Source organism: Diabrotica undecimpunctata, chromosome 3, assembly GCF_040954645.1.
Source record: "Diabrotica undecimpunctata isolate CICGRU chromosome 3, icDiaUnde3, whole genome shotgun sequence".
In the NCBI taxonomy this organism is placed as follows: domain Eukaryota; kingdom Metazoa; phylum Arthropoda; class Insecta; order Coleoptera; family Chrysomelidae; genus Diabrotica; species Diabrotica undecimpunctata.
In genome coordinates, this window is record NC_092805.1 from 36,826,151 (window position 1) to 37,045,218 (window position 219,068).

The window sequence follows — 219,068 nt, forward strand, 5'->3', positions numbered from 1 at the left end:
TTTCTATCTTCCTAGGAGTCAATAGTGTTTGCTGAATTTCAGGCATATTTGTTTTCTTTAGTTAAGGATATGTGTTCTCCAGGTTAACCCTCTGTCCAGGTGCATCCCCAAGGATTTGGCGCTCCCAACTTAAGGTAGGTTTTGATGATGTAGTGTAATAGGTGGGGCTAACTATTCTTCTATAGCTGGTACAGATAACCTACACCGATTTTATTTGATTGGCTTTAATTCTCCCTTTTTTCGTGTCCGCTCCTGTATTTCCATGAGATGTTGTTGGAATAGTCTTCCTGTTAGTACTACGTCTTTCTGTTTGGCCATAATTGCTTTATTAAACTGTGGTTATTGGGTTGCTAGCTGGAAGGTCGGCTGTGTACCTAAGATAAAGAAGTGAACCAAGGACACTGCCCTGTGTCATTCCTACTTTTATTAATGTTTTTCTTTTGTTTTTTGTTCGTATCTTGATTCACATAGAAAATGTTAATATTAATTTAATTAAATTCTATTTGAATTTTATTTTTTAAAAATTGAAAAAATACAATTTTGAAATTGGTTTGCCAAAGTTTAGATCAGATACAATTATTAGGCGTATTTATTTTCCATTTTATTAAATACTATTTCAAATAATATTCAAATTTATATCCATCTCTCCGTCAATCGAAGAAACTTAGTAGACAAGAACCTGTTCTTGTATGAGCTCCTTGGTACATATCCGATGTTGCCGATGTAACATACATTCTCAATTGTTCACATTTAAAAGTATAACATGCAGCCAATGTTAAATCGTATTTGTGCAGTTCTTCGAATTCTAAAGCGGTATAAGGATCAGAATGGGGTGTGTTATGAAATAGATGATAAAACGACATTTATATTAAACAATATAATTCATTGATTCATTTTACAATATACATCTTTTAAAATAAACTATAGGGATTACAAAGCAATTTATAATATTGTTATTATTAATAAGTCTTTCGTTTATTTAAGATAGATACATAATTTCCAAGATCAACAAGAAGCGAGTAGTTGTTACAGATCGAAAACCTGACCGAAGTTAACTTTTTAATAACATTTTTAACCTTACGTCATTGCACATCTTACCAACTAGCTCTAAAATGATAGAAACACGTATTTCTTTATGTGAAACTTTCAACCACAACTCAGAATAAATTAACTATACTATGATTTCAAATATAAATTAGTAAAACTTAGAGATAGAGGCGTGTATTATTGACTAATCTATTGTAAGAAAAAATGAGACAGAAATGGAGAAAGGAGAGAAATCTAGAAGACAGAGAGTAAGAGTAGTAGATATTAATAAACAATAGGGAGAAAGAGTGGGATACAGAGATAGAAGCGGAGAGAGAAACATATACAGACAGAAAAAGAATCGGATAAAGCACTAAGCATGGAGAAAGCCGAAGATATATACAAAAAAAGTGAAAAATAGGGAGATAGTGGAATGTTGATAGAAAAATTTCGCAAATAAAAAAAGAAAAACCTTCATTGCCTTTATAGATTCAGCAGAAAGGTCCATTTTTAGTCTATTTATTTGTATTGAGGTAAAACATTGCTATTAAAGATGATAAATAATCAATCGGTATGATTAGAACTGTGAACAATGCAGAATAATGTTAGGAAATCAATAACCATTTACAATCACATTTGCAGATTGTAGGAGGTTCAAAATGCTAAAGTATTAACTAAGCGTAAGATAAACGAGATAGATAGTGAGTGGCAAAAATAATGAGAGACGGGGAAAGAGGGAGAGAACTCTAGTACAACTTGATGGGAAAAACTGTCTATAAAACTACGAAATTAAAAATTTCTTTGGTGTCTTTAACTTGTACTAACTTAAGATAAATACTTTGAATTAAATCTCTTTTAGAACTGGTTGGCTTAACTGATCTCATCTCCTGTTTTGTTAAACAATAACAACAATAACCTGCACTCTTTTTTGTTTATTAGAGAGAAAGAGTATTTCAACAAACTTATAACAATAAATAAAATATTTATATAAAAATTTATTGGAATTCCTTACTGGGCGTTGAAATCGCTGTAACTCTTTCGCAATTCCTCCTTTTCTTCTTTTTCCTTGGCTATAAAAGATAAAACATTAATATATTACATAAAATTAAACTTACGAGACAAGTTATATTGTTGTATTTTTTAAAGACAAAAAACATTTAATGGTTAGGTGGGGAATGGAACTCACGACACTCAGGTTGTAAGATTGATGAAATAAGATAACACCATTATGAATACCTTAACTACCGTTATTGGAAATAAATAATAATTATAATTGTGGCGTTTCATTTTCCTAGATTTTGATTGAGTATAATATCTCGTAGTTTTCATTGCCTATGACTTCTGTCTAGACTTGAAAGAAGTTAAGACCCGTTGTATTATAAACACAGGCTCACTTATCTACTAAGAATGTTTTTATTACCTTTCCGTTCTAATTAGTCTGACAATAGGGTATAAAATAACCGAACGCCACCATTTCTCTCAATTCTTAGTTTGTTGTTGCAATGGCAGCTGGCGTCATGCATTTTATTTTAAAAATATAAATAGGTACATAAGATCATTATTCCAATATGAATATATTTAAAGAAGTCTAATGTAAAGGGTTCCTTATGAATTAGTACTCATAATGACTTCCCTTATTTTAAAAATGTACACGCCACCCTTGAACTGCACTCGTCTCTCGTCTCGAGCCCCTCGATAGTTTATAATTTTTAAGCGATACCCTCGACAATCATATTGAATTTAGATTATAGTACATAATACACTCTAAGGTGTTACATATTTTCTATCTTACTATACGGAATGGAAGCTTGGACATTGAAGAAACAACACATAAGGAAAATAGAAACGTTCGAAATGTGGTGTTACAGAAGAATATTAAAAATTCAGTGGGTTCAAAGGATTACCAATGCTGAGGTACTACGACGTCTAAATAAGGAGTTAGAAATTATGAACAGCATAAAAAGAAGAAAACTAGAATATTTGGGTCACATAACCAGAGGAGAAAAATATGAGCTGCTGAGAATTATTATGCAAGGAAGGATCCAAGGAAGAAGAAGCATAGGAAGAAGACGCATCTCCTGGCTGAAGAACCTTAGAGAATGGTTTAACTGTAGTTCACTACAACTTTTCAGAGCAGCAGCCAACAAAGTGACCACAGCCGTTATGATATCCAACCTCCGATAGGAGATGGAACTTTAAGAAGAAGACATAATACACAGTCCTCTATAAAGAGAATGACAGATATTTGTTTCTAGAATATTCTTCTTCTTCTTCCTATAAGGAATTCTGTTTGTTCATTGGCGGATTAATACCTCTATGGAAGTTTGTCACTCCATCTTCATCTTCACTCCATCACTCCTGTAATTCTTCTCAGTACTCTCATCTCTGCAGTTTCCAGTAGAATTTGCGTTGTGGCTGTGTCGGATCTTGTTTCTGAGGCATATGTCATTATTGGTCTTACACTGACTTTATAAATTCATGACTTCATCTCAGTGTTAATGTGTCTGTTTCGCCATATAGTATTATTAAGGCATCCTGCCAGTCTATTTGCTTTTTGTACTTGATCTCTCACTTCTTTGTCCAAGTCTCCATAGCTAGACAGTGTAATTCCCAGGTGTTTGATTTCAATTACTTGTTCAATACTGATGCCATCAATTTCTATTTTACATCTGGTTTATTCTTTGCTGACTACTATTGTTTTAGTTTTCTGAGATGAAATTGCCATATTAAATTCTTTTGCTCTTATGTTAAATCTTTAGACCAGTCTTTGCAGATTATCTTCATCTTGGGCTATCAATATTGTGTCGTTTGCTTAACAGAGTATTTTGATTTCTTTGTTTCGCATTCTGTATCCTCTTCCTTGGTAAACGGTTTTGATGATTCCATGCATGATCAAATTGAAGAGCATGGGGCTCAATGAATCCTCTTGTCTTATTCCGCTGCCTATTTCTATAGGTTTTGTAAGTTGTCCATCTATTCTGACTTCCATTTTGTTGTTTTGGTAGATGTTTTCGATAGTTTTTATAATATTTAGGGGAACTTCTCTATTATACAGAATATGGATTACATCTTTTAGTCTTACTCTGTCAAACGTTTTCTTTAGATCAATCAAACACAGAAATGCTGGTCTATTATACTCTAGTGATTTCTCAGTAATTTGCTTTAAAACGAATATTGCATCTGTACACGATCTTCCACTACGAAAATCCTGTTGTTCATCTGATAAACTTATCCTCTGATTTTTTAGCACTTGTAAAATTTTAGTTGTAAGTTTTAGCGTAGTATTTAAGTTTATACCTCTGTAGTTTTCTGGGTGTTTTTTATCTCCTTTTTTGAATAGTAGAATTAGTTCGCTGGTTCTCCATTCTTCCGGTATTTTATAATTTTATTAATTAATGTTGTTAATTTTTCTGTCATTTCTGCTTCACAATATTTCAGTAACTCGTTTGGTATCCCGTCTTTACCTGCTGCTTTTCTGTACTTCAGGTTTTCCAGTATTTTCCGAACTTCCTGTACATTTATATTAAGTTCTTCATTTGTTGTAATTTCTGGTGTTTCCGGTTCTAGCATCGTTTGTTCTTCCTCTACATATAGCTTTTTTAAGTAGTCAATCCACGTAACCTTTTCTATGTGTTTTGGTTCTATTAGTTTCTTGACCTCTTATGAAGCGCCATATTTTGCAGACCGTAAAAATTCTAGAATATTGACGTAATTAAAATATTTTAATGGTGGGTCCACAACGGTTCCATTTTCTGCCGTCCAGAATAGATGGCGTTTACGAACGGTATCCATCCCACAGGAGGATATTTGGTTTAGATGCCTGCCTTTCTCTCTTCAATCCTAAACTATACGATGAGCGCTAATGTAGGGCAAATCATGTCACAGTTTTGAGGTACATACTTCTATATAGAACGAACAGAATATTCACACTTTATAGTCCATAATATCCTGACTTTACTTTAAGTGTAAAATGTTTACATTCAACATTTCATTCAATATATTAAAAAGACCCAAAAATGGCCTGAAAAGTTTTTGCACGATTTTCTGTGTATATTGATTTATATTATTATCAGTTATTAATGAATCCTCGACCTTTTGATAAACGGGTTGATTTTGAAAGGTCTTTCAATATTTTTTTAACGCTTCTGTGACCCCCAATACTAATATTTTCTTGTTTATAACGATATCACTATCTACTTCATTAGTAAAACTTAAAATTTACAAGTATTGAGGCTAAGGTCAATTAAGATGTAGGTGTTATCTATAATAAACTTGAATTCTGGGTATAAATAGCGAAGGTTTGTTATAGCGTCACAATGTGTGAGAAAAAATACAGGGTTAAAAAATAGTCATAACACCATAGAATAAATTTTTGGAATTAAGACAATTAAAAATTAGCATAGTAAAAATGATTTAACCTTTTATAAAAAAATAAAAGCCGCGTCACTGAGCGCTTATGACATGTGTAAATATGAGAGATCATGATTTAGCGTGAAGTAGTAACTAATATATCAACAGAAAGAAATAAACGTCAATGCATTTAGGCATAGGAGTCCAATGCTTCATATCTGTCAGCCATGGAGGATCTTATAAGCTCTTAAGTGGACTCTAGGTTAGTGTAGGAATACCAAGAACAACTCGATGGACTCACGGAACATAATAATGCCACTAGTATTGTGGAGTATGCACACGCCATTATTGGAAACAAGGAATTTTAAATAATTCACTTGTTAGAAATAATTGTTTGTGTAAATTGTTTATTAACCCACTTACTACACAAACACACATCTAAATAATCAAACCTCAGCAAAACAATACATCCGAGACCCTGATCCAATAATAGATATAAATTGAACATTTGCCTTCGATGAGAAAAAAAGGTACAACAATTTTCATTAGAAGATTTCAAAGGTGCAAGATCAGGAGAGCGAGGTGGCATTTTTATGGTACGTTTTGTACTAATAACTCTATCTGGAAACGTAATGCTTAACAAATCTAACACCTCCCGTGCATTGTGAGCTGGACAGCCATCTTGCTGCAACCAAATTTCATCCATATTAATAGGTAATGCTCGAACTGCTACAATTATGTGATTTCTCAGGAGATCTGGGTATTTACGACGACACACACAAAGTGCCCACAATGAAAAAAGGGGCAATTACGTTCACTTAAAATACCAGCCCAGACGTTGAGTTTTTGACGGTATTGTGTTTTGTAATGTGCCTATTTTCTGTAGAGTACCCTACGGTAACAGATGGATTATGATTGCCAGTTAAAGAAAAAGAAGACACATGTTTAAACAAGATTTTTTCATGAAATATTCGTCACGATTAGTGTGTTTCATCATGTCCTCACAAAACACCATCCGTCGTTTATAATCAACAGAGAAAATTTCCTGAGTTTTTTGCAATTTGTAGCAATGGTACTTGTTTCTTTTTAAAATATTTCGTACAGTACTAGCACTAATACCAGTTTCTCTTGAAATTAAGGTGCTGCTACAAGAAAAATTGATTTCAGTTAGTGTACATACGGCAGTTTCACGTTGTTCCCGTTCTTCATTAATTGCAAGAGCTGGTTGATGTAGTGATCTTCATCACTATCCGTGCATTTTCTACAATTCTTGACACAACCAGTGTTTTCAAATTTAAAAATAATGTGAATTGTAGATTTTGTTGGTACAGGACCTTCGAATAAACCTGCCGATTATATCGTCGGCACTACTTTCAGAATAATGCTATTTAATAATTTGAATTTTATGTTCAGTTGTAAAGGTTACCATTATTCTTAACTTGAAATATCAATTTCTTTATTCTGTTTTTTTTATGAATAAAACCAGAATTATTACTAATGAAAAAATAAACGTATATTTGACGTTTCCGTTATCAAAACTGAATGTCACTTTGACAAAACTAGAATTCAATCTAATGGGTGTTAATAATAAGCTCGTATGTCGGTACTAATTTCATACTATATTCGGTCCCTCTCTGTTAGCAGAACAACCTCATACTGTTCTTTTCGCACTAATTATGCGTGCCATATGCAGTTTTCAGATTACCACAACTGTATATTGTAACTTTTTCTTATCTAAAACCTGAAAATATGTATGCAACATATTTTTCATAACTATAAATTGTTATTTTAATGCTGGAGAGTGGGAAAAACTCACAATATGAAATATTTTTCTAAATCATTCCAAAAAAAGGCACATTTTGATGGTAGTATTTGTACACGCCCCATTATTATGAAAACATTTCTCATGTTTCGTAGTCACATTGTTTGAAACGCGCTGCTTTATAGTGTTTGGGGTGATAAAAGATGTAAAAACCCAGTAAACTCCCCTAAAACACTTGAAAAGCGGATTTTTCGCATGTTTCGAGAAAATGCTGGCTTTTCTGAATGTGAGTAATACATCGTCTTATGTTATTTTAGAAACTTTTTGAAAACATGCTATTTGATTAAGTAGAAAGGTAAAAAAGTTGGGGAAATCCAGTAAAAACCCAGAATGACTCATGAAAAACTGATTTTCACATTAACAATGGTTGTATTTGCTTCTTTGAGGTCTAAAATATTCTTTTTCATATATTTTTGAATATGAATTGGAGACGCATTGATTCAGGTTATCATCATCATCATCATCAGTGGTGCTACAGCTCTAGTTGAGCCTTGACCTTCCCCAGTCTATTTCGCCAGTCGTTTCTGTTAATCGCCAACCGTTGCCAATTTGCCGCGCCGATTTTCCTTGCGTCCTCGTCCACACCGTCCCTCCATCTCAGTCGTGGTCTGCCTCTACTCCTATTTCCCACTGGGACCGATAATAGAGTTCGTCTGGGTGGGTAATTTTCATTTGCTCTTGACACATGTCCAGCCCATCTAAGCCTACCTATTTTTATGAAGGCATTGATTCAGGTTATATCTATCTAAAAAAAATCATTTAACCCCACAAAACATTAAAAAAACATGGTTTTTGAGGTTTTAAAGATTTTCGCCTAATTTTTAAATGTCCTAAAGGACTCAGTTATTTCAAATTATACATAACCTAGAAAAACCTTGATTTGATCTATTTTGAAGTCAATAAAATGATAAAAAAAATCGCCAAGAACTAAAAAAAAAGTTTTTCGGGGTTACCTTACGGAAAAATCTGGAAAAGATAAGGAATATATTTTTTGATAAAATACACAAAATAGAAAAAAATTAATCCTGCAGCCATCTAAAAAAAAAGTTATACTTAAAAAAAAAGGATTTTTAGGTTATGTACACTCAACCTACGGCTCAAAAACGAAAAAATGACGTTTTGAGGCAGAGGAGAGGGTGACGGGAGAAAATTGCGCTGTTTTATTTTTAAATCACATAAAACGTAAAAAATAAAAAAAAATTGAAATCTAGGAGTGAGAGTATTTTGCCTATCTTAACGGCGGGTACCCTTATTGTCACAACCATATAGAGAGTTTTAGCTGTAATTATATAAGGTGAAAAACCATAATAAAGGTAAGAAGGAAATAAAAAACAGGATAAAACAAGATACCATATTTCTTTGTAATTTGTCAACATTTCATTTCTAGTTTTATTAGCAATGTTCTTTAGAATTTAAAACTAAACGTAAAACTATATAAGTAAAGAGAAAAGATGCAATGAAACTACAATATTGGAAAGAAAAGAGGAATAGGGGTAAAAAGCAATGAAATCATCCAACAATAAAGGAAAGGACTAAGAATACAATTTAATAAAACGATTTCTTACCTGTTTCTTTTGGAGTTTTGGACTTCTTTTTCTTCTTCTCCTTTTTAATCTCTTTAACTGCCGTCTCAACTCCTACTGCTTCTACTGCGACGTCGTCTAAACCTAATAAATTCGCTTCTTTAGCTACATGTTCCTTTTTCTCTTTATGCCTACTGTTTTTCTTTTTACTAGATTTTTCCTTAACTACTTTAACACTATTACAATTTTCTTTAGTACGTTTTTCGTTATTGTCTTTACTAGATTTCTCCTTATCCAATTTTTTCTTGGAATGTTTCTTTTCCTTCTTTTCTTTCAATTGTTTTTTATGGTGTTCTGGTTTCGCCGAAGGATCATAAGTTGGCCTAAAATGATTTATGTGTTAGTAAGGGAATAATTTATAATTTTTAAACAACAGATTACAGACGTATAGTTTGCGTAAATTACAAAACTAAATGAAGAATATCAGATTTACGAAATAACGGAAAGAAAAACATACATAAACAATTAAAGTTCATGTAACCTTCTGGCTAAGGTCTGGTGTTAGGGTTTTCAGGTCGCGCGTTTTCAGGTGGCGGCTCAGGTAAATTAGAAATTGAAAAATTACTGGTGTCAGTGCCGAGAATAGAACCCGGGCCCTCCAGCTTGTTAAGCAAGTAACATGGTCACTGAGCTACGGCTGCCACTTCATTCACAAATAGCGATGGAAAGACAAATGCTAAAAATCCATCGAAATAAATCATCATTTGTAGTCAGTTGTAAATGTAATGTTTAGGTTGGTAGTTTCCTAACTTACTTCCAAAAAAAAAATGATATTAACGATTTGTTATTTTCAGTACAAACAATGTTTATATCTTTAAAATGATACGGTAACTTCTTCTTCTTCGTGTGCCTCATCCTTTAAGGACATTGGCGATAATCACGGCCCATTTTACTGTATCTACAGCAGTTCTGAAGAGTTCTATTGTTTTTTTTCCACTCCACTGCTTTAACTGCGTCGTCTCCCCGGTCCTCTTTTTCCTTCCACTTTCCATTGTATAACCAATCGCATAAACTCATATTTTTCATTTCTTGTGTGACCAAAGTAGCTCATTTGTTCTTTCCTTTATAGTGTTCAGTATTTTTATTTCTTTTTTCATCTTTCTTTATATTTCCATTTTTGTTACGTGTTATGTCCATGATATTTTCCACATTCTTCGACAACAGTTCTGAACTTGTGTTCAGAGCCTTTCCATACCTCCCACAGTACTGGGTAGTGCGATCAACCAAAATTTGCAGCCTTTCTCCACTGTCTGCAAGCGTATTGTATCGTCTGCATATCTGAGTTTATTCACTAGTGTTCCATTAATTGATACTCCTTCATTGATGTCTTATTTTGTTGGTCTACTCGTATTATAGCTTTCTAATATTGGTATAAATGTTTAATGCTTCTCACATCCTGATTATCTATTCTATATTTTTGTGTTCTATAATATGTTTGCCAGTCTTCTGTGTTATATTTTGTCGAAGGCATTCTCAAAGTCAACTAGTCTTATGAATACCTACACACCGTTGATATCTCGACACCGTTCTATGAGTTTTTGGATAGTAGATAATGAATCTCAAAGTGCCAAAGACTAAATTCCAGTCGGTTTCCTGTTATTCTATCGTCTGGTATTTTGTAGACACGTTCATGTTTCACTCGTAAAGAAGACTTTTAAAACATTGTTCATCAAGCCAAAAAACTGTTACTACTGTAACAAAAATCTCATATCGAAATTATAATCAACATTTAGAAAAATAGAAAACTTCAGTGTTTCTTCTTGTTATTCAGTCACCAAAGAACCCTCGGGGTTTACAATGTTGTTCTAGTAGCATATCCTGTAGCACCATCTAGTTGTAAACAACTATTTTGCAATTTTAAGAGGATCTCATTGCGATATCATGCTCAATAGTTGGGGATGAACATCAGCAATAGTGTTGTATCAATCGCGATTGATTCGTTCGTTTTGATTCAATCATTTCAAAGTATTGAACGACCAAATTCCGCTAGTTCATAACGATCCGATCGTGCGGTGACAAAAATCGCTTGATCGACCGCCGATGGCGCTGATCGAACCAAAACAAAATCCCACAACCAATACTCTCATGACTTTCGGTCCTCGGTTGTTCCTCACTTGCGACGAAGATCGATACATGTCATGCGGCTGAATATTCCAATCAGATGGTGATAGTGTATTAGGATGGGGCTCGTCAACAGCTAATAAGCCGACAACAGCTAGTTTAACCAATATTATTCTTGAGAAAATATCATACGTAGAGTTCCATCTTGTTTTAATTTTAGTTGAGGCATCCCCATCTACGTTTGCATACCTCTTAGCTTAGCTAAAGAACTGAAACTCTTTTTATAAAATTGCACGATGGCCTTAACCTTATTAACTCGTCCTTGGATTTCCATTAGTTCAGCTTGAAGGACCAAATTGAGGGTATGTGCGAAACATGGAAAAAGTGTCCAAGACGTAGCTTTTATTGCTGTAGTTATATTAGCAGCGTTGTCCGATATGACACACGCTATTTTATTAGAAAGGCCCCATTCATCTGCTTGAATTTTTAGTTGATCTGATAAGTTTTTAGCTGTATATCGTTCATCAAAGGGAATGCAGTCAAAAAGATAGGATTTATATATTTGCTTGCCATTATCATTATCAATAAAGTGTACGGTAATTGCAATAAAACCTTGATTATTGATTGAAACACATCCATCTGTAGTTAGACTTTGTTCGGTCTTCCATCTACCTAGGGTCAAATGGAATGTTCATTTTCCGGAGATCTGCTTAGATGTTATCTCTCCATCGCATTCTGGGACGTCCGAGTGGTCTTTTGCCTGTGGGAATCTCCTCCCATACCAGTTTTACAAGTCTCTCGTTATGCAGTCTGTGCACGTGGCCTGCCCATCTTAGTCGCTGTGATTTAATTTCTTGGACAATAACGGCGTCATTGTAGAGTGCTTTTAATTCGATATTGGTTCTGATCTTATACTGGTTTGTGGTGATGTCATGGTGAGGTCCGAATATTTTTCTAAGTATTTTTCGTTCAAAGCGTCTGAGCTTTTCTTCGTTTGCTTTGGCCACGGTCCACGTTTCGCATCGGTATGTTATTACAGGTCTGACGATGGATTTATAGATTTTATCTTTGAGCTTCTTGTCAGATTTTTTGATTTTATGAGTTTATCCAGTGCGAATAGACAGCGGTTTGCAGATTGGATTCTGTCTTTTATTTCTTCAGTAATATCGTTGTCAGCTGTGATTACGGCCCCCAGATACTTAAAACGTTGTAGTCTTTTGAAATTGAAGGTGTTGACCGTCACATTTTGTCCTATTCTGTCTCTTCGTGTCGTTCTATTTATACACATATATTTCGTCTTTTCTTCATTAATCTTCAGCCCTACTTCACTTGTTGCTTCTTCTACCTTGTTGAAGATGTCTTTCGTGGATAGGATGGAGTCTCCTACGAGATCTATGTCATCTGCATATGCGAGTAATAGCTTGGGACCTTGAACCGATAGCAATTCTGTTTTTATTTCGACCGACCTCATGGCTTTCTCTAATACAAGGTTAAAAAGTAGTGGAGATAACGCATCACCCTGTTTGAGTCCACTGTTGATTTCAAAGCTGCCAGACAGTTTATTATTTACACGTACTTTAGATATTCCACCCTCCATACAGACTTTGGTCATCCGAATGAGTTTCTTTGGTATTGAGAACTCCGCCATGGCATTCCATACTTGGCTTCTTTCTACGCTATCATATGCCTGTCGAAAATCTATGAAAAGATTGTGTATGGGTCTGTTATACTCCCATCCCTTTTCTAGAAGTTGTCTCAGCGTGAATAGTTGATCTATTGTTGATCTGTTTGCCCTAAAACCGGCTCTGACTTTGACAAATAAATAAAACAAGATGTTCATTGATACTACGAAATCGCAAACGTTAGAAAGGAAGTGTGTGAGAAAGAGAAATAATTGTAATGTTATGGAACTTACAAGTTTAAGTCTATATCTAGGGCTCGATGAGGATCGTCTTTATGAGAATGATCACTTTCATTATCGGAAATTGTGGCTCCTTCTGGAAGCTCCATATCTCTCTTTACTTCTATCACAGGACCATGATTAACTTCTTCATCAGAGGAACTAAAATAAAAACAATTTTTATGTGGTACTAATAGAACTAAATTTATTATGAATAAAAACCTTATTTTATAACATTTTAAAACTTTTACAACAACAGTGTTGTTAAAAAAGATCATGAAAACACATCTAATTAATTATAATTTTTCTTTTTTAAAGCAGTTGGCAACACTTTTATGTCAAAGTAGGGACGAGTTCGGACATTCAAAGCAATGAAACATACCAAGCTACAGTGTTTTGTTATTTGCTAAACTAAGGTTTTACTTATTTACTTCATATTTTTGAAAGTGAATATTACTCCCAAAACGTGAACTAAGACTTTTAATTTGAATAAGCATACATTGATAAGTCAAAGCAATATTGCCAATGTGCGCCGAGAAACTATAGATAAAGAAAACTATGAGGAAAAAATAAACGGGACGAAATGAGGTGAACAGGAAACGAAAATGTGAAGAGAAGATAAAGACAAAGCAAGGGATAAAACTTCTTTATAAGGGTAAGTAAGAACACTAGGCAAAAAACCTAAGACCTTCAGTAAAACACATGCTGAAATTATTGTTCATTATTGAACCACTGTACAAAAATTATTTAGCGAAAGTGGAAGAAAAACTAACCATACTGCAAAAAAACGAGAAGAGGAAATGACGAAAGTTATGACGATTGAAGGTAAATCCCAATAAGAACAAAAATGATAATTTACTGGAATAAATGAGTCTTTTAAATCACCTAGGGCGTTAATAGGCTTCTATAAAGTTTTAGAATTATGCAGTAGAGTTAAGTTAATAAGAGTGACAACGCGGGGATGTATCAAGTTTTTGAATAATTATCTCCAATTAGCTTCATCCAATAACTATTGATAGTCCAAACAAATTGTAATACAAGGCCGACTTCTATTATAAGCACAGCTCTATCTTAGCTCCACGTCTATTCAACATAAAAATGAATACTATTCTCATATTTCTGGGGTAGCCACGAGTTCACCAATTTCGGTAACAACTGCAAACTTAGAAATGGAAGTACTGGAAAGATAAGTCATCACTAAATTGAACTACAACTTACCATTTTATAAACGATATGTCGATGACTGCTTACTTTGTATTTCGAATAATAAAGTTAATTATACTTTTCAAATGTCTAATAGCATTCACAACAAAATACAATTTACTCATGAAATAGAAAGCAACGACAGAACTGCGTTTCTTGACTGTTATTTGCAATACAACATCAACGATAGCCGAATAACTATAAACGGATTTACTAAAGGTGTGTGATGTAACAGATATTTAAATTTTAACACCAAGGCACCCATATCACACACAAGAAGTGTTGCATTTAGTCTAACAGGTAGAGCAATTAAATTATCCAGCTCATATTATCATTCCTAACATCTGAGAAAAATCAAAAACATTTTAGAACAAAATAATTACAATCCGGAATTTTACAATCCTCTCATCAGAAAAAGAAGTTTTGTCATTAAGAATTATTCTACCAAAAATCCCAAAATCAATAGAACGTCCCATGAACACAAATAAGAATTTTAAATCATTTCCATACATTAATCGTTTTTCCTTTCCATTTACAAAAAATGTCAAAGCTGCTATCTAAGTATAACATAAATGTTGGACATAAATCACCATAAATATATCATACATATTTTCAAAATTCAAAACTATTATGTGTGTAAATAAATTGTGTAAACATTATCATCATATATTGGACAAACGCATCAATACTTACATGGAAAACCATTCTTTTGATTTTGAAAATATACAGATTATAGAAAGATAATTAAATTATGTATAATGTAACTGGAGATAATATAACTGGAGATAATACATTTTAAAAAGCAATCAACCTGCATCGATAATAAGACAGACATTAAAGACTTCTCTAATTATTATTTAATTAATTAACTACAAAAACATTCACTACGACACTATAGTAGAAGCCACAGTTAGAATGCAGTGTTGGTCTTACGGTGCGAAGCGATGCCGCTCATGTCGGCGCAGTGGTTAGGTGTGTGGTAGTTTGGCGATTGACTGGGAAATCAAGAGCGCTTCGTTTCAAAAATCTTTACCCATTAATTTAACTGAGTTTAATAAGAGAATAAAAAAAGAAATTAGTTCTATAAAAAATGTCTGTATACATAAAATATCCAATACCTCGTAAATACTTATATATACATATATACAATAAAATGCAAGTAGTTTTGGGGAAACGCGACAGTATTATATGAAATTATCTGAAATTATTTATATGAATTAGGACTGATTAGAGCAGTCAGTCTATCTCGTATTATATGTCTCTTAATAAGGTTATGTTATTTTCAACCAATTGTTTATTTCTGTATTTTCGTTTGTTTTCTCAATTTTTTACTGTATTCTTGTTGATATGGCTTCCATAACAAAACAAGACAATTAGAGTTAATATTGGACTCTTTTAAAAACCAATAAAATGGTTCTGACTGGTAAAACAAAACCAACATATAAAACTAACAGATCTACACCACGTGGCAGAACCGTAAATTAGATAGTATGTAATTTTGTGCTGTGGCTCCATGCTAAATGGAATTTCTACGTCATTTTACGCGTAGCAGCACAGAATATGATACCGTTTTTATAGAGTATTTATAAAATTTTACACTTGTATGTAATTATTATATATATATATATATATATATATATATATATATATATATATATATATATATATATATATATATATATATATTAGTATTTAATAGTAATTTAGAGTAATTAGTCGGTATACCCGACTGGGTGAATTTGTAGCAGAAGAAGAGTTTGTGATTACTAACACTTACTTCTTACTACTACCTACTTAAAGCGGTATATACAGAACAATTTAAATACCGTTATTCAATCGGATGTAATGGACCAGGAGCTAGAAAAGTTACATACAGTTTCAAAAGACATACGAGAGAAATTTCTCAAACCACCAAAAATAAAGAAGAAATCGTGGATGACAAATGAGATTCTAGATATGATGGAAGAGAGGCGAAAGTTCAAAGATCAAGACATGTCATTATACAAAAGAATCGATAAAAGGATCAAAAAAGCTATTAGAATAGCTAAGAATACACATCTAAGAAAACAGTGTGCGGAAATACAGCAATTGCATCATAAACACGATTCATTTAATATGCACAAAAAAGTTAAAGAAGCCGCAGGCTTATACAAACCTAGAAGAGTTGGGTGTTTGGCAGATAACTAAGGCAAACCACTGTTAACTGTGGAAGAAAAACTAGACACTTGGAAGAATTATGTGGAAGTAACTTTTGCAGATGAAAGGCAGAATACCATTGAAGACACTGAGTGCCAAATAGGATCCCCGATTACCATTGAAGAAGTCACGTCAGCTATTAAAAGAACTAAAGATGGTAAAGCGGTAGGGCCTGACGAGTTTTGTGCAGAATTCCTAAAACTTATGGATGAACAGGGAATAAAATGGATAACAACTGTATTCAACAACATATACGTAACTGGAAAAATACCCCAAAGCTGGTTAAAGTCGACCTTCGTGACCATAGCAAAAAAAGTAAATGCCAAGACATGCGAAGACTACAGAACAATTAGACTAATGAGCCACTTACTTAAAACGTTTTTGAAAGTGATACACGGCAGAATATATAAAAATGCGAAGAACAAGTATCATGGACGCAGTTTGGATTCCGCGATTCCTTAGGCACCCGAGAGGCTCTATTCGCTGTCCAAGTGCTTATACAAAGATGCAGGGATGTTAACTGTGATGTGTATACTTGTTTTATCGACTACAAAAAGGCATTTGATAGAGTAAAGCATGATAAACTTATAAACATCTTGAAAGAAGTGGGGTTAGATGATAGGGACTTAAGAATCATCTATAATTTATATTACAACCAAACAGCCAATATTAAAGTGGATGACCAATTCACAGAGGCAGTCTCCATAGATAGAAGAGTGAGGCAAGGATGCATTCTGTCCCCGGTGTTATTTAATATATACTCTGAATATATCTTCGAGCAAGCGCTAGGCGAACTACAAGAAGGCGTATTAGTCAACGGAATACGTCTAAACAACATTAGATATGCCGACGACGCAGTAGTTTTTGCAGATAGTCTGGACGGTTTGCAAAGAATAATGTCGCGTATATCAGATATAAGTAAAGAACACGGACTTGATCTTAATACGAAGAAAACAAAGTACATGGTAGTCAGTAAGCGCGAAATACACAGCTTTTGGTTAACCAACATCCAATTGACAGAGTGGACAGCTACACATACCTTGGTACCAACATTAACAGCCAATGGGATCACTGCAGTGAAATAAAACAACGCATAGGAAAAGCGAGATCGGCGTTCATAATGATGAAGTCTCTTTTCAAAAGTCACGATTTACCACTTGCTACCAAAAGCTCTCTCATTAGATGCTATGTATTTTCTACGTTATTATACGGAGTAGAGGCCTGGACACTTTCCGAAGCTTCTTTAAGAAAACTCGAGGCATTCGAGATGTGGTGTTACAGAGGTATTTTAAGAATTTCATGGGTGGATCGTGTGACTAATGTTGAGGTCCTACGTAGAATAGGCAAGGAATGTGAGATTATTAACACCATCAAAGAGCACAAACTATAATATCTTGGCCATGTTATGAGGAATGAACAGAGATACGGCTTGTTGTAACTCATTCTTCAGGGCAAGGTATTTGGAAAGAGAGGACCAGGGAGAAGAAGAATATCTTGGCTTCAAAACCTGAGAAAGTGGTTTAATACATCGACAACCGGACTATTCAGAATAGCAGCAAGCAAAGTTAGGATAGCCATGTTGATCGCCAACATCCGGAACGGATAGGCATCGTAAGAAGAAGAAGATGTAATTATTTATGTAAATGACACATCATAGGGCTCACTGTTGTAGGCTATTCACTCTTCCAGGTTGAGAGACAGGAGAGTAATTTTGTGCGCGTTGGATGTTAAAGTGGCGATAGATTCATTAATAATTGGCATTAAATTTAGGTTTTGCACAAAAAGATTTGGTTTGATTTTATTTTTAAGCATCCTTAAAACATAAAGTTTATATTTTAAAAAGGTAATTTTTTCATCTTACCTTTCAGACTTGTGTTTTTTCTTCCTACTAGTCCTCTTCTTTTTGGACGTTTTGCTAACATTAAGGTACTTATCAGACCGTTTCTGGCCTATCATCTTCAGCGGAACATTGAGATTTAATTCGGCAATGGGTATACTATCGAAATGTTCATTACCATTACTGTTTCCGTTGCGTTCGATGGAATCGTTACTCTTCAAATAATGCGGATTGTTTTGTTGTTCGTACTTTCTAGCTTCCCGACTCTAAAAATAATAAATAATATTTGAATAGGTCAGAAAATTCTGCAGTAGCGAATTATCATGAGAAGTTTGAGAAAAATATTTTAATGTCATATGTTTTGTAAAGTGTTTTAAAACGTACCTTTTTCATTTCCTCTTCCGTAGGCTCCGGTTGGTACGATGACCTAGTTCTTTCTGATTTTACAAATAGATTCTCTACCATTTCAGGTTCACTGTCCGATTCTGATTCGTCTACAGGTTCGTTGATCCAGGCATCTAAATCTAAACTGAAAATGGTGAGTAAAATTATACTAATGAAATTAACCATGAAATCTAAACACAAAAACTCAAAACATCATTTTCGTAAAGTAAAGAAAACAATAAGTGCGAATTTTTTGGTTTCAAGACATTTTAGTTGATAGATGGTGTCTTTGTAAGGTACTACTAAGGTAGAGCAAATCGTAACAAATACTATGCTTGTCTCTGAGCTTTCTAAGAACACATAAATGCTCCCCACCCTCCATTAGAAGTCAACAAAGTGAGAACCTCGCTTGTATTGCTAGATTCATAGCGCTGATAAGTGAAATATGATTTGCAACGACAATTTGAGTTCAGTATAGTTGTTTTTTTACACTTACCCGTCTGGTACAGGCACTTTCCTTTGTGCTTTCGGCGCAACTGGATTCAGTTCACCGCAAAACAAACTTTCCAGTTCGTCCGCTATTAACAAAGTATTTTCGGTTTTACCCTCAACATCTTCATTGTCCATGAGTTTTGAATTACCTGTTGCTTTCCCTAAAACCAGACATGGAAATAAATAACAATTATACATAAAACAATACCACTGATTTTATTTAAAAAATTCATAAAATTCAGTTAATATTTTAACAATTTTTCAATGGCATTTTTAGACATTATTTTTAGAGGTAGCAGATTTTCTAAAGAGCTATGGTACTGTAAATAGTTGTGTAGATCTAACTGGCAACGATGTACTGAACGCAAGAAATGTCTTTCGTCGTCAGCGGTAAATTGCTGAAATTTTCCTTCCCCAATTCCTTGTGAACAATCTTTAAAGGTCTTTCACATATATCTTCTACAGCTTTGCAACTTTGTACAATTACTAAAAATTTGCCGGTCAACGTGTATAGCATGATTATGATCCACCGATGCTTTTTCAAGAATAACGTAATTTTCATCACCTTCCTTTGTGTACACTTTTTGTTGACACCCTTTTTTGATGCATCGTCATCTAACTTTTCCATCTTTGAAGACATGGGCCTTTGAATATTTATATTCATTAATTATTAATAAAAGTTCTCCCCTTTGACTAAACATAGTCGTTGGATTCGCCATTTAAAAGTTAAACACTAACGGACAAAACTATACCGTAATACTTGCAACAGAAGTGAATAACTGAAAATATTTATATTCTTACTTTCAACTATAATCGAATTTAGAATTTCCTGTCATTAAGACTGAATCCCCAACTTTCTCGGCGATGGGGCAGCAGGTACTTGGGATTAATGGACCCAGATAGTTCGTGGAGCAGTTAGATAACGCCGTTAAATAGTTATTTCAGTACCAAGGGCATTAACCCATTAACGCCCACCGTATTTTATGTAATACGTGAGAGACTGCTACATATTTCGACATCTACTAGTCAGAAAAAAAAAAAACATAATTTGTTTTCCCAAAATAGGTTACAGAGTAGATGTTAGAAGGTAACTGTTTATCATAACATTAGAAATTTATAATCGCTTGGCGGTAAAGGGTGATTAGTTTTGTGCTAAGTTTTCTTAGTTTATATTATAGTTCACCGGTTAGATTTTAAGACAGTTTGTAGGACTTTTTCGACTTGTAGTATTCAATTAGTAAGGCTTCTAAATATCAAATAGTGATATAAATAGTATTGAAATTTATACTGGTGAGTATTTTGAAGGTCTTTGATTCTTGCGTATGATATATATTTCGCTGGGTAATCGTGGTCACTAATCAATATTATTCCTTTTTAGAAAAAGTGACGAAAAAATATGATCCTAATAATCCCAAAGATGCAGAGGAATTGTTAAAAATATATAAGAGTTTAAAAGATGACGATAGTATGGCTCAGGAAATTGACCAGTGTAACGAAGTTCAACTCACGTCGCATTATCCAAATGACGGAAATAATTCTGACAGAGAAGATGCCGGAAGTGATGAGGAAGACCAGTTCAATTACACTTTTCAAAGTATTGGCTGAGGTACACTATCTCAAAGCACGGATATTACAGCTGTTTCTCGAAAAAATACAGCAATTGAGAAAACAGTGCTGTCAAATATACCTGTGACTGAAACTCACGAATCAGGTAACAAAAGGAAAAGGGAGATTGCAGAAATTTTACAGGATTCTAAAAACAGAAAAAAATCTATGAAAGGAATCGATCGTAAGTGGAAAGAAAAAAGCTGGAAAAAGGAACCATAAATAATATTTTCAAAAACAATATGAAACCCATATACTAAATGAATGGAAACAACAAAATTTGAAGGTAATCAATGTGTTTAAATTATTTTTTGATGACAAATTCACAAAAAATGCCCTTTCTCTTTGTCCGTTGATGATTTATATAAATACTTTGGCATCATTATTATCTGTGTAGGTACAGGGTTTTTATCACAAGAATCTGTTATCTATATTGATAATTTTTTTACATCTTTAAATTTACTGACAAAGTTGAAAGATCAAAAGATACACTGTAGCGAGACAATTACAAAAGACAAGATTGAAAGAGAACCACTCAAAGAAATAAAAAAACAAATTCGTGGAACTTCCACGCTCTACATAGCGAAGAACATGAGCTCACTCTTGTTCGCTAGTTACCATGGTAACTAATATTTCAACTCCAGAAATATTTACTATAGGAAACTAGCAAATGGTCCAGAAAAGACAGAAAAATTCTAGAGGTTCCTCAACCAAACGTTGTGCAAATGTACAACAAGGAAATGGGTGGTGTACTTATTCGATAAGCTAAGAGGTTTATATAGGATTCGAATTCGATCTGAAAAATGGTATTGGGTGATATTTAGATTTTGTTTGAATGAATAAAATAACTCACTTGATATACATTCCTCCCGAACAATCTTAATGATCATCAGAGACGTACTCGCCCTCTCTTGGACTTCGAGTTCGGCAGATTTGATACTGTCACTTAATTTGTCTATCACTAGATTGCAAACCCTTAGGATTTCGTCGTACTGTTCGTCCGTTTCGTACTTTCTGATAACAAAAGTGAATACCTTGAGAATATTTTGTATAAAAACCGATTCGATATGTTGCGGGAGTATTTTGTATTTGACCATTGCTTTCAGAGTTTGTTCGGGATCCTTTAATTCGCTAAAAAATAAAAAGAAAATAAGTAGCTATATACATATAAAAATACAGCCAATCAATACAATTATTTTATATTAAAAAACGACACATATTAATTAATACAAAACAAAATACTTTTAGTAAAATGAAAATAAATAGGCTGATTACTATTTTATTGGGAATAAGTCACAATTGAAGGTTAGGAATCGCAAGAATCGAAAAACCGAATACAGTATTTCATCGAGAAGGAATAAACTTACTACTGGCATTTGCAGACGATATCGATCTAATAGGAAACACACGATTAAGAATAAAGGTGACTTTCGTGAGATTCGAGAAGGAAGCAGAGAAGATGGGGCTCCAAATCAACTAAAACAAGACGAAATATATGTATATGAGCCGCAATAACCAAAGCAGAGACAGAATCGGTCAGAGCATCACCATCGAAAACTTTAACTTTGAGCGCGTTAGAGAATTCAAGTATCTTGGAACAACAATAATTGAAGACAATAACGAATCACAAGAAATAAACAACAGGATCCAGGCCGGGAACAGATGTCTTTTTGCCCTCCAAAACGGCATAAAAACGAAACAACTAACAAGACGTACGAAGATACAGGTCTATAAAACAATCATACCAGCCGCTGTGATGTATGGAAGCGAAACGTGGACGATAACAAAGGCAAACGAAGAGAGACTATGTGTTTGGGAAAGAAAAATCCTAAGGAAGATCTTTGGCCCTGTGCTGGATGAAGCATCAGGACAATATAGGATAAGAACTAACAAAGAGCTCGAAGAACTTACCCAGGCGCCAACATCATAAAAGAAATAAAGTCCAGAAGATTCCAATGGGCAGGACACCTCAGAATATATTCTGACGAACGAACAGTAAGACTGGTGTGGGAGGAAGTCCCAACTGGAAGGAGACCACGCGGACGCCCTCGTCTCCGGTGGCGAGATAATATAGCAGGAGACCTAAGCACTATGAGCGTGGAGAATTGAATGGAGGTTGCTCAAGACAGAAAACAGTGGAGGCATGTTGTCGAGTCGGCTAAAACCCACGAAGGGTTGTAACGCCACGGAGTAAGTAAGTAACATTTTGGTATTTTTAATTAATAGAACTGACTTTATACGCGCGATTTATGTATTTTTTGAGTGTTACAACTGCCTCCTATTCGTGTTACAACCGCCCCGAAGTTTGGGGTTGGTTTTTACAATCGCGCACACTCATTAAAATGACATTCCTGCCAAATTGTTTTACTTAAGCTATTGGTTTTGAGATTAATTTAAAGACAAATGACTATGCCTTCATCTCAAAGGCTTTGATTGTTGCTTACAGCTGTAATAACTGTGCAGTGAGACAATAAAGGAAAATTGTTACAACCGTACCCAGTCTACCCTACATAATTTAAAACTGCAATGTATGCAGAACTCGTGTAGCTCATGAACTAGTTTAATATACACAGCCAACTTATTTGATTCTATTCATTCACGACGAATTATTGTTATTGTGAGTGTAGGGGACTGCTAATAAACCATTAAATGTAGGGGACTGCTAATAAACCAGGAGTTCCACCGGCTCTCAACATCACAGATCACGTTGACCTTGTATCTTGAAGGTCAAAAAGTTAAACGTATCTTATACGGATCGTAATGATCTTTACTGATCATGCAGTTAAAGATCCAAGGAAAGAGAAGCATAGGGAGGCGTAGAATGTCATGGCTGCGCAACCTGAGAGAGTGGTACGGATGTACATCAAATGAACTTTTCAGAGCAGCCGTCTCAAAAGTTCGAATAGCTATGATGATTGCCGACCTCCGCCGCGGAGATGGCACTTGAAGAAGAAGAATGATCTTTATAGAAACCACTAGCAAATATGCCTACATATATTAAGATATATCAAGAACTAATTAATCTGCTTATTAAACTTTGATTTATAAAACTTTCTTCTCGATAATAATGCCAAAACTAATATATTAAATATATGTTACAAATCATAATCAATTTATATTTAAATGGGAATAAGCCACAATTAAAGGTTAAAATACGTTTATTGACGTTTCAATTTCCACTTCGGAAATCGTTCTCGAAATTTCCACTTTCGGAAATCGAAAAAAAAAAGTGGAAATTGAAACGTCAATAAACGTATTTTAACCTTTAATTGTGGCTTATTCCCATTTAAATATAAATTAATTTAAAATGCCACAAGAAAATAGCTTCAGAACAATATTAAGAAATCATAATTAAGTCATAAATATTTTTTCTTAATTAACTAAAATTTAACTAACCTCATAAATTCTCCACATAACCACGCTGCAGCGTACAGAACTTCTTGCATGATAGTAAACTGTGATGTTGAGGTATAAACGTCTAATATCTGTGCCATTTCTGCAACTGTAAAAGCTCGTATGGCCTGAACTCTGATACATACATCCATAAGTTGGGCTCCAATGACATGACCTAAAAAATTAATAACCGATATGTTTGTTAGAAAATGTTTGTTGCTTAATGGCCCCAATGAATGGGGCGTTAGCAAATGAGATTGGGGTGGTAGCCAAGGTCAATAACTAACGAAATAGCCTTATCACTAAGAATCTTTAAATACCAAAAATATTTTATCCCGTGTAAAATTCTGATAAAGTATAGCTGTCGTGGATCTCGGCAAGTGCTGATTAATGCCGCAACGTCTGTACTTGCATGGTCCGTACTACAATACATAAAACCTAGTGTCCAAAAGAATAACGTGAACAAAACACAGAGGCATAAGTGATATCAACTTGACAACAATACATCCAAGCAATTAAGAGCCAATTTCACCAGAAGCGTGAAAAACATTTAGAAAATCGTTACATTCAACATTTGGTGAAACCGCTGATTGTATGATTGGCTTTAGCGTAAGATTTCACTGCAGGATCACTACGTTCATAACGTAGTTTATCAAACTCACATTTTTACATACATTTAAAATTTGGAGAATTATTGATAATAGGTTGCCAGTGAAGTGGGCGCAAATATTTTTAATTAGTAATAGTAATTAATTTTTGACAAAAATTTTATTTAGTTGTTCTTTTATTTTTTAAATAAAATACGCTGCTCATGACATATATATGCATGTTTTTTATATCAAATTAAAGCTAATGTTTTCCTTAATATGGTGATATAAGTTTGCCTGAGAAAAAATTGTCGCAAATTAGGGTTGCCAGCTGTTAAAAAGGTAAGGTATCAAAGATACAATAAAAGGCAGCTAGCGCGCAAAGCTGCTGGTTTTAAGTGTCAGTTGTGTAAGTTTTTAAAGCATGCGTCGATAGATATATAATAATATACATATTATCACGAGGCAAACCAGTGTCGTTAGGCCCTAACTCTATTTTACTTTTTTTTTCCACCATTTTTTGGTATGTCACAATGTTAAAATTTACATACTTTTTAGATACAATTATCGTCACTATTTCAAAACAAATCTTCAACTTATGATTATGTACGCAAACTGTAAACTTTCTATTTTAATGATATCTAGTTAAAATTTCCAAAGAAAGCAGTAAATTTTTCATAACTGTACTTAAATGGATCCATGCCATAACTTACTTGGTAACCTGCCTAAAATTTGGTATTGTCTAATAATTTTTAAACTTAGGTACAAAATAACTACGTTAAATGATTCTATCCAAAAAGCTTTATTTTAAGCAAACGTTCATTATCCATACTGCCGTAATTTTTAAATTAACTGTACCTAAATATAAAATTACAATTAAAATCTGCAAACTAGGGATTTTGTTGATATTACGGTAACAAGTTGTCATTTTGGTAGTGAGAAATTAGTTCCGGCTGTCACTTATCACACAATAGATGAGAAAATTAGTTCACGTGTCATTTAGTAGGCAACAGTGATGTATTAAATGGCGACAGATGCGCATTTGCCCAATTTAAGAAAAATCTGCAAAATATTGAAAACGAGTTTTGTGATTATGCCAATGTCTATGGGTTATGCCGTAGACAAGGAAAGGGAGTTCTCTTTCCTTGTCCAAGGCTTATGCAGTAACCATGGAAATACGAATCACGTCTTTTTGGTTAGGAAATGCCGTCCCCTCCCAGTAAACATTTTGGCCTCATTTGACTTTTAATCATTATTGTATAACGTCAGTGTCTTAACAATACAATTATACCATTTTTATCCTTGGTACGGTGACGTTATATAATCGTGGTTAAAAGTTTTCAGGCCCAAAATCTCTCGAAATGTTTAGTGGGGGTTTATAATGGTTTTTACATAATACATAAGCTCTAGCATGTCACGTGGGGCTTATCTAAAAACAATTTCAGTCTTATTCACTTTCTGGCAAATTTAATTTTTATAGACAAAACAATATTATGTAATCATCGATTAATTTTTGTCAGTACATTTAAATATTTCCGTAGGTGAAAAAAATTATTGAAATTTACTTGAGTAATAATTAGAAATGAGGTGAAAATGTAAAATTTTCGGAGGAAAAAACCTCCCCTATTGACATTCAATATGAAAAAAAAATTGTTATTGTAGTGACGCTGTTTTTTAACTGTGTTACATATATTAGATTTCTTAGAAATACTGTTTTTTTAAATAAATCGTAACTCAATGTTCATTCACTGGAGAATTAGCATAATCCCTTTTTGATCATTATTTACTTGTATTTCAAACAATTGCAAATTTCTTTATCAGTTTGAAATAAATATTTTTGAGCAGGTAAAGAATTAAGAATTGTCGTCTGAATACTATCTAAATATAATAAGTAATAAAATGTTTCCAAATGAATGAACGTTTTGTATCTATTAGTGAGAATTTACCCTTAGGGTACATTATCAAAAAGCCTGTTTTGTTGAAGTACCATGGTCATCAAATTATTATAAAAAGGTATTTGTTATTAATTAGAGATAAATGAACGAAATCAAAATTAATTACTATTAATTGAATTAAAAATATTTACGGCCACTTTTTTATTGGCAACCTATTATCAATGTATTTTCCTAAATTTAAATGTATGTAAAAATGTGAGTTTGATTAACTACGTTATGAACGTAGTAATCCTGCAGTGGGCCTTGTTCTATTTGGTCAAATGATGATTTTTTAAAAATTAATTACTAATAACAATTGTTTTATTAATAATAAATCAAATTAGGTCTATTTTAATACTAGAAACTTTTAAAAAGATGCAGATATCAAAGAGATTGTAAAAATATTAAAAAATCAAAGCTATAAAATACTATAACTTGCCTTTCACAACAGAAAAAAAATCAATATCATATAAGCCTCTGTTTAAGATAGTGTCTTTTCATGAAAAATAGAATTTTTTTCAGAATTTCAAGAACCTAGAGTGACACGATAAGTGGGAACGTTAAAAATAGTTTTCTATCACTGTCTATAAATACGGAGAAAAACTCACAAAACACTAAAATAAGTATCTAATAGAGGAAAAGATTAAAATTCTTCATCTAATGTAATATTTACCTTGTTTTGATCCGAATTCCATTTGGGCTAATTCCACTAAAACAGTGACGTACCATTCAAAATTAGTAATAAATTGATAATTATTTTGAGAACAAATTAGAATTATTTTACTAAGAAGTTCGTCTCGATAAATGGTTCCTTCAGCTTTGTCCATGTGGACCATTAGTTTTTTAACAATTTCCATTAGATTTTTTTTCGAAACCTTAAATAAGATAACTTAGTTAAAAAAGAAAAATAATTAGATTATGCGATCGTTTTACATAGTTTTAAATGAACAACAACGTTCACTGTTATTCACAAAGGAATCATCAGTGGTATCACAAAAAAAAACATATAACTTAGTTTACAAACAAGTAAAAAACCAAAAGGTACTCGGTACTGGTGATCGTTACAAGTAATCAGCGCCAAGAAGTCAAATGTAGCGGCCATTATGCGCCGGCGCATTCTATATTGCAACCAGCTGTTGGTGCATTGTTTGTGGTTTGTATAACGATACGTTGGTAGGTGGATGGTTATAAACCCATTAGAACGTTTACTAAACTTGGCAAAAGAAAAACGGCGGCAAAACGGTGAGTAATCATTTATTTTAATTCCGAAAGAATGACTAACATCCGAGTTCATCCCAATATCCAAAAAACGCAATGAAATATGAAGAATATAGAACGATCAGCTTGATGAACCCCATTTTAAAAGCCTTCTTGCGAGTAATACAAGAACGTGTCTAGAAAAAACTAAACGATAGAAGAACATGAAACCAACTATGATTTAGAAAAGGCTTTGGCACTAGAGATGCATTATTTACTACACAAACACTCATAGAACGGTGTCGAGATGTCAACTGAGACGTATTTTTATCTCAAGTTGACTTTGAGAAAGCATTCGACAAAATTCAACACAAAAGGCTTGCAAACATATTAACGAACACAGAAATAGATGATCAATATAAGAGAATTATTACATCAGAAAGCCATAATCCGAGTAGACCAACAAAAATCTAAAGAGATACCTATAAGAACTGAGCTAAACAAGGCCTAACAATTGGCTCCCAAAGAAAGCTGTGAGTTTTATTGAAGTTTGTGAAAACCTACATCTTGAAGGTTACACATTGGCTCCCAACTTTCAGAGGTAGTTATATTGCCAATCTTTATGCAAAGCAAGTACTGCTTTCAACAAATACCTCTGAAAAACAAGGATACATGATTGGCAACCGACGAACTGGAAAGAAATGTTTGAAATAGTTCGAATGCTTTCTTTATAAAATTACTGGCGTCGGGAATATTTACTTCGGAATGATATAGCACTTAGTACCATGAGCAGAAATCGATAAGAGCTGATGCTTAGAATGTGGCACAGATAATTCAGATTTTAAAGAACGAGACAGATTACACAAAATAAAGTCATTGGTGGATTTGCTCATGAAAAAATATCAAAATATTTTTACTCCAGGAGAAGTTTTCTGTATCGAAGAGAATGTACTTCCATTTCCAGGAAGACTGGTAATAAAACAATATATTCTCCAGAAAACACAAATATGGTGTGAAGGTGTTAAAGATGTGTTACAATAAAGGTTATACATGAAATTTACAGATAAACGATGGAAGAGAGAGGTATAGGGGAGGCTCAGTTCTCAAATGTTGTGATGAATCTTTGTAAGAACCTTTTGAACGTAGGTCGCAATACTATCACAGATAATTTTTATACCAGCCCTGAGTTGGCTAATCGCCCTGTTAAATAACAAAACGCATTTACTGGTAACTTTAAGAGCAAATCGTAGAGGTAATCCCAAATATCTTCAATCAATTTATCGGACCAGATGCCCAGTTATAATTCTGCTCTGCGACGTTCACTGATGGCAAGGTAACAATGCTGGGCACAACTATTGTAAACGACGTTATTGTTTTCAAAGAACATTACAGTAAGTTTCGTGAAATAATTGTTAGTACCTTATTGAAAGGGGGCTTAGAATCAAACCAACATTATTGTGGGCTACAACAACCAATTGCGAGGAAGAGTGTGAAAAATCATACATTACTAAAGAAAGAAGGGGTAGCTTATACTATAAGGAAATATCGTAAGGGTTGTTATGAGAAGAAAGTCAGAGGGGAAATAACTAAAAACAAAGTAAAAAAAGTTACTATACACGGACTGTGAGGATCGGCTGCATTTTTGCCTTCCCTACTTCAACACAAACCTAGTCGTCTGACGGATTTTTGGTAGTATGATTTTTCTGACGCACAGCAAGCTATAAATCAATTCAATAAACACAAGAAAAAAATCATCAATGCTCCAAAACAAAATTTAAATATTATAAATTAAATTACCATTCCATATAGTAAATCTAGGGCTCGCAGTCGTATCGATTCATCCTTATCTTCGAGACACTGTAGAATTAAATCCTTGTGTGACTGTACACTTTTAGGATGAGTCTTCAATATTTTCGACATGGCAAGTAATCCTAAATATTTCACTAAAATAGAAAAACGTTATATAGTAAAAATAAATAACTCACACCAAATGGATGACTTGTTCATTAAAAAGGAGGAGAGATTTGAAATACTGTCTGTCTATTTATTTGCTATTGATGAAAGCATGTTCATACAATTAAGTCTCAAAGTTACTGCAGCCTATGACACGCGGTCTGACAAAACTGCCATGATTATTGATTCCTTCTCTTTAAATTGTGATTAATCCCACTGAACCTTTAAATTGGTATCCAAATACACGTGATAACTTGAGTTGTTGGCTGCGAATTGATCATTATTATTATAGCGGTGTAGAGTTTTTACTAACATCATAATTTTTTGTTTGTTTGCATTAAAATTGAGGTCGTATTCTTGATTTGTTGAGTCGTTTCTGTTAGCTTAGTAAATCGTGTCTGTAGACCTTGCATACTATCTGTGAAGATTGTTGTGTATTCTGCATATCTGAAATGATTCAGACTGTTTTAAATATCTCTTCTGAGTAGATATTGATCCTGTCTGTCTCTTTATCATAACAAGACAACCAACTCATTGGATATCTGTCCTGATCTTTGATGTTTGGCCATAATACGCGTTGCTGATTATTCTAAGATCTTTGTCATCAATGCCAGTGCTCCTTAATATAAATATTAGTTGTTTTTTGATAGTTGGCAAAACATGTTTCTATGTCACAGTTAATATCTCTGGGGCGATGGAACAGAACTTATGTGGCAAAAAATACTTCCCTTGTACCTACAGCATCCCTAAAATCAAACTGCGTACAGTTGGATTCAAATGCAGTAGTGAGTAGTGCCACGAAATATTTTATGGCGTAGGCAATAGAATTGACTATTCGGTGGCGTTGCAATATAAAACAAGTTGAGAATATTTTATATTTGAAGCTGAACTGATCCACCGGCGTATTCTAATTTATCGTCATCGGCATATTCTAATATTACCGGCATATTCTAATTTAAACCGCAGATCCATTTTGAATTTTAAATTTCTACGTTAAACTTTTTGCATTTACACAAATTACACAAACTTAATGGTGTCAAAATATGGCTATGTTAATTTAACTGAAAAATATTTTGTTCTCGGTAATAAAACCTTTTATACTCACAGTTTTGATCTGAATCTTCTATCAGAATCCTCAATTTTTGGACGCAAAGTTGTATACTGGCCGCGTGGTTCGGCATACCAGATGAAATACTAATCAGGACAGCTATGACGGTGTTAATGCATTCGTAAAGCAAACTCATTGCAGACGTACTAAAATCAACAAGAAATTAGAAAAAGTACACGGTCATTGATGATAATTTTAACAAAAAGGCGTAAATCAAAAAAATAAATACTAACTTTTACAAACAAAAATATTTAGTTAAAATTTGAATAAAGAGAAAAAAATAAAGATAGTAAAAATTTTTAATAAAAACATTTCTTGATTTGTTTTTTTTTTCGTCCAAAAATTAATGAAAAAGAGCTTATCGTTGTCGATAGTTTAGGTGTTTTTAGCTTATCCGTGTCAAAATATTCTTACTTATACGTGAATATTTAAAGATTATAAAGCTTTGTTGTAGAATTCTAATTCATTTAGTAGTTTAAAAAAAAAACTCCAAAAATTACTAATTAAGGCATTTTTTGAACAAAAATTGCAAATAACTCGAAAATGAAGAATTTTTCGGAAAATGAGTAAATTTTACTTCGATGAGATGCGTGTAAAAAAAATTATACTCGAAGCAATTCGGGAAATTGTTTGGAAAAATAAAGTAAATAAAGTAATATGTAAGCGTCTGTTTAAAGGTATACCGCTCGCCTATTGATTTAGAAAATTTGTCAACGGAAAAGTTGATATAAAACCATCACTATATCGCTCTTGAATCTATAAACAAACGAATTATATTGACTTTGGTCAATTCAAAGTTGATGGAGCAGTTTCACACATCACACACTATGACAATATTGACTGTTACCTAATGATGTGCCGTCAAAATGATTTCATGCAATTGTGTTCTATCTTATCAAGCATAGGAGCTTCCCGCTTCCGATGTATTGTAATGGTACATTATATTTAGAGTTTATGAGATGTGGTTTGTAATTGCTCATTCCTGACATTTCTTTTGGCAACCATCATAGCTACTCTGATCTTAGATGCGACTGCCTGAAAAGTTCCAATCTATACCATTTCCGCAAGTTTCGCAGCCATGAAATTCTTATCCTTGCCTGGATTTTTCGTTGCACAACTAATTGAAGTATGTAACATCTTTCGCCAAGCACAACATGTCTCAGGTACTGCAGCTTTTTGATTTTGATGGTTTCTATTATTTCCGCACTCTTCTGGATTTTCTCATCACTTCACTGTTTTTTCCATGATATAATATGATCCATGATATTTTCAGGATTCTCCTATATACATACAATTCAAATACTTACAGATTCTTAATTGGCGCCGCGTTCAGGATCCACGCCTCTATTACATTTTTAGTGTCGTGATATAATACCTTGCCAACCTAACTCTTAAATCCTGCTTCAGATTCTTTGTACAAAGCAGCTTCCTCAGTTTGTTAAAATTTGTATGTGCTTTTTAAATGCGCACTCTAATTTCTTTGGAATTTTTTAATGAAATTTAAACCCATAAGTGAAAGAATATCATACATAAGTAAACAGCAAACCGAACAAGTTGTCCATAATAAATTTCTATGCACCCACAGAAAACAGTGATGACTTGGCAAAACAGCAGTTCTAAGAAACACTAGAAGAACAAGCTGAGAAAGTCCCGGGAGAAGATATATTAATTCTTATACAAGATTTTTTCGCCCAAATAGGCAAAGAAAATTGCTTCAGATTGCTGCAGGTGCAAGCTCAATATATGACACAACAAACAATAGTGGAGACAGACAATGTAATTTACCAGCGGCATTAAACATGGACATAAGTAGCACGAGATATAAACACAAGACATACACTAAATAACATGGATGAAACCAGAAAGTCTGGAGGGAAATCAAATAGACCATGTACTGATTAAAAAGACACACAAACAATCGATAAATGACGTTAGATCTCCAGTGGCGCATCTAGAATTTTCCTGTGGGGGGAGGATGTTTGGGTTGGCCACCGATTTTTTTTATGCTACCTCTATTTTGAGTCCTCAAAATTTGTGAGTAACACTGTCGTAATAGTGCAATGGGGAGGGGTTTAAACCCCCAAAACCACCTCTGGGTGCGCCACTGTAGATCTCACAGAGAGGCCAACATCGATTTGGACCAAATGCTAGTGATTACAAAATGTAAAAGTAGATAAATTGAAAGAGAAAGAAGTAAGAAGATTTGTACAAGAAGTAAATACAGAGATGCAGTTCAAAGAACAACAAATGGAGGAACACTGAAAAAAAAAATGAAACAAGGAATAAGCAATGCAACAGAGAAAGTGCTGTGTAAGTTGACAACATGCAAAATAAAAGAAGAAATAATCAGTTTGATGATGAGTGCAAATTAGCAATGGAAGAAAAGAATAAAACAAGATTGAAATGATTAAATCAAAAAGTAGAAGAAATTATGAACGAAATAGAAACAGTAAATAAAAGACACAACTCAAAACCATTGTACCAATACTTAAAACGAGGTAACCAAAACGGACAGCTAGTATAGCTGCAGAAATGTATAGAAGCAGAAAAATGGCAGAAGTATTTCGAAGAAATATATCAAGAAACGGATAGAGAAGAAGAAAAAGAAACAATAACGAACACAGCACAAGATGATGAAGAAGAAAGAATCGACCTATACAGAAGTAAAAGAGAAAATATGCAAACTTAAAAACGGGAAAACAGCGGGAGAAGACGGAGTATGTGCAGAACTTATAAAATACGGTGTGGAGGCATTATACACAGAGATTTTTGAACTAATACAGAATATATGGAGCACAGAAATAATGCCTGAAGAATGGAAGAAACTTGTTCAAGATTTTCCCGTTAATTATTAACCCTTATCATTATTTTGTGATGATTTTAAAAGCTTAATAAATGTTAATTAAAAATTTCTTCTGTTCTTCTTAAAATTTCTTCAAAGATGCATTAAAGAAAAGTGGCGACAGCACACAGTTCTGTCTCACCCCTCTTTTAATTTCGATTTCTTCTTGTGTTTTCATTAACGCGTACTAATGCTGATTTTTTATGATCTGAAGATAATTGTAGTCTAGCGGTTTTGCTTTCAAGATTTCCATACGTTGTTTTTGACGGACTTTATCTAACGACTTATTATAATCTATGAAACCGACGTACATAATATCTTGGTTAACATCCAAGAATCTCTTGATTAATAAATTACACATTGCGTTTCCTCTAGATCCATGTCGCATTTCTGATATATAAGTTTATGTATGATCTTTAGAAACATTTTTAGTGTATGGGACATCAGACTAATGGTACGGTGATCAACGCATTATCTAGCGTTTGTCTTCTTAGGGAGGCGAATAAAGATCGAGGTTAGCCATTTATTGTGTTTATTTCCTTATTGAAAAACTTTACCAAACCGTTCACTATTGTTGATGGTGTTTCTATTATTTTAAGAAGATCAATAGTTAATTCGTCTGGCCTAGAACTTTTTCCACTTTGAGTGATATTTAACGCATGTAGCTTCTTTCTTGTAACATGTGCACCTTTCTCTCTTTCTTCGAATGAAATGTACTCTATTGTTTCTATTTCGTCTTCGAACAGTTCTTCGATGCATTCTCTACAGCGTTTTAGTTTTCCTGTCTCAATTATGGTGTTCCAATTTTTATAAAAGTGGCAAAATATGATTTCCTTGTTGTAACCCTGCCATTTCTTTAACCTTTTTTATATAGGTTGAACAAGTCATAATTATTCTGAATTTCTTCGACATCTTTACATTTCTCCTCAAAGTATACTTGTTTTGTTTCCGATCTCAATGTTAATTGCTCTGTATTTGAGAGTGCCCTTGTTCTTGGGTTGTCTATGCTGTTCCATAATATTCAATATCTCGTCATTCATCCAGCTTTCATTCTTTTTTACAGGCTCTCTATTTACATGGATCGAGGAGACAGCTCTTTATTGTCTCCCATTGTTGATTAACGTTCTCGATATTAGTGACCGATTGATCAAAGCTCCTATATATTTTATGTTGGAGATTCTCTCTTATACCAGGGTCCTTCAATTGTTTTCTTTTCAATCTAAGGTGTTTCTTGATGCGTTAAGTTTAAGTGTAATATTAACGATTAGTGGGTTGTGATCGTATAAGACATCTGCTCCTGGATATGTTTCTGCTGTAGACATTATCAAAAGCACTACGGGAGTGAACGTAGGTGCAGTCTCTTGTCGCCTTGATCAATAAGTTACAGACAAAACCTCAGGAAGAATCCAATCTAGACCACGGTTTATAAACCCTAAATACAATGTGCCACTGCATCCCATCTCTTCGGGAATATAATTATCAAACAACGCTTTTTTTACGCACTAATTTTTTCATTTAACACGTGCTCAATATCACGATACATCACTACATAACTCCAAGGCCAAGCACTAGTCCAGTCACACATCTAACATGTACAAGAGTTATGGAATTGGAATTGAGAGAAATAAAGGGTGATTCGTTTAGAGGTACTTTTTTTGGTGGGGATTTGATTGGAGATCGTGCATGAATACTATCAAACTGACATTTCGCTTTTGTTCAGTATTGTTTGACATTTCATGATGGAAAGGCTTAGCCCGGCACAGCGTCTAGAAATTAATAAGTTATATTTTGAAAATGGGAGTTCTGTGAGGAATATGTTTTGTGCGCTTATAACAATTTACGATCCACATAATCGGTCTACCGAAGAAAATATAGCAGCGGTAGCGGATAGTGTATTCGAAAATAATGAAGAATCGATTCGTCGCCGTTCTCAACAGCTTGGTTTGTCATATGCAACAACTATGCGTATTTTACGTAAGGATCTTGGTTTAAGAGCATATAAAATTCAATTAGTGCAAGAGCTGAAGCCGACCGACCTTCCGAGTCGTCACCGTTTCAGTCGATGGACTCTTGATAAGCTTTCAGAAGATTCACTGTTTTCGAGAAAAATTTTGTTTTCAGATGAGGCCCATTTTTGTCTTAATGGGTACGTTAATAAACAAAATGCCCGTATTTGAGGTGATGAACAACCCAAAGAGGTTCAGGAGTTGCCAGTACACCCTGAAAAAACAACTGTTTGGTGTGGTTTATGGGCTGGTGAAATCGTTGGTCCATATTTCTTTAAAACAGAGGCCGGCCAGAATGTTACTGTGAATGGAGACCATTATCGAGCCATGATAACGGACTATTTGGTACCTGAAATTGAAGCTTGTGGTCTTGACGACATTTGGTTCCAACAAGATGGCGCCACTTGTCATACAGTCCGTGAAAGCATGGCTTTACTGCGAAAACGATTCGGTGCACAAATTATTTCACGTTTGGATCAGTGAATTGGCCGCCTAGATCCTGTGACATCTCACCTCTAAACTCTTTCTTTTGTGGCTACCTAAAGTCCAAAGTCTACATGAATAAACCAGATACGATTGAGGTATTGGAAGCCAATATTACTCGAGTCATTGGTGAAATATCAATCGAGATGCTGGAACGAGTCATCGAGAATTGGAACTTCAGAATGCATCATCATCATATAATGGGGGTCCTACGGCGATTGCCGCTTCCCGCATTTCAGCCTCCAACTTTTCCTATCTCTCCGATCTCCCTCTTCTAAGCCTCTAGATTGCATTGTTTTTGTAATTTCTCTTCTCCACGAATTTGGTGGTCTTCCCCTTTTCCTTCTTTCTGGCGGAACATACATTAAGGCTTTCTTTGGCCACCGCCTCTCCTCCATTCTCATCACGTGACCATACCATTGTAATTGCCTTCCTTGTATTCTATCTGAAAGAGTATCTCTAATTCCTGTACGGTTTCGTATTTCCTCATTCCTGATTCTTTCCATTCTCGATACTCGACATGACCTTCTAAGATAATCCATTTCCACAACGTCTACTTTATCTCGTTCATTCTTTGTCATCGTCCAACATTCGGCACCATATGTGGTAATTGGTTCTACAATTGCTCTGTATACGCGAAGTTTGGTATGCATCTTTATTTTATTAGACCACAGTAATGAATTCAGTATTCGGATGCATTTTTTCCCTTGGGTTATTCGGTTTTATACATCTATCTTAACTCTGCCATCTGCTGATATGATGCTTCCTAGATATTTATACTGGTTGCAGCCTTTTATGACTGCGTTTTCAAGCCTCAGATCTGTGGTATTTCCTCCAATTTTTCAATATTCTGTTTTGCTTATGTTTACAGTAAGCCCCCATTTGGCATATTCCTCAAATAATTTTCGATTCATATAATTTATATCTTCCTCATCGGTTGCAACCACCACCTAATCATCTGCAAACAACAATGTATACAGAGTTTCTTGTCCCACTTCGATGCCCATAAATCTACATTTATTTCTCCAATTCCTCAATGCTTCTTGGACGTATATTTTAAAGAGTGTCGGTGACAAACAGCATCCTTGCTTTAGGCCTTTAGTGACTTTAAATTCATTTGAGGTTCTGGTTCCAATTTTTACACAACTAACTGCATTTTCGTACAATTTATATATCGCTCGGATATACGTCGAATCCAATCCGGACCTTTTGAGGACCTCAAACATTTTCTTTAACGGGACACTATCATATGCTTTCTCAAGGTCTATAAATACCAAATGGGCCTCTCTACTTCTTTCGACACGCTTTTCAATTATTATTAATTGATAAATATATTATCAAGGCAGGATCTCCCGGTACGAAAGCCGCTTTGTTCTTCAATATCTTGTATCTGTCTTTCAACTCTCTTCTTTAATATTCTGCCGTACAACCGGCCCACAGAGCTCGTCACACTAATACCTCTATAATTGGAACAGTCTCTTTTATTCCCTCTCTTATATATGGAGCTTATATAAGATTTATTCCAATCTTTAGGAATTTCCTGGTCTCCACACATACATTTATTGAAAAGGTCTACTATTAATTCTAAAAGTGCAGTCGGCCCATATTTAACCAGCTCTATGGGAATGTCTCCAGGCCCTGCGGCTTTTCCGTTTTTAACCTCTTTTAAGGTTTCCGTCAATTCAGATAATGTTATTATAGGGATTTTCTGTCTTTCGTCTCTGTTGTCTATTAATTCCCTTATCTTTTCCCATCTGTACTCTACTCTATCCTCTTTCAGCAGTTTCGTATAATATTCTTCCCATTCATTTAACTTTATGAGAGAAATGTTGTCTTCATTTTTCTCATTTTTCCTAAACTGTTTTAATGTTTTCCAAGCTTGCGCCACTTTTGTTCCACCCATAAATCTGTCCAGTTCATCACACTTAGCCTCCCAGTTTATATTTTTCGCCTTATCCACGTCTTTTTTAACTTCTCTATTCCATTTAGCGTATATTTCTCTGTCTTGAGGATCTTTGGATTGAAGCCATATGTGATATGCTTGTTTTTTCTTGAGAACTTTCTCTTCTAGTTCCGTTGACAACCATTCAGGTTTTCCTTTTTTCCGATTTTCAACTTTTCCCAGTGCTTCATTTGCCGCTTCATGAATATATTTTTTAATTACCTCATACAGACTTTCAGGGTCTAAGTCCTTTGTTTCTATATTTTTTATTTTCTGAGCTATTCTAATTTTATATAAGAACTTTGTCGAATCTTGTTTAAAGCTTTCCAGGTTATATTTTATGTTTTCTATGGTTGTTCCTATGTCTGTTACTTCATCATTTTTGTGACTTGATTGTTCTCTCTTAAATGTCACCATTACTTTTGCAATAATCATCACTTCAGAATGAACCAACTTAATCGTAGTCATGCCCAACATTTAAAAGAAATTATCTTTAAGAAGTAATTGTAAAGAATGGTACTTTTGTATGATAATAAATATTTTCAAATACAATTTATTTTTTTGATTGTTTTTTCTTGTTGAAAAAAGTACCTCTAAATGAATCACCCTTTACAATAATAGCAAACTAACTAGAAGTCTTTTGAATTTCTGTCCATTATTGTAAATCCAACTATCACTATCACGCAGATCCTGAATGTAGAGTTGTGGGGGTGTGGCAACCCTGAGTGTTTAAGTGTACCGAGAATACTATGCGAAAAACAAACTTACTGATTCACACAAAAAGGGCACTAAAAACTGATAATTAATTGCTCTCATATCAAGAGCGAGACAAATCGTTGATACATTGGAGAGCACTATATACGTGTATATGGAATTAATCCTTGACGGATTTTTGAAGGCTTAAGCCAACAGAGATGTTGCTTCGTCCCCTTAACTTGTTCTGATTTGTAGGTCAGGTTTCCAGGGAAGGTTTGTTTGAAACTTTGTATTTCTTACGTACATAAAAAACTAAGCACTGTTGTCATTAATATATTTACACTGTTGGCAAAGTATTGTCAAAAGTAGAACTACATTTTTACTGCTAAATTAAAAACATTTTAAATAGTTTTATATGTTCGAATGGATTTATTCGAACAGCGATTTTTGTGAAAGGGATAGTTGTTATGGATACGCCAAAGGAAGGTAACTATTCCATATGGAACAGTTTTTTAAATCATAATTTTTTGTATAATTCTTAATATAAACGAATCATTTTAGCTCCACTCTACTCATCGATATTGCTTAAGTTATTTCATAACAAAGATTAGAGAATCTACTTTAATAAACGGTTTTCAAAGTTTTCACAAAATAAAATAAAAATGAAAATACTGTGAGTAATATAAGGTGATTTATTAATTTGATATTTAATATTAAATTTAAAAAAATGGTTTAACATTGAGTACTTATCAACCTCTGGCATAATTGCCCTTTCACAAAAATTACTTGAAATATAAAAATAAAAAAATCGTAAATCATACAAAAAAGTGTAAATAGTAAAATCTCACAACTAAACGCAGTGTTACGAATTGGGTGCTGCAAAATTTGTTTGGGAAGGATATTCGAGGTGGCGGGTGGTAACACATGACGTCACATAAAGCTACCTAGTTTAGTGGTGGCCAAGCGAGCCTTGGTGGCTTGAACTTATTTTACCAATTTCACTGGTATACCAAATTCACGAATAGTTAAGTATATTTTATCTCTGTTTATATTATCATAGGCTTGTCGAAAATCTATAAAGACACATCACTTTATAAACAACTAACTTCTCTTCATCCGCCTAAACCAAATAATACTGTTATTATACTTGTGTCATCGATGTACAGTGAAACTGACCGGTACATTTTATAATACGACCATAAATGGAGTAGATGCGTAGTATGGATTCTTCTTCTTTCAGTGCCTATTCGTTCCGAATATTGGCAATCATTCTGGCTATAATTATTTTATTAACTGATGCTTTAAATAGATTCGTTGTTGTTGTGGAGAACCATTTCCTCAGGTTCTTCAACCATGATATTCTCCTTCTCCCAATTCCTCGCTTTCCGAATACTTTACCCTGTAGGATTACCTTCAGTAATCTGTATTTAGTGCTGTTTCTCATTATATGTCCGAGATATTCCAACTTTCTCCTTTTAATGGTATACATCACCTCTCTTTCTTTGCCCACTCTTCGTAATACGGTCTCGTTGGTTATCTTGTCTGTCCATGATATCCTTAGAATTCGCCTGTATAGCCACATCTCGAAGGCTTCAAGTTTTTTCTCCATTGCTAGTATGGATAACATGGTAAATATTCCACGAAAAGGAAAGGAAAACCGTGCGGTGACTGCGACTCTCGTCGAAGTCAACCCTTCTAAACACATACAACTATTATACAAAATGTACATACTTTCTTCTACTAACAAAAAACTAAAGTACATACATACCTGTGTATAAGATTTGTAAGAGGTTCGATTAATTTTTTACCTAGCCTAGGTTCTAAGGGAGTAAGGGCACCAAACTAAAAAGATAACGAAAAATAAAAGTTACTAAGCGTTTCTAGCAAAACTGAGCTTTGATACAGCAATGGCATGTGGTCGTTTTTGTTAGAACAAGATTTTTAGCTACTCTGCTTCTTAACTCCAAGATATGCTTTCAGAATTTTTGAGTATGTAGAAATTAAATAACATTAAAGTAGTTTTGTTCCTCTTTTTGCATGTCTATAAAAGTTATTTAAAACTATTTAATAAAGTGGGTATTTAATAGAGTGTAATACAGTGGTTTCTTTAGAAAAGTCAGGAAATTGTACAAATCATTTTAAACTGTGGAGCGACGTTCATGTCACCATCATGCATCACATAGTTTTGTATAGTTCTGGATTTTTACCACAACAAACCTATTCAAGGAACGAAGTACTCTGAAGATAATACCAACAAATAGTATGAGATCTTACTGCAACATCACTACGTTATTTAATCGAACTCACATTTTTACATACATTTAAAATTAGGAGAATACAAAATACAGAATTTATATCAAATTAAACCTAATTTTTTTAATATGATGATATAAGCTTGCCTGAGTAAAAATGTCGCAAATTATGGTCCTTCTTCTTAGGGTGCCTGTCCGTTCCGAACGTTGGCGATCATTCTGGCTATGATGACTTTGTTGGTTGCTATAGAGAATAGCTGTGTTGCTGTCTTTTTATACCACGCTCTCATGTTAGAAAGCCAGGATATTCTTCTACGTCCTGGGGCCCTTTTTCCATCAATTTTACCTTGAAAAATTAAGGTTGCCAACTGTTAAAAACGCGAGTTACCAAAGATGAAGTAAAAAAAAGGGCTAGCGCGCAACGTCACTCGTATGACACGGCCAGTGTCAGTTGTGTGAGTTTTTAAAGCATGCGTCGATAGATAGTGTTAATAATATACATATTATCACTTGTGTCGTTGTGCGCTAACTCTATTTTACTTTATATTTTGATACCTCTCGTTTTTAACAGCTGGCAACCCTAATTTGCGACCATTTTTTCTCAGACAACCTCATTATATTAAAAAAAAAATAGCTTAAATTTGATATAAAAAGATGCACATACGTCATGAACAGCGTTAACTAAATAAAATTTTAGTTCAAAAATTATTTACCATTAATTGAATTAAAACTATTTGCGGTAAGTTTTTGACTGACGACCTGTTATCAATGTATCTTCCTATTCTTAAATGTATGTAAAAATGTGAGTTTCATTAACTACATTATGAATGAAAATTAATAAATATTTTTAAACTGAAACTGAAAATTCGGGACTTAAGACTATCTTTTGACGTATACCAAAGATTACTCGGCAATTGTGTTTTCCAAACATTTATATTAACATGGTTTAACATATCAGGTAACATGAGTTAGCAATCCGCTTCAGTCAGGAGGAACATTTTTATTCGATAGATTTTGATAACGTCTGTAGCTGCTAACGAAATATTAAGAAGAAATAATTCCAGAGCACATTAATTTTTTCGTTATTGATCATTTACGTTTACGGTGTACGTTATATTCATTATATCTGAAAAGATATTCCGGATGGTGTCATATTTTGATTTAGAATTGTTTAGTACTTTTTGTGTTTTCTTTCAACAACTTGTGGTATTCTCAGTATCTGGGATTTTCCAAAGTTTATATACCCTTCTAACACTTTAAAAATGACATTTTTTTTACAATGAGACTCTTAATATTCTTCGCCCAAATTTTTCTTAATCATCACAGGTTAATTATCGTAAATTTTACTGATTTCATAGTTCACTTTGAAAAGCTTATTCCAATATTCTCTTTATACAAAAATATTCGACTGTTTGCCTAAGGGGCAAGTGGACTTACGCAGTAGTGATAAATTTCAAGGAATTCAGTTAATAGATGAGATGTATTTTACACCTGGACGGGTTGATGGTATTATTTGAGCGCAACTTTTTGTGTAAATAATATTCGAAAAAGATAGTAGGTTCTTCAGGTTCTCCAATAGCAACCCAAACGGGTTTAGGTTATAGTGTAATGGGTAAGGTTCCGGTATTAGCTCTTTTCTTTAACAGATGTACCTTTTTTAAAATCATGTAGGATTTTTTAGTAGAGCAGTCAACAAAGAAGTTCTGGGAAATAGAAGAGTTGTCCAAATCAAATGTACAGAAGCCTTGGAATGTCAGAATATATTTCTAGGCAACTGTTTTGTCCACAGTGGCACTCCCCTTTAAAAATTATCTGAATTGCGTCCATTATATTGTACACCACATCATGCGGTTTTTAAGCCAGATAATACTAGTATTCCAGTAAGGGTTGCACTAGATTGGAGTGCAACTTCGGCCTCGGGTATTTCACTAATGAAATTCTTCATCGTGGTCCCAAATTGTAAACACATATCGTTACTTTGTTGATTAATTTTAGGTTATTTGACAAATTCGAATTGAAGATGAACAGTTAATAAAGGATTAAAGATGAACGTCTCCTTTGGCATCAAATATTATTTTACGTGATCTTCATATGAATGATTTGGTTTCTAATTCTGATTCAGAGGAGGACACAGTTCAACTCTAAACATAATCTCAACTCTATTTAAAACAGGAGGGTTTGAGTTGACGAAATGGCCAACTAATTGTTTTAAAGGAAGCAGATACCAGAAGAAAAGCAGTTGTCTCGGACTAGTGAGTTTTAAAGTGACAAGGTTACAGTGGAATTATACAAATGTTAGTTCTAGTTTTAAAATAACTATTCCAGATTTGTCATTTTTTATGTGACTATAGTATTGTCTTTATGTACACGTTTTTCTATTAAATCTTGATTGTTTAAAACTTTTAAAATTAAGCAAGAAAAAAGCAAATTACAGCAGTACCCTTATCTATATCTCCACAAAATGATTCTATTAAAGCATCGAAGCATATGGTAAGAGCCGTCATTCCTACAGAGAGATATCATCTTGTACTAACTTATCGAAATATCAAATGATCTACAGTGCCAACCTCTTACAACGAGCGTTTTCGTTTTACACGAAATCTCAGCTAATCTAAGTTGACATGATATGAGGCAGCTCAACGAAACAAACAAATATTGCCATGCTCAAGTTAGCCAAGATTAACAAAGAAAAGGTGCAAAACGAAAGCAACTATTGTGTGTAAAATATGGATGGAATATACCAGGTGTGGTGTCATTAATATTTTTATATTTTTAGACCTACCTTTTAGATTATAATTAAAAATTACAACTGCACAAAGAGAAAATGTCTTGGTAACATTTGTTAAATAACGATTTTTTATGTAAAAATGCTTATTGTTCGTTACACAGCGAGTAAAAAATTGAATACATGCAATTACAAATAAATGATTGTTGATAACAGTGTTTAGATAACATGAATCATTTTTTCAATGATATGTGTAGATCGAACCTTATTTTTCTAATAACAATATGTTCTTGCAAAGGCATTACTTTGATCACTTTGTAAACCTACATTATACGTCACAAAAAATTAAACAAAAATCATTAAAACATATTCGTTAATAAATTCACTGTATGAATACGATATATTATATTCCTATTTCAATAAAATAAGTCGAAAACTTGTTGAGCACGGCTGATTGACACAGCAGAGCAGTAAAATTTTATATATAAAGATGTTGTAAAAGATATCTTCGCTTACTTGGTCTACTAGCAATAAAGTTATCGTTACATTCTTTAGGTATTTGATAAAATTACTGTCTACATAATTTGGCAATTCAACCAATGGCTATACATATAGAAAACTGTATGTTAGGGTATGTAAATATTACAGTCATCATGTAGAAATCTACAATTAAATTAAAAATTTTACCACAGCAGCACGCCGCGGTAGAGCCATCTCTAGAATCAGAAACAAATTTATATCCTCATATATAAAAAAATCACGGAAATAAAAACTATAGATATATAATGATTAATATGTTTCAGAAACAATAATTTTTTACTGGGAACTACATATTCTATACTAAAAATACAAAAATATAGAACTCAACACCTGGTATGGTCACATCCTAATAGAAAAATACCTTGCTATAATATTTAAGAGAGGTTGACTTAATTTCAAACCCACTGCCGGTTTTACCATAGTAAACGATGAAAACTGGTACAGAAAAAACAAATATTAGTTGTTATAAAATAACAAATTATGGATATATAGGGTGGAAATGACTTATGGAATAAAATTTCTGTTAAAAAATTATAAAAAATTCTGGGACCCGTCCACTTTTATATATAAATGTGAGCTTTTTAATGGAACACCCTGTATATTTTTATATTTTTAAAGATATCAACTAGCTACATCATCAAAATTTCTCCCCGTATTATTCATAATATACCCTACATCACGATAAAATTAGCTGAGATCACGTTGTTAAGCAGCTTTTAAAAGTATAAAAATATAGAGGGTGTTACATTAAAAATAAAGCTTATGGACTAGGCTAGGCTAGCGTGAATCACCTTACATTTAAATTTATGTTTACAAAAAAAAAACACATTTAAATATAAAAGTCGACGGGTCTTAGCGTTTTTTATGATTTTTTTTAAAACAAGGACAGAATAAATTTTATTCCATAACTGGTTTCCACCCTGTATAAGTTGTTTATGGTATTCTGATTTTTGTTGTTCTTTATAAGAGAAAATAATAAATATGAACCAACCTTCCTGGATATATACCACGAAAATAACGCCATAACTTTCTTACAAAACAAAACATTAGTCTTGTTGAAATTTGGATAAGTTTGAATTCAATAGTGTGCAAGATATAAATGACATTTTAGCATAAAAAATTTCGGAGAAAACGAGTTACCGTATAGAGGGAAACTCACTCTCCCACCAGAGTGGTATTTTACGTAAAAAGCTGGCCAAAAATGGAAATTTCAAAATCTAGCAAATTTCGGACCGGTTTTTGTAGTTGTCTTCAGGTAGCTGTATGTGACTAATGTGGCACCACCCCTACCCCAAATAGCCTTACCAAACAAATTTTACAGTAGCCACTTTGTAATACGTTTTGGCTGCGTTTAGTTGTGAGATTTTATAAAACTTTTTTGTACGATTTGCGGTTTTTTATTTTTGTATTTCAAATGATTTTTGCGAAAGGAGCAGTTATGAAAATGCCAGGGGAAGGTAAGTACTCAATATTGAATCCTTTTGTTTATATTGAAATACAAAAAATTAGATTAATTTTCGTTGAAGTTCAAGAAGCGTAATATTTTAAAAAATGGTTCAATATTGAGTACTTACTTTGGGCATATCCATAACTGCTCCTTTCACAAAAATCACTTGAATTATAAAAATAAAAACATCAAATCGTACAAAAAAGTGTAGTAAAATCTCACAACTAAACGCAGCCAAAACTTGTTATGAAGTGAGTGATATAACACGGTAAGGCTATTTGGGGTGAGGATGCTGCCACATACAACTATCTGGTTTAGGTACAAGAATCGGCACGAAATGCTAGTTTTGAAATTTTTAATTTTGTTCAGCTTTTAATGTAAGATACCACTCTGTATATATATATATATATATATATATATATATATATATATATATATATATATATATATATATATATATATATATATATACAAGGATTTCCACAGTTTTCACTGTATTCCTTCACTCAACCGTTTTCTCCAATTTTTCCTGTTTAGCCAGTCCCCTTCCTGTAGGTTTCTTCTACTCATTGCTTCGTCCACCTCATCTCTGAAAGATCTTCGGGGTCTGCCTCTCTTTCTTCTTCCTATCGGGCTCCACTCTGTTATTCTATTTATCCACCGATTTTGGTCTGCTCTTCTGACATGTCCGTACCAGGTTAACCTCTTCTGTTCGATGTAGTCTATTATGTCGGAGTTCATGCCCATTCTCCTCTTAATCTCCATGTTATTTATTCTATCTCTTCTTGTTACTCTGCAGCTTCTCCTTAGGAATTCCATATCTGTTGCTCTTATTTTGTTTTTGGTTTTCTTATTTATTGTCCAATTTTCACACCCATAAGTGAGGATACTTCTTGTCATGGTATTATATATTTTTTTCTTTGTTTTCATGCTGATGTTCTTATCCCATAGTACCGGGTTCAATTTTCGTATGCAGTCTCTTGTTTGTCCTAGTCTATTTTTTATATCTTCCTCCGTTGTTCCTTTGTTTGATATTATGAAACCTAAATACTTATACTTGTCTGTTCCTTTGATTTGTTTACCTTCGTCTATTTCCAGCTGTTTTATTTCTGTATTCTCCGTTGTTAGGTATTCAGTTTTCTTTAGGTTTATTTCCATCCCATTCTTTGTATATTCCTGCTCCAGTTTTCTCATCATAAAACTGAGGTCATCCTCGTCTTGTGCGATCACTATTTGGTCGTCGGCAAAACTTAGCGTATATAGATATTCGTTCCTTACTGGTATACCCATTCCTTCGCACTTTCTTTTCCATGGTTTCAGGGTTTTTTCCAGGAATATTTTGAACAGGGTGGGGGATGTGGAGCAACCCTGTAGTAGTCCCTTTGTCGTCTTAAATGGACTGCATATTCTATTGCTCGTTTTGATAGCTACTTCGTTATTCTTGTAGAGTGCTTTTACCGCGTTTATTAATCTTCGTGGAACTTCGATGTTTTCCATTGCTTCCCATAGCTTGGTTCTAGGTATTGAGTCATATGCCTTCTTAAGATCAACAAAAGCCAGATGGACGGATCTATTTTTGGCCATTCTTTTTTCTATTAGTTGTTCGACCGTGTAAATGTGATCAAAGCATGCTTTCCCCGCTGTGAAACCTGCCTGGTCTTCTCCGGTTTTATCTTGTACATATATTTCTAATTTTTCCTTTATGGTCTTTCCATACAGTCTGCCTATAGACGATATAATGCTGATTCCCCGATAGTTTTCGCAGTTTTTTCTATTTCCTTTCTTGTATATTGATGTCATATATGCTTGGGTCCATTCTGCCGGTAAGTCTTCTCCATTCAGTGCTCTCTCAAACATTTTATGTATCATACGGAATAACTTTTCCGATCCGTTTTTTATCAATTCATTTGGTATTCCGCCGGGACCTTCTGCTTTTTTGTTCTTTAGAGTTTTGATCGTTCTTTTTACCTCAGCTAGGCTTAATTCGATTTCGTCATGTGTGTAGATTTCTATTCCGTCTATTTCTGATTGTTTGAATTCGGGGCGGTCTTCGGTTAGCAATTTTTTATAGTATTCTTGCCATTCGTTTTCTTTGATTTGACCGATCTTGATTTTCTCTGTCTTATTTCTTTGGAGCGACTTTAAGATGCGCCATGACTCTGAATTTCTCGTTCCTCCTATGTGCTGTTCTATCTCTGTGCATGTTTTTTCCCATCTTTCATTTTTTTCATTTGCTACTTTTCTTTTCACTTCTTTATTTTTTTTTCTGTATAGTTCCAAGTCCTCATAGTTTTTTGTGTTCAGGTATTTTATATGAAGTTCTTTTTTCTCTTTTATGCATGTTAGTGTGTCTTCGGTTAATTTCGTAGTTTGGTGGGTGTATTTTTGGTCCGCTTCTCCAAGAGCTTCTAGGGCTGCTGTCTTCATGCAGGTTTTTATGTGTTCGTATGTTTGTTCTAATGATTCATACCGAAACTCTTCTAGCTTTTGGTCCAATCTTCGCTTATATAGGCCTTTTATTGAGTCTTCTTCTAATAAATTGATTTTGAATTTCTTTTCTTGTGTTGTGCCAAGCCAAGACAATACCACTCTGTGCATCGTCTAAAAATCAGTATAATTCAGGAAATATTGATGTCTTTCGTAAGTTTATTGATACAGTTCGTTGACTGAACATAAGAGCAATTCAACAGTCATAATAAGCTATTTTAGTGATCATTACCTCATTAGAAGAAAACTTCACTTTCGAAAACTTTGGGTAGATCAGTTTCAATGTTGTTGAATAAAGATCAATAAACCGTTTGTGTTGAAATTTCTCAAACGTTACACCGACATAGTACCAAGAATAGTTCCAATCCACAGGATTCTGTGGGAAGGATTGTAAGAAATCAGATTAATTACATGCTAGTAAATAAGAGGTGAATTGAAGGCAAGAGAGGAATGGGACGCAAGAAAATGTCCTGGCTCCGAAACATAAGGCAATGGACAGGGATTAACGACATACAATCTCTGATACATATTGCAAGAAATAGAGAATTAATGGAAAATGTGATCGCTAACATCCATTAGTGGATTTGCATCTAAAGAAGAAGAAATAAGAGGTATAGGAACAGCTTTACATCTGTCAAAACATACCCGGAGGCAGACATAAACTCTAATCATGTACCAGTTGTAGGTAATTTCAAAGTCAGGATGAAGAAGGTTACAAGTAAGTCGATGAAGAAGTAAAATGTTAGAAAACTGAAAGATTCCAATGTTCGACTGAAGGTGAGTGAAAACCTCAATACAAAGGTGCTAAAATGCAGAAATGCAGGAACTATAGAGGAAAGTCTGACCATCGTACAAAAAACAGTGAAAGAAATAAAAACAAACAACACCTGAAGAAAGATACAGAAAAACGGAAATCGTGGATGACCGATGAAATACTTGAAATGGATCAGAGAAAAAAAAACAAAGAAAATCTCCAAGAATATAAGAGAATACATACCATCGTCAGAAGAAAGATAAGACAAGTCAAAGAGAAACAAAAAACAGAATAATGTCAAGAAATAGAGGAGTATCAGAGTCGATATGACAACTCAGTGTCCATCGAAAGTGAAGGAAATAGCTGGAAAGTTCCGAAAACGCACAGCGGAAAACTAACAGATGATAAAGGAAAGCTTGCCATAACTAAAGAAGATAAAAAGAAAGTATGGGAAGAATACTTGGAAAAACTTTTCCACGACCTTAGAACAATACAAGAACCCACCATTGAAGAAAATTCAGGTTCCGCAATCCTACCAGAAGAAATAACGGCAGCCGTCAGACAAATGAAGGATGGAAAGGCACCGGGACTTTATGAAATTCCTGCAGAACTGCTGAAGCTATTAGATTCAGAACAAAATAAAAATAATAACTGAAATATTTAATGAAATATACAAGGCAGGAAAAATATCAGTAGAGTGGCTCAAATCGGAGTTCGTACCATTGCCTAAACAACAAGGAACAAAAGTTTGTGAAGACTGTAGGAGCATAAGCCTAATGAGCCATCTGCTGAAGTTGTTTTTAAAAGTCACCTACAAAAGAATTTACCGGCAATGCGAGGAACAAATTGCGCCCAATCAGTTTGGATTTGTGAACGCCGTTGGTACAAGGGAAGCTTTATTTAGCGTGCAGGTATTGTTTCAGAAATGTAGAGATGTCAGCTGTGATGTTTTTGCATGCCTGATTGACTACAAGAAGGCTTTTCGATAGAGTCAGGCATGAACAAATGATGGAAGTGCTGAAGAGGACAGGGATTGATGGAAAAGACCTAAAAATAATAGCTAACCTGTAATGGAATTAATCAGCGGTACTCCGAATAGATGGAGAATATACAGATCAGGTCAAAATCTTAAGGGGAGTGAGACAGGGGTGCATAATTTCACCACTGATATCTGTACTCGGAGCACATTTTTGAAGAGTCTCTAAAAGCCGAAAACCTGCGGTATGCAGATGATACAATAGTGTTTTCCAATACTATAGAAGGGCTGCAAAACTTAATGAACAAAATAACGGAAACAAGTAGAACATATGGACTGGATATAAACACCAGCAAAAGCAAGCTAATAATCATCAGCAAGGAAAACAGAACTGTAGCAAATCTGTATGTGAACCAAATGAGAATTGAACTTGTCTTATAATACAACTACTTGGAAATTATAATCAATGAGTGGTGGCACAATACCCAAGAGATTAAATATCGCATCGGAAAGGTAAAAAGTGCATTCTTGACTATGAGCTCTGTGTTCAAGAGCCGTGACCTGACCCTAGAAACAAAAATAAGGCTCCTTGAATGTTACGTATACTCAGTGCTTCAGAAACTATATCAAAACTTCAGGTTTTTGAGCTATGGTTATACAGAAGGATCCTGAAGATACTATGGACAAAGTCACCAATGAGGAAGTACTACGGAGGATGAACACAACCGCAGATTTGGTCAACATCGTGAAGGGACGTAAGCTGCAGTACTTGGAACATATAATGAGAAATCAAGGCAGATATGAGCTATTCCAATGCATTTTGCAAGGTAAAATTGAAGGAAAAAGGAGTCCAGGACGAAGAAGAATATCCTGGCTTGCTAACCTGACAGTATGGTATAGAAAGACAGTACAGCTATTCCGTATAGCAACCAACAAAGTCATCATAGCCAGAATGATCGCCAACGTTCGGAACGGACAGGCACCCTAAGAAGAAGAAATACCAAGCAAGAGGTGAGGCACTTTGATATCGTATACAGACCTATAATAAAATATACATACAACAGAAACGCCAATGTCCTTGCTTTGGACTTTGGAAGCTTTACAAAGCTTTTTCTTTGGAATCAAATTAAGTACCTATGTGTGCCAGGTAACTTTTTAGCCACACTGTGAATGGATTAAAATTTATAACTTTGAATTAGTTTTTCTAACTTTGGACTATAAAGTTAGAAAAACGAATGGAACAAAGACACCGTTTCTGAACTACAAAAGCCGTCAAGTAGTACTTAGAGGGGTCTAAACTACCAGAGGAATTCGGAAAAGGAGTGTATGCGTCCAGACCTAAAGAGTCAAAAAGCCTCGGCAAAATGCAAAGCATCTTTCAAGCACACACGAATGCTATTAGAAGATGCACCCAGTTAAACTTAGACAAAAAATTCGAAGAGTTTGTCATAATGTCCGTCAGTCATTAAATCACTAAAACCATATGTTATCAGCTTCACAGTGGTATGGGAATACAAAAACAAGCAAATTAGCCAGAAGTGGTCAAAAAATATTTTATGGAAAAACAGCTTAATACTGGAAGAAATTGTAAAATAAGTAGATCGCAAAAGATACAAACATTGGGGAAACTTACAAATTTATTAATTAAAAATACTTCTAGGGAACTATAAACAGACAATTTAAAGCTTGCATTAGTTACTAATCTAAACTAAACAGGAACACTCCTCAGGCTCTTATCGACTGAGAAAGCAACTGAAAACATTGAATGCCACATGAAGTAGCTGAAGGGATTTACTCAACATAAAGCTTCTATATATACCAAACTTCCTGGGAGGAATAGAAAGGACTGTGTAAGCTGATATAATCACTGAGAAACGAACAAAGAAGGCCAGAAAAGAGGAACACTAGTTCTTATAATTCAGCTTTTCATTACAGTCTCTTGGAGCCTGTCTGAGCATCTTATTGACCCAAAAAACGGGAACGTGTTATACTATAAATGTTCCTCCTGTATAACAACGGCCCTAGCATATAGTAGCCCTAACGTAAAATAAGCAAATCAAATTGATTTTTTGTTTCAAAAGGCTCTATAAAATCCAGATTTCTCACTATGTGATTAATACACTGACACTGCAATGGAAAAAGTAAGAAAGTGTTTTGACGATGTGGATCAGCTGGTGTGTAAGTGCTTAAGGGTACCCTCCTGTTTTTGTATAAGAATGGAATATAGGATCTATCTCGGTGTTGGGAAAAATATAGTCACAAGAACAGAATGCATATAAGAAAATTAAGACATTATTCATTTATTGTATTTATAATAAAACGTTATCAATAAAGGTTGGTTTATATTTCATTCGCACGCGTATATTCTAAGTTTTATAGTAAAAATTACATAAATTTATTTTCTGGCGATGGAACACAAATACCTGCTATTTACAAATAATTCTTTTGCTGGGACCTGAGGAATTTAACGAACTGGTATGTCTAAAATTGCTATCTGTCTGGGCTAGTGGTGGGGCTGACTGGGTGGATTGATCAGCTCAAGAGGTTGTGTTGCTTTCACTGCCGGTCACAAGCCCGGACAAAGGAGGAGGGATCACAGATGAGGCTAGTAAACTACCTGTGGTAAAGAAGGACTCTACTCACAGAATTATAGGAGCAGCCTCGGAGAACGGACGGATCACACATGACAAAAAAGCACGAAAACGGAAACGAATATGGAAAAAGGATATACTAAGACTCAGAAGCTGGAACGTCATATCATAGAATACAAATGAGCAAGATTTTATTAAAAAACTCATTATCAGTTGGCGCTACAGCCCTTCGTGAGCCTTAGCCTGCCTCAAAACATTATTCAATCCTTCCCTGTCGTATGTATATCTTCTCCATCCCCTTTCTACAATCTCCCTTAAATCGTCCAGATACCTGAATTTAGGTCGCTCCCTTCTTCTTCTTCTTCTGACCGGCTTATTTAGCATGGTCATTTTAGAAGGATCACTTTTATCCCTCCGCATAACGTGGCCCACCCACCTTAGGCGGTTTATTTTAATGTTTTTCACGATATATGCACCACCAAAAAGTCTCATCATCATCATCAATTGGACTATATTTGTCCACTGCTGAACGTAGGCCTCAGGTAAAATTTTCCACCTATTTCTATCTTGAACTTCTTGCATCCAAAAAGTCTATAGAGTTCGAAATTATTTCGCTTTCTCCACAGACCCTGTTCGTTAACTCCACCATATATGGTCCTCAATACTTTTCTTTCAAAGATTTATTCAAGAACTGGATAGGCAACAAAAGATACCAAAATCATATCCAATTCTACACTGTAGTCAAAGATGCTCGAGCTCAGGAAGGAGTAGCAATAATACCTCGCAAGAAATTTGAAAACAGCATGGAATGAGTTAAATATGTAAACCAGAATATAAAGCCGGTTCAAATAAATGTAAAATTCATTTTGTGTGCACCTGATATGAAAAAAGCAATAGGAAAAAGAAAATGATTCTTTGACGAGCTACAGGACATACTAGACAACATTAATAATCATGATACTGTATTCGTAACGGCCGATTTCAATTCAAGAACTGGGAGTACCACCATACCTGGTATTCTGCAGAGATTCAACGAAGAATGAACAAAGGAAACTGAGAAAAACTGATAATACTCATAAATCTGCTCCAATAATGAATTATATATAAACAATACATATTTATATAAATATACATCTAACACATGCCTGCCAGATCGACTTTGTAATCACTTAACAGAAAACTGCACACTAGCCACATACTGGATGTAAGAACATTTATTTCAGCAACTGCTATCACAAAACATAGTTTGGTCTTATGCAAAGCTCGAATTATCGCATATAAATCCACGAGAAGAAGCGAACCGAACTATATATGTATATATCCTTGGAAATCGAGAGCACTAAAAACCACTACCAAAGACGAATGGAATTAAAGATATCTAGGAACTGCATAACAGAAATAGACAGCGTTATGTAAAAACGAAATCATACAATAAAATACAAGATAATATAAACAAATGAAAGGTTATATCTTCAGATCAAGTTGAGTGCCCATTCAAGGCTTGGAGGTGTAGTTGTGAAGAAGTTTTTTGGGTTCCCTCGGTGTGCCCTCAATTCACAAGTCCCCACTATGTGTTGGATTGTTTAATCTGGAGCACCACAGTAGCAGCTGGAAGCAGACTTATGTATGTTTTCCCCACTTATGTAGGTTGTGTGTGCACACTGCATGTCCCGTTTTAATTCGATTAAGGCTTTTCCATATGTTTCATGGCTGGTTTAAGCCATCATGCTTTTGGACTGGGTCAATAAGGTTGGATAATTCACGTGGAGCTTCTTGAGTCCACAGCGTGCGCTATCTGGAGGTAACATTGAAATAATATGCAGTTAACTTTTGGGCTGTTACTATTGGTGGTTTTCTGGATGCAACTAGGTTTGCTGCTAAACTCGGGATGTCTTCATGAATTGGGAGTTGTAAATTACTATTTATTTTCGAATACTCTTTTATCAAGACTTTTGTCTTCGTAGAACAGGCGAAGATATATGACTGAGGATGGAAAGCCAATATAGTGAAGTAGTCTTGATGCAGCCGCTAAATATTCTCATTGCTATATTAAGTTGCGTATTCACTATCTTAACATGGCGACTATTTAGTCAGACTCGTGCACAGTATTCTACCACACAGTAGATCAAACTTAACACAGATCTTTGCAGTGTGTCCGAAGATGCACCCCAGTTAGTACCACAGAGATTTTGAATAAGGTTATTTCTAGTACTTATTTTTTGTGCAGTTATTTGTAGATATTTTTTAAACAAGTTGACTTCCAGATATTTTGGGTAGGATTGGTAGGGTAGTGGTACGTTCCTCACTTTGATTTCTAATTTTTGGTTTGCCTTTTGATTATTGAGATGAAAACAGCTTACCTTACCTTCGATTAAGTATGAAACCTGCTTGTTCGAGTGGGATATTTTCAAGAATTTGTGGGCCTGTTTAAGATAAGCTGTTCCAAGAGTTTATAGCAGCAGTTGAGAATCGTGGAGTTTATTGGGTTTTAATACAGCAATTATTTTGCTCTATTTAAAAGCATTTGGTATGTTTCCAGTAATTAAGATCTGTGATTAGAACGCAGCCAATGTCCTTTCTTGTCCTTTGGCCATATTGTAGTAGAAACTCAGGATGTATTCCGTCAAAACCAGGCGCCTTGCCAGTTTTCATGTCTCCGAGGGCTGATATTATTTCTTCAGTGGTGAATTCGTGGGAGAGTTTTCAGTAATGTCGGCCTGTTTTGCGTGAATTATTGAGTTCCTTTTTTATATATTTTGTGTGCTATTTATCACGTGGAGCCCTAGATAGGGTCACTATTGTGCATGCCATTTGGTCGAGGTATAACCAGTGGGATTTTTTTTTCTTCATTTAACGTATGTAATAGGTCATTAGCTACGTCTGGGTCACTATATACTCATTGTAAAGTTCTTCACATTCATGATTCCATTCCGGGGTATACTCTTTGTGGTAAACTCTTGGGATACACTTTTTTGCAGTTGATATTATCGCACCTACAAATCTATCGTAGCTTTCAGGTTTAGTTGGGACCCATCCAGTAGAAATGGATCATGACATGTATGGAGGTCAAAAGAAGGTATGGAATATGCTAAGAGGAAGAAAGAAGGAAATAAATGAGAAAATTCAAACAAACATTATAAAACCTAAAACCTAGACAGAACACTTCAATAATCCGTAAAATGGCACCGAAATATACACTGAAGAACAAGTAACACACATAACCATGTAGAAGTAGACTGAATCCAGATCAAAAGCTAAAAGAGGAACAAATATATCCAATGGATATATCCAAACATTGAATATTGTGCACCACATTAATAAATTTTAGTAATCTTTACAACTCTTATTTAAATAACGTGCAAAATGAATATCGTGTTTTGTTTCTCTTAACAGAATTTAAAAAAATATTCATCAAATACCTTGATATAATGAAAAACTGGATAAAATGCAAACACTACTTACTAGTTTAATAATTTTGATTAGCATCCAGTTATTTGTACTTGTCGTCATTAGTTTAAAGAAGACTGGAGCAAGACTCAAATAGTTCTTCGGATTTTTTCTAGCTAGTTCACATACAACATTAACTGCTGCTGATTGAACACCTACAATTTAAAGACAAATTAAATATGTAGCATTTTCGTTTCACCCTGTTATCATAAAACACCGAAAAATATTCTTAATCTTTTTGCGTCTCTGAAATTGAACTTAACTTAACATTTTTGGAGTTTGTTTATAATAAGAAAATTTCTATTTCGAAGGATCTTATTTCCGCCTAGATATTTACGCTGAAAATAAACAACAATCTCTCCGCTGATGTGGGCAAAGAGAATAATGTTTGAGGATGATGCCACTTCTCGATGGACCGACCGCGAGAGCAGTCGTTTTCATTGTGGAAGTCAGAATTTGGTCATAGGGACTTCGATGTTGGACGACGGAGAAGAATGGCAGCGACTGAGCAGTAAAGTTCGTTTTTGTAGAGTTTGAAAACCGGCAAAAGATTCCCTTAATCCATGAGTTTTGATGAGAAGGTGATTTGAGCTCAAAATGCCATGTGGCAATCTTTATAAAGTGAGTTAATCACTGTTTGTTGTAAGCTGTATCAGCGTCTTGAGGGCTAAGTAAGCCGACATGATTTTAAGTGAAGGATCACATATTGTTATCATCCAGAATAACCTGAAGTCCAGTTTTGGTATATGATTTGATTTCTCCCAGGATTTGTCAGCTTCCATTTAGTAATGTTAAATTTTTCTAAATAAACATTTATCGTTAATACAATAAGATTTGCTCTCATATAAATTTAAAAGTTTATAAATAAATATGTAATTTTATGTAATAAATATAAAGTTTTATGTATCAGCTAATTCTGAATAATTGATAAATTAATTAATAATTCAGAACTGTTTGGTAGTTAATTTCGACATATGACAGTTAGTACATCTTTTCTGTCATTTGGTACATAAAGTTTTAAAGTTTGTTTTGTTGGAAGGTTCAATTATTCTTTGTTGATAAATTTAGATAATATTTTTTGTAATAACTGTTTATGTACAATAAAAATAAATATGTAATTTTTCTCTTAAACTACGAGTTTAAAAAATTATTTCTTTTAAAAAGATATTTATCCTTAAAACATTTTTAGGAAAGAAAAACCTAAACCTTTCTTTCTAAGCAGCAGGAGGATTTTTTTAAATGGAGTCCTAATTTTAAATAGTTTCGAAATCTTGTTTAGTGTTGCCCAGGACATCTCTGTAAGTATTTCTTCATTTCTTTTTCGTAGTAAGTTCTCTCAGTCTTCCCCTAAAAAAGGAATCATTATCCACGACCTTGCTCTCCAACCAAAACACAAGTAATCGCTCGCAAATGTTTCAATTTATTTGCTTAGCCTATCTCCAAGCCCAGTGATTGTTCAGTCCCCCTTTTTAACCCCCAATAAACAAATAAAATTGTTACAAATATTATAACTTATATTACATAATTTTTTACTGTTTGCTACATTACAAAGCCAGCACATTGCACATTTATTAATGCTAAATTACACAAATCTTTGTTTTTTATTGGGAGTTGATGCTTCCATTTTTTTAATGTAATTGCTTTTATGATCGTCTTCAAATATTATTTCTAGTATTGGTTTTGGTTTCTTTTAAAAAGTTCCATAAAATATTGGATCAAAGTTATCTTAGTAAGACTTAAAACAAATATTTACCTGGATCTGGGTCTTCTAATTTTTCCTTTAACCTAGGAAAGGCAGGCCTCAAGGCATCTGGATACTTTAAAAATACTTTATACATCATTAATACAGCTTTTTTTCTTATGTAAGGTTTAGTTGAACTGAGCTAAAAGTACAGAAAAATATTTCTATCTTAACTTTTTTTTATTAATTAATAAAATTTACAACCAAGAAAATAATTATTTGAAATATTAGCATATACTTTTTTGTCCCACCGCCACTGTGGCCATTAAATGTGATTGCCTAGTTTAAAAAGAATAATTGAGAGAAGATGCTACTTAGAATTTAGATGTTTGGGGACATTATGGATTTTTCTCTGTTAATTCTGGACCATTTAAATAAATATTTTGCTCTTTGATTGGCAGTCAAAACAAAGTGCTCTAAATACAGACTTATCTCCCTATTTAATACAGCATACAAAACCTTATCGTATCCTATTAAGTAGGCTAACACCTTTTTCAGAAAAAAATAGATCAACCATAGATCAGATTTTTACTCTAAAGCAGCTACTCGAAAAAGTATGGGAATTTATAGATTTCTGACAAGCATATGACAGTATTATTAAAAGGGATCAGATATGGAATGTAATAGCAGAACTTTCAGTTCTAAAAAAACTTATCCAGCTCAATAAAATATGTGTAAATGGCTGTAGATCCAGTGTATGGATACTTAACAAGCTCTCAAATCATTTGAAATAAACATGGACCAAAATTACTACTAGCATATGCGGATGACACTGACATTGTGTGAAACACAGACTCCAATGTAAAGGAAACTTTCAATAAATTAATAGTGAAAAAAAAAACCGGTCAAGGAGTCAATACAGAGAAACTCAGTAACACTTTTGTCACCTAAAAGAATATTTTCCATCATTTCACTGATCTATACACAAGCGACCACCAGCAATCCATTTTTACCATCAGTTTCAACCATTTATACATTATTTTATCCTAAAATTTTAATAATGGAATGAAATGACAAATTGTATTCAATTTCAATCAGCCCCTCAACCCTTGTATATGACAAAGACCAATGTTCAAATGTTGTCTAGCAGGTCAGTGGCCAGCCAACTATTAGCCCGGTCAATTGATGTGTAGTCCAATTTTTCAGTGTGCACCCAATATTCCTTGTGACCTATTCTGTGGCATCAAAAAAACGATGCCACTTAGAATGAAATTTAATAGTAGCTCAAATAGTCAAAACAAAAAATGGGGAACAAATAAAAGACAACCCTATACGACAAAAATCAGTAGCAACATTGACATGAGGTTTTCAATTTGTATTACTTGGTATAACTAGGTTAAACAAAACATGGTACAGGAAATATGAAATGAATGAAAACACTGCCTACATGTTTTCTGTCAATGTGAAATGTTTAGTGACATGAGGTGCTAGAGACAAGAAGTGTCTTGATTGATGTAAGAGGAAAAGATTGATTGACTTGATCTTATGTCCATTTTATACTGAAACATTTGGTAGAAATGTTTAGGGAATACAGAAGTTTGTAAAAGGTAAATGAAAATACATGAATTGGCCACAAAAAAAAACTATCATTACATCTTAGAAATCTAAATCCATATTTTGTGTTTCTCATAAATAATTAAATAGATAATTGACTTACCAATGTTAGGATATCATTTGATAAATCTCTGGCTAAATCAGTACTAATATAACAACTGAGAGATGTCAGTGCAAGACCAGCTTCATACTGATTCTGTGAGTTCAGTTCTTTCCTTATCATATTTGTGGTTAACATTAATAACTAAAAAAAAGAGAAACAATGCCAATATATAAATAGTTTAATTAACAAAGGTTGCTCTGAAAATTTTTAGTAGTAAACAACATGTCCAAAAATTGGAAAATTGTATTTCTTAGTTCTTTGATAAATTGCTAGTTACTCAGATCATTCTACTGTATCACAGACCATCTAAAACACAGCTTACTTAACTTAAACTCTCTACAGCACAGTCCTTTTTTTCCTGGGCCTGTCTGATCTAAAAGATTTCTGAAACTTATTGTGTTTGCTGCCCATTGTGGTTTCCTACACCCAGTCTAGAATTTTTATACCCTGCAGAAGTTTGTACAGGTCTTTTGCTTGGTGTATCCTAAATATGACAGTTGGTTGGCATACAGTTTTTGTCTTTACGGTCCAGCACCTCACAATTGCATAATACATGTTTTACAGTTTCTAGTTCCTTGTCACAGACTCTCCAGTTAAGGTTTCCATTGTAAATGCCTATTTTATTCAGGAATTTTCTTACTGGTGAATGCCTGGTCAACATTCCTATTACTATTCTCAGTTTGTTCTCTGTTTGAAGATTTTTCCATGGGTTTGTTTTGGGATTCTCTCCCAATATCTCTCATGATTCTCTCTGATCCAGTCCTCTACCCCCCTACGAATCCCAGATTTACAGTTAGTTCATTTGACTCATTTGATCCTCTTTTTGCAAGTTGATCTGTTTTTTCATTGCTTTCGATGCCCTGATGTCCTGGTACCTAGACAAGCTCAACCTTGTTCAGGTCTGCCAGCTTATTCAGTTCTTTGAGGTAGTCCCACACCAGCCTAGATGTCACTTCCTGATACACCAGTGCTTTCAATACTGCTTGACTGTCAGACAATATATGGATCTGCTATTTTTCAAGAGATCTCTCATTATTTCATTTTGCACATTGCAGTACCTCATAATCTCGGCTTGAAAAATGGTGCAGTTCCTCCCGAAGGCAAAGCTTTTGCTAATTCTAGGATTATTGGAGTATATTCCTGCCCCTACACCTTCTGTAGCTTGGGATCCATCTGTATACCAGATCTTACCCTGTTGGTTATGGCACTCCTTGTTTCTACATACATTTCTGTCTGGAATAGACACCCTATATAAATTCTTAAGATTGTTTTTGTCATGTAATCTGTTTTCTCATTAAAAATGTCCTTTGTCACAGTCCTTGGGATACTCATATGCCCTGTCCCTCCATTGCAAAGTTTCAGTGATTGTTTTATTTGGTAGGACCCCAATCTTGCTTCTACTTGTATTATCAAATGCAAGGGAGGCATGCCTAGTAGAGCCTCTATAGCTGGTGTTGGAGTAGTATATATGGCACCAGTTATCCCCATACACTTTAGTCTTTTCACCTTGCTGAGTTTGGCTTTTGCAGCTATTTGAAGTATCTTAGTCCACCACATCATCGCTGCATAGGTAATTGGGACTTAATAACCATGGTATACACCCAGTGCACCATGTCCGGTTTGAATCCCCATTCCTTCATCTCAAGCACTAAGTAATTTATTTTTCATCATTTAAGAGTGATTATTTAGTATTAATTTTTGGTATTAAATGTAAGTTATTTTTTTTTAAATCTCATGGATTCCTTTTTACTAAGAATTTACAGAACACTGCTTATATTAAATAACATTTACCTCTGAATCACAATGGAATGACTGGCTGGCAGCAAGGTATCCAATTCGTTTTAAGGTAAATTTACTTGAACTCATCACTTCTATTATGTTAAAGCCAGCCCATGATATATCATAGCCCAACATTTGTAACTAAAAGAAAAAGTAAAATTGTTAAGATAATACTTATGCCATCACTTAACAAGAGTATAATGCTATGAAAAGAAGGAACCAGATTTGATTTGGTTCATAGACATACTTTTTAATGGGCTTATAAATTCCAGAATTCCCCTTATAAATCTGTTTGAAAACACACCATAAAATAGTAGTCAACATGTTGAAACACTTCACTTGGAAGGATTAAAAATAAACAATTTGCAAAGACACTTACAAAATGGTTTAAAAACCTGAAGTTTACAAAGAAAATGTCAATTGAATTTAAAATCAAATGACAGTAAGTAGATCATTATGAATTTTTAACTAAAAGGGAACATACTGAGCACTTATACAAAAATGGCAATCACACCTGTGTCAGTCAAAGTTACTAGCCAACTTGTTCAGTACCTATGTCCCTTTTTAGTTCAAAATCCATAGTTATTAACATTATATCATTTAATTTTAAGTTCCATTAACATTTTATATGTAAATTAAAGGTTTTAAACTGTTTTGTAAGTGGCTTTTTGCAAATGTTCAACTATCACTGATGATGTTCTGATAGGACTAAAAATTTTGTAACTCTTTTGGATATTTTCAGTATTAATTTAATATACCAATTACATACAATAAGTTTTTTAATTCCTTGTAAGTTTTATTTTTTCATATCAATATAGCTACAAAGAAAATATTTTACAATAATGAAAAATGAAATGACATGTCTAGGTTAAGCAAAAAGGCAATTCAAAATATAGGAACATCAGAAAAAATAATAGAAAACTACCATAAGAGATAAATAAATAACAAACTATTGTTGAAGTTGCTGTTGTGCATGGGTGCCAGCAGTGGGGTGCAATTGCACCCACTGTCCAGAAAGAAAGCATACATGTATAGTTCTGTATTATATTGGTTAATAGTATGTGTAGATGCAGATGCACCTCTCTGAAAATAATGCTGGCGGCACCCATGGTGTTGTGGATATGCATAAGATGATTTACAACTAAAAATACAATTATTAATAAAATTAAATTTTGTTTACAAAAATCAAAAATGGTTTAGTAAAAATCTGTAACATCCAATTAAAAGTAATTAACTTGCATTATTCGACTTAACAGCTTTTATTGACAGTACTTATCTGGTAATAGAAAAACATTTATTTTTATTGATGTCCTACATCTGTTTTCAAATGAAATTAAAATCTAGATGGTACATATAAATAGAACAGCTGTACTCACATATGTAAGCTTAGCAATTGCATTACTCTTGACTGACAAATTATCTTGTCTGAGTTCTTGCTTGATATCTTCCATACATTCAGAAATATATTTGGCCTGCAATAAAAATAAAGTGAATGAACTATATTTTGGACATAACCTTATAAGAATGTCTTTACACACCTCATTTTCCTTGTTGTTCCTTATCCCCCTTACCAAGTCGGTTAAGTTTTTATCAAACATTCGCTCTAAATTTCCTTTTACCTTTTTTAAAGCCATTTTTTAGCTGAAAAACATTTAAAAATCAATAAACAATCCTAGCATATTTTTAAGTGGAGGAACCTTTTAATCCCATTATTTTACTTACAGTTTTGGTTGCGACAGGAGTTTGTTGACTTGGAAATAGATACATGTATTTCATATCATATCACAGATTCTCCCTAATTGCACAGATTTGTCATTGATTGCTGATAAATAAAAGTACAGAAATAATATACAGTACAGATTAGCGAATGCCAGCCACGTTCAATCGTCAGATTTGACATTTCTACGTGACATTAGAAAGCTGTTACTGTAACCTGTAACTGCAAAACTGTAGTATATAAGACCAACATAAATTTGTTGAATCAACAGGATATAATGTTGCTAACTTCACAGCGTAGTTGCATAGAAATGAAATGAGCCTCGTGAAATATTGTAGGTTATGTAGTATGTTTTGATTTTTTAGCTAATAAAAGATTTAATTTTTAATATGAACGATTCCTTGGAAGAGTTAATTAAATTTGTTCAACTTGGCAGTAGATTAGATTTAAAAGCTATTGCTGTTGAAACTATTCTGGGTAATTAATTTATATATAATTTATATATTGAATGTACATGAATCACAATTTTAGGTTTAACAGGTTCAGATGAAGGTCTTAAATCCTTAATAGAGAAACCTCAATTACTTGTCTCCCTTATTACACTTCTGGAAGATAAATCAGTGCCTATAGCTAAAGATGCAAGTATGTGTTTAGTGAATATCTCTGCAAATGACAAAGGCGCTACAGCTCTTATTAATTTAGACACAAAGGAATACTGTCCACCCCTGCAGAGGCCCCCTGAGCATATAGTCAAACAAGTTTTAAGTAGTATTTTCAATACTACAAGTAGAATAGCTGATCAATGTTGTATGATTCTTTCAAATTTATCAAGGCCTCCTCACTTACTAGAGAAAATAATTGATAATATAGAAGATAGTGGTCATACATTCGATGATATTATAAATATATTTACAAAAATAGAATATAATAAAAGCGGTGCCAAATTACACTATTTAGGACCAGTTCTATCCAATCTTTCACAAAGTCATAGGGTGCGGTTATTTATTCTGGATAAAGACAAATGTGTTGTTCAGAGGCTTCTACCATTTACTGAATACCAAGCTTCTTTAGTAAGAAGAGGTGGTGTTATAGGTACTTTAAAGAATTGCTGCTTCGAAGAGGATTTTCATGAATGGTTATTAGGTGAAGATGTTGATATTCTGCCAAGACTATTACTGCCATTAGCAGGGAGTGAAGAATTTGATGAAGAGGATAATGATAAATTACCTCTTGAATTGCAGTTTTTGCCTGAGGATAAAACTAGAGAAGATGATCCAGATATAAGGTGAGGTACACAGTCTTTAAAGTAAGTTAACAGTGCATTTACATTTTAAATTTTTACATTAGCATTAAATTTTTTCACCAAAAAATACAGTGCATAAAGAAACTGAAGAAAATTAGAAAATATTCGTTTTACTTAATAATTTGTTACAATGAGATTTTTATTTGTTGTAGATATTAGGTTGGTCTACAATTCATTTTAATAAGGAAAAGAACATTTAATTATACAATTTTAATATTCTGCCGTTTAGAGACATGAATTATTGTGAAATTAAGTGTGAATCATTGATAGCATATGTTAGAGGCTATAAGTTAACAAAATTCATTAAATGGAGGTGAATAATGCTTTTTATGTTTATTTTGCAATGGTTGAAAATTTTTATAAAAAAGTTTTTGACTCAATGTATTCCTAATGTAAATTTATATTTTGCATTACCTCTTAAGACAGTTCTAGGGGATTTTGAAAATGTTTTTAAATTGAGGAAACCATATATATTGAGGACCTTTATAATAATGTTACACTGTACAATTTTAAAAATGTCCTATTTCACACAAAAAAATATTTCATCTTTTTTTTAGGTGCATTTTATTAGAAGCTCTAACCCAATTGGTCACAAAGAAACCAAACAGAGAACTTATTAGGGACAAAAATACATATGTGATATTAAGAGAACTGCACAAGTGGGAAAAAGATAAAAAAGCTTTGATAGCTTGTGAAAACTTGGTAGATATTTTAATAAGGTGAGAATTCATCAATGCCTTCTTTTTAGTTACCATAATTTCAGGTGACTTTGACTCACTTTCAAAGGTTGAAAGTAGATTTCATTATTCTAAATACATAAAAGTATGTTTCTTAATTTATTTGTATTTGAGTCTTTAACTACTTTTTTACAAAAATTACACTAAAACACAACGAAGCGCTTACTTTATTACAAAAAAAAAATAAAAATGAGGTGTGCAAAGTCACCCTCTGGTGTCAGGTGACTTTGTCTCAAGCTACATTTTACATTAATTTTCTGTGATTATTAGTGTTTGGGCTTAAGTCACCCTACAAGATGAATAATAAATAAACATTTTATTAGTTAAAACAATATTTATTTAAATTTCAAACAAAAAAAACTAAAACTAAAATGAAACTCTACATAGGACCCTAGGTTTACAAAGAACATAATTTTTAAACAAAAAATGAACAATAAAACAATTTACAAGCTTGTTTTTAAATCTGAAAAGAAATATCGGTTATGTCCAAGTTCCAATGGCCCTGTGAAATCAATATTACCCAGGTGGTAGGATTTTCTTACAGGGACTTCGGGCCATTGCCACAAACTTCTTTCATCAAGTTTTAAAGTACTTACTGGCACTCCGAATTCAATTACAGCTTTTCTTTGAGATAGGACTCCATTTCTGATAGCTTCTAGAAGCTCTTTCTACTGTGTCTGCCGTGTAATTTCCATAATTTCTACTACCAGCAACACATTTGTAATTTGAGGGCATCTAAAAAAAAGTTGTTAGTTTTATACAGTTAACAAACTCTGCAGTTGTTACAAGGCTAAATTCAAATTAAAAATCAGCATTTACTTACTTTAATTTAAATATAGAGCCAACGAATGACCAAAATCCAACATTCAACAAATTGGGCCAAAGTCACCCGAAAACCGTTAAATTCTGTACCACTTTGCAAATATGTAACAACTGACTTTATTAGCATCTACATTTAGACTGAAATACTGACGACAGGCGGGTAAGAATTCACATACTCTTGAAGTATTATTGGTTGCCAACCAATTTTTACAGTCAAGAAATCTTACGTAAAATGGCTATATTTTAAAAATTCATTTTTTTCTTATTATAACCAGTATTGCCGTGATTTATTAAAATTTTCCTAAAGTTAATATGGTACTGATGGTGCGGTATAATGAAATTTACATGATAATATATTGTACATATGCACTAGTTACTAAAATATATTTTTCCCAAAATGAGCCAAAGTCATCCTGGCGGGCCAAAGTCACCTGAAATTACGGTACTTGATATCAGGTTACATACTTGATGGTTGGCGTTAATGTGCTTATGTGATCCAAAAAATGTTTGTTATTTTATTATCTTATAGACAGACAGATAAATTCAAAACATTATTAGTTAGTTAGTTTTAAGATTTTGTCTAACATTCAATAAATGCACACATCTTTTTATCCATGTTATTATTATAAATTATCTATTATATAAATTATCATCAAGTGGCTGAGGGGTCTATGTTTTGATACAGCTTATTTTTGAAGTGAACACAGTATAGAGTTTGATATATTGCAAACAATTCTGCAGAATACATGGAGCAGTATTGATTTAACTTGAACATTATGGATTTTTGGCGGTCCTCAATATATATACAAAACAAACGACTGCGAAACATTTGTTGATGTAAAATAATTGAGTTATTAGCATGAAAGTTGGAAAGTAAACAATGACTTCGAAATAAGAGATATTAAAATTAGATTGGAAGAATGTATTATGAATGGGCATCATTTAAGAGAATCACAATTATCCCCTTTAAGTAAAATATTTTTATATATTTCGGGCAGATTTATTGGCATGATATAGTTAATGACATCAATACTGGGATATGTATTTCTTGAACTTTTGATAGTGACTTTTAGTTCATCAGGTATAACAGGAGTTAGTAAGAACTGAGCATCAGTAGAGAAACTCGGCATCATTATTGGTAGATGATATTCATGATCAGTAATTGTTAAATATTTTTGTAAACCCAAAAACTTTATTGTAAAAAAGTGTATTCCTAACAAATATTTATTCACATAGTAAGACATATTTATATTTTAATGTTTATTAATCTTTATATTTGAATTCACTTAATCTAAACAATTTTGTATTTTTAGAACGGAAGAAGAAATAGGTCTAGATAATTTGAAAGGAATAGAAGTGCCAGAAGATATTCAAGAAAAGTTTAAACAAATGGATGAAGAACAACTGTTGAATACATAACATTAATTTATAGCGAACATTCCAAATGCTTTTAATAAATAATTTTATGTACAGTTGTTGACTTATAACTTTTCCTATACTTATCAGTATTGAAACTAATAATATTTAGATGTCAATGAAGAAAAATGTCAGCAAACTCATCAGCAGAATGTAGGAGGCTTCGGTTGCCATACTGAAAGAAGAAGTCAACAACCAGAATATACCAACGATAGCGGATTAAGAAACTCCTGAGACACTCATCTTCAATGAACACAATACATATACAACACACATCACAATACATGAACACTATCTTACACACAAAGCATGGGAATATGACATGGACGTTTACAATCTCTTTGTAGATTTTAAACAAGCCTATGATTCAATAGATAGAACAATTCTACCTAATATACTGAAAGAATTTGGCATACCATCAAAATTAATACGACTAGTGCAAATGACAATGACAGAAACAGAAGCACAGGTATGTATTCAGGGACAGATCACTGATGCGTTTACGATAACGCAAGGACTGAAACAAGGCGACGGACTAGCTCCAACGCTCTTTAATCTTGTTCTGGAATATGTAATTAGACGGTTGACGGTGAGCGGAAATAACATACTTACAAACAAGTCTACCCAATTAGCAGCATACGCAGATGACATAAACATAATGAGCAGAACAATGAATGCAGCGGAAGAAACCTACGTTGAGTTGAAACAGAGTGCAGAAGCAGTAGGGCTAGCAATAAATACAAATAAAACAAAACTACTCATACAAACCAGATCAAATAGACCGGTGCAACAACACTTTATTGACGATATAGAACATGTAAATAGATTCACATACCTAGGAATGGATCTGGTCGCAAGCAATGAAGAAGAACCGGAAATAAATAGAAGGCTTGTGCTGGCAAATAAAGCCTATTTCGCGATGGGCCACATATTCAAATCGCGAGACGTACACCGGAAAACAAAACTCCGGGTCTATAAAACAATAATCAGGCCCATAGTAAGTTATGGTTGCGAAACATGGGTGGTGACACAGAAATCTGCCAATGCATTAGATGTGTTTGAAAGAAAAATATTACGTAGGATCCTGGGCCCAATAAGTGAAAACAACAACTGGCGAATTAGGTACAATAGAGAAATATACGAGCAATATAGCGAACCAACTCTAGCACAACATACTAAACTGCAGAGATTACGATGGGCAGGGCACGTGGTCCGCATGCATGAGAATAGAATCCCCAGAAAATTATTAAATGCAAGAATGCAGGGAAAAAGACCTGTTGGAAGACCTAAAAAGAGATGGGAAGATGAAGTCGATGAGGATGCCAGGAACTGCCTGGGAACGCGTTCATGGAAAAGAACAGCGGTAAATAGAGATGGTTGGAGAAGCCTGTTGAAGGAGGCCAAGGCCCGATTTGGGCTGTAGCGCCATTGGATGGATGGATGGATCTTACACACAAACGCTTATACCTCATATTATTAATGCAAAACACTTAAAATAATCAGAATTTGAAGTTCCATATGGCAAAAATCCACCCTCATATCTTTTCTGCCAAAGCATGGCTGTTGCCTATAACACAGCAGCCAAGTGTGTCAGTTTTCCCCCATAAACAACTTTGATGGTTATACATTATTTTCAACAAAATTCTAAATAATCTTTTTTGAGAACGATTTCCGCAGTGGAAGTTGAAACCTTAAATTTTTTGTAATTAAAAATGTAATTATCATTACAATCAATTGTGGCCTAATTTCATAACATAATATTTAACATAGATAAATAGGTTCACATTTTTCGTATTGTAGAAAGTTTAAGATCAGAAACATAGCTAAGTACAATGGCCAGATCAGGATACAGCATTGAGGATTTTGTGAATTTAATATTACCAGAGAATCACAGACAGAATGTGTTGTGTTTTTGCAGAACGGTACCATGACTTGATATGATTTGAAAATCACGAATCAATTGTAAACAACAAGTAACATAGTTATATGGATTTCTCAAAGGCCCTTGTCAGTATTTGACATGATTTGCTACCTGCAAAATTTTAATTTTGCCCATTTAAGCCCTTTTTGCCTTAAATTTGTAAACACAACGATGCAGAGATATGAATGTAGATGAATATGCATGTTTTATAGGTTACCGAAAAGCATTTGACTTTGTTAACCATCAAAAGATGATCAAAATTCTGAGAACAACTGGAATTGACTTGTGACAACAATACTTGCGAATTATCTCAGAACTATGTTGGCACCAAACGGTAAAAATAATAAACAGCAATAATTGAAAAAGAGCACACAAAACATGAAGATATACGAATCCGACGAATAGTGCGAAAGGGTTGGGTTTTCTCATCGCTATTATTTAATCTGTATTCAGAATCTATATTCAGAGAAACATTAGACGAGGTACAAGGTGGAATCAAGACGAACAAACCAGCATAGACAACATCAGGTACGCTGATGATACCGTATTAATAGCAAGGGGAAGATGATAAAAAGACATCTTCTATGAGGCACTGGACCGAGAGTACGATTAGTGCCCAAAATATTAGCAGAAGACTTTAATGCCAAAGTCAGAAGAGCCGAATATCTTTTCTCCCATCATCGGCAAAGAGAGACTACACGCAGACTCAAATGACAACGGACTTAGACGAGTAAACATAGATAGTGATCACTATTTGGTTAAGTCACGGTTTAAACAAGTTTAAAGAAAGACTTTCCAATCAAAAATAAATATTCACAAATTAAAAGATCCGGACACAGTAAATGTATATAGAGAAAAAATCAAAGATAAAATGACATAAACGTAGAAGAAGTAGAAGATATTAACACATTTATTGCCAACTTGGATGGGAGAGTTATACTCGTGAGCTAGTTCAATTTTTTTATTACAGCTGTTAGTTTTTTCATAATAATCTCTCGGAGTAGTATTTTTTCTTAGTTTTTAACACTTTATATTACAGAAAAAAACAAACGCGCCAGGCCCGTTGTCGGCACTGGACAATGTTTGTGAAACTGAAGTGCCGCAGAACGCGCCAGGTGCGGTGTGCAAGAAAAAATATTTTATTGAAATACGTACATACAAATAAAATGCAACATAATATATATTTTAAAAATATAAATGACAACACAGTAATCAACAGAATAATAATAAAAATACAAACGAAAATATTATTCTAATACAAAATAACGGAAACTACCCACTATACTGTGTGTCCGTAAGGTATGGAATAAATTCGATATTTCCTAAATGAAAAGCCTTTTTAAAAAAATCTAAAACACGTCGATTTTTAAATTTAATGTTCTACATTTTACAATAAAATTTCATTATACAAGGTGGTACACATTACAGCGATGACGTCATCGGCTCTTTTTTTAATATGTAACACCCTGTATTTTAGGACATTTTTAGATCGATAAAAATAAGCTGATTCCAAAAAAGTATTATACGGGGGGTCTAACGGATATAATTTGAAAGATATGCGCTTAAAAAATTAATTTTTATTGATTTATAATGTTAATAAATTATAATAAATAACTTGAAAGTAATCCAATTATTTCATAAATGACTTAATCTTAAATGTTCGAATTGCAGCCTTTGTTGTATTTGACAGTAAACCAAACGTTGTACAAATTCTTGTAGAACCTTGTTTATGCTTTCTTGAGAAATACTGTTTATTTCTTTAAGAATTCTTGTTTTTCAGTCTCCAATATTTGCAGGTTTTGGTTTATAAACAACATTCTTTAAATGACTCCACATAAAATAATCCAAAGGATTGAGGTTTGGCGACCTCGCTGGCCATTCAATATGTCCACGTCTTCTAATCTACTTGTTCGAAAAAATTTCGTTTAGGTACCTTCGAACATCTAAAGCATAATGCGGATGAGCACCATCCTGTTGAAACCATAAACTGTTATCAAAACCTCCAAGATTAATTGTACTGGGGAATAAATTAACTAAAGTAGGTACGAGCTACCCACTTAAAAACTGAAGGTATGCTGGTCCGTTTCAATTACCTTCGAAATAGTAGGGTCCAATGATTTTATTTCTTACAATGCCAGCCCATAAGTGTACCTTTTGCGGGTATTGTGTATGATGTTCCCGCATCCAGTTGGAGTTTTCTTTTGCCCAGTATCTACAATTCTGAAGGTTGACCTCGCCATTTAATTTGAATGTAGCCTCATCAGAAAAAATAATATTTTGAACCAAGAGAGGGTTTCGGTGGCTGTTATCCATCATTATTTCTCAAAATTGTATTCTTTTATCTGGATCATCCTCGTTTAATTCCTTTACAACTGTGCATTTTACTTACTTTACTTACTTTTACGTACTTTGTGTACCGTTGTTTTGCAAACATCGAGATTACTACTAACCTTACGAACAGAAGTGTGCGCATCTTCTTCAAAAGCAAGTAGAACATCTACAATCTTACTTACTGTTGACTGCGTGATGGGTATTTCTGGATATTTCTCAATCATCATGAGTGTTTCAATTCTTTGCTTTACATGCAAATTCATTTCTACTTAAAATTAATTCTAAGCAATAATACAGAACATTCACGAATTAATACAATCATTGTACTACTTGATTGTTATTGACCGTTACTAAAAATAATTATAGTTTACCAAAAACTAAAAGTAATCTACTTTTTTGCAATTGATAATAAATAATTTATTTTCTAAGCGCATATCTTTCAAATTATATCGATCTAAAAATGTTCTAAAATACAGGGTGTTACATTTAAAAAAAGAGCCGATGACGTCATCACTGTAATGTGTATCATCTTGTATAATGAAATTTTATTGTAAAATGTAGAACATTAAATTTAAAAGTCGACGTGTTTTAGATTTTTTTAAAAATGCTTTTTATTTAGGAAATATCGAATTTATTCCATACCTTACGGACACACTATATACTGCTATAGGTTTGCATGATATATACGGAAACATAGAGTTGGACACAGTCCGGTACCTTCAGGACATTGAAAGCAATAGTAAACGGAATCATTCCCGACTTTACCATTAGTCCAACGTACCTGATATCGTCTTCTTTTCGCTTTTCCATTTTCACCTTTGGGACAATATTCTGTTGGTATACTTTACTTATACTTTAAATCTTGGGATGAGTTCTGCAGGGTGACCCAAATAAATTTTCAATGACCGCAAGCCGAAAATCGTAGTAATTTAATTTGTTCGAACTATTGCCGTTATTCGCGAGGAACCGCAAAGTGGGCGACGCCTGGTGGTAGATTTCAAAAGCATCCACTTTGGGAAAACCTTGAAATTGTCATTATTTTGTATACATATTAGCGACTGGTTTATATTGTAATTAACAATGATTTGATGATAACACCAAATCTTTAACACTATTGTGTTAAAGATTTGGTGTTTAATTTTGCTTGTAATGTCGTCGCTCGATATAATAAAGTATAATTATTGTCGTGTTATTGTCTTTCCTTTCTTTATTTTATTTATTATGTCCGCTTTATCTGATTCTGTATTTGTATCCTCAAGTATTTTTATTCATTTTGTTTGTGAAAGTATGTAGTATTCATTTTTCATATTTTACATTTTTTTTTACTTTCTTTTACTGTACTATAATATGATCTAATTTAATGGTATATTCTAACTTATTTGCTTTAAAATATAGTTTCCTGTTATTCAGCAAAATCTCATTGTTAAAATGGCTTAAACACATTTAGTCTGTTCAGAGAATTTGACTTTCTCTTTTGTCATGTTTGGAAAGTATCCTACTACAGTGACCAGTAAGTTGGATTATTGCCATTTAAGGCAATCTGCCGTGGCAGAGGGTTTCTGACCTTCTCAAAGCACTTCATTACGAGACAGCGTACTTAAAACATCGAGTGTATCCGTTAAGTCCTTTTTTGAGCCTCGGCGCCAGAAGTCCCTTAACGTCGTGACGCGCAGCGACCAATTCTTCTGCCTGCTACAATCAACACACCAATATTTCAAGGGGTAAGTCTATGTTCTTTGTACAGATAACAGTAATTTGTTAAATCTAGTTAATTCTTTAGTAATTTATTCACAATAATATTTGCTATTTTTCGCTACTTTTATTTATAGTTAAAATATTGCATTTTTTCTTCATTATTATTTCAAAATTCATTTAACCAGTGACCTCTAAGTTTTACACAAAACACATTTGTTTGTTGTATTGAGTTGGTATTTACCTCCAGGTCTTCTGCGGTATTTCCAATGAGCATGTATTGCATTTTATCATAATTAATATTCCACATTCCAGCTTCCATCAATTGTTATCAATTTTTACTTCCATCTGTCTATATTTCTTGTTCGAACATTCGAAAGGAGACGGCTCAATAAGAAGAAGAAATTTATCATAGGGAATTTCATATGGCTCTCATTAACAGTGTAGAAGTATATAACGAGCGATATAATTGCACTTCAGGAAATGAGATGGTTGGGAAATAAAATATGACAGAAAAAGAATTATACGATATATTATAGCTGCCATCCAACGGAACACAAATTAGGAACGGGATTCATAGTCAATAAAAGAGTAAAGCACCTTATAAAGAGTAAAGCAACTTCCAACCTCTCAACGAAAGATTATGCAGACTAAGAATCAAAGAATCAAACTGATACAGAAGTAAAACACTTCACATTTGTATTTAGGTATAAAACATATTAAAACTTTTAAACAAGTGTCGTCAAAATTTATACAGTAGCATAACGTGACGTTTTCGATCTAAATAGATCAGATCATCTTCAGTGCCTTATTTGTAATTGAAGCTAACACTAAAATTGTAGCTGTGACATCAATATATGGTTTTACATTGTTCCAAATTTAAATTCTAAGGTGACTTTATCTCGATGACATTGGATGAAATTTAATACTTAAAGAGCTACATGTTTCTTTGCTCGACTTGAACACGTGGTTCTTGTCAGTTAAAACGACACAGACCAACTGCTGGGTCCACTTTAAAACTTTTTTTTTTAAGTTTTAATATGTTTTATATCTAAATACCAATGTTAAGTGTTTTACTTCTATATAAGTTTTTTAAACGATGGTATACAGCCAACTACTGGGATTTTTCCATTAATTTTTATTTTCAAAGGTAAATTCTTTAAATTTTCAATAATAAATGCCCATGCACCAACTGAGGAGAAACCAGATGAAGAAAAAGAACAATTTTATGAACAACTGAAAAATATCATACAACATTGTTCTAGAAATGACGTAAAGGTCCTAATAGAGTTAAACAACAACGGAACTCGACTAATACACTTAGCCTCCTCAATGAACATGGTGATTGTCAGCACATGCTTCAGGCAAAAAGATATACATAAGGGAACTTGGAGAAGTCCAGATGGGAATACAGTAAACGAAATCGACCATGTGGTGGTTGACGCAAGACACAAGCTAAATTAAGAGCTAGAATCTTAAATGTAAATAAAGAAAAAGGAGTTAAAGAGGAAAGGTTTAAAGTAGAAGCGTTGAATAACCCTGATATAGCTAAGAGACTCGAGGAAAGTCTCGAAAGTAAGCTGGAAGGCTGCACGGATGTTATAATTGAAGATATTAACAACTATTGGAGGCAGTGTAGAGCCATATTGGAAGAAGTGGCAACTGAAGTTATCGGAAAGCAAAAACGTAAAAAATTAAGGTCAGACTGGTACGATGAGGAATGCGCACAAGCAACGCAAAGAAAAAATCAGGCATATAGAAAGCTCCAAGGGCGAAGAACAAGACAAACAGAGGAAGGGGATAGGCTCCTAAGACGAGAAGAAAAACGAATACTTAAAAAAAAAAGAAGAAAGAGTCAACTAAAAGAACTAGAGAACTATAAGGCACCAGCAGAAACGCGAAAGTTCTACAAGAGGACTAACCAGAACAGGAAAGAACTCAAACCTAGATTATCAATCGTTAGAAATAGAACAGGGGAGATCATTGGTGATCAGGACCAGATACTAGAAAGATGGGCAAAAAACTTCGAGGAATAGCGAAATATAAGAGGTGAGATAGGGCTCCACAAATCAAAAATCCAATTCGAGGACATTGACGACGAAAGAGAGAAAGATAACATCCCAACAGAGGTAGAAGTCATCCAAGCTATACAAAAATTGAAAAAAAAATAAAGCTCCTGGGGCAGATGGCATTCCTTCAGACGGCCTTTTAAAACATGGCAAAAAAACCTGATATACTGTATATGTAGACTGATAGAACTGATCTGGAAGCAAATAAAGTTGCCAGAAGACTGGAATGTAGGTATAATTGTACCTATTCACAAGAAAGGAGGTCAAACAATATGTGACAACTACAGAGGAACAACCCTCCTAAATGTAACATACAAAATATTGGCATATATTCTTTACCAGCGACTATCGGGATATTGTGAAGACATAATAGGTAAATATCAGTGTGGGTTTCGTAAAGAAAGATCAACCACCGATCAAATATTTCTTCTAAGGCAAGCTCTGGAAAAAACATGTGAGTATGGCATTGATATTCATCACCTGTTTGTTGATTTTAGATGTGCCTATGATAGTGTTGAAAGAAACGCACTGTAAAAGGCCATAATAGAATTCAGCATACCAGTACACTTAGTAAAATTGGTGAAAGCGACCCTCTCAAGAGTCTAGTGTAAAGTTATAGTGCAGAACGGAGTTTCCACAACATTCCAGTCTCAGATAGGACTTAGACAAGGAGACAGCCTATCATGCCTTCTATTCAATATTGTACTAGAGAAAGCGATAAGAGAATCTGGAATAACAACAGAGGAACTATTATTAATCGCAGCGTACAATTACTAGCGTACGCCGATGACATCGACATTATTGCAAGAAGAAAGGCGGACGTGGTCGAATCTTTCAAGTAGTAAAACGAAGTATATGAAAGTATCAAATTATATACAAGCAGCACAACCTGAAGATCTAACGATCGGAACATATACTTTCGAAGGAGTAGGAGAGTTTATATATAAGCTCACAAATTAATCAGAATAATGCAGTAAGTGCAGAAATTAACAGACGGATATATCTGGCAAATATGGATTAAAAAAAATTTTAACAACAAGCCTAGTTACAAAAAGAACAAAACTAGTGATATACAGAACTCTTATCAAACCCATCCTCACCTACGCGTCATAAACATGGACGATAACAAAGAGCGATGAAGAACGTTTAAGATGCTTTGAACGTAAAATCCTCCGGCATATCTATCGAGGAGTACAGGAGGGCGGATTATGGCGTAGACGCTATAATTTCAAACTTTACCGCCTGTATGACAAACCTGATATTATTAGGTCCATCAAAATAAACCGACTGCGGTGGTTAGGTCACATAGAGAGAATAAATGATATGGAGCCGCCAAAACATATTTATAACCAAAGAATAGATCGAGTGAGAATGAGAGGCAGACCCAGAGCACGATTTAAGGATCAGGTGGAGGAAGACTTGAGAATGTTGGGAGTACGAAACTGGAAAGCCAAGGCGAAGAATAGGAGATAATGGAGACTTATCCTTGAGTAGGCCAAGACTTTGTTGTGGAGCCAATGATGATGATGATGAACTTCATAGGTGCGTACTGGACAAAATTTAGTATTTCTTGTTAATCCTTAAAGTGAAATAATTTATTTTTAGAAGTATTTATATTTGGTTGCCAATGAAGATTATAAAAAGATAAAGGGGTGCAAAGAATAATAACGTACTGGTGTTGTATATAATTTATTTTAAAGTTAGGTTAAGTCCCAGGTAATTATTATGGAACATTGCTATCTACTTCTGTTCCTTCAGATTCTGGTTCTTCTTTCTCAGAGCCGTCTTCCTCAGCATCATCTTCCTCAGCATCATCGTCCTTAGGACAATCTTCTTCACCATCACCTTCCTCAGTACCATCTTCATCAGCATCATCTTCGTCATTATCCAAACAGTCATGTATGGGATCAATTGGCAAACACTCTTCATCGACTGGTATGTCTTCATCTTCGGGACAATGTAGAAAGTCTTCAATAGCTTCTATACAATCGGGAAGAATCTCCGGACATAAGACATCTACAGGATCTATCGGACAGTCTTCTGGTAAGTCTTCTGCACCATGAATATGTCCATGATGGATATGATCTTTCAGAGAATGAATATTCGGAATTCCTATTTCATGTAAATGTTTTAGATGTGATAATATGTCCTTGGGTATACCCTAAAATAATTTTTAATAAATTAAATATTTTATTAAATCTGATACAATATTATTGGAGTAATATATTATGACGTCAGTAACATCCGGTGATCCACGAATTTGTATTTTATGACTGCTAATAAAAATCTTGATCTTCTTGGCATTTCATTAAAAGCCATTCACAAAATTCCACACGTTTTACATAATTTCGATTTGGATTAGCTGCAAAATATCTCAGAGCATCTATTTGTAAGTATATATTATCGACATGGGTCTTGGGTTTGTTCCTTTTAGTTATAAACTAACCAAACTAAAAACAGTTGTTCAACAAACGTTTTACAGTTTTATGATTTGGTCAAGGCTTTTCAGGATATCTCTTAGCAAAAACACGGCTAGTTCTGGATAATATTCTGTTACACTCACCGTAAATTATAATTAAATTTAAAAAATCATCATTGTCAAGAAAATTAGGCAAATTATTATTATAACTGTCAGTCAACGGCATACAACAAGGTTACTATTAAGCATGAACAAGAACTGACATTTGTCAGAATATTCCTTGGGCTACTTGATAAATAAGTTTGTTGTGACAAAAATGTATAAAGTTAATTTATCTGTAAACTGCAAGAGATAGGTATAGAAAATACTAATACAGATCGATAGTGAGAAACCTATTCTTCTAAAATAATAAATTGCATACAGGGTGTTCCATTAAAAAAAAAAAAGAAATTAGGCAAAAATTTAGGATGCCGGGTTTATAATAATTTTGACAGCACCCTGTATAATGAAAAAGGCAACTTTATACTGTAAACGATCAAGCTGTATGTGGTTAATAAACTTCTAAGTAATTTAAACTTTGATTCAAATTAGACTGAACTTTATATACATGATAGAAAAATGTAATTTTCATATAAAAACCAATATAACTCAAAAACAGTTCATAATAGGTATAGAAAAGTATTATCAAAATAATTACAGAATGACGTGAATATTTACAAAATTGCAAAATATACAGGGTGTCCCATTAAAATAAACGAAGTTATGAGCAACTTTCGGTATATTTGGAAGTAGCAAATAGATAAAAATATTTTCATTAAACAGTTCACTCTTTAAAACCCATTCATTTCAATTTTCATAATTCAGTTTCCTTTATTTCTCGAGATATTTCCAATAGGCCTTTTATCCGCTTTACCCCGTATATATTGCTGTCGGTCACATACCCCTGATTGCAGCAATGTGCTTTAGAGAAATCTGGAATTTTCTCAGAAGTCGCCGAGTCAGCTGTTTTACAGACTAACGCTAGGCACACACACATCGAATTTGGACGGTCGAGAAAAGTTCGATCGAACAAATACATCGATCGCCAAACGGCACGGCATCGATGTCGTGTGGCGATCGATGAATGTCACTGCATGGACGGCTGCTGCGCTCGTTGCCGTCGTTCAAAGGCGTATAGTACCAAATGAACGCGCGCACACACATCGATCTTTGTCGACCGACCAGAGGACCAGTTGCGTTGTTTGGACACTTCTCAACGTACGTAGCTCTGTGTTGCTACGCAGTTTTGTGTTATTCCTTGTGATTTTGTGTACTCTACTTAACAAACCCTTGTGGATTAACAAACGTCGTGTAGTGTGCGTGAAAAGCATCATCGATAAAAGTTCGATCGAACTTTTATCGACCGTCCAAATTCGATGTGTGTGCGCCTAGCCTTACAGATAGTTCGCTTTTATTTTATAAGCCAGCTAGGGTGGGCTTTTAGTATTAGAATTGTCAATGTACCAATTTAAAGAAAAGTTTTAAATATTGGGGAAATTTGTAATAAAAATCTCAAGGTGTATCAATTCTAACGTTTTCGTAAATGAACTTTGATAAAATGAAAGGCAGATATCGAGCACACTTTTCTTAATTTAATCTTGCCCAAGTACTTTCGCTATCTAAAGCATCATCAGGGGCAACTGAAATAAGCCAAGAAACTTTTTTTAAATGAAGAAGTTGATTAACTTCGATAAAAAACTCGAAGTTAATGGATGATAAAAGTTTTTTTGTGATTAACGTTTTAGACTTACTTCGTCAATTTTGAGCTATCCAACAAGTGCAGAATGTAATAAGCATAACATTAAACATAAAACTGTACAAACACTACACTAAACAAGGACAAACAGTTTAAAATTATTTAAAATTGGTCGAAGCTACATTTTTGTCGGCAACAGGAGAGAGAATTCTCTGTTGTTGACAACAGGAGAGGGAATTCTATCTCCTGTTGCCGACAAGAATGTAGCTTCGACCATTTTTAAATAATTTTAAACTGTTCAACCTTATATAAAAATTTGTTTTCGTAAATGTTTATTCACTTCTTTAGGGCTCAATGAAAGGACCAATTATTCATTATATATTCTATATAAAATGTTAGTTGTATTACCAATACGCTGAATTGTAGAGTTCAGGTCTTCAGTATAGAAATATATCAAAAAGGATATGCAAAAAAGTATATATTTTTTTTGTTGGAAAGGAAACAACACAACACTGTACGTAGGCAGTCCAATAAGTACCTAGCCTCACCGCCCGATGGCTATATCAAGAAAAATCGTGTACTATCGTGTAATACATTCTCGTAGATGGCTAATGTCAAAGTTTCAGCCGAATTGGACTCCTAGTTTTGTTTCGACCGCTTGTGAAAGCGGGCAATATCGGTAGGTGACTCGATTATTGTTTTCGTTCAAACAAAGCAGTTCGTTATGACAGCAAAAAAGCGGTACATTGAAGAGGACTACCCACAGATCGTCAAAGAATACAACATATGACATATGTGGTGTTGATCTTATCTTCATCTTCTTCTTTTTCCCCTTTATAAGCAATTCTGCTTGTTCATTGGTGGATTAATACCTCTGTGGAAGGATTAGTATATTAGAGGATTCATAAGATCTTTTGTGCGGTCATCCGATACTTCTTCTACCGATTGGTGAATTATCTCTTGCTATTTTGACGACACGGGTCTCCTCCAATCTGCTTATGTGGTTATTCCATTCTTTTTCTCTATTTTGTTCCATTCATTTATACATTGTACGTTACATTTTTTTCTAACGTCTTTACTTCTCTTTAGATCTCTTAGCGTATTTCCTGTAATTCTTCTCAATACTTTCATTTCTGCCGTTTCCAGTAGCCTTTGCGTTGTGGCTGTGTCGGGTCTTGTTTCTGATGCATATCAGCCTCAGAAAGCGATAGCAGCTTTTACTAGAAGATTTAATCTATATATATATATATATATATATATATATATATATATAGTCTTACCCTGTGTAGCTGCTTTTATATTCTCAGTAGGAGCGGGAACGGTATACGCGGAAACGGCCTGATCCAGAAGGATTATGGCGGGGGTCGCTGAAACAGTGCCGGCAGTCTTTTAGCGTCATCGCGCGTGTTTGAGCTTTTCCCGTTTTTCAATTTCGATGGTTTCACGAATAATTCTCGACTTTAAGGAGCGCATGAGAGCGATGGTTTTTGCTTTTTCGAAATCTATTTTGTGGCCTGTCTGAATATGATGTTGGGCTCGGGTTGAAGTTGTATCAGAATGTTTTACAGATATAGAATGTTCCTAGATACGAATATGGATTCGTTGGTTTGTCTGTCACATGTATGTACGTGGGCAACTGGAACAAAGTATCTCGTAGATACCATGGTTTTCATTGGGGATTTGGTCTTTTATGGGTCTGACGAATTTGGACAACTTAGAATGAGTATTAAAGATGGTTTTGATGTTCAGAGGATTAGGAGTTCCACTGATTTTGTCGGTGACACCTTTGATAAAAGGTAGAAAGATTTTGGGTTGATTTGTGATTCACAAGGAATCTACGTTCCTGTAGTTGGCTGTATACCATATATTAAAAAATTAATTAAAACCCTTTGTAAAAGGTATTACAATCTATGTAGTTTAGCTTTCCATAATGGTTACAAATCTGCTTTTTTAAAATTTTCAGTTGGAAGGTGTTCTTTAAGTTGACTGGAACATTTCCTGGAGTTATAATCTTGCAAAAAGTAGGGAAAACCTTGTTATTTATGCATTGGGCGATGAACCAAATATCCAGCTTCAAAGTGCATCTTACCTATACCTTTTACAAAGGAGTTTAATTGATTTGTGATTATTGTCTCTAAGTCTTATGAAATGGGATACAAAAGTTTTGATAACTGAATTTAGTTGGGCGGGGTGATGATGTGATTGGACATTGAGATAACGGTTTGTATGGGTGGATTTCCGGTATACAGAATAGGAAAAACTGTAAGGTGGCTGTTTCTGAATAAGAACATCAAGGAATGCCAAAGACGCTATAGACTTAACTTCTATCGTGAATTGAATACCAAATGGAGCCATGGAGCCAAATGACAAAGGTGTCATCAACGTACCATAACCAGCTAGTGAGTTTGAGATTTGATGAGGACAGGGCTGTTGTTGCGAAATGTTCCATGTAGGTATCAGCTATTACAGAAGAGAGGCGGGATCCCATTAGAGCACCTTTGATTTGACGATAGAAATGATTTTGAAATAAAAAGTATATATTAGACATGCAGTGTTTTATGAGAGATAATGTGTCTTCGGAATTTGATGTTTAGAGTCCAAGATGGAAATGGTTTCATCGATAGGAATGTTGGTAAATACAATGTCAAAACTAACTGGTATATCTGAGGGTGAAATAGAAATATTTTTCAGAAGATCAATGAAATGAAAAGAATTTTTGACAAAGGACGAAGCGTTCTCGGCTAATGGTTGTAAGGATAAGGTGAGGTGAGGAAGTGGGGCAGTTGTGTGCACTCAGAAATTGACAAAACATCTCGCCTTATCCTTACAAACATTAGCCGAAAACGCCTCGTCCTTTGTCAAAAATTTTTTTCATTTCATTGATCTGAAAAACATTTCTATTCCACCCTCAGATATACTATACAGCGTTCCAAGTTAAGAAAATAACATTAGGCTTATGGAGATCAGTGTTGCCAAAATCTCAAACATGCGGTTTACTAGATTGTCGATATATTTTTCGAATTTCCATTTTCAATTAATATTTAACTGTAAAGTCAGAATAACAACTGCCTTATTATCATTATGTATTCTCAGAGAACGACATAAAATCGCTGACATGCGCACACCGTATTATTTTAAATTGCAATTAGTAATTAGATATATGCATTCCAAGCGGTCCGTTTATTTGCTTTTAATTGTTTAATAGCCGGCAAAGTGCATGATTTAACTAAGCAATATTTTCTACTGATTTCTATGATTCATGGTATATGATATTCTCACCGAAAAACAAATAAACTGTCGTTACTATAATTAAAATAAGATAAAATAAAATTATCTTTTGTAAATAGGTACTATTTATTTAATTAAAATCATTTTCCGTACTTTTCATCTCTTGTTTCGAATGGGCACTTTTGGTCAATTACGTTAAAAATCATTAATTTAATTCATGTCTGTGAAAACGAAAATACAAATTATACAACCCTAAATCGTGCTTGTGTTCATCGTGACATCGCTGCGCTTCTATCGTCCATAAGAAATACATGGCCCTATCTCCGCAATGTTATTATCTTAACGTGGAACGCTGTATAGTTAGTTTTTTATTACACATACATAAGTATATATATATATATATTTATATATATATATATATATATATATATATTTATATATATATATATATATATATATATATATATATATATATATATATATATATATATATAAAGTAGTTAGGTATTATTGACTGACACGTTATGTAAAATAAAGTTTTATTTTGAGATTGCAGTCATTAATAGGGCAGGAAAGTAAAACTCTTTGTTCTTTAATCAAGCTTTCGCAAAATTTATTTGCTTTTTCAGGATATGCTAAAATATGGTATCAGTAAATACAACGAAATTAGAACTAAATAGCATTGTATAAAACTAGTAAAAAAACTTACAACATGAGGTTAATCCATTAAATTTTCAAATTTGCAAAACATTAAAACTTAACTTATTTTAAAAATTATACAGTTATGTAAGTACAATATTCCAATTTAATTTAATTTTGTAAAAATTCATTTTGACATTGATTGTTTGATTTATGTCAGAAAGACACTCGTTTCTGTTTATTATATTTTTTGTTGTTGATAACTAGCTCTTGATTGTTATTATGGTTACGTACAAAGTGGCGCCAAATATGAATATTTAAATTTTTTGAAATTCTAATATTTATAGTCAGAAAATCTAATATTGGAAAATTATAGTATTAATTTTCGTAAGACAGAATGTAATTATAGATATTGCTTAGTTTATCAATATCAGTTTTTTTATTAACGCATTGATATTTATTTATGCATACCATTTCTAAGAATTCTCTTTTATTTAATTGGTTTTCGCGTCTTAATATATTAGTTTCATTGAAATTAAATGAATGATTTTTATTAATTGCATGATCTATTAATGCACACGTATTTTTATTATTTCTAAGGTCACTTTTATCACAGACTAACATCACATAAAAGTGACCTTAGAAATAATAAAAATACGTGTGCATTAATAGATCATGCAATTAATAAAAATCATTCATTTAATTTCAATGAAACTAAGATATTAAGACGCGAAAACCAATTAAATAAAAGAGAATTCTTAGAAATGGTATGCATAAATAAATATCAATGCGTTAATAAAAAAACTGATATTGATAAACTAAGCAATATCTATAATTACATTCTGTCTTACGAAAATTAATACTATAATTTTCCAATATTAGGTTTTTTGACTATAAATATTAGAATTTCAAAAAATTTAAATATTCATATTTGGCGCCACTTTGTACGTAACCATAATAACAATCAAGAGCTAGTTATCAACAACAAAAAATATAATAAACAGAAACGAGTGTCTTTCTGACATAAATCAAACAATCAATGTCAAAATGAATTTTTACAAAATTAAATTAAATTGGAATATTGTACTTACATAACTGTATAATTTTTAAAATAAGTTAAGTTTTAATGTTTTGCAAATTTGAAAATTTAATGGATTAACCTCATGTTGTAAGTTTTTTTACTAGTTTTATACAATGCTATTTAGTTCTAATTTCGTTGTATTTACTGATACCATATTTTAGCATATCCTGAAGAAGCAAATACATTTTGCGAAAGCTTGATTAAAGAACAAAGAGTTTTACTTTCCTGCCCTATTAATGACTGCAACCTCAAAATAAAACTTTATTTTATATATATATATATATATATATATATATATATATATATATATATAGTTTTATAATAAAAACCAAACGAGTGTCCAAAAAATGTGAAGAAATATCTGAACTGTTGAAGACGGAACTTGAAAGTGGAGAAGGTCTTTAAACTTTTATCTAATTTTAGATCAACGTTTATCTAAAACTAAAGAAAAAATAAATGACGTTTAACATGCCTCTTCGTTGTCTTGATCAAGAACCCCGGGTTCTGCTGGGTTCTCCACAATCGCTTCAGTATTATCATGTTTTGAAATTTGGAAATCCGGTAATATACTTTTAAAAACATCAAATATTGGATTTTTAATATTTCTGTCCACCAATCCAGTCTAAAATAAATAAAAAAAACTAAAAACGTTTAATTTAATGGGGCAGTTTCAATTGTTGTTGAACCAAATTACAAAGATAAGAGTAGAGAAATAAAAAATATTGAAATGCCTATATCTCTATTTAAAAACCAAATGCAGAGTAAAAACCGCCATAATTTTTATTTGTAGGTTATCAAAATTATTTGGAACTTTTAAATTATATCGAATTAATAAAAAAAAAGTTAAGCATGCCTTTATAAAAGATCCTTTGTTTCCTTGAGCAGGAACCGCAAGTTCTGCTATTTTATCCGCAGTCGTTTCAGTGTTTTGATGTTTTGAAATTTCGATATCCGGTATTGAAAGTGGCAATGTATATGTAATCTTTATGTCGGTCAGTCCGCCCTAAAATAAATGAAAAAAAAATACTAGCAAAAATTAATCTGATGAGATATATTATAAAAACTTTAGAAAAGTTTTAATAAACGTGGAAGTGACAGATTAATGGAACAAAAATTGTCGTAGAGCTGTAAAGAACCCAAACTAGAATACAATAAATTATCTTTTACGTAACTGAAACTTAAAATCAATTAAACCGAAAAGTTAATAATTAGATACTAACTACACATCGTAACTTTCGGAAAGAATGGGTATTCTACTACTTTTCTATTCAAATTCGACTCTCACTTTCACGCTGGTGTCCCTGTTTGTACACCGAGCAACCCAACTGGAGATCCGGTATCCAACTCGGGTGAAAAATTGGGTCGGGAACAGACAAGAACGGGTGAAATGGCCCTCCGAAAGGGGGGTTTGGCGTTGAATTAACTACCCAACCCTGTAAAAAACCTTTTGTTATGAGAGCTACAATAAGTCTCGCATTCGCTGACAATATAGTTATAGTGGGCAGAAGTATGAGAGACATGGTGCAGTGTTTTCCAAGGTTTGCGGACGCGGCAAGTAAATTAGGACTTGTGGCAAACGAGGAAAAACCAAATATATGTTGGTTTCTAAAAACTCCCGAAATATCCAATAGAGAATTCAAATTAACAACCATACCCTTGAGCAAGTAAAATAATTCACATATCTTGGATCGCTAGTAAACGCAACAAACACGACAAGCGACGAAATAAAAAGACGCGTAGCAATAGCAAACAGAACTGTTCACGGTCTCCAGAAACATTTAAAAAATAAAGATATAATACGTGCAGTAAAGCTCAATATATACAAGACCTTCGGTTTTGATATATGGGGCTGAAACGTGGACCTTATCTCAAAGTGATGAAAGACTTCTTGGTATTTTTGAGAAAAAAATTCTTAGAAAGATTTTTGGGGCCGTAAATGAAAATGGGCTATGGCGTCGAAGATACAACTTTGAACTATATCAGTTAGACACCGATCTAGATATTGTGAAATTCGAAGTAAAGGACAACCACGATTGATGATTGAAGAAGACCTACAGATTCTAAGGGTCATAAGATGGAGAGAAGTTGCCAGGAATCGAATGGAGTGGTGACTTCTTTGTGAGCAGACCGGATTGTCGAGCCACTAATGATGATGCTGATTTTTTATATATCCTATACAGCTTTTCAATTTTAACGTCACATGTTTGATATTTTTCTTTAAAAACTTAGTTTATTGCAATATCTGTTGACTTTATTCATTTGTTATCTTTCTTTTTTTTTTTACTATTTTTCTCCTAAAAATAGTTGGCGCTCAACTATTTGTATATTTCCGATATTATTATATCCAATTAATTCTACGCCATAGTGACAAAATATTTTTGTCAGTTGGCAACATGAATTCAACAACTATCTAGATTCAGCCATATTTCAACCAGTATCTGAAGCTACCTACGTTCAACAAGTGATCCAACTGCACGAAGCAATTTGTACAATTGCTACATTCGTACATGCAACAACATATAATCAGTATCATTTTTACACTTTGTTACGGTTCTATACAGGGTTTGCTTTGTTTTATTATTTTTATTATTAAAATTTCATGTCATTTCTTTATAATACATATGATTAGTTAATATCATTTTTATTTGTCCTAGCCAAACTTATTTTTCCGATTTACCTTTAAGATAAGACGACACTACACCCGAGAGACTGAGCTATACGAAGCCTTAAAATTGGCTCGCAAAGTTAATTTGAGTTTTATTGTTACAAATTGGCTCCCAACTTTCTGAGGGTAGATATATTGTAACACAATTTTAATTTAAATGTAATATTATAACATTCCATTTAAGTATTTCCTATTTTGATACCCATTTTGATACATTTTTTTATAGTTATATTTTCCTCTGCCACAATTTCTTTTCTATTCTCCGCTATCTCTACTTTTTTGCCACAATTTGTCCAACATAAGCACCATCCATCAGATCTTCTTTGGTCTTCTTACTCTTAACAGGAATATATAACTCAGCAAATCTTCGTTTTGGGTGAATAAAATCTCGACGATAAACATAACCCTTTTTTAATTGCCGTATTGCCACACTCCAGTAAGAGCCTAAGAAGATATACATTGAATTCTGGCAGGCAACGAGGACGGAAATTTTTTAGAAATCTAATGTTACAGAGGAAGAAAAACATAGTCTAACCATCTTAACCTGTACTCTCTCATTTTGATAGCAATTCGTGCCATCCGTAGACTTTCCTGAATATATCCGTTCTTAATTTGATCCAGTTTTGTCTCTATACTTATCAATATAAACGCTCTTACTTTTGCTTCTTCGTTGTTCCTCTTTTTTGTTAACTGCCAACATTTAGTTTCGAATATCATAAATAATCTTATGATATTCGAAATATGATATTTAAAATTATTTGTATCACTAATACTTTTTAAGTTATTTTGAAGAAAAGGCTTTTGTTTCAAAATAAAAAAAATCTTTTACATTAAAACCAGTTTATTGCAAAAATAAGCACTCTGAACCGGTCAAACTTACAGATCATAATATAAATAATACAATAAAGTAATTATTTTATTTAATTTTATTTGGGGTTCTGATTAGGTGATTTTCAGGGTATTTCTACCAAAAAAGGGACCAACTTTATTTATCTATAGTTTTATTTATTAATAAAAAAATAACCTTTTTTTAAAAAATTTCAAAGAGTTTTTCCCGAAAAGTGTTTCATTTTTTGGTTATTTCACGTTAAAATATTCGATTGGGAATTTGACAAATAAGAACATCCTTTTCATGAGTTACAACTCTGCTCCAACTTTATAAGTAAACTATTTTTTTGTTCTTTTATAAGCTACGTTTTTGATAGAAAGGTTTTTTAATTAAATACTTACTTTTTGAATTATTTGTGAAAAACCGTCTAAAAATTTGGTTTTTATTTTGAAAAATTAACAATTTCATTCGCAAATAATTCAAAAAGTATCGACTTATTGAAAAAACTATATTAAATAACAGTTGCTCAAAATTAGTCAATTTATCCATTTCCGGACTTCTTTTAAACGTATGTTTTTCACTTACGAGAGTGGCTGGCTTTCACCCCCAAGTAAAAGCAACCCTGGGCTTGAGTCAAAAATTGAGACAGAAGGTAAGAGGAACCTAAATCCAAATTTTCAAACAAATCCGTCTTGATAAGGAAAATTACACTGGAGTATATCTATAGTAATTATACTGGAGTTATTTACTGGAGTATATCCATTCGTCTGGCATTTGTAGGTACTACTTCCATAATTTTATTAAAAAAAAACCCATTAGTTAACTTCTTCCTGTTCATTCCAAAAGTATCCACTCTTCCTCAGGGATATTATTTGGTCCAACGGTTTTATCTCAATTTTATATCTTTATTAGAAGAAGATATTTTCATTATTCTGGTCTAAATCTTTCTTTGGAGATTTGATGCCTAAATGACTTTTAAATCAACATCATATACATTACGATTTGGCTAACACATTACCGATACATGTACTACATTACACCGCATTCGCTTATATTTTCTCTACAGACCAAGATACCTAAGGACTGTCCTGTCAACTAATGTATTGTTGCCTATATTATTCCACTAGGAACCACGTACTTTATATGAGATACGATGTCGAGTTATAGTAGAAACCACAGTTAGAATGCACTGTTGGTCTTACGGCACACAGCGATGCCACTTATGTCGGAACAGTGGTAGGTGTGTAGTAGTTTGGCAATAGACTGAGAAACTAGGACCATACGCGCTTCGTTTTAACCCTTTAACGTACGTGCCCGTCTCAGACACGGGCGCGCCTTACTGGTAATTTTGTACGCGCTCGTCTGGGACACGGGCGCCGGTTATTTTACCCACAACATTTTTCAAACCCTCGCGCGAAGCGGATATTTGTATAAAGAGACATATTTATGTTTATGTAAGCATATATCTAAATTATTTTTCTATTAGAAAATAGATGACTCAAGTATTGAGTTACTTTAAAATATATTTATTATCTCGTAACTTGCAATCGTTACCAATGATAACCGATATTATTGTCGAACTTTTGTTTTTATACAAGCCTTCTGTCTTGCCGGTGTAAAGTCGTGTGAAGTCGATATTCATTGTTTTTGCGTTTGAACTAATTTGTGCTTTATTTTCATCATATTATTATACTGTTTGGCAAGTAAATTTTGCATATAATAATCGGTAGGTTAGAGTAATGTGTATATTTTTTGTTTTACTAAATTTCATTATAATTCATCTAAAATACCATATTGTGTGTGTGTGTGTGTGTGTGTGTCAATATTTTGAATTATTTGTATTTTTAATATCAATCATATTACTATTTACCTATTCACAGTGTTTCCTCTGCACAACGGATTTGCATACAAAAAGAGTGCGCCACTGTTATCTATAGTAATTTAGTAAGATCATTGGCATTATATATATATATATATATATATATATATATATATATATATATATATATATATATATATATATATATATATATATATTGTTATGATGTATTGTTTGTGAATGATGGGTAATGAGTATTTTTTAATAATATAGGGTTTTTATCGCGGTTCTCAAAGAATTAGTTTGTAAGTACTTTTTTAAATTATCTTTATTATATCTATTATGAAACACACATATATATCTAACCTAGCCAATGTAAATTTAAAATAAACTATTTTTAAATTGAAATTCTTATGAAACTAATTAAATTCTATAGACAATGTAAAATTTAAACAAACTATCTTCAAAATTGAAATTGTTATGACACTAACTAAATTATATTAACAAATTTTTGTACCTTTCTGTCACTGAATGCCTAAATGAACTGTTTTCCACTGTATAGATTATAATCACCACTCAATGTCTTCTTCGCAGCTTCGGTTATCCTTGTTTTTGTGAAATTACTTTTTCCAATTATCAGCTTCCACCAATTTAAGATATTTTTCTTCACCAACATTTATAAACCACCAAGCAAACCAGCAAACAGCATTTATATTTATTCTTCTTTTCTATATACCAATATCCAATCACCAAATATATTATTTAATTTTAATATTCAATTAATACTCCTTCCATTATCCAATCATCATTTATACATAACATAATTTTTAATCTTCAATAATATTTTCTTTATACTGTTTCTTAATCTTGATTTAACTCACTATATTGAACAATTATAACTGATTGACTGACTCTAACTAACTTTCATACTAAAAAACTGGCCATCATAGTAACTGTAACTCATAACTGATTGACTAACTGAATGCACATCTTGAATCCAAATCACCGGGTATTTATATCTTTTCCCATGTTCCAGAACCATCTGGTAAGAAATCCTGTTCGATTTGTTCCATTAAACACATGTCTGAATTTTCTGGAAAAAGTATATGTTGGATCCACAGACATAACCATTATTCGAGAATGTTCGACCGTAAACAAAGGTCAAATTCTGTAATCTGGAGAATTCTTTAATTTTCTATTGATAATTTTGTTGACATTTAGGCTTTTCAGATCAGAATAAACACTTAAATCAGTAACTATATATAAATTAAACATTTTAAACTAACATTATTATTATAACCCCACTTTATATTCCTAATTATGAATTTCTATCTGTCACTTTAAAGAGTATGTATATCTGTCTGTCACTCAAATGTATAGTTGGTTGCCTAGTCACATGGCTCACTTAAATATATCTACAATATTATAATTATTAAAATACAACTTTTTACAATTATTATATGCTAATTTCTTAAAAATGCCCTCACATAAATATATTTTTATAAAATTCTCTAGTATATAACTTATTAAAATAACCAAATACTTTTAATATCTAATATTATCCAGTATACAACTTACAAATTATTTTCTATCACTATTTTTATTTCTCCCATATCATATCAATACCCCAAAATAATATTTAAAATAAATAATTTACTTATTATTTTTTTAAATATTAATTTTCTTATCCACATACCTTAATAAATTAATAATTCAATTTTTTTTTTATTTATAATGTATTCTATTAAATACATCCCTGTTCGCTGTCTATGTCAAACTGTCATGTCAAATAGAGCAATGGAGGCTATATCAGAAAATAAAAATATAATCTAATCATCTATTATTGTGTTATGTTTATTTATAGACAAAATCTATTAATTATTTCCATTCAACAGGCTTTCATCCATATGAATTGGTAAGTTTTACACTTTATTATATTAGAAAGACATTTACACAATTAATTCTATATCTAACTCCAAATTATGATTTTTAGGGCACACATAATTTCCATATGTACAAGACAACAAGTATGATGTCAAATTGATTCACAATAATGAAATCTACCATCTATTTAACAAATCAAGTCTATTGAATAAATTGGATATATCAGTAAGCTGTTAGTGTTGTTATTATTAGTGTTATACTTAGATCTGGTATCATCCTTTTATAATAATTAATTATTACAATGAAACCTCTTAAAGTTCTTAAATTGTGTGGTGTTTTATATTCCTGAATGACCTGTGTCCGTTCTGGATCCATTCCTATTCCCTTAGTATTAAGTTTATAACCTAGATTTATTACTTCTTTTTGAAAAAATGTACATTTTTCTTGATTTATTTTTAGTCCAACTTCATCTAATCTGTTGATTATAATTTTTAGGTGTTTCTCATGATCTTCAGCCGTTTTAGAAAAAATTAATATATCATCAATGTAGTGAATTACAAAATGTTCATATTGATCCAAAATATCATGAAGACATCTACATAGAGCACTGCAAGATGATTGAAGTCCAAATGGTACTACTTTGAATTGATATACTACTCCATCTATCTGAAATCCTGTATACTGTCTACTTTTTCTTTCTAGAGGTATTAACCAAAAACTATGCTGTAAATCGATTTTAGTAAAAATGACATTCCTGTAATTCTTCCTAGTATTCCATCTATACTCATTGGTGCTTCAAATTGCTTTTCAGTAATCTTGTTAATATTCCTTGCATCCAAACATAACCTGATTTCACCTGATCTTTTACGTACTACTACTATAGGGTTTATGAAACGTGTATCTGCCTTCTCAATGATTCCATCTTCTAACATATTATTAATTGTTTTGTTTACTTCTTCTCTGTATTTATATGGTATTGGGTATGATTTTGTTTTAAAATCTTTTTCTTCTTTAACTTTTATACTATGGATATAATTTTGTGCAATTCTATTTTCTTTATTGACAAGTCCCTTGTGTTGCTGCAATATGGAAACGACTATTGATTTATATTCTTCAGGGCAATTAACTTTTATCACATCTTCTTCTTTACAAATAAAATTATTCTTCATTATGTACTCATTATTCCTTGCTTCCAATTTTACGCACTCCACCTCGTAGGCATCCATCTGCTTAAAATTTCCATTCCTTAAATTTTCACTACAATTATTCTTTACATTCTTTTGGGACATTTCCCTATCATCAAAATATATTTCTTCTTCATAAATATCATTATTTCCTTTTAATAATATCCTATCAACTCTTATTCCTTCTTCCACCTCATCTTTCTGCATAAATTTAATTATTTGCCCTTCCAAAGTTACCATTTTTTCTTCAAAATCTATCTTTACTTTCTTCTTTTCCAATTCATCATTTCCCATTAATATATCAACACATAAATCCTTGACAATAAATCCTTGCATATTAATTTCTTTATTAAGAATATTAATTTTAAAATTGGCTAGTTTATCAATTTCACCCAACTTCTTATTATTTGCACCAACAATTTTAATTTTTGGAATCTTTATTATATCTGATAGTTTTAATGTATTAAAAATAAAATTCTCCGAGACTAAAGTACTTTCTGAACCAGTATCTATCATAATTTTAATCATTTTATTTTTGGCCAAAGCATTTATATAAATTAAATTAATAGATTCAATAATTTTATCTTCATCTAAAGAAATAAATTCAGAAGGTTTTTCATAATAGCAATGGCCTAACTTGTAATTCAGAAAGTTTACTGAACAAAATTTTGATTATTAGAATTGTCAGATTGTATCTGACCACTTGGATTGATGTCCTATGTCTTTCCCTACTATGACTTCTACTCACATTTTCTTGCCTTGTACGATTTCGTTCCCTGTCTTCGCAGCTTCTATTCCTTCGAACACAATTTACCTGTCTGTTATAGTTAGGTCGCTCTGCATTTCTTCTATTGTTAAAATCTTGTCTATTATTATTAGTACTGTAATTAAAATGTTGTCTATTATAACTAGTATTGTTATTAAAATTCTGTCTATTTTGATTATTGTTATTATTATTAAAATTTTGTAAACTATCACCATACCTAGTATTATTGTTATATGATTGTCTATATTGTTGATTATCATTCTTATTATATTGTAAGTTATTATTGTTTTTCTTGTTATTATTATTACTTGTCATATTACCTCTTTGTATTCTTTGAATAAAATTAATAAAACTCTCTATTGTTTGAATATTTTGTATAGTTACTGTTTGCACAACATCAGCATCAAAATGTCTAGATACATTTAAGACCGTTTCATCCTCTCTAAGTGGTGGTTCTAAATATTTTGCAACTGTTATCAGTTTCAATGCATAATCTACCATATTTGATTTTAAATTGTGATTATACTTTCCAAAATATAGAATTTCTCTAAACTTGGCTTGCTCTAGTTCACCCCAATAATAATTTAAAAATTTATTTTCAAATGTTTGAAAATTATCTAAATCATTTTCAATACTAGCAAACCAAGTTGCTGCATTGTCATTTAATGTCATTCTAATATACTCTTTAATATCATTAATATTATTCACAAATCTTAATTTATGTTTTAAACTATTTATGTATACTCTAGGATGCAAATTTTTTATATTACCAGAGAATTTAATCCCAGTCTCATTTGTTAAATTTAAGTAAGGTTTCCCTATGTCTCTCATTTGTGAAATATCATCTATTCTCTGTTCCACATTTCTTATTTGATTACTATTTATTTGAATATTTTGTTGTATATCGTCTAATTTTTCTTCTGTGTTTCTCCTGTCTTCGTTAATTTTTACTTCTAAGTTACATTTCTGCAACTCTATTTTCTGTTCTATATCTATCTTATTATCTTGAATAATCCTCTTTACTTCTGTCCTCTCATTTTCTATCCTTTTCTTGTAGTCATTCCGTATATTTTTTATTTCATTTGCTACTTTTTTCTCTGCAGTTTCAAGTTTTTTATCCATTTGTTTTTCTATTTGTTTTACAATTTTATTATTATTATCTTCTATTTTCTTTTCTAATTTTCTATAATTCTCTTCTAATTTCTGTTCCATTTTTTTCATGTCTTCTCTTGAACTGACTTCTTTTGAATTCTCTTCCAATTTTTTTATGTCTTCTTTGATTTCTTTTGAATTCTCTTCCATTTTTTTTGTATTCTCTTCCATTTTCTTGTTCATCTGCATCATTAATGACATCAAAGCTGCCATATTGATATTTTCCTCTCTTTTTGGATTTATTTCTGCAGTATCTTGTGGAGCTTGAACTAAAATCTCCTCTTGTACAGGTTGTGTTTCTACTTCAACATCTTCTTCATTCTTTTTGCTTCTTGTACCTTTCTTTCCTTGAGACATTTTGAGACTTTACTTGTTCAAATATAATTAAAAATAAAATCTATAATTTTTTCTTTCTAATGAAAATTAATTTAATTATATGAGAGCACTTATCTTCCCAAACTAATTCTTTTAAATAGAGAGCCCCACGTTGGGCGCCAAATTGTTATGATGAATTGTTTGTGAATGATGAGCAATAAGTATTTTTTAATAATATAGGGTTTTTATCGCGGTTCTCAAAGAATTAGTTTGTAAGTACTTTTTTAAATTATCTTTATTATATCTATTATGAAACACACATATATATCTAACCTAGCCAATGTAAATTTAAAATAAACTATCTTTAAATTGAAATTCTCATGAAACTAATTAAATTCTATAGACAATGTAAAATTTAAACAAACTATCTTCAAAATTAAAATTGTTATGACACTAACTAAATTATATTAACAAATTTTTGTACCTTTCTGTCACCGAATGCCTAAATGAACTGTTTTCCACTGTATAGATTATAATCACCACTCAATGTCTTCTTCGCAGCTTCGGTTATCCTTGTTTTTGTGAAATTACTTTTTCCAATTATCAGCTTCCACCAATTTAAGATATTTTTCTTCACCAACATTTATAAACCACCAAGCAAACCAGCAAACAGCATTTATATTTATTCTTCTTTTCTATATACCAATATCCAATCACCAAATATATTATTTAATTTTAATATTCAATTAATACTCCTTCCATTATCCAATCATCATTTATACATAACATAATTTTTAATCTTCAATAATATTTTCTTTATACTGTCTCTTAATCTTGATTTAACTCACTATATTGAACAATTATAACTGATTGACTGACTCTAACTAACTTTCATACTAAAAAACTGGCCATTATAGTAACTGTAACTCATAACTGATTGACTAACTGAATGCACATCTTGAATCCAAATCACCGGGTATTTATATCTTTTCCCATGTTCCAGAACCATCTGGTAAGAAATCCTGTTCGATTTGTTCCATTAAACACATGTCTTAATTTTCTGGAAAAAGTATATGTTGGATCCACAGACATAACCATTATTCAAGAATGTTCGACCGTAAACAAAGGTCAAATTCTGTAATCTGGAGAATTCTTTAATTTTCTATTGATAATTTTGTTGACATTTAGGCTTTTCAGATCAGAATAAACACTTAAACCAGTAACTATATATAAATTAAACATTTTAAACTAACATTATTATTATAACCCCACTTTATATTCCTAATTATGAATTTCTATCTGTCACTTTAAAGAGTATGTATATCTGTCTGTCACTCAAATGTATCGTTGGTTGCCTAGTCACATGACTCACTTAAATATATCTACAATATTATAATTATTAAAATACAACTTTTTACAATTATTATATGCTAATTTCTTAAAAATGCCCTCACATAAATATATTTTTATAAAATTCTCTAGTATATAACTTATTAAAATAACCAAATACTTTTAATATCTAATATTATCCAGTATACAACTTACAAATTATTTTCTATCACTATTTTTATTTCTCCCATATCATATCAATATATATATATATATATATATATATATATATATATATATATATATATATATATATATATATATATATACATATATAATATGTGTATGTATGAAAACAACAATAAATATTTCGCCTAACTCCCCAGGAAAAGTAAAGGTTCCACGCCACTGAAAATATTTTTTTTATTCAATTATAACCAAAACAAAACATTTTCGCAAAAAAAATTCGATCATTTTTTGACCATAACTTCAAAATTAATGTATACGTTAAGGGGTTAAAAATCCTTACTCATAAATTTAACTGAGTTAAATAAGAGATAAACAAAAAAAAACAAATTAATTCTATAAAAAATTCTTGTATACATAAAATATCTAATACCTCGTAAATACTTATATACATAATATACAAAAAAAATGCAAGTAGTTTACCCCATACGACACGATAAATATATATACATAAAATACACAAAAACATCATAACTGAAATGTACTGTACGTACAGTACTAAAAAAAAATTAGCATTAAATCTGAGATATTTCTCGTTAATTAATACTAATCTCAATCCATATCTAAATCGTCCTCATCGTCTGAATCATCTCTTATACTAATTATCACCGGTATAATATCTTCCTGCAAATTGTCCTTCGCAAACATTTTTTCTTTTACTTTCTTGACGTGGTTCACGTAATTATGCCACTGCTCTTTAGATACGCGTTGGTACGCTTCTTTTATCAACCGTTCTATCATTTTTTCTTTAAAATTGACCTTGTTTAAAATCATACACTTTTTCACTTGACTTCACACCATCTCAATCTGGTTCAGCTCGCAATGGTAAGGCCGCAATCTCAAAATCTTAACGCCATGTTTTTCCGTAATTGTTTCAATTTGCGCCGCTCGGGGCAAACAGGCAACGTGGTCGGCCGTTCTCCCGTAAGAAATACATTGCCTATCTTTCCTGCACTGCATTCTAAAGTGGCTTCTACTATAGTAATAGTTTTTTGAAAAACTGATTTGTATGGATGGATAGACAGCCAAAAATTTGAAAGAAAAAAAATTGAGAAATAAAGGTATACAAATAGTGCTTTTAAGTTTTAAAGGTGACTTAATATTAGAAACAAAAACTTACCAAAACAAAACATGATACATACAGCAGGATAAATGTTTGTTTTAACATTTTTGCAACTACTACGTCGTACTAGATAAATAAAAATATGCAGTGAGTTTATAGGTAATCTATATGTGTTCAAATGTCACGTACTCCTGATCTCTTAATTATGTGTTTTTTTAATATGTTTTCTTAAATTATACTTTTGTGATTATTGTATAATAAAAATTAAGATTTATTTAAACGTCCATAACACATGTTCATACTTAAGCAGCTATATTATTTAACATGATCTCCCTCACATAAACACATTAAATATTTGGCACATTCTTTCAGTTCTCAATGTTTTTTTTTTCAATCAAAACAAACTAGTGCTGTGTGTATAAAAGTTTTACAAAACTAAACGACATATTTTCAATTTACAACGACACATAATTCAGTTCTTCAAACATTTTTCTTATTTGTCAAGTAAAGATTTACAATCTGTCCTGTTTGGACATTAATATTAATTAAATTTGATAATTCAAAATAACATAAGCCAAGATTACTTGTCAGTGCTGGTACCGTCGTAATTAAATTTAACAAAAATTAATATTTAAAAGATTTTCTTAAAACAATTTACTCATTAAATCCATCTGGTAAGTCTAAGGGTTTGTGTCTCTTAAGTCTTCTCACTTCCCTGCTGTTGTCCGGCATATTTACCACACTAGAATTTGGGTGAACTCCTAACCGCTTTAAATGCCTACTACTACACTTTTTTATTACTTCGCGCACAACACACACTGAAAGATCACGTGTATAACTTCGTAAGGGACGTAGTATGATGCATTAATAATCTGACTAAGGACCTTCGATTGGAACGTCTGCTGGATTTCAATATTTGATTTGCGTGTACACCCCATAGTTAAATGCTATAGATTCGGACGGGTTTAAATTACTTTATACAATAATATTTTATTTTCTAGTGATAGTTCAGATCTTTTAAGTAGCCAGTAAAGATGTGGTTTATCCAAGTAAGTCGTCTATCAAGATGAATGACGAGGTATTTTGCACTATCGGGTTGAGGTATATCTTGTTTATCTAAATATATAGGTGGGCATGTCTGACGTTTAATTGTAAAAGTTACATAGTTTGATTTACTTTTATTAACACTGATTCGCCATTTTCTCAGTCAAAACTGAATGGTATTTAAGTGGTCTTGTAAACTTCTAGATACTTCGAAGGGATTTTTGTGGGACGAAAGGATGACGGTGTCATCATCAAATGTTACTAAGGAACACTGATCCGAAGAAGACAGCTCAGCGATGTATAATAGGTACAAGAGAGGATCAAGCACACTACCTTGAGGTACGCCGAAATTTATAGGTCTCATTGCTGTTGAGACCTCTAAATTTATACCGTACCGTATTTCATTTGCCATCTGTTGACTGTTATGTAGGATTTGAATATCCTATAGTATTCAAATAATAGTTATTTAATTTTATACAACAAACCTGTAAGCCTATCATATCAAAAGCTTGTGCGAAGTCCAAGAAAACTGCAGAACAACAGCGCTTTTCCTCCAAAATCCTGGTTTATAATATTAATAACTCTGTGCACTTGATCAATTGCAGATTATTTTTGTCGAAAACTAAATTGATAGCCAGGAACTAAGTACTTTTCTTCTAGGAAAAACTTAATTTCTTTATTATTAATTTCTCAATAATTTTAGCAAGAATTGGTAATAAACTAATGGGTCTATATAAAGTTACGGATTCTGAAGGCTTGCCTATATTATGGATTGCAATAACTTGAGCAACTCTCCATTATGAAGAAAAATATCCATATCCTAATACCGCGTTCTAGATTTGTGTTAACATGAGGAGTGCATTTTGTGGTATTTGACACATGACAAATCTAGTTATCAATTCATTCAACCAGCTTTCTTTTTATTAGTATTGAGTATTGTGTTAATAATTTCGACAATTCCAAAAGGTTTAATAGCGAGAGACACCTGATATGGGCAGTATATCTGAATATTTTCCTCTTCTTCTGGTTGTCAAAGAAAAATGGAGTAAAGGTAATTTCCAGGTGTTAAAGGAATATATTTGCCTTTTCGTCATCAGTGCGTGCTTATTGTCCGTTATTCATTTTGGTAGGTGGTGTATGTTGTGGTGGTCGTAACAGTCTTCTGGCAGCCTTACAAAGACTGTAATCTGTGGTTTCTAATGATTATTTCTGGTGATCTAACTTTCTTAAGTATTTTGAATTTAATGCATTTTTGAGGTCACTTAGTCTTTTGCTGTTTTGTTAAATGCAACTGTATTGGTTGGTATTCGATTGTTTTGCCATGTCTTCCTAAGTTTTCTCATTTTTTCAGTTTTTTCTGTAAAGGATGTAACTCTTTGTTAGGTTTATTGTTAGGTTAGGTTATTGTATTGTATTATTGTTTAATAATGTTTCGCATTGTAATCACCACTAGCTAGAAACCTTGATCCAAGTGATTTAAAAAATTCAGAAAATTGATAAGTTTTTATTATGTGCTTGGGAGAGCAGTATAATAATGATATGGTGATTAGTTCACCCCAGTCTTCAATTACTATGTTTGTATCCTGCAGGTGGGTATCTACTTTATAGTTACCTGTAGTTAGTAATGTTTTCTACTGCTTTTCCACCATTTTTCAGTAACTTTTAGTTGCAATGTGCGTTACGGAAATAAGCATTATGCCAGTTTTATTTTCAATTAAAAAGGTTTTTAATTTTTTTATAGCTATTTTTTAAACTTCTCATGTTTACTTTTTTTTTGTACATTTAGGTATAAGCATTATTAAAGGAAAGCTTATGTTCTGTACTTTAAAATAGTCTATGGTAAAATATTCTAGGACTAACGGTAACCAAGATACGGTTCATCAAAGTGTGATGCTTTCAAAGGTTTATACTAAGTTTTACGGATATTTTTTAATTTCTATTTATAACTTCTAGTTCAGTCATCAGATATTGTACCTCTAAAAGTCATACGAACAAGCTGAATTTTGCTGAAAATGTCAATCACAAAAAAGATGCAAAAAAGTTGGCCACCCCCGGGCTTCTTCCTAAAACCCCCGATAGGATACTCTGATCAAAATGTATAGAATTTTTACCGTTGAGTTGATATAAATTTTATTTAAAAAATTGATTTCATGCGAGTAAAATTGAACTGTCAATCAAAATCTCTGGTCGCTATAAACGTTATTTCTGAGAGAACGGTTCATTCTACAGAAAAAGTGATAATAAACATTTTTGTTTATTCTTATTTATTTTGTTTTGTCCCCCTCCTCTAGGGGGGCTTATAAGGAACCAGTGTAGGAGTGGCAAACTTTTTGCATCTTTTTAAGGTCTCAAAATTGACATTTTCAGCAAAATTTAGCTTGCTCGTATGATTTTTAGAGGTTCATTGGCATTTGCAAAAATTTTATTTTGATATCAAAGAATCAATTTTAAATTAAAATACGGAATAGATATTTATAAGAATTTTTTATTCTTAGGTTTTGTTTTTAACAACTTAATAAAATAAACAAAAGTTTGTTAATAATAATTTTTCATTATTTTCCAGCACTTCCACCGGCGTTACCTCCTACGCTTCCACCTAAACCACCACCGAAACCTCCGCCCATTCCTGCGTCAAAGCCAGCACCTGCTCCTGCACTGCCTTTGCCTCCTCCACCAGGTGGACCTTGTTGCTTTTGACTTTGGACCATTGTTGTTCCCTAAAAGAAAATACATTAGAAGCAATGTATAAAATAAAGAAGTTTATCTATATTATCTTTTATACCTGCAAAATCACAAGATTGTGTAAGACAATCTAGAAAATTATTAATAAGGTTGCGAAGTTTTAAAAAAGGTATTTATGTTTAGGCCAATAAATTCATTGGAATAGAATTATTAAAAATACATGAATTTGCTTATTAATTATTTAAAGGTCTGAAAATTAGTATACATATACTTGAACCTCAGTGTACAACCGGTATAGTTTCCTACAAGAAGTAACATAAACATATATAATAATTTTTCATTTGAAAAAAATTTCTTTAATTTAGTATATTAACGGGATTGTATAATATTTTAAATACTGTTTGACCACATTAATAAAAACAATTTTATTATCCTTTTTAAAGTATTTCTATTAAATTATATTATATTGAATTATTTTTAAATCAGTATCATAATAAATCATTTCGTTGAGCTTCGTCTACGCTTATTTTCCCATTCGGACCAAATTTTTGCAGGTACGTAGGGGAAGTGCGGGAACAGTGTTACAAAGGGAACAGTGTTACATTTGCTTTCTGTTCTGTGAAAAGTAAAATTTTTAAGATCTAAGTGTATTAGTATATGGGTAAGTACGTTAGTAATTCATTAATTTAATATTATGGATGGAAAGTAAATATATTTCTATTGGATTTACACTTAAAACCATAACCTATGTTTCATTACTGCGCTAAAAATTTAGTTCTATGTGCATTGGCGTTCAAAAGTGAACAGTGTTACAGGGTACACTGTTACAAAAATTCTTGTAACACTGTACCCCTAGTAAAACAATTAATTATAAATTTCTTGATTACAAATTTATTTTAGTGAGAAAATGCCACGTAAAAGCAAAGGTGTAAGAACCCTCTTAAAAACCGATGAGAAGATTCTCAAAAAAGCTGTTCTTGATGTCCTTCAAAATAAAATGAGCATTAGAGGAGCAGCGAAAAAATACAAATTATGTCACATGACGTTAAAACGTTACATAAATAAATACAAAAATTCAGAAAATCCTCAATCAATAAAATTTGAACCAAATTACAAAATAAATCAAATTTTTTCCAAAGAGTTAGAAGATGAACTCGAATCATATTTAATAACAGCAAGTAAAATACATCATGGTTTGACCCGCAAAGATACCTTGGGACTAGCCTATCAATTGGCTGTAAGTAAATTGTTACAAAAATTTAAATTTGTCTACTTGGAATTTTTATGTGTCAGGTTCGCAATGGCCTAAATATCCCGAAAAACTGGGATACTAATAACTCAACGGAAATAGACTGGTTAGTGGGATTTCGTAAGAGGCATCCCATATTGTCTCTCCGCAAACCTGAAGCAACAAGCTTATCAAGAGCCACAAGCTTTAATCGGACTAATGTAAATGCTTTCTTCAAAAATTTAATCAAAGTATATGGAAAATTTGGAGATAGCATATCCCCCGATTTGATATATAATTTGGATGAAACTGCAATCACCACGGTACATAATCCACCGAATGTGCTGTCTGCTAAAGGACAAAAGTTGGTGAGGTAACATCAGGCGAGAGAGGAGTGCTGATTACCGCTTGTTGTATTATCAATGCTGTTGGAAACACTGTTCCACCATTTTTAGTTTTCCCAAGGGTACATTTCAAAAATCAAATGTTATTTGGTGCCCCTGCAGGCTCAAGTGGCAGTGCAACAAAGAGCGGTTGGATGAACGGGGAAATTTTTGTTGAGGTTCTGATTCATTTCCAAAGACATGTTAAGTGTTCAAAAGAAAACCCCGTGATACTAATTTTTGACAATCACGAATCGCATATCACAATTGGCTCTTTGGAATTTGCAAAACAAAGCGGGATAATTATGGTTACGTTGCCACCACATATAAGTGCGAAACTTCAACCTCTTGACAAAACTGTTTATAAAAGCTTAAAATCCAATTATAATTCTGCTTGCAACGACTAGATGATCTGCAACCCTGGAAAAGTCATTTCCATCTATGATGTTGCTGCTCTATTTGGTAAAGCATTTCCTAAAGAATTCTCTATCTCAAACATAGTCAATGGGTTTTCTTCGACAGGCATATGGCCTTTAAATCGAAATATATTTACAGACGATGACTTTTTGTCATCCAGTGTGACAGGCCGCTCTCTGGCTACAGCAACTTCATTGCAGACTTCAAACAGAGATCAACCTCAGCCTTCTACCTCGGCACAAGTTCCTTGTGACGTAGCATATGAGCATACATTACATGTAACAGATTCGAATCATGAGACTATAGTTTCAAAGTCTCTAACTAGTCCTTCCACTTCAACTCTTTCGCCTTCACCTCGCATTGTAATACCTTCATCTACCCCTCCTAGGAATATACAGCACCAACAAGAAGAAAGACCCTCTATGTCAAGTGTATTGGTCAAACAAACAACTTTAATTTCACCTGAACTCGTTAGACCCTTTCCAAAAGCCCCACCAAGGAAAACAAACATCACAGGAAGGAAAAAAGGAAAATCCATGGTGCTAACAGACACTCCCATTAAGGACGAATTAGTAAATGAATTATTGGAACGAAGTAGAAAGAAAGCGAAGGCTGTAAAGAAAAAAATCATTAAGGAGAAAAAAGATGCCGAGAGTTCTGAGGAATCAGAAGGCGAAGTTCCTTATGCTGAAAGTAATGCTAGTAACAATTTGGAAGGCGAAGAAATGGAAATGGATTATTCATCAGTTTCAGTTGGCGATTATGTGCTTGTTGCTGAAGGGGAGCCTAAAAGTAATATTTTTTCGGTGGGTTTAGTCGAGGAGGAACTGGGGGAAGAATATGTGATTGTCTACATAAAGAGAATTAAGCCTCTGTTTAAATTTGTAAAAACTGAACAATCCTACACTTTTCGTAAGGAATATATTATACACAAATTGCCACCACCAGTTGCTGCAGGTGGAACAAACCGGACATCTGAGATGCTGGTTTTTAATATCGATTTAACAAAATTTAAAAATTCACTTGAATAGGTTTTATCAAATTTACTTTTTCTCTATGTTGAATATCTTGATAATTTTGACATTTAGGCCTTATGTTCATAGTTTTAATTAACAATACATCTTTTCCTAATCATTTATGTATTTAATTTCTCCTTTCTCATGTTTTTTATGCCTTGTAACACTGTTCCATGTACATTGTAACACTGTACACTACCGCAGGGTACAGTGTTACAAATGACAAATTTTCAAAGTCATGCTATACTTTCATACCTTATTCTTGTAATGTTATAATACTTTATCAAAAAACAAAGTAAACTATATACTATCATATAATGATAAAAATAAACTTAAAATATTCATGTCCATCAACTTTGTGACGAATTAAAAAAGTTGTAACACTGTTCCCGCACTTCCCCTATGCATGGCAAAAATGCAGACGAAATATACAGCGTAACTTTTTTGATACGTTAGCAGGTGGCGTTAGAAGTAAACATAATAATTTATGGAATTGTTATTTTATTATTTTAGTATTAAGTATTTTGTTTAAAATATAAATAATAAATAGATAATAAAATTACTTTATTATTTTTTATACTATGTTATCAATTTTGAAAATATTATTTAGATTTTTACTGAAAACATACCTAGTAAGAAGCTTCGCGTTAGTTTCAATGGGATATAACAAAATATTTAAAAATACCCTACAGGATCGATATTATCAAGACTTTTATAAACAAGCTCAAAATTTTCATGGTTAAGCCTTTTTTGGAAGGTTAGTTTGGTTGAATCTGACGAATTTCAAACGATTTAATATTTATGGTTTTATTTGTAAAACAAATTTGTTTTATTTTCTAACAAAATAGTTTGTTAGAAAATAATCAATTTTGGTTTGCGTGGTTTTGCCGGTTTTGTCCGTAAAAATTTTAGTAGGTTCTAAGTTTTGATATGTTAAATTCAAACTTTCAATGATATCAGTTATTTATTATTATTATTTTTTTTCTAATAGTAAAGATTTTTCACTGGAAGTTTTCAAATATAATATATAATTGAATTGTTTATAGATAATAAAATAGACATTATACATATCAAAATCAATTAAATATACTATATATAATATTATATAATTTGTGTTTAAATAAACATAAAAAACATTTAGCTTTGAGGAAAAATAGACTTACCAAAATAAGGAAGATTGCACATATGAACACAAAGTATTTCATCTTGCTTGCGTTTGATATATTCTCATTCGAACTAACACCTTTTTATAGTAAATAAAACTTATTAAATTATTATTTATAACAATTATACCCAAAGTAGTACATATCCTGTTTACTATTTTTTAAATCTACCAATCTAATCATATATATCAATAATTGTTTAAAATTGCACATTACATGAAGTAATGCAAAAAAAAAACATTTTTATTATATTAAATTAGGTGTATTATGTGTAGAACAGTTATTTTATTAATTAAAAGGAGACGATAATTAACTAGAGCTAGAAATACAATATGTAAATTATATAATTATTGTCTGTATCCTCTTCAATTCCGACATTGCAGCTTGTGTTAGTTAATAATAATTTACTATTTTACGCAGTGCTTTAGGCCAAATAGTCCAAGAGATAGAGCCGAAATTTTGAACTGATCAGTAATATGACATTTCTCTATTGGGATATATTCATTGTAACTGGGTTAAGACTTTGCCTTACAGGCGGACGCCCCTCGTGGTACAGGGGGTGGCTATACAGGGATGAAGTTGTCATTTTTTTCGGAAAAATTAACGATCGATAATATAGCTGAAAATTTGCCCAGAGTAAGATCTTGGTATAACTAGACGAAATCCCAAAGGGCGGACGCGAGAGTTGATACATAAGGGGTGGCGGACAGGGGTGAAGTTGCAATTTTTTGGGAAAAATTAACGATAAGTAATATGTCCGCCATTTTCATGGCTCATTATTTAGCCCCTAAAAACTCTAAATCCAAAAGGGCGGACAGCTGGGTTGGTACAGAGAGCCATAAAACGGGGTCAAATGTACCACTTGCCTGCGCATTTTAGGTCTCGGTAACAATTTTCAAACTGATTTTATTATGATATTTTTATACCGATTGATTTGAAAATTTGTATGCTCACTTCTATTACTATTCTGAAAAGCGTTAAGTAGAGTTTTCCTCAAAATTTTCCAAAAAAATTTCCGTAAATGAAAATTTTCGTAACTTTTTGAGGTAAACTCTAATTTGTAGAATCCTTTCGATTTTCTGTAAGTTATACCATGATTTTTTTCCAAAAATTTTCAAACGATTTTTCCGATAAGAAAAAAAAAATTAGAAAAACTTTTCTAAAACATTTGATAAAACTCTACGTCATCGTCTGAATCTTTTATAGAATATTTTGTAGTTTTAAAATGATATTATGATAATGTTTTTTTTTAAACTAAAGTCATATTTACTTTACAAATCACATTTTTTTCTTAAATATAAATATTTTACGAATTAATTTTTAATTGAATAAATGTTTGATATTAGAATGAAAAACAAAAAAAAATATTTTCAATATAATAATCAATTGAAATTATCTGATGATTGATAAAAATTAATTATGAAACCGGTTAAGTAATTTTATTAAATGAAAGTAATTTTAAAATGTTAACTATTGAATATTTTCGGTATAACAAATAGTAATTTACCTTATTTTTTATTACAATAAAAAGGTTTTTAAATTTATATTGCATAAATAATGGTTGTTCAGATATAAGAAAAATTTGATTTATTATTCATTATTGGTATTCACTGAATCTTTTTCATCACAATTTATTTTAAAAATGCAATGACACAATCCAAACACGTGGATTGATCAGCCATATCGTTTTATTTTTGAGAGATGTATCTTTCATCGATGCTTGCTTTCACTTATATATACAATATAACGACATGGCCAGGTGGTCCAATGCCCAAAAAAGAATGAATAACAGTCAAAATTTAGCGCATGCGTCTAGAATTACTGATCTAAATGGAACGAGCATTATTTTGATTTTTACATCATTATTATTTTAATATTTTAAAATAATAATGATGCAAAATTAATGTCCAATCAGAATTTGTAAAGTTATAATTAACCAATGAAAAAAAAATTCAATCAATTTGAAAGTTAAAAAAAATATTGAAACTATCTACAAAGTAAATTTCAAAACTTAAAAATTGATAATTCCACTATTAAATTGATTTTTATTAATAATTATTTGTAAAATGTTAAAGGAATTCTACAAATTGAATTTTACCTATTGATAAGTAGAAATAATATATTTTGTATTTGATTATTAATGTAATAATAAATCAAATTTTTCTTATATCTGAACAACCATTATTTATGCAATATAAATTTAAAAACCTTTTTATTGTAATAAAAAATAAGTAAAATTACTATTTGTTATACCGAAAATATTCAATAGTTAACATTATAAAATTACTTTCATTTAATAAAATTACTTAACCGGTTTCATAATTAATTTTTATCAATAATCAGATAATTTCAATTGATTATTATATTGAAAATATTTTTTTTTGTTTTTCATTCTAATATCAAACATTTATTCAATTAAAAATTAATTCGTAAAATATTCATATTTAAGAAAAAAATGTGATTTGTAAAGTAAATATGAATTTAGTTTGAAAAAAAAAAACATTATCATAAAATCATTTTAAAACTACAAAATATTCTATAAAAGATTCAGACGATGACGTAGAATTTTATCAAATGTTTTAGAAAAGTTTTTCTAAATTTTTTTTCTTCGGAAAAATCGTTTGAAAATTTTTGGAAAAAAATCATGCTATAACTTACAGAAAATCAAAAGGATTCTACAAATTTTACGTAATTTTTTTTGGAAAATTTTGAGGAAAACTCTACTTGACGCTTTTCAGAATAGTAATAGGAGTGAGCATACAAATTTTCAAATCAATCGGTATAAAAATATCATAATAAAATCAGTTTGAAAATTGTTACCGAGACCTAAAATGCGCAGGCAAGTGGTACATTTGACCCCGTTTTATGGCCCTCTGTACCAACCCAGCTGTCCGCCCTTTTAGATTTAGAGTTTTTAGGGGCTAAATAATGAGCCATGAAAATGGCGGACATATTACTTATCGTTAATTTTTCCCCAAAAAATTGCAACTTCACCCCTGTCCGCCACCCCTTATGTATCCACTCTCGCGTCCGCCCTTTGGGATTTCGTCTAGTTATACCAAGATCTTACTCTGGGCAAATTTTCAGCCATATTATCGATCGTTAATTTTTCCGAAAAAAAATGACAACTTCATCCCTGTATAGCCACCCCCTGTACCACGAGGGGCGTCCGCCTGTAAGGCAAAGTCTTAACCCAGTTATAATGAATATATTCCAATAGACAAATGTCATATTACTGAGCAGTTCAAAATTTCGGCTCTATCTCTCCGACTAAAAATAAGACTATGATTGTGTCAACGAGGCTTTAGTTGATAACAACTAATTTTTTTGTACACAAATGTACACTCCAGTATTTTAAGAAGAATATTCTCTCAAATAATTTGTAGACATATGTGGATGCAAGGGCCAAAAACTAAATGCAATGAATAAAAACAGATTCAAATAATTATTTCAACCAACCACCTGGTGGCTGATGTCTTCTGCATATCCCAGATGCTGGTGTAGTTTCGAGTAGGAGACATTGTATTCCCTTAAAGTAAATTTTCCAACATCGACATTGTGTCGTTTCGCTTTACAATATTTAAAGCATTTAAAATGTAATTTACATATCGTCGGCATACTGCCAAAAGTGACCAAGTCATGTTTAGGTAGTTTCGAGAAAATGAAGGTCAAAGTTTTAGAAGTAACTGTGGTGACACGTGGTCGGGCTTATAGGATAGGTTAACTCTGGAGAGTGGAGGTTTTATCGGTGGTTTTATTTCCTCTTCCTTGCACCTGCCCGTCACGTCACTCTTAGAATGTTACCAACCTGAGTGCGTTCCGAATATTTACTTATTTACATACATCACAGTAACTATAAAATCGAACATGATAACTACACAGTTTTTAAAATTTTATGTTCGTGGACTTAGTCATCTAGAAGCAAATAGTGTAGTTGCTAATAATATAGCTCTTATCAAAAATTAATAAAAATGCAATAAATATGACTTGGTCACTTCTGATCTAAGATAAAATTAACCAATATGACTTTGACCTGACATAACTTTAGCAAAAGAAACGTAACTACCGATGTAAATAAAAATAAAATATTTTCTGTAATGTAGACTTTTATTAGTTACATACAATAATATTAATTAACATCCATATTGCTATCTGAATCTGACACTGTTGGTTCTGGAACTGTATCAAGCGCTGTATTATTCACAGGCAAAGACCTGTACCAATATAATATTCAGGCGGAATTATGTTACTTGTTACGAGTTTAAACAAACTTTTTTCTTCTTTTCCGTAATTGGTAATAACGATTTAGAAAATGGCTGAAGATACACACATACAGTTGCTGTTGGTTTCCTTTTCCAGCTACCCGAAGAACATGAAACTCAGTTTTTAAGGATCTGTATTTAAAGAAAATACATCCTGGATTGGCCTTTTCATGCCTCATGCATTTAATTTTTAGCCATTTAACTGTTTTGCCTTTTTCATCTTTGACTTTATTTTTAATCAAGGTGCTTGCAAGAGATTTTAAGTCTATGAAATCAGAAAATCTTAATTCGTGAACGTTATAGGAACTGTAACTTTTATTTTTATTACGTTTGGAGAGTGCAAGTCAAAAAACGTTTAACAGGTCATTGTGTGTAAAGATGCATACATTTTTCTTTACTCTTTCGATTTCACAATGCATCGTATCCACCTTCATGTTTGTGTGCCATTTCTCCAAAATATTATGTTGGACAATATCAAATTGCATGTGTTCTGTGTACAATACACAGAAAGAGGGCAGACATAAATTGATTGTGGTTCTATCCACTGCAGCTGTCAGAAAAAACACTAATTTCTTTTATAGCAATTGGAATACTTTTAATCCAGCACAGTAAAGCAGTTTCTACTTCACAACTTCCCCTTTGACCATTTAATTCTGTCTAAGAAAAGCAATAAGCTTTATTGAGTTTCTCAGCTTTTAGTCACATTGTAGGCACATATCTTCCTTGTATAATAGTAATACATTTGAGAGATCATCTTTGTAGATCAAATGTTGCACTTATAAAAGTGGTATCTGTATTTGCACTAACCTTGTCATTGTACTTAAGTTGATTTGCTTCATCATGCAGTGCAATATGAGCTGACTAATCTTCAGATGATATTAATTTTTTTGAGTTTCTCGCATACTTCACAAAGATCCTTTTTCCCGTGAAAGAAAGGTAAATTAAATTGTTTTCCAAATATATGACGGTAAATAATTTTGGAAACGTATTTTTTATTATTTTCTTTGCATTTATTGAAGTATAAGTCATCTTCTTCTTCTTCTTTCAGTACCCTGTCCGATTATCGAACGTTGGCGATCATATTGGCAATAATAACTTTGTTTACGGCGGTTCTAAATAAATTAGCGGTCTCTTGATACCATTCTCGGAGATTTCGGAGCCAGGATTTTCTTCTTTGGCCTAGGCCTCTCCTTCCGGCGATCTTACTCTGTATTATGGGTGTAGAAGATTATACCTCTCTGGATGTCTCTTTATATGACCGAAATATTGTAGAATAGCAGAGGCGATAGAATACATCCTTGCCTCACTTCACGTCGTATTTCCACTGCTTCCGTCGGGTTGTGTCCAATTAGTATGTTTGCACATTGATGCCAATACAAATTTTTGATAATACGTAGGTCTCGGTCATCAATTCCCAACTGTTACAAGACACCTATAAGTTTGTCATGGTTAACTTGGTCAAAGGCCTTTTCGAAGTCGATAAAGACATATATACCGATTGTTCGATATCCCTACATCTTTGAACCATGACCTGCAAACTGAAGAGTGCTTTTCTGGTTCCAAGGTTGTTTCTGAAACCAAATTGTGTTTCACTTAGTTGTACTTCTATTTTGTTGTAAATTCTCTAGTGCAGTATTTTTAGGAAAATTTTCAGTAGTGTTTGGCATTTATTTTTTTCCGTATCATTACAAATGTTGACAAGGGAACTCTGAAGGGTATCACCCTTTAGAGTTCCCAAAGCTTCATACACCTGGGCAGAGAACTAAATAGTCAACTAGACCACTCAAAAGAAATTAGAAGACGTATTGAAATAGCAAGATCTGGTTTCATGAATATGCGTAAAATGCTCTGTGACCCCAAGCTATTAGTCTCAATAAGATTGAGAACACTAAAGTGTTATGTGTGGTCTTTATTACTATATGGCTGTGAGACCTGGACATTAAAACAGTATGACGTCAACAAATTAAATTCATTTGAAATGTGGATGTAATGTAAATGTAAATGAATTAATTCATCAAGCCCAGAACAGAGAGAAATTTGCCATATTGATCGCCAACCTCAACAGAGAAGGCACTTAGGAGGAGGACAAATGTTGACAGTAGCCAGTCTGTTGGTATATGTCCTGTTTCGTATATTTTATTGAAGAGGCTTAGAAGAGAATGTTTACCCTTATAGTCGAGTTGCTTTTCTATTCTTTGATAGCTTTATAGCTCTTTCCATTTCAGCGAGTGTTATGTTTGGACCAGTCGATATATTTTCGTTTTGAATTTCGGTTCTATCGTCATCAAACAGCTCCTTAATATATTCTTTCCACCTCTCTAATCTGTCTTGTTCATTGACTATAATATTTCCTTTTTTTTTCCAGTAAACTACTTGCCGTTGATCTATATCTTCCAGTTATTTCTTTCACCTTTTTGTACATATTAAACGTGTCATTCTTTTTCTGTAGTTGTTCTATTTCAAGACATTTGTTGCTGTACCATTTTTCTTTTGCATCCCGGGTTTTTCTTCTGATTTCTTTATGGATTTTATTGTATTCTTCAGTATTTTTATTTTTCTGTTTTCGTCTGCTTTCCATTAGTCTCAATATTTTATCAGTCATCCATTGTTGTTTTTAACAATATTACGTCTTTCAACATAAATGTAAGCTTTATCTTCTTAAGAGTAACTTTTTTGTCTCACCCAAAGGTACGTTATTATGTATTTTTGTTGACGCCAGTAGTACATATCGGTTATCGATCCATTTGACAATGCATATTTTACCGTTCTGCCTAGCTCGTAAATTTATGCTCCCTCGTCTGACCTTTTTCATTTCAGCATCTGATTTTAAATCGGTTTGTCATTATTTTTCCTGTTGCAGAAATTCCTTTTTATGAAGAGTTTCTAAGAGTCAAACTACAGTAAAATACCTTGTAACGCTTAGACAAGGAAAGAGAGGGATCACGTAATCGAATGGACTTGACTGAAGCCAAACCGGCACCAGAAAGGTCGCCAGGTCATATTTCATTTATTCAGCAGATTGAGAATAATAAGTATATATATATATATATATATATATATATATATATATATATATATATATATATATCAATAAATAGATGTTTTTCAAAATGTATAATTGAACACTGACAACATAGTGATCACTTTTTGAACATGATTTTATCATTAGGTACGCATTTTTTAGTACATCAATATAGTGTTTCAGTCAATCAGTAAATTGAAGTTAAAAAATCAGTAGACCTGGTAACCCTGGGGGAGGTAGTAATGGGCAACGTAGAGGCACCAAAACATGGCGGTCTCATGGAAACTGGCTTCACTTTTCGAAGGTTTGTTAAATGAGAGTTACCTGTCCTCTCTATTTCCTTGTCTAAGTTGTAACGTTATAAATGCCACATGTTTGTTACTTTCCTTTAAATAATTATTTTACTTTAGAATTTATTTCGATTTTTATTTAATTATTGACTTTCTCTTTCATTTTAATATTTTTAGTCTAAAAATAGTTGGCGCCTAACTTTTCGATCAACTAAATATCCTATATAATCTTTATTTTTTAATTTTAATCTTTCAATTATTATATTCTATTTCCCGTATTCGACTCCAGTCTGTTCTGTGCCGTTGACATAGAACAGTATAAAATATCCCTAGGACTTTTCATAAAAAAATAATGTCAGCCAATTTTTTCGAACAGACACACAAAGACACTTAAAACTTGTTTTAAGATAAAAAATACCACAGAAAATATAGTTATTGAAAAAATACGAAAATATTGAAAAAAGTGCCTTAATTAGTAAATCAATTTTTTAAATCGCTTATTTTTATGACACATGTACAAAAAGGAACAAAGCGATGCCGTTATGGAGTATATAGAGTGATGCATGCTCTAAATCATTTAAAGACAATACATATTATTTAACAAATTTTGTCTTTATTTCTTTATAAACAATGTTTATTTAATAAATATTTTTTTATAAACCAGTACGTATGACATCATTGTCATTGTCAAATCTGTCTGTTCGAAAAACATGGTAGCTGATGAAAAGTAAATGATCTGCTCGAAGCTTAAGTTTATTTGTGAATTCTGTCATGTCACTTCAATTCAATAGAAAGGAAAATATTTTTTCTTAGAAAAGAAAAAGAAAAAGACATGTCTTAGTTCAGAATTCATTTATATATTTAAATCTTCTCTCGGGTGACTTCATTTCATATTTGTAGTTGATTATTTTTTACATATCGGTCTTTTTTATAATTCCATATACTTATTTGACTAACCCTAGAAAGAAACCCTAGAAGCTATTATATTGTATTCTTTTCTTTTTTTTCTCTCCAATTCTATTTTAGTTTACGTACTAGTGAAAATGTCTAAAGAACCATTTTCACATCTCTGAGTAACGTGGCCTCGTTCATTTTGTTTTCTTTAAAAACTCTTCATCGTTTAATGTGTAATAATTTTACATATGAGGAATATCTGTAGTTCCGTATTTATAAGGAACGAATTTGAATTAATATATATGCGATATTAATTAGTCTGTTCTTATGATTTTCGTTAGTCAATAATTTGTAGTTTTAAATCCCTTTGTAAAATCAGCTTATTTTCTCGACTTTTATCCATAAAATTTAATTGTCATCTTGGTAACTAAATTTTATATAGAGGAAACCGAGGCCTCAACAAAGTGACGACGTGGATGGGAAGCAGAGACCTCATGTTGGCGACCGAGAAGACTGAATCTATCATACTCAAGAGTCCTAGGGCAAATGCCATATAATTTTTGTCCTGGAAGTAGAGAATCTCACCTCTCAAAAAAGTAAAGTGGTTAAAAGTAGTCCTAGATACAAGGCTTTTAGTGAGCACGTTAAATACATCTTTTACAGGGCAGTGGAGAGGGCTGTGGTGCTGACAAGGATTATGCTTAACGTGGGAGGACCAACGACTTCCAAAAGGGGAATTTTAAAGAAGTGGTTCACTTTATACTCTACGTGGTATCGGTATGGCAACAAGTGCTTCTTATTCTTCTTCACGTGCGTGATGGAAAGGATAGCGAAAGTTGGACGAAAACTAAACAGACTGTGGACTGGTTGGCTCGAATAATCACTGTGTAATCGGTCGTGATAGAGTTTGAGAGAGAAAGAGAGAGAAAGAGAGAGAGATAGAGAGAGAGAGAGAGAGGGAAAAGGCGGGCCTCCTTACCCTAGTAAAAATTGAGAGCCTTATTAGACAATGATGTTGAAGATCTAATTTTCTTTATTTAGAATTACACTTGTAGTAGTGGTACGTACTTATTCTAGTGGCCTTGGTTTGTATGCCATAGAAAAGCGATTTAGTAAAACAATAACAATGTCATAATATGCTTTATTGTATATATAATAAACTGGAGATTAATCACAAAACAATTTTTTTTATTCTATTAGAAGTGATTATTTGCTTGGAGTACCTTCTGCAGTTCCGTTACTTGTTGCCTCCGATTGTTTGTTTTGGCCTGGAGGCATGTCTGGTGGACCTCTTCCAGGAACTTCCCCAGAACTTGGAGGTCCTCTTCCAGAAGCAGCTTCCTGGCTTTGAGCATCGTTTGAGCCCTAAAAATTATATAAAAACGTAAAACAATACATTTTGATAGCTAAATCTTTTCTTCAAATGTCAAAGGCAATTTTGGTCAAAAGTCTTTTTTTTATTGTAAGTGATGTGAAATCAAACATGATTAGTAAACAACGAAGAAGTTAAAAGAAGGAGGAATTGAGGAAGATAAGAATTGGTTTAGACAGTTTTCATACCACATACGAAGAAAGTGTAACTAAGATTATCGTCTTCTTCTTGCGATGCCTATCCATCTCGGATTAAACAAAATTCTTAGCCTATGGAGCCAGGAAACAGTTCGTCTTTCCAAGCCTCCTATACCAAACACTTTTTCTTCAATATCAATTGAATTAATGAATTAAACCGTATCTATTATTATTTCTCATAATATGACCAACGTACTTTAAGTTCCTTTATATTTATCATGATGATCACTTCACATTCTTTATTCATTTTGCGGAGAACTTCTTAATTCGATACTTGATCAACCCATGAGATCCGCAGTATCCATCAGGAGCACTAAATCTCGAAAGCATCCAGCATCTTATGCGTTCGACAGAGTCAAAGTTTCTATTCCATAAAGCAAAATCAGAATTATATAGCACTTAATTAGCCGATATTTTGTTGTTAAATTGCAATCAAAGTAAGATCATAAAACTTGCTTAAATCTCTCTCTAGCTCCCTCTCTCTCTAGCTCCATCCCTCCTTGTAGAGTATTGGGCGCTTATGCGTCTCTTGGCCAAAAGTGTAAGATTGCTGACAAGGTGAGCGCATATTCTTTCTTGTTTATTTTCTGTATAAACTGGGAACTCCTTCCATTCTCTTCTATTTCTTGCTCTGTTTTTAATTTCGCCCTACCTTAGTTCAATTTTTCTCGTTGTAGCTCTTTGTCTGGTCTTCCTCTCTTTCTTTTATCCTCTGGTTGGTATTCAAGTGATTGTCTGGTTATGCTGCTTTTATCTTTTCTCAAAGTATGGTCAATCCATTTCCATTTTTTTCCTTGACTGTAGTAGATATGCTAGTTTGTTTTCTTTTTTCCCATAGTTTTGTATTTGTTAATCTGTTGGGCCAATATCATTATCATCACTCTAGATTTAAAAGGTCCACAAGTTCCCCCTGAATTCGTACTTTACATTCAACTTTTTCAAGAGTTAGTTTTGTTAAATTTACCGACTGATTTGGTATTCCTAGCATTTTCATTGCTTTGAACATTTCTGTTGTATTTATAGAGTCGTAGGCTGCTTTGTAGTCTATAAATATGTGATGAGTCTTCTTCTTCGCGTGCCATATCAGAATTATCTGACGTTGGCGATTAACATTGCGAAGGCTTCTCGATCTTCTGCAATATGAAATAATTGTCCTACATTTGATATCTGTGTCCATTCACGAATGTTTTTTAACCAAGAAACTTGTTTTCTTCCTACACCTCTACGGCCCTCTATTTTGCCTTTAAGGATCAGTTGTAATATTTTATATTGACTTTCCCTTACTATATGTCCCAGATAAGACATTTTTCGATGTTTAACAGTCTTTAGCAGTTCTCTATCTTTGTTGACGCTCCTTAGTGCTTCTTTATTAGTTTTCCTTGCTGTCCAAGGTATCCTTAGCATTCGTCTATGAACCCACATTTTCAATGCTTCAGTTTTGTTCATGATCGATACTTTTAGCGTCCACACTTCTGCACTATACAAAAGTACGGACCAAACATAGCACTTAACCATTCTTTGTCTTAGATCTAAACTGAGATGACTATTGCAAAGAAATGACTTCGTTTTCATAAAAGTAGTTTTAGTCATTGCTATTCTACGTTTTATTTCTATGCCTGGATCTAGTTGGTCCGTTATTACAGTTCCCAAATATGTCATTTTGTGAACTTTCGGAAACAATCATTTACAAATATATAGTCTATTTGATTTCTTGAGGACTCAGGGTTATTGCCATCATCAAATGGGGCTTTCCAAGTATATAGTCGTCGCTTGGGTAGTTTATACCAGGTGTTTGCAATGATCATATCGTTTTCTTAACAAAATTCATACAATCTCTCTCCTCGATCTTTAGGTTGCCCAAGACCATAAGGACCTACAGTCTGACCTCGTCGAAGTTCCCCAATTTTTGCATTCAAGTCGCCTATAATATATAAAATTTCGTGTTGATTAAGTTTCTGTAAGATGTCTTGGACCTGATTATAGAACTTCTCGACTTCATCGTCATATTTTCTATCTGAAGTCGGGCATAGATTTGAAGTATGTTAGTTTTAAATGATTGAGTATTTATTTGGAGTAATATTATTCTATCCGAGACTGGTACGACATTGGTCACATATTTATTCAGTTCTGATGTTACTAATATACCCTATTAATAATATACACTATTTTTATGATGAGGGTCTTCTGTGCTGTTACCGGAATACTATAATACACTTCCGTCCTTTTTACATGGTCCCGACTCTGGCCATCTCATTTTCCTGATTCCCAGTAGGTCTATTTTCATTCTTTTCATTTCTTGAATTGCGTTGTCAAGTTTCCCAGCCGCAAATAGACTTCTAACATTCCATGTGCACATTCTAAAATTAGATTTCTTTATTTCTAGGATTTCTTTACGAGGTTTTCGCATGTTTACGACCTGAGAGGCCTCGTGGTATAAATATGTTTCTCCTCTTCTGCCGAATCTTGGCCTCCGCTTTCCATGATTAGTAACGGTTTGCAGTTGCAGTGTCGCCGATTTCTCAACCCCAGGACAAAGGAATGCCCTACCACTGACCAACTGATTCGCCCTAAGCGGTTGGTCAGTAAGTGGGGGATTGCTTATACCGGCGTATATGATGAGTATCAATGTCATATTCCAGCGAAATTCCTCTGTGGTTAGAGCATTCAAATATATTTTATTTTTTGTGTATGGTGCAAAGTATTTCAATATTCCAATCTTTCTTCTTCTTTAGGTACCGTCTCCTCTAAGGAGATTGGTAATCATCACAGCTATTTTCACTTTTGAGATTGCAGCTCTGAACAAGTCGACGGAGCTGCAATTATACCACTTTCTCAGATTGTTGAGCCAGGAGATGCGTCTTCTTCCAATACTTCGTTTTCCCTGTATATTTCTCTGCATTATGGTCTATAGCAACATATATTTATCCCCTCTTATAACGTGGCCGAGATATTGTAATCCAATATTCCAATCTATTCCAATCATTGGGGAGGAATTTCTGTATCTATTTTTATTTTATAAGCTGATGTAATGCTATTATGGTATCATGGCCACCTTCTTTATATAGTTCAGCTGGGAGATAATCTATTCCAGGTGATTTGTATCTGGCTAGCTTTTTAACCTGATTTAGCTAGCTTTAATCTGATTCGAAGAAAAATCAGGGAAGCCAAAGAGTTATGGATGCGAGAAAAATGTGAGGAATTAGAAGAATTGCAACGAAAACATGACGAATTTAACACACATTAGAAAATAAAAGAAGTTACAGTACACAAAAGAAATACACCCATAACATTAACGAATAATGAAGGTCATGCACTATCCCTAGAAGACGAAGTAATGGAGGAATGGGAAAACTACATTAAAGCATTATTTAGGGATGATCGAGGATCACTACCTAACTTAAGTGCAAATACAGGACCATCAATCTTAAACGCTGAAGTGGAAAAAGCCATACACCAAGCCAAAAACAACAAAGCCAGTGGACCAGATCAAATATACAGCGAATGGCTAAAATTACTCTCAAATGACAATATAAAAGAACTCACTGTACTTTTCAATCAAATATATGATACCAGTGAAATTCCATCGGACTGGCTAAAATCGATCTTTATTCCTCTACCTAAGAAACCAAACGTTAAGAAATATAGCGATTGTAGACTCATTAGTTTATTGAGCCATGCCGTTAAAATACTGTTGCATATTCTTCTAAACCGAATTAACAACAAGTGCGAAGAAATAATTAGTCAAGAGCAGTTCGGGTTCCGGAGATGCCTTGGAACTAGAGAAGCACTATTTTCTATGCAAACACTCCTACAACGATGTTGGGAGGTAAGAAAACCCGTATATATGTGCTTCATTGATTTTGAAAAGGCATTTGATTGCGTTCAGCATACCAGACTAATTACCGCCTTGCAGAGCATCCAACTAGATGAGAAAGACATCAAACTTATTGCCAAACTTTACTGGAACCAAATAGCCATTATTAATACCAACAACAGAGAATCAAAGCCAATCAGTATTGAACGAGGCGTAAGACAAGGCTGTATACTATCTCCCACCCTCTTTAACGTGTATTCTGAGAATCTATTTAGGGAAGCTTTAAAAGATCAAAAAGGAATTATCATAGGAGGAGAAATAATTAACAATATACGGTACGCCGACGATACTGTGATTCTAGCTGAAAACATCGACGATCTGCAGGAGCTAATCAATAGAGTTGACATGGAATGCACAAATTGGCGACTGTCGATAAATATCGATAAAACTAAATACATGGTGACCAGTAAAGTGGATATCGGCGCAACCCAACTGATATTAAACCAACAACCGCTGCAGAGAGTTCAGAGATTCAAATACCTTGGATGTTGGATTACCCAAAATCTAGATCCATCCTTCGAAATTCGATGTAGAATTGAACAGGCAAGAAACTCATTTCAAAAATTCAAGCCTCTATTATCCAATAACTCATTAAATTTGGAAATCCGTGAAAAGTTTACAAGATGTTACGTGTGGTCTGTACTTTTGTATGGATGTGAAACTTGGACTTTAAACGCCGATATCATGAATAAAATCGAAGCGTTTGAGATGTGGTTGTATCGAAGGATACTAAAAATTCCATGGACTAGCAGAACTAGAAACGAAGAAGTTCTTCGAAGAATGGGACATCAACGAACTCTATTAAATATTATTAAGAGCCGTAAACTAGAATATCTTGGACATATAATCAGAGGACCAAGATATGAGTTCCTTCTCAACGGTAAAATCGAAGGAAAGAAATGGATAGGACGGAAGAAACTCTCTTAGTTGAGGAATTTGCGGCAGTGGACAGGTTTGACAGCGGACCAATTGCTATACGTATCGCAAGACCGAGATCAGTATAAAAATATTATAAGCATGGTAGTCGCCGACTATTTATGTTCCTCATTTAGGTAGTTTTGTTTTTTTCTTTTGTGTATTCTCTTTTCTTCTTTTCTCTTAGTCTGGTTTCTGCTCTTTAAAGTAGTATACTTTTGATGCAACTAGTAAAGAGTTTAATTTTTGTTGTTTCTGATATTTAGTTTGTCAGATTTTATTTAAATCGTTGAATACATGTTGAGCCTTTATTATTTTAGTCTGTATATCCTTTTTTACACCCCTTCCTTTCTATAACTGATCTCAAATATGTGGACTTGTCTACCTCTTCCAGTTCCCTACCGTTTATCATTATTTCATGATTTGGGTGGTTATTATTTTACAAACTTTTAAAAATAATATCCACCCACTAGGATATAACAGCCTACAAATTCGTGACAAAGTAGAAAGATAACATTACATTTGCCGACAGAGAGTACGCAATTATGGTAGAAAACATGGAAGACCTAAATTGTCCAATTGTCCCCAATTGGGCTAACCATAAATATCAATAAAACTAAGTAATGGTGATCCTAAAAACTCCAATTAAAAACGTACAACTGACGCTGAAAGAGAAACAGCTAATTAGGATCGATAAGTAAAAATATCTAGGAGCAATCATAAGCTCCTAATTAGACCCAGATGAGAAGATAATAGTCAGAATAGAAATAACCGGAAAAGGATTTGTAAAATATTCCATGTTCACAAATAAAAAAAATAAGTTTTGGACATTAGATTGCAGTTCGGAAAATGCTATATTTTGCCGCAGCTGATATATGGAGTAGAAACTTGGACGGTGAAATTCCAATCCATTAAAAAATTAGAGGTATTTGAAATGTGGTTCTACAGACGTATTTTCAAAATTTCCTTGGACGGCTAATATGACAAATGAATTAAGGAAAGAATTGGGAATATTACAAATGAAGTATTAAGACGCATTAAACACAACAGAGATTTTTAAAGACAGTTAAAATAAGAAAAATATCATATCTGTGGCACATACTTCGCAATGATAAATACTTTTTTTTACACGGAATCATCCAAGAAAGAATATATAAACGAAAAGGCGTGGGAAGAAAAGGAAATCTTGGTTAAGTAATATGGAGATTGGACTAACTCCAGTGTAGAACACATATTTCAAATTGCAAAAGATAGGGAAGCGTTTAAAGAAGTAATCGATAACCTTCCTTAGAAGACGACACGAGAAGAAGATTCGGGCTAAACAGTGACGTCGATGGTCACCTCATTAAAATATGAAAAAAACCAAAATATAGCAAGAAAGTACTAACACTAATCTAGTATAAATTACTATTTTTACAATATTCAGGCATTAATCCGAAACCTAAACCGTTTGAACAGAAAATAGAAGAGCAATTAACTTATTTGAGATATGCTAGATAATGGAAAACAAAGAAGTAATAATACTCTGTTAAGCAGATGACGTAATCTTGATAGCCCAAGTTGAAGACAGTCTGCAAAGACTAGTCCACAGATTTAACATAGGAGCAAAAGTATTTAATATGACAATCTCAACTCAGAAAACTAAAACAATAGTAGTCAGCAAAGAACCAACCAGATGTAAAATAGAAATCAATGGCATCAGTATTAAACAAATAATGGAAATAAAATACTGTGGAATTACACTGTGTAGCTATGGAGACCTAGACAAAGAAGTGAGAGATCAAGTACAAGACGCAAATAGACTGGCAGGATGCCTTAGAAACACTATATGGCGAAACCGACATAATAAAACTGAGTAAACTGATAAATCACCAATCGGTAGAAGAAGTATCGGTTTTCACCCAATATCACAAAATATTGAGTGAAAACCTTCCATAAAAGTGTTCATCCGCCGATGAACAAGCAGAGTTGCTTATAAAGAAGAAGAATAAGAAGAGATAGGTTAGATTAGTTAGATCTGTTAGAGAAAAATGCTTCGAATATAGCGGGGAGTTAAAAAGACAAATACATTACTCATTTAGTAGGTGAACAAGACACGATGTCTCTATTCGTATTTACAAGGATATTAATATCCATAATCGCTACATACCTGCTACAATGCATAGAAAAGCTGTAATAATGGGCATTTTAGGAAATTAAAAAAAGAAAACAATTGAAAATTAACATACATATACTAAAAAACATCGAACAAATTCGTCGTCTTGAGTAACTTTACAGTTTCATTGTCAGAATGTGAAGGAATTATGAATAGGACGTAATAGGAATAATAGAAGGACGTCGCAAAAACCAATGGCTGTATCTGACTTACCAGAAAAAATAATTTAAAAAAAGAGTAGAAGTTTAGTCTGTATTTTGTATATGAGTTTCAAAGTGAAAATCGAAACATCATATATACCGTATTTTTAATTAAACTTGTCATTTATTTTAATTTTTAATTTTAATTAGAGGCCTACACGAAGTAGAAAACGTCAAATATTCCAGAATCCCGAGACACCTATAGAAGAATACGAAATGAAACAAAGCAGTTGGTAAGAAGAACAAAAGAGGAATACAATATCATACTAGAAAACGAATGGGAAAGATACCCGACGAAACTGTTTAAAGGAAAGGAAAATAATAATCAAAACAATAACGTACCTGAATTAAGACACGAAATAGAAATCAGTTTTCAGAAAGTAGAGATAGCCATAAATTCACTCAAAAATAGAAAGTCACCAAGACCAGACGAAATAACCAACGAACTTTTAAAACACTGCAAGATACCAGACGCATGGAGAAACAGCATAATGATACCAATGTTCAAGAAAGGGGATAAGGAAGACCCCAACAATTATAGAGGTATAAATCTACTGAACACCGCACTTAAGCTTACCACAAAAGTCCTAACCAACAAAATCAATAATCTAACAACTTTCGACAGAGATGAAAATACTTCGACGAATTTCAGGGAAAAGTTGGATAGGGAGAGAAGCGAAAACATATGAAGAGTATGCAATATAGAAGACATAAATGGATGGGTGACAAAACGGAAACAGGAGTGGAACGAACACATTAGTAGAATGGCAGAGGATTGGATAGTGCGAATAGCACGAGATAAGTCACCAAATGGACGAAGAAGTATTGGCAGACCAAGAAAAAGATGGTGCGATAATTTAAACAATTTAGGAGGCTAATATTGAAGAAGAAACAGGCTTTAAAGCCTACATGCAAGAAGGAAAAAGATTTATTTTAATTAGATATAGTACATAATATAAAAAGATATAGAAATAAATAAAAAATATTTCAAAATGTATTGCTTACCAAAATGACAAATACTACCAACAATAGTACAAATGTTTTCATTTTAATACTGTGTGGCATATCAGTTTCACTTTCAATTTTATATCAGATATATCCATTCCTCTACAAGCATAATTACATTATTATAATCCCCAAAATTTTGCCAATAAATTGGCGGATTTGCTTAAGTAACCAAATTTAGATATTCATTCAACGTTTTTGTTCGTTTTAAGTGGATTATAATTTTAAAATTACTTGTAATTCACCAGTATTTCATGATATATTAAAATAAATAGTTGATTCAATTATGTATAATTTTTATTTATATCCATAAATAAAAGCGTTTTCGTAATTACTGTTGAAGGTTTCTATTTTATTAAATATATTTGCACTGATATACAAGTACGTATTTTAATGATGTGGATATTGCATGTGTAGTTATTTTGTTGTAGGTCACAGTAAGTTAGACGATTATTCGTTATTTTATATAAAATTTTTCATATTCTGTTTGTAGATATATTATTTCTTATCTTCGGTTATCTTTGAATCTTGTCTTCCTGTAACAAAGATTGCTAATTCATCTTTTGGGGTGCTTTGTAAATAATGGCTGTCACTTTCTTTCTTTACTTTTAATTTACAATTTATTTTTACCTATTCTTGCCTTTTGAATTTACAGTCAGATACCAGAAGTAGCGTTGGGATCTAGATTTCACCTGTTTGTTATCTTTGTATCTGTTGTAAGATGTTTATATTACACATACTGTGATTCAATTTATTGATCATATTTCTTAATGCATATGTTGTAATAGCTTCTCGTTCCTGTTTTATTACTCTCTGAAGTCGATAAATATTTTGAAATGACCTTTTAAGATAGACCTTGATATAGGTCATCATTATCACTGGCTCGACAACTCTTTTTGAGTCTTTACCTATTTCAGGATTCTTCTCCACTCTAATCTGTTTAGTGCTTTTTTTTCTTCTTCTTCTGCCAATACTTCCATTTGGTGACTAATCTTTTAACAGGCTTTTTCCTAATATTCGTCGAAGTATTCTCATCTCTGTTGTTTCTAGTAGTAGACTCGTTTTAGATATGTCAGGTATTGTCTCCGCCGTGTATGTTAATATAGGTTTAATTGCTGCTTTATACACAGACTCTTGTTTTTGTATTATGTCTTAGGTGTTTGTTCTTCCAGATTGTGTCATTAAGAAATCCCGCCGTTTCGCTTGATTTGTTGTCGTACTTCTTCTTCAACATCTCCGTAACTAGTTATATCTATACCCAGATATCTAAGCCTTGCTTCCTGCTTTCTTATTTTCCCATCAATTTCGATTTTACATCGTAGTGGGTATTTAGATGTTGTCATACATTTGGTATTTTCTGCTGATATCAGATTGTATTTCTTGGCTATTGTATTAAAGATGTGGGTTAATCTTTGGAGCTCATCTTCTGTCTCGGCGATTAATTCGACGTCATCTGCATAACATAATATTTGGATTTCTTTGTTCCCCATTCTGTAACCATGACCTTTACGTACTGCTTGTATTATTTCGTCCATTATTATATTAAAGAGAAGTTGGCTTAACGAGTCACCCTGTCTGAATCCGCTTTGTACTGCTATAAACTGTGTTAGTTTTCCATTTATCATTGCCTGTATTCGATTATGGAAGTAGATGTTTTCGATGGTTTGTATAATATTGATTGCTATGTTTCTTTCATACAGTAGGTTTAAGACGTCTTCGACTTGGATGCGATAGAAAGCCTTTGTCAGGTATATAAAATATAGATATGTACAGATTTATTGTACTCGATGGCCATTTCGGTGATTTGTCTTAGTACAAATACCTCGTCTACGCAGGATTTTCTGGATCTAAATCCTTGTTATTCACCTGATAGTTTTGTTGTTAGTTTATTGATTTTATTGGATAGGATTTTTGTGGTAAGCGTAAGTGCAGTGTTCAGTAGATTTATACCTATATAATTGTTGGGGTCATCTTTATCTCCTTCCTTAACCATTGGTATCATTATACTGTTTCTCCACGCGTCTGGTATTTTGCAGTGCAATGTTAGTTTTTGTATAAATTTTATCATCTCTAGGGTTATACTTTCTTCTCCGTATTTTAGAAGCTATTTGGTTATTCCGTCTGGTCCTGGTGACTTTCTATTTTTGAGTGAATTTATGGCTATCCCTACTTTCTGAAAACTGATTTCTATTTCGTGTCTTAATTCAGGTACGTTATTGTGTTGATTATTATTTTCCTTTTCTTTAAACAGTTCCGTCAGATATCTTTCCCATTTGTTTGCTGGTATTATTGTATTGCTTCAATTCTGCAGTTTCTTTCCGTTGGTGTCTTATGAATCTCCATATTTGTTTTTGTGTACCGTAGAAGTCACTTTCCATCCTTTTTGTAAACTGTTCCCAGTGTTCATTCTTTGTTCTTCTTACCAACTGCTTTGTTTTATTTTGTATTATTCTATACGTGTCTCGGGATTCTGGAGTATTTGATGTTTTGTACTTCGTGTAGGCCTCTCGTTTCTCTTTACGTTTCTCTTTTATTTCTTTTCTGAACCATGGTGTATTGTTGTTGTTTATTTTGTTCAGTATGACTTTGCGTTTTCCTAGAGCTTCTTTTGCTGCTTCCTCAATGTTGTTTTTAATTTTCTCCCAGCTCGCGTTTATATCTTCGATGTCGTCTATTTGTTTCAGCTGTATTTTCTGTGCTAGCCTCCTTTGGTACATATTTCTTGTAGAGTCGTTCCACAGTAATTCTACATTGAATTTTTCCTCGATGATTTTCTGTAGAAAATGTTTTAGTGTTATTTTTATTCTTATTTTTGCTAGTACTAGTTTGTGTTCACTCCCTGCGTCTCCTGAGTTTAAAGTTCGTATATCTAGAGTCTGCTTTGAGTGGATTTTTCTATTAGCGACTATAAAATCAATCATAAATTTGTGCCCCCTGGACTTTTCAAATGTATATTTATACTGGAACTTATGATCGAAAAATGTATTATTGATTCTCAGTTCATTAAAAGTACAGATATTAGCCATGAGTTCTCCATGTGCAATGACATGGTTTTCATTAAATCTTTGTTTTACTCCTGGAACTATTTTATTTCCGATTCGTTCTTCATGTTTTTTTCTCCATTTTTTAATTTTTATTTTAAAATTCCTTTTTGTTCTATGTTTCTTAGCTTCGGTCTTTCTCTTGTTCTTTTTCTGTATGTTAAGTTCTTTAATATTAAATATCCAGATAAATATGCCCATTTTGTCAAAAAGTGACTATCTGGCTCTTTTAAGCGTCAAACACATTAAAGCTCTTTCGCCAGCGAATATGGCAAAGGACTACGAAGAGCCACCAAGAGAATGGTATCATTTATTCTTAAATAAGAGTGACTTTTTTCTTCTAGTATGTGCTCCTAATGCTAAATGGCATTCCATTTGACAATGCCATTTGGTAGCAGACGACGGAAGTACTGCACACGAAAAGACTACATCCACAAACTAAATTTAGAAGAATCATTTGTTTGGATTATTGTGCTGGTGTTTTGCCATATATTGCCTGTGCTGATGGTCGAAAACCCCTTCGTCGAGATGGAGATGGACTTTTAGGTAAACCTCACTTCCATTACGGGAGAAAAGTATTTAAATCAGAATGGTTACATTCGAGAGGAAAATTCTATGCAAGTGTGTGCAATGAAATTTTTACCCTAGCGAGCAGAGGCGTTAGCAATTTAGATAAATATACATCAGAGCATGAACTACACGTAAAATCAACCTGCAAGTGTGAAAGAGGTGAGGAAGATATTAGAAAAAAAGATGAAGAAAATTTTACGATACAAAAATCATACAAAGAGCAAATGTTTCAGAAACATAAAATAATTACTATGCTAATGAATTTAGGTTTAAATAAAAAGGCAGAACTGCAAAGAGAAACTATTTTAAAATTACTAGAACTATTATAATTTTTTAATAAAAAATACGTAACATCTAGGTATTTTATTTCATAATACAAAAACAAAAACACTTTTTGCATGCGATAATCCATGAAATTTTATTTAGAATCGTTCAGTCCAAGCTAGACTGTATCATGTCTAACCGAGAATTGCCCTTTTAATTTGTATTGAATTTTCGTCCAAGTTTGACTTAAGTGTCCACCATAGGACTCCACTGTTCAATATATACTTTCTGTTTTTCATGCTTTTTATATGTGTCCAGGATCCTATAAAATGATTTTAATCGTCGTAATAATTAGATGTGCGCGACGCGGATTTGCTTTATGGTTCAAAAGTCGAGAAGTATTCGAGTATAAGTAAAGGATTTTAATCGTCGGTCGTAACAACTGTATGCGCCAAGCGGATGCGCGTACGGTTCAAGCCGCGGAGGTCAAAGATCAAAGTGGAGCAAAGTGATTTACTTTCTACTGTTATTACAGGTCGCCTTCGCTGAAATTATATATTTTGGCGGTAGGTAGTCTCTATGACCATCCTGCGACTTTAAGCAAACAATTATACTTGGTTCCCAAATTATGTATTAAATAGTCACACAAATACCCTTGGGACTGTATTTGAGGAATCTATCTTTAAGCTTTTTATTAGCATCCCAAAGATGCTAATAGAAACGCGGTTTATAAGTGGCCGATAAGAAATCATCAAAAGAAATGAAGAGCCAATTAAAGACTTTAGTCCAATAAACGTGAGATTAAAACGGTCACCAAAATGATGATTGGACATTGTCGTTTAAGAAAACACCTCTTCAAAATAGATAAGGTGAATTTATTAGACAGAAAATGCGAAATTGAAGAAGAGACTGTCATCCACATCTTATGTTATTGTAATGTGCTGGGTGATATAAGGTAGGAATTCACTTCTTCTTATTGCGCCGTGTCCTTTTGAAGATTGGCGATCGAAATGGCAATTGTAGCTTTTCAAACTGCTGCACAAAAGATTTCTGTGGATGATCGGTCAAACCATCTTCTCAGGTCTTTCAGTTCACGAGTTCTGGCGTCTTCCAACTGATCTTTTGCCCTGTAAGTTACCTTCCAATATGATTTGGAGTAATTCATATCTTTTACCTCTCAACACATGACCCAAGTATTGTATTTTTCTCTCTTTGTCTGTATATATACATTTCAAAGGCATCTATTCTTTTTTCTGTTTCAGAATACATTGTTTAACTTTTACAGCCATACAGCAAAACAAAGAAAACGTAACATCTGATCATTCGAATTCTGAGCTCTAGACTAAGGTCTGATCTTGTAACAAATGTTTTCATGCTAATGAATGTTTTCCTCGATTGTTCGATTCTTGACAGGATTTCTTTCTTTGGCTTACACTGGCTGTTGATATTTGCTCCCAAATATTTTATGGAAGTTACCTGTTCTATTATTTGTCCCTTGGCGTACAAATGTACGTTTGTTGGTATCTTTGAAAATACTAGAATTTTAGTTTTGGAAACATTTAGATGTAAACCGAACATTTCGCTATGACGAACTACCGCATTTATTATATTTTGTAGTTCTTGTGCGTTGTGTGCTACTAGGACGGTATCATCAGCGTACCTGACATTATATATGTTGGTTCTGTTAATCTTGATTCCACCTTGAACCTCGTTTAATGCTTTTCGAAATATAGATTCCGAATACAGATTAAATAATAGTGGGGATAAGAGGCAACCTTGTCGCACTCCTCGTCGGATTCGTATATCTTCGGATGTTGTGTGGTTTATTTCAATTGTTGCCGTTTGGTGCCAATATAGTTCTGAGATAATTCGCAAGTCTTGTTCGTCAATTCCAGTTGCTTTTAGAATTTCGATCATCTTTTGATGGTTCACGCAGTCAAATGTTTTTCGATAATCAATAAAACATGCATAGACATCTACATTCATGTCTCTGCATCGTTGTGTTAACACGTTTAAGGCAAAAAGAGCTTATCGTGTTACCAATCAATTTCGAAATCTGAATTGACTGTCACTCATCTGAAACTCACACTTCTTGTAAATTCGTGTATGAATAATTTTGAGAAAAGTTTTGAGGACATGAGACATCATGCTTAATATTCGATACTCATCGCATTTTGGTAATGTTACGAATGCTGATTTTCGTCAGTGCTGTTATTAAGCCAAGGCTTTTACTTTCGTTGTCTGCAATTAATTTAAGTATTTCGACATTGATATTGTCTGGACCGGTGGCTTTTCCGTTCTTCTGAGCTTTTACTGTATAAATAACTTCTTCTTTTGTTATTTTTGGACCTTTTTCATTTATTCGATCATCCCTTGTTCCCCACCATCCGTGGATGGTGGGGAACAAGGTCTATCATCGTCAGAAAGGGTCTGAATGTATTCTTTCCATCTCTCTGGGAATTCACTGGTCATCTGGGATTTGAACCAGAAGAGATTTTTAAACTACCAATAAGAAAACTATTATAGCTACAGGACTTATTGAAGTTTATTGGACAAAAATAGGGTTTGGTACAAAGGTCTTATAATTAGGTGGCAGAAATTAAAGTGTCTTGCCTAAACTAAGAATAAGAAGAAGGTGTACTTGTTTTTCTCCAGACTGCAACTACCTGTCCATTTATCTTCCTAAGGAGCTAAACGTCCGCTGCGTATTTATACATTGTTTTGATAAGCTTCTTAGCTTTTTTGCTCTGGTGAGCGTAAAAAATTACATGTGAATAAACCAATGTCATTAAGCTTGTTTTGTTTGCCTGGTCGTTAGCGTTCCATGTGGAGTTGTCTATCTTCCATTGAATGTGTTCCCAGGTGATGGATAGGAAAACACCCTAACCGCTCCTAGAAAGGCAGAAAGGAGAAAAATAAAATACCTCCTGCCATCCAAAATTGCCTAAGGTATGGTAACCCTGACAGAACAGTCCCTGGCCCTTTAGATTGGGGGTTGGCAGTGGGTTCTCGCTCCCGTAAAACTTTATTGATACGAAAACTTCAGAAAAAAAAATACTACATAATATCTTATTAGAGATAAAAATTATTACCTTGTTATAGTGCATTATTGTTCCATAGTTTGGTCTATATCCGTGTGTAAATACTTTAGTTCTTTCATTTGTTGGCTGCCTCGAAAAAACATCAAGTTTACCCTAAAGCCAAAGTTATATCATATGTTAATATCAACAATAAATAAAGTGAGGATTTAAGAAAATCTTTAAAAATAATTAAAATAAAGGAGTTTTTAGAATATCTAGATTGTGCTTTGTTAGTTTTGACGCATATGCCCAGTAGAAATAAAAAAAAATTAAGGCCAGAATTACAGAAAGCAGCCAAAAATATTGAGTGCTAAGAATGTTATTTAAGTTTAAGCGTGTATCAAGAAAACAAAAATAAGAATAGGTGATAGGTTAGGGCATATAGAAAGAATGGGAAAGAAAGGAATGTCACAATTTTTAAAGAAGAAAGTCAACACAGGTGACAACGGTGAAAAAAAAAAAAGATTTAACAATTATAAAGGTAGAAAATTGGAATACAATAAAACAATGGGAAGAAATAAAAACATATAGAGAAGAGCTCTTAATAGAATAACCTACAACAATAGAAAACAATAATTTGTAATTGTAAGGTTGTATGCTCGACAAATAGTAGAATTTTTGTTTTTTTGTTATCGACTGTATATTATTTAAAATAATCTTAAATTATTAGGTTTTTTCGGTTAGGATTTACAACACTTCTAGGAACAGAAATTTGTGACCGTAAAAATCATTGGTCAAAATGATCATCAAATGGTCATTGATCAAATGAAGCCTACGGAAAGATGCTTACCCGACGAACTAGAACAACTGTAGAGAATTACCAGACAAAGAGAACAGAACAAAAAGGATACACGAAAGAAAAAAACGCGACCACTTAAATAAGGACCTTAAATATATAGAAAACCTCAACAGAGAGAAAGAATTAAGAGCATTCTATAAGAAAGTTAACATCAACAGAAAAGAATTCAAGGCAACCCCAAGACAATGCAGAAGTCAGAATGGCGAACTATTAACAACAAGTAAAGATGTATTGAATAGATGAGTGGAATATTTTAACCAGGCACTTAATATAGAGGAAGAAGAAGAAAACCTGGAAGACGAATGAGATGAGGTATGGGAAACAGACAGGAGCGAAGAGAAATCACCAACAACAGTTTTTGAAGTTAAAGCAGTTAAAAAACTAGCCAGAAACGAATCATCTGGAATAGATAATCTCCCAGCTGAACTATATAAAAAAGGTGGCCACGATCCCATAATGGCATTACAGCAGCTTATAAAAAATATGGACACAGAAATCCCTCCCCAATGATTGAAATATTGGAATACTTTGCACCATACACAAAAAATGAGATATCTTTGAATGCTCTAACCACAGAGGAATTAGGCTTCTAAATGCAGTGTATAAAATATTATCCACAGTACTATGTCACCGTATGGCACCATATGCAGAACGGATAGTAGGAAAATAGCAGGCTGGTTCCAGAGGTGGTAAATCGTAAATCAACAATTCATCAGATTCCAACCCTGAAACAAATTTTAGAAAAAACACGTGAATATAGCATTGATACTCATCACATATTTATAGACTACAAAGCAGCCTACGACTCTGTGAATAGAAGAGAAATGTTCAAAACAATGAAACAGCTAGGAATACCAAACTAACTCTTGCAAAAGTTGAATGTAGAGTACGAATTCAGGGAAACTGTCAGAACCGTTTAAAACAAATCATGGGCTGCGCCAAGGAGACCCTCTCTCCTGTATACTGTTCAATCTGGCTCTGGAAAAAGTAATACGTAAATCACATATCACAACTATTTGTTTAATATATAACTAATCAGTACAAATCCTTGCCTATGCTGATCATATCAATGTTATTGGGAGAACGGAAAACGCTGCACGAGAGGCGTATGTAGCATTAAAAGTATCAGCTACAAAATTAGGTTTAATAATAAACACCAACAAAACGAAGTATATGAAAATAAGCACGCAACCACTTGTTATAGAAAAAACGACATCATCGAAGCAGTAAACGAATTTGTATACTTGAGAGCGCTCCTTAATACTGAAAATAATACTACCGCAGAGATAAACCGCAGACTTTGAACGGCCACCAGATGCTATTTTGGGCTTAATTTTCTCTTTACATCCACAGTTATGTCCAAAAATACAAAAATAGAACTCTATAAAACAATAATACGCCCAGTCCTAACATATGGTTCAGAGAGCTGGACTCCTACAAAAAGTAATGAAAACATGTTAAAAGGATGTTTCAATAATGTAATGCGGATGAAACAAATTGACCCAGCTAGAAAAACGCTCTTTCATAGACCCATTTTCCAGAGAAGAAGAGGAAGACCCAGAACAAGGTTCCTTGATTACTTCGATAAAGACATGAGAAATATGGGAATACGTGCTTGGCAGAGGAAAGCGATGGACAGGGACGACTGGAGAGAAATTCTTGAGGAAGCTAGGACCCACGCAGGGCTGTAAAGCCAGAATGATGATGATAATTACAACAATTCTATTTTCTTGTTAACTTAATATTTCGCTAACTGATTGTTGGCTTTATGAGAAGCCAAAAAACCAAAATATTAAAAACTGTTCTGATGTATTAGATTAATTTGAATTCTCGTTACTCTTTGATTCGAAACCCAGATTTTCTTATGAATATTTTATGAACTAATATCGTTGATTTAATAAGATTATTTAATATTGCGAAATTAGAGTCCTCTATTATTGCAATTTTTGTGGGGGCTGTGTTTACTGATTGAACATTTAATCTTTTTCTGTGTGAGGATTAAAATCTTCCATAAGAAGTGAGTGCCATTTATTGTTCAGGCTAAGCTATAAGAAATGTTTCAAGTTATAACATCGAGATGTTGCATAATTTTCCTCTAACCTCATGTAATAATTTCTTTCATTTACTGGATTAAATTTCATGACAGAACCTAACATACTATTTCGTATAACAATGCAAGAGGTTGAATTGTTGACAAGAATAAGAGACACTTTAATATCACACATTTTAAAATCAGACTGCGTCCGGCTTTGATACTGAGCAGCTCAGATAGTTTTATATCGGTTCTGACAAATTTAATATAATTTCAAGTAGTTAAAAATTTACTTTAATTTTTATACTATTTACAACGTAAAGTTATAGGTAACAGTGCACTGAGAATCCTACAAACCTGTGAGTACAAAACTACATTATTATTAACCTTCAAAATCAGAAAAGTTTAAAAGGCAAATACCTTATGGATTTCCATTCAACTTATTGATTAAGCATAACAACTTTTTGCTGGTTCAAGTAATTAGGCTACAGGTTTAATTTTGTTAAGTGGCCAGATCCGACTTCAGATTTCCTGTTCCAATGTATGTAAATCTTCAGTGGGAAGCTAGATGAACTAGGTTTAGCTACTACTTCATAAAATGCACCCACTACATCACATATTATATCTTACTCCCATGAATTAAACAATTTTAAACATCCTTCAAAAGACCAAGGTATCATAATTTTAACAATACCAGGAATAAAAGTTTTCGAATATGCAAAAGTTGGATAAATAGTACAGACCAAAAATATTGTTTTGGCATTCAGAATTGCAAATAACCGCATTTGCATCTAACTCTCGTCTAAATCCGTAATCGATCAATTTCTTATCTACAAATATAAATATTGATGGTAACAAGATTTAAATAAGAAGACTAATAACCCCTGCCCAGCGATTAATCGCTGACGCAATATGACGTTTTTACGAGTAAGATTGCAAGACCCGGAATAGAGAAACGAGCTCAGCTTTAGAAGAAAAATGTTAAAAGTCCTTTAGAAAATGCATTGATTCCTAATTCATTTCTAATTTAATTCGACAACAGATCATATCGGCTATACATTTCCATAGTCGGACACCAAGATTCCGACTGTCGTTCCTTATCATCATCAAGTAGCTCAATTAATGAAATAAAAACTGACTATCACATAAAATATACATAACTTTAGCAAACATGATCAAACTACTGAGAAAATTAGTGCATATAAGTAGCTGGAAGTACAACCACAAAAGGAATATCAAGAATGTATGGAAACATTAATGGATCCGGAATCCAACACTATTCGTATTCACAAGTTAACAGCTTCTTTCTTCTTATTGTTCCATCTTCTATCGAAGGTTGGAAATCATCATGGCTATGCGGACCCTGTTGACTGCCACTCTAAATAGTTCTGCACTACTGCATTTGAACCATTCCCCCACGTTCTTAAGCTACGATATTATTCGTCTTCCATCATTTCGCTTTCCTTAAATTTTGCCTTGCATAATAAGCTGCAATAATGAGTATCTTTGCCCTTTCATAACATGGCCTAAGTACTCCAGTTTTCTTCTTCAAGTCAATAGCACAAATCTAAATCTTGAATTATTTAATAATATAATTATTTCTGCAGCAAAAATGCAGAGGGGAAACAAAACCGAGTAAAAGACAGCCAGTTCCTTGGTGAAATAACGGAATTGCACAAGAAATCACTTTGTCTTAATATGATTTCAACGTTTACAAAAAGCATAAAACTAACGATAACCTTTTAATCTTTAAAAAACCTCAGAGCTCAAAGCAGACAATTAATCAGAAAAGGCAAATGAGAAAGGTTGAAAAAGTACGTGTCTTCAATAAATTCTTCCACTCCCTTAGGCAACATATGGAACAAAGTCCGCAGAATAAAAGGGACAAAATACCTTAGAGGTATAAATACTTTATCCTATAATAATGAAATGCATTTAGGCAAGAAGATATTCCAGAAATACTAGCAGATAGATATATATATATATATATATATATATATATATATATATATATATATATATATATATATATATATATATATATATATATATATAAAACCCAGATCGGCAAAATTAGTGAAAACGAGTGGCAAGAATACTACGTAGAACTACTTACAGAAAACTGTCCCCAATTTCAGGAACAGAATATAGAACATGCAGGAAATGGGGCATACGACCAGATAGAAATAAGCCTGGCAGAAGTTAAGAGAGCAATCAAGACATTGAAGAACAAAAAAGCCAAAGGACCCGGAGGAATACCAAACGAACTAATTAAAAACGGAACGGAAAAGTTATTCCGCATGCTACATAGAATGTTCGAAAGAGGACTAAATGGAGAAGAAATACCTGCGGAATGGACACAAGCATACATCACATCCATACATAAGAAAGGAAACAGGAGAAAATGTGAAAACTATAGAGGAATTAGTATAATATCGTCGGTAGGTAGACTTTACGGGAAAATTATTAAAGAAAAACTAGAAACTGAAATAATAGGAAAAATTGGAGAAGACCAAGCAGGGTTCACAGTAGGAAAATCATGCCTAGATCATACGTACACATTAGAACAACTGATAGATAAGAAAATGGCAAAAGGTAGACCGGTCCATCTGGCCTTTGTTGATCTAAAGAAAGCATATGACTCAATACCTAGAGTCAAATTATGGGAAGCAATGAATGATCTCGGAATCCGACAAACACTAATAAAAGCAGTTAAAGCACTATACAAAGAAAACAAAGTAGCTATTAAATGTGGAAATAAAGCCTACAATCCATTTAAGACGACAAAAGGTCTTCTACAAGGCTGTGCTACATCCCCTACTCTGTTTAAAATATTCTTGGAAAGACACTCAAACCATGGAGGAGAAAGTGCGAAGGAATGGGCATACCAGTAAGAGACGAATAGCTATACACCTTAAGTTTTGCCGACGATCAAGTAGTCATCGCACAAAATGAAGAAGATCTCAGCTTTATGCTCAGAAAACTAGAAGAAGAATATAAAAACAACGGAATGGAAATAAACTTAGAGAAAACCGAATACCTAACAACAGAAACAAAGGATATGAGAAACCTAGAGATAGACGAGGGAAAACAAATAAATGGAACAGATAAATTCAAGTATTTAGGAACCATAATATCGAACCAGGGAACAACAGAAGAAGATATAAACAATAGACTGAGACAAACAAGAAACTGTATAAGACAACTAAACTCAGTGTTGTGGGATAAGAACATTACGATAAAGACAAAAAAGAGAATATATAATACCCTGACAAGAAGTATCCTGACATATGGGTCTGAAAACTGGACAATAAACAAGAGAAATAGAGGTAGAATAAGAGCAGTAGAAATGGAGTTCCTGAGGAGAAGCTGTAGACTTACAAAAAGAGGCAGAATTGAAAACGCAGAGATTAAGCGGAGAATGGGAGTGCAATCAGACATAATTGACTATATAGAGGAGAAGAGACTATCCTGGTACGGCCACGTCAGAAGAGCGGACAGAGGACGCTGGATAAATAAAATCACAGAATGGAGCCCGATTGGAAGAAGAAAGAGAGGAAGACCCCGAAGGTCATTCAGAGATGAAATCGACGAGGCTATGGAGAAAAGAACCCTGCGAGATGGAGACTGGAATGACAGGGAAAATTGGAGAAAACGGTTGAGTGAAGGAAGACAGTGAAAACTGTGGAAATCCTTAGTAGTAGTATATATATATATTATATATATATATATATATATATATATATATATTTAATATATATATATATATATATATATATATATATATATATATATATATATATATATATATATATATATATATATATATTTGAACCCAATTTCAGTGATTCCAATTATAGAATATCTTTTCTAGAACACAAAAAACTAATGGAGTCTTCAAATATACAAATCACCGAGAGCGACAATCTAATAAACAAATCTGTAAGTCTTCAGGAATTAGAATTTTGTTTAAGTGAAAAAAATTCGATGCTAGGACCTGATGATATTCACCCTCTTTTTTTGTGAAATCTTTCTCTGAATGCAACACTAACGTTATTTGACATTTTTAACAATATATTTATTCACCAAGTTAAGTAAACCGTAATTCCAATCAATAATAAATTAAAAGACGATATATAATCATAAAGACATAAAATATAATAAATCAAAAGATTTAGAAAAAATCCTTAATTATTCTCTTAAATAACATCTCGAAAACAATATCCTAATAAGCCTATGACAAAGTGGATTTTGAACGGGTAAATCCACAACAGACAATCTAATAACACTTGGGTCAGTTATACGTTATACATGAATCTTTTCTGCACAATAAACAACATATTGCCATATTTTTTTACATAAGAAAACCTTTTGACACAGTATGAAGACATCTTATATTAAAAACACTACAAGATTGGAATGTTCAAGGGCATATATTGTTCTTTAAAGAAAATTTTTTAACAACACGAAATTTTTGAGTTAGAATTATTCGATCTACATGAGAGACACTTCGAGATGACTACTTCAAAACGACACTCCACAAGAATCTACTCTAAGTCCAATCCTCTTTTTAATTGCAATAAATAGTATTTTAAGTTAAATAAAGCTACCTGTATTTACTAGCCTATATGCAGATGAATGCTTTGTAACTTAGGGGTAATGAAATAGATCATATTTTGATTTAAAAAAAGTGGAGGAGAATCGTTCAAAATGTCAGGCCATATTGGGGTGCAAATGCAGATTCTGACAACTTGGTGTGAAAATGTGGAAATGAAAATAATTAAAGACACAAAGCAAGACACAAAAAGAAAAAAGTGGAATGTAGGGAAACTAGAGTTATATATTATTCAGAAAGATTATTCTAAAGAGATGGAAGCAAATTTAAAAGTCTCAAACGCTAACAATATAGAAGAAACATGGAAAAAAATAAAAGTTCACATTTCAATTCAATTCAGAAAAATTAAAGCTATATAATTATACAAAATCCCAAAACAAGAAAAAATCAACAGTTAAGATTGATGTCAAAATATGGGAGAAACACTGTGAAGAGTTATTTAAAGCTAAAGAAGGCATTCACGAATGCACGGAAGTATACCTTAATGATAAAAACGAAATTGTGAGTCCGTCACATGAGGATTTTTTACGTGTGATAAGAAATCTGAAGCAAAAGATAGCAGCAGGCCCAGACAAAATCCCAAACGAGCTAATAAAACAAGGCGGAGAAGAATTGCAACCAAAAATATACAATCTAAAAATAAGAATTTGGAAAGAAGAAAGAATGCCCAAAAAATGGAAAACAAGGCGGATACCACACTATGTAACAACTATAGAGGAATAACATTGGTAAACAGCTACTACAAAATATTGACATCAATAATCAGACAAAAACTCTCAAAATACATTGAAACTAAAATAGGAGAATACCAGCAGGGATTTAGAGAGGGAAGGTCAACAATAGTCGCAATACATATAATCACACGGTCAATTGAGAAGTGTTACGAACATGATATCGACTTAAATTCTTTTCATAGATTTTAAGAAAGCATTTGGCAGTCTAGACTGCCTAGACTTTGCTAGACTTTGGTCAAGACCCGACCTAATACAAGACATGAAAAACCTAGATATCCCAAAGAAACTCAAAAAACTTACGAAAATGACAATGGAGGGATCGACGGCAGCAATAACAACAGACGACGGCATCTCGAAAAATATAGAAATAGCAACTGGAGTATGAAAGGGCGACTTTTTATGAACGTCACTATTTAACGTTGCTATAGAATAAACAATAAGATCTGCTAAAATAAAAGGTACAATTATAACATTGACGTCGCAAATTGTGGCGTACGCTGACAACATAGCACTGATTTGTAGAAACCTAAACAGTTTGAAGAAAGAATTTGCGAAGGTATGCAAGGAAGCATTCAAGAGGGGTTTGGCAATAAATCAAAATAAAACAAAATACCTAATATGCCCCAGAAAAAGTACAGTTAGTGTGACAAGTTTAAATATTAGGGAATATGAGTTTGAAAAGGTAGAACACTTTAAATATCTTGGAGTCCCCGTTAATGGAACTAATAAAAGAAGAATAGTAATAAATGAAAAAATTCTGACAGGAAACAGAACTTACGGGAAATACAACAACTTCCTCAAAGAAAAGAAGCCTTCTCAGAATACTAAACTGAAAATTTACAGAGCAGCAATTATACTAGTAATCACATATGGTGCTGAAGTTATGTACCTAACACATAAAGATGAAGAAAGATTGAGGATTTTAGAAGAGAAAATATAATTCGGAGAATAGCAGGCCGACTCAACTTAGGTAATAATAAATTTAGAAAAGTAATGAAATATAAAGTAAGAGAACTATTAAAAGACATCATCAGATTTATCAAAGTAGAGAGACTTAGATGGATGGGACATCTAGAAAGGAGAAATACAGAAACAGTTCCTAAAAAATCACTAAATGGAGACCAGTATAAGGAAAACCACGAGGAAGACCGAAGATGAGATGGGAGAATTAGATAATTGCGGATCTTAATAAGATGGGAGTTAGAGATTGGAAAATCATAAGTAAAAATAGGAAAGAATGGAGAAATATTGTAGAAGACGCCAAGTTACACAACCAATTGTAAAACCAAAATGTTATTGCGGATCGATTCCCGCGACAAATGAATCGGCATAGCCCTAAGAGGCGGCAATCAATCCGCTAGGAGTGTAGTTGTCATGATGATGATAATATGCAGATGACTTGGTGATTTATCTAATAACAAACAATGTAACTATAAGATCACATACAATAAAAACTGCATTACATACAATTGAAAGCTGGTCTCAAAATACGGGTTTTATATTCTCTGGTGAAAAGACACTTTATTTAATTTTTAGCAAAAAAAAATTTATCCTAATTTTTAAATAACATTAAACGGAGTTATCCTGAAATATATAGAATAAATCAATTTCTTAAGACTTTCTTTTGAACGTGACTTAAAATGGGAGAGCTACATAACCAATCTGCAACTTTCTTGCCAATCCAGAATTCACCACCTAAAAATGCTCTCAAATACCTCTTGGGGGGCTGATACAACAACCTTACTTACTCTATACTGATTATTAATACGAAGTAAATTAGACTACGACTATTTATGCTACGATACTGCTAACAGAACATCTTAAAAAAACTTGACTTCATTCCAAATACATGCTTGAGATTAGTTTTAGGTGCCACAAGAAACAGTCCAGTAAGTAGCTTACAAGTTCTGGCTTAAGCCCACGAAGCCCACGATTTCCCTTAAGCCAACGAAGGCAACTCCTGTCACAAATTACGTTGGTAGAATTTCAGCAGACAAAAGCAACGTAGCCTACTCAGCAATGTTTCGCAGAACAAATGTATCTTCCGATCATTACAGAAACTTTGTAAGAAAAATACTACCATTTCCTAAGCCAATAAAACCTATTAATCTTAATTAAGAACGATTCAGTCTTATTATGCCTATTTGTGTAAATTTCTCTCTCTGGATGATCAAACCTTCAAAAATAGATACTCTAAAAGAGCTCCCCAAAGATTCCACATGTCCTTTCCTTATCCAACAAGCCCTTAAAAACTTAATATCCAAATCTCCATCAACCAAACCAATCTTCATAATGCTTCCAAATGTGATGAAAAACAGACTGTAGCTTATATCTGCGAAAACATTAAGTCCACCATACGAATTCCAACAAATTGTTGTATATATACCGGAGAACTTCCGGCAATTCAATAGGCCATAGAAAAATGTAGTTTTATCTATGAAAACAAATTTATTTATTATCACCGATTCAATGAGCGCATTACTTGGAATAAAACAGTTATATACAACTCACGCTATATTTCTCAAAATCAAGGAAGAATTAACTCATCTACAGGCTCAGCAAAAAGACATTTCTTTCATCTGGTTACCTTCCCATATGGGAATAAGTGGCAATGAGAAAGTGGACTTTCTGGCAAGTAATGCAATAACCGACCAAAATATTGCTATCATAAATGAAGACCACAGGGAAAAAACTTGATAAGTCCAATTTTTGACATTTCTCGTTTTCAATATTACTTTGTAGCTTTAATCACATAGTTTCTAACAGTAACACAATACAGAGTAATAACTTGATAAGTCAAAAGATGTAAGTATTTGACAAAACCCTGTACAGGGAAAGAACTTGACATATCCATTCCAAACAGGGGAAAATGTTGATAAGTCTAGGCAATGCCTCCTAAAGGTTTAGTGCTCTAGGTAATCCTAGTAAATTAGACTACGGCTATGGAATGGCTACAATGGAATGCAACATTGGATAACCTGATTTCTAGAGATGCTTTCAGTTTCTTTGTTCTGAAGATTATGATAGTGCTCAGTTTGTTTTACTTTAAAGTGAACGTGATTCTTTACAACGTTTGATAATTTTATCTGATAATCAAAATAATTGCAGATAGGGTGAGTGTTCGAATGATAAATTACTGTGTGCTAGTGCGAAAAACTTTAAGAAAAGAAAAAGCTTTGGGAAGATGCAAGATGAAATAAACTTATATTTAGCAGGCTTGGTTACCCTGGTTCCTGTACACCCAAAAAGGGCTAGAAAACTCGAGGCTGGTTTCTGAGTTTATTGTTATTATACTTGTTATGTTATTATGTAAAAATAAAACGGGAAACCAGTGTGAAAGATGTTCCTTTGTGCCATTTCATGATAAACACGAGGTAAAGTTAATATTCTTGTAAATAAATTTAAAAAACCAAACGAACCTCCTAGGGATCTACGGGGTTTTTAAAGAAGGGTAACAACCTCACTATTAGTACGAAATTGATCATTTTTCCATGTAAATTACCATAAGAAAATCCAAGGTCCAAAATAGAAAAATTGGTCGCAAAGTCGTACAGCTCGAAAACGGCTAGACGAATCATAAGGTATGAGGTATCAATATAAATGGTGAAAGGAGTCAATTCTTAAAACAAATATGGCGTCGCGTCAAAAGGCACTGTGACGTATTTTTATTGGATCGTGTCGTATGAGGTATCAAAAGATTGGGTTTTATGTATACAATAAAACTATGTGGGAAAAACAATAGAAAACCATAGTTACAAGTATGTGACTACAAGAAGACTGCAGGGTATTGTCAATAACTGGAAAACTGGAAATTATATTGTAAAATGATTTTTTATGAATGTTCCATTTAATACTTTTGCCATTAAAAATATACTTGCTCTATTTGTGTTTTATTTTTTACAAAAAATTAGACAGCCAATGATTTTGTAGGGTAATAATGTGATAAGTCCTTTTTTAAAGGGGAAAAACTTTTTAAGTCCATGTAGACGGATAAAAAACAATTAATTCCAGTAATATGCGATACAAATTAAAAAAAAAAACTAAAACGTAAACCAACAACCAATATATAATTTGTTTTTCTTTTTATTAGTGATTGTAAGATGTACTTTAATATAATTACAGAGTTTTAAATTTTAAAAATGTTCTCATGAACCAAACCAAAAATGTTATTATTTTATGAAATTATTTTCCTGTAGTCTTCAAATGAAATACCTTGTACTGATCACAAAGTAAACATCAAAGGCTACATCGACAGAACATGTCAGACTACTTGGGATCACACTGCCACCAAACTAAAAGAATGCCTAGATCAACTAGGCACCACACTCATCTTGGCAAGTAATAGAAAAGACCAAGTCATCATTAATCGAGTTTGAATAGTACATACTCTACTTACGCATAAACATATTTTCAACAAGGAGACTGCTCCGATGTGTACTAAGTGCAATACTCAGTTATCAGTGAAACATATAGTTATCGACTGTCCAGTATACAAGAACGAAAGGATCGCTTGTGCCCTAAGTGAAAATTTAAAAAATGAGCTGATTTCAAGTTTAACATATTTATTAAATTATCTCAAAATCATTAAACTATATACCAAATTGTAAACTATTTTTATGTAACAATATGTATCTTACTTTGTGTGTCTCCCCGCTAATAATCCTTAGTGATTGATGCGGGTATATTTGTGTACATAAAAAAAAATCAGACTGATTTTAAAAGTTTCTCTTATTTTTGTAAACAATATATCAAACAAACAGTCTTGATTGTAGGTCTACGACTACAGTGTGGATACACCTTTAACCTTTAACTACGGGCTACAGTGTACACAGTACACTATGCGTGTTAAGTTGGTTGCAGTTTCTTAAAACTATTTTCTGCGTTTACGGCGCTCGACGTAACCTATCAGTATAGTATCAACCATTGTCTGTTACAGTCTATACGTGATTTTTGATCGAATAGTTGAGTTCTGATAAAAAAATATCAAAGTGAGTTCCCGAACGGTGCCTTCAGTACACCACGCCCATAGTTATGTAAGTAAATTTAACGAATGTTAAACTTTAAATTACCTGCAAACGAGTTATTTTCTGTATAGTAAATGTTACATTGTACTTTTTATACAAAAATCTGAAATGGAAACTTAGGAGAAATATTTTTTATAGGGATCGAGTGCGTGTTAGAAACCCTAAAAGTCTCACACAAGATAAGCTTAGAGCTATGGCTGAAGCACTGTTGGAAGAAGAACCTGAGGAAGAAGTTAGGGGAGCATTAGGGGTTATGCTAGTTCGTCAGAAGAAGAGGAAGAAATTACGGAAGACAACGATTATAACACTGAGTCGAAGATAGAAGTAAATGATAAAGAGTCTTTTGATTCAGATAACGATAGCGATGGTGAGAGTTTAGAAAGTGATAAGATGAGTATTTTATAGCGAAAGATAAACAAACAAAGTGGTATAAATATTCAGTGGTGAGCAAATGTAGCAAAACTTCCAGCAAAAATATTGTAAAAATACTTCCTGGGCCAAAGCTGAGTGCTAGAGATATTACCAATGAGAGAAGTGCTTTCGAAAAAATTTTTAGTGCCAACATTATTGAAAATATAGTTGAGTGTACAAACTTGAAAATTGCAAATATGCGAATAAAGTATAACCGGCCGAGACGGGCTAAAGACACAACAAAAATAGAAATTATGGCATTTATCGGACTACTACTTCTTGCAGGAACTAAAAAGCAAAACCATACACATTTTCTTGAATTGTGGACTAAAGACGGAACCGGCTTAGAAATATTTAGACCGTGCATGAGTGCTGTTCGATTTTTACTTTTGCTTGCTGCTCTAAGATTTGATGACAAAAATAGTAGAGGGATACGCAAGGAAACTGATAAGCTTGTTACGCAAGCACTTTGTTAATGGTAGATGCAGTTTTATTCAATATATCCCGTCCAAGCCTGCAAAGTATGGGTTAAAAGTATTTGTCTTGTGTGATGCCCAGACATTTTATGTTAGAAATTAGACAAGGACCTTACAACAAATCAAATAAACCTGCTGATATTGTACATCGTTTACTTCAAGACTGGAAAGGGAAAAACCGGAACTTGACATGTGATAATTGGTACACAAGCTACTCATTGGCCAATGATCTTTTGAAAGATAAAGTAACAATGGTTGGAACACTAAAGAAAAATAAACGGGAACTGCCGTTGGAGTTCCTACCACATAAAGAAAGAGAAGTTGGATCGTCCCTTTTCGGATTTTAAAAAGAGGTAACTATAGTGTCATATGTCCCTGCAAAAAATAAAGCTGTGCCTTTGATATCAACCACGCATAATGATTTTGCAGTAAATCCGGAGAAAAAAAAAGCCAAATATAATTTTAGATTATAATTCTCACAAAGGAGGTGTCGACACAGTAGATAAAATGTGCGGTACATACTCGGTATCGAGGAGAACGCAAAGGTGGCCGATGGTTATATTTTTTCAGCTCCTAAACATTGCGGGAATTAACAGCCAAATCCTGTATAATGCTGCAAATATAAACAATCCTCAAAAATATAGAAGGATATTTTTAAAGGAATTATCTTTATCTTTGTTGAGACCACACCTTTCGGAACAAGTGAAATACAGAGTTTGCCCTTAGATTTAAAACTATTCCTGAAGAAATATAAAGCTACTGTAGTGGAACAAGAAGAAGAAGAACCGCCAGCAAGAGTGACAACCATTTCCTGTCAGACATGCAGGAGAATGGTTTGCAAAGAACATTTCACCATTATTTGTCCTGAGTGTATTAACTCAAATAAGCAGGAAGAAGACGAAAGTGAATAAAGACTCGTATGTGTTTATTTTTCTACCTAGTTAAAAATTTAAAAATTTTCACATATTTTTTAGGTTGGTGTTTCAATATGTAATAAATTACTGTTTTCGTTTTTTCTCACTGGTTTACCATTTTGAATTATTTTTTATTTTTATTATATAATAACTAATTATTGATTAAACACAAGTTGTGCAATTTAATATAGTTCTAATTATTAAAAAAATTTTGTTTCTGTAGCTATTTGTAACTGGTGTATAGAGTACACCGCGCCCGTATTTGAGATTCATGGTTGGGCGCCCGTAGTTAAAGGTTAACAGTGATATAAACAACAATCTACACAGTTATAACCCACTTTTTTAAGATCGTAAGAAAATAATTACAACAAAAAATCACTTACCGTGAATAGTACAATACAATAAACAAATACATCCATCGCTAAAGCCATATTCTCTTTATATTTTCACTAAAGTTCCGTCTACTAATAACTAATTAGTGAGTTGTATTATAATATTACTTCCCTTATTTACCGCAGGAATATTATTATATCTATTTATGTTCTTATCAAGTGGTATTTACACAAATCCATAAACAAGACTGAAAACATTTGCAGGCATATTCCGTTTCACTTCAAGACTGTATATTAATGAGAAACACCGTTTGCGTTCAAATGAAAGTTAGTTAGAGATATTGACTAATTTTCTACGGATATAAACACAGATAAGTTTGTTGGTATCATAACCAATGATATAAATAACCAAAACGATAGCTTTACAGATAAGGTTATTAGGTAGGTGTTTTTATTTAGTGTGCATTGACATTTACCTTAATTACAATATCAAGAGCCAAAAGTGGGTTTTAAAAAAAATGAATATTGTAATAAAATTTATTTGTTCAGAACGTAAATTTCAAGTAAATTAAAAACTACAAATATAAATGAGGCTGCAAAAAAGCAGTTCTTCTTTTTCTTAATGAAGGTTGGCTATTACAATTGCAAATTCTTTTCTGTCTTCAGCTGTTCTTAGTTGTTCAAAATTTAGCCCTGTCCTTTATCCGATGATTCTTAGCCACGATAGTCTTTTCCTTACTAGTCCCCTCTTTTTCTCCATTTTTCCATTTACTATGCGGTATGCGATGTCCATGAAATATTAAGGATTTTCCGGTATATTCACATTTTAAAAGCCTCCAATTTATTTACCGTACATGTTTTAAGGGTTTACGTTGTAACTGCTTAGAGAAGAGTCGACATATGTACAGAAATTTTTAATCTTAATATATCAACTAAGGTATAATATTGCATTAAAGATATGCATCTAATGAAAAAGTATCACCTTCGAAACCAGCATTATCACAACATTACATAAGAGTAAAGTGGAAAATAACTACCACCAAGAACAAGCAGCCTTCCTTAAGAGTAAGGCACAAGGAAGCAAATTAGGACTAACATGGGCAGCTTATGGAAAACTGGGAGTTTTTCCATGTGCTTAAAAAGAAAAATCTTTGCTCAATGAGTACTCCTAGTTCTAATGTATGGAGAAGAAACAGTGACCTTTACCAAAAAAGTAATCAATAAAATACAAGTGTCCCAGAGAGTAATGGAGACCAATGTTGAATATATTCCAGAGAGAGAGAGAGAGAGAGAGAGAAAGAGGGAAAGAGAGAGAGAGAGAGAGCGCAAATGCTAATGAAAATTCAACAAGTATAAACCTATAACTATCTGGGCAAAAGATAATGAAACAACGGAGTTAAAAAGAGATTAGGACTAACAAGGGCAGCTTATGTAAAACTGGGAGTTTTTCCATCTACTTGATGCAAGAGACATACCTCTAGAAATAATCATAACGATCGAAAATATCTACCAAAACAACAAAATAAAAGTAAAAGTAGAAGAAGAACTAACCGACCCTATTGAAGCTGGCAATGGGATAAGACCGGGAGATTTCCTGAGTCCTCTATTGTTTAACCTGATTATGGATGAAATAATCAAAAAAGTAAGAACTACAAAAGGATACCAAATGGGAGAAAAAAACTTAAAATAATCTGCTATGCAGACGACGCAATACTACTCTCTCAAAGTGAAGATGATTTACAACGTATGCTGCACCAATTTAATATAACCGCCAGAAAATTTAACATGTTAATTTCCCCAACAAAGATAAAATGCATGGTTATAACAGCAAATTTACTAAGATGTAAATTGGAGCTGGAAGGTCAGATCTTAGAACAAGTGATGGAGTTTAAATATCTAGACATTACATTATCTAGCTACGGAAAGCTCGAAACCGAAGTGGAAGATCAAGTGAATAGAGCCAACAGAGCGGCAGACTGCCTAAACGAAACAATATGGAGAAATAAAAATATCGGGAAAGAAACGAAAGGCAGAATTTACAAAACAGTCATCAGACCAATAATGACATACGCGGCAGAAACAAGACCTGACACAGAGAGAACAAAAAGGATGTTAGAAACAGCAGAGATGAACACACTTAGAAAAATTGATGGTAAGACACTATGGGACAGAGCTAGAAGTACAGATATACGACATAGATGCAAGGTGGAGAACATCAAAAACTGGGTAAGAAATAGAAGAGTAGAATGAAACGATCATATAAGCCGCAAGAGACGGTTCCCCAATAGGAAGACGATCTGTAGGAAGACCATGCAAACGATGGAATGACAACTTACTGGAGGCACATTGAAAAACAGACAGAGTCATGTCTATATAAAAAGAAGAAGAATAAGACTTGAAAAAAAAATCTTTACTCAATGAGTACTCCCAGTTCTAACGTATGGAGATGAAACATTGACCTTTAGTAGAAAAGTAATCAATAAGATACAAGTGTCCCAGTAATGGAGAGGTCAATGTTGAATATATTTCTTAGAGAGAGCGAGAGAGAGAGAGAGAGATAAGAATAAACATTTTTATTAATAATTGGTTTCATAAGAGTTTGTAAAGATAATTTTTTATTTGTAATGATTTATTTCTGCTACAATTTATAGCCCAGTAACAATTGTAATTTTTGTAGTATCTCCAACTTCTAAGAGTTTGTAAACGGATAGGATATAGTAAGTTTTCTCTTTGCTATTTTGGTATTAATCTTTGTAACTATTAATATAGTATTTTTGTGCCATTTATATTTTATAACTGTTTGTGGTGAGACAACAATAAATATTTAATTTATTTCTCTAAACCATTTTGTTTATTTATTTTAGAAAAGTCTCCTAACCTCTCTTTTGTGTTTTTTAGAACGGAAGAACCTTTTCTTTTATCCAGCAGGAAGTTTCCTCGAAGCGGCGTGTACTCCTTTGTTTCATTTTTGTAGTTGCCCTAATCCAATCCCATTGATTTATTCACTTATCCACGACCCATCCACTCCAAATAAACCCCAATTATTTCTGTCCCAGTGTCTAATTTAGACAAAAATTAGACACTGTGATGAATACAAGTACCTGGGTATGAAGATAACTCAAGATGGAACACTCGATGCTGCCATAAAAGACAGAAACATACAGGGTAGAAAAGCCATATCCATGATGAACGGCATTCTGTGGGACCAAACAATATCTAAAGCGAACAAACAACTCATATACAACACCATACTTAAAAGTGTAATTACATATGGCAGTGAAGTTTGGCCAATTAAACAAAGAACAGAGAAACTGTTACTAGCCACAGAAATGGACTTCTGGAGAAGAGCAGCAGGCAAATCAAGATCAGATCGGATACCAAATAAGAGAATACGAGAAATGATGTGAGTCAAGCATACAATAGTTGATGACATAAAAACAAAACAGTTAATATGGTACGGCCATGTACAGAGAATGCCAGATGACAGGATTCCGAAACAGATTTTGACGTGGACACCACAAGGAAGAAGAAAAAGGGGAAGGCCGAGAAAAAGCTAAAGAGAGGGAATTGAAAAAGAACTAGAGGAAAGAGAAATCCCTCCAGGCCTATGGTTAAATAGAGAAGAATGGCGGTTAGGAGTCGGAAGGCGTCGGAGAACGCTGTAAACCGATAGTAGTAGTAGTAATTTCTGTCCCCAATTTTCAACCTCCATAATAATACCTTATGTGGTAGGCAAAATATTTCGTTACAATTGTGCCGGAAGTTTGTAAAGCAATTAATATTGTTTTAAAGGACAAAATTTAAATTTAAAGGACAAACCGCATCGTGTACACTACAATCTCTCACTAGCATATAGCTCTAAAAACTTCAGCACTTGGTCATTGCTCCACTCAACCACAGTTAACGAAAAATTTACCAAACAATAAACAAATAAGTCGGTGCACCGACAAGACAGCGAGCAGCATGTAAACAGTCACTGTCACTCGCACTGCAAGTCCTTTGAATTCCGTTAAAAAAACCTCCAACAAAGGGAGCGTACGATAGCGACAGTGGCATGAGTAATGCAGCGCGAGCGACGTATTTACATATTCAACCTGCCAACTTCCCTGCTCAATTCCATACTTACTGCCGCGGAAGTGAGCTGAATGTATAGGGGGTATACAATTTACTTTATTTTTGTATTGTTTATATCATCTGTAGGTTTCACCGATTCATGGTTCTTAATTTAAAAAAAAATTGGTTTTAAAGTAAATTTTTTTTTTAAATTTGGAACAACATGCCTTTTTTTCAAAATAACTTAAAAAATATTAATGATACGAAAAATATTGAGAAGTAAAAAAATATAGGTCTAAATTGTTTGAACATTTTGGTTTCTTTTTTGTTTTTTTTGGATAAAAATTGGTTAAGATATGGCTATTCAAAATTTGCATACACTCGTGATTAGTGACTCGTTCAATACCATTCAACTACAACCCTTTCAAAAATAAGGGTTTAAAAAATATTTAAATGATCTTACCGTCCTTAAAAAACCTGTAAAATAGGTGTTTTAAGTCATAGCTTAAAAGATAACCGAGTTAGGAGTAAAAAACCAATCAAATATTTTAGGAGATATCAGAACGCGTAAACTGGAGCATCGTAAGATACACATAATGAACCATTAAGGCACATAAGGGTTGTTCTTTAAGTTAAAATAAAATAAATTCATAACATTTTGATTGAAAAAAATATTATTTATAGTTTCAATTTAAAAAAAAAATACTACCATTTGAATTTCTTCGCAGGGTTGGTTTTTATAAGACTGGAAATTATGTGGTAAAAAATTAAAACAGTAAATTTTTTTTCTATTAAGGGTAGTTCTCAATCCTTAAAAATATAAAGCAACCAACGGAATAAGTCCAAAAGTGAAGTGGAGAGTAAGTAGAACCTACATCCAAATTTTCATGCAATTCGGTGGTGATAAATAACACGGTATCGCTGTATTTTATGTTCGTTTACTGGCCTATTAAGGTCGTTTTTTATTGTACCATATTGTTTGACGTTTTGTAGGACATATTTCTGTTTTGTAAGTTGGATATAAGGTCTAACCTTATTAACAGAACATTAAATTTCCAAATATAACCAAATGTGAGTTAATTCCTTTTTGTACCAGAGGCATTAATTATTATGTATTAACGATATTTTGACGTCGGTATTTGCTATTTATTTAAAACTCTTTTAAAAATACTGCGACATTTTTTTTTTCAATTTTTGCAATTTTACTCCTTAGTTTAATTTTTATATATTTTTTATTATTGGTGTTTTAGTATAGTTCTATTTATTGATAAAGAGGATTAATAACATTCTGCCCGCACAAAAACTTTCAACAGAAAAGAAACAACATAGAAGAAAAAATGAATTTAAAAATTTTTTATTAAAAATCGTAATAATTTACACTTGCCTCTAAAATATACTAAATTTTATTAATAAAATCAGGAATAATTGGTGTATATTACTAATTTATAGTACGTAAAAAGTTGTTTATAAAAAGTGCAAAAACTCTTTTTGTTCGATAGATGCTATTTTGCTTTGGATGGATCCATGCTTCCTGAAACTCCAGCACTAAATTGTGCCGCACCAGTTCCGCCCAATCCCATGTCTTTCATAGCCGTACCGAATGCCTTCGCTGCAGAGTTCATCGGAGCAAAAGCCATATCAAATGGTATAGACGCCGCTTTGGCCGGTATGGCCATCATACTGTCCATCATATTGCCCATATCCATTTGTCCTGAGACAAATACATTAGCCTGAAAACCATTATTATGTTAATTTTCAATTCTGATGTATGCAAAAGGTTACACTAACATTTTTACTTATATTCTAAATAGAAATTAAGAAAAATAATTAATTATACCATACACTAGATAAGACTTTCCAGTCTTATCTAGTGTATGGTATATGGAAGGGAAGCGTATATATAAAAGGTAAGGATGCCTTGTTTGGCCTTATATTAGGCATCGTAAGATAGTATTAAGTTTAAAAAAAGCTCGGAGACAAAAGGAAGGACCTATTAACCAAATTTTCTGTACAAGACTTTTAATGAAAAAAATACTAATCCTGTATGTCTCTTAACTATCTCTCAACGTATCGGTCGCTGAGATTAAGAAATACTTGTCTTCTAAAAACAAATACATATGTCAAATCAATTTATGTATCTGAAAAATATGGTCTGTATTAAAATTGTTAACTATGCAATATTAATATTAAAATGAATAGGGTTTGTGTTAAAATTAACATTGATTACAGCCTTACCACGTTACGCTTTTATTGTGCTCTCAGTAATTTCAAATTTTTATCTAAAAATAGTAAATTTTTAATAAGCGATAATGAACGCACTGTTTCTTCAAAGCAAAAAGAAGGTGTAGTGGCATAAATTCTTGTGAATACTTTAGTTTTAAAAGAGAAAAGAAGAATATATGAGTACATTTTTATTTACAATTTATATCTTCCACATCTAAAACTAACACAATGTAGACCATGCCCAATGCTTAGTTTTGCGCTAATTATCAGAAGCTTATATCTACCTCCGATCAAAAGCTCCAATGTGATAACTGTAAGAAACCGATTGACCTATATTAACATACACAGCGGAGACAAGTCCTGACATATCTAAAACGAGACGACTACTAGAAACAACAGAGATGAAAATACTCCGACAAATATTAGGGAAAAGTCTGATGGATAGGGAGAGAAGCGAAAACATAAGAAGAGCATCAATATAGAAGACATAAATGGATGGGTGACAAAACGGAAACAGGAGTAGAATAAACACATTAGTAGAATGGCAGAGTAATAGGATAGTACGAATAGCACAAGATAAGTCACCAAATGGACGAAGAAGTATTGGCAGACCAAGAAAAAGATGGTGAGATAATTTAAACATTTTAGGAGGCTAATGTTGAAGAGGAAACAGGCTTTAAAGCCTACGTACAAAAAGGAAGAACAACAAGAAGAACTTGATTCTATTATTACAATAACAGAAGCTACTGAGAGCATTGTCGATGAAGCTGCTGACTGCATATCACGTTCCAAAAATTGTTGATTAGGGGCATCTCTAAACCTACAGAAGAAGCGCAAAGTAAAAAAGATAAGTCCTCAAAAAAAATATTATAAAACATCCGGGAAAAATATAGAATAGAATAGAATAGAATTTATTTAATCAATATACAAAAATAGTTTTGTTTTTGACAAGTCAAAGGAATAGTTACAATACATATAAAACATATAAAATTTTTGGCGAATTTAAACATTACAAACATGTATAAATTTAATATTAACAATTAAAAAAAAAACGACAAACACACTTTATGGAATTATAAAAAACTGTAAAAGCTGTATTTAGGTACTCCGTTTTTGAATAGAAACAATGTTTTAAAAAGTGTGATTTGATTTTAAGCTTAAACGATAACAAGTAAAGACTTTTTACTTCATCTGGTAAAAAGTTATGCAAACTAACATCAGTCGAATTTTTTATGCTCTTTGTCAACCTAAAACGTTGTGCTCTAATAGCATCTCTAGATCTTGTATCGTGATCATGAACGTTGGAGTTTATGTTAAACTTACCTTTGTTGGCATGAATTTCAATCAGCGTCTCATATATATATATATATATATATATATATATATATATATATATATATATATATATATATATATATATATATATATATATATATATATATATATATATATATATAGTGAACGTAATGGCATAATACCTAAATACAGAAATAAAGGTTTACAGTGTTCCCTATACTCTGCTCTTGCAAGTATCCTCACTACTCTTTTTTGTAATTTAAAAATTCGATCTGCGTAAGAAGAATTACCCTAAACAGTTATTCCGTACTGTAAATGGCTATGAAATAATGCAAAGTAGCACATTCTAAGGGTATTTTTAGGAATCATATAAACTAAGTTGTGTATTAAAAATATACTTGTAGCAAGTCTAGAACTTAAGTAATCTATATGAGCACTTCAATCCAAATTATCGTCTAGAAATATTCCTAATAGTTTAACACTATTTCTTGAAATATACTTCCAATCAGAACTAAAAATCAAATTCTGATTTTTCTCTTCATTTAGCTTTAGCCCATTATGTGAAAACCAGTTTTTTGCTTTTTGGGTATCACTATCTATTTTAATTTTTAAATTATTCTGATTAATATCAGTATTTATGAGAGTTGTATCATCTGCGAAGCAAACACATTTTATAGGAAAAGTGTAGTGAAATAAATCATTCAGATAAATAAGAAACAAAGTGGGTTCTAATATCGAACCTTGAGGTACACCATATTCGATAGTGTTAAACTCAGAATAGCTGTTATTAAGAAAAACTGCCTGTTTTCTATTTGTTAGGTATGATCTAAATAGATTAAGAGTGTTTCTCCTAATACCGTATTTATGCATTTTTTCCAACAGTAATTCATGCGAAACACAGTCAAAAGCTTTGGATAAGTCACACATTGTCAAAGACACAAAATGACCTTCCTCCAAGCCATCAACTATCTGGACTTTCTCTATGAAACTTCATCAATTTTTAGTACCGGTATACTAGAAAAATAAATGAATACAAGTACCTGGGTATGAAGATAACTCAAGATGGAACACTCGATGCTGCTATAAAAGACAGAAACATACAGGGTAGAAAAGCCATATCCATGATGAACGGAATTCTGTGGGATCAAACAATATCTAAAGCGAACAAACAACTCATATACAACACCATACTTAAAAGTGTAATCACATATGGCAGCGAAGTTTGGCAAATGAAACAAAGAACAGAGAAACTGTTACTAGCAACAGAAATGGACTTCTGGAGAAGAGCAGCAGGAAAATCAAGAAGAGATCGGATACCAAATGAGAGAATACGTGAAATGATGGGAGTCAAGCATACAATAGTTGATGACATAAAAACAACAGTTAATATGGTACGGCCATGTACAGATAATGCCAGATGACAGGATTCCAAAACAGATTTTGACGTGGACACCACAAGGGAGAAGGAAAAGAGGAAGGCCGAGAAAAAGCTGGAGAGAGGGAATTGAAAAAGAACTAGAGGAAAGAGAAATCCCTCCAGGCCTATGGCTGAATAGAGAAGAATGGCGGTTAGGAGTCGGAAGGCGTCGGAGAACGCTGTAAACCGATAGTAGTAGTATACTAGAAAAATTCTGGTCTAAAGAATATTCAAGATAATGACTAACGCTCACTGGTATGTACCTAATACCACTACTACTATCATAGCGCATGACCTGAAACTCGAGATCCTTAGATCGTAAGGGAGAAGATTCCTAATTTCAGGTAAAAGCATACCCAAAGAACTCCACAAGTATTCTTATACTCCATAAGATTTTCTTCTAAAACTTGATGAGATTCCATGTGATTTGCTGATAATATTTTAGTAAAACCGATTGCCGAGATTCTTTAATTATAATTTTCTCGTTAAACTGGTGTTTTATGGTTTGTAATAAATTGGGAAAATTAAAAAAAGTTACGACACAATTTAACATTTTTTAAAGTATTGAACAAAATGAAATAACACGCTATTCTACGCAGGAGACAATATGGACAGAAAAAAATATAAAACAAGATATAACTCAAATATAGTATATATATTATCATCATATAATAGAAAAAGTAACGATTCCGACGCCTGGATCAAATAGAACTATATGAAACAAAAAGCAAATAACCTTACCAGGCTACAAAAAACAGATGCAAATATCACAATGTACTTCATGTTGATAAATCAAAACAACTCTATCAAATCAATAATCGGTCGTTAGGTTATATATAATACTTAAAAAGCAAAACGGAAGTGCGTGATATTTAACACATCAAGACATCTTGTTGCTGTGTTAATACTCATCCAATTTCGATTGTTCAGTTTTTCAGAGATGGAAAATTGCAAATAATTTTCATTATGTATAATTTATTTAAAAAGTATGTAAAGTAGATAATAGTTTGCTAAATTAAGAGTTATTATAAACATGAATTTTCACGTCAACACATATAGTACGATATAAATTAGCAGGAAGATTAATGATTTAATCAACAATATCAAAAAGTTACTACGTTTCCTTTAAGGTCTATCTTCATGCCTTTTTTGGTATCCGATGTATGCTTGCTTGTATTCGAGTATAATTTTGTATATATTTTTTTTATTATTTCTATTGCTCCTACTTGGTTGTTTCAGTTTTTTTTAATCTGTTTGTTTTAACTTGAAATTGACTTTTAACTGGATTTGAAATTTTTTGAAATTGAAACTACAGAAGTGTTGCTATCCACTTAAAATGGGAAATAAGCAAAATAAATTCAACGACCCTAATGAGTATATATTTGTATTCTGCGTCGTCAGAGCTCAGAGTCTCTGACGACGCAGAATTATGCAGAAATAACGTTCTAAGTCTCTATTGATACCGATCCATACACGGAAAGTTTGACAAAAAGTGCTCTTGCGCCATATAATTTGGCATTTCAATTTGTCCAAGCTATAGCAAGGCTTTTGCTAAAATCGTAAACTTTTGCATGTCTACATCTAGTCTTGGAGAATCATATCTCTTTTACTTCTGATACAAATTTCTGACAACAAAACCCAAATTCAGAAACGCAAACTGAATCAACTTATTTGTCAGCAAAATCCACAGCCTATTTCTAATCAACAACCTTATACTGTTTTACGCAATTTCTCAGATAGCAGCTAGCAAAGCTCTGTCAAAAGGCATAAATTTTTCTGTCATTTCTCTTTCCATCCCAACTGAGAAAATTATTTGTCAAACTGAAGAAGCTATTTCTCATCTTCCTTCTGACCAAGCCGAAGCTGCCAGACAAGATGTGGTCAGAATTCTCCGTACTTCTAAACCCACACCGTCAAATATCCGTCTTTCAAAAAGACGTGCCCTCAAAGAACTTTATAACTACCCTGACATTGTCATCCTTCCGGCCGACAAAGGTAATTCCACCGTTATTCTCAACTCTTCTAATTATTTCGACAAAATGTTCGAACTTCTTAATTTCACAGACTACAAACGAGTCCCATACGATCCTACCACCTATCTAGAAAACACGACCAAACCCATCATAAAGAAGTCTACTCTATCTCCAGACATCAAAAAATCTCTTATACCCACAGAAAAATCATCTCAAATTCCAAGAATATAAATTCTTTCAAAAATCCATAAGTCCAATGTCCCCCTAAGGCCTCTTATTCTTACAACCATTAGCCGAAAATGGCTTCCTCATTGTTAGGTTTAGTTTTAGATATATTTATAGATCTCAATGTGTTTGTTCTTGCGGACGTTGCTAAAATGTTAAATTTATTTTCTATTGTTTTGTTTTTCCGATAATCGTTTTATGTATTGTTGTTTTATGTAAGTTGTTCTGTTCCATTCGGTCTATTCTTGAAAATTCCTTATTTATAAACGATAAGGGATAATTATTTTTTAATAAGACAGATGGTAATAAATGTTTTACTTCTAAGAAAAAATTTTCGTTAGAACAAGTAATTTTGGCTCTATCTTATAAAGACTTAATGATTTCCTTTTTGCTATTGATGTAATTTGATTTGCAATTTAAAAATTTGTTGGTGCGTATTGGTTTTCTATACACCTGAGTCTCATATCCAGTATCCTTCCACCATAAAGCAGAGACAATTGCTAGAACAAAATTTTTTTTATAGAATTTATTAACAGTTTGGAAATATGTATTATCAGTGCATAATAACAACTCCATTAATCCTGATCTTGTTCTAGTTGCCAATGTATCATTATTCTCTAATTTTGTTTTAATTATTTTTAAGTTTTATCTAATCGCAAATTTGTAAATAAACTATTTATGTCAAAACTTAGCTTCAGAACAATATAAACATTTAATATAACATTTTTATATTCCCAATAGAGGTTTTTCACATTCCAGTCTCTTCAGAAACATATTCGCTTATTGAAGAATATAAAACCTAGTTTCAAGGTACTTTTTTCTTAATTTTACTGAGAAGTCAAGTAAAGTTGGAAGTCTGTAATACTGTCAGTACCACTATAATTCATAGCTTAAAAATTAGAAACAACTAAAACATTATTGACTATATCGAAAAGAACAATTGATCCTTCTGATCAGATTGTAGTATTGAGATGCCGCTTAAGGGGATTTTCATCATAAAAAGAAAAACTTAATATTCAAAATATATAAGTGTTATATAACTTAATAGATTATTAATGCGTTTATTGCAATTCATAATTTTATGTAAAATGGTATTTATAAAGACATTAAGCCTGCATCAAATGCACCAATTTTGATTGAAGACCATATATTAAATATAAAAATATTTACACTGAAATAATATTTCCGCTCAAATAATTTTTGTAGCAACATATATAAGGTTGGGTATCTAACACCAAATCATATTCAAACTATCCATCAAAATGAAACAAGTTTTGTTACTAGCTGTTTTGGTTGCCTTCTTGGTAAGTTTTTTTCTTCAATTCTTATTACATTAAAAATAGTATTAAACGAGATAAATATATTTTTTTAATGACCTATTTAACAATCTCAGGCACTTTTATTAAAAAATAAGAATAGTTAAGGTATACTAAGAGAAGTCGTAATATTGTATTCATGGGCTTGTTTTTTTCTTGTTTCTGTTGTAGTGGCACATAGTCCCATCTATTAGGTAATCATAAGTGTTGACTTTCAGATTTTAATTAGAATATTTCTGCTGTGTTAATTTTAACCCCCCTCTGTAAAGACTTGGTCACCTATATTACCGAACTCCTCTCACACCTACGTGCGATTTATTTTTGTGAGTTTAATATCCACCCCACTCAGATATTTAGCTAACAATAATACCGGACTTTGTTGAGTGGAGCAAAAGCGGTACTCTTTAGGATGGCATACTTGGAAACAAAAATATAATGCAGATCTGTGTTTTTTTCATCAACGAAAAAAATAGTTCCATGAAATCTCACAGTCAGAACTGTCTTATGATTAGTAAAATTATTACTACTATACCAATAGTATTTCTACTTTATTGTTCAAGATGGAACCTGCAAAAGCTAACAATTTACAAAAGAGTTCCTACGTCTAAAGTTGAAAATTATGGGAGGCTTGTTAACGTTGTTTTAAGCATACCCAAGAAGGATATATCCAACACATACCAAAATGAATATATTCATGAGATTTAGAAATCATAATATTGCCCATGGTCTAATTGAAAATACGTAGAACAGGCAGAATTCCGTCCATACCGCAGCTGTAGCTAAGTGCAGGTGTACTTAGACTAAGTCTTACAACATACATTGGGTTTTAGGGTTTTAAAGAAACCAAAAAGCTTCTGTCGTCTTCATAGATTTATTATTGGACTACGACACTGCCCGAAGATAAAGTCTTATCTACAAGCTTTTGCATAAAGTTACATGTTTAAAGACCATCTCTCTTATGGATAACATGATCTCGAACACGTGATTATGGGAAATTATACAAGTAAAGTAAGAAAATTGAGTAATGGACTACGCCCGATTCTTGGCACTGATTTTGTTTAATCTATACATTGCAGATATACCCGGCACGCAAGGTAAAATGTTCGGATACTTAACAAGACAACTTTAAAAAAGCCAAACATCAAATCTCGAAACATGTAAAAGCTATTTTCTAAAATGGGGACTGCAACCAAATGAAAACAAGATGAAAGAATAACTTCTTATTTGAATACCAATATGACAGCACATGAACTTATGTAACCCTCGAAATCCAATATCATATCCACAATAGAGTTCCAAAGTACCTGGTTGTCACATTAAATAGAACGTTGATATTGAAAAGAACATCTAATAAAATATATTGCTAAAATTGGGTTCCGAAACAATATCCACAAACTGTGGCACTACTTGTAGATTTTCAGCTATGGTTCTGCAAATATCTACAGTTGGTCTGGTTTTTCCAATAGTAGAATATGACTCTCCGTCAAACAGCCGCCCTTAAATCACCATGATTAAGGTGTAACTAAACATCTACATCCGAATTATTATCAGTATTCTTAGATCTATCTAATATACTGGCTACCTGTCTTAGCCATATCCTTCTACCAGATTTTGGAAGAAAACATGCTGTTAAGAGGAAGGGAATATGAAAACAGCACCTGCAATCTCTAACTCCTAGTGCATAAAAACCTAAGAGCCTTTGGAGGGCAAAGACTGAAATCTAGATATGCACCCTTTAGTGACAGCCAACTGTCCGAGACAAATTTCGTCATCAGAAATCATCTGCTAAAGTCCAGAATATGAATGAATCAAGAAAATATGCAAACTTATTTAACAAGTGCAGTGGTACCATCTTACATGTGCGAATGTTGGGCTGGCAAACAGATGATGCAACATATAGTGGAAGAGTGTCAACTTAGTTCTTACCAGGGCAATCATGACGATTTTCTGTTAGCTGCCAATGAAGCTATTAATTATTTAAATACGTTTGATTTGACTTTATGATTATACATCATACAACACTATACAACATCCTTGTTTGTGCAACAAGCAACATTTTGGTAAATAAGTTTGATCTCAAACGTTTTATTTTGATGTCACCTTTCACCACTTCGCTAATGTCCAATTAGTTATGGATATCCGGTATATTTTTTCCTAGTATCTTCAATTAGTATCAGTTGCCCATAATTCCTTCATTGTTTCTAATAGTTATTTTTCTTTTTCCTAACCACAATCATTTTCATATTACTTTACAATATTTAGCAACTATTTATTGCTACAACAAATAATTTTTGTTTAATATTTCAGGCCAACGATTTTGTTGTGGGCCAACCACAAATGCCCAGCATGCCAGACCTAAATGGGATGATGAAAACTGGGACTGGTTTAATGGACAAAGCCACTGGCCTTGCAACTGACATGGTTAATGCTGGAACATCAATGGCTGGAAGCGTGATTCCTCAAGGAAAAAGAAAATAGATTTTGAAACAATGTCTTAAATAATGAAATAAATATAAAAAGCTGTTATGAACAAATGCTTTGTTTTCTTCTACTAACCACCTTGAATGTTTGAAAGAATAGTTAATTTTAATTTTATTAAAAATATTTTTAAAATATATCTAAAAAGTTTACTCTGTCTTAATTGATTTGAAGTTTGGAATATTATCGAAGAGTAAAGTAAATAAAGAAGGCAACTAACATTGTATAAACAGTTGACTTTTAAGTATGGTTACAAGGAATATGTGTCAATCTTAGTACATGTACCGAGTTGGGTGCAAAAATGTTAATAATAATTTTTGAAGTCGTGAAAGGAGCAAGAGACATTATTTTAACTAAAGTAAACAGACATACAAAGCAACCGGCATATACTTCCTTTATTCAATTAAATTTATAAATACATTTTATTTTTTAAGCATAGTTGCAGCGATAGCTTGTACTCGGATTCCACAAGCATTTGAAATTGTTTCTCTACTAACCCTTTAGCTGCGGAAGGCGCATATATGCGGCCTAGCGAAGTTGAGCCATATCACACCATATGCTTAAATTATAATAATCTTTTCTGACTGTAGCATACGATATAAGTGGACAGAATTTTATCCGCAGAGTGCTATATTCAGATTATTATTAGAAAACATCGTCTCTCGGTATGATTTTTTACACTCTAGATGGCGTCCCGTTTTAGGTATATTTAAAAAAATTAGAATTCGATGGTTTTTGTACATTATAACCTTAATTTGTCGCACGGAAAAACGTGTTATAACACTCTGGTGTATAAATATTATAGTGAAATGGAAGATTTAAGTAAACCTATTATTTGTATTTTCTTACGTCTTACGTCTTTTTATTATTATTATTTCCTTCATGACCCCCAAACATCGGGTGGTTATGATATTCCTCCATCATCCTACGTTTTTCTTTGTCGTCCTCTATTGTTTCTGGTACTTCGCTAATCTATATTTCTATTTTGTTCAATAATTTGTTTCATTCTTTTATAAATTCATCAATTGTGCACAATTTAAAAATAATATCATTGATGTATATCTTTACTTTACGTACTGCATTCTCTACCGCCAGCATTTGACTTAAATCAAAGTGATTGAATCCTGTGGCCATGCTCTTGCTGCACTTCATTTTGTTTTTGATCCGAATGCTCAGTCTTGGTGAGATTCGGTCTACTCCAAAAGACAAAATTGGTAGTCTATGTTCTTCCATTTTTCTTCTTGATTGAGCTCGGGTTATAGCTAATATATGCGTGTTATCTATGTATAAGTCCTTTAGTTGATGCAATGTTATTCTCGAAAGACTGTTCGCGTAATTATTTTTCCATGTTATATATTCTATTTCAAAGTCGTATTCCTCTAGATCTAGTCTGATCCTCGTAAGTTTTAAGGAAGGTTCCTTGATTGAAAATAGGTTTGTTAAGGGTTTATGATCCGTTTTTACCAAAAATGTTGGTGCTCCATATAAATAACATTTGAAATGGTTAATTCCCCAATAAATTGCTAGTAATTCCTTGATGATTATAGGTTTATTACATTCTCCTTTGCTAAAACTTCTTGATGCGTTTGCTATCGGTAGGTATATTCTGTTATAGTTTTGACATAAAATTTCTGAACAACTCTCGTTGGATGCTCGTTGGTCTGTTGTCAAAATGAATTGTTTACTAAAATCCGGATATTTTAAGATTGGTGGTTTCATCAGAGATGATTTGAGCATATTAAATGATTCTTCACATTCCTTAGACCAAAAAAATTTTACTCCTTTCCTCGATAATCTGTTTAGTGGTATGAATATTACAACAAAATTTTAAATAAAACGTCTATAGTAGTTACAAAATGCTAGGAATCTTTTTGTCTCTTCTGCTGTCTTAGGTCTCGGATATTGTTCAATCGTTGCATATTTTGCTTTATCTGGTGATACTCCTTCCTGAGAAAGATTATGTCCTAAATATGTGACTTCTCTTCTAAAAAATTGATATTTTCCTGGGTTAAGTTTTAGATTGAACTTTTGACATGTCTCAAATGTCTTTTTTAGGTTACCTAAATGATGCTTTTCTGATATTCCTATTACTACTATATCGTCCATGTAAAGAAATGCTTTGTCCGGGGTTAAATCTGAAAAAGCTATTGACATCATTCTTGAAAAGCTATTTGGGTTTACGTTTAATCCAAAAGGTAATCTGGTGAATTAAAATACTCCATTCTCCATGCTTAACGATGTGTATTTCCTAGATGATTTTTCTAATGGTATTTGGTGAAAACCTGACATTAGGTCTATAACTGAAAACCATTTTGCTATCCCTATTTGATCTAGTATTGAGTCTATTCTTGGTAATGGGAATTTGTCTGTGACTATTTTCTTGTTCAGTTGTCTAAAATCTATGCATAATCTCCATGCTTTATTTCCATCTATAGCCGCAATTCCATCCCTTTTTCATCCATCCATTGTCTTAATATTTTTAAAAACTCTATCGAATAACCCAAAACTTGACCTCCCACTCCTATCACCTGGAGATGAGGCTGGGAACAACCTTAAAATCTTAAATTGGAATTACCATTTTTTACCACAGATATGGATTTCTTATGCAAAAATAAATAACTTTTATTTGAGATTTTTTTTCGAATCAAAAAAGCCGATTCTAACCGTATAATGGCATTTAAAATGTATATCTACCATAAAATATTACCGCACATACCATGGACCGCACATCGCACTACAAATAATTTAATACTAGAAGAACTTAACATAATAACTGGACTCCCCACAACTATCAACCAAAAGACACTGAGCTGATTACCCATTATTCAGCAAAACAACACGCACAGATAATAAGACAGAAATAATCAAATTACATGAGATCACTAGAAGAAGAAGATTTATTTAAATTATCTTATACAGTTTTCAATTTTGCCAGTTTTTGCATATCAAATTTTTACCCTGTTTTGCGTTAAACTCAGCTAAAATTACCGTTATGTGGATTTTGTATTCTTCTATTGTTTTAGATATATCTTAGTAATCTTAGTAAACCGTTAAATGTTCGTTAACTTTTATAATTTTTAGGAATATTCCTTTCATTGAGTTCGGCCCTGATAGCGATCAAATCTATTATTAGCTGTCCCGAAATATAGTCATTTTAAATGGTAAAAACAAATCATAATTTAATATTTTATACCTCTACTACAAATTTAAGTGCATTAGTTAGTGCTGACAATATTATCTCAAGTGAGTAGCACTTCTTTTCGTATTATTTTTGTAACAACAACAAAATAATCTTTAAATATTACCTACGTAAATAGATAACAAAAATTCCAGTTGGGTCTTGACCAGTTTTTTGGACCGGCCACAGGACCGGCTCAACTTCTGATCAAGAAAATTAATCAAATGACTTCATACAACAATAATACTACACACAACTCCACTAAACACAGTTACTCAGATGTCGTAAATTATTTTAAACATCCAACAAAACAACAAGCAATAGTCATTTCCAGCATTGAAGATACAAAAATCCATGATTACGTCGTAGCTGTTGAATCACTAGTGGGTCCAGTTAATGTACTTTTTGTCTCCAGAATTGCTAACAATAGGATATGCATATACCTCTCTTCAAAAAACACTGTTGATGCTCTTCTCCATTCTTATAAATATATCGAAATAAATGGTTGTCAAGTCGAAGTAAGAAGATTAATTTCTCCAGCCCAGAGACTTCTAATATCTAATGCATGTCCTACAATCACGAACGAAATAATTGAACAAGAATCACAAAAACTTGGTATTCATACTGTATCCAAAATGACTTTTCTTCGAGTAGGTATGTCTGAGAGTGAGTACAGTCATGTTCTGAGCTTAAGAAGCCAATCATTCATTACACCCCTGGAAAATATGTCTATTCCTGACTCTTTTACCATAACTCATGATAATTCTTCGTCCAGGGTATTTCTCTTCATAGACGGATTCAGTTGCTCCAAATGTAAAACCATTGGTCATCAAGAATTAAAATGCGCTCATATTTCAAACCAAACTAATTCAACTACCCTCTTAGATTCAACCCAAACCACATCATCATTATCTAAACCTCATGAACCTAATGATACCCCTTCAACTCCCCTCTCAGATTTAACTCAAACCACATCGTCATTATCTAAACCTAATGAACCTAATGATAAAATATATCAATCTACGGAAACCGACCTCATCCAAAATATATCTAAAGATAATCCAAACACTTCGTCTTCTTCTTCCAAAACAACATCACCAGATGTAAATAACACTGAAAATACTACGGAAATCGACCTCATCCAAAACATGTCTAAAGATAATCCAAACACTTCGTCTTCTTCTTCCAAAACAACAGCACCAGCTGTAAATAGCACTGAAAATACTACGACACCAGAAATACCAATAACCTTAAATAATCCAGTCAACTCTAAACAGCTAAAAAGACATAACATATTATCTCCTGAAATTAACGAAGACAACCCAAAAACTGATTCCACCGACTCGTCCGTTTTTAATAACCCTAAACAATATAAACCAAAAAAGAAACCCAAAACCTCTTCCAAAACCCCCCGTGAAGATGTCATTCACTCCCTAGTATCCATAAAAGACAAAATCGAAAATAGATCACCTCCATTTATACTAAATTTCAATGAAATATATGATTTTATGGAAAATGTTTTAAACTCTCATAACCCTGACTTAACTTCTAAAGATTACTCCAATGAACCAGAGGAACTAATTCAGATCCTCAATTTTGTTTATTGTTACACACAAAATTCTAGGTTAAGAAATAATATCACCCGACTAAAGAAAAAAATAAACCCTAACCCTTCTTCAGCTGACGAAACTGACGAATCATCACTAGTTGAAGGATAATCAAGAGGTGACTAATTCTACCTAAACTATATAGAAAATATATCAGCACAGAAACAATATCCAGTACTCTCCCAAATTTGACATCCCAGTATTGGTTTCTACAAAACTAACTAAAAATAGTACTTCCCTTATAGAACGAATAAAATATTCTGACTTTGATATGGATAAGCTAAATCGATCTCCACAAGTCAGTGTATATTTTCCTCCATGTACAATCCAATACCAATAACCACTTACCATTGACTTAACCCTCACAAAATACCCCAAATCAACTACAAATCCGATTTTCATTAAACACTTGTACTCCGAAGTGATACCTCATTATGCTAATTATCTCCAAATTGTTCAGTGATGCCTCTAAAGTTCACGACGGACACGCTGCTGCATACTACTGTAAATATACTACTCACACTATATCCATACCTACAAACTTCTGCATCCTCACAATCGAGACCACAGCCATTTTGGAAGCCTTTATTTTCTTCAAAACGCGTAGTGAGAATAAATGTGTCATCATAACTGACTCAGTAAATGCTCTATTAGGTGTAAAACAAATATACCCTACAAATCCAATATTTCGGGCTATAAAAAATGAGATAAACGTATGGCAAGACTACTGGAAAGATTCAGGAACCAAACTATATGAGATTTATCCCCTTGTAAAGACCATCTTGAATAATCCATCCAATAGAAGGGACCAAGTAATAACTAACCGACTAAGAATTGGACACACTGCACTGACCCATAAATTCTTAATCAACAAAGAATCTCATTGACGGTGAAGCATATTCTGATTGACTGCCAGTACCACGAAGAAACAAGAAGAAAATATGGAATCTCAGATGACATCAAAAACAATTTAACCATAAACACTGACCATGTAATAAATTATTTAAAAGATTTACGTTTATATACATCTATTTAATGTAAATAAAATGAACTCTTGTGTACGTTACCCTACTAATAACCCTGGGTGGTTGATGTTGATTATGTTTTTTCTAAATAAAAAAAAATTCTTTTTATTTTTTTTAATATTACATAATTTAATCGATCTGAAATTCCCTTGATGACTTGCTGATGTTTTACAATTCTTTGATTTATGAATTTAGTGTGGAAAACATTTTCGTTTCTAAAGCAAGTCATACACGATACAATCTATCGTACAACAAATAATTGTAGAGACAATTGGAACGACAAATTGGAAACAGGTTTGTCCACACACGTATATCATAGTTTAATGATATGTGGTACACCTCATCGGTGATCAGTTCATTTTTCGTGATGGCGCCTACTATATCAAAAAAGAAGATAGCAGCTTTATTTGTTATTCTACTGGATGAAAAGGCAAAAACAAAGAAAAAAAAATGAAATTAATACAAAACTGACGTGTTTGCAGATTTTCAAAATTACTTAAGAATGGACAACGATACGTTTAAATTACTGGTAGAGTTAGTTCGACCCAAAATTACTAAACAAATAACGATTATGCGAGATCCAGTTAGCGTTGAGGAAAGATTAAGTGTAACGCTAAGATATCTAGCAATAGGTTCTTCCTATGAAGACATGAAATATACTACCGCTATATCAGCGCAATGCATTGGTAAAATAGTACCTGAAACATGTTGGGCTATTTACGAGGCTTTAAAAGAAGAGTATTTAAAGGTGAGTTATGATGAAATTAATTTTTCAAATTTTATTTATGTGTAGATTAAACTTAACAAATTATTCTAAACAAAAGAACGAAATTAGTTGAATTATAAGAGGCAAATTAAAAACAATTTTCTTTCATATGACCTACACCAATGATAAAAAAATAATTTCACTATTGTGGCTCATAGCTACTTAAGAAGTATCTGAGATTCTGGCTGCCGTCTTGCATATTAGAACTGTTCATAGTCTACTTGTAAAACAGTATCATCTTGCGTTATTGTCTTTGGTGGTTGCAAGTGTGTGTAGCTTCGTGATTGACTACTAACTGGTGGAGGATGACCAAATGTTTGAAACTGAGAGGTTGTGGGCTGTAATGTCGAAGAATCATGTCAATTGTTAGCTACAGCTTTACAGTTTACAGTTACAGTTTCTGTAAGTTTACCTATCTTGACGTAATAAATAACATCAGAAATAAATTTGTCCGCAATTATTCTCTGATTCCCAGCTATACTCCTCATCTGATAACCGATTTGTTTTCCGGCAATCATATATTCTTCGTCATCAGCAGTTAAGGCACGTTCAGCTAATTTAAATAAATTCTCTTTCCTTTCTTGAAGTGGATCATTTTTTTTTGTCTCTTTCGGCCATTTCGAGAACTACGAGACGGTGATCTACTTGTCTATGGTATTTGTGTTTGGCGAATATCAGTAGAAGCACGAGATGAAGATGTAGTTGTTGTTGGTGTTTGTATTATCTGAGTATTTTGATATGTGCTTGTCTCTATTTCTGCTGTATTTTCCTCGGAGCCAAGTGGATCTACTACCTCCCGTACATGATTAGTGTCACTTATAGGCGACAGTGGTGGTTATATTTCGTTATATTCATTTTCCATAATATTATCCTGAAAAAAAAAACAATATGAGATTGAAAACTTTTTCGCCATTTTTCTTTATTGAGTAATTATGAACTGATTGTGTCAAAATTTAGAAAAATATTTTACTACAATATTTGTTTTTCTTTAGGTTCCTTCTTGTTGGACTGAGATGTCTTTGACTGATCCTCTCTGATGAAGATTCCAGACCCCCCCTCTATAAAGACGAAAAAAAAAGGTTCCTTCTTGTGCAAACGAGTGGCAGAAAATTGCAGACGACTTCAAAAATTGTGGAATTTTGAAAACATATTCTGATTAAAAAACCTCCTAAAAGTGGATCATACTTTTACAATTACAAAGGCATATTTAGTGTCATATTATTTGCAATGGTTAATGCAAATTATGAATTTTTATATGTTCACACTGGCATCAACGGACGAGTATCAGATGGATGAATATGGATGACATTTGATGGCAAATATATTGAATATAAAAAAACCAGTCCAACTTAATAATACAGGTGTTGCATTGCCTTATGTCTTTATTAGTGACGAAGCTTTTCCGCTAATGACAAATTTACTAAAACCATATTCACAAAGACAAATAACTTATGAGGAACGAATTTTAAATTATCGACTTTGTAGGGCTCGCCGAGTAGTTGAAAATGTGTTTGGCATCTTGGCAGTACGATTTAGAATATTGTTATGATAAATATTATGACGCATAAAACTGTAAACATATTATTTCTAACCCATTCGTCTTTTCTAGACCATAAATATACCTGCCGGCAGAAATTTCTAGATCCATGGGTCCCCCTCCGATATAAAAAACCTGCTTTTGATGTAATTCCTTCGAAAGAAGGTCATCGATTCTTCGCCGTAATTCCAGAACTAACGGTTATTTATATTATATGGGACATTTTATTTAAAGGGACAGTTAGTTTTGAACATCGCGTCGAGTTTCGAATTGTAACGCGTATTGTAATAAATGTAAATAAATTATATAATTTTTAGTGTGAAAAAAATTAGTTATATTGTACAAATAAAGACTTTAAATAAACTTGTAAGTGTTATAAATGTAGAACCTTTGATAATAAATAAAGACAATAAATTAGAATAATAAAAATATTACATTGGTGTCAAAAGTGGAATAGGAAATAAATAGTGAAAATGACTACGATTTATGAGCTCACAGTGACGAACTTAAGAAGACATCTGGAGGATAGAGAATTAGCTTCTACCGGAAAAAAGGCTGACTTAGTCCAACGACTAAAGAACGCTTTGGAGGAAGAGGGTTTAGACTAAAAAACTTATATATTTGAAGACAAACATGCTACTGTTATCTCGATTTCGATTTCGAAAGTTTCTTCTGATGTGGCCAAAGTTTCTGGTGATGTGGCCAAAGTTTCTGGTGACATCGCATCATTAGAGAACAAAGTTTCTGGTGACATCGCATCATTGAAGAACAAAGTTTCTGGCGATATTTCGAAAGTTTCCGGCGACATCGCTTCTTTAGAAAACAAAGTTTCTAACGAGATTTCTTCTCTGGAAAGCAAAGTTTCTGCTAACATCTCTAAAGCCACTTCTGAGATGTCTGCCCTCGACGATAGAATATCTACGTTAAAAAACCAAGTTGCTGCCGATATGTTGGCCTTCGAACAAGAGATGACAGAGATGGAACGGAAGATGGAGGAAACAGGGACAGCAGAGAGAGGAAATAACCCAATTATAGTAGAGACAAAAGAAGACGAGATGAAATGTAAGTTGGAAACACGGCCGAAATTTGAAGGAAGTGGAGGTTCTGTTCATGTTAAAGTCCCAACTTTCGACGGAAAATCGTCATGGAACAACTACATGAAACAGTTCGAATCAGCTGCAGGAGCAAATGGATGTTCTGAAAAAGAAAAGGCTGTAAACCTGACTATCGCTCTTCGAGGAGATGCCTTAGATGTGCTTCAGACCAAAGCCGTAGAGGAGACGGATGATTTCGGACAACTGAAGAAGAGGTTAAATATGCGATATGGCCACGAACATTTGGAGCATGTATATCAGTCGTAGCTTAAAAATCGAAGACAGAAGAAAGATGAGGCTCTTCAAGAGTATGAGATTGATATTGCCAGATTAGTACGATATGCTTATCCAACAACTCCCGAAGACATGATGGAAAAATTGGCCGTTTAAACGTTTATTGATGGTCTTCGTGATCATGAAATGCAGAGAACACTGCGATTAGCTCGTCACAAGACGCTGGTTGATGTCTTATCCGCCGCCCTCGAATACGAGTCAGCTACGCAGGCCTCTGGCTGTTACAGTAAAGTTAGGACTGTAAAAGAGGAAGGAGATGAAGATAAACTTGACCAGCTCGTTAATATGATGAAAACTAGTACATACAACAAAACGAAGACCATAAAATCAAGAAATTCACAATTAGGAAAACTAGAACGGGTCGGATAGTGTATATGTAGATGGAGAAATAAATGGTAAAAGGCATACGTTGTTGGTGGATACCGGAGCGACTAGAACCATTATACGCCCGACAGTTATCAACAACCGTAAGAAACTGTTACCAACAAGGTTGCGACTTCGGATCGCTACAGGTGAAAATGCAAACATTCATGGAGAAATCCAGGTACAATTAAGAATTGGAGCAGAAAAGTTCGTCCATACTGTTATAGTTGCTGACATAGAAGAGGATGTTATATAAGGAATGGACGTAATGAATATGCATGGATTCCAATTGGATTTTAAGAATAAGGTAATCAAAGTTGACAACGAGGAGGTATTTCTTCATCCACATGATGGAAGAACACATCCACAAGATGGATGAAACGATCATACTAGCGTGGCTATAGGGAATTGTGGACAAAGGGACACCTGTTATGATGGAGCCTTAAAACTATGACGACGAGGTTAACCGTGGAATCATAATTGGAAAGGAATTGGTGACTTCGGCTAAAGAAATTCCTGTGAGACTTATCAATGTCAATGACTACCCAGTGACCATCAAGAAAGAGACAAATGTAGGAACTTGTGTACCTGTGACATCCATAATCCGTCAGGCGACAACATCTAATAATTACAACGACAAATTCGACCAAATGGTTGCAGTTGCTGGACAGTTTCTAAATCAGATGGAAACAAGGAAATTAAGGGAATTTCTTCGGCAGTATCGTGATATTTTCGTACCGAAAGGAGAAAAGACGGGAAGAACTACCGTTGTTAAGCATAAAATTGATATTGGTAATGCTAAGCCAATTCGTCAAACAGCTCGACGATTACCACAGGCGAAAAGAGAGGAAGCTGAAACAATTGTTCAGGAAATGAAGAAAGACGGGGTGATAGAACCTTCTACGAGCACATGGGTCTCTCCGGTGGTCCTGGTTAAGAAGAAAGATGGAACGACGAGGTTCTATGTTGATTACCATTTGCTGAACAACGTTACCAAGAAAGATAGTTATCCTCTGCCTCGGATCGACGACACATTGGACACATTTGCTGGAAGTAACTTGTTTTCTACTTTGGATTTGAAGTCTGGATACTGGCAGGTAGAAATGGATCCAGTAGATAAAGAGAAGACAGCCTTCACCACAGGATCTGGATTGTGGCAATTCAACGTTATGCCGTTTGGACTCTGTAATGCTCCTACGACATTTGAGAGGCTTATGGAAAATGTGTTGAGAGGGTTATCTTGGAAAACATACCTGGTTTATCTAGATGATATAATCGTCTTGGGGGAGACATTTAAAGATCATCTGAAGAATTTAAAAAACGTTTTTAATCGACTTAAATCTGCCCAATTGATGTTAAACCCTAAGAACTGCCAGGTATTTCAAGGTAAAGTCAATTATCTGGGTCATATAGTCAGTAAAAAAGGGTGGCCGTGGATAAGGGAAAAATCGATTCTATTAAGAAATGGCCAGAACCAACGGACAAACATCAAGTAAGAAGTTTTCTTGGACTATGTACTTACTACCGAAGGTTTATTAAGAAGTTTGCAGATATCGCTAAGCCATTAACGCGACTTACAAAGGAAACAAGAGATTACCGCTGGGAAAAAAGCATTTAATCACAGCACCAATATTAGTATATTCACTGCCAGAAGGAGAGTTCATCTTAGATACAGATGCAAGTAATGTGGGAATTGGAGGAGTGCTATCTCAGATTCAAGGAGGACAGGAAAGAGTCCTTGGATATTTTAGTAAAGTTCTTTCAAAACCTGAGCGGAATTATTGTGTTACGAGAAGAGAACTTCTAGCAGTAGTGAAATCAGTAGAGCACTTCTATCAATACCTCTAGGAAGGAAGTTTTTAATCCGGACCAAACATGCCGCCCTTAACTGGTTGATGCAGTTTAAGAATTCAGAGGGTCAGATAGCCAGATGGATCGAACGACTTCAAGAATACGATTTCAAGATTGAGCACCGGGTCGGAGTTAGTCACAGAAACGCTGATTCTCTTTCCAGAAGGCCATGCCCAGCGGAGTGTTTCCACAACACTTCTTGAAGAGGGTTATTACTGCCGAATGAGTTTTCCAGAAAGGCAAGAAAATTTTTCACCGGTAAAGAGAATAAGTTTTGATTTTCTTGATAAAGATTATTGATTGTGAGAACAGAGGAGGCGGTTAATTTAGATTGATCGGGTGTGACTTTCTTGGATTTTTTAGTTGTATGCTTTTTATGCACTTTTGTATCGGGTGAAGGCATTTTTATGTCTTTGATGGGTAACTTAGTAGATGTGTTTGTTTCTTGGGAGGTAGAATCGCTGAAGTCAGAACGAGTTCGTTTCTGACCAGTGGTAGGAGGAAGAAATTCATTGTTTGCGGCAATAGAAGTGGTGGATATATCGACAGTTTTTATCTGTTGACTGGGAACCGTATTTTGTGTTGTGTTTGGTGGTGCCATATTGTTTGATATTGGGGAAGAAGGAATGGGGTCAGCTGGGGACGTTTGTTAATTTGGGAGAGGATTGCTAGGGGGATTTTGACAGTTATTTGCTATATGTCCATGTTTTTTGCATAGAATACATGCCATTTTGTCAGTGGAGAGAAATATTCTGTACGAATTATTGTCGAATGGAATTATTAATGAAGTTTCAATTTCGAGGCTATCTGTGGTTGGAGTAACGTATACCTGTCTTCTGAAGCTCTTAATATACGTATATTCATCACCAGTGATTCCAGCTTTAATATATGACACTGGTGAAGCAAGTTGAAGACCTAGATCTTGAAGGTGTTTTTCTATAATTTCATGAGGTATTGATGGACACACGTTGGAGATTACTAGTCTTTTGGCTGGGGTAACCAGTCTTCTTAAGGGTAGTTCTACAAAGTTGATTGTAATCGTAGGGTATTCTGTTAAAATATGTTCAACAAGTTCAGGATTTGTTAAGTAGATGCATAGCCGATTATTGGAAATTCTCGAAGCGAAGCATATGTTTTTGGGGCTAACAATGTTACCTATGGCTTTGACGTAGTCGAGTAGTAATAAGTTTGGTTCAGCATGTATTAATATGGCTTGATCTTTTTTGGGATATTTCGGTTTGGGTTTTGACATAGTAGCAGTTGCATATGAATTTGGATTATTACTGACGATGTTGTTTCCAGACATGGTGTTGCTAACTGTAGAACATCGATTTAAGTTGTTACTCATGTAGTCAAAAGTAACAATTTTTGGTTTTCTTGTAATAAAGTTTCGACTGATAGGCAGCAATTGTAGCACATATCTGTATTACTGGTTGCCTGGCTAATACTTCGCCGAACCAGTCCTTGATAGGACTGGCTTATGTCAAATGTGACAAAAAATATCAACACAGCTGAATGTTTTGGTTAGAAAAGTATTAATAAATTTAATTTATTAAATTAATTTCTTACCGAATAATATTACAGCTCTTAATGTTAAAAACTCTACACAACAATTACTAATTACTTTTTGTTGGTTAAATACTTTTAAAAACTGGTATTTACCGCGATAAACAGCCAATTTTTACACTGATTCACAGAGCGGTATGTACTCGTTCGAATGACATACTGTCAATCCTCATAATATATTTAAAATTGAATAAAGTAATTTTATTATTTATTTATTATTTATATTTTAAACAAAATACGATATCTTAAATTAATTCAATAAATTATTTTGTTTGCTCTCCACGCCACTTGCTAATGTATCAACAAAGTTAGACTGTCTGCATTGTTGCCAAGCATACGTTATTTACTTCTGACAGACAAAGTCAGACAATAAATTAATAATAGAATTTAAATAAATATCATTTGATAGTTAAAATTAGTACATAAACTTATTAAGGTGTTTAAAAACTAAATTTGAGTATAGTTTGAACGGAATTTATTACCAACTAACGTTGGTAAAAAATTAATACAACGCCAGTATAAATAGTTCGTGTCGAAACGATCTGCTCTGAATTTTACTGCAGAGAAAAATTAATTAAACCAAAAAGAAAGGAAACGGGATTGATCAACAGTCAGACTATTTACATATACACAGTGGAGTTCCAAAAAATAACAGGGCCTCAAAAGCTGTATCAATATTGATACATAAAAAATATCAGAAAGGTCTTACTAGCTGGGAAACAATAAATGAGAGACTAGCCTCAGTAAATATTACGATAAAAGGACATAAATTAATAATTATAGGAATATATGGTGTAAACGATGACGCAAATCTAGCAGAAAAAGATCAATTTTATGACCTACTAAACAAAATCCTTATAAAAGTGGGAAACCAGAGAGAAATAATACTTCTGGGGGATTTTAACTCTAGAGTAGGAAAAAGGGAGAAAGATCCTGTAATCGGAAGATATGGTAAAGAGGCTGAAAATGATAATGGTAGACGACTAATTGAATCATGCCAATAACACCAGCTAAGAATATGGAACGGTTATTTCAAACATAGAGATATACAATAATACACTTGGCACCAAGACACTAGAAACATAAAATCTATTATCGACTATGTCATTACAAAACAAAACACTAAATTAAACATCCAGGACACTAGGGCTTACAGGGGAAAGGAATGTGCATCTGACCATTATTTGGTTGCGGCTAAGACTCTGATTCCATTTAACTGACACGTTGAAAGCATCAACACTCCAAAAGGAACTGATATAAATCTGAAGAGATATAATGTCAGAAGCCTACAAGAATATAGCACTAAAATCTTATACCAAAATAGATTAAATGAAAAACTACTCGAGGAATACCTAACTGCTGAAACCAACCAATTATACGAACATATAACTGACTGTATTCATCACGCAGCCCAAGAAGCTCTAGGCGAAGAAACCAGAACAGTCCACAGATCAGCGGGAAAAATCACTTGGAATACACAGCTTGAAGAGCAAAGAAATAAGAAACAGGAAGCGTACAAAAGATGGCTGAACACTAAGAATCTTGAAGATAAAGAAATATACAGAAAAGAACAGCAAAGAATGTTTAAAGATATGACAAGGAACAACAAAAATGAAACATGGGATGCAAAATGTAAAGAAGTTGACTGTTACATCGGAGGAGCGCGATCATCAGCGGCATGAAAATTAATAAAAACCCTGAAAACCGACACATCAAATAAAAGTCGAATACCATCCAGATAGATACATGGGTAGATCATTAAGCAAGGGAACTGAATGAAGACAGAGATATTTATAATACTGACTCACCTCAACGAATACGAGTACAAGGTGAATATGTAAACATGGAAGAAGAACAAATACAACAAGCGCTTAAATCGATGAAGAATAACAAAGCATCCGGGCCGGAGAACATACCAGCAGAACTTCTAAAAAACGGAACACCAAAACTAATAAGCTATCTTAAAGTGCTATTCACAAGATACTTAAATGGGGAAGAAATCCCGAATAGTTGGAAAGAAGCATGGATTACTCCAATTCACAAAAAAGGTCCAAAAGATATTTGCGGAAACTACAGATGTACTGTCACCAGTACCTTTAGCAGGCTGTTTGGTAAAATCTTAAAAAACATGATTGAGAAAGAATACGAACCTCATGAAATTGAACAGCAAGCAGGATTTAGAGCTGGAAGATCTTGCGTAGACCACATATTTACCCTAACACAACTGAATGAAAATAAAGTTGCAAGAAACCAGGAAATACATCTTTTATTTGTGGATCTCACAAAAGCATATGACACGATTCCTGTGAGAAATCTGTGGCAGTCTCTTGAACGATCTTCATTAAATAGCACGATCATCGCCGCAGTCAAACAATTATACAATAAAGCATCATCAAATATCAAACTAAACAACACCTTATCAGAAGAATTTCCAGTAACAAAAGGCTTACGACAAGGAAGCTGCCTCTCTCCAATACTATTTAAGATCTATTTAAATGAAGCACTAAAACACTGGAAAAGATCATGTTCAGGAATGGGGATCCAACTTGACGACGATACAACATTATACACTCTACATTTTGCGGACTACCAAGTAGTAGTGGCAGCAGACAAGGAAGATTTAGAATTCATGACGAGACGGTTGTTTAAAACATATGAAGAATGGGGCCTCTCTGTAAATATAAACAAAACGCAATACTTATGCATCGGGAATGAAGTAGAATATCTAATGGTCCACGAACATGAAACAATCAAGAACTGTGAGGAATATATATATTTGGGAACAACAATCAACAAGAGTGGGCGCACCGAAAAAGAGATAGAGCAAAGAATCGTGAAAGGAAAAAGGGTGATAGGATGCCTAAACCCGATGCTATGGTCAAAACAACTATCAAATCAAAGAAAGCATCTCCTCTTTAACTCTATCTTTAAAAGTATAGTGCTCTATGGATGCGAAACATGGCAACTTACTAAATCCCTTGAGCGACGCCTAGTTGCATTGGAAATGGACTTCTGGAGAAGATCAGCTAGAAAATCAAGGCTTGATAGAATACAAAATGACCATATCAGAAATATAATGGGAGTCAAGTCAACCATCATTGACGAAATTCAAAGGAGACAACTGATCTGGTATGGTCATGTGAAAAGAATGGACGACGACAGGCTGCCAAACCAAATTTTAAAATGGACGCCAAGGGAAAGAAGGAAGAGAGGAAGGCCAAAACAATCCTGGCTGGGCGGCATTCAGAAGGCAATGTCGGAAAGAAACCTTCACCCTGGCGAATGGAATGACCGACGTAGCTGGAAACTGGGAACCGGAAGGCGGAGAACGCTATAAAAAAACGGGAAAAAAACAGAAAAATTAATACAACGCCAATATAAAAGATTCGCTTTAAAAATAACATAAAACATTCAGGTTCAGCGACCTCAAAAACCTTCGAGTAATGACTTTCGACTGATTTTAACTTACTGAAAGTAACCATAAAAGTAACTGAAATCTCCATTAGACACGGTCCAATTTAGATACCAGGTAGCTCGGAGAATTTGGCCGCCATGATATTCGTATTCAGCGTCCTCGAAAATCGCAAGTAGAAAAATTGAATTTATTTCAATTGATATTTTTTGAAAAGTATATAAAGATATATAAAGATAACATAGCTATGGTAAGATGTAAAGGAAAACTATCGCAACCTATCAAATATGAAACTGGCATTAGACAAGGAGATTCGCTGAGCCCATTAATATTTAATCTGATAATGGATGAAATCATACAGAAAGTTAAAAAAAGAAGAGGATATAGAATGGGAAAAAAGGTAATAAGGATAATATGCTATGCCGACAACGCCATAATAACAGCCGAAAATGAAGATGACCTACAAAGATTAATTAAAGAATTCGAAGATTCGGCGCTCATATACAACATGAAGATCTCAACAGAGAAAACTAAAACGATAGTGATATCAGCGGAGCCGAGACGATGTAAACTAGTCGTAAATAACAAAATAATAGAACAAGTGATGGAAACTGAATATTTGGGAATAAAACTGTCAAGCTACGGAAAAGTGGAAGAAGAAGTACAAAAACAAATGAACATGGCAAACAGAGCAGCAGGATGTCTCAACAACACAATCTGGAGAAACAAATACCTAACAACGGAAACGAAAACCAGGATATATAAATCAACAATAAGACCGATAATGACGTACACAGCGGAAACAAGAGCAGATACGGCGAAAACACAAAGAATACTGGTAACAACAGAAATGAAAGTTTTACGAAAAATAACAAACCAAACTCTAAGAGACAGAATAAGAAGTGAGGAAATACGAGCGAGATGTGGTATAGAGGAAATAAACGAGTGGACCAAAAGAAGAAAAGTGGAATGAAATCAACACATCGAAAGAATGACAGAAAATAGAATAGTACGAATAGCAAGAGACATATCGCCAAATGGAAGAAGATCATTGGGACGACCGAGGAAAAGATGGCCAGACAACGTCAAATGAGGCTAAAAACCAAAGTAAAACAGGCATTAAGCCTATTTATAAAGTAGGAAGAAGAAGAAGAAGATATTTTTTGAGTTATTTTCAAATTTAATATTTTCCATTCAATTGGGAAATCCATTTTCCATATGCACAAAATGCAATTTTCATCTCCCTGATTCATTTTTGTTTACAAACTTTTCTGACACTGAATCAAATGCAAAAAGTTGGATAGCGATTTACCTTACTACGGAAAATTAGTAGCATTTTAGTAGGTTTAGTGCTTTTTTGTGCTTCATTGCCTCGCCTATGCATACACACATGTAACTAAAAGCATTTTTGAACGTAACTATACTTCTTAATATGTTAAAAGTAATAATTTAGAATAGAAAAGAACTATGAATTGATCAGATTGCAGTATTACGAAGTCCCTTTACGACTTGTATGTTTTAGTATTATAAAAAAATGTATTATATAAGATATTATATAACTTTATCGATGTTTAATGCGTTTATTGCAATCCATAATTTTATCTAAAACAGTATTTATAAAGACATTAAGCAAATAGAATGCACCACTTTTAATTGAAGATTATATATATTAAATATTGAAATAGTTATAACATTAAAATGATACTTCCGCTATAAAAATCTGTCTTTTAACATATATAAGGCTCTAAATCCAACACCAAATCATACTCAAACCATCAGTCAAAATGAAACAAGTTTTGGTACTAGTCGTTTTGGTTGCTTTTCTGGTAAGTTTTTTTTTTAAATTTGTCTTCCTTTTGTAGTGAGACATGGTATTATTATATTTCGTAATCCGAATTATTATTTATTACTTATTTCGTAAGCCACCTTCGAAAGAAAAATCTTGCGACACATATATAAGGGCACAAAAGAAAACGGAATATGGAGAAGAAGATACAACTCTGAACTATACAAAATATACCAGGATCCGGATATTATTCCCGAACATTCATTAAAATAGGATGGCTGCGTTGGATAGGACATGTAGAAAGAATGGAAGAAGGCGAAATACCAAACAAAGTATTCAAACAGATGCCAGTAGGAAAAAGAACAAGAGGAAGACCGAAGCTGAGATACTTAGAACAAATAGAAAATGATATAACAACCTTAAAAATAAAAAACTGGAGAAAAAAAGGACGAAACAGATCAGAATGGAGAAGAATCCTAGAACAGGCCAAGATGGTGAATTCGAATTATTGACATTTAGCTTTTATTTAGCATATTTAACAGCATTTTTAACGTATACCAATGGTAGTACACTATTGTTAATTTACTACAGATATTGTATACTTTTATGCAGTGGCGCACATAGAATTTTCCTAGTGGGAGGTTGGTTGGGTACTGAAATTATTTCTAAGCTACCTCCATTTTGAGTCCTTAAAATTTGGGTTTTAGTTTAATTTAAAATACTTAAGATAGCAGTGCCAAAGATTCAGGTATCTGTTATGCTGCCTACCAACTAAAACCACCCACGCCTATTGTGCGCAGTTGACTGTTGCACGTACCGTACTCTGAAAGTGGGATGACCGCTGTGAGGCTGACGACACTTTTGGAACACTTGACAATAAGAAATAGAAAAGTAGAATGGAACGATCATATAAGCCGAATGACAAGAAATAGTAGTAAACACGGCAAGAAATGGTTCCCCAGAAGGAAGATGATCAGTAGGAAGACCACGAAAATGATGACACGACAACTTACTGGAGGCACATTGAAAAACAGAAAACAGGTCTACATCAAAAGAAGAAGAAAAGCATTTTTTTGGTGAGATTCCACAAAAATAATTGTTTTTTGAGTTAATACACTACTTTTGAACAAGATGTGCGAAGTATGATACAGCTTGTCAAATTTAAGGTGATACTTGACAAATTTGTCCACTTGCGTAGAAAATTAAGTGAGAACGCATTCGGAGGAAAAGAGATACATAATGCGCTCGGTCTCTTCGCCTCGTTGGTACACTCCGTACTACAAGTTTACAGAGATATTATTTATTAATGGAACTTCTATGATATGTATGCATTGTATGTTATTTTGACTTTTCAATTTTTCCTTCGGAAATTTTTCTCAAAATACAAAATATTTTGTTTTTGTTGCTTGGTAAAAAAATTCTTCTAATAATTATATTTTATTTGACTCATTAATACTGACCATTCAGTCATGTTGAAGCGGAACACTTCTATAAATGTCTCGTTCTGTAATTTTATAAGAGGAATATTGGCCGAGATGAAAGTTTTACATTTGCGTTACAGTAAACTGTATAAGAATAAAAGAACAGTGGTTCTAAATTTTAGTAAGTCATAAATATTTTAATCTGTTGTTTATTTCTTTACAATAGAATAATACCAGCCCCGTTGGGATGGCTGTCAACATCCGGTATTTAGGTACTAAACTGTATAACTTTATTAACTTTCCCGAATATTTTATTTTCGTAAGGAGATTTTGTAGAAATATATCGTATAAAATATATCTCAAATAGTGACTGAGTTGTCAATATGAATAAGTCAGATAAAATAAAATAATTAGAAGAATTTTTTTACCAAGTAACAAAAACAAAATTTGTTTAATTTATTGGTATTTCGTATTTTGAGTTAACGATTTCCAAAGTGGAACTCGAAACTTCAAAATATACTTATTTTAAACTAAAATTGTGGCTTATTCCCAATAAAAATAGTAAATTACATTATTATGCCACAAGAAAATAGCCTAAGAATAATTTTTATTTTAAATAAAAACACACACACACACACACACACACACACACACACACACACACACACACACATACACAAGCGTACAACCCAGCTCCTACAGAGATATGTGTGTTAACCATTCCTTCATTTCGTCTTTTCTACACCCCATAGTGGGACATTTTTGCACTTGGACATTGTGGTATGATGCATTGTCTATAACCAATACATTACGGGCTGGTATATTAGGAATAAGTTTTTCATGAATCCATTTTTTATAATTATTATAGTGCATTTCGCTATGATAATCTCCAGACTTCGTACCAGATTTAAATGTCAAACATGCGTTTTTTATGAACTTCATTTGGCCGCCGGCGTGAACAATAATTAGCCTTTGCCCTTTGGACACTGGCTTGTGCAAACCTTCGGTGGTATTGTCTCCCCAGTATCTGTCATGGGTATGACAGGAATGAATATAAGTTTCATCCATGTAAATTATGGGCCGATTTTCTTCCCTATATTGTTTAATATTTCTGAGAAACTTCCTCCGGAGCAATTGTATATCGGGTTTTTCCATTAGGATTTTCCTGTTATTCTTCGCTTTCTTCCATCGAAATCCCATATCTCTCATCACTTTTCTTAAAGTTTCATGCAACCCTATATAAATAAATAATAGTCTCCCGTTTTATACCGCTTCGCGGCTTTGGGAGTATAGCAGGGTAATCTGCTATATCTAGGGCCTACGGTATACAAGGAAGGTAACATGGCCAGTGCTACGCTTCAACCGCCTATTATTACCCCTGGTTTTACCCAAGGTACTCATTTTATTCAGGCTGAGTCGACCTGGGGCCTATAGACAATTTTAAAAATGTCTAGTTATTCTTGTCGGCGGTAGGATTCGAACTCCGGACCACCGGAATGCGAGGCAAGCATCCTACCGCTTACGCTACGCAGGCCCCCCTGTATAAATATTGTCTTCATTAATTTTTTTGTTATATGTCGCAATGTAGGAACTCGTTTTTCCGTGACATAATAATTTAATATTATACGCCGAAGTAAACCTTTGTCAAAATCGCCCAAGTTGGATTTTGGAGCAGATCTCATTCTTTTGTTGGGCGTCGAAAATGATGTAGAAGCACCTTCTTCTGTATTTTTCATTTCACGAGAGATCCGTTTTATAGTGGCTATACTTACTCCCGTTGCTAAGGAAGCACGCTCTTGATCTTTTTTAAAATCTTTAACATGCGGATTTTGCATCGCTTCTCTCTGCATAAAAATAATTACATTTGCTATTACCTCCCTCGTTTTTCCAGACAAGACTGCCTTCTAATTTTGAATGAAAATCCATGTTTATAATTTAAAATACTTTAAACATAAAGTTAACACTAACACACTAACTTTAAACATAAGTAAAATAAAAAAAACTTTGTCGCAGACTATACAAGTACCTTGCACTTCGAGGGGCCAAGAAACAATAAGGACGAATTGTGTTGTGGTCGAATGCGCATCGTGGGTGGAGCCTAATTTCAAATCCGCCAAGTATCATGTTAAATTTGACAAGCAATACGTATTCTGCTGTACTGCAGTTTTTAGTTATATTATTCAAATCCATGAGATGTGTTTCATAATTAGGTTCAGAAATTTTCAAATAAACATTTTATTTTATAACAAAGGAATTATTTAAAATTCTTTGATTTTGATGCCCTATGAGACATGTAGGGCGCAGCCACACTATATGATCGTTATATTTTCTACGTCCTTGCTTTTCCCCATCCTATTATCAATTACTGTTTGTTTTCATCGCGCTCCTGCTATGTATACATTATTTATAAATACCCTAATATTTGATTACATTTATTTTTTAACGTGGATTTTTTATCCAATCCTCCATTTCTAATTGTCGATTTCAAGACCAGATTAGAGTAAATCGCCTTGTTTAATTTATTTTTCTGTTTTTAACTATTCACACGTTTTTTCACAATATATTACTTTGATCTTTGGAGTATAATTCTGACTAGTATGATACACTCTTCTACACGACCTATTTCTCGCAATATTCTATATAATACTAACCTACTCAACGTGTTAAAAGCCTTTTGGAAATCAATAATTATAGAGCATATTTTGATTTTAAGCTTTTATTATTTAAAAGTAAAACACCAATACAACCGGAAGTGGTAACAGCTTATGGTGAACAACTGGAGAGAACTAACAGTATCACTTACCTTGGTTGTAATCTAAATGAGAACTGGGACATGAGCAAAGAAATTAGAATACGGATAGAGAAGGCCAGAGATGCATTCTTTAAGGTGAAGAAACTGTTATGTGGAAACAATATTACTTTAAGTCTGAAAATTAGATTAGTGAGATGTTATGTGTTCTCTACTCTTTTGTATGGTGTTGTAGGTTGGACTTTGACGGATGCACTTCTCAAGAAACTGGAAGCCTTTGAAATCTGGGTGTATCGGAGAATCCTACGAATAAGTTGGGTGGATAGAGTTCGTAACGAAGTTGTTTTGCATCGGATGGGAAAAGTTACGGAAGTCGTCAAAACAGTTAAAAATCGCAAACTTCAATATTTTGGCCGTGTTATGCGCCACCCAGAGAGATATATTATACTCCATACAAGGCAAGGTAGACGGAAGAAGCGGGCCAGGTCGAAGAAGAACGTCATGGCTTAGAAACCTGAGAGATTGGTCTAACAGATCCTCTGCATCTCTTTTCCGAGCTGCTTTCCGAGCTCCGTCAACAAAATTACTATAGCCAATTTGATAGCCAACGCTCGATAATCGAGCTCGGCACATGACGAAGATTATTTAAAAATAGTTACCTGTTATAACAGATCAATTTTTTCATTATTTACTATATTTCAGGCCAACGATTGTGTTGTAGGCCAACCACAAATGCCCAGCATGCCAGACCTAAATGGAATGATGAAAACTGGGACTGGTTTAATGGACAAAGCCTCGGGTCTTGGAACTGATATGATTAATGCTGGATCATCTATGGCAGGAGGCATGATTCCCCAAGGAAAAAGAAAATAGGGTTTAAACTTATGTCTTAATTAAAGAAATAAAAATATAAAGCTTTTATGATTATATGCTTGTATTTTCTTTTAAAAATCATCTTAAATCTTTGTCAAAAATTGTAAAAGTTGATTTCACATTTTGTCAAAAGGATATATATTAAATATAATTTAAAGTTAAAAGTATATTTTATTTTTTTTTAATATACAGTGTGGAAACCAATAGAGCTGTTTTTAACAATGTTTTCTTGATGTACATAGCTATTCCGGATATTCGTAGCCTTTTTTAAAACAATATATACAGGGTGGTCCTTAAGTAATTGTACAAACAGAAACTGTAGATTCTGCACTATAAAATATTATGATTTAAGCGAACTTGCTTTAATAAAATGTTGATATTAAGAAAGATACCGGGTGTTAAAGTGTAAATTCAAAATTTTATTTTCCGCTATAACTTTTATGTTTGTAAATATTTTTAAACAAAAATTTACAGTTGAATTCTTTTGAGTAGGATAAATTATAATTTTATACATAGTTTAATGTAACTAATAGAGGGCGCCACATATGCCACATGTGTGGCATAAATTTGCGCTTAACTTTTTGTTCTTTAAGCTAGCTTTAATTGTAATAAAAGATATTAAAGATACATTATTTTTAAAAATAAAAGCTATACTAGTTATTAACTCCAAAACTCAACAATTTTCGAGATAATCGCATTTTATAAGTCAGCTGCAAATAATTCTTAGTTTGATATTTGTGTAATAAAGCACTGAATACCTGTAGATAAGCATAATTCATAGTTTATGCTTATTAAAACAACTCAAAGATGATAATGTAACATCGCAAAATGCTTTGTTATGGGTCTAAATGTTTTATTATTGGAGAAAAGATTCTTCATCTTCTTCTTTAGGTGCCGTGTCCGTATTCAGACGTTGGCCGTCATCATGTTTACAATTTCCCTTTTCTATCGCTTCTTAAGTTTCTATAATGGCGTTGTATTACTTTTTTTCTATTGTAAAATGCTGAAAACCCAATATATGTGGTTTATGCAAGGTGGTACACCACCACATTCTAGAGAGAAGGCAGTTGGAACATACTTAAATACAACTTTTCTTAACGTTGGATTGGTCGTGGTAGTTATATTAATTGGCAATGTGGTGAGATATTAATATAATTATTTAATCCATAAAAAATCCGAAAAGAATACTTATTATTCATTACGTAAATTGTTTACCGTTTTTATTAGGACAAATATAAACTAGAGCACAGGTATTGAATAACACATATGTGTCTTGTTTCATAATACTTTTGCTAAAAATCTAACCTTAAAGACTTAGCATTTTTATTAGAACATCATCGTTGGCCTAATAACCGATATTGTTATAAATATAGTAAACGCACAGGCAATTTAGTTTAGCATACTATGAGTTCGTTAGTAAATCATAATAGTCCATTTTTTTGAGATGTAATTATAGTTACTCGTAAGCTGTAACGTAATCATATAAATAAGTAATGTCATCGAGTGTATATAAGTAACCAATGAACGAGATACATCAAGTTTAATACATTATTTAACCTCTGCGACAAATAAGATGTAGTTCCATAATATACCATAAGATTTGGATATCCAAAAGAATATATTCATCCATTATACATTATAGCCACCACGTAGCCCAGAATTTAATCCGCTTGATTTTGGTGTATGGGGCGCATTAAAACAACGTGTCTATAAGAATCCCGTAAACATTCGCAACTAACTATGGGAAGAAATAAATACTGCAGCAGTTTCATTAGAACCAATGATGTTATTTAATATTGAGACGATCTTTTATGGAATATATTGACAAATGAATTAAAGAAAATGGTGGACATATCGAACACTTACTTTGACAAAAAGTTATGTTATATAGTTTTAACTATTTCTTAATTTGGTTTGTAAACAAAATGTTTTGATTATGACAATTTAACATAACTTTAATTTAACATAAAACGTAAAATGTTTGATATAAAATCATATTATTCTGTTATTTTGTCAAATCCTATTATTAATTATCCTGCTGATATATTTATTTTATTTAATATTTCGTTAACTATTAAATTTAGTTAAAGGTATTTTATACCAAAATTCAGAAGTATTAATGTTTTTGTCTATTTTTTCTTCGTTGCCTGGAGTAATTGCCTTAAATCAGAATTATGCAGCTGATTTGTAAAATGCGATTATCTCGAAAACTGTTGAGTTTTGGAGTTATTAACAAGTATATTTTTTTCTGTTAAAATAATTTATCTTTAATATTTTTTGTCGCTAATACAGGTAACTTAAAGAGCAAAAAAATTAAGTGCAAATTTATATCATATATGTGGTATATGTGGCGCCCTCTATCAGTTACATCAATGTGTGCAACAAATTATAATTTATTATATCTAAAAGTACCCAGTTTTAAATTTTTGTATATAAATGTTAACAAACATGAAAGTTATAACAAAAAATAAAATTTTAAATTTGCACTTTAACACCCTGTATTTTTCTTAATATCAATATTTTATTAAAGCAATTTGGCTTAAATCGTAATATTATGAAGTGTAGAATCTACTGTTTCTTTTTGTACAATTACTTAAAGACCACCCTGTATAATTAATAATTTATACATATAATTACACAGACCAAATAAATCACTTATTTGAGAAACCTCATAAGTCATAAAACTAAAACTTTCGGAAAACAAGAAAAAACTGTATGAGGAAAACACGAAGCTTTCTACATGTTAAAAACTGACCTAATTGCATTTATACACTGTTTCTTGATATTTTCACTCAATTTTTGGAAAAAAAGATTGAGAATAAGCTCTCTATAGGCTCAAACTTGATGGGCTTATATGGTTTCTCAAATAAATTGTTCAGCGTGACCTGAAACTAAAATTTATACGGAATTAAAATAAAACAATATATACATAGTACCGTTCGCGTCATAAAAAACTGGTACAACTCTTATAACCGAAAATCGTGTTTTTCAAGTTGTGTAAGTTGAGCTTTTCACGTGTGTCATTCTAATTTCGAAGGCAACGTTGCCAGTTCAACGATAATATTATATCAAACCAGCTAAAAGCAGGGCTGTGCGACAGGTTGCAGGTTTTAGTATATTAAAAACTAAAACAATATCGAGCATTCTCGATCAGTCAGTCACATTTATATTTAAACATTTATTTAAACATACATCTTAACAAATTCTATTAATTTTGAAATTTTCCATTATCTCAGTACCCATACATTGATTCGTGTTTTATTATAATTTATGAAAATATTTCAATTTAAAAATAATGATAGATAATAAATCTAGACATGACGTTAAATTATTATGTTTAATTTCAAATCGAGGTGTGTGATTGGTTTCTCGTAAAGTGTAGCACAAAACTGTATTGAGTTGTGGAATACTACAGTAAATAAAACCCACTTGAAAAATTTAAAATTTAATTTGAAATTAATTAAAAATGAATAATTTTTGCAGTGGACAAGTGTGGAATTTAAATATATGTATTACAATTTAAAAAGTTAATATTTTGTCATAGCTCCATTATTATTAATCACTTCTTGTAATCTTCTGGGAACCGAGTTTATCAAATTTAGTGACAAATTTTCATCTTCGGCCAAGCTTTCCTAGGTTTCTTCAATGATGGTCCATAAATGATTCCTGTTTTGGGGAACTACATTTAATTTTTGTATTTTGTTGATCAAGTCCCCAAACGTTCCCTATTGGATCAATATCTGGACTTTTAGAGGGCCATGGAAGAGCTTCAATGCTATTTTCCATAAGGTAATCCCGTACACGGTGGGCTGTGTGGATGGAACAGTTGTCATCCTGGAAAATTAGATTATTGTTGGGAAAAATTTTCCTAACCGATGGCAACATCACATTATCTAATAAATGTAAATAGGTTTCAGTATTGAACCGTCCTTCAGTTCCCCAACACATTCCTAAACCTTCTCTATACATCCAAGCCGAAACATTTACAGAGAACCGTCCGGACTTATCACTTGATAAAATATAGTTTTCGTTAAACCTATTTCGAGGCGGTCTATAAACCCTAATATGGCCATCATAATGAGACTGGAATACTTTTTCATCAGTAAAAATTACACGGTCCCAAAAATTGACTGGATCATTTAAAACGTAATTTAAAGCAAATAGGAGTCTACTTTGTTTATGTTCCTCGCTAAATTTGTATTTTCGGGCGGCTGCACAATTTTTTAAATCTGTTCTTCTAAAATTCTCCTTAATGCTGTAGTTATAGAAGCATTAAAGTTTGTATTAACTTTTGCTTGCCTTGCCGTATGGAAGGAATACGCTCTTAAATAATTAGTTAAATGTTTCATCTTGTTGGGCTGTAGTAATAACTGGTCTCCCACTCCCTCTCCTTCTATCCAAAGTCTGCTCGTTTTCCCATTTTTTTTTAATGTTGTGGATTGTGGTTTTGCTTCTATTTAACTCTTTAGCCAGTTGTCGAATAGACCAACCATCTTATATTTTTGAAATTATTCTCGTTTTATCAAACTCACTTAACTGACGTGGCATCCTTAAAAATTCACTTTGACAAACTTGTCAAATCTGACTGATGGCAAGCAATATTTTTTATGTTTAATTTTTATGTTTAATCGTTCGGATATGTTCGGGAAGTTTTCACGCGCTGATAACATCTGTATAGATACTAAACACCAACATTTTTCAGTTATAAGAGGATTTTTTAAGACAGACGATGATATCTTACTCTGCTTAATTTTATTCTCATTATCATTTATACACCGTAAATCATTTAATTTAAAAAAAATATGCATCTCAATGGGTAGGTAAATGTTTTTTGTTTACATTTTATATATAATAATGTAAAAAAGTAATAGTCTATTTATAGATAAAAACGGATTACAATTAGGGTGTAGATTCAACCTCCATAAGGAACATTACAGTGAGATATTGGATTGTAATGTATTAGTGTCACGTTTTGCAAAGCATTTTTCGCCCCTGATATTTTATAGTTTATAATCTACGTAGGATAAAGTATAATGTTAGTTTTTCACATTTATCGTTTATGTAATAAATAATAAATTAATTTAGGTAGTTTGCCTGTTACTAAACTTATTGACATAACATACAGTCAACAGTTTGTGTTCTGTAAGTAATTGAAGTATAAAATTACAGTAGATGCAATCCAATGTTCCCTGTGCCAATACCCTAAGTTTAAATATCGTTCAACATTTTGGACATTAACTCAATCCTCTCTCTGGTTATTAAATTTATTAGATACGGATTTTTGTTGTTAATAATAAAAATAATACCTATCTAAAAACTTTATACATTTTTGAACGTTTTACGTTTTATTTAAATTTACTGAAATTCCGTTATCTGTGATGGCAACACGGCAACACATTGTGTCCAATCTGAACACAGGTTTACATTGGGAAAAAAAAGTGTACCAGTTTTATATGACGGGAAGTGTACTATAATTTATTTTAAAAAGTACAAAAATATTACAAGTCAAAGAAAAAACGAAAAGTGTGATCATTCATCTTCTTCAGGTATATTATTGGTCGTTTTGAGCCAGTTGAACAATTCATTATAAAAACACTGGATATTTTCTACATCCGGTATATAAATTTGTAGTTTTTGTATATCAACAATCTTCTTATAATTAATCGGAACCTTTCCCCTGGGATATGCCAATGCTTCAGGCAATATTAGTGTATTTTTTTATTATTGTTAAACCTGAAGGTGTGATTGGCTAATCCATTGGCAAATTGGTAATTTCCTCGTTGGACTCGGCCATTTCTTTAACAAATTTCATTTGCGTTGAAAATTTTCTAGCTAGACGTAGATGAATCATTTTCTTGGCGGCTGCAACTCTACTTGCATTATCGTTCACATTAGCGTACTATTTATTTTCATTGTAAGCTCCTCACACACACAACATGTGTCTACCTGAGGTGTTCCAAATGAAAATTCAAAATCTTCTTTAAAAACTTTTTTCTAGTATCAATACTTCACAGTGGCATATTCCGGAAATTTTTCTGTAAACATTTTGTACAAAAGAGTGATATTTAGTTTCTCATTTAAATAATACTTCTCCTTGCTAGTATAGTGAGCTAACTTTGTGTGATATGATTTAATATAATTACTATTTAAATGGGAATAAGCCAAAATTAAAGGTTAAATTACGTTTATTAACGTTTCAATTTCCACTTCGGAAATCGTTCTCAAAATACAAACATTAGTTTTAATTAGTCACTAATGTATTTTGAGAACGATTTCCGAAGTGGAAATTGAAACGTCAATAAACGTAATTTAACCTTTAATTTTGGCTTATTCCCATTTAAATAGTAATTACTTTAAAATGCCACAAGAAAATAGCTTCAGAACAATGATTTAATAATATATGTTCACGAATAGCATCTGTAATAATACCAGAAATTGCATTGCCTGGGGTACGTTTTCCCCGTTTGTTGAATGGTGATTTTCCTGCACTAAGACCTCCTCACTAGGTCAATTGTTACTCCGTAAAGAAAACAGAAGGCTAATTTACAAACGGTAATTTTTCTATTAGGGGTTGATATGGTGTATACATAGCTAATACGTCTACTGAGTTCTTTTCTTCTACGTCGTTGCTTAACTTCAGTTGCGGAAATTAGGCTTTGTAAGTAACAATCTTGCTTATTTTTTGTAGTCAGGTCCCTAAATCGTTGGAAAATCTGCATTTTTTCGTCGCTAGTCATCAATGAACAGCACTTTTTCCTGCACCTAAAAATTAAGTACATATTAACAAATTTAGATTGATCAGTCAACAAATAATTGTTTTCAATGAAAACTTTTTATTAGAAAAGAACAAATTATCAACTCGCTTGCAATCTTTGGAGGGTAGAGAACGAACTGCAGGAACATTCTTTCCCTTCCAATTGATGTATTCGCTTCCTTTGACTCTAGCTCGTTTTATTATTTCATTTTTATTTACGTAGGGTTTTTTTTATTCCTTTCTTTTTCTGATTAGGTAAATTGTTATCGTTATGATCACTGTCGCTTTCACTCATTTTAAAATATTTTTGTAAAAACAAGTAGGTAATCCACAATATTATTACTACTGTATTCGGATTCACTACATTTATTTATCATTTTTCATGACATTTCTCAAATAATGTAATATTTAATCATCCTTTGACGCAATTTTCAGTCTAAGTTGCAACTTAAGGGCAACTCTTTAAACAAATGTTTTGTTGATCTATCTGAAGGGAATCATTGTCGTGTGGTTGGTGGCTGAAAATCATAAATTATGAACAAGTGACATTCATTTTTATATCTTTTTCCCGTCATGTCGTATTTACACAAAAAAAATTTCTTGAAGGGTCTGCATACTATTACACAAGATGACGATGTCGTTATTGTTTCTATCGATTAGTATTATTCAGTTACCATTGATTTTCACTCAAAGGTCTTTATCTTGCAGCGTTTGTTTCTGTTTTACTATATACCCGATATAGCTTTACATTTCTACTCTGTTAAATTTTTACTCTAGAGTAAAATTTTAATAAAAAATTTGTGTTAAAATCCTTTATAAAATGTATATAAATTAAAAAACACAAACGGGCTATGTCATGAAGACAAAACGTTTTCGGAATGACAGTAACTCATCAACTACAAGTCCTCGTAGACACTTCGTCTCAGGACCAGCAACTTCATGTAGAGTCTTACGTTGCCATGTTATCAAATCCACTGGTAACTTTAACATCCTTATATATAAGACCAAATAATGTAAACTAAATTGTAACATATAACTTTTAACGGGGTTTTACCCAGATATTTAGTGGCTCAAAATATGTACACCTAGACACTGATGATGGAATATGGATTCCGAAAACGTTTTGTCTTCATGACATAGCCGGTTTGGGTTTTTTAATTTATATACCTTTTATAAAGGATTTTAACAAAAAATTTTTGTGATACATGGTATACAGCCAACTACAGGAACTTGTGGACCTTGTGGATTTTAAAATTTTAATGTTAAATTTTTACCCGGTGTGTTAAAATTTTAATCTTTGATTTGGAGTAAGCACCATATTGGAAAAGTTGATCTATCGTATGTTAAAGAAATATATTTAGGTGATTGTTGATTTTCTCTCCTGATTTTCGGAAATGACAAATAGTGGAACTATTAGAAAACAATTTTCTGGAGCTTATCACCGAGACCACTTGATGATTATTTACGTGTCAGCTCTCATTTATAATGTTTCTTCATAATACATAAGGGTCACTGCGAGGAAGACGATTTTTAGTATTTAACCCACAATAATTTACTTTACTATAGAACCTGCATAACACGGAATACGGTGTCTATCATATATCGGGTTAGGGAGGCGCCTAAAAGGTTGTCATTAAGCTAGTAATTGAAAAATAAACATTTAATGAAGATGTTGTTAGCTATTTTAATTCATAAATGGGGTATATGAAGAAGAGCTTTTTTATAATGCTTGTCGTCTTTTAATCATTCTATGGCTTTTGTTTATTAATTAGTCAACAATTAATTAGTCAAAATTAGTCAACAAAAAATTTAGTAAATTCAAGACAAACACATTAAATAACACAAAAGCTCATTAGATTTTATTATGCTAGTAGCGACCTCTAACGAGGTAAAATAAAGTCAGTGTCGATAGCGATTAAAGTATACTGCAAACCCAAACTAATAAAGCTTATAGGTCAATGTTGGGGATAATTATATTCCACTTTTTCTTCATGTACCATGTCCTTTCAGAACGTTGGTTACTATTATAGCTATCTTAATTTTATTCACTGCCACCCTAAACAGCATGCTTATATCAATACCATACCAATCTCGCAAATTCTTTAACCATGAAGTCTTTCTTGGTCTGACTGCCTTGCCTAAACTTTTCCCGTTCAGTGATAGTCGTGTTTTGTTTGTTTTTTCTAGTAAATAAAAGAATTTTAAATAGGTATTTTTGTTTTGATAAACACTATATTTTAACACGTTAACTGCCATGAGAAGCACGTGTGCATCGCATATACTAAACTTACTGACGCCACGACAAGCGCCGTTGCATACGTTTTCTGAGTGGCCTGGTAAACACTTTTATATTTATAGCCAACATTTTTAGGATTCTAGTGTCTAGCAATAAAACAATATATTACTCGCTAGGTTGAAACTAAGTTTTATTTATATATACCGTAAAAAATGTATATTTTTTAATGCAAAAGATCAGTAAGGGCCCTTTAAAATTAGCAAAATATATTTTTGAATAAAAAATAGATAAAAAATTAACGATTTGTGTACAAATGTCTATATATTATATGCATAAACTTCGCAAGAAATCGTAATAAAATAGAAGTTTTGGTAACAAGTGCACCTGAAACGAGAAAAGGGAGTTTTAGCATGTGCAAAATTTTCTACCATTCTATGGTGAATGTTCTAGCAGTGACGTTGTCTGTACTATTACATACGTAGAAATTTTTATTTGGTCGTTCATTAAAATCGCATGTGGAAATACTTCTTTTATTGTATATCGACGTTTTTTGTTTTTTAAATTGGTTGATTTATCAGTTTAACGCTCGATGTTGTATGTGATATACTAAAAAGCAATTTAGAATACCTGTCCAAAGCAGACAACACTAATTAAGCCAGTATTTTTAACGCTAAGATTTAAAACAGTAGTTTATGAGATAATGATGAGTTGTAATATGCGTTTAATAATGTGTAAGTGAACTAAAACCACACTATTGCTTAACTGTAATATATATATATATATATATATATATATATATATATATATATATATATATATATATATATACCTATATATATTTATATATATATATATATATATTGAAATGATTTCAATATGTTAAAAAGTATACAACTTAAATGGATTTTTATATGAGTTTGTTGTTCATGAATTTCATGAAGCCATCACAATGTGGGTTCGACTCTGAAATAAAAGAGAGAAAAAGATTAGTAAATTGTTAAATAAATTAATTTTGACTTACCTGGTATAGTGTTAATAATTTCTGAATAGTATAGTTGCCTAGTGTATAGGTGAATCGTCTAAACCTTAAAAAGAACAAAAAAAAAAGAATTCTTAAAAAAATATTTAAACATAGAAATTTTGAAAACGTCAGAAAATAAACTGTCAAGCAAGTCTATGGGAGCTAAATTAATAGGGGTTTTGTTAAATAAGAAATTACAATGATGTGGAGATGAAAAAAATAAATTGTATTAGCATTGTAATAGAATAAGTTTTATATCTGAACATTTTTTTTTATAAATTCCCAAATTAGATGTGATTAAAGTGATTATGAGAAATTAATGTGGATTGACAAATGTGTCAGAACAGAACAGTTTTATGGTTTAAAAAAAAATAGAAGACGAAAAGAAAAAAGAACGTTGGTTGCTGTTAGCAACGAATGAGGGATTTTGGGAGAGGCCGACAAGAAAATTTTGAAAGGAGTCCTGAAATTGTGGAATAGGTCGGGAGTGTTTTTTTAACTCGTCTAAAGAGAATTTTAGTTTTTCCACAGTTTCCACAGCAGAGATATCCAGAATTTGTTCCAGAGAGTAAGAGAAACAATTTAACTTATAAATTATTATTGGAGTACAGAAATGTCATTTAAATTGAGAAAATTAAAATTCATGAATTAACATAATTGCGATAGGCCTTAAAAAAATTGAAATATTAATGATCATTAAATCAAAAATAGAATAGTACGTACCTTAACTTCCGAAGAGAGGATTGATATTCCAGTTTCACCAATTATTTTGCGAGTAGTTAGTTTTCTTTAAATAAATCAGAACTGTTTTAAAGTAAGGTTGGATAATAATTTTGGGGATCATTTGAAATTTTGATTATATTTGAATGCAAGTTAAAAGTCAGCAGAATAAAGTGTTCATTTTCTTTTCTTTATAGTTCATTTAAACACTTTATAAAGTTGCAATATTTATTTAGTTTTTAGGTACTTGTATAGAGTCTCCACATTTTGTAATAAATTTTTATTGTCACGACTCTAAACCACATTAAGATTTATACGATTCCTATTTTTGTAAATTTTTAAAGGCAACCCAAGTTGCAGACGAATTTTATTGTTTATATTAAATTTGTTCAATATTAATAAATAACGTGCTTCATTTGGGTTAATTTATCAAAGGTCTAAAGTAAATTTTGGTTTAATTTCTTTTTGAACTCTACCAGGAGACTACAGAGTCGACATCACACAGTGACAGATTGCTTAGAACACATAATTGAGCTAGCTGAGGTATATATTAAATTAAACAACGAACCACAGATTTTAAAAATTACAACATTAATTATAAAAAAAAAATAAAATAAATAAAATACAACTTTTTCAATATATATATATATATATATATATATATATATATATATACCTATATATATATATATATATATATATATATATATATATATACCTATATATATTTATATATATATATATATATATATATATATATATATATATATATATATATATATATATATATATATATATATATATATATATATATATATATATATACCTATATATATTTATATATAGATATATATATATACCTATATATATTTATATATAGATATATATATATATATATATATATACCTATATATATTTATATATAGATATATATATATATATATATATATACCTATATATATTTATATATATATATATATATATATATATATATATATATATATATATATATATATATATATATATATATATATATATATATTTGAAACCTAGAGCTAAGATTAATACTATTATAAAAATTAATATTAAACTGACCAGTCTTTCGGATTGAACCGCGTCGATATCCATTGGGCCGAGCTTTTGACATCCTTTCTGATGTCTTATTCAGGGCTTCCGAGGTCTCAGTCTCCCGAGCCCCCAGACACTACTACACTTACTAGTCACTTCACTACTACGACTGGGACCAGGGGACGGTTCATTTATACCGTCGATGGTGACGTGGCCTAGGTGGGTGTTAGGGTGGGGATTGACGCGAGAGTTGGCGCGAACATCTCCGACAGTAGGATTTTGATTCGAGGATGGAGGGGACGATATTTTCTTTATAAGAGGCCTCCATGTAGAAGGTATCCGTATGGCGTCGTCTCTTTTATTAAGGCAATTTAGTCTTTTTTCTATTTCTATTGCTTCTTGGATAATTCTTGGTTTATAGAATCGGATGGGGGCTATGGTCCTGGAGTTTTCAAAATAAATTTTGTGACCTGTATGAAGATGGTGTTGACCGAGAGCTGAAATTGAATCGGAATTGCGAACAGAAATGGAATGTTCATAAATCCTATTTTGAATTCTACGATTTGTTTGGACTATATAGGATCGGGAACAGTCTGCACAAGGAATTTCATAAACTCTGTATATATAAATATATATATATATATATATATATATATATATATATATATATATATATATATATATATATATATATATATATATATAGTAAGAAAAAGTAGTCCAAAATTTTTTGACTAGTTTGGAAAAAATATATGTAAATACTTTTTTCTTTTTGGGTGTGGTAATCAATAAAAACAGAGCTTTGCTAAGGCGTACTATTTATTCTGAATCCAAGCTTTCGGTGGTTTTTTGCCACCTTTATCAAGGTCTACAAAGAAAATTACTATGTTGTAACAGTTTGAATGGTGCCAAAAAAGGCTATAAAAAAACTATAAAAAAACTTACCCGAATGTAAGATTCGTGGCAGAAACAACAACGTTAAATAACATGATATACTGAAGTTGCAATTACACTTTAAAAATTACTGTTAAAAAAAACACTTTAAAATTACTAAATACGTTAAAAGTTAAAAACAAAATGAAGGACGACATGTTAAAACAGTCGTCGCTGCAGGCTTGATTTCAGTCACATTTCACGAGCAGAAAGAGAACGTGGGTGGACAATTATTGTTTAAATAGTTAGGAGAAAATACAAAAAACAACTTTGAAATTAACGTCTCACAAAATGCTGTTTATGAATTTTGAGTACTACCAACTGTATTACCAACTTAAAAATAAGCGGGAAGTTAAAAATGTTATTTATGACATAAGCAATCGAAAGAAAATAGTATTTAGTAAATAGGTTTAGAAAAAATAATAACTCAAACAAAACAAGACTAAATTAGTAACTGAAGTTTGATCACAAGTATTCAATTAATACTGAAATTTTTAACAAAAGAATTCCAAAAATTTCTCTGTTAGACAAGAATTCAAAAGGTCGCTTTCAGCTTAGCTGGTCGCTCGCATATTAGTTAGTTTTTAGTTTCGAATTCGATATAATTCAGTATCAACTTTTCAATAATTCAGTTACTACAACTTAGTTGTAGTAAAATTCAATTATTAAATTACGTATTGTTTGAACTGCTTGTGTTCTTATTTCCCATGCCAGTGGGTGGTCCTTCGGATTGGAAGTAATTACAAGACTTAGTACGCTCTAAATGGTATCAATATCGCCATCCGAATTTGTTGAACAAATGTTCGTTTAATTCTACCAAATTCATTTAATATTAATTTATTTATTTTATCTTTGCCAATTTGCTATTTTCTATTTAATATTATAATTATTTTCTATCTTCATATTATGATAAGGAAATACTTCAAAACGTATTCAGTAGCTAAAGCAGTGTATATTATTTTAGATTTTTGGCCTAATTAGAAATTTTTCGTCTCCTTATTGCTTGCTGGAAGTTTCTAAAGCCTTGTGGTGCACAATACAGAGGGATAACAACTGTAGCATCATAGCAGATAATCAGAATTTAATAGCTGCTTAGAATCACAACGGGCTCGATCCCGGCACCTCCACCAACATATAAGTTAGTGGAGATGCCGGGATTGGGCATATAAGTTTTTATAGAGGTTTTAAAAAATATGATACTTCTTATACAATTAATGATAATGATAATCAAGTGTCTTATGTCAAAACGATAAAAGATTTAGGAGTCACATTTGATGAACAGTTGCGTTTTGTACAACATATAAATGATGTAACAGTTAATTCATTAAAATCTTTAGGCTTTATCCTTCGCAACTGTCTGAGACTATCTGTTTGGGCTTTAAGAATGGTTTATTATACTTTGGTCGTATCTAAAATGGAATATGCATCTATTGTTGTCTCCACAATACCCAGTTTATTCTACTATATTGGTGAGATTTCAGAACAATTTTTTAAAATATTGTGCATATAAATTAAACACATGCGTTATTAATTATGAATAAACAGATATTTTAAACACACTCAACATGAAGTTATTAAAAACCCGACGAGATAACTATGATTATTAAAATTTAGCTGCGGACTGTTAGCTAGCAAGTTACTGGCAATAATTTCTTCTTAGGTTTTTTTGTTACTTTTTTGGTAACAATTTAGTTTTTGCTTCCAATTCCATTTGTTTGATCTGTTGCACATAATCAGAGATGTGATGACTTCTGCTTAAAGAAGCCGTTAGGTCTTTGGTAGTTTCAGAGCCTATGTCTCTTAAATAATCGGAATTAGCGTTTAAATATGCGTCCGATGTTTAGGAAATGGATATATTCCCTTTTGCTGATGCAATTGCAATCTTTCAGAAGCAACAGGTTCAAATTTATATGCTGAGATTACCTGATCGCCAAAGGAATAAATTCCGTCTTTTCGAAATCCACTTATAATAATTGCTGCATCTAACTCTTGCCAAACTTCAGAAATTGTGGAAGTAATAGAGATTTGGGCATTTTTACTTCATAGTGTTTACTCCATCATATGTAAGAACTATTAGTCTATCTTTTGGAATATCATTTAAAAAGGTTCATTAATAATAATTTTTTAATCCATCGCCTTCCATCTATCTATTTAATGTAGCAGCATAGGATATTCCAGGGTAATCATTCTTAGTTTCTAGTAGATTATACTCCAGAGATTTTTACCTTTAAAAATAACTAGTGGGAAAATTTTTTCGTCCGCTGCATTAGCACCAAGTGAAACAGAAAAATTTTCTTTACCTGGTCTTGCAGTAACTCTGTGTGCTGCTTTTTCTTTTTCTCCAACTACTTTTACTCTGCTCGGATCAAGGCAGAAACTCGTCTCGTCGATGTTATAAATTTATTCAGGTGGAATATCTAAAGTACATTCTTTTAACATACTAAACTAATCATCAATCACAAAGGAATCCACACTTCTTTTTCGAGCAACCTCGACCGCTTGGGGCTTTTTCTGCGAAAGACCGTATCGATTTTAAAGTTTGCAAAATAGTGAACCCTAGGTACTGAAATCTTGAAAGGAGTTTTTAAATTATTTTCTTTAACGTACTGCCCAATAGCTAAAAGAAGTTCCTTTTTTGAAAGACCAAATCCCCATTTTCATAGTCTTCACGTTAATTGCCATTTTGGCCTGCATATCTCGAGGTATAGCTGTGAGCTTGCCCCTAGTATCACCTTTAAGACCTCTTTTTCCATGAACACTTTTATGTAAAGTAGGTTTAGGTTTAGGAAAAGAAACTTCTTCTTCTTTTTAAGGTGCCGTGCATTTCTGCGTAGGCGTCCACCGTACATCGTCTTGTCAGGTCAGATGTTAAATAGTCAGGATTAAATAATTCTGTTTTTAGCAGAATTGCGAAGTATTTCATAGCTGTGGATTCCTCTTCATTGTCGAATATTGCGCAGCCATGACATTTTTTTACGTCCCAGATCTCTCCTACCCTCTATCTTCCCTTCGAGTATCAGTTGCTGCTGAAAAGTATACCTTTATCCTCGTAATATGTGTCCCAAATATGCAGTCTTCTTACTTTTTACATAACTAAAAAGTTCCCTATCCTGTAAGCCCGCTCTTCGGAGTACTTCCTCATTTCTGACCCTGTCCGTCCATGATATTCTAGGAAAAGGAACAATTAAATGAAATAAATTAGTACAAAATACAAGTATCCACTTGCACCTTTGTTATGATTTTCGCTGCCTCAAATGTGTAAAAACCGTGGGATCTATCATCTTAATATTTTTATAAAATGGTACAAATCTTATTAAGAACATCAAACTTTATAAGGCTAAACAAATACTGACCACCAAAAACACAATGCTGAATTCAGTATTCTTAAAATCAACAAAGATTCTTAATACAGGTGCACAATTCTATGCTTAGTTTAATAACGACCAAACTGCAGTGACCTTTGTAGCGTTAAAACTGCTACATTGCCTGCTTTCTTTCTTATGTTAATATATTTCGTTAATTCTATTCTCCAATTTCCATATCTTCTGTCATAATTCATATTCTTCTATATCCTCCATTGTATCTCTTATTTTTCTATATATTTTCTCAGATATAGATTGTATCAGAATTATGTCGTTACTTAATTGATTCATTATTCTCTTTTCTCTGTTTAGTTTAATGCTAGTGACAAAGACTCCTTTTTGTTGACATTTCCCCGTTCCCGTTCGATACAAAAGTCGATATAATGGCTTTTATTTCTAAAAATGTCGATTTTCTTCATGACTTCTGTAAAAGTATAATAACCAATTGTTGTGTCGTCTCCTGAATTAGGAGGTAAGAGTATAATATATTTTATCGGTTTCCTGATTCTACCTGTTGTATAAAAATCTTTTATAATTTTAACTTTGAAAATTCTCATTATTTATGATTATCGTATGTAAGTAGGTACATATTTTTGTGGATATTTCTTATCTTTTTTATTTTATATACAAAACTAGCGATAAGAAATATATAGTTTCTTTAATATAGTATGTAAAAGTTTTACGAATATTTTTACAGTTTTAAATATTAAATTTAAATCCTTAATAATATCTTTTGATTTTAATAATAATTAACTTTTGACAAACTACCATTTCTGTATAGAAATGTTTCTAAATTCTAAATTATCTAGCTTTGCAATAAATATATCTTGTCTTTTTACCGAATCCGCTTTTTAATTAATATTAGAATATTTCAGTTGTAAAAAGTAATTACCATTTGCTTTAAAATATTATATATCCTTACTTTTACTTATTTGCTTTTGATAAATACAAAAATAAGAATTGTTTCCCGACTTGCTTGGGTGAATAATGATAAAATTTTGTTAAATTTGATTGGTCACCTATTCATCCCCCAAGCAAGGTCTCTCATTTTGGTTTCACCATTTTCTAAAGCAAGGTGTGTTTTTCTTCATTTTAGTCAACCTCCGATACATTTTTCAGGTGCGGGTCAAATTATATTAACATCCAGAAGACCAACCGGCCTGAGAATGGCACTATCATTCCGATAGGAGAGTTGACTCCAGGGCAAGAAAATCCATAACTAACAACATGGCTTGCTAACAAACATAGCAGAAAAGACCAGGATAAAACCTAGGATTTGGTGACAAGCATTTTTCCTTACTATAATGTAACACTGTAGCAAGAAGTCGAATAATTTTTATTTAAATTCAATATAATATTTAAACATGTATTTTTCTGCCCTTTTTGTTTAATATTTTAATAAACATGTGTTAATTTAACTGTGTATTGTTTCTTGTTTTTACTTGTTTGCGTGTGTTGCTCCAGAGTAGGCCATATTCACGTCCTGAGTGAGCTAGCCAGGGAGTGTTTCGTATAACGTCTAATGTAGCAATTTTGCAATTGATACATTAGGGGTTATGACGTTAAAAATTGGTCCCAACGGGAAACGATTTGTCGCTCCAACGTTGTTAGTGATGTTAGTCAGGTTGTAGCAGCAAACTAAGGTTGGCGGTTACAAGTTGACAACAGCAGCTCAACGTTGGGATGTTACAAATTGAGCCTCGAAGGGTTACACCTTCACAATTTGAAACAACGGGGAAAACTTGTCCTTTAAATGTATTTTATAATGAATTAACGGTTTTATACGCTATTTATCAATAGACGGTACTTATCTCAAATTTCCACTTACCCCAGTGTACCCTACATTTGGGGAGATTTTTGTATTTTGTAGTGTTAAGAGCTGCATCATATTTGGATGCAGCCCTATTATTTACGATTAAAGTTAATTAGTAGTTTCTAAATTTAGACAGTTTCTCTAAACATTCGTGAATAGTAGATTTTGTTTTAATAAGCTCCTCTGCTTTTGCAATTGCTGATTTTGGCAGAAGCCTAAGCAAAAGTTCATTTTGTGTCAATCAAACTAGTCTACTACGTTTTGTTGTTTTAGTAATAAAAAGAATATAATAAGTATCGCTGTATCAAATCCTAAATTTCCAACCTCAATTTTAAAATCATTGTTTAATCCCACCCTTGATAATAATTTCTACTCCTACCTTTATTCCCCACCCTCTAGAAATACAGACGTTCTTGAACTACGCAAAACAAAAATAGTTTCTCAACTTCCGTCGCGTCGCCCTAGACTATAGATGCTTTTCTCTCTCGGGTGCGGTCTATACTAGATTATAGACGTTTTATCCTATTTTAACTATTGGTTTGGAAACCGAGGTCCAAGACGAGGACGAACATGTTGGTTAAATAACCTCAGAATCTGCGCTGCTGCAAATAAGATAAAGATTGTCAGAATGATCGCCAACATTCGTAACGAAAAGGCACATCAAGAAGAAGAAGAACTATGGATTCCCGTAGAGGACAAATGCTTTTTACTCGTCTCTTAGAGATAACGTCTAGTTAAAAATGAAAAGTACCGTTTACACGTTATAAACCTATGCGAATCCGTTATAGACAAAATAAAAGTTATATGAGAAACTTATCTCGTATTATGATACCTTGAATGCATAAAACAGTACTATTTTTAAGCGTTTTAAGAACTTAATTCAACTATTGTTTGTATTACATTTAATTACATATCCTAATACAGTATACTCCCTTTATAACGAACACGGTTATTACGAGGTTTCGCTTATAACGAGGTACATTAGATGTCCTGTGAAATTTCTATTGAACTATAACCCTTTATAGCGAGGTAAATTTGCTTATAACGAGAAAAAATAAGATTGAAAAACGTGTTTTTTACGTTTTGGCCCGGTCGTAGCTATAAATAAATACCCTTTTTAACTGCGGGCCGCCCGCAATAAACTTCTTACAATTTATGATTCTTAGTCGGAAATGTAAAATTTATGATTTACAAGTGTCATTGTATTGGGTTGACCATTCACACGTGTTTTAAAGGTTGTCAGAAAATTTATCCAAGGACAAAACGCAAATGAAGAAGCATAAAACTGTTTCACATCTTTAGAAAATATGATAGATAGAATACTGAACAATTTAAAGCAGTCAAAAATGACAAAATAACTTTATACGCTTTATACATATTTACAGAATACAGATTTTTTATTTTAACGTATATCATTGACAGTAAAAGTAAACAACTCTTTTTTGTTTTAATGCATTTCATTGACAATAAAAGTAAACAACTTTGTTTTAAAAACGCCATTCAAACAATATTTATTAGCATCTTATATTGCTCCGAATGGCTTCACTATAGAAAGTTAATGTTTTAGAAAACTACATATTCATATGTATGCACAGTATTATTGTTGTTGGATATAACGAGATCCGCTTATAACGAGGTAATTAGTCTGTCATTTCAGTTCTCGTTATAGAGGGAGTCTACTGTAATTTTAAACCAAAACTATTGAGACCATGGGCGCCCATAGGGGGGGGCAAGAGGGGGCAGTTGCCCCCCCTATCATTAGTAATATTATTTAAAAAATCAGTATGTATGTAAGTATATTTAAAAAAAAATACATTATTTACGCATATTGTGGCGAGAAACTTGCAACAATACCTCAAAACAGCAAACAACCGGAAACTAATCTAGCGAAATACCGAGAAATGCGGTAGGTACTTCCTTAACAATGCCTCGAATGTAGCTACCTACCATAATAATATTGTACAATGCAAAGAGGGATTTTGAGATGTCGTAGGTATCAAGCCTTAATTAGTAGAAAGTGTACCTGTACCAACAATTTTTTTTTATTTCGTCCCATGTCAAATGCAAAATTTACTCTCACAAAAAAATATCCGCTTAATAAATGCTACACGTTTTTACTTATTTGACTTAAATATTTGGTATAGTGGCCTAGTAAATTGCATTGAAATCAAAAATGTTTTAGAAACAATAATAGCAGATAACAAATTTAATTGCTCAACAAGATCAAGAGCACTGCAGCTTTCATGTGCCACATCTGATTCCACTTTTATAATTTCCCTAAATTTGATTTCCAAATATTCTTCTTTCTTAGAACCCATAGTAAACATTTTACAAAGTAAATCAATAGATATGCTGGCAGTTAAAAATCATATACAGTTATTTCTTGATATGATAACAAAGCACAGACAAGAAGCGGAAACCACTTTTAAAACAATTTTTGAAAAGAGTACAAATGATGCCGAATCTCTAAGTATTACCCTTGAAAAACCACGAATCGCTAGTAGAAAGCAAACACAACGGTCAAACCATGCGGTTAATTCCGCTGAAGACTTTTTTGGAGTGTCATTATTTATTCCGTACCTAGATTCTTTAATTAGTTCTCTTGGTGTCAGATTTTCAGAAGACAATGATCCTGGTATGTTATTGTATAACTTGCATCCCAAAAACATAATAAAATTAACTGAAGAAGACCTCGCCAAAATAATAGAAATCATAAATAATTTATACAAAATTACTAATCTAAAAGAACAGGCATCATTGTGGCTCTATTATTGGAAAAATCAAACCAATTTAGATGTAGAAGATATTTCAATGATAGAGCTACTAGACCATTGCATTTTACCCAGCTATAGCCCAAGCTATAGAAATTTCTCTGTGCCTTCCTCCCACTACATGCACGATTGAAAGATCATTTTCAACTCTTCGAAGGGTTAAAACCTGGATTAGGTCCACTATAAGTGAACAAAAATTAGATGGACTATGTATGATGAGCGTTCATAGAAATAAAATAGAAAACAATCGAAATAATTTTATTAAAAAAGTAATAGATGAGTTTATACAAAAGCCCAGAAACCTTCAGTTTTTATTTTCACAAGATACAGAGCACTAGCCTTCAATATCAAGTTTACTTTTTACGTTTTGTTGGGTTTAACATTTTACCATTTTAGATTCTATTGGGAAATTATTCGTTTCAATAAATTATAATACATACAATACTAACTGAAAAAAAAAATGTCAATTTTTTTATAATAAATTATAACAAATAAATTTTTAATTAAATTTCTTCAATTGTTTACAACATAGTACAAATTTTTAATGTCAAATATAAATAAGTTGGCACCCAGCGAAGTATTTATCTTCACATTTGACTATGTATGCAATTTCGGCTAAGCATGGTAGTAAAAGGGTGTCTGTACACCCTACCCTAACCCTTTCAACGTAGTACAGTTTTGAATATTTGTTTTAATTTCCTAGTAAAAGAAATTTTTCAATTCAGATATTATGTTACTTACATATTATTTAAACTGCACTATTGCTTGTGTTGCATTTCATGTCTCAGAGTACCTGCTTTTTTTATTACTATTTTTTAACATCCTTGCTTAAAATTGATTTTTTTATTCCTACATAAAAAATTTTGTATAATAGAATTTGTATGTATAAAGTCATATCATAAAATATGTTGTTAAAAATTTTTTGTTTAAGATTACTTTTACTTTTCTGCTATTTCTTTACTGTTTGTAAATCATGTTTATATTTTTGCATTTTTGCAATCGGCTATTTTAGTTTTTATTAAGTTGTATGGATCAAAATAAAAATTTCAGTTGACTTGCCCCCCCCTGGATTTTGATATATGGGCGCCCATGATTGAGACCATCCTAATAACTAATATTTTAATTATTTCGCATATGTAGGGGAGAGTTGGACAAAACGGGATACCTAACGTTATTTGACTCATAACTATTTGACTATGCTACTGATATCTAGTTCTTCTTAACTGTAACTTCTTCATTGATCATTTCCTAGTATAGGTACGCCTAAATAGTTTGTCGATAACATTTAAAAAGTCAATTTTTTTTTAAAAATGGCTAAGTATCCCGTTTTGTCCACCTGGTCGGGTAAAACGGGATACTTTTTGAATGTGAATAAAGACGATATTGAAATTAAATATATTGACTTGAAAAATAAAACATTATTCATATAACATTAATATTAAATAGATTTATAGTTTAAAACCGACAAAAATCGCATGAGTATTATGGCTCACCATCATTCTCTACCCCGGTGCAAGCTTCGTGAGCCCAAAGTCGACATTGCTCACACATTACCCAACCATCATATGATTTTGATTTGGAATACACTTCCGAGAAATAAATGCAAACCTTTTCTTCGTCTTTATCATCTGAACTGCTATCATTTTTGTTTCTTTCTCTTTTTTCTTTTCATTGGTTTTGGAACATATTTCTAATTTTTTTCTTTGCTTTTCCAATTTTGTTTTTCTTCCAAATTTAATTTTGGTTTCTTAATGGGCTTTTTACCTATAGGTATCTCCAGTTCTTCTTTATACGGTGTTGAGGTTAATACAGCTGTTTTTTCTCTTCTTTTATCATTAGGGCTAATTTTTCTTTCTGCGTGAGAAAGGGCAACTAGTTCTTTGGAAGTGACTTGAAATTTATTAACATAGTACGAACAAGAGGGTATCGCATTAGCATAGAACTTTTTTTCTTATTTGGAGAATTCTCATTTTCTGCATCACCATCAACTTGGTTTGTGATAATGATGGTGTATGAGGTGGAGGGCTCCGATTATTTTCTAAAACGGGACCAATCATCGGATTGTTCATCGGTGTTTCTGTGATTTTAGCTGGTTTAAACATACAGTCTTGAAAAAATTTCCGGATTGAGAGGTTGAATGCCAGTCTTCCTAAACCCATTAACAGCGCAACCCATTATATGTATATATATATTTAGGGATTCTACAGTATTCACTGCCTGCCCTCGCTCAACCGTTTCCATCTCTCTCTGTTGTTCCATTCTCCATCGTTTAGTCCTCTCTTACTCATGGCGTCGTCTACTTCGTTCCTCCAGGATTTTCGGGGTCGTCCTCTTTTCCTCCTTCCTATGGGGCTCCATTCGGTTATTCTCTTTATCCATCTGCTGTCGCTAGTTCTTCTTACATGTCCATACCACTTTAGTCTTTTTTGTTCTATATATGTTAGTATGTCTGTTTCTATTGATGTTCTTTGCTTTATTTCGTCATTACTTCTCCTATCCATTCTTGTTACTCTGCAGCATCTTCGCAGGCATTCCATCTCTGTTGCTACTACCTTACTGCTGTTTTTCTTGTTTATGATCCAATTTTCAGCCCCATATGTCATAATACTTCGCACTAATGTTTTATAAATCTGCGTTTTTGTCTTCATATTTAGGTGTCTATCCCACCATACTGAGTTAAGTTGTCGGATTGCTGTTCTTGTTTGTCCTAATCTTTGTGTAATTTCTTCCTCTGTTGTTGCCTTTTTCGTGATTATAAACCCCAGGTATTTGAATTTATCCTTTCCTTTGATTGTTACGTTGTCATCAATCTGTCGATCTTCTATGTCTTCTTCACTTGTAGATAGGTACTCTGTTTTCGCGAGGTTAATATCTAGGCCAGCCTTTATAGTAGCCCATTATATGTACTTCCAAAAAGTTTTCCTAATTGGAAGACTGTGATTGGTCGACTTGGATGTTGCTGCTTCTATTTCTAAGCTTCTGATGTATAATAAGTGCTAAGTGGTGACATAAAACTAACGTCTAGAGTCTGCAATCGATGGGCGGTATGCGGAGGGAATCACAACATTACAACACCAGTATCTATAGCTTTCTCTATGACGTCAATATTTTTTGTTCGGGTCGTATGTTCGTCCAAAAGTAAAAGAACAGGATGTTCTTTGGAGGGTTTTGAAAACTCAATAAAATGACTAAACCAATTAAAAAAATTTCTTTTTGCATTTATCCTGACGAATGATAGAATGCTTTACTGCCAGGTGGAGCATCATCTAGCAGCTCAGGTTTTGCTCTGGACCTGGAAAAAATGAAGGTAGGCGGCATAAATACACCAGAAGTACTTATGCAAATTTCTACAGTAACAAGAACACCACGTTCAGCTGAAGATATTATACACCCAACTTGCCTTTTCCCACGCAATGATAAACATTTCGATCTTTTCTTTGGCACAGTCATTATACCTGTTTCGTCAACGTTGTAAATCCGTTCAGGTGGTATTTTATATTTTTAAAGCATGTCAGTAAACAAGGAAAAAAAATTCTTTACGGCAGGCCTATTAAAACCCATAGCTAAAGATGTTGGCTTAGGGGTACGAAGTTTAACGGTTGGATGTCTTTTTAGAAAGCTGTATAACCAAGCTTTACCGGCTATTTTTTTGTTTCTATTAAATGGATTATCTAATCCATTGCGTTGAGCTAACTGAAAAGCCAAACTTTGAAAGTCATTCAAAGTAAAACCAAATAGTCGTGATTCCATTACCAAAATGTGTTCCACCAACTCCTTCTCTTGTTACGCTATGAAAACTGGTCTGTGACGCCCTAGTCCTTTCTTTGCTGAATTTTTTTCGTTCGAGAGTTCCATTTTTAATTGTTTTTTACTCTGGCTTCAATAGTTGTTCGAGGTACTCCAAATTCTTTAGAAGCCTTAAGATAACCCATTCTTCCGCCAAGAACCTCTTCCACTGCTTGGCGCATACTTGCCTTATTCCAAGACTGCCGGTCACTTTTATATTTTCCCATGTTTTAATAACCCAAAAAAAGTTTAATTTAATATGCTTGTTAAAAAGTATCTACGTTTTGGTTGGACAAAACGGGATAGTATCCAGTTTTACCCAACCACTCGATATCTCATTTTACCCAACTAAACACTGAATAATATTTTGAAATTTTTCAATAAAAAAACAGTAATCATAATCACAAATATAGCAAAACACACCCATATTACATAGAGAAACATAAAAAATACTCACCGGTACTTATTTTGTTGATTTAAACTTAATAATTCTTAACTAACTACGGATAAAGCTAATTAGCATAACCTTACTTTTTCAAACTAGCATTTGCCTTTGCCACAAGCCACAGATCAACAACCTTCTGCTACATTCAAATAGATGGTATCTGTAGTGATTAACGTACCCGATCATTAGATGGCGCTGCTTACTTTTAAATTATCGGCGGTATCCCGTTTTACCAGACTATCCTGTTTTACCCAACTCTCCCCTACAAAAACCGGTAATTGTACACTTGTATATAATATTGTTTGCATACTCTAAGTTTTTATAAATAGCTTGTACACACTCGTAGACTAGTTAAAGAGAAAATTTTTTAAAACAGTTTATTTCTAATAATACACTACAGAAGGGCTTAAAAAATTAATTACAGTGTGGTATATATTCAAGCTTCACCTTCTATGTTCTCCGCGTACGTAAGACTAGCAAGAAATCTCTCCCTTTCATCTATTGGATACGTCATATCTGGTTTGTTACTAGGTTCTTTCTTGTCCAAACTGCTGACTTGTGGTTTTGAGGGTAAAGCTTCGGAATGTACGCAAACATCTTTCTGTAAAGTTATAAAGTAATGAAAACCTACACGGTAGTTATAATCACATAAAATGAAACAAGAAATTTGGAAATAAAATAAATATATTTGGAAATATTGTAGATCATAACAATATTCCCTTGTATGCAGGGTAATTAATCGAATCCATCACACACCACAGGAAACTTCATATTTAGAATTTCTGTTTCACTAATTATTTACAATGAAAGTTATTAGAAATGTTTTATAAAATACTTAAACCGGTATTGAAAACAACTATTAATCTCACAACTAAAATTATAAAAGTCTTAAAGTCTATAAAGGTCTTTAAATTTGAGAATTCATCTTCAACTGCTGATGTTAATACACTATTATTATTTGATTTATCAAGCTGTATTGGATTTCGCAACTGATGTTTTCTAAAGGGTTGATATTATCTGTTTCTGACGTTTCGTCTGTAATTGCAGCAGACATTATCAACGGCTATTCGGAATCTAACATAGATGTGACTTTTAAGGTCGCGGCATATTATCATGCACGTATAGTTTCCGGCACGTAGCGTTTCCAGTTCAGCAATCGCACTGCACGTTCACATTTTCATACATAGAACGTTTCCGTTTGGTTTGATGATATGATCTCGCTTTTCTCGACAAAAATGATGTGGAATTGCTCTTCTACTTAACGATAAAGAAAGAAAAACTGTAGTAAAAAGAAGGTTTGAAGTACATCCAATGCTAAGAGAAAGAAAAAAGGAAGGTGAATACTGGACTTTATACAAAGAATGAATTGATGACGATGAAAAATATTATGGATATTTTAGACTGAATAGGATTCAGCTTGAATATATTTTAAATTTAATTACACCTTTAGTTAAAAAACAAAATACTACATTAACAGAAGCCATAGATATCAAACCAAAGAGTATTTTTAAAAAAGAAGAGGTATCACTTCCGTGCAAAAGTCCTAATTGTTCATCACTTCCGTAATTAATTGTCAAAGCAATAAAAACACATGCATTATTGACAAAATAGCCTCGAATATTATTTTTTTAAATATTCTGTATCAAAATCAAACAAATACCTAAATAATCAACGAGGAGAAAACGACGGACCTCTAATTCACATTATCCGTACCAACAGGTTTCGACTCGTTCCGTAGCCGTCGGCATCCGTAAAATATTGTTTTCGAATATACTGAATGGAAACGTTAGGTGTCTGATACGATACGTTCCGGACAGTATGTGTTGTTCATATTTAAAACCATTTAAATTATATTTTTCGGAAACTAAACGCTACTGCTGGAAACGCAACGTACATGATAATATGCCACGACCTTTATTCTTCCTGTTCCGTACTGGATGGACTTTCGGAACATACACTCAGATCTATCCTGTCCAAAACCAATCCTGACAACACCCAAGAGAAATCAAAGAACTGCATCTATAAAGTTTCCTGAGATTGCAACAATTTCAGTAATGAAATGTAATTTTTGTAAAAATTACATTTTAGTTTTCCTGTTGCAATATCAATGTTGTCATCGTAATGCATAGTAGATAACACCAAAACATTTTTACCTTTTCGGGGTACATACGATAAAAGAGTATACTTCTCTTGAAATGCAAACATACGGTTTTTTTTGTGACTTACTGCAAACATACTGTTTTTTTACTTGTGGAAAAATTGTCCATGGTAACGTTCTTTCCTGTTCCTCAAATCGGTTTACAGAAGCGGCGTTATATATTTGACGTGTCAACAAAATATTGTCCTGCAGGCTGTCTACCAACATATACTGTTATTTTGGATGTATAATACATCTTAGCGTCTGCTTATATTTTGTATACCGTAACAATTTGGTTTATTCGGTATGTAAAGTCCGACAAAGTTTAGTTTGGGAATATGACTCACAACTCGACGATGCGCAGTCATTCTTGTTTACTAGTGTTACCATGGAAACGGCCAGTTTGCTGTTTGCCAGTGTCGTAGTTCTGTATTGCAGAGAGTGTTTGACTTGTTGATTTGATCGTGTTGGATATTTTATTATTTTATTTTAGATTAGTGATTAGTATATTGGTATAACAATACCAAATATCAAAAATGTTATATACGACTTCTACACCATCAAGAAAAGATCACCTACAATTAATGGTAAATAGTTAAGTTAAAAAATAATTTACGATAAAAAATTTTGTTATCGTAAATAAAATAGAGTAAGTAAAATTATAAAACAATTGTTTGTTTGTAATCATCTAGAACGAATTCAAAGTTTTCAAGTAAAAACACTGATATAGATACATTTTTAACACAAATTGTAGATACAATTCTTTTACAATTTTACTTAGAAAACAATATTTACTTTCCAAATATTTTTATTTATTAAAGGTATTTATCAAAAACTAAAGAACAAAGAAATGGGATTTCCAGGGTCAAAGGAATCATTAAGGAAAACCATAATTGGATTAGGCTTTAGGTAACACAGTAAAATAATTATTTAGCTGAACAAATAAAACTGTATAATGGATAATGTATTTTAAATTGATATTGTATTGGCATCGTTTTAGTTAAACTTATGATGAATATGAATTATTATGAATATTAATAGTGTCTTTTCAAAAGTACTAAATATTTGGATAATTTATTTCGATTCAGGTTTCCGAAAAACTGTAAACAAAAAATGAATCTCTCCAAGGTTACAAACGATTCTACATAATTTTTGTTTTTAACAAATGAATTGTTCTCACTTCTGTATGTTGTGATACATTTAAAATTTAAACCATCATACTTTTGAAAATATATTCTTTAAATTATCTCGAACAAATTAGAGGTGGAGAAAAACCGAAGACAATATGACAATAAGGCAAGAAAAATTATGAAATTCGTTTAAAACGAATAGAATATTTAAAGAAGCTAATTCAATTTCGATCTGAGGGTAGAACTATAGTTTATACCGACGAAACATATATACACAGCAGCCATACTCCACCATACCACTGGGCAGATCAAAGCGAAAAAACTTTAAAGAAACCAATTTCTAAGGGTAAAAGGCTGATTGTTGTTCAAGCTGGAGGAGAGAGTGGATTTGTACCTAACGCTCTGTTAATTTTTAAATCAGGTACATGTTACAGATGAGATTTAATTTAGACAATTAAAAAGTCAATTTTAATAATAATAATGTAAGCCATAACTACTTTCATAATAAATCACATTCTATTGGGCCGTCTATGAAACTAATATCGAGGCAAAGATTTTTCGGCAAAAAGTTTTTGATAACGCAACATTTACCAAAAATACAAATATACAATGAATATTTTAATCGCCGAAAATTCCTCTAAAATAATTTGTACAATAATTTCATGATAGTTATGCTTTCAGGATCCAAGAGTGGCGACTATCATGACGATATGAACCACCTTAATTTTATGAAGTGGGTCAGCTTATACCTAACTTACCTAAAAATTCGGTCCTGGTAGTTGATAACGCATCCTACCATAATGTACTAATCGAAAAAAATGTGACGTCTGCTAGCCGTAGGGATATTATGGTAAAGTGGTTACAAGAAAAAGTATTCCCTTTCAAGAAAAACTAACCAAACCGATTTATATAAAATTACACTTATATATTATAAGCCAATAAACCACGTTTTCCACCAGTTTATGTATTAGAATATGACCTTGGACAACATGGACATCAAGTACTTCGCTTGCCTCCCTATCATCCGGAGTTAAACCCTATCGAAAAAATATGGGATGTGGTAAAAGGTAGAGTGGCCACTCATAATACAACATTTAACATAAATGATGTTGAAAATATAACAAGAATAAAATTTTCAGAAGTGTTAATAAAAAAGTGGGCTAATATATGTAAACACGTACAAAAATATGAAAACACTCAAATCGCAAAAGAACGTTTATTAGACTCTACGCTGGACCATTTACAATTTTTTATTAATACTGGTTAATCCGAAGAAAGCTTTTCTGATAATGAAGATAGTGATTAAAATTCCGAAATAGACGTGTTTTTTTGTGATATTCCTTTGTCATATAAGTCTTTACAATCATTACTGTTTAGAAAATAAATACATTATTTAATTAGTTAAAATAAATTACTTATTTTTTTGTGTTATTGAAACCCTTCCTTCCTGGCAATGTTAATAAATTGTGAGTATTGACGAATTTTTTATTTATTAAAGTACTCCCAATAGTTTACTCATTATTTTATCGAATGCCTGACTATAAACTTAATAATTATTAAAAACTATAAAAATAAAAATTGACAAATTCATTCTCACTTTAATTGAATATACTTATAAAAATTTATTTTAAAGCTACCGGTTTCCGTCCGCCACTGGTAGAAACGGTCCGCCCGTCTGCGCGAAACACTACGTCACATTCCCAAACTAAAGTTTGTCGGAAACCTAACTTTTCATCTGTCACTGTATATACTGAAAGATTGTAATGATTCGATAGATTAGAATAAAAGGCCTCAAAAATTACACGTACCGGGGCCAACTTGTCGAACTTTTGCCTTTGTATTCTAATACTTTTATCATCAAATCGAATGTGTCTTGTAATGAACTGGAAACTCTTTAGCGACAGAGTAAAGAGATACATCTCTATTAACCTACCGTCTGTTCTAAATAAATCATCAGTATTCTGATGATTGCTTTTGGTAGCGCCAAATATGCACAACAGACCCAACAGAGCTTTTAATTCTATAAGATCAATTGACCTAGCCGGTCTGTTACTGACTAGAAAGTCTATAGTGAAAAACATTCCCAAACCTATTTTATCACTAATTTTGGCCTAATTTCACCTTTTGGTACTGGCGAATGGGGTGTAATATTTTCAGCACTGGTTCGAACGCTACGATTCAATTCATGATTTTCTCTCCACCTTATTCCATCTTTCCCAATCAAACATTTTTTTTATTTTCCAATTAAAGATTTGTAATCTGTCCTGTTTGAACAATAATCAAATTTGATAATTTAAACAGAGAAATTAACATGAACGAAGAATACCTGCCGGTACTGGTACCTTCCTTTTTAAATTTAACTAAAATTAATAATAATTATTTTTTTTCTTATATTTCAAATAATTTACTTATGAAAATCTATCTGGTAAGTCCAAGGGATTGTGTCTCTAAAGTCTTCTCATTTCCCTGCTGTTGTCCAGTAGGTTTTGATTAAAAAAGGATTTTGATTAAAAAAATATTGTATTTATAGTTTTAATAAAAACAAAAAAAAAAACAAAAAAAAAATATTACAACTATTCGAATTTCTTCGCAACGGGTGGTTTTTATAAGGGTAGAAATTATGTAGAAATAAATTAAAACAGTAAAGAAATCTAAATTTAATGTCATTGTATAATTAAATTTTTTCAAATTGCTTGAATTTACAATTGAAGACACAAGTGGATAAAGGTGTCATGTAACAATTTTTGAAAAAATTGTTTTTTGTCAAAAATGTTCCCTAAATATACTGTATTTTTATTGCGTAAGGGTTTTGTGCATGTATTTTAAACAATTAATGAGATTTCTAAAAGATAAAGGTGTCATGTGTCATACTAGGGTGCCTTCTGTAGTGAATAAAGGTGACAAGGTAACATGACACCTTCATCCACGAGAAAAAATTTACTTTTGATTTAGGTGCCACCCAACTTGACACCTTAATTTGAGGTTATGTTACATTTTTTTTAACCACAGTCATATGAGTTTGTCTTGCTTTGTGTAGTTTTTATAGTTTAAAATGACGTCAAAATGGCCCAGAGGATCATTTCTATGTTCCTTAGTAAAACTGCAAACAGAAACGTGTTTGCAACAAAAAGGTAGGTAAAATTATTAGTTTTTTAGTTAAATGCAGAATGTTGAGGTTATGCAACAATACTGAAAAGGAAATATTATTAAATCAAATCAATAAAACTAGTAACAAGTGTACATTTAAGTGTTAAGTTTTAAAGCAAGTTAAATTTCTCTATTAAAAGTCTAGTAGCTAGTTAACTTGTGTTTAATATTGCAGATTCTAATTAAACAAAACATTGTGACGTTGTTGCTAAAACCAACATTTTCTTTAGTAGCTTTTAAAATGAATGCAGTTAGGCTACTATTGCGCTGCTCGATACTGTGGCTATATTTTATTAATGTTAAAAATACATTTGTAGATACTGCTGATCAGCCTGGAACAAGCAACGAAATTGTAGAAGAAAGGTCAAATACATCTAATCTAAACGGTACTGGCCGGGTTACGTCTGACGAAAACGGTAAGTAAACTATACAATATTGCAAACTAGTTCATAAGGAATAGGGTTTCTTCTCATAGATAAAACGTTTGCATTTTGTTTTAGATGACGTGCATGCAGTATTTGACGACTCTCTATATGATAGAGGCATAAACTCTGGTAGTGAGTATAACCCTGAAAGCAGTGGAACCTCATCATCAAACGAATCAGATAACGAAACTTTCACACACATTACTGCAGATAGTTCGTTTCAACAAAAGACTGCAGACCACCTTTTTGAACAAAAAAGAGAAATCGTTAAAAGGAAAGTATTTGAATTAAAAGAAAAAACGTCAAAAATTCGTCCGAGAAATCCTGACGGATGGAAAAAAAGAAAAGCGGCAATTGCTAGAGAGAGGAGAGAAGAATATAGCTCTCAAACGGGAAAGATTGTGGCAAACAAGGAAGCTAATACAGGACTATTATGTAAAGAGAAATGTTGACTCAACTGTCATGTTAAATTTGACACAGAAGCGAGAAAGGCTATTTTACAAAAATATTATTCACTGGATTGCAATGCAAAAAATGCTTTGTTATTTAAAAGCCTAGTTATAAAACCAGTTGCGCGACATAGGACAAACATTAAAAAAGCAAAGACGTACTCTTTTACTTACTTAGTAACTTTCAATAAGAAAACTGAAGTAATTTGTCGAGATGCATTGTGTTCCCTTTACCAAATTGGCAGAAAAAAGATTGAACTTCTTCAACAAACGTTAAAAAAGGGACTAAATGCTCCATCGCCTGATAGCAGGGGTCGCCATACAAATCGGCCTCATAAGTTAAAGGAAGAAGTAGTAGTGACGTTTATTGTAGAACACATTAAAAAATTTCCAGCAGAACAGTCCCATTACTAGCGTAACAAAAATGGATACAAAAAATATCTCTCGCCTCTCATGAATGTTACACAGATGTACAAGATGTACTTAAAAGAGTGTGAGCAAAATCAACTGGATAAGGCATATAGAGTAACCCTTTCGTCTTACGTAAAAATATTTTCAACTAAATTTAACTTGTCCTTTGGGCAACCCAGAAGTGACACTTGTAGTGTCTGTGACACGGGACAAAATACAGTAATTCACAGAGAGAAGTACAAATCGGCATTTGATTCTCAAAAACTGGATAGAGAAAAACCAGCTATCCAACCTAAAACCTGCTATATTACTATGGATCTTTAGCAAACAATGCCTCTTTCAAAATTGACAGCAAATAAGGCGTTTTATTTGCGTCAAATGTGGTATTATAATTTTGGGATTCACTGCATAACTTCTGAGCAAGCACAACCATTTTTCTTTAATTGGACGGAAAATATGGCCAATCGAGGCAGTCTTGAAGTGACTAGTTGCTTGCTTAGGTTTTGTCAATTGCTCAAAGAAAGACAAAAAACATTGATCACCTTATTATCTGGTCAGACTCGTGCGCAGGACAAAACAAAAACTTTACGCTTATCAGTCTCTATCAGTTTTTAGTATTAAAGGGTATGTTTAGGGTTATCGACGTAAAATTCCCTCGAAAAATATCTCGATTCAGTGTCAACAATATAGTGATCTTATGAAGTCCTCGAGCACTAAAAATAGTGTTGTTGTCAATATGGAAAATTACTTTTATGATTTTGAAGAGTTACCAGCAAAGTTACATCTGTTTAACAGGAAAACAAACCTGACAGGAGACAAAGTCAATTTTAGGGACTACATTAAGTGGATAAGACTAGACGAAATTAGTAGCTACCTGTACAAAACTTCTGTAGATGAATTTTCACCTTTTCAAAAGGTAGGCCTATTAAAAAAAGAAAGCAGGGTAGTAACAAACGAAGATCACGTCACACAGAGACGAATTGAAAAAAAAGGGGCAGTATTAGTTCCGAAAAAAGAAACAACTTGCGCGAGCAGCTTGCATTTGTTAAGGATTAATATAAGTGGTTTTACGAAAATATTATAGAAGATAGTCAAGAAAACACAAAGAAAATGAGAAAACCTAAATAGTAATTAGTAAATGTAGCATATAATTTTCTTTTACAATGTTCTGTTATTGAAAATACAATATTTTTTGGTACATAGAGGGTAAATATAACCTTAATCCAAATTTACATCCAAATCAGTAGACAAAATATTCGATGACATTGTTTTAATTATAACTAATCTAGGGGGTGATATTTAGGAGTTAAACTGTGACAAAATCTTAAATTATGTTGTTTAATGTTAACTGACATCGTTTTAAAAAAATGTTTAAAAGGTAACAGGACAGCATACTTACCAATAAATCATAAGTCGAGAAAAAAAAAGGGACATTACTAACTGATCCATAGGATATAGTAAATGAGCTAGCTGATACATATTACCAATTCTCATCCAGCCAAAATTACAGTAACGAATTTTTAACTTTCAAACAACAGGAGAAGGCAGTAACTATTATAATTTTTACCGAATTTAACTCTATCAATACACCTCTTAGTTATGAGGAGTTTCAAGAAGCACTTACTAGCATCAAATATACTCCAGACGACATACTAATACAATTTATTCAAAAACTTCCCATAGAAGTCAAAGAGTTTCTACTGCAAAATCTTAATATTATTTGGTCACAAAAATCATTTATAAAAATTTGGAAAAATGCCATTGTAATTCCTATTATTTAACAAAATAAAGATAAATTACAACCAGAATCATATAGTCCTATATCATCAACATGTTCTTTATGTAAACTTATAAAAAAAATAGTCAACAAAAGATAAATGTGGAACCTAGAACATAATGATCAACATACCATCGAACAAGCTGGCTTTAGACCAGGCAGATCTACAAACGACAACATTATAGATCTACAAAACGCTATTCACGAAGCTTTTAAAAATAACCAAAAATGTATGGCAAATTACTTTGACATAATTAAAGCATTTGATACAGTATGGAAACACCGTATATTGAACATTCTAAAAAAATTGGGATATCAAGGAAATATTTTGGACTACATAAACAATTTTTTAACTCAAAGAACATTTTAAGTCCGAGCGTATGGTGCTGTATTCTATGTTAAAGAAGAACA

The 219,068-nt window shown here is 32.8% G+C and overlaps 5 protein-coding genes and 2 long non-coding RNA genes across 9 annotated transcripts; 3 read left to right on the forward strand and 4 right to left on the reverse strand.

Moving 5' to 3' along the window:
- Nucleotides 1-862: 862 nt before the first annotated feature.
- On the reverse strand, nucleotides 863-62,883 carry g (adaptor-related protein complex 3, delta 1 subunit-like garnet). The gene is made up of 19 exons (XM_072525737.1): nucleotides 62,719-62,883; nucleotides 62,535-62,637; nucleotides 62,373-62,468; nucleotides 61,009-61,137; nucleotides 59,218-59,358; nucleotides 57,573-57,702; nucleotides 55,835-55,974; nucleotides 40,369-40,442; nucleotides 30,629-30,777; nucleotides 29,368-29,513; nucleotides 27,047-27,248; nucleotides 23,856-24,027; nucleotides 21,313-21,590; nucleotides 18,859-19,015; nucleotides 18,363-18,507; nucleotides 18,003-18,244; nucleotides 12,758-12,904; nucleotides 8,764-9,104; nucleotides 863-2,096 (listed from the first exon to the last, which is right to left on the reverse strand). The coding sequence occupies exons 2-19, from the start codon at nucleotides 62,628-62,630 to the stop codon at nucleotides 2,035-2,037; spliced, it is 2,847 nt and encodes a 948-aa protein (XP_072381838.1). The 5' UTR covers nucleotides 62,631-62,637; nucleotides 62,719-62,883; the 3' UTR covers nucleotides 863-2,034.
- Nucleotides 62,884-63,015: 132 nt separating this feature from the next.
- On the forward strand, nucleotides 63,016-67,047 carry LOC140436697 (protein HGH1 homolog). The gene is made up of 4 exons (XM_072525738.1): nucleotides 63,016-63,190; nucleotides 63,245-63,998; nucleotides 64,574-64,735; nucleotides 66,889-67,047. Exons 1-4 carry the CDS (start codon nucleotides 63,103-63,105, stop codon nucleotides 66,992-66,994), a joined length of 1,110 nt encoding a protein of 369 aa, XP_072381839.1. The 5' UTR covers nucleotides 63,016-63,102; the 3' UTR covers nucleotides 66,995-67,047.
- Nucleotides 67,048-76,660: 9,613 nt separating this feature from the next.
- Nucleotides 76,661-97,552, reverse strand: LOC140435554 (uncharacterized). Of its 3 annotated transcripts, XM_072524302.1 has the most exons (4): nucleotides 97,416-97,526; nucleotides 84,960-85,109; nucleotides 84,579-84,728; nucleotides 76,661-77,165 (listed from the first exon to the last, which is right to left on the reverse strand). In XM_072524302.1, exons 1-4 carry the CDS (start codon nucleotides 97,461-97,463, stop codon nucleotides 76,728-76,730), a joined length of 786 nt encoding a protein of 261 aa, XP_072380403.1. In that variant the 5' UTR covers nucleotides 97,464-97,526; the 3' UTR covers nucleotides 76,661-76,727. The 3 variants fall into 3 exon arrangements, with proteins under 3 accessions (XP_072380403.1, XP_072380405.1, XP_072380404.1); XM_072524304.1 differs by lacking the exon at nucleotides 84,960-85,109 and having other exon boundaries at nucleotides 97,416-97,552; XM_072524303.1 differs by lacking the exon at nucleotides 84,579-84,728.
- A 3,317-nt stretch (nucleotides 97,553-100,869) lies between these two features.
- Nucleotides 100,870-105,427, reverse strand: LOC140435555 (uncharacterized). The gene is made up of 2 exons (XR_011950171.1): nucleotides 105,292-105,427; nucleotides 100,870-101,119 (listed from the first exon to the last, which is right to left on the reverse strand). It is a non-coding gene; the product is annotated as an uncharacterized lncRNA (long non-coding RNA).
- A 9,458-nt stretch (nucleotides 105,428-114,885) lies between these two features.
- LOC140435556 (uncharacterized) lies at nucleotides 114,886-146,105 on the reverse strand. The gene is made up of 3 exons (XM_072524305.1): nucleotides 145,821-146,105; nucleotides 130,445-130,546; nucleotides 114,886-115,124 (listed from the first exon to the last, which is right to left on the reverse strand). Exons 1-3 carry the CDS (start codon nucleotides 145,866-145,868, stop codon nucleotides 114,966-114,968), a joined length of 309 nt encoding a protein of 102 aa, XP_072380406.1. The 5' UTR covers nucleotides 145,869-146,105; the 3' UTR covers nucleotides 114,886-114,965.
- Nucleotides 146,106-155,898: 9,793 nt separating this feature from the next.
- On the forward strand, nucleotides 155,899-156,962 carry LOC140435745 (uncharacterized). The gene is made up of 2 exons (XM_072524464.1): nucleotides 155,899-155,910; nucleotides 156,495-156,962. Exons 1-2 carry the CDS (start codon nucleotides 155,899-155,901, stop codon nucleotides 156,960-156,962), a joined length of 480 nt encoding a protein of 159 aa, XP_072380565.1.
- Nucleotides 156,963-179,203: 22,241 nt separating this feature from the next.
- On the forward strand, nucleotides 179,204-184,326 carry LOC140435557 (uncharacterized). The gene is made up of 2 exons (XR_011950172.1): nucleotides 179,204-179,269; nucleotides 184,102-184,326. It is a non-coding gene; the product is annotated as an uncharacterized lncRNA (long non-coding RNA).
- The last annotated feature ends 34,742 nt before the right edge of the window (nucleotides 184,327-219,068 follow it).

Excerpts from the sequence above, each read along its gene's own strand:
- g (XM_072525737.1), bottom strand. The coding sequence starts at position 62,630 with ATGGCTTTAAAAAAGGTAAAAGGAAATTTAGAGCGAATGTTTGATAAA. Across the intron at positions 30,778-40,368 it reads CTTACAAATCTTATACACAG|TACGTCTGCAATGAGTTTGC; the intron begins GTATGTATGTAC and ends TGTTGATTTTAG. Across the intron at positions 9,105-12,757 it reads CTAGATATAGACTTAAACTT|GCCAACTTATGATCCTTCGG; the intron begins GTAAGTTCCATA and ends AAATCATTTTAG.
- LOC140436697 (XM_072525738.1), top strand. The coding sequence starts at position 63,103 with ATGAACGATTCCTTGGAAGAGTTAATTAAATTTGTTCAACTTGGCAGT. Across the intron at positions 63,191-63,244 it reads TGCTGTTGAAACTATTCTGG|GTTTAACAGGTTCAGATGAA; the intron begins GTAATTAATTTA and ends TCACAATTTTAG. Across the intron at positions 63,999-64,573 it reads GAAGATGATCCAGATATAAG|GTGCATTTTATTAGAAGCTC; the intron begins GTGAGGTACACA and ends TCTTTTTTTTAG.
- LOC140435554 (XM_072524302.1), bottom strand. The coding sequence starts at position 97,463 with ATGTTAAAACAAACATTTATCCTGCTGTATGTATCATGTTTTGTTTTG. Across the intron at positions 85,110-97,415 it reads ATGTATCATGTTTTGTTTTG|GGCGGACTGACCGACATAAA; the intron begins GTAAGTTTTTGT and ends CATTTATTTTAG. Across the intron at positions 77,166-84,578 it reads TTGATCAAGACAACGAAGAG|GGTATACCCAAGGACATATT; the intron begins GCATGTTAAACG and ends AAATTATTTTAG.
- LOC140435556 (XM_072524305.1), bottom strand. The coding sequence starts at position 145,868 with ATGGCTTTAGCGATGGATGTATTTGTTTATTGTATTGTACTATTCACG. Across the intron at positions 130,547-145,820 it reads ATTGTATTGTACTATTCACG|GGTAAACTTGATGTTTTTTC; the intron begins GTAAGTGATTTT and ends CTTTGGCTTTAG. Across the intron at positions 115,125-130,444 it reads CAATAATGCACTATAACAAG|GGCTCAAACGATGCTCAAAG; the intron begins GTAATAATTTTT and ends TATAATTTTTAG.